The sequence below is a fragment of the Cetorhinus maximus genome, chromosome 16 (assembly GCF_964194155.1).
Source record: "Cetorhinus maximus chromosome 16, sCetMax3.hap1.1, whole genome shotgun sequence".
Taxonomy (NCBI): domain Eukaryota; kingdom Metazoa; phylum Chordata; class Chondrichthyes; order Lamniformes; family Cetorhinidae; genus Cetorhinus; species Cetorhinus maximus.
Genome location: NC_135894.1, coordinates 33,851,944 through 34,140,301, shown reverse-complemented (window position 1 = coordinate 34,140,301; position 288,358 = coordinate 33,851,944). Strand labels below are relative to the sequence as shown.

Sequence of the window (288,358 nt, the reverse complement as noted above, 5' to 3'; positions counted from 1 at the left end):
ACTATTAATTGAAGGGCTCGTTAAGCCCTTAACTTGCCAATTGTGTACGATTTTGAGGGGCCCGTGCAAACTTCAAGTCGGCGCACGGGCCCAACGGGAAGGCGGGTAGGAGATTATTTAAGAAAACTTTTGCAATGTTGGGATATGTGGACTCAGAGGGGTTGTTCATGTTTTACACAAAGTTATAATTGATGAAAGTGTTTAAAACATACCTGTGTGATTGTTAGTAGTTCTCATCGATGTTCAAGAGGTTTTTGTGTAAAGTGAAAGCATTCTGCAGACAGCATTCTTTTTCGGCCTTGCAGCTTTCCGGAGTCCTCCATTTAGCCTGGGGCTATGGGTTCTGACCTCTCCTGTTGAGGCAGCTCCCCTGAGGAGGAAGGGACGGATAGAATCTGGAGGAGGCCAGGACTGGACAATCAGCCTCCAAGGGAGGCACCTTTGGGTGTCCAGGCGCAGTCACAAGGGGCGCAGGGCCAAGAGATTGTCCAAGGTGCAAGGGGCTGCAGACGATGGCACTATCCTGCTGCCAGGGTATACAGACAGCGAAGCAGCTACCTCAACATGTCTGAGGTGCAGTGCCAAAGGAGGCTCTGACTCTCAAGGGAGACAGTCAACTATATCTGTCAGATGATTTGCCCTGAGATCTCCCCTAACTGTGTGGGTGGACACCCCATGCCAGTGGCTCTGAAGGTCACAGTTGCCCTCCACTTCTACGCCTCTGGCTCCTTCCAGGGTTCGGTGGGTGATCTTTGTGGTGTCTCCCAATCAGCTGTCCACACTTGTGTCAAACAGGTTACAGACGCTCTGTTTAGATGGGTATCCACCTTTATCCACTTCCGCTGTGACCAGGCAAGTCAGGCACAGCGAGCCAGAGGCTTCGCGGCCATTGCTGGCTTCCCCCGCGTCCAGGGTGCTATAGACTGCACACATGTGGCCATCAAGGCGCCAGCAGGTGAGCCCGGTGCCTTCGTCAACAGGAAGGGCTTCCACTCCATGAACGTGCAGATAGTGTGTGATCACAGGATGCTGATATTACAAGTCTGTACAAGGTTCCCAGGCAGCCCCCACGATGCCTACATCCTCAGACACTCCCAGGTGTCGGGGCTCTTCAGTGCTCCGGCTCAGCTGGATGGATGGCTGCTGGGTGACAAGGGCTATCCCCAGTGAAGATGGCTCATGATGCCAGTACGCCGTCCAAGAACAGAAGCTGAGCAGCGGTACAATAGGAGCCAGGGCACCACAAGGGTGTGGTGGAGAGAGCCATCGGTCTTCTCAAGATGTGCCTCCATTGCCTGGACTGCTCAGGGGGCGCACTCCAGTACCCCCCAGATCGCGTCTCTGTGATAGTGGTAGTCTGCTGCGCTCTGCACAATCTTGCGCTGGAAAGGGGAGATGCAGTTGATGATGAAGACCTTGACGCCCTGGATGAGGCTGCACATGATGAATCCAGCAGTGCTTCAGAGGATGAGGAAGCACAGGGCGATGATGAGGGGCTGAACGATGACCCGCATTTACACCAAGGAGGCAGGGACACCTGGGACAATTTAATCCAATGAACCTTCAGCTAGCTCCACACACATGGATCAGCAGGAGCAGCATTGCCTGGGACTTCCACACGTGGCACTTAGGTGCCACATCTTCCACCTGTTCAGCTGCAAATGAGGCCTTAGTACAGAAACATCAATCTCCACTCTAACACTCATGATAATTATGTGAAAATGAAAAAAGCAGCACGATGAAAAGGTGCTCAGCTTTGGTAACAAAGGTGGATTTATTCTGTCCACAATTAAAGCCCACATGATTATTCGACAATGTTACAAAAAGGGGTCCCTATTCTAAGGCCAACACAAAATCACCAGTGACATACCCGGGGAGTGCCTAAGGTGCCTTATGTTTTCGTTTTCAGGTGCTATGTCTAGGTACTGCCCCATCACTCAGAGTGGCCTGTGAGACAGCCTGCTGACTCTGCTGTCCTATTGGGCTCGATGACCTTGGCGGGCGTCCTCTGGCCCGTGGAGCCTGTGATGGCTCCGCCTGGGAGGGAGTGGCCAGCTCCTGAACTGGCACCTCCCCAGTTGTCGCAGCCTCAATGGAAGCAATGTTGACTGGCAGAGGGGCAGAGGAGCTGCTGCCCTCATCCGGAGCACCATGAGAGGAGCTCGCAGCGACGGCAGGCAGCTGCTGCGCCGACGTGAGGTCCAAATCTACCTCCCTGCTCACCACAGATGCATGGGCACCGAGCGCCGACGCTTGGTGTCCACAACATCTCCCACAATGGAAAACACCACCTGTGGCCGGAACCTCTGTGAGGGCTTGTAGGTCAGCGCATAACCCAATCATATTTTGATCCATTTGGTGGAAGCCCCTCTCTATGAGAGTCGCCAATCTCTCATTGAAGGAATCCTGATGCTCTGCCCTGAGGGCGGAATCTTCGTGTGCACTCTGCCTGGACTCCTCCGTCGCAGAGAGCAACTGAACCATTCCCTCATGCAACCCTGCCAGATGCAAACACACTTCCTGCTGTCTTTCCTGCAGCTGCTGCACTGGGGACAACTCCAGAGGCACGTCATCAGTGCCGGATTCAACATGTGCCTTGTCCCCTGAAGCCCTTCGGCTGCTGGAACCATCGGCACTCTCTGCCCCTACCATCTCCTCCAACGATTATGATGTGCCCTCTCCACTGTGACCCGGGACACTAGCCGACGGCAAAGTCCCCACTGAGGTGTGTGTGTCTGTGCTGGTGCCTAGCTGGCTGAAATGATGTGCTGCAAGTTGCACATGTTGGCCCTCAGGTGTGGAGGGGGAGCCGCGGGGTCGAGGTGCGGGTTGCTCTGGTGGTGATGCTGAAATGAACAACAAGGACAGTGCATCAGTTAGCGTACAGTCAGTTCAACCTTTCATCCCTTTCCCCCCCAGCCTCATAAGTCACTCACCCTTAAAGAACCTTAAAAGAAGAACATTGGTGAAGTCCAAATGAGTCAAGATGAGCCCCAAGCATTAACCGCACATGCAAACAGGCTGGTCAGATGGCCTCATGATTGGCACATGGCTCGTAAAGAGCCAGAGGAGTGGGAATAGTGCAGAGGTATCTGATGTGGATGCATTGCTGCCTGGATAGTTGCGCGGCTGAGGAAACATTTCAAACAGTTGTGTCACTTTCCACCAAACTCAGGAGATTGAGAAGTCATATTATTGCCCTTCATTCCGTAAGGAGGGGCATAGACCGGGTGGCCAGAAGGCAACATTTCCCTTTGGCGCAGGGATGAGTAACGTGGTGGCATTCATCTAAGTTGAGTGCCATGATGTTCGCAGCTGAGGTGTTGAGGACCTTTTGGACAAAGTAATGTGGGGCGCACTGGCTGAAAGGGTGCTGGAGGTCCCAAACCCCCGAAAATGGAATAAGTCTTTGGCTGTGCAGCGGCAATCCAATGGCCTGTGAGACCATGGTGATAGTGGTCACAAATGGGATAAGATGACTTTGGAAGGTGGCGGAGATGTGAATCCTCAAGGGGACGAGCGTCCCTCCAGTCTGACCCAGACGCTAGAGTGTCTCAGTCAGTGAATGAGCAGTGTTTCAGCATTAACGATTGCAGCAACCATCAGTGGTTTGGATGGTGGGCAGACAGAGTGGATGGGACTATGGACCTCAAATACCTGCCCGCCGGACCCAAGCCTCGCCGCCCCCGGCCGCCCTGGCCTCCTGCCTCCTGCCCAGCTCCACGGCCTGCTCCTCGAATGGGGTGAGGAGCTGGAGGAGGGCGTGCCCACCACCAGTCCTCAGGCACTCCCGGGCACTGTGGTTACTTTTTGCCTGCAAAACACATAAAAGGATTTATTGGGGCTGATCGCTCATGTACTCTGCACACGCACGCCACACCCCAACCACAGTGGCCCATCTGAAGCCTCCAGCGGCTCCTGTCCACACTACTGGTGATCAGTCCCCAGAAGATAATACGACTGGTCCCAAACCCCTCCCCCAACGGACACCTTGGACACATTCGACGTCCATCACTTTGAATAGCACACGGGTCCTAGGGCTCATGGCCAGGATAATCAAATAGGTGCGGTGCCGATGCCAGCAAATGCGACTTGCCCAAAACCCCTTCGACCATGTCATTACCATCAATATGACATGTGTTGGAGTTCTGAGTATGTGTCTACCGGCCTCCCCTGCAGCTTACCCCCGAACTACTCAAATGCCACAGAAACCAACATATGCTGCGCAGAAAGCCCTTCTTCTCCTCAACCACTAAGGCTGATACAAGCATTGTCAGTCCCCATTTGCCCACTCAGCATGTGACAGATGCCCTGTGCAGTAACGGCAGCAAGACATAGTGGGGGGGCGGTGGGGGCAAAGGCTAAGGCTGCCTTCTGCCTCAAATAGCCCAGACAGACATGGCACTCACCCGTCTGGAGCGCAGCAAATCACTGAAGAATTTTCGGCACTGTGTGTTAGTGTGTCTGACGTCATCATGGGCACTTACAGCCTCGCCCACCTCCTCCTACGCCTGGCTGGTAACATGGGGGCCCTCCTCCTCCCATCCTCAGGATATAGAACATCACGTCGCTGGCCCACCTCTTCCAGGAGGACAGCAAGGCATGCGTCCGAGAATCTGGGTGCATAGTGGCCCCCCGCTGGCTTCTCCTGCAGCCTAACCCCCTCCTCCTCCTCCTCCTCCTCCTCTGCCCTCCTCGGAGCGTTTCTACCTCTCTGAGTGGCCATGTTGCACTGCCTCAAGCAGGCTGCCTGGTCACTCTTTATACAGGCTGTCGGCTCCCCATTGGAACCGGCAGTCTGAGGCCGTGACTATTTTTCCATTCTCCACGGGAGTCGCTTACCCGCTGGTTGGGCCTTAATTGGCCCGCCCGTGGAAAATGGCGGCGTGGCCCATTTTGCCAGCAGCAATCGGCCGCCCACCCACCGCAGAGTTGGTCGGGCCCGCCCGCCCAATGAACGTAAAATTCTGCCCAATGTTTTTTCTAATTGCGTTAGACTGCTTAATAATAGATTGCAGCATTTTCCTGATGACTGATATTAGGCTGTAGTTCCCTGTTTTCTCTCTCCCTCCTTTCTTGAATAGTGATGTTGCATTTGTATGTTCAGGGCAACCTAGGACTCACTTGGTCTCTATGAATCAGTACCATACAGCACACCTGTCCACTGAATCAGTTGCAAACATTTTGATGACTTGAAATAAATTACTTTGAGAATTTTTAACCAAAAGCCCATAGAGTACTACATACTTTACAGAATTTATTTTCCACAGTGATAATGAATTGATACACACGTGCATTATACAGCCAATACAGCAAAGCGCTTTGGAGAACCATACAAATTAAAATTGTTGAAATCTAACTGTTGCTGCTCTACTTCTGAAAAGATGCAAAAACTCCAGAGGTGAGTTGAGAAAAAATATTTTAATGCAGCTGATATTATGATCTGGAATGCATTATCTGAAAGGGTGGAAGCAGAAACATTGAAAGAGAATTGAACATGTACTTGAAGGGGCGAAAATTGCAGGGCTATGGGGAAAGAACATGGGAGTAAGACTAATTGGATGGCTCTTTCCAGGAACTGGCATAGGCATCATAAGCAATACGGTCTCCTCCAATGCTGTAAGATTCTATGATTCTATAATGTGCATTTTTTATTAGTGCTTCAGAAACTTTCTGTATGCAATTGTACATTACTGACTGATGGATACCTACACAGGACCTTGATAGAGCAAATCGCAAATAAGTTAATGCAATAATGTGACCTCCACAGTTAAGGTGGCATAGTGATATTGTCACTGGACTAGTAATCTAGAATGTAGTAAGCCAGAGACCCAGGATAATGCTCTGGGGAACTGGGTTTGAATCCCACCACAGCAGATGGTAAAATTTGAATTCACTAAAAATCTGGAATAAAAGTCTAAGGATGACCATGGAACACTGTCAATTGTCATAAAAACCCATCTGGTTCACTAATATTCCTTTAGGGGAGGAAATCTGGCATCCTTACCTACATGTGACTCCAGACTCACAGCAATGTTGTTGCCTCTTAAACGCCCTCTGAATGGCCTGGCAAGCCACTCAGTTCTCAATGGCAATTAGGGATGGGCAATAAGTGCTGGCCTATCCAGCAGCACTCCCATCCCATAAACAAATAAAAACAAGATCATTAAAAAAGAGGTGATTGTAAATGTGGCTGCAGCTAGTGACTAGGCTGTGTAGAACTGTAATTTAAGCCAGGCTGCACAAGAGCCTAACCGGACAATCTAAATTCAGAAGAACATAAATTCGTAAGAACCTTGAACAAAATGAGTGAGAGCAAATGGTTGGCCTGCTTTATACCCCACCCAACTTCCTTTTCCAATCAGGCTGGGTTCCCATTTAGTGCTAATGTCCAAGACCAAATTCACCTCCACAACCTAAGAGTATAAATTGTGATTATTGAATCCAATAATGCAAAGTTTGGGCCCATTCCATATACAGTCTAGAGTATTAGAGGATCAAGACCTCAAACCCAAGCCTGAGGTCATGCTTTACCAAACAGCTGTGATTCCCGCACTCCTATATGTTTCAGAGACTTGGACAACCTACAGCAGCACCTCAAAGCTCTGGAAAGGTAGCACAGGGAGTGTCTTTGCAAGATCCTTCAAATCCGGTGGCCAAGAAAGGTGGCCCAACAGCAGTGTCCTCTCCCAAGCTAACATGCCCAGCATCAAGATGCTAATCACTCAAAACCCCCAAATCAGCTGCTCTACTCGGAACTTGGTCATGGGAGAAGACTCCCAGGAGGACAGCTGAAATACTTCGGAGATGTCCCCAAAGCATCCATAAAGGGGACAAACATCTCCACCTACTTATGGGAGTGCTAGCTGGCTTGTGACTGACCAAAATGGGGAAGGTTCATTCAGGAAGGCACTGAACATATCAAGAGACTTTGTCAGGAACATGCAGAGGTGAAGTCAAGGTGTCGGGGGGAGTGCACAAACCCCCCCAACAACTTATCCACCTGGCCCTTCAAGCATCACCTGTCCCACATGGTCTGCAGATCACAGATTGGATTTATCAGTCATCTCAGAACACATTGAACTGGAGTGGAAGCAAACCACCTTGATCCCGAGGGACTGCTTAAGAAAGAGAAGAAGCCAAAGGATATCAAACACCACCCACAGGCTTGATATGGTCTGTTGAACAATTTTACCTGACCTCTGGTGTGCAGTCCTGTATTATGCGTGTGGGAGCCCTCCCTGAATCACTGTACTGTTTGAAGCATGCATGCACATGATGGTCTAATTTTGTACTGGACCATAACAGCTCAGATGTGACACAGCAACTGTGGAGCTGAGCGCCTGTCATCACTTCACAAAGTGGATAAATATAGACCAGGGCTAGGGCCAGGGTTAATTGGCAATAGGTGAGTGCTCTGGTGTCGGGTTCTACCTGTTGCAGTGGTCTTTGAAGCTGGGCCACTTGTGGCTGCATGCTCAGATCTACACATCCTGCTGATTACACTGAGGAGGGGAGGATTATCGGTGGGCTCTTCAGCTTCTCTATAAGGGCAATAAACTCTACAGACAGTTCTTGGCTTGATGCCCCCATCTCAGTAGTGGCCCCTGGCTCAGGATCTTGCAGTTGTTGAGGTCTAGTGTTGAGGCCTAAAATGATAGAGGAATAAGACCTAATGGGAAGAAGCAATAACCACTTTTCTCCTTCCCCAGCACCAAGAAGAACATCAGAGGTTCTTCCACCATTGCCCTGATGATTACCACCACCCATTTTCTGGTGATCCCTGGAAGCAGCAGAAACAACAACAAAAGGCAAGGCAATGGGCAGTTTGCCAGACTCTGATTTTGGGTGGGACTATGAAGGAAATTCCAAACCATTATTTTGTAGCATTTGTGAAAATATTGGCATTTGTTAAATCCAAATAATTTCCCAGTTGCCAATATGTTCCTTGGATACCTTTCCTTACTACTGTTGCCAAAGCAAAGATTCCACCAATAGGCAGTACACCCATGCAAACTACATTGAACTTGCTGTTTGTGCAAATGCCGCTAACTCAACTTTAGTTGGGTTTTGATTGCACTCATATACATTGGTGAGATTTTAGGTATGAAATGAGACTCAAAATATTTTGGTCCCTAATCAACTACAAAGAGTTATTGTTGATTTGCTATTTCTGCATTGGTGAGTAATGGGAAAGAATTTTGTCTGGAACCAATGCTGCACAGGAAATATGTGCCTGAGCAAAGAAATCCAGGTCCAGCCTGAAATTATGCCGCACTAGCATTTGATGTGCAAGATGCTGGGGCCTACTACATTTTCACAGGAACTCTTGCATTAAAGACCAAATATACATCTTAGGAGGATGGTTGGAGTAGGCTATGGTGTGGGTGCTGGTCATGAGATCAATAGGTTTCTAGATATTAAAGATATCAAGGGACATGGGGATAGCATTGGAAAATGGCATTGAGGGAGATGATCAGCCGTGATCTAATTGAATGGTGAAGCAGACTCCAAAGGCTGAATGGCCTACTCCTGCTCCTATTTCCTATATTCCTAAGATACAAATGGAGGCAAGGAACAGCCTTGTTAATTCTAGTTCCACAAAAAAGGCCTTTCCAAAAATATACTTTTTAAAACGCAACTTTAGTTGGTGCACATAGAGACTGCAGAAGAACCTTGAATTCTTAGCACTCAAATTATTGAATAGGCAGACACTAGATTTCTGTTATGATCACCTACTTATTAATGCTTTTGGAACCAATTTGAGAAACTGGGAATCTTTGAAAACTGTTCAACCCCATTCTACAATAGAAATCAACTTTCGTAGATTACCATCTTTCTAAAGGCTATTTTATAATTATTATAATTATTATATAGTTATATTTAATATTATTATTTTTACAAATTATACTACTATCGTAAACAAATTTCACCTACTAAAAATTTTTATCCTACATACAAATCTATGATCTTAATTGATGATTATTACTTCTGAAATGATACTGCCTTCTCACCGCTTCCTGCTTGGTCTATTTTAGTATTTCGGTTGAATAATTTTACAAGCTTTCTCTCCAGGTCTATTCTCCCCTCAACCTCCTATAGGTGCGTTTCCGACATGAAATATGTTAGCTGATGAGAGTGAGAGAGCGAAAGACAGCAAGAGAGAGAGAGAGAGGTGCCATGTAATTTATTCTGTTCCAGACACATAGGACAGAATTTTATGGCCGACGTGCGGGTGGTGGACCCCACATGTCAGTGCTTAAAATGTCGCGCGCTAACTTCACGCAAGCGTCCCAACGTCAGGCGTGGCATTGCGATATTTAGGTGAGCGGGCGCTATGAAGCGCGACGTGCGCCCACCATTAATTAAAGGCCTTGTTAAGGCCCTTAACTCGGCAACTGAAGCCGATTTTGAGGAGCCCGTGCGATCTTCACCTCGGCACACAGGCCCAACGGGCAGGCGGGTAAGTGATTTTTTAACAAACTTCATCCATGGGCGGGATATGTGGGCTCAGAGGGGTTGTTAATGTTTTTTCTGAATTATTTAATGCAGAAAGTGTTTTAAACTTGCCTGTGTGATTGTTACCAGTTCAGATCGATTTCCAAGAGCTTTCTGTGTACTTTGAAGCTTCAGCTCAGCAGTCTGCAGACAGTAATCTTTATCGGGCCTGCAGCTTTCCGGAGGCCTCCATTTAGCCTGGGTATGGGTTCTGACATCTCCACTGGAGGCATTTTCTCTGAGGAGGAAGGGAGGGATAGAATAAGGAGGAGGCCAGGAGTGGACAATCAGCATCCTGGTGAGCCACCTTTGGGAGGCCAGGCACAGGCACGAGGGGCACAGGGCCAAGAGGTTATCCAAGGTGGAAGGGGCCGCAGAAGATGCCACTATCCTGCTGCCAGGGTATACAGGCAGCGAAGCAACTACCTCAATATGACTGAGGTGCAGTGCCAAAGGAGGCTCTGACTGTCAAGGGAGACAGTCAACTATATCTGTCAAATGATTGGCCCTGAGATCTCCCCTAACTGTGTGGGCGGACACCCTATGCCGGTGGCTCTGAAGATCAGTGTTGCCCTCCACTTCTATGCTTCTGGTTCCTTCCAGGGTTCGGTGGGTGATCTTTGCAGTGTCTCCCAATCAGCTGTGTACACCTGTGTCAAGCAGATTACAGACGCTCTGTTCAGGCGTGCATTGACCTTCATCCATTTCCGCTGCGACCAGGCAAGTCAAACACAGCAAGCCAGAGGCTTAGTGTCCATTGCTGGCTTCCCCCGCGTCCAGGGTGCAATAGACTGTACACATGTGGCCATCAAGGTGCCAGCAGGTGAGCCTTCGTCAACAGGAAGGGCTTCCACTCCATGAACGTGCAGATAGTGTGTGTAAGAAGGGTAGCAGGGATAATCCAGGAAATTACAGGCCTGTGAGCCTTATGTCAGTGGTAGGGAAATTATTGGAAAAGATTCTTCGTGACAGGATTTACTACCATTTGGAAGTAAATGGGCATATTAGTGAGAGGCAGCATGGTTTTGTGAAGGGGAGGTCATGTCTCACTAACTTGATCGAGTTTTTCGAGGAAGTGACAAAGATAATCGACGATGGAAGGGCAGTGGATGTTATATACATGGATTTCAGTAAGGCCTTTGACAAGGTCCCTCACGGCAGACTGGTACAGAAGGTAAAGTCGCACAGGATCAGAGGTGAGCTGGCAAGATGGTTACAGAATTGGCTTGGTCATAGAAGACAGAGGGTAGCAGTGGAAGGGTGGTTTTCTGAATGGAGAGCTGTGACTAATGGAGTTCCATAGGGATCAGTGCTGGGACCTTTGCTGTTTGTAGTACACATAAATGATTTGGAGGAAAATGTAACTGGGCTAATTAGTAAGTTTGCAGACGACACTAAGGTTGGAGGAGTTGCAGATAGTGAAGAGGATTGTCAAAGGATACAACGGGATATAGATCGGTTGGAGACTTGGGCGGAGAAATGGCAGATGGAGTTTAATCCTGGCAAATGCGAGGTAATGCATTTTGGAAGGTCTAATACAGGCAGGAATTATACAGTAAATGGCATCTTAAGTGCATCGACGGGCAGAGGGATCTGGGTGTACAGGTCCACAGGTTACTGAAAGTGGCAACGCAGGTGGATAAGGTAGTCAGGAAGGCATATGGCATGCTTGCCTTCATCGGCAGGGGGTATTGAGTATAAAAGCTGGGAAGTCATGCTGCAGTTGTATAGAACCTTGGTTAGGCCACACTTGGAATATTGCGTACAATTCTGGTCGCCACATTACCAGAAGGATATGGAGGCATTGGAGAGGGTGCAGAGGAGGTTTACCAGATGCTGCCTGTTCTGGAGGTTATTAGCTATGAGGAGAGGTTGGAGAAACTCGGACTGTTCTCACTAGAGCAACGGAGATTGAGGGGCGACTTGATAGAAGTTTACAAAATTATGAGTGGCATGGACAGAGTAGATAGGCAGAAGCTTTTTCCCAGGGTGGAAGAGTCAATTACTAGGGGACATAGATTTAAGGTGAGAGGAGAAAGCTATAGAGGAGATGTGCGGGGCAAATTTTTTCGCAGAGGGTAGTGTGTATCTGGAATTCGCTGCCAGAGGAGGTGGTGGAAGCAGGTACGATAGTGGTGTTTAAGAGGCAGCTTGACAAATACATGAATAGGATGGGAATAGAGGGATATGGACCCCGGAAGTGCAAAATGTTTTAGTTGACGGGCAATATGATCGGAGCAGACTTGGAGGACTGAAGGTCCTGTTCCTGTGCTGTACTTTTCTTTGTTCTCTATGTTCTTTATCACAGGATGCAGATTCTACAAGTCTGTGCAAGGTACCCAGGCAGCTCCCACGACGCCTACATCCTCAGACACTCCCAGGTGCCGGGGCTCTTCAGTGCTCCGGCTCGGCTGGATGGATGGCTGCAGGGCGACAAGGGCTATCCCCTCAGAGGGTGGCTCATGACGCCTCTCCGCCATCCAAGAACAGAAGCTGAGGAGTGCTACAATAGGAGCTACGGCACTACAGGGACTGTGGTGGAGAAAGCCATCGGTCTTCTCAGGATGTGCTTCCGTTGCCTGGACTGCTCAGGGGCGCACTCCAGTACCTCCCAGATCGTGTCTCTGTGATAGTGGTAGCATGCTGCGCTCTGCACAATCTTGCGCTGGAAAGGGGGGATGCAGTTGACGATGAAGACCTTGATGCAGTGGATGAGGCTGCACATGATGAATCCAGCAGTGGCTCAGAGGATGAGGAAGCACAGGGCAATGATGAGGGGCAGCACACCGACCCGCTACTACACCAAGGAGGCCAGGACATCTGGAACACTTTAATCCAACGAAACTTCAGCTAGCTCCACACACATGGATCAGCAGGACCAGCATTGCCTGGTGCTTCCACACGTGGCACTTAGGTGCTACATCTTCCACCTCATCAGCTGCAGCTGAGGGCTTAGTACAGAAACATGAATGTCCACACAAACACTCATGATATGTCTGTGAAACATACAAATGCAGCACAAAGGAAACACCCTCAGCCATGGTCAGAAAAGTGGACTTTATTCCCATCAAAATAAAGCACAAACGTCACTCTGATGTACATAATGATATATTCCCTAATCTAGGGCCAACACGAAATCACTAGTGACATTACCCGTGGAGTGCCTAAGGTGCCTTATGCTTACATTTTCAGGTGTTACGTCTAGGTGTCACCCCATCGCTCGGAGTGGCTTGTGAGACAGCCTGCTGACTCTGCTGTCCTGTTGGCCTCGATGACCTTGGCGGGCATCCTCTGGCCCGTGGAGCCTGTGCTGGCCCCGCCTGGGACGGAGTGACCAGTTCCAGAACTGGCACCTCCCCAGTTGTCGCAGCCTCAATGGATGCAATGGTCTCTGGCAGACGGGCAGAGAAGCTGCTGCCCTCATCCGGGGCGCCCTGAGAGGAGCTCACAGCGACGACAGGCAGCTGCTGTGCCGACGTGAGGTCACATTGGACCTCCCTGCTCACCGCAGATGAATGGGCACCGAGCGGTGACACTTGGTGCCTAGAACATCTCCCACACTGCGAATGACACCCGTGGCCATTAGTGCTGTGAGGGCTTGCAGGTCGGAGCATAACCCAGTCAGAAGATTCTCAAGCTGCTGGAAGCCCCTCTCCAGAGAGTCGCCAATCTCTCAATAGAGGAAGCCAGAAGCTCTGTCCTGAAGTTCATGCCATTACTGACACTCTGCCTGGATTTCACCACCATAGAGACCAACTGAAGCACACCCTCATGCAACCCTGCCAGATGCTCCCGCACACCCTGCCGCTTGTCCTGCAGCTGCTGCATGGCTGACATCTCCAGAGGCACATCAACATGGCCCGACTCAGCATGTGCCTGGTCCCCTGCAGTTCTCCGGCTGCCGGCGCCATCAGCACTCTCTGTCCGTGCCATCTCCTCCAGCGATTGTGAAGTGCCCTCTCCAACTGTGCCCCAGGATACTAACCGATGTCATAATCCCCACCGAAGTGTTTGTCGCTACCTGGCTGGCTGAAATGATATGACGCAAGTTGCAAGTCTTGGCCCTCAGGTGTGGAGGGGGGGCTCTGGACTTGTTGCTGGCGGCCATGAGGTGGTGATGCTGAAATTAACAACAAGGACAGTGCATCAGTTAGCGTACAGTCAGTAACACCTTTCATCCCTTTCCCCCAGCCTCATAAGTCGCTCACCCTTCAAGTACCAAAGGAGACGAACATTGGTAGGGTGGAAAATAGTCAAGAGGAGGCCCAAACATTACACATGCATACAGACAGGCTGGTCAGATGGCCTAAGGAATGCCACATGGAATGTTATGTGGATAAGTGTGCGGTTAAACACTTGGGCAAGACAAGCAAGGTACGGGAATACATGAGTAATGGTAGGACCGTGGGAAGTCACGACAATTACAGGGACCTTCCTGGGCAGACCCATTAAGATAGCAGAACAGGAACATAAGGCGTTTAACAAGGTTGAAGCCAGACTTGCCTTTATTAGCTGAGGAATAGAATGTAAGAAAAGGGAGGTCATGTTGCAAGTGCAGAAAATGCTGTCGAGGCCACATCTACACTTCTGCGTTCAGTTATGACCTGCGCTTCATGGGAGGGATGGCATTGGAGTGGGGAGAGTGCAGAGGTTCCTGACCTGGATGCATGCTGGCCTGGAGAGTTGGAGTTGTGAGGAAACATTGCAAACACTTGCGACATTTGCCGTGGAGCACAGGAGATTGACAGGTCACATTATTGACCTTCATACCGTTATGAGGGGCATAGACTGGGTGGGCAGGAGGCAACATTTCCCCTTGGCGCAGGGATGATTAACGTGGTGGCATTTATTTAAGTTGAGTGCCATGAGGTTGACAGGTGAGGTGCTGAGTACCTTTTGGACAGAGTAATGTGGGACGCACTGGCTGAAAGGGTGGTGGAGGTACAAACCCTCCTAAGATACAATAAGTCTTTGGATGTGCAGCAGCGATGCCATGGCATGTTAGGCCATGGGGATAGTGGTCACAAATGGGATAAGGCGGCTTTGGAAGGTGCTAGAGACGCACATCCTCAAGGGGCCGAGGGACCTTTGTGTATGACCCACACGTCTGACTGTATCAGTCTGTGAATGAGCATTGTTGCAGCATTAACGATTGCAGCAACCATCAGTGGTTTGGATGGTGGGCAGACAGAGTGGATGGGACTGTGGCCCTCAAATACCTGGCCGCTGCACCCCAACCTCGCCAATATCTGCCGACCTGGCCACCTGCCTCCTCCCCAGCTCCATGGCCTGCTCCCCATAAGGGGTGAGGTGCTGGAGCAGGGCGTGCCCTGACGTTCCCGGATATTGCTCTCAGTTTTTGCTTGCAGAACAGAGAAGAGGATTTATTGGGGCTGATCGCTCATGTACTCTGCACGCGCACGCCACACCCCAACCACAGTGGCCCATCTGAGGCCTCCAGCGGCTCCTGTCCACACTATTGGTGATCAGCCCCCAGAAGATAGTACGGCTGGTCCCAACCCCCTCCCCCAACGGACATCTTGGACACATTCGGTGTCCATCACTATGAGTAATACACAGTGCTTAGCACCCATGGCAAGGAGGCGCAACTAAGTGCGGCGCCGAGGCCAGCAGATGGCTCTTGGCCACAGCACCTTGAGGCTCCCCTTCCACCATCTCATCACCATCAATAAGCCATGTGTTGGAGTTCTGAGTATGTTTCTAGCTGCCTCCCCTGCAGGTTGCCCCCAGACTACTCAAATGCGACAAACACCAACATATGCTGCAGGGAGAACCCATCTTCTCCTCAACCACTAAGGCTGATGTAAGCATGGTCATTATCTGTTTGTCCACCCAACGTGCGCCAGATGTCCAATGCAGTAACGACACTAAGACATGGCTGGTGGGGGGGCCTCAAAGGCCAAGGCTACCTGCTGGGTAAAATGGCCAAGGCCGACATGGTACTCACCCTTCCAGAGCGCAGCAAATTATTGAAGCGCTTGCAGCACTGCGTTCCGGTGCGCCGCACAGCATCATGGGAGCTAACAGCCTCCGCCACCTCCTGCCACGCCTGCCTGGTGACATGGGGCACCCTCCTCCTCCCAACCTCCAGAAACAAGACCTCCCGATGGTTGGACACATCTTCCAGGAGGACAGCGAGGCAGGCATCTGAGAACCGAGGGGCACAGTGGCCCCCCCCGCTGGCCTACCCTGCAGCCTGCCCCCCGCCCCCCTCCTCCTCCTCTGCCCTCACCTCTTGTGCTGCCCGCTGACTGGCCATGGTGAACAGCCTAAAGGAGGTTGCCTGGCCACTCTTTATACAGACTGCTGGTTCCCCATTGGAACCGGTGGTCTGAACACGCCCGCCGCTGATTTAATTTGCCCAATGAACACATGAGTCTGAAATGCGCTGGGCCGGCCTTAATTGGCCCGCCCGCGCAAAATGGTGGCATGGCCCGTTTCGGCATCGGGGATCGGCTCCCTGCCCACCACCGATTCGGTCAGGCCCGCCCACCTGTCAAACGCAAAATTCAGCCCATAGAGCAGAATTATCCCAGAATTGCACTAATTTCGGTAGGGGGTGGGTAAAATGGAGTTTTACCCGCCGATGAAAATGGTGGATTTTCACACCATATCTTCCAGAGCCAGCCTCATTATATATCCACTCCCACGAAACACGCCGTTTCCGTGGCAAGCGGGCTCTCACTTGCCCGTTCGCCACAATCCAATGTTGCATCTTTAAAAGGCAGCCACCAGCAAAGCGCTCATCGCCACCAGCTCACCCCCACTGCCTGGGAGACATGGCCTGCAAAGGCAAAAAGACTGCAGCCCCCCGGCCCCCCCGCTTCAATGACGGGTCCCCCAAGTGACTGCTGGATACCGTGGAGGCCCGCCAGGATGTGCTCTACCCCAAGCTCTGGCCACGGGATGGGTAGCAATGTCACCAACCGGGCTTGGGAGGCAGTGGCAGCGGTGGTCAGCGCCAATACCCTTCAGAAGAGGGCAGTCACCCAGTGCCGCAAGAGGATGAATGATCTCCTCCGTACCGCCAGGGTGTCACTCTTTTCATCACCCCCAACCCACACACTCACAAGACTCTCACTCATTGCCAGTGCAAGGGACATCACCATTCACTCTTTCACACACACCGTCATTGTCCTCATCCTGTCCATGGGACCACTCACCACCCACACAGGCCAGGCATACTTATCATCTGATCCAGCAGGCATCCTGATACAGTCTCCCCATCTCTATCCATGCAGGACAAACTGGCTCACAACAGGAGGGAAAGGTCACAGACAGGTGGAGGGATGCTGGAATTCAAAGTTCTGATAGAATCTGAAAACAAAGCCATCCAGCTGGACCTGTGCTGACATTGAGGTCATGCTACTCTACCGAGTGAGGACCCAGCAATGCAACATCCATCAGACAACCATGCCATAAGTGATGTGTCCTGTTTCACAGGCCACTGCCATGCACTAGTTATCTCCCCTTGCTTTCGGTGGCACATGTGCCAAACAGCCAACAGAGTCCATGACCCAGGGCCTCCAATCAAGCTCCGAAGAAATCCCTGAAGAAGAATCTGAAGGCATCCTCCCTAATGTCCCATCAAAGCGCTCACCCACATCCTCCACCAGCGCAGAGATGCGCGCCTTGGTGGGACCTAGCTTTAGAGTAGCCTCGGAATCACAACCTGGTGAGCAATCGCACTCTCTAACCCACAGCAGGCAGAGGCAGGGACTTCCCAGGTCCCCGGCACTCGGAGGACTGCTGGAGGCCAGAACGTTGCTGAGCCCAAGTCAGATGATGAGCCTCTGGACTTGGCTATATCACAGTTGCTGGAGCTGCAAAGGAAAGCTAAGGAACAAAAGGTAGGGATGTCCGCTGTGATGCTGGATCTGCGGAGGTCACAGGAAGAGGGGATTCAGATGGGCCAGTCACTCCCAGAGTCACCTGGGTGGATGGCCCCGGAGCGTGCACATGCTGATCCTCCTCCCTATGGGTGCCCGAGGGTCCCTTGCTGACTCCTCAGATTGCAAAGCACAATGGAGGAGTCCATCCGCCTTCAGGCTGATGTCATAGCGCCAGCATTGCAATGCACCAATGTCAACAAACATTGGCAGGATGGCGGCCGCTATGGAGACCTTGGTCCAGGACATCACTCCTGCACTGCTGCATGGGCTTAACTCCATCGCTGATGCCATAGCTGGCCTCCAACAGTGTGTATGTGAGAGGGGTGCTGGGCAGCTCGATCTCACTCCAGCTATCCCTTCCACTCACGGAGTCAGTCAAGGACCCTTGGGTACCCATAGGGAGGAGGATCAGCAGGTGCACGCTCCGAGACCATCCATCCAGGTGACTCTGGGAATGACCGGCCCATCTGACTCCCCTCTTCCTGTGACCTCCGCAAATCCAGCTCCACAGGCTGAGGAGGGTGTCACTGTCACACAGCACGACCCCGAAAGCAGGCCGGGGCCCTCCAAGTCTCAGCCCTCCAGAGGATGCCCGCCAAAGTCATCACAGACAGGGCGTCACAGTCAGCAGGCTGCCTCCACCTCTGCTGTGGACGTCTGGGGGACACCAAGACGTAGCTGCAGGGTTAGGAAAGTTAGGTAAAAGTAGTTACACAGCCTGGGCATGGGTGCTGATCACTTGTACATACTGCTCAATATTGTCAAACACCTAAGAATGTCACCTTGCCTATGGGTCATTGTTCTGATGAGCAGTGTTCTTCTCACTCAGACGTGAAACCTTTCTGCACAAGATAAAAGGCAAGTGTCTCAGTCCAGGGCCTCTTCCCTGTGCTCTGTGCAGCCTTCGGACCACAGTGATGGTCCAGCCTCACACTCCCTGGAATTATTACTGATGCCTGCACCTTAGCAGTGCTGGTCATTGCTGCCACAATGTAGTGGGCAGGCGCCACAGAGTTCTCTCAGTCTTACTGTATGTTCTCAGAACCTTTAAGGTGGGGCTGGCCCCCATCACACCAGCATCTGCGACCAGTGATGCTGTGCACCAGCTCCTGAAGGGCTGAGGTGATGATGGTGGACACAGCATCAGATGCATCTAAAGTTTCATGGCTGCGGCTCTGAGATGGCCCTGATAATGGAGCGCAAGTGAGCTGCCCTCGGCTAGACAGGAGTCAAACAGTCTCAGAGACTATGTAAAGATCTATGGAGTGTCCTCACTGCATTTTGTCATCATCCTCCTGCGATTGAGCAACTATTAGAGCCTCTGCTGCATCTCCATAACAGGAGATGTGAGGATCTATGGGGTCACCTCACTGCATGTCGTCATCATCCTCCACAAATCTGGCCGCTATGAGGGCCTCCCGAGTGCACCTGCCTCGTCTAGCCAGTGTGAGGGCCTCATCCCCATCATTTTCACCAAGGGACCCCCTCACCCTCACCCCATCGGCTTCCTCCTCATTAGAGGAGATGTGCAGCTCCTCCATCTCCTCCTCAGCCAACTCCTTACCCTGTTGCAGTGCCAGGTTGTAAAGGGCATAGCAGACAACGACGATGCATGACACCCTCTGCAGACTGTATTGCGGGGCTCCACCAGACTGGTCCAGGCACCAGAACCGCATCTTCAGCATCCCGATGGTCTGCTCCACCAAGTTCCAAGCTGCAGCTGAGCCTCATTATAGCGTCGCTCTGCTGCAGTCTGAGGCCGCCGCACGGGTGTCATCAGCCACGGCCTCTGCGGTTAGCCCTAGTCCCCAAAGAGCCAACTCTGCAGCCTCTGTGGACCCTGGAAGACTGCAGGGATCTGCGAGTGACTCAGGATGTAGGCATCGTGCACACTCCCTGGAAACTGTTGCACATACCTGCAGGATGCGTTTCTGGTGGTCGCATACCAGCTGCACATTCAGTGAGCCCTTGTGGTTGATGAAGTCCACCGAGTGTAGCGATGGAGACCTGAGTGCCACATGAGTGCAGTCGATCACACCCTGCACCTGTGGGAATCCCGAGATCTGGGCGAATCCAGTGGCCCTGGCATCCTGGCTGTCCCAGTCCCGGGTGAAATGCACAAAGTTGTGTGCCATGGAGAAGATGGCATCCGAGACCTCATGGATGCATTTGTGGGTGGATGATTGTGAGATCCCACAGGGGTCACCTGTGGAGCCCTGAAAGGAGCCACTGGCATAGAAATTGAGTGCCGCGGTCACTTTCACAGCCACTGGCAGTGGATGCCCTCCATGTTCCCTTGGCGCCAAGTCCTGCAGTAAGTGGCAGATGTGAGCAACCAGTTCCCTGGGCATACCCAGTCATTGGTGACACTGGTTCTCAGTCATCTGCAGAATGGCAGGCGGCGTCTATAGACCCTGAGTGTCGCTAGGTGCTGACCAGTCACGGCTCACTGTCGCTCCTGGGAAGTGTGTGTGGGAGCCCCTGCTGCTCCTTCTTCATGAGGTTGCTGCTCCTACCTTAGCGCGGCCAGGAGCCTCAGTCGCTCTCTCCTCCATCCTCTACGGTCTTTGTAGGCCATCAGGCACACAGCTAGGTCACCAGGATCCATGATCCTGACGTGGTCCTCCTGCAGCATGAAAGAGAGAGAGACGTGGTTAGCATGGGTGTACTTAGCACCTTTCCTGGACCTGTGTGATGGCCCCTTAATGCTTCCCGGAGAGTGCTGGTCACCCCTCGGATGGCCAGAGATGAGTGTGCTGCATGGCTACCCTGTCAGCCTGCGGTAAGAGGGACACTGGTCCAAACCGGGATGCTGAGATTGCAAGGGACTGTGAGCAACTCCAGCAGTGCCTGCTACATGGCCAGTGTTAGTGAGAAGATTGTACAATGTGTGCAGTCCAACTGCTCCGCGGTCCAATAAAGTGGTGGCGGAGTTGAAGTCTGTACCAGGGGGTTTGGGGAGTGGTGGGGCGGGGGGTAAGGTATGGAGCGCTTGCTGGCACTTTGGTGCCTCCACAATGCTTACATGGGCGGGCAGGCTATAAGCCTGACCCCAATTATATCACTGCGGCTACACCTGATCTGTCTTAGTTGCAGGGGCATGGTCAGTTTATACAGGTGTCCCAACGCGGGGCCACTTCCCTCGCTTAGCCTGCCCCCCCCACCTCGATTGCCTGGTGCATGCGATGCAGCATCAGGGCAGCACTTGACCCACCCCCACTCAGTAGTCACCTCCGAGGCTGGTCAGCACTTGCCCCCAGATGTCTCCCCCACCCCTCAGCAGTCGCCTCCTGGGCTGGACATCAGTTTCCCCTGCCCCTCAGCGCCCCTGAGACCTATAAACAACGGGTGAGCTGTGGAGAAGCTGCTGCTCACTCACCACAGTTCCCCCAAAGTGAAAGCCGCCAAGTGCACTGCGTGCTGTTGTGAAACACATCAATGTGCCTTCCCACAGATGTGGACAGACGATATGCTGGGGGGTTCCAAGAGCCTGGCGGGATGGCCTTTTAACTGTAAACTATTATATTTCAATTAGCTCCCCGCCGACTGATGACGGAAAACACGGCTTGCCGTCGGCGGGCTGAGTGGAAGGTCACGACCTGTCTTCATGCCGTCGTGAAGTGTCTCTCGCCATATTTTCCACGCATGCCACCTATCATGTCCGCCACCAGCGGGCTGGGAAAATTCCGCCCATAGAGCTTCACTGCCGTAGTTAGTGAGTGAATTCTATGGCATTTGATAAAATTTGTAATAGATTGCAGAACTGGTGTTGTGAACTAGCAAAAGATATTACAAGAGTTAAGATATGCTTTATAATACAAACAGGGGATAAGATTAGAGCTACTTACACACTAGAAGACTGTTTTTTTTTCCTACGGTATAGACTGGTGGAGGTGTTCTGTGCTGAGCTTATCTATGATGCCCTTCTCCTGATATTGTGAACCAGGTTTAAAAATATAAAATACCTACATATTCTTTTTACTGTGGTTCCTGGAGAATAAGCAAAGAAAACTACCTTGCTGGCAAGTATTTATCCTTACTCAAAATTCTATGAAATGCCAATTTTACGTCTACTATTAGATGTGAAGATATGATAGTGCTGGTAATGATTACATTCCCAGTTAGTACCATCATTAAACTCCAGACCATAATCAATACTGATAGAAGTTTGCAGCCAAAATGTGCAACCACATACCATAAACTTAAAATGAGCACAGCAGGCTCATGAATATTTCATAATTGAATTAACAAAATTGAACAGAAACAAAAATTCATAAATACCATCAAATGTTGATCCAGTGATTGAATGCTTGGATCCTGACTAGGTGTCACCCTGAGCACCTAATCTGCTTGTCCTTCAAATGTATTTTCTCAGACAGGTCTGACTATTATATTAAAGTCATAATCAGATTATTTATGTATATCCTATGTTTTTATTTCATTTTGGCAGATATTTTTGTGTAGAAAAAATATATAAATATACAAAGAAAGCACAAGAGAATGATAAAAGCTGCCATGTTTTCGTTGTTTCTTTCACTCATTCATTGGCGCCTCGTTGCCCCAACTCTGAAGTGAAGAATTGACTTGCATTGCAGCAATATGGCTGCCAAGAAGATGAGATTCTCTGAGAAAATATGGGGCCAATTTTCAACAGAGATGTAAAACTACCAGTATCAGGTTGGCTGTTCATTGTACACTTCGCCCAATTTTCCTTTCCAGTAATATTTAAAGTTCCAACCATAGACTTGTGTACAGCCATAAGGCTGTCATAAATTATATGCAGCCTGTAGATTTGGCATTAGTAGGAATAAATGTATCCATTTTAGGTCTGAGGTACCAAAAAATGGAGGGCTCCAGAACTAAGGAGAAAGAAAGAATGTGGAAGGTCCATTGAGATATGTCTTTTCTATTATGTCTGGGAAGGCAACTGTTGTATGTTGTATGTTCAGTAGGTCTCACAAAGAGATTCTGAGTCTTGTATGGTGAGCATTAAGGGCAGGATTTTTAGGTCGGCGGGCATGCAGGCGCAATCGGCAGGCCCAGGAGCAGCCGAGGAATGGACCACCACCCACGATCGACCCCCGACCACAATTTCACACTGGCTGGCCAATTAACAGCCAGCCAGCGTGAAACGCGTGCTGAAATGCTCAGCGCTGCCGGGGCGGGGACGGGGACGGGAGCAGGGCAGGCACTGATGTAAACCCGGGCGAGGGGGAACGCAGAATGAAAGCTCCCTGAAGGCAGAGAGCTGCCTCAGGAAACTGAAGAATTTAAAAGCAATAAAGAAAGATTTTAAAATCCGGAAAAAAAGTCCTCACATCAGAATCAGTCACCTGAACATATATATGTTGAAAATTCTGTCCACAGATTTTTATTTTTTTAATGAAACCTCATCCTGCCCTTAGATTTGGAGGCGGGGCTTCTGGATCTGGGCGTCCACCACCACTTTCATAATGATGGAGCAGTTCTCTGTCATTATGAAAATTTAGGCCCATATTTTAAGCTGTTGAGAACCCTGTTCTTTTGCGTTCTTGTGTGTGGCATAGGCTTTCATTTCTCAGAAAGGCAGATGGCAGCCAAAATAGGGGCAAATGCCAGGTTATGCTTGGTAAAATATTTATCTCTGAACGCCATTTCTGAATTCAGAAAGACAGTTTATATACGAAAGTCCAGAAATTTCAGAAGAGGCCTTTTGGACAAGCTTGGACGATGGGGTGGAGTGGGAATGGATGGGTGTAAATTTGCCCCCCCCCCTATCAAACGCCATTGTATTTGGGGTCTGGGGCAGTTACATTTTGCTGGCTGCACTGGTGCTTTTTATGGCACAGATGAGAGGCCTACCTCTGGTGTGGGGAAGAAATTTTTGGCATCCTTTCTGTTGCATAAGTGAGTCCACAGACCTCTAGGAAAGTGGAACAGAATTTTAAAAATTGCCGAATATAATTATAGACTGGATTCTGCAAAACAATCAATTGTTCTGCATTCTTTGTTCTGCAACTGATTAAATTGTAAAAACAACCATTTTAAATGCCTGTCAGTGATGCATAGGCATCTCTTATACCAAACTTTGCCAGCATACAGATGGTAGGAAATATGCCATTTTAAGTATTTTCATCATTTGCAAAAGCTAATAATATGCCTGCTCATTTGTGGGGGTGGGTATATTAAGCACTATTTCTATGTTATCTGTCTTGAATATTCTTTCAGGTTCAAATGTGTTGGTCATTTCCCTCAGCAGTACCCATGCTCAGAGGTCTGCCTGTGCTATAGCGCATCCTGGGAGTACAACAAGAGTATTCCCCGGAGAAGAAAAGAGTTGACGTTTCGAGTCCTCATGACCCTCAACAGAACTGAGCCTCTCCTGGTTTTGCTCAGTTCTGTTGAAGGGTCATGAGGACTCGAAACGTCAACTCTTTTCTTCTCCGCCGATGCTGCCAGACCTGCTGAGTTTTTCCAGGTAATTCTGTTTTTGTTTTAGATTTCCAGCATCCGCAGTAGTTTTTTGTTTTTAAGAGTATTCCCCTATGTCCTTTGCAAGAGAATATCCCTTTACTAGGTGTTTCCATGAGCTTACTTCATTTTCAAACACAGCATTTAAACTTAAAGTTCAATCCCACATCAGCCTGTTGAGAAATGGTCAAAGAAATCACAAAACTTGGCATAACTCTTCCTTCTCTCCCTCTCTCAGGATATGTCCCTTGTGTGTCAGCTCCACAGTTTATAAAAACAGTGTAGCTAAAGTAGGCATGCTATCATGCTACCCGCTTCTCACCAGGCAAATGTCATTGTGGGATGGAGCCTGAATAATGACTACATATATCTGAAGTTGTCACTGAACCTAGTACAGTGCTGGGGTCAGTCCACCAACGAGATGAAGCAGACCAGCCTCTTGGAGGGGGGAAAAGACTAATGAGTATGAGGGTATACCCTCAGCACTCAACTCCCTGCTGACGCCAAGAATACTGTCTCACATGAACAATCTGCAGATAATCTGCAATGAGACAAAGATTAACTTGTTGTCCTGGTCACTGAGGAAAATAGTACGGATAAATGGTTCATTAATATATCAATCTCTCTTGTCTCAGCAACTGTATGGATGAGTTTAAACCTGTGTGAGTTCCCTTTAACGTACAATATTTAAACTCATTCCCAAATCTTGCTGTGGAAAACTGGACTAAAAGCTCCCAAAACATGACTCACTATTTTTGTATAATTGCTGATGGTTGAGAAAAGGTGTGGGACTTGGCATAACAATCAAGTGGATGCTAAAGATCTCAAAGCACTATTCAAAGAAGTGCAGGGGACTGCTGGCTTGCCAATATTTATTCTTCAAAAGGCACTACAAAACTAGTTAACTGTCTCATTTATTTTACGGATATTTGTGGGACCTTTTGTATGCTTGTTAGCTGCTGTATTGGTCTATGAAGCAAATGTCCTGGGGACTTGGAAGATGCTAAGTAAAAGCAAGTTCTTTCTTTCATTCTAATTGGGTCCTTCCCCAAAGTCCAACTTCACTCAATTCCGTTGTGGCTGCGTGCAAGCAGCGCTTTGGCATAGCTCTGATGCCAACCTTCCCAATGTCCATGAGAACTCCGGTGTTGGCATTCCCTTGGGTCAGATTGTCTTAACAATCATTTGGTGTATTGTTAAAGAAAATTTTGAACTCTCTGGGGTCCAGGCTACTTTTTGGGCCTGGACCCCACCGATAGGATTCTGCTGTTTACAAGGCACCCTCAAAACCACCATAAAATCAGGTTTCTGCTATTTTCCTGGAGCTTCTGGTAGTCTTTTGCCAGAAACCTCTACAAAATTCCAGAATTAATGATTTCAGAAGAATATCACATCACCTTCACAGCCCTTCCAACTGCTGTTCCAAATGAACACAAATATACATTGTTCTTCAATAATAGTATATATTAAGTAATAAGGGAGGGCAGTTATATTAGTTGGCTAACATGTGTTTCAGATTAATGCCAACAACATGGATTCAATTCCGATTCCTGCTGAGGTAGACTTAGGTCCTGTCTCCTCACACTGCCCCTGAGAGTAGAAGGCAATGGCAAACCACTGCTGGGAAAAAAATACTGCCAAGAAAACAACTTTGGATGAAGTATCAACAGGCAATGAGCCAACACACACACTTTAAGAATATATGTCTGTCCATGTTGCATTTATTACATTTGAAAAGTGTCATATTTAATTCTACAGTATCACTGTTAAATACACAAAAAGTGATGATAAACATAATGGAGTCTGAAGGTAATTCCTATCTCAAGGTCACCAGCACCTTGCACAGTTTCAGTGGGGAGAATTGGCAGTTTTTTTCCCTTTATTCTTGTTAACTCCTACGTTACCAGTTTTGACATGAGTAAAAGGTAAATTTCACAGAATCATAGAATTGTTACAGTAGTGAAGGAGGCCATTCGGCCCATTGTGTCTGTGCCGGCTCTCCATAGGAGCAATTTGCATAGTGCCACTCTCCTGTCCTCTCCCCATAGCCCTTCACATTCTTCCTTTTCAGATAACAACCCAATCCCCTCTTGGATGACTTGATTGAACCTGTCTCCACAACACTCTCAGGTAGTGCATTACTTTTTCATAGTTCTATCTTCCCCTTCTGCATTTTGCATTGTTTTTTTGATTAGGAAAACCCCTTTTTTGCATTTTGGAGATTTTCCCATGTCAGCTCTTTAATTCATTACTCTTGCATACTACTAGATTTGACCTTGCAAAATTAAGCTGAGGAAGAGGAATTATGCAGAGCCTACAGATGCACACATGCATAGCATACATCACACTTGGCACTTGAGGGAACTTTGCCAACCCATAGTGCATCCTATCCAGCAGGTGCTTCCTTTCTGCATAGTATGCATAGTACATACTATCCCAGGACCTTCATGTGGATGATATCTTCATTGCCTTTGTTTCACAAGATACACTGCTACAGAGTGCTATCTGCTGCCCAATGATCTGCACACAATGGTGGTTGCCACAGCATGACGTTTTCAAGCCAATGCTTCCTTCCATGCCACCCTAAGAGTCATCTGCCACATAAGGCATGAGGTGTACACATGTATCAATTTCTATCTTTACAGGGGGCAACACTCCCATCACTAAATTGGGTGCCATGATAGTGGCGCCGTGCCTGCTGCTTATCCACCAATTAATAGCTATTAAGGGCCTCCTACCACTGCCACTGGGACTTTACCCACAGTGGAGGAGGCTGGTGCCAAATGTCCAACAACTGGTGGCGGGGCAAGGTTGAGTAACCTTGCTGCAGCATAAAATTCAGCCCCTGATGTGTAAATACCCGAAAGGGTAATCACCATTGGCTTAAAGAGGAAAAGACCGAACTGCTCCAGTGATGAAACAGGCAGTTGAGGGAGTTAGTTCTACCTTCCAGTGTCCCTAATACTTGTCAAATGGAGAGGCACTTACTTTGCTTGAAGTTGACAGTGTATCTAGCTGCTTTGGCACAGCAGTGATCTCAGAGAGGTGCTTGCTGCGAGTGAATTCAAGATATTAGAAGAGTAGCATGAAACTACATAGCTCTGCACCGGTTTATAAAAGCACAAAAGAAAGCAAACGTCTCCCCATCAATCATACATTTTTCTCACATAACCAAGTAAGTCATTACTAGAAGTGAGATAGCCATTGAAAACTTGGCTAGTAAAATTACCATCAACTGGAAATGTGAATCTATTTTGTGTTTTATTTCAGTGTTTGCTGAAGGTGTAATAAATATTGCACAGAAAGGAATAACCGTAGACTACAACACCTTGAAGAAAATGCCTGGGTCATCTTGTCTTGCATTGGTTCAATAATTTAAATTGGTGGAAAAGAATTGTGTACTCTTAGTTTAAAAATTGAAAGAAAATATGAATTGTACATGTGAATTTTGGATATAGTTCAAGAGTTGTGGGTGGGAACCATAGGCAAGTAACACAGGGGTGCAGAGGCCAATTCTCCCCTGTGTTACATGAAGGAGTAGACAGGTGCTGGAGTAGAATTCCATGATTACAGGTAGTCCTAGTGGCCTTATTTTTATATATGAGCTGAAATATTGACTGTTAAGAGGTGAATTGACAACAACAGAATCAAAATTTGAGTTCACTTTGTTTGTAGTAACGTCAGCGTACACAGTTACTTCCCTCCACAGTCACTGGGCAATTACAATCAGAAGCCTGGCTTGGTGTTGTTGTAGTATAAGGGAATCTGATATAGAAAGGGTTAATATGGGACTGAGAAACAGTACAGTCCACAGTGTAATCTAAAGAGGCACATGGCATGAGGCTAGGGTCAGTTGTGGACTGGACAAAGACCTTTGTAGAAGAAAGCATGGAGTTAGCTTATAGCTTGGGCTATAACCTGTATATATGTACATGGTTATGTGTTATCAGTAAACACTTGGGACAGAATTTTTAGCTTGGTGTGCAGGTGCCCGACCTGCTCGAGCACAAAATAGTGCGTGATGACGTCGGGTGAGTGTCCCGACGTCATCCCGCACTCGCACGATATTTCGGTCAGCAGGTGCGTGCGAAAGTTGGAAGCGCATCCGCCGACAATTAAGAGGGCAATTAAACCCATTAAAATTCCAATTGTCCCTGATTTTTCATGGTCTGTCCAACCTTATGGTTGGCGGATGGGCGAATCTGCCAGGCACACTTTGCATTTTTGTTGTGGAAGGGCGCTCTTTTGGAAGAGGTCATTTGGGAGAGGTAAAGTGCTGTTTTGGAGGGGTAAGGTGTCCTTTGGGATTGTTCAAAGTAGGCATGAATGTGCTTAAAATGTGCATAAACTCACTGGCTGGGATCATCCGGTCCTGCCTGTGGCAGGAATCGTTGCAGGCGGGACTGAAAATTTGATGGACCAGCCAAAGGTCCATTGACCCCTTGGGCAGGAATTTCTGGTCTCACAGTGGGTGGGATGGAAAATCCCGGCCATTGGAACTGTCAAGCTCATTGAAACTGTCAAGAGAGCTGTCAAAGGAGCTGTCAGGCGGTCAAGACATTTAAAACTCTTTAAATATTTGAAAAAAACTGTCTGCAGTGTTCAAAAAACAGTGCTTGTTATTTCACTCTCCCTTTTGACATAAGATTGAGGCCCAGCATTATAGGATTAGTGCTGCATGACTGATTACAGAACCTTCCATTATCACAGTGTGATGCAGTTCACAGTTTGATTGACAGCTCCAATTGGTTATAAACTCTTGAAGTGGAATTCTGGATCCCAATGCATGTTTTTATAATGGATTAAATGAAATTAAATGTTGCGAATGGGGTTTTATCAATAAGAATTTTTTTTGCAGTAGTGAATTCATCAATAGACACTTAAGAACTTCATCTCAGCATGGTCCTGAGGTATTTCCATGGTGGATACAGGGTGAGTAGGCATGGTAGGTGTAAGGGAAAAGGGTGGTGGGTAGGGCTTATGTGTTGGCATGAGTTGGCAGTAAATTGGCATAGGGCAATTATAGGTCATGGGGTGGGTAGAGGGGCATAGGTTAGTATGGAGAGTATATGGGGACATGGGGGTGAGGGGCATGAAGTGGCATGGATTTGCATGGAGGGGGCATAGGGAGTTTGTTGGGGGGAGTGAGCTAAAGATTTTGCCCTATATGAATATTTTAAGCATTCATCCACTAATCAAGGTATTGGCACCTTTTCGCCATGAATCTGAGGGAGAGAGCCAAAACATAATAAAATAAACTAGCAGAACAACAGTACTTAAGGAGGTTGTAGGTCTCCAGAAAAGAAGTTATTGAAGTGAATCAAATGGTAACAGCTTGTTTAAAGGCCTGTATGACTAGAGCTGCCCTTTCTATGACTGTGCAGAGGTAACAGCTCTTGACATAATTTTTCTACTGGACTATTCCAGTTATCCATTAGTGATTTAGTTATTGTTAGCCAAAGAGAAATGTCTACCTGTGCTCAAAATGTAAGCAATGCACTGTTTGAAAGATCCATGTTAGTAGACACAGCAAACAGCCTGGTTTCCCTAATATCTTGGGTATCACTGAATGTTTGAATACAATCTATATCAACTGCAAATGTTTCATTCAGTCAATGTGCACGTCATATGTGGTACACAGAAATGAGTTTTTATATAAATGCATGATATTCAGAAAAAACTTCATCCTTGCCATGGCCTTTGATCGCAATATTTGAATGTGACAATGCGTTACAGGGCTGGAATTATTCTATTTATCACATGCTTTCAAAATTCTTTTAAAAGAAATGGATGACCACAAAAATAAACTGCTAGAAATCACTCACCAGGTCAGGCAGTATTAATCAATTAAATAATAATGGCAGCAACATTTGGCTCTGTGGTTTTGGAAGTTTTGGCATGATGAGTGCCAATTTAAAAGTAAAATGGGCATGTGTGCCGTTTCCACTCACATCCTGTGTGGTCTGTCCTGATTGCCATCTTAGGGAAGGCATTAGCACAGGCTTAACAAGTGTAATTGGGAATATGCAGACTAGGCAGGTTGTGATGTCAGTCAGTGTCTAAATCTGATCTGACACTAGAATGGACATTTCAGACCTCGCCGCTCTAACTGCCTCAAAGCAGGGTTGAGGACAACATTGCCAGTGACGTTAAAAGTAACCATGGTACTCGACTTCTACATGTTGGCAACCTTCCTAGCTGTAAAGGGCAATATAGCAAGCATCTTACAGTTTGCTGTCAAAAGTTACATCCAAGAGGTGACTGAGGTTAGGTATAACAGGAGAGGAGACTTCAGTGTCTTCTCAGTGAGCAGGGAGAAGCAGGGGTAGCAGGCAGATGGATTTGAAAGGGTGTCATTAACTTTACATACATGGCTTCGTAGGCACCACATCTCAATAGTGAGATGGGCCAAAATCACAAAGATTACAATCACTAAATGTGCAGTTGGTGTGTGTACATGCTCAAAACATCATGTTGGTGAGTGCCCATATTCTGGCAGCAGTCATGATGCTTTCATTCTGCCAGTCTACTGATCAAACAATCTTTCAGCCATCATGTTAAAGCCAGAGGGTGGCTGCTGGGTGACAAGAGCTATCCACTCTGTACCTGGCTGATAACTTCCGTCAACAGACAAACCACATATGGCCAGCACATGAAGAGAAGCTTTTTAGTGTAGTGAGTGGTTAGGATCTGGAATGCATTGCCTGAGAATGTGGTGGAGGCAGATTCAATCATGGCATTCAAAAGAGAATTGGATAATTATCGAAAGAGAAAAATTATGCAGGGTTATGGTGAAAAGGCGGGGTAGTGAGATTAGGTGGGTTGCTCTTGCAGACAGCCGACATGGACATAACAGGCTGAATGGCCTCCTTCTGTGCTGTAATCATTCTATGAGACCCACTCATTTAATGACAGCTGTGCTGCCACGAGGTACAGCATAGAACAGGACAATTACAATGCTAAAGCAACGGCTGCACTCTTTTGACCTCTCTGGAGGAGACCTCAAGTACTAGCTGGAGCAGGTGCCCAGATTCATGGTGGTGTGTTGCATTCTCCATAAACTAGTCCTCATGAAGGCACAGGTCTTGCCACCATGAATTTGGCAGCAACCTCAGGAGGACAAGGAGCAGGAGGAGGAGGATAAGAGATGGGGAAGCTAGTCTGCATATCCATGTCCTGGATGCTTAATTCAACTCCAGTTCTCCCTCATAAAACCACATCCATATTGTTCAAAAGTCCCACAAATTACCATCGTCAGCTACGGACCATCACAGTGTCCTCTTAACCAAATTCCTGAAGTAAAGCCAGCATAAAATAACCATACCATACCAACTTTTTGCAGCAAAGCATCCAATAATCCATAGAAACCCAACTCATCACTTTAGTGCATTCCCTCGATGCCTGTCTTGCAGATACCTTTGCCTATCCCAATGCACCCCTGTGCATTGCTGACCCAAAGGCTGCAGCACGGTTGGTGGAAAGCTGCTGACTTTCAGTGAGGGAGACTGCAGGTGGCCTTGCAGAATGACCTCGAGCAGCTCTGAACCTAAAAGGTCCAGCTTCAGACCGCACCCACCTTGGCATGAAATGCCTGGATGTCAGGCAACAACAGGGGCATTGGTGGAGTGGCAGTGATGGGAGGACAAATGCTGTCACCCTGAGAGAGGACAGCAGGTTCATGCTCCATGGAGCCACTACCGCTCCCCCAGAGCATTGTCTCTGCAATAGTAATTTGCTGGAGAACTGTCTGCAATGGCAAAAAGCTGAGATTTTGTGACTTCTGTCTGAGCTTCCACTGCTGCACTCAGATGACGAGTGGCTTCTGCTTGTGCTACAAAAGAAGCTGAGACATCAATCATTGGACGCTGCATCATTGTCAGTTCCCCTTGTGTTCTCATAGATTTGGCCACCACCTCCATGCTAGTTAGGATGGAGTCCAAGGTCTGTGCAAAGCCCTGTTCCAGGTTGGAGCTGGGCTCCTCCATCGTCCTTGGCATTGACGGCAGGAGTTCTGGAAGATCTGCCAATGAACCAAGTATTTCGGTGTGTATACCAATCAGCGTTTTTCTATATGTTGTCCAATTGACTTCCTCATCTGAGTCCTCTGCAGCAGAATTCATCTGCGACCTCGCCCACCCTCCAGGAAGCTGGCCCGTGTGCTATCCCTTCCCATGCCCTGGCTGAAGCTCACTCATACTTGGTAACTCACCACATGATCCTGCCTCTGAGGTTAATGCTGTGCCAGTATCTGAGTTGGTAGCTGTAAGTGTCAGATCAAGTGACGATATTTCTTCCTCATTAGTCTCTTTTCCCTCTGCACCTTCAGCCTCCCGCATTACTGGCTGGCCAAGTTATTGGGCATTTGAAAGCATAATGACACAAAGGCAGGGTTGGAGTGAGAGAAAGGAGAAATCAAGAGTAACATGATTACACCATCTGCAGCTTGTAAGTCATTGCAGATTGCATGATGAGGGTGAAGTGCATTTGAGTTATTGGGTTAAGCAGGAACATGCCTTTACCTTCTTTGATTTCAGCTCCACTGTTGGCCTTGCCTCAGTGACACCCACTCCAATGATGGCCAGCACTGCCCCCTCCACGAAGGGTGAGCACATACAGGCATGCCTTCCCCTGCCAGTTAGCTGCTGCTGCCACCTTGTCTGCAAGACAGAGGAAATTGTGTCAGTGAATTTGGTGCATTGTGTTTAGTTTATGTGCCTGTCACAGTTGAATAACAGGCAGTGTGTGCAAGCGGTGAGATGGGAGTGTGAGGCTTGCAGCAGTGCAAAGTGTGTGAGATTGAGGGGAGGCTATGAATGTGAGATACATTGCTGTAGTTGATAGAGATTTCTGGTAGACAAGTGAAGAGACTATGGTGAGTGAAGTAGTGTGTGAGGCTACAGTGCAGTTTGTAGAATAAAACTTGAAGATCCGTTCACTGACCTTGACTGCAGTGCTGTATTTAAGTCCTCAGTAGACTACAGGAATTGACCCGTCTACTCCCAGTACCTATCCAATGGGCCTTTGGCCACCTGAAGGAATAGAGCCTCTCTCCTTCTGTACACCTGCTGCACAAAAGCCTCAAGCATGGCATGGACACACTTGTTGTCCTGTTGTATCAACTCTGTACATTCTTGTCGGTCTTCAACTCTTCTGCAACTGGTTCCAGCCTCTGCAGCAGCTAGAATGTAACTTATCATGAAGAGGTGTAATCTGGCTTTAAGTATGCAACCAAGTTTAAATTGTGCTAACCTTGCACGAACTTAAGTTCCCTGCTGAGGTGCGCAGCCACTGAATAGCGCATTCAGCTCTGGAATCCACACCACAATCATTATAATTACCCAGCAGTATGAAATTTGCTTGCTGCAAGCAATTGCAATTGCTCATCCTGATCGCTGTGCCCAATTTTGGGGGCTAACAATTTAGGCCTCAAATTTTTGGGGGGTTATGCATAGATCCACATTTTCTTACCCTATAGGCAGGAAGGACTGAGGACAGCTATTTGACACTGTGACAAGGGTGGTCTAAAGTTTTTTGTCTCCATGCTGAGTACCTGGTACTCATTTTATCTACACAGAAGGTTGAAGCCCTAATTTGAGCCATTGGCCTTTGGCCCTGAATGATCCAATTATTCAACATTTTTTTAATAAAACTGAAACTCTTGTTAATTCAGTTTGAGGGTTCTTATCTTTTTTTCCCTTTGCATCAGGCCGGTTTCATGAACCTTCAATTAGCTCCCAAGCCAAGGTTACGACAGTTAAAATTATTCAACAACCAGCTCTGACCTTTTGATGCTAGTCAGTCAGCTGTGCAATTCCCACCTGAGGCATTCTGTGACAGATAAGTATTGCAGATAACAATTCAGATCCCCCCAATAGCCCTCAAGCAACACAATGGCTAAATGGAGCTTTAACCAGTACTTTTGAGCATCTGTTACAGTTTCTGAAAAATACAACCTGAAGCGCATCAATTTCTCATGTACTGAATTTTGCTTTTGGCAGTAAACTTATCGCCTATGTTTTTACTGATTTTTCCTCACCACTAATGGCTACCATATGGTAAAACCATTTCCTTCCTGGCACTAACACTAAAAAACGATCATTGCAGGGGAAGAATAAGGTAATTAGGAATTGTCAATGCCAATACAGACTTATCTTGAGATTTTTCCATTTTTAAGTGCTTGCTCATGGAGATAAGGCCGATTGTAAAGTTCGCTTTCAGCTCTGCAAAGTCAATTTTATTTATGAAGTGTTTCTGACTGGGGTATGCTGCTATATGTTCATAGGTGTTTCAGGAAAGGGAGCTAATGATGTTTTAGTCAGTCACCACACTCTCCTCAGATAGACTTTCCATCATTCCTTTACCAGTTTCTGGTATAACATTGCCACAACAATAAAGTTAATATACGCATAGCATGGGTTACCACCAGAACTCAAATATGTTCAAAATTGCAGCTTAAAAAATATTGCCTTGACGTTTTACTAATTGAACCCAAATCCAGCCCCTTTTCCGGATGGCTAAGGACAACAGCCAAAAATATAAAAGTTCTGTTTTAATTTTTAGAGGGACATGATCCAGGGAAGAATTACACAAAATAAAATATATTAGTCAACTTCACCATGATACCTGGCACTTTCTAATGTTTAAATACAATCACCAGGAAGTCCCCCAACTTCACTACTGACCTGTTTAACAATATAGTGCCCTCCCAAAGTAATATTTTTAGTTTTAATCGATTTCTTGTATACTCTTATTGGATCCTGGTCACTAGTTTAGTTGGACTAATGGATCCGGGTTGCATACTTGTTTCGGGATGACCAAGTTGGTATCGCTGACAGAGTAGATCAGCAGACAGTTCTTATGTAGAACACATTCTATTTATTTACAAAGGAACTCAGCAGCTACACCTGTGTGCTTACAACTCAAACCCTGTCTCTACATTACAGACTCCAACTCTAGACTACTGACTAGTAACTATTAAGGTAGCCTGCAGTACTCTGCTATTGGTTACTAAGATCATGTGATCTTTCATTATAACATTCTACTTAAAGGTATATTACACATCAGATTACCACAACTCTGAAGTCAAAGGAGTACTAGAACTCATGTCACTTTAAATAAGTTTGAATGATTAGAACAACCTGAAATTGAGGCACCAGTGAAATAAATCTAACATAGCATAGATCCTCTTGAACTGAATTAACCATTTTATTTCATTTGCAAATGTGTAACTTTAATTTAAAGGTCAATTTAAATTATTTTGATGTTCATGTTCCTTTCTCAGACAGAAAGAAATCACATTTTAAGTACAACATAACACAAAAACAAAAAATGCTGGAAAAACTCAGCAGGTCTGACAGCAGCTGTGGAGAGAAAGACAGAGTTAATGTTTTGAGTCCGTATGACTCTTCTTCAGAGCTCATATGGACTCTCCACAGATGCTGTCAGACCTGCTGAGTTTTTCCAGCATTTTTTGTTTTTATTTTGGATTTCCAGCATCTGCAATATTTTGCCTTTATCACATTTTAAGTAAGTTGACTCCATGGGGTACAGGGAACCAAAAGAAGCTATCAGCAACTGAGGTGATGCATGTAAGAACAATGATGCAAGTGAAAAAGTGAGGGGCAGTGTTCTGGATAGCTAATGGTTTATGGAGGTTGATGGGGGGATATTTAACCTTGAGGTAATAAAGGGAAGTATGAAGAAAAGAAGAGGTTTGGTGGAGCTGGGTGTTACTTCAGAGGTTAAAGAAAGTGTTCTAAAAGATTAATTGGATGTGAAACAGCAAAGTTCAGCTACAGGTCAACCAGCACGTCTAGGTTGCAAACCTTTGTACTCAGCCTGAGGTGGCAGCCAGGTATTGAAACACTAAAAGTGGAGCAGTGCTGCTGTCCATGGGTGTCAAATTTTATGACATTACTTTTGTAAACAAGGAGCTGGAGGAAATTATAGTGCATCCAGCTGTCTAGCCAGTTGGAGTGAGTGTAATAAATTTGGGGAGATTATGAAGGAGGTGAAGAAAATGAGTTCAGTGCCGTCAGTGCAAACTGGAAACTGATCCCTTGCTTCTCTATATGCTACCAAAGGGCAGCATGTAAATGGTGAAGAGGAGAGGACCAACAATAGTGCAAATTTGAAAAATTCAGTGTGGGAAAGTAAGCAGAAGCCTTTTGTTGTAGACAGGAGAGAGAAAAACTGAACTTCTTTATCCTCTCCCTGTCTGTCCATAAGCAGAGTTGTTATTGAATTATTTTTACATTATTTTTCAGCTGTGGCATATTTCCCCAAGCCCTCGGTTTGTGGGATCCAATTTAAAAGTAACTCGCAGCAAACGCACGTTATGTTTAACTCAGAAGTTTAGTTTATTCACGTTCAAACAAGGGAGTGTTCGCAACCACACACACACACACAAACACACACGCACGCGCATATATATGTAAAGTAAAGGGGGATAGAAAATAGGAAGATATACAACTATGGGCAACAACATTAAAAGAAATGAATATTATATCATGTGATTCCCAAAGTCCAAGAAGTCAAAGTCCAGAGGGTGTTTCCTTCATAGCAGAGTTCAGTCCACATAAATTCCTGACTGGAGACAGCAACATGAAAATCCTTGAAACGAATGACACTACAGCATGACTGGCTTTCTGTGCATAGACCGCTTGGCAGGCAATGATCAGAGACTTTTAAAACCAAACAGGCATGGAAGAGTTGAGAAATGGTGGCTGGCTGTTTGGTCAGCTGGGAATTGCTGGAGTTCCTTCTGGTTGGTGTTAAAGCAGCAGTCTGAGCTGTGAGGCTAGAAATGTAATATTACACTGATCCAAAAGACTAGAAGCATGGGGTTATGTGATGTGGCCCATTAATGAGTTAATTGCAGCCTCGCAAGCAGTTTCTGTGCTTCGGGCAAAAATCCATTGTTTCCCTTAGGAGCAAAATGTTGCCTGTTAAAACTTCTTCAGGTAAAACAAGTTTTGATGTCTCTGTCTTTGTTATCATCCTGGGGGAGTCAGTTGATCTGTTAGTAGTCTAATTTCGTGATTATAAAGCGGCCTTAGAATGGGGTGTGAGCTTCTACAAGGATGAGAGTGGAACTTTTTTGTTCTTGTAACATCTGTTGGCAGCTCCCAGAACAAATGGTCAAACATTTGAGTCATGTGACCTGTAGCAGCCATTTTGTGTTTCAGCAGATGTCCATTTTAGAGTAGCAAAAACAAAAACAAAAGTTTTGATACATACAGTTTTTTTTTCATGTCTATTAACATAACACTTTTCAGGTAATGTGATGTCAACAATGCAAAATATAAAACCAGTAGAGAGCGGTACCACATATAGCAAATACAACACCAAGGCTGCGAACAGTCTCATTCAGCTTAAGATAGTTGCCAGGGAGAGGGATAGAGTTGGTGGCTAGGGAACAGAGTTTGTAGCTGGGACCAAAGTCAATGGCTTCTGTCTTTCCAATATTTAGTTGGAAAAAATTTTTAATCATCCAGTACTGGACATCGAACGGGCAGTTTCACAGCTTAGAGATAATGGAGAGATCAAGAGAGATGAGTTAGAACTGGATTTCATCAGCGTATTTGCCAATGCTATGTTTACAGATGATGTCACCAAGGGGCATTATGTAGATGAGAAAGAGAAGGAGACCAAGGATTGGGGGACTCCAAAGATAACAGTGCACGTGGGAAGAGAACCATTACAGGTGATTCTTTGGCTATGATTCAAGAAACATTAATGGAGCCAAACAAGGGCAGTTCCATTCAGCTGGGCAAATGAGGAGAGGCATTGGAAGAGGATGGCGTGGTCATCATCGTTGGCTGTCCCTCGATTCAAAGATGATGGGTCAAGTTTTTGCTATGGGTCTTCATGTGACTGAACAGTTCAATTCCTGGCCTGCAGATCTTTGTGTACATGGTGCAGGATGTTCTATAAGATAGTGGGATCCAGAGTGCAGGATTTGCTTCCTTTTCTTTCCTTCTCTGCTGCCATTCTGCCTCATCTTTAAGACACTGTGACTCAAAGAGTAATGTAGCTTGATGGACAGGTTGTTGCCATTCTGAACGATTGGTAGAAAACTCCTCTCAGTCATTAATGTCAAGGCTGCCGTGCTTCAAGGAAGCTTCTAGAATGTCTTTGAAGCATTTTTTTTGTCCACCCCGGGAACGCTTGCCATTTGAGAATTGAGAAACCAGGGCCTGACAGAGGAGATAGTTTCCAGCCATCAGAACACAGTGTCCAGTCGATTGAAGTTGATTTTTCAGAGGGTTTGCCTGAATTCTTGTGGAGCTGGCTTCAAGAGGGACACTTTGGTTGATGGTCCTCCCATTGAATCTGGAGGATACAATGGAGGCATTGCTGATGGAATTTCTCTAGCACTCTTATGTGTCGCTGATATACTGTCCAGGTCTCACTGCAGTACAGGAGTGTGAAGATGATGACTGCTCTGCACACTAGGGGGAGGATTTTCCCCTCGTCAGGCAGCATGGCGGATGGGCCCGGGAACGGCCGTGAGACTGACCACCACCCACGATCAAGCTCTGACCCTGATTTCACGTTGGCTGGCCAATTAACGGCCAGCCAGTATGAAAGGCGCACTGAGAGCCTCAGTGCTGCCGGGGTGGGGTGGGAGGAGGGCAAGCACTGAAGTGTGCACATGCGTGGGATAGCACACATTGACAGCTACCTGAAAGCACAGAGCTGCCTCAAGGAGCTGAAGGATTTTAAAATGAAAATCAAACTTTTTACATACGATATAAACATGTACATATAAACATGTACATTTAAACAGTCACATGAAGGGGGACATGTAAAAAACAATGATAAGAAAATGTTATTGCTTTTTTCAGTAACCGTTGGAAGCCTTATCCCGCCCATGGATGAGGTTTCATTAAAAATGCAAAGGCCATCTGGTTCGCCCGCCCGCCAACCAAACGGTTGAGTTGGCAGCGAAAAATGCAACTTAATTAATTACTTAAGGGCCTTAATAGGCTTCTTAACCGAAAGATCGCGAGAGTGGGCGAGGGTGTCGGGATGCTCGCCTGACATCATCACGCATTATTTCACTCCCGTTCGGGTCAAGCGCGCCACCATCTGTGGGATGAAAAATTCTGCCCTAGGACTTTCATTGACCTGTGGAGGCCTTTGTTGTCAAACACTCGCTGCCGTAGTTTGTAGATGGCTGAGCTGGTACAGCTGATCTGGTGTTGGACCTCCTCAATAGTGGTCTTTTGAGGGAGGTGGTTGCCAAGGTATGGGAAATGTTCAATATATTTCGGAGTCTCTTCTTCGACATATGGCAGCTGGAATATTTGGCTGAACAGGTGTGGGTCGACATATGAGCTTTATTTTGGGAACATTCAAGGACAGGCTGAGTTGTATGCAGAATTGAAGAGATCGAGAGTGGCTTGCAAATGCAGTGCAGAGTGGGTCAACTGCAAACTGTAGATCATGTATATCAATGGTGGTCTGTTTAGTTTTGGCACAGAGGCAACTGAGTTTGAAGAGTATTTAACACCTACACCAGAGGGCAGTTGATATTTGATGAGGTGAATAACCACTGTCAGGTAGATTGTAATTAGTATGGGGACTATCACACAGCTTTGTCTGGCCCAGGTCCAGACTTTGAAGGTGTCTGTTTCAGATCACCCACTCAAGACAGTGGAAGCCATATCGTCATGAAGCAATTGCAGGATTGTGATGAAGTTTCTTGGACATCAAATATTTGGAGCATAATCCCAAGAGCCTTGCGATTTACTGAGGCAACTGCTTTTGTCAGGTCAATGAACGCAATGAAGAGTTCCTGGTTCTCGGTATTTTTCTTGGATTTGTCTGGTACCAGGGCCATGTTAGAGGTTCATCTGGAAGGTCTAAAGCAGCATTGTGTCTCTGGGAGAATTTCCTCAGCCACAGGAGTAGGTGATTCAAGGGAATGCATGTCAGGACTTGTCCTGATACAGACAAGAGAACAATACCTCAATTGTTTCCACAGCATGACTTATCTCCCTTCTTGAAGGTAGTTACAATTGTCGCATCCCTGAAGTCAGGATTGAGAGGGGTCCTTCTGGCTGAACATCCCATTCTTTTTCTTCCCAAATCCATAGGATGAGTTCATGGAGTCTTGATATGAGCAAAGGTCTGCCGGCTTTGAAAGTCATCAGGGCCAGAGGCTTTGTTGTTTCTCGTCTGCTTGATTGCTTATTATAGCTCTCCCATCAATGGTGGTTTATCCATTGATTCTACTACAGGGTACTGGGCATTAGCCTGGAGAGTATCAGCTGTCACTGTGGATTCTTGGCCTTTTTTAAATGTTCATTCCAGTGTTGATGGATGGCATTGTAATTTTTAAGAAGAGAAACACCATCCTGTGAGTGAAGATGATTTTGTCCATTTGACTCAATCTATAGATGGCCCTGGTGGCTTTGCATGTCACGATGGTCAGCATATTGTTAGATCTCTCAGGCTTTCTCTTCCCACACATGTCCTTTACCTTGTTGATTTGTCTTTGGGTTTCAGCCTTGAGCTGTTGAAATGCTGTGCTCTTGACTTGTGACCTTGGGTTGTTCTGCCAAGCAATAAGGTTACTCATTTTTCTTTCAGGAGGTCACATATTTCAGCATTGATTTTGTTGAACCAGTCCGGGTGATGACAATGCTCGAACCCAATGGTCTGGACACAGGAGTCTAGTACAGTGACTTTATTTGATCCCGCTGCTCTGAAATTGAGTTGGATGTGTGAAGATCCTCCAGAATTGGCCATGGGCTGTACTTGGAGATCCTCCCTTCTGTTGGGCTCCTTTAGAAATGAGACACTGATCTTCTTGCTCTTGGACTTTTGAGTCTTGCGGTGCCTTAGTGATAACTGGATATTTATCACCCATCAGATAGGTCCATGATCTGACCAGCAGGCATCAGTCTCCCATATAGATCAAGTGATACAGACATAACTTAGATCTTTGACTTTAATTCAGGAGGTACCAGTGCTTTGATCTAGGATGACTCCATGTGGTTTTGTATTTGTCCTTCTGGCTGAAGAGGGTGCTTGTTATAATGAGGCCATACTGAGCACACTTTGTCAACAGGACACCATTTGCATTGGCTTTTCCCACCCCATTTTCCCAATTGTTCCACTCCAGACAACAGAGTCACGGCCAACTCTGAAATTAAACTGCCCAGAAGGATGATCTTTTCTTCTTTTAGGATGCGTGAGGATTTCATCAAGGTCAAAATAGAACTTTCCTTAATATTTTCATTGGAACTGCATTGATGTTGGTGCCATTTTGGTCATGGGATGGGAGGTAATGACATAGTGGCATTGTCACTGGACTCACAATTCAGAGACCCAGAGGCCAGAATTTTCACATCGGCGTACGGTGGGGGGCCCGGCATGCCGACATGTAAGATGGCACGCAGTGACGTCGGGCGTGCATTCCGACGTCACCGCACATCATTCAAATCTGTCGTTCGGCGGGCGCGTGCCAGAGGCAGCTGCGTGCCCGCTGAACTGTCAAAGGCCTGTTAAGGCCATTAAAAAGCCAATTATAGTAATTATCAATGCTGCCTGTCCAACCTTTAGGTTGACGGGCAGGCGAAGAGCCCAAGTGGCCTTCGTGTTTTTTAGGAAACTTCAACCATGGGCGGGATGAGGTTTCCTGAAGGTTTTATTAAGTAAATAAATTTTTTTTCAACAATTCATAAAAAAATGATACTGTCACATGAAGGGACATATCTAAATAATTTTTATCTTTCTTTATTTAAAACCTTCAATATGAAGTAAATCTCCCTGAGGCAGCTCCGTGCCTCAGGGAGATTTCTGCGCTCTTTTGCGCGCATGCGCGAAACAGTGCAGGCCCCAACTTTCCCTCCTCCCCCCGACAGCACAGGTAGCACTGAGTGCTACCAGCCGTGCGTAATTGCCCCACCCACATAAAATGGCGGCGCGCAGCCGATCGCGGGCTGCGATTGGCTCCGCACCCGCCCATGCCCACTCCCGACTGGCTCGCCCGACAGGCAGAAAGTTCTGCCCAGGGTGATGTTCTGGGGGCCTGAGTCTGAATCCCGCCATGGCAGATGGTTGAATTTGAATCCAATAGAAAGAATTAAAAGTCTAATGATGTCCATGAAATCATTGTCGATTGTTGTAAAAACCCAACTGGTTCACTAATGTGGGAAGGAAATCTGCTGCCCTTACCTGATCTGGCCTACATGTGACTCCAGACCCACAGCAATGTGGTTGGTTCTTAAAAGCCCTCTTAACAAGGGCAATTAGGGATGGTCTAGCCAGCGATGCCAACATCCCATGAATGAATAAAAGCAAAGACTGAGCTGTAGGTGGTGTCATAAGTTTTTCATTTACACAGTTGGAGAGTTCCGTCAGTGCATCCAAGATCCTATTCCATGGACACAAGGGTTGCCATCAGCCTTTCTTTTCCTAGCTGTCGACCCCAGAACGATATCAATGGTTTGGTTGAGTGGACGGAGAAGTGGCAAATGGAATTCAATCCGGAAAAGTGTGATGTAATGCATTTGGGGAGGGCAAACAAAGCAAGGGAATACTCAATAAATGGGAAGTTATTGGGAGGGGTTGAGGAAGTGAGAGACCTTGGAGTGCATGTCCACATGGCCCTGAAGGTGGCAGAACAGGTAGACAAGGTGGTCAAGAAAACATATGGAATGTTTTCCTTTATCAGGCGAGGTATTGAATACAAAAACAGGATGTAATGATGGAACTGTATAAAACACTGGTTAGGCCACAGCTGGAATTTTGTGTACAGTTCTGGTCACCACATTACAAGAAGGATATAATTGCACTAGAGAGAGTGCAGAGGAGATTCACAAGAATGTTGCCAGGGCTTGAAAATTGCAGCTATGAGGAGAGATTGGATAGGCTAGGGTTGTTTTCCTTAGAACAGAGGAGGCTAAGGTGTGACCTAATTGAGGTGTACAAAATTATGAGATAGGGTAGAGAGGAAAGACTTATTTTCCCCTAGCCGAGGGGTTAATTACCGGGGGGGGGGGGGGGGGGGGGGGGGCATAGATTTAAGGTGATTGGTAGAAGGATTAGAGGGGACATGAGGAAAAACTTTTTCACCCAGAGGGTGGTGGGCATCTGGAATTCACTGCTTAAGTTGATGGTTGAGGCTACATCGCTCAACTCATTTAAAGGTACTTGGATCTGCATCTGAAGTGCTGTAACCTGCAAGGCTACAGATCAGATTCTGGAAAGTGGGATTAAAATGAGCAGCTAGTTTCTTTGCTTTCTTTTTAGCTGGCGCAGACACAAAGGGCTGAATGGCTGAACGTTTCTATGGTTCTTTCCAGTAGAAGGTGTATCCCCCTGCTTGTTCTTTCAGCTGCCCCTCCCAAAGAAGGCATGTCTCAATGAGGATGGCAATATCAATTTAGAGCCTTATTACGATTGCAATTCTTTCCGGACGGTCACTCTTCAGATTACAATGAGTGTTCTAACATTCCAAGTTGCAAAATTTAAAGTTTTTTTTCTTTGACCACAAAGATGGTGATCCCACAGGATGTGGTTCCCCAGCAAGGAGATAGCGGGACAGCCAACTTTTAGGGCACCTTATCTAAGTCCTTCCTCATTTGGGGCGAGCAGAAGGTATCCTGAAAAGGGCTGTTCAGTCACAGATTCTGCTGCCCAAAAACAGATCTGTCCCTACACAGGTGTCCAACAACCTTCATGTATTTGTTGCCTTTGTGCATATTCTTGGTTAATGACTCCAAGGTTCACAGGCCTTCTCTATTGCCAACTCTCCATCACCACAGGACTTAGCAAATGCACCCTGGTAAAAGCGTTTACAAAGGAAAGGGAGGATGTAGATAACTAAGTCCAGGAGGAACACTGCAAGATATTGGACGGGATAGTCATAAAGAGAGAGGAAGTATTTGAAGGGTTGAAATCCTTGAAAGTTGATAAGTCACCAGGGCCAGATGGATTGTTTCTGAGGCTGCTGAAGGAAGTCAGGGAGGAGATAGCGGATGCTCTGAGGATGATTTTCCAATCTTCACTAGATACAGGGGAGGTACAGGAGGGCTGGAGAAATGCAAACGTAGTTCTATTGTTTAAAAAGGGATCAAAGGAAATGGCAAACAATTATAGGCCAGTTAGTCTTACATCAGTGGTGAGCAAATTAGTAGAATCAATCCTGAGAGATAGGATTAACTGTCATGTGGAAAGGCATGGACTAGTCAGGGATGGTCAGCATGGATTTGTTAAAGGAAGGTCTTGCCTCACAAATTTGATTGAATTCTTTGAGGAAGTGACAAGAAGGGTTGATGAAGGTAGTGCAGTGGATGTTGTGTACATGAATTTTAGCAAGGCATTTGACAAGGTCCCACATGGCAGATTGGTCAGGAAAGTAAAAGCCCATGGGATTCAGGGTAATGTGGCAAACTGGATAAAAGGTTGGCTTTGTAACAGGAAACAAAGGGTAATGGTTGATGGATGCCCTTGCGAATGGAAAGTTGTCTCAAGTGGTGTTCCACAGGGCTCGGTGTTGGGACACTTGCTGTTTGTGTTATACATTAACGATTTGGATGTGAACATGGGGGGCACGATTGGGAAATTTGCAGATGACACAAAGATTGGCCAAGAAGTGGATAGTGTAGAGGATAGCCATAATCTCCAAAACGATATAGATGGGTTGGTGGAGTGGGCAGTAAAGTGGCAGATGGATTTTAACATAGAGAAGTGTGAAGTCATACATTTAGGGAGGTCAAACAGTTACAGGGATTACACAATAAATGGGAATATACTAAGAGGGTTAGATGAAGTGAGAGATCTTGGCATACAAGTACACAGGTCCCTGAAGGCAGCAGTTCAAGTAGACAAGGCTGTAAAGAAGGCACATGGAATGCTCTTCTTCATTGGTAGAGGTATAGAATATAGAAGTAAGGATATAATGTTGGAATTGTATCAAACATTGGTGAGGCCACAACTGGAGTATTGTGTGCAGTTCTGGTCACCACATTACAGGAAGGTCGTAATAGCTCTGGAGAGAGTGCAGAGGAGGTTTACAAGAATGTTGCCAGGGTTAGAAAAGTGTAGCTACAAGGAGAGATTGGATAGGTTGGGGGTATTTTCCTTAGAATAAAGAAGGCTGAGAGGTGACTTGATTGAGGTGTACAAAATTATGAGGAGAATAGATAGAGTGGACAGGATAAAATTGTTTCCCTTGGTGGAGAATTCTACAACCAGGGGACATAGATTCAAGATAAGTGGCAGAAAGTGTAGGGGGGACATGAGGAAGGACTTTTTTACGCAGAGGGTAGTGGGTGTCTGGAATTTGCTGCCTAAGTTGTTGGTAGAGGCAGAAACTCTAAACTCTTTTAAGAAGTACCTGGATCTGCACCTTAAGTGCTGTAAGCTTCAGGGCTATGGGCCGGGTGCAGGATGGTGGGATTAGAAAGGGCACTTGCGTGTCCTCAGGCTGGCATGGACAAGGTGGGCCGAATGGCCTCCTTCTGTGCTGTAACTTTTCTATGGTTCTATGGTTCTGTGATTCTAAGTGAATGGGTGACTTTGTTTAACGTGGGGACCTTGGAACGCCGTCATTGTCCACATGATCGTGACGGATTGGCAGTCAGATTTTGGTGACGTGTTGAACCATGATGACCGGGACCATCTTGCCACTGCAGCCTTCTTCCACCTTCACAGCTGGTGAATTGTACAGTCTTCCTTCGCCTGTTTTGCGGTTGAGGGCACATTGTCTGGCACCCCATACCTAGACTCAAACCAGACACTGACTGGGTGAATGCTTTGTAGAAAACCTCCATTCAGCCCGCAAGCATGACCCTGAGCTTCCTGTCACTTGTTATTTTAATTATCCACCTTGCTCCCACTCTGACCATTCTACAGTGTTCTAATGAAGCTCGGTGCAAGCTCGAGGAACAGCATCTCATCTTTCAATGTTGCACTTTGCAGTCTTCTGGACTCAACATTGCATTCAACGAACTTAGAACATAACCTTTGCCCCCATTTTGTTTTGTGTTTTTTGCTGGTTCGGTTTCTTCCTTTGGCTGTTTCTTAATCTCTTTACTTTGTACTTGGATGGCTTTGACTTTTGTAGCATGAAACCTTTTGTCATTTAATCTGTACTGTCCTCCACCTTATCACAGACCTTCCCTTTTGTTGTTCTACCCTCCTCACCCCTTTCACTTGCTCAAAACCTATTGTATTTCTAACTTCCATTCTGATGAATGGTCACAGATCTGAAACATTTCTTCCTCCAGAGATGCTACCTTACCTGCTGAGCATTTTCTGTTTTTATCTCTGACTTCCAGCATCTATAGTATTTGTTGTAAGATGTGTGTAGTTTGGTAGGTCTCATGAAGAGGTTCTGAGTCTTGTATAGTTTAACAACAATAGTTTATTAACTACCAGTAACTATATACATATATACAATATAAGGTCTAAGCCAGGAACTGTCTCTATGCTTGCTTCTACACACGTCTCTGTCCAGTGTCCAAGGCTGCCCTCCAGACTTGGATCATGTGTTCCTTTACATCACACTGTGGGTGGTACTGTACCCAGTCCCACATTAACCCCTTCTATGCCAGACCCTTATATTACACTTTCCCCCAAGTCTTTATCCAACGTATTTACAATGTATTCTTATTTACAAAATCTATTTTCATTACTCTGCTACCCCTTCTCTGCCCCTTAAGTCTTTGTGTTTACAGGTTCAGGCGGTCTGGAGGCTTTACAACTTTTCCAGATTTAGTCTTTACAACAGTAAGAGGAGTGGTAGACTCTGTTGTTCTGGGCAAGCCTTGATGAATAGGAGGTTGATTTGAATATGGTCATTCTGGCATTTGGTTGGTTGTTCTTTAATCTCTTTTCTCATTATTTGGTGTTGATCAACTCCCGATCTGATGTTACAGATGGTCATCAGTTTATCCACTTCCTTGCAGGAAGAACGAATTCTCCACGCATCTGTAGTGCTCATTCTGTTTTCCTTCCTACATGTGGTTCACCATGATGCACAAGGGAGTTTATGTTTCAAGAATGGAACCTTCATTCCCACTTGTTTTACAACTTTAGCCAAAAATTTGATTACTCTCTTATTTTCTGGTTGTTTTTTGAGCTTATAAGTCTTTTCATTTGGCTCAGCTACTACTCTGGCAAGTTGAGTTGTCTTTGTTTCAGAGTTACCTGTGGAACTCTTATATAAGTTTAACAACTTCACCTAGGCATTCAGCTGTTTTCAGAATGTTTCTTTCATGGTCACCGACTGCCCCTTAGACTTGTTCAATTCAGTCATTAGACCTTCAATCTGTTTAATAGAATTTTCTTTACCTGCTTTCAAAGTCTGGATTTGCTCTTCCATACTATGCATCTCATCCTTGGTGTTGCTCAGATTGGATCAAAGTTCAAGAATTTAATCAGTTTTGCTTGTTAATTCTGCTTTCAAGTAACTGTTCTGATGGATCAGCAATTCTTTTTTCCTGTTCCAGGCATTTTCCACGATGCTTACTAGAGACTTCTGATGCTTGAAGTTCAAGTTTTAATTGAAGATCTACCTTTGTTGAATTTGTTTCTACAAGGTTATCATTTAGGTGTTTCAAATCCTCTTTCAAGTGTTCTACTTCCTGAGTGACATTCCAGTGTTCTCATCAGTTCTAATTTTTTCTTTACAAACTCATCTTTCATACGTGAAAGTTGGTTCTCCATGCTGGTCAGTTTTTCTTTAGCAGAGCATAATTCCTCTGTGCTATCCTTCAAGCTCACATTCTGTAACTGCACTTCTGCCAATTGTTTCTGAAACTCTTCATGCTCTTTTGTGAGAACTTCTATTTTCTCTTGCCATTCTAGATTCTTGACATTTATTTCAACCATTTCATCTTTCAATAACTCAATGGTTCTCAGTAAGTTTGGGGAATCCGATGTTTTTCCTTCTTGTTCCTTAGTCTTTAGCTCCAAATCTATTTTTTCGAATCTTACTTCCAACTTTTCTTTATCTGCCTAGAGTTTGGAACACTCTATTACTTTGCCTTCAATCACAGTCAGGTGACTCAGCACTGCCACCTGTTGTTGCAGTTTGGGTAATGTGTCGGGATTTTCAAAAAGATTTATTATTAAGATGTCCAGAAGGTTCCCTGTCTCTCTAGCGCCATTGTGTGGTTTGCTTGAGTATTGTCTTTCACCCTTTCATAGCTTTACTGGGGATTTTCTGTCCCTTTTTTAAGCTCAGTGTGCTCCATAACTTGAAGGTTAAAGTATTTGTCAAAGGTTTTTAATACTTCGTCAAAGCTGGTTGAGGATTCATCAATGCACTGCATTAGGATTACTTCATCAGCAAGTTCACCAAACAAATATAAAAATATATTAATCTGGACTTCTTTAGGTTTCCTACTTAGGCCAATGTACTCCAGTATTTTTTAAAAATTCATCTCCAAGAGACCCAAGTTTGTGACTGGTCTGGCCTTGGATGAGTCTAAACTGGCCTGGTAAAGTAGATTTTTGCTCCATGGTCATTTCAATTTTATAAGTGTACAGATTTAAATGCTGTTAGGATATCCATGATGGTGCCACTATATGCTTCTTCTCAATGAGATTTCTTGCACTTGTCAGTTTTGATGGGGTCCCACAGTAATGACGGTCCCAATTTCCTTGTTTAAAATTTTCAGCAGCGACTCCCTGGACTGACCGCTCTTGTCTTCCCCGCACTACATATTTTTGGGTTATGAAACCATCAATTCCCAGCTTTTGCTGGGTCTTTTAACTGCCGATTATTTGTTATTTAATTGTTTTATTGTTCAGAACGAGCCCGGCCGCTACGTGTTCAGGCCTCAACTCAGGACTCGTGCTGTTCACGGTGCATTTCAAAATGTCAATTCTGACTGCTGCTGACTTAAAAGCTTTTTTAAACTCATTATAGCCAAGGACCTAAGTTTTTAGCTCACCCTTGCTAGGTCTTCTGACTCTGCACTCTCTGGATATTGGAGCTGGACTCCCACAAGATTCAATGGAGTTTTCTGCTGCACTATGGAGTTTTATTTCTGCCTTCTGCTTCCAATCCTGCTTTGGAGCTTTTCCCTGGTGATCTCCTTCTGCATCTTCGCTTCTGATGCTTTTTGTCAGGTTAGAATGTAACTTTTTCAATCTTCCAGGTTTTGAATTTCTTCTCCAACTTCATTGAGGTTCTGGGTTGCTCTGACAGCTGCCACTATGTCATATGATGTTGTGTGTAGTTCGGTAGGTCTCTTGAAGAAGTCCTGAGTCTTGTATAGTTTAACAGTAAGCGTTTATTAACCATGAGTAATTGTATACATATATACAGTATAAGGTCTAAGCTAGGAGCTGTATCCATTCTTGATTCTACACACATCTCTGTCCGGTCCAAGTGTGCCTGCTAGATTCGGGTCATATGCTCCTTTACATCAAACTGTGTTAACCTTTTCTCTGCCAGACCCTTAATACTACAGTATTTTGCTTTTGTGTTGGTGGTTGAGTTGAATTTAGTATGGAATGTTGGATATTTCGTTGGATAAAGATGTTACGGAATGGTTGTTTTGTACTCACTTTTATTTCAACGTTATGGATAAGAAGATGCTGTAAAGGTCTGTAAAAGAGAGATAGTAAGTTATGGGACTGTTGTACAACAGTGATCTGTGGCAGTGTTACTGGAGTCCAATGAAGCACTCATTGACAGCTTGACTAGAACATGGATGAATGAGGCTGCCTCCTTCCTTTGTCCTCCTTCTCCTGCTCTGCCTCTTCCTCCTTTTTTACCTCCTCCTCCTTATGTGCACACTGGTTCTCTGGCAGCTTCATTATGGCCAGATTGTGGAACAGACCCCGCATGAATCAGGATATCCAATCCAGCGAGCAATACAGGGGTCCTCCAGCATGGGCAAGCAGCCAAGCTGCTGCTTTGGCATCCCAGTGGTCTGTTCAATGATGTTTCTTGTAGCAGCATGGCTCTCATTATATGCATGCTGGCCACATGTGGATGCTCGTGAAGTCCAGGCATTAGCTGGATACAAAGTGGATAGATCTGGTCACCCTGCAACCCTGATTCGATATCCTGGCTGAAAGATTGTTGGAACAATGGACTGGCACTGAATGAAAGCATTGTGACAGCTGCAAGAATAGCAGGCATTCACCAGCTACGTCAGCTGTGGCAATAGACCAGAAGCCCATAATTTTGGACACAAATAGTTCCATGAGTTTCTCATAGGCAGTGCCTGAGATGAGGATGAAAGGCATTGTGGGAAGTTGCTGGAGGGAATGGTTTGTTGTGAAGAAGGATTTGGAGAAATTCCTTGTAGGATGATTTAGCTATGGAAAGGGAGCAAACACTACAGCTTAAGATGGTTGAACCTTACTTAACAATGAATAGCCAAGCTAGATACTCATTTAGTACATTTGAACATGCAGGCAAATAGATTTCAACTCCTGAGGTGCCTACTCCAATGGGATAGCAGTGAGAATAGGAAACTGGAATTTGACGAAGTCAAAGGCTTTGAAGAAAGAGTCTTAGAGTGGCTGGATTTTTTTATTAATTTACAGGATGTGGGCGTTGCTGACTAGGGCAGCATTTATTGCCCATTCCTAATTGCCCTTGAGAAGGTGGTGGTGAGCTCCCTTCTTGAACCGCTGCAGTCCATGTGGTGTAGGTACACCCACAGTGCTGTTAAGGAGGGAGTTCCAGGATTTTGACCGAGCAACAGTGAAGGAATGGTGATATAGTTCCAAATCAGGATGGCGTGTGGCTTGAAGGGGAACTTCCAGGTGGTAGTGTTCCCAAACATCTGCTGCACTTGTCCTTCCAGGTGGTGGCAGTCGTAGGCTTGGAAGGTGTTGCCTAAGGAGCCTTGGTAAGTTTCTGCAGTGCATACTATAGATGGTACACACTGCTGCCAACGTTTGTCAGTGGTGGAGGGAGTGAATGTTTGTTGGAAGGGGTGCCAATCAAGTAGACTGCTTTGTCCTGAATGGTGTCAAGCTTCTTGAGGGATGTTGGAGCTGCACTCATCCAGGCAAGTGGAGAGTATTCCATCACACTCCTAACTTGTGCCTTGTAGATGGTGGACAGACATTGGGGAGTCAGGTGGTGAGTTACTCAGGATTCCTAGCCTCTGACCTGCTCTTGAAGGCTAGTCCAGTTCAGTTTCTGGTCAATTGTAACCCCCAGGGTTTTGGTAGTGGAGGACTCAGCAATGGTAATACCATTGAATGTCTGGGGGTGATGATTAGATTCTCTCTTGTTGGAGATGGTCATTGCCTGGCACTTTGTGTGGTGCAAATGTTACTTGCCACTTGTCAGCCCAAGCTTGGATATTGCCCAGGTCTTGCTGCATTTGGACATGGACTGCTTCAGTATCTGAGAAGTCATGAATGGTACTGAACATTGTGCAATCATCCCCACTTTTGACTTATGAAGGAGGGAAGGTCATTGATGAAGCAGCTGAAGATGGTTGGGCCCAGGACACTACCCTGAGGAATCCTGTGGTGATGTCCTGGAACTAAGATGATTGACCCCCAAAAAACCACATCTATTTCCTTTCTGCTAGGAATGACTCCAACCAGCGGAAAACTTTCCCCCCTGATTATGTGGGGTATGAGTGAAAGAGTTATGAGATCAATCTTTCCAGGAGTGAAAGGAGGTGATGGAAATTTCTGGGGGCAGGCAGGGGAGAAAGAAAATGAGGGAGCGATGTGAGGTAACCTGTTGATAATGGAAACCTCAGAAGTCTCAGGGCTCACATTTACTGACAAAGTCAGTGAGTGGCAATGTGTGTGTGCTGGAATTAGTATACAAGGTTTGCTTTGAGGAAATGAGGTGAAACAAGGAACATATGAACATAAGAAATAGCAACAAGAGTAGACTATTTGGACCCTCGAGCCTGCTCTGTCATTCAATAAGATCATGGCTGATCTGCTTGTGTTTCGAATTCTACATTCCCATCTCTCCCCGATAACCTTTGATTCCCTTGCCTAACAAGAATCTATCCACCCCTGCCTTAAAAATATTCAATGACCCAGCCTTCTGGGCAGAGAGGTACAAAGTCACACAACCCTCTGAGAGAAAAAAATTCTCCTCATCTCTGTCTTAAAAGGGCGTCCCCTAATTTTAAAACAGTGCCCTCTAGTTCTGGACTCACCCACAAGAGGAAACATCCCTTCGATGACCATCTTGTCAAGGCCATTCAGGATCTTGTATACTTCAATCAAATCACCCATCACTCTTCTAAACTCCAGTGGAAACAAGCCCAGCTTGTCTGACCTTTCCTCATAAGACAACTAACTCATTCCAGATATCAATCTAGTAAACCTCTTTTGAATCGTCTCCAATGCATTTACATCCTTCCTTTAATAAGGACATCAAAATTGCACGCAGTATTCAAGGTGCAGTCTCAACAATGCCCTGTATAACTGCAGCATAACATCCTTACTTTTATGTTCAATCCCTCTCATAATAAAGGATAGCATTCCATTAGCCTTCTTAATTACTTGCTGTGCCTTCATACTAACTTTTTGTGACTTATGTACTAGAACACCTGGATCCCTCTGCACTTCAGGATTATGCAGCTGTTCTCCATTTAAGTAATACTCTGCTTTTTTGTTCTTCCTGCCAAAGTGAACAACTTCACGTTTTCCCACATTAAACTCCATTTGCAAGATCTTTGCCCATTCACTCAAACTATCTATATCTATCTGCAACCTCCTCATGTCCTCTTCACAACATACTTTCCTACCTATCTTTGTGTCATCTGCAAATTTAGTTACCATATCTTCACTCTCCTCATCTAAGCCATTGATGTAAGTCGTAAAAAGTTCAGGCCCCAGCACAGACCCCTGTGGGACTCCACTTGTCACATCCTGCAAATCCAAAAAAGACCCATTTATGCATATTCTCTGCTTTTTGCCAGCCAGCCAATCTTCTATCCATGCTAATATGTTACCCACTACACCATGCGCTTTTATTTTCCGTAATAACCTTTTAAATGGCACCTTATCAAATGCCTTCTGGAAATCCAAGTACTGTATGTCTATAGGCTCCCCTTTGTCCTCTGCACATGTTACTCCTTCAAAAGACTCCAATAAATTGGTTAAACATGATCTTCCTTTCACAAAACCATCCTGACTCTTCCTAATTGCCTTGAGCTCTTCTAAGTGCCCAGCTATTACCTCCTTAATGATCAATTCTAACAACTTCTCCACAACAGATGTCAAGCTAAATGGTCTAAAGTTTCCTGTATTCTGCCTCCCTCCCTTCTTGAATAGAGGGATTATATTTGCTACTTTCCAACCTGATGGAACCTTTCCACAGTCTAGCGAATTTTGGAAAATTAACACCAGCGCATTGACTACCTCATTAGCCACCTCTTTTAAGACCCTAGGATGTAGTCCATCAGGACCCGGAGACTTGCCAGCCTGCAGCTCCATCAATTTGTTCAGTGCCATTTCCCTAGTGATTTCAATTTCACCAAGTTCCTCTTTCCCGTTCGCCTCCTGATTTGCAGCTATTACTGGAGTGTTTTTTGTATCCTCTATAGTGAACACAGAAGCAAAATACTTATTCATTTCTCCTGCCATTTCCTTATTATCTATTATTAACTTCCCACTGTCACTCTCTAGAGGACTAGCACTCACTTTACTTACTCTTTTCCTTTTTAAACACCTGTAGAAACTCTTGCTATCCATTTTCACATTTCTAGCTAGCTTCCTCTCATACTTTAATTTCTTTCTCTTGGTCAACCTTTCAGTCATTCTCTGCCGTTCTTTATATTCTGACCAATCATTTGTCCTGCCACTCATCTTTGTGGAGTTGTATGCTTTTTCCTTAAGTTTGATGTTTTCCTTAACTTCTTTAGTTAACCATGGATGGTGGGTACTCCCCTTAGAATTTTTCTTTATAATAGGAATGTACTTATTCTGAATACTCTGAAATATCCCTTAAACTGCTTCTCTATTGATCTATCCTGTAGCCTAGTTTCCCAGTTCACTTCAGCTAGCTCAGCTTTCATCCCCACAAAGTCCCCCTTATTTAAGTTTAAGATATTCACTCTTCTCCCTTTCAAACTGGATGTAAAATCAGCTATGGTTGGGAATGCATGTTCAGGTGGAGGTTGAATTAACAAAGGAAAAGGAATCTATCGGTGCTTTCAGGGAGGATTAACAAAGGAAAAGGAATCTATCGGGTGCAAGGGGCTGAGTAAATGGGAAACTAGGCTACAGGATAGATGGGAAAAATTGAGGTGTATCAATGTAGGGAAGGAGCAGAAGGAATAGGGTGGAATATACCGGTGTGATGCAGAGTACGGTGCTATACCACCAAGGCATCTTCTATTAAATATGTCTATTACATATAGTCAAATTACTGCAACACTCAAGTCCATGTATAGTTGTTAGAATGGAAAACTTTTCTCAGCAATTCCAATTCACCATAAAGAGTGGGGAATTAAACGCTGCCACATTCCCAGAGATTCGAACTGTATTCTGTGTACCGTATGGTAACTGATGTTAATGAGTTAGGCTTCTATCCAAAGCAAACAAATACTGATATCCACTAGCAATTTAAAGCATAGGCCTTGTAGAGGGGAACAATTTAGCCCTGGGACTCCAGCTCTTATGCAAACCTACTTAATGACATTATAATAATTTTAACTAATCTGATAAGATGTCAATAAACATTGATAATAAACTTTGCTTAGCCTATTCAACTGTACATACTGTTCCAATTTCTATAAATACCAGCACCTTATTTAAACTTTTGTCATTTACGTTTTATAAAATTCCATATGTCTGTGCCAAAATTCTCCTACCACTGAGGGAAATCTGCACCTGAGGAGCCAGAAGATGAAAAGGCAGAGCGCATAGGAGTTTTTTGTAATTTATGTAATTTGTGTCACAATGATTGAATCTGTATTTGAAATCATTAAGGCTAATATAAGTTGCAACTTATAACTTTTTTTGCCTGAATGAAACATTTTCACCAATGTAATATTATTTTTGTCCGAAATAATTGTGTTAACCAGATGAAAGGTTTTGAATTCCAATTCCAACTCACTTTGCTTTATGAACTGTTAATATTAAATGTTTGTCAAGATGAATTTGACGTGATGCCATTTCACTTCTTTACTTCTGTTCTCATTTCAACCTATTGGTCACAATGTATTTAGAGTTCAAGACAGGAAATTGGAGATATTAATATTAACAGGACAATTTAACGATCTCTGCAGCAGCCTGAGGAAACATTTCAAGGTTTCCCTACAATTTTTCTTCCAGTTGTAACTGCACTGTGAAGTATTCTCTTTCATTGAATTATAGAATGATATAGCACTGAAGGACGCCATTGAGCCCATTGTGCTCATACTAGTTCTTTGGCAGAGCTGTACAATTAATCCCACTCCCTGCCCTGCTCGAGCTTCTTCCTCTCTCTGTCACGATGGCGTCTGTAGCCGACACAAAGCTCTACGATATCCTCAGAGTCAGCTCCGGAGCCACAGAGAACGAACTCAAGAAGGCATACCGCAGATTGGCTAAAGAATACCATCTGGATAAAAATCCAAATGCTGGAGACAAGTTTAAAGAAATAAGCTTTGCATATGAAGTTTTATCAAATCCAGAGAAGCGTGAACTTTATGCCCTGTCCCCATAGCCCTGTAAATTTTTCCCATCAAGTAATTGTCAATTTTTTTTCTTGAGTATTACTATTGAAACTTCTCCCACTATTCTTTCAGGCGGTGCATTCCAGATCACAGGATCTTGCTGCGTAAACACTTTTCCTGATGTCGCCTTTGATGCTTTTGTCAATCACCGTAAATCTGTGTCCTCTGATTACTGTTTGGAGAAATGCCTTTGCCTTTGTGCACTGTGCATGTTGTGTACTGTGGCTTGCCACAGTTATGTGACTGCTGAGTCATGTGACCTCTGATGTCATTCCTTTGTGAGTAAAGGATTCAGGGAGAAACCATTTTATGCACCACATGGAATAATTACCAACACTACTGCCAGTTTTGCCTTATTAATTCAATCAAAACAATTAATGATTTTGTACACCTCTATCAAATTTCACCTTAAACTTCTCCCCTCTAGGGAAAAGAATCCCAGCCGATCCATCTCTCCATATAAGGAAAGTCCATCTTCCCATCCATTACCATTCCAGTAAATCTCCTCTGCACCCGCTTAAGGCCTTGCCATCCTTTGCAATTCTCTGTTGATAGCTCAGGTTCATGTTGTACAATGGGCCGGGATTTTACAGATGCAACAAGACTCCTGCTGTTCGGGCAACACCGCTTCTGCGGGCAATGGGTTCCATGTACACATTTCACAGGCAGCAGCTATTTAAGTGTTTGCTGCTGGGTCTGCCATTCTATTAAGGACAGAGACCCATCTCAATTGGGCCGGCAGCACACCACTGGGAGCTAGCACTTGGAAGAAGATGATGCAGCAATGGCTGTGTGCCCTCACAACCAGGTAAGTGAGATATGGGGGCACCAGGGCCAGTCAGACAGGCCTGCTGAGTGGCCAGTTGAGGGAGTTGCTAAGAGAAGGCATTGGGGTGGCCATTGCTGCTGGGGGACCCCTTCATGAGAGCTCGCTAGGCGGCTGCCAGGGCTGATGACCTGCCAGGGCTGATGACATGCCAGCAGATGCAGGAACAGGGTTTCAATTGGCCACTTTAGGGGCCCAATTGGGATCCAAGCAGGTAGGCTGCCTGCCACCTTCCCTACCTATGGTAAATGACACAACAGTGGCAAGGTCTCAACCTACTTTCATGCCATTTGGCCAGCATTCCCACCCACGAGCCTGTCCCCAAATGCCCTGTAAAACTCAGCTCATGGTTTCAGGAGCACCCAAGTACCAGAGATGACCAAACTTCCAGTCTGAGCGACCCCACTGCCTAGCCAAGTGGGCTCAGACCACCAGTGGTTTTCAACGAAAATAAGGCCCTGTGGAACCTGTCCAGAGAGGCTGAGACAACGTTCACAATGACAAAAACAACTGGTATTTTTATAGCAGCTTCTTTAACAGAATAAAACATCCCAAGGCACTTCACAAAAGCATAATCAAACAAAATTTGATTCTGAGCCACATAAGGAGATACTGGGGCAGATGAGGTTTTAAGGAGCATGGAAAGGTTTAGGGAAGGAATTCCAGAGCTTAGGGCCTAGGCAGCTGAAGACATGGCCATCAACAGTGGAGGGATTAATATCAGGGATGGTCAAGAGACCAGAATTGGAAGAGTGCCATTGGGAAGACCAGGATTGGAATAGTGCAAACAATATATGTATGACTGGAGAAGATTACAGATATAGAGTGGGGTGAAGACAAGGTGGATTTGAAAGCAAGGGTGAAATTTTTAAAATTGGCACATTGCTTAACTAGGAGCCAATGTAGGTCAACGGACACTGGGGCGTGATATGTGAGGAGGACTTGATGCGAGTTAGAAAATGGGGAGCAGAGTTTTGGACAAGTTTATATTTATGCAGGGTAGAATTTAGGAGGTTAGACAGGAGTGCAGTAGAATAGTCAAGGCCAGAGATAACAAAGGCACAAATGAGGGTTTCAGCAGCTGATGAGCTGAGGCAGGGCAAGTGATGTTCTGGAGGGAAATCAGCTGTTTTAATTACGATGAGGATATGTGGTTGGAAGCTCATCCTGGGGTCAAATATGACAACAAGGTAGTGAATAGTCATGATTAGCCTCAGTTTGCCAGGGAATAGAGTCAGTGGCTAGAGTTTGTGGCAGGAACTGAAGAAAAGGCTTTGGTCTTCCCAATATTTAGCTGGAGGAAATTTCTGCTCATCCAATGTTAGATGTTGGGCAAGCAGTCTGCCAACCTAAAGGCAGTAAAGGAGTCGAGAGAAATGGTAGTGAGATAGAACTGGGTGGAAACTGGTACAGATACAGTGTCTCAAAACCAGCAACCCCGGGTCCAAGGCCGTACCAGATTTTGGATCTTGCTGGATTTCAGTCAAGCCAAGCAGGGTCGGGTGGAGTCAAGAGTCGCTCAGAGCATGGGAGTAGCCCAGAAGGAAAAAACAATAAAAACTGGGAAATAAGAATACTGGTCTGAACCGGTCTTGTATACCTTAAATGGAAGTCCAGTAAAAACCGGGAAATAAGAGTACTGATCTAAACTTTATGGGAGACTGGCACACAAGCGGATAACTAGTCCAGCACCACAGCACGCCAATGAAGCACCTAGCTGAACTGTCCTGGTAAGTTTTTTTATATTTTACATGTATGTGTGATGTGGATGGAGTGAAAGATGTTAGGAATGTCTGACCAAGTTACACATGATGCACCTTGGTCCTGATGTTTTACAAGCCATGAATGCAGTGTTTGTGCTGTAATCACACCCGCTGGTGCCCCCTCCCAGTGCTGGAGTTTGCAGTATCAGTGGGAGGGGTCCCCTTAGTTTCATTGGGCAAGTGGATATGTGCCACTTTGAGAGCATCTTTGCCCCATTAGCCTGCCTGGAAACTTGGGTGGTCACCTGCTTGTGGGAATTACGCACACTTCTATCCCGCACCCACCCAGTGATCCCCACCAATCTTGCTAACTCTCCAATTTACCCCTGAGCAGTGAGGCCAGTCCAGTAAAGAAAAGTAATATTTTATCTTTCCTGTTTGAGTTTTGAGGCCTTTTGGCAGACCTCGTCACCTGTAGGCAGGTCCATGGGCATGTATGTGCTGGCTGGTCCACTTTATCTCCTTGGACAAAATGACACCAGGTCCCATCCATGGCTAGGAACAGGAACTGCCAGCTTATGGAGATCCAACTCCCATCCCCATGGCCAGCAAGTTATTCACCTCATAGGGGCTGACTGAACGTCAGGTCCACACATCTCAACACCCGCATAGAAACTCACAATATCAGTATAGACTCAAGATAGCTATATCTCACATTGTTTCCTTGAGATGCCAGCCAAAGTTACGATGAAAAACTGGTAAAACCACCATGGAGTTTCAGGTTCCTGGAAATAGGCTTCAGGCTTCTAGATCCCAGAAACAGTAAATAAATCCATCCCATCGCAGTCCCTTTTCAATGTTTGTAGGTACTCAGGAAAAAAAAATCATGTATTATGGTACATTGTAATAGATATAGCATTTCTAATGTACTCAATTTTCATCAATAACACATTTATAAATCAGATTAAAGATCTTTCCAAATTGGCAAGTAGCAATAATCCTAGGGTACTCCTATTGCTAGTCAAAATTAGAATTGGTTTCTACGTTATTTTTACAATATGCTTAAGCTACTAGGACTTTTCTTAGGATGTTTTGGAAATATGGGAATGGAAAAAGCATTAACAGATTTATTGTGGAGTGTTCACAAATTAATCTTTCTGAGGAGTTGCAATAAACCTGTGAAAAAAGTCATAAGGGTATAAATTCATGTGAAGCTAATGCTTATTGTCCTTGGCGCCTGGTCCTACCACTGAAGCTGGAGAGCAAAATGAGGATTATCTTTGTTTTATTCATTCATGGGATGTGGGTTTTGCTGGCTGGGCCAGCATTTATTGCCCAATCCAAGATGCCTTTGAGAAGGTGGTGGTGAGCTGCCTTCTTGAACCGCTACAGTCCATGTGGTGTAGGTACACCACAGTGCTGTTAGGAAGGGAGTTCCAGGATTTTGACCCAGCGACAGTGAAGGAATGGCAATAAATTTCCAAGTCAGGATGGTGAGTGACTTGGAGGAAAACTTCAAGCTGGTGGTGTTCCCATCTATCTGCTGCCTTGTCCTTCTAGATGGTAGTGGCCGTGGATTTGGAAGGTGCTGGGCTTGCTATTGCCACATAAGACTGAAGAGCATAGTGAAGGTTTTCAAGGGTATATGATTCCAGGGCCAGAGTCCTCGGGTCAGCGTGTGGGAGTGGGCCCCACTCACCGACGTGAAAAATGACACGTGGTGACATCGGGCATGCATACTGACGTCACTGCACATCATTCCAATTTTCAGTTCAGCAGGTGCGCACCGGAGTCAGCTGCTCATCTGCCAAACTGTCAAAGGCCTACTAAGGCCATTTAAAACTAATTAAAACACTTAATGGAGCTGCCCATCCAAGCTTAAGGTTGGCAGGCAGACAAAGAGCCCAGGCGGCCTTCGCATTTATCATGAAACCTCATCCACAGGCAGGATTAGGTTTCATGAAGTGTTTATAAATTAAGTAAAAATTTTTATTAAAGTTTATTGACGTATCCCAGCTCATGTGACACTGTCACATGAGGGGACATGTCTTAAAATTTTTTTTTTTATTTATTAAAATTTTTGACCATCAAACAGCTTTGTGCCTCAGGGAGATTTCTGCGCTCTTTCGCGCGCAGGCCTTGACTCAGCCTACTCCCCCTGCCCGCACAGGGAGTGCTCAGCGCTTCTGGGTGCACGTTACGCTGGGAAGGCCTTAATTGGCCCGTCCACGTAAAATGGAGGCGCACGGCCGATCGCAAACAGTGATCGGCTGCACGCTCGGCCTGCGCCCGCACCCACTCAGCACCCACCGGACGGGGAGAAAATTCTCCCCCAGGAAATCCGACCAGCTGCAGTCTTTTTGAAACACATTTTTGAGGTGGGATAGACAGAAAGAAAATGAGAAAAAAAATTAAGCTTTTAAATATAGTGAATTTAGATACAACAGGGCTGAAATTGGTAAATGGCGAAGAAAATCAGGCAGGGCGTAAAACAGGTTGCTAATTCACTATTTCCTGTTGCTATAGACCAATTTCAGCCCCAATATTTAGTTCTAGGTTATTGTCACGGACAGAATTTACATCTTTATTATTGCCTATGGTCAAAGTATTTTTATGGGCTGAATCTTCAACTCGGCGAGCGGGGGCCGCGTCACCGCGCGTCATTTAGATTTTCAGTTCGGCGGACATGCAGCCAAGTTGGCTGCACGCCTACCGAACTGTCAAAGGCCTGTTAAAGCCATTAATTAACTAATTAACCCAATTGAGAAAGCTGCCCATCTAACCTAAAGGTTGGCGGGCAGGCGAAGAGCCCAGGCGGCCTTTGCATTTTTTATGGAACCTCATCCACGGGCGGGATGAGGTTTCATGAAGGGGTTATAAATTAAATAAATTTTTTCATTAAAGTTCATTGACATGTTCCAGCTCATGTGACACTGTCACAAGAGGGGACACGTCTTAATTTTTTTTTTCTTTATTAAAATTTTTAATTTTTAACACCTCTGTGCCTCAGGGAGATTTCTGCGCTCTTTCGCTTGCATGCGCGAAAGAGCACACTCCCACACAGGGAGCGCTCAGCACTTCCGGGCACGCAACTCACTAGGCGGGCCTTAATTGGCCCACCCAAGTAAAATGGCAGCGCGGACCTCATCTGGGGCACAAACCCCCCCAATGGGGGGGAAAATTCCCTCCCGTGTGTGCAGTTAGTGTGTTTTCTTCCTCTCAGAATGGTTTATCCCAAATTAATGATTCCAGCAGTAAGCTTTTAAGGATTTAAAAATAAAGATTATTTATTATCAAACACATGCCCTGGAGGTTTAAAATGCGATGTCTCACACACACAAAGATTAGATACAGGTGAATGAAAAACAATATGATTACAACCTGGAGACTTCAGTCTCTTTTGTAGCAGGCCTGTAGTTTCTTAGCTGATGCTTTAGCTGGAGTAGAAGTTTTGTAAAAGCAGAGGGTTCTCAGTAAGCTATGAGACTTCTTGTAGTTGAATTGCCAGGTCGACTCTCAAGTGAACTTGAAGTTGGAACAGGTTGATGGGAGAGTCCTTCTCCCACTTTCAAGATATGGCTGTACATTAGATTGGGTGTGTAGTTGTCTTGCAGCTGGTTCAATGGCTTAGATGGTGTTTCTAATGGTAATCTGTTTTAGAACAGTTTCTGTTGTTGTATTACAAAAGCAGGTCACAAACGTGGCTGCTTTACCCATATAATCTGTTTCAAGTCCAAAGTCCTTTTCTAAATAAAGTGTGTGTTAAGACAGTAAACATCCTGTGTTATGGTCTTTCAAACTTTTAGAGTTTGGGACACCCAAGTTCTTTGTGTTTTGATGGGGACCATCACAATACAATGTAGGACAATGGGATCCATTTCATATTTGTCTACCACCCATAGAGACGAGTTGTCTGCAAACCCCATTGTCTGTAGGTTTTGGTCCATTCTGAAATGACGAGATGTGTGCATCTCACAAGTAGCTGTGAGATTTCTTCACTCAAGTCCATATTTAATCAGATGTTGGCCGCATACTATCTTGCCTAACAGTTCAAATGCAAAACATATAACAACTTTTTATAGTACAAGTGAATAAGGGATGTAACACCACCTCCTGATGCTGGAAGAGCAATTCAACTGAAATTTAGAATATAAGTTACTAACTAATATTATTGTTTATAGGCATAGGGTTTTGTGTACCATTGTGCTTCTGTTGTATTGTGCAAGCTGAATTTATCATTTTCCATTTTTAATAACATTTTATTTTAAGAAAATGGGTAGAATTTTCCAATGAGCGCAGATTGGGGTCCAGAACGGGCAAGAAGTAGCTGCTGGAAAATCAAAGTTGGCATCGGGAACAGGGTTCCAGCAGGATCTTTTGGGAGGAAAGGATCAAATCCTGCATAATGGAGGACAAAACTATCCTTGAGGGTCCAGAAAAATACTCCAGACCCTCCCACCTCCAGAGAGCAATGCAAAAAAGACTGGCCTTTCAGAACCTGTCCACATCTCTATCTTCATTTGACCAGCTTCAGCCCGGCAGAATACTCACTGAAGCCTGAGTCAAAATTGCAGTCAGGTGCCAGTGAGGTTATTGGACCTTGATCTGGATTCAGGAGGGTGGGTTTGCTGCCTGGTCAGGGGAGCATATTAAAATCAGGACCAACTTGAAGTACGCAGGAAAATTAACTTAAGTCACCCGGGGTAATAAAAGTGCCTACCTGCTTGGTTTCTGCTGGACAGATTGTGCTAAAGTCACCCAAACACTTTTTCCAGCCTCAATCTACTTGGAGAGCAGCTACAAATAACCTGAGACAAAATTTACATAGATATAGACTGCTCTACACTCAGACAAATCAGTAGTCATATTGAGGAGGTGGTATTTGCAACCCCATCCCAACCCCCACCTCTCCCCACCGCCCTCCAAACAAGATTATATATGTAACAGGCAATTAGTTCTTATGCCAACAGCAAATCTGGGCACTAAATGACTCTGCAGAAGTGAGATTAGGAATACTGGCAGTATGCAGTGCAATTGGAACAGCCATGGATGATCGTGATGCAGACCTCTCCAATATGTGGAGGTTTTGAACCATTGAAACCATAACATCCTTGTATGAGTATCTTGCAACAAGCCAACACACCTCTTATTACATTAATGAACACTTAAGAGTAATAGGTATACCATGTGCATACATTCAAATATGTCACAAGGGGAATACACCGAAGTAGGAATATCTCCAACAGTTACACTGACCAATGCCCAAACATTAACTATGAACTGATATTATTATTATTATTACTACTTATTCTGTGACTTAACAAAATAGAAAGTTCTTCAGATCCCACCACATTTCAGAACACAAATTTAACAGTCAGGCATCCTGTGAAAGAAATAAGCACGAAAAGTGGCTGCTGTCATATTGGTAAAAGCAGACATTAGGGGCAGAATTTTTCGCAGAGCAGGCGCACACCCAACCCACTGGAGCATAAAATAGCACGTGATGACATCAGGCGAGCATCCCAACGTCATCGTGCACTTGCGCGATATTTGAGTCGGCGGGCAGGGAGTTGGAGCCACACCCACCATCAATAACGAGGCCAGCTAAGGCCATTAAAAAAGGCAATTAAGTTAGATTTTATGTTGCCCGTGCGATTTTGCACTCATCGCACAGACAAAACAGGCAGACAGGCAGCCAACAATTAGCTAAACCTCATCTGAGGACAGGATAAAAAGGGTCAGCAGCATTGCCAGTGTGAGTAATGAGGAGTTTTGGAGATAATTTGCTGCTGGTTGCTTATTGGTACTTGGCAGCTTCTTCTCTATTCAGGGCTTCATTGTTAGCATTTCAAGGCTTCATTTCAGGATTTATTGGTGTCTCCAAGCCCCCCCAGAGGATTCAGACAATGTGGGCCCTTCCAGGTATCAGACAGCCTTCCGTTACCCTGGTAATGGGGATTGTGGTCTCCGCTGGAGGCACCTCCTCTGAGCAGGAAGAGAGGGGCAGAAGGGAGAGGAGGCCACATGTCCCAATGCAGCTTCCAGGGGAGGCGCTGTGGGAGGAGAGGTGCAGGCACAAGGGGCACAGGGCCAGCAGGAAGTCTAAGACAGAAGGTGCCGCAAAAGAAGCCACTATCCTGCAGCCAGGGTTTACAGGCGGTGAAGCAGCTACCTCAATATGTACGAGGTGCAGTGCCATAGGAGGCTCCACCTCTCAAGGGAGATAGTGACCTCCATTTGTCAGATGATTGGGCCTGAGATCAGCTCCGACCGTGTGGGTGGACACCCCATGCCAATGGCTCTGAAGGTCATAGCAGCCCTCAACTTCTATGCCTCCAGTTCTTTTCAGAGGTTAGTGGTGGATCTGTGTGGAGTCTCCCACTCAGATGCCCACAGTTGCATCAAGATGGTGACAGAAGCAGGTTCTGACATTTATTCTTTACCATACAGGCAAGGCCAGCCATGCTGAGCGAGTCAGAGGCTTTGCAGCAATTGCTGGCTTCCCCCGCATCCAGGGTGCAATAGACTGCACACATGTGGTCATCGAGGCCCCAGCAGGTGAGCCCAGTGCCTTCGTCAACAGGAAGGGCTTCCACTCCATGAACGTGCAGATAGTGTGTGATCACAGGATGCAGATTCTACAAGTTTGTGCAAGGTACTCTGGCAGCTCCCATGACACTTACACCCTGAGACACTCCCAGGTGCCGGAGCTCTTCAGTGCTCCAGCCCGACTGGATGGATGGCTACTGGGTGACAAGGACTATCTGTTGAAAAGGTGGCTAATGACACCTCTCCACCACCCAAAAACAGAGGCAGAGCAGCGTTATAATAGGAGTCATGCCTTCACAAGGGTGGTGATAGAGAGGACCATAGGTCTTCTCAAGATGCGCTTCCGATGCCTGGACCACTCAGGGGGAGCACTACAATACCCCCCAGAGCAGGTGTCACTGATAGTGGTTGCATGCTGCACTCTCCACAATCTGGCACTGGCAAGTGGGGACCCACTGGAGGAAGAGGATCTTGACACAGCTGCACAAGCCGCAGAGGATGAATCCAGTAGTGGGTTAGAAGAAGAGCAGGGTGAGGAGAATGCTGAGGAAGTGGAGGAAGGCCTCGGTAACCTTCAGGGGGGCAGTGACACCAGGGACGCCTTTATCCAATGCTCCTTCAGCTAGGCTGCCAAAGATCTGCTTCCACCTCATGCCAGGGCTGCTGCCTCCATCCCGGATGTCTGAAATGACCCTTTCATTTGAACCCAAAGTCCACTCAATGCCTGTGCAGTAAAATATCGAGCCACTCAGGTCCAGCATTACATACTGGTGTATCCTGCACCAGGAACAAAAGGTGAAGCATACTCAAGCCATAAGAACAAAAGCAAATTTAATGCTACTGTCACATTGAATGCATAATAACATTACCATTATTGGGGTTGATGTCCTCACCAGCAGACATGTAAACCAAACATAAATGAACAGAAAATCAGCTGTGAACTGTCCCTCCTGTGCTTATGGTGCCTTTAACTTATGTTTCTGAGTGCTACGTCTTGGTGTCCCCCGACCCCCTCCACTCCCACCCCACCCCCACCCCCGCGCTGGCACCAGTATTGGAGACAGCCTGCTCACTCTGCTGTCTTGTTGGCCTCGAAGACCTTGGCGGTCGTCCTCTGGCCAGTGGTGCCTGTGCTGGTCCCGCCTGGGAGGAAGTGGCCACTGCCATGGCTGACACCTACCCAGTCATCGCAGCCTCATCAGATGCCACAGTCACTGGCAGAGGGGCAGAGGAGCTGCTGCCGTCATCCAGAGTATCCTGAGAGGAGCCCGCAGAGGTGACAAGCAACTCGTGTGCCAACGTGAGGTCACTCTGGAACTCCTTGCTCACCATTGATGGACGAGCACTGAGCTGGGATACTGGGTGCCTCATTCATCTCCCACACCGGCCACCTGGGTCATTGCCTGTGTGAATGCTTGCAGGTCCGAGCACAAGCCCGGGGACCCCTGATTCTGTTCCTGGAGCTACCTTTCCATGAGAGTCGCCACTTTCTCAATGGAGGAGGCAGTGCGCTCGGCCAAGAGGGTCAACGCAGTGCTCATGCTCCACATGGACTCCTCCACAACCATGATGCGCAGACTCTCATGGATCTCCGCCCGATCCTCCCGCACATCCCTCTGGACATCCAGCATCTGCCGCAAAATGGACAACTCCAGAGACTCATCATCTGCCTTTGACTCAGCATCATCCTGGTTCCCAGCAGTCTTCCGACTGTCGACGCCCTAGGCACTCTCTGCCTCCACCTGCACCTCAAGTGAGTGTGAAGTGTCCTCACCAATATTCACCAACATTCTAGCCACCAATCTAATGCCCACCAAGGTGCTAGTATCTGTGCTGCAAGTGCAAATGAAGCCTGGTGGTCCTCCTGCATTAGGGGCAGCTCTTCGGAGTCCAGAGAGCGAGTGCATGCTGGCGAACCTAAGGGAGAACAAGGATATATCATTAATTAAAGTCATCACACTGTCACTGTGCTTGCCAGGCACCCTGGTGAGGCAATGGAGACCTGCATCATGGTGCCCTCATCTTTCAATGATCACTGGGGATTCCAGGTTTGAGGCTCACGTCAATGAAGAGACTACACTAGAATGGTTGCACAATCCAAAACACCTTTGTGCACTGCACCTTCATCTGGCACCCCCACCTCTCCACACCCAGTTGCACGTGGAGCGTGCCGGACCTCTAGCTCTAGGGCGTACTGCTCAAATCTGGTGAGGAGCAGCAGGTTGGGCGGGCATCTGCCTGTATGTGACCTCTCTGATTGGTTATGGCTTGTCTTCTCCTGAAAGGACAGAGGAGCATTGATTAATCCACTCTCTACCTGCAGCACCATTGCAGCCTGGCCAACCCCAACTGAGGAACACCTCGCAGTGCACATCCGAGCCGCAGTCCTCGAGCCGCAAGGCACAGTGCAAGTAGCCAGGGCTCACCTCCTTGGCCAACTGACAGTTGGCGCTCAGACTCTAGCACCCCTGAGGTCCATGGGGGGATGGCCAGACCTTAACACTTCTGCAAACTGATCCATGCCAACACGGTACTCACCCTTCCTGAACGCAGCAGGTCATTGAACCTCTTCCAGCACTGCACCTATGTGCGCCACACCACATCATGGTTGCTAAACTGCACTGCAGCCTCCTTCAATGGTCTCTTGGTGAGGTGCGGTGGCCTCCTCTTCCTATCTCTAGGGGCAAGGGCATACTTCCTGGCTGCCACCTCCTCCAGGAGAACCGTGAGGCACTCATCTGAAAAGCCCAGGGGGCCGAGTGCCCATCCGACCTGCCCTCCCACCTGGCATCTCCAGCCGCACTTGACTCCATCACATTAGCTAACGAGAGACAGAAGAGACCTTCTCCCGTGGCAGCCTTCAAGGGGCTGCCTGTGCCCTACCCGCCCCTTCCCGACCAGTGGGGAGCCGCGTTTCACGCTGGGTGGGCCTTAATTGGGCCGCCTTTACAGCCCTCTGGGGTACAGAATTCCAAAGATTCCCCACCCTCTGAATGAAGAAATTCCTCTTCATCTCAGTCATAAATGGCCATCTCTTATTCTGAGATCCTCAGGGGCAACAGCCTTCCTGCACCTACCTTGTTGAGCCCTGTAAGAATTTTGTAATTTTTAATGAGATCAAACCTCATTCTTCTAATCTCTAGACAATATTTCTGCGTATATATTATACAATACAGTTTGACTTCACATACATGTGCATAGAAAGTTATATATTACTTCCCATTTCCATATTGTCTTTTGAAAGGTACACTATCCAATACACCAGATTAAATGCTCCAAATGACAATGGGAAAAGGATCCTGGCATACTGGTCAATCTTGCTTGTGTCTGTATCAGGTTGTGGTTGAGAGGATGGAGGGACACTGGGAGGGGAACACAAAATTGTTGGTACATTGCTGTTAGTATCAGTGTGAAATCGCTATCAGGGGCCGAATGTTGGTCGTGGCCCAATTCCCAGCCGATCCTAAGCCCGCTGATCATGCCCGCCCGCCGACCTAAAGATTCTGCCCTTGGGACAGAATGTTGTGCTCGTCAGCATGCCAGACCTGAATGTAAAATGATATCCCAACGTCATCACACACTCGCGCGATATTTCAGTCGGTGGGCATGTACGGGAGTCGGCAGCGTGCCCGCCAACAATTAACAGGCCTATTAAGGCCATTAAAGTAATAATTAAATGAAACTTTTCACTGCCCATCTAACCTTACGTTGGGCAGGCAGGGGAAAAGGCCAGGCAGCCTTTGCATTTTTGTGAAACCTCATCCGCGGGTCTGTGATTAAAAAAAAATTTTAAATTTTCAAACTAATTTCAAAACAAAAACATGTACCTGCTCATGTGACAGAGGGGACGTGTTATTAAAATGTTTAAATTCTTTATTTTTTATTTTCAAAATTCTTCAGCTCCCTGAGGCAGCTCGATGCCTCATGGGGCTTTCAATGGGTGCACCAGCACGCATGCGCACACTTCCGTGCTCGTCCTCCTCCCCCTCCCACCCTGGCAGCGCTGAGCACTGCAGTGCACGTTTCACGCTGCCTGGCCATTAATTGGCCAGGCAGCGTGAAATCACAGTCCGAGCCCGATCACAGGCTTCCCAGGCCCGCCCATTGAGCTCGCCCACCCACCAGAAAATCCTAGCCTAAGTATGTTCCTGGTGGTTGCTTAAAATGAACTCTGATCTGATCAAAGAATGTTAATATCAGCTCTGTGCTTGAATTAGGAACCCTTTATGAAATTGGTCCCAGAGAGCCTTTAGTTTGCACTGTGTTGTGTCCTCTGAAACAAAGATGGTACCATGGGAACCTGGATGAAGCTGCCTAAATGGGTCCTCAAATCTATTACAGTAAGACACTGGAATGCCATTTTTTGGCTAATGGGCTTTTTGAAGCTTTTTTTGGCTGTTTTAGTTGAGTTTTGGCAGTAGTTCAGAATACTGAGCAGCTGGATTGTTGACTTATGGCTGCAGATATGCTGCTTCACTGGATTAGCATTGCAGAGCCAGCAGCAGATATGGCAACACAGATCTGTGGAGGTGAAGGAAGCAAGGGACAAGGAACATAGGAAATAGGAGCAGAAGTAGGCCATTCGGCCCCTGAAACCTGCTCCACCGTTCAACTAGATCTTGGTTGATTTTCTCCCTCAATGCCATTTTCCCGCACTGCCACCATATCCTTTGATATTTTTAATACCTAGAAATCTATTGATCTCTGTCTTTAATATACTCAATTACTGAGCCTCTACAGCCCTTTGGGGTACAGAATTCCAAAGATTCCCCACCCTCTGAGTGAAGAAATTCCTCCTCATCTCAGTCATAAATGGCCTACCTCTTATTCTTAAATCCCCTGCTTCTAGGCCCCTCCAGCCAGGGGCAACAGCCTTCCTGCACCTCCCCTGTTGAGCCCTGTAAGAATTTAGTAAGTTTTAATGAGATCAGCTCTCATTCTTCTAAGCTCCAGGCCCAGTCTCCTCAATCGGTCCTCACAGGTCAATCTTGCAATCCCAGGAATCAGTCTGATGAACCTACATTGCACTCCCTCTATGGCAAGTATATCCTTTCTTAGATAAGGAGACCAAAACTGTACAAAATACCCCACGTGCGATCTCACTGAGGCTCTATACAATTGCAGCAAGACATTTTTATTCCTGTATTCAAATCCTCTTGCAATAAAGACAAACATACCATTTGCCTACCTAATTACTTGTCACCGTGCATCATTTTACACGTCGGCGAATGGGCCCCGCCCCCCTGCTCGCCGACAGGAAAATCCTGGCCAAGAAATATTCCGCAAAATGGAAACTTCACATTTTTCTACATTGTATTCCAACTGCCATGTTCTTGCCACTGAGTTAGCCTGTCTAAATCCCCATGAAGCCTCTTTGCATCCTCAACATAACATTCCCACCTAGTTTAGTGTCATCTGCAAACTTGGAAATATTACATTTGGTCCCCACATCCAAATCATTGATATAGATTATGAATAGCTGGGGCCCAAGCACTGATCCTTGCACTAGTCACTGCCTGCTAACCTGAGAATGACCCGTTTATTCCTACTCCCTGTTTTCTGTCCATTTACCAATTCTCAATCCATGCCAGTATATCACCCCCAATCCCATGTGCTCAAATGTTGCCTACAAAGCTCCTGTGTGGGACCTTATCGAAAACCTTCTGAAAATCCAAACACACCACATTCACTGGTTCTCCCTTATCTATTCTGCTGGTGAGACTCTCAAAAAACTCTAACAAGTTTGTCAAACATGATTTCCCTTTCATAAATCCATGTTGACTCTGCCCAATCCTACCATTATTTTCTTAATCGTCCAGTTATCACATCCTTTATAATAGGTTATAGCAATCCCAACTACTGATGTCAGGCTAACAGGCCTGTAGTTCTCTTTTTTCTCTCTCCTTCCTTTCTTAAATAGTAGGGTTACATTTGCTACCTTCCACTCTGCAGGAACCATTCCAGAATCTAGAATTTTGGAAGATGACCACTCAACGCATCCACAATCTCTACAGCCATCTCTTTCAACACTCGGATGTAGATCATCAGTTCCAGGGGGTTCATTAACTTTCAGTCCGATTAATTTCTCCAGCATTACGTTTTTACTAATACTAATCTCTTTCATTTCCTTGATTAAGGCCCAAGGAGACAATAGAGCATAGGGATCTTCCAGAACAGGATCCTGTATCTCAACAAGTCAGAGGAGCAGTGGGTGAGGAGGCTGCACCTCAACAGACTGGGCAGAGTCACTGACCCATGTTATCTGTTGCAGCAAGAATTGGAGTCAAACACCAGAGTACACACAGCATTGCCTGGTGTGGTGGAGGTAACTGTAGCCCTCAGCTTCTATGCCACAAGTTCATTCCAGGTTTCTACAGGTGACAGTGCCATCTGTCAGTTTGCTGTCTATACAAGCATCAAGCAAGCAGACAGGTGTATTACTCTCTGAATATTCAGCTGGTGTGTGACCACAGACAATGAATAATACACTATTCTGCTAAAAGTCATGACACTTTGTCAACAAAGTGACCAGCAGATATCAGGCTGGCTCCTTGGAGATAGGGGTATTCAATTTGCACCCAGCTCCTGTCAAAAACACAAGCATGGAAACAGACATGGACGGTCAATACAATGAGAACTACACAAGTACAATAGCCCTCACTGAGCAACTCATAGGCATCCTCAAAGAAAGGTTCTGGTGCCTGAACCAATTTGGGTGAGTGCTGTACTATTACCCTGAGCACATCTCCAGATTTGCAGTGATTTGGTAATTGCTACACTATCATGTCATTTGGAGGTGTTAGCTGCCAGTGCTGTAAGGCAGCAAATTATGGAGGACAGATTCTGCTTAGCAAACCCTTCCTCTAGCACAACAGTCCCACCATTTGACCCATTCATTTCATCCACCTCTGAATGCCCTCCAACACTGCTACTTTACTGGTCTTAACTATCAATGTGAAGTCCAAATGTAAAGCTAAGCAAACAAACTGTTTATTTCACATCATGCATATTGTGCATTTTAAAACTCCCCCTCCTCTTTAGATTGAAATTAAATCTCATGCAATACCTTTGTGTTCAGCCCCTGTGTTTATTAGCCTATCTCAGTCCTTTCAGGGCCCTTGAAGCATTTACTTCTCCTGCCATATCCTGAGATGCCTTCAGATTATCTACAACTGATGTGCACCACCCCTTTCAGAGGTGCATGTTGCCACGTGTGAAAGGAACACCATAAATTGAAAACCATGATTAGATGAGCTGCCACTCAACAGTAAGACTGATGTTGTCAGCCTGCTAATTTAATTACAATGAGGGCCCCTGACAATTTACCCAGTCTTGTCCCACCCATGTGATTAGGTGCATTCTGCCAGTGTCAGTCTTGGCCCAAAAGTGGGCCTGCAGGATTTTCTACACCTACACCTCCAGTGTTGAGGGAGGAGCTGAAATGTTGGTACAGTTTCTTTGCTAAATGAAACTTCTGCGAAGTATCAACATTAGTACACTGTTCAAAATGAGTCATATTTATTCTTGGTGACATCAATGAAATCCCCAAACCCACACATTTACTTTAGTCAAGTTCACTGCATCTAACCCACAAGTCCTCAAGTCATTGCAAAAGGCAATTTGCAATGGAAATTTTGAAAAGTAAAAGTCATACATTCCTAATTTTCCTGAGCCTGACAAATCATTAAAGGTTCTTTAAAACTGTTTCCTTTAGTTACTGATGATATGTATTTTCTCAGTATACAGTCAAAAGGAAATTTAATGGAAAATTTGTCTATGCAGGTACAGATGGAGGGGAAAATTTGTCTATGCAGGTACAGATGGAGGGGAAAATTTGTCTATGCAGGTACAGATGGAATTATTTCTTTCACTCCCTGTTTTCAAGTGATTCTCTAAAATCTGCTTGGCTCTCTTAAATTGTCTTAATTTGTGGCTTCTTGAATGAGCAGCCTTCCACGTTGATTAAATGACTTCCTATAACTGCGATTTGACTATATTTGATGTTAATGTTTTCATGCTTGCTTTCAAATCCCTTGCAGCACCCACCCTCTGCCCCCCACCTTCAATCCCTGTATTTTACTTCAGTCCTACAACTCTCAGTCTGAGATCTCTGCTCTCCTCTATTTGTGGCCTTTTGTGCGTCTCAAATTTTAATAGTTCCAACATTAGTGGCTATGCCTTCAGCTGCTTCAGCCATAAGCTCCAGAATTCCCTCCTTAAACTTCTTCAAGCTCTCTCTCTCTTCTCCTTTAAGATGCTCCTTAAAATCTACCTCTCACCTATTCTAATGGCCTGGATTTTGAATCAGCAATGAAACATTGGTGCTTGAGTTCACCTTGAAGCCTCAATGAGAGATCTAGCAAACTCTGTGGCAAGAACTTTACTTCTCTCGCCATGAAGTGGGATTGTAGCGTCCTATAATAGGGATTCCCAATGAAGCTGCAGCGATAGCACAAGCAGTCCAAGCAGCCAATTACGTTTAAGAAATCTCACAGATAGCCAACCAGGAAATGCAAATCACTAAAATCAAATGACATTTCTTTTTAAATCGCATCGAGCAAAAATTAGGACATGTACATGTCATGCTTTAAAATACTGTGAAAAAGTGCTGCCATATTTTTAATATATTTTTAAAATTTAGTAATTAATCATAATGGGGACGTTTAACAACCACTGCACAAATATAAAATTAGCTTTTCAGGGCGAGATCAATAATAGTTACTACACAAATTACTGTTTAAAGACGCAGCTACACTTGATTGAATGAGGTGTAACCTTTTGTGGTGTTTCTAACAGTGATGTAAGAGTGGAAAAGGGAAGTTTTTGCCACTTTGATTGATTTCACTGCTTGCTGGCTCTGGTGATAGTGGATTAGGGGTGATGTGTGTGACCATCGCTCAGCCTGTGGCAGAGCAGTGAATGACAGACTGCCGAGACAGCGACGTCCACATCCCGTGAACAAAAAAATTTTTTTAAAACCTCAGGATTTCCATATTAATCTACACTGCCCTAAATCCTGGAGCTGTGGTCAGATTCAAAGGAATAATGATAGCAAACACTGACAGCTCATCATCAAAAACCCCCCTGCAAAATCTGGACCATAATCTTCCTTCATTACTCTGTCAAATTTTATTTAATAATGCTTCTGCAAAGTGCCTGGGGACATTTCACTACATTAGACGTGCTGTATAAATGCAAGTTGTCATTGTTGTTGTTGGATCTGAATGTATTCCAAGCCCATTATTGCACATAACTAAAATGAAATTGGAACACTTTCTGTGTTTACATTTTATCAACATCTTGAAAATATTTTGAAATCTTCTACTACACACAGTTAGTGCTTTGTGCAGCAGGGACAGAAATCCAGGCAGTGGAAATATACATTAGTTTCCCAGAACTGAGTTTACCTGCTAACCAAAATAAAATTAAGCCAGTTGAAAGGAGAGAATGATTCCAGAATTTAAAATTATAAGTGAACAAAAAATAGGTTCAACTGAAGAATCCTTTGGCCCCTTTGATTTTATCCTTTTAGAATGCCAAAGCTATCACCTTCCTATTATCTGTTCCTGAAATTAGCCCAGTGCTGTGGCCTGAACCACCCTTCCAAGCAGCAAATTCCAACTCTTGATCACCCTCTGTGTAAAGAAGGGCTTTTTGATTCCTGTCCTAAATTTTCCTTTTATAATTTTGAATTTGTGCCCTCCTCCTACTGCCCTGTTGTAACCAAAAGGACCAGTCAAGCTTTGCTTTGTCCATGAGGCACTTTTCGAGGTGCTTTCTTTGGAGGTTTTAGACGCCAGTTTATCTAGTGGTTTCTCATAGCTGGGACCACTGATATATAATTGAAGTTTAATTTCTCTTACATGGGCTTGCAGGACTTTTATTGGTGTTTTGGGAGAAAACAGAAACACATGCCCAGCCCTCCATGAGCAGCCTCACTTTCTTTTCTCCATTACTTGTGGGGCCTGAAAACTGGTTAAAAATTGCAAGGATAAAGATGGCATATATGTGTACATTACGGCTGTGACAGTGTAATTTTATTCCAAATCTGCAACTTTAAAATTAGATATTACATGTTGTGGTTGCTTTATAAAAACTATCCCTGGCAGCAGCACAAATAGCAACCACCAGGAAAATAGGCCTTAAACAGCATGGCCTCGGAATTGGGATCTGTAGTAGCTTTGGTGCCAGTGCAGTGGAAGCCCCAAAGTGAGAAAGTGGTGCATGCGCAGCACTTGCACTGCTTGCAACCACTTATGACATGGTCCCCCATGCTGGGAAGGGTGCTAGCGTGGATATCCCAAACCTTTTACAGTGGGCATACCATGTTGTCAATCAGCTGGAACAGCAAGTTTGATGCAATTTTTGGAAAATTGGACAGTGCAGATCTGCTGAATGCCTGTGCTAATCACTCCTACATGATTGTGTGTTTAGTTGCTTAAGGGAAGCCCTCACCACCACCACCTCCGCCCCACTCCTCCCCAGCACTAGCTCCAAGGCGTCACCCATCCAGCTTGAGCTGCTTTTGATTTACTTCTGTGCTTGCAAAATCTCTGGAAGCACATCTTGTGGTGAGTTGCTAGAATTGGCAAGGAGCGTTTCTGTTTTCATGCAGATGGGGCAGAGGAGTTTGGTAACCTGACCACAGGAAGGCTTCAACAGCTGTAATTGCAGTGCATCTAGGTCTGTAAGATTGGCCACGCTGGAAGCTGTTGGCAAGAACACACACTCCCATAAAAAGTGACAATAGGGGCATAAAGTTTGATTTGTATCTAAGGCAGTACTAGAGGCAGAAGGATTGGAAAATTGGCGTGCTGATTTGCCAGCATGTTCCCATCTCTGGGCCATATTAAAAGTGAATGGCTGAGGAATGGCGACAGCTACATGACTGCAAGTGCCAGTTAAAGCCGTTACAGTGCCAATGTACACTGGGGAAATGCTGATTGAAATTTGCCAGTTGGCAGTCAGGCCCTCCAGGACAGCCGAATCCCACACATCACATGGAATTGACCTCCTGATGGCAGACCTGGGGGGCGAGGCAGCGCTCCAAGTAATTTTTTTTAACTCGACCTCCACCATGACCGTATCTATTAGATGGCTACAGCTGTGGCCACAGGCTGCCTTGTGAAGCGGTTCTTCCTCCAAAGTAACTGTCTGGCAACTGTGGCCAGAATGGATTTCATCCATCTTGTGGCGCCCTCTCTCCTCTTTTCAACAGATTCCACTGGGGGCTGCCAATCTCTAAGGACTCAAGGGCTTCCTATTGGCCCTCCAGCCACAGGACCCTACCCACCATCCTTGTTAGGACATTGAGCAACCACCCCTGGCCACCAATTGGCCAGCTGTTCAAAAATTACCCCGAGGGTGGCTGAGATCTGGAACGAACTTCCTGAGAGGGTGGTGGCACAGGTTTGATTGAGGTATTCAAAAGGAATTGAATTGCTATCTGAAAGGAAAGAATGCGCAATGTTACAGGGATAAGGCAGGGAAGTGGGACTAGGTAGAATGCTCTTTCAGAGAGCCAGTGCAGACTTGATGGGCCAAATGGCCTCCTTCTGCACTGTAAAGAGACTGTGGTTCTGTGATCGAATTCAGAGTTAGTTGATTTAGCCTCCTTTCTATGTATAGGGGTTGCAATTTGTGATGTGCCCATCACCAATCAGCTAAAGGTGGTCAACAGGCTTTTGTGCACCCACCTCATCTGAATGCATCTGGTTGAGTGGGTCCCACACTGCTGTCTTCTTCTTAAGATTGACAGCTGTCTCTGTGCTTAGTAGCAAGAAAAGTAGCGTTGTTTAGAAACCATGTGCTGCAGAGAACCTGTTCTTAAAGGCAGTCTGTCCCTCTTAAAGAATATTGCTGTAATTTAAATGGTGGCAAACCATGGCAGAGGGATGGATCCAGGGTGATTGATATGGCACTGGAGCCATTACTAGTTGAGATGGGAAGGAAGATACACAGCATGGTTCTATGCTAGGGTGGGGGTGGGGAATGTCAGGATGCCTTCAAGGATCACCCTCAGAAGGAAATGAGAGCAGTTGGCCAGGGAGATGAACAGCAGAGTCCGTACCAAATGGACTGGCAGCAATGCCACAAGAAGTCTAATGTGTTGGTTAAGATCAGTAAATGCATCTTTAAATGACACCTAACCATCACAACTTCAACCTCTCATGCCAATCAATGCTGCACACCCCATCATTTACCCTTCAGCACTCATTAGAACTCACTACTTATGTCTAACATTCAGATACTCCACTTCATCCTGCCACACCTGCCAATGCTGACTCTACATAGTTCCACCTATTGAATTCAATGCATCATCCAAACACAGTGCCGTACAATCTGCCCTTGAATGCAAGACAAGATGGCACACACAGCAGAAGAGAGCAGAGCAGAACTGGCAGGAGACAAGGATGCCTGCATTCCTGAATCCTATGGGGGAGATGATTGTCTGAATCATGGGGTCAGCTGAGGCAGGGCCCATGACATCCGGCATTGCTGAGAACATTGAGAGTGATGTTATGTTCCTGCCTTATGACCCTTCTCAACTCACAGTTCACACTCATCCTGCTATCTGGCTGTGAGGTTGACAGCATTGGCAGATATGTGATCATGGACCCCTTGCTGTCAGCTCTATTCCCCCTCCTTTCACATCAACCTTCCCCTTCTGAATTCCTGCTTTCAGACACACAAGAATTTCTTCTGTCCATCCGCAAAAGAGAGAGAACAATAGCATTGATGAAGAGGCACCTTTACTTGATCTAAAACTGACAGCAATCAGCTCAGATATTGACACGTAAAGGCCAGTATATAGAATTGTATTAGCACATGAGGAGTCACCAGGCCTGATTGTGCTGCAGCCAGGCCTGGAGTAAAGGATGGTTCATTTGCCAGTTGACTGGAAGGTGAGGTCACAGGTGAGTTTTGCTACAGGAGATTCAGGTGTGAACCTCAATGGGGTAGCATACAGGAGAACACTGATGAAGATGCACATCGAGATGCTGAGTGCATTGGCTGGCCTGCCAGACACCGTCCTGTAACTGTCAAGAAGCATGACAGAGTCCAGCTCCAAGTTGGCAGAGGGCGGGCATTGTGCAGAGCTTGCCCTCTCTGCAGTCACTTCTCCAACTTCCTGTGGTGTTGCAGTCCCAGGGGCATTGCTACTTCTGTCCCCCTACTAGTGGAGCCTTTTTTGTAGACAGGTCACCTATTTCTCTGCCCTCCTTGTGAGGATGCAGCAACAGTCTTCAGAAAATCTGGGAACTCAACACAACAGACCTCCAGAAATTCTCTAGAGTGTTTCCAAACTCTTTGCAGTAGAAAAAGTTGTCAAAAATGACCTTACCTGTAATTTGGGTGCCTGGGCCTTTAAGGAACACTGGCACAGGGCCCACCTTGCAGCCTCATGGCTGATCCTTGCAGTGCTGGATGAATGCATTGCCAGGACTAACGTTACCTAAATGTGGGATTAGGTTACAGTTAGACTGCATAACATCAGGTTAGCATTGCTTCATAGGCTCTGGCATATACTGGGGACACCCACATGGACACTATTTTGAGCAGGTGTAACAAGCATGTCAAGGCCTTCATAGTGCCACCTCCAGTGGTGCCACGCAACTGAATCTCACACCCATACTGTTTACAGCCCTGCGGACATACCGTGAAAATCAGCGTTTCATTGGAAAATTCAGCCACAATGTTAAAAACTTTCAGTAATGCTCTGTTTGCACCCAGCTGTAAATTCAGATGTCTCATGCATTGATTAGAAATTTCAAAGTGTAAAATAATTTACTTCAGTTCCATTTTAGAATAAAACTCTCTCCTCGCAGAAGCAGATTGGAGGTGTAGTGCAATGCACTACAATCACCTTCTTTAAAGGAAAATTAAAACTCAGTATACATATTGTGCTTGTAATTTACCATGGGATCTAAATCAGGAGGTGATATTCATTCCAACAGCTTCAATTATTTTGATCCAAACTGTATCCATTAGGCTTAATCTTGCTTCTAAAATCAACTGGTAAATTTGTCAAATTGCAAATTGCTATTTTCAGAATCAGCCCCATTTCCAGTAAATATTCCTCTGTGGTTGAATTTCTGATGTGACTAATTCAGAAATGAAAAAATGAAAATATTCACTGGCTAGTTCACCAGCTCTGAGGTTACATTACATGGTTCACATCCTGCCACATACCTGTCACCTCTATCAGCCTTACATTGGCAATGTACATTGTGCTGCCTGTTATTCATGGTGTACGCCCCTCAACCCTATACACTCACTCTGATTCTACTGTTAATCTGAGGTCAATGTTAAAACATCAAAAATCGAATGCAGTAAATTAGCTTGCAGCATATCTTCCCTACATTTTTGAAAACATAAAAGCAGTTACCGTAATCCATTAGTTTTTGTGTGGTTTAAACTTGATAGACAAGTTGTAAGGTAATTGTGGCACATGACTAACTGGGGTAGATTTCCACCAAGCAGACCAGGAGAGCAGAGTGGGTAATGCCAGCTAGTCACCCAATAGTCTCAGTGGAGTCTGCTAACCAGTCGCCTGATAGTCCCAGCGGACTGTGCCAGCTGATCACTTGATAGTCCCAGGGAACTGTACCAGCCAATCACCTGATAGTTCCAGTGAACCATGCCAGCCAATCGCCCAATAGCCCTGGCAAACCTTGTCAGCCAATCGCCTGATAGTCCCGGTATACTGTGCCAGTTGGCTGTTCAATTGTCACTGCAGAAACCCAGTTCAAATTGAAGACTGTGTCTCATCAGCATTTGGCTGGCAGGCTGTGAATGGGAATCAAGCACCCCAGAGCATCCCAATGACTCTGTCCCACCATTTTATCAAGTGGCCTGGCCAACCTCTGGTTTGAAAAAGGCAGGTCAGTGGGAGTGGGGAGATTTCCAAACTCAAAATGTGGGCAGGGGGGAGGGTGAGGAAGAGGGGGTTGACCTAGAATAGCAGCAGTGTAGGATGTTACTGTGGAAATCAAAGAAACACTTCTGTTCTTTCTGGACACTCAAAAGCAAGAACTAACTTATCCCAGCTCCTCCTCAGCTGGACTGCCAGTTAATACTGGACCAAGTGAATGTTGTGCATGCTCTGCCTCTTCATAAATGACCAACACAGTCCTGTATATGTCACAGAACTGCAATTTACTTACTTGTAAATAGACAGATCTCCAAACTCAGGCAGGCCCTCTTATCTGTCCACCTAGGCCTTAGAATAGATTATGCTAGCCATTGTGAAGGCAGGAACAAGGCAGTAAGTCACGCCCATCAGTTTTGGGGCACTGTTTCACCACTTAAGAGGCCTCAAAATCCACCCCTCTATGAGAGGAGTATATGCTAGATAGTTTATGTGTAGATCAGTTGACTGGATGTACACTGGAGCTATCAGAGGACCAGAGAGACACAGGCAGCAAAGACCAAATAAAGTGAGTCCCTTTTTATTGCGTGGGCAATGGAATAGGGCCAGAGGTGGTTTAACCTATGGTGCATTGGGCCTAGGCTAATGACTTGAACCTACAAATAAGCATGGATTCAAAACAGGTTATGTAGATTACATAAGGTACACTCCACCTGACTCACATCCAGGAGCCAGAGTAAGGGGCAGGGAAAGGGAAAGGGAAATCAACTTTATTCAGTTTATAACAACCACACATAGGAAATTAAACAGAGAAATGAAGAAGGTAAATAGTAACTGCAGTAAGTAGATTGTCAGCTTTTATCAGTTACATGCCTTATATTTTAAGACCGCGTATAATGGGGAAAATTTGTGCAGAATTTTCTCCAGAGGTCCTCCAGTGATTGTGGTGATCTAAGATAAGCTAAACATTAATTCAATAGAATCATTCTTGATTCATATATGTCATGGGGTTGTTGTTAGGCCAATGGGTGCCATCATTGAGGCCCTGGGAAACCAGGCGGTGCAAAATGTTGGGCCTCATGAGTTGCTTTGTTTTCATGACATACATGTTTCTCTGGCCAAGCAAGGCTTCAGGCACCTTTTAATGCACCAATGTATGAATACCTGACTGTCCTGACAAATATCTTCATTAAATGGCTTGAAATGGACCAATGACATAAAAATTTAATGTGATGGTGACTTCATTAGCCGCTCTGCTCAGTATCATCCGCATGTTAGACTTCAGTAGATGGCACAACACAGTGGCATCCCCCTTGCTGAAGTGTAAATGATGATGGTAAGGCTGTTCATATAATTGCATGTAATCATGCCATGCAATTCATTGTATGTCTGCATGTGGGCAGCAGATACCAAAGGTGCAAGTGCAATTATCCTTCTTCACACAACAGGTATCTATTTTCCTCCTCGAAATCTCAGACACCGATTGGGAATACCATTGAATTGTAACCATTGTTGTACTGTTGAGAAATGTTGTTTTTATTCATTCATGGGATGTGAGCGTTGCTGGCTAGGCCAGCATTTAATTGCCCATCCTTAATTGCCCCAAGAATATGGTGGTGAGCTGCCTTCTTGAACCACTGCAGCCCATGTGCTGTTAGGAAGGGAGTTCCAGGATTTTGACCCAGCGATAGTGAAGGAACGGCGATATATTTCCAAGTCAGGGTGGTAAGTGACTTGGAGGGGGGACTTCCAGGTGGTGGTGTTCCCATCTATCTGCTGCTCTTGTCCTTTTAGATGGTAGTGGTCATGGGTTTGGAAGGTGCTGTCGAAGGAGCTTTTGGTAAGCTCCTGCAGTGCATCTTGTAGATGGTACACACTGCTACCAAAGGGTGTCAGTGGTGGAGGGAGTGAATGTTTGTGGATGTGGTGCCAATCAAAGCGGGCTGCTTTATCCTGGATGGTGTCAAGCTTCTTGAGTGTTGTTGGAGCTGCACACATTCAGGCAAGTGGGGAGTATTCCATCATACTCCTGACTTGTGCCTTGTAGATGGTGGACAGGCCTTGGGAAGTCAGGAGGTGAGTTACTCGCCACAGGAGTCTTAGCCTCTGACCTGCTATTGTAGCCGGATTATTTATATGGCTACTCCAGTTCAGTTTCTGGTAAATGGTAACCCCCAGCATGTTGATAATGGGAGTTTCAGCAATGGTAATTACATTGAATATCAAGGGGTGATGGTTAGATTCTCTCTTGTTGGAGATGGTCATTGCCTGACACTTGTGTGGTGTGAATGTTACTTGCCCCCACTTGTCAGCCCATGTCTTGCTGCATTTGGACATGGATTGTTTCAGTATCTGAGAAGTCGCAAATGGTGCTGAACATTGTGCAATCGTCAGCGAACATCTCCACTTCTGACCTTATGATGGAAGGAAGGTCATTGATGAAGCAGCTGAAGTTGGTTGGGCAGAGGGCACTACCCTGAGGAACTGAGATGATTGACCTTCAACAACCACAACCCTCTTCCTTTGTGCTAGGTATGACTCCAACAGTGAAGGGTTTCCCCCCCTGATTCCCATTGACTCCAGTTTTGCTGGGGCTCCCTGATGCCACATTTGGTCAAATGCTGCCTTGATGTCAAGGGCAGTCACTCTCACCTCACCTCAGGAGTTCAGCTCTTTTGTCCATGTTTGAACCAAGGCTGTAATGAGATCAGGAGCTGAATGGCCCTGGCAAAATTCAAATTGGGCATCAGTGAGCAGGCTATTGCTAAGCAAGTGCCACTCGATAGCACTGTTGATGACCCCTTCCATTACATAACTGGTGATCGAGAGTAGACTGATGGGGCGGTAATTTGCCGGGTTGGATTTGTCCTGCTTTTTGTGAAGAGGACATACCTGGGCAATTTTTTCACATTGCCAGGTAGATGCCAGTGTTGTAGCTGTACTGGAATAGCTTGGCTAGGAACGCAGCAAATTCTGGAGCACAAATCTTCAATACTATTGACGGAATATTGTCAGGGCCCCTAGCCTTTTCAGTATCCAGTGCCTTCAGCTGTTTCTTGACATCACGTGGAGTGAATCGAATTGACTGAAGACTGGCATCTGTGATGCTGGGGACCTCTGGAGGAGGCCGAGATGGATCAACCACTCAGCATTTCGGGCTGAAGATTGTTGCAAATGCTTCAACTTTATCTTCTGCACTGATGTGCTGGACTCCCCCATCATGGAGGATAGGGATATTTGTAGGACCTTCTCCTGCAGTGAGTTGTTTAATTGTCCACCGCCATTCATGACTGGGTGTGGCAGGACTGCAGAGCTTAGATCTGATCCGTTGGTTGCGAAATCGCTTAGTTCTGACAATCACTTGCTGCTTATGCTGTTTGGCACATGGGTAGCCCCGTGTTGTCACCTAACCAGGTGGACACCTCATTTTTAGGTATGCCTGGTGCTGCTCCTGGCATGCCCTCCTGCACTCTTCATTGAACTAGGGTTGACCCCCTGGCTTGGTCGTAATGGTAGATTGGGAGATGTGCCAGGCCATGAGGTTACAGGTTGTGGTTGAGTATAATTCTGCTGCTGCTGATGGCCCACAATGCCTCACAGATGTGCAATCTTGAGTTGCTAGATCTGTTAGAAATCTATCCCATTTAGCATGGTGGATGTGCCACACAACATGATGGAGGGTATACTCAATGTGAAGACAGGACTTCATCTCCACAATGACTGTGCGGTAGTCACTCCTACCGATACTGTCATGGACAGATGCATGTGTGGCATGCAGTTTGGTGAGGATGAGGTCAAGTGTGTTTTTCCCTCACCACCTGCTGCAGACCCAATCTAGCAGCTATGTCATTTAGGACTCGGCCAGCTCAATCAGTAGTGGTGCTACTGAGGCACTCTTGGTGATGGACATTGAAGTTCCCCACCCAGAGTACATTCTGCACCCTTGCCACCCTCAGTTATTCTTCCCAGTGGTGTTCAACATGGAGGAGTATTGATTCATCAGCTGAGGGTGGATGGTACGTGATAATCAACAGGAGGTTGACCTGGTGCAATGAGACTTTATAGGGTCCAGAGTCAATGTTGAGGACTCTCAAGGCAATTCCCTCCCAACTGTATACCACTGTGCCACCACCTCTGCTGGATCTGTCCTGCTGGTGAGACAGGACATACCCAAGGATGTTGATGTTGTTTCTGGGACATTGCCTGTAAGGTATGATTCCGTGAGGATGACTAGTCTGTGAACCAGCTCTCCCAGTTTTGGCGCTAGCCTCCAGATATTAGTAAGGAGGACTTTGCAGGGTTGATAGGGCTGAGTTTGTTGTTGTTGTTTCTGATGCCTGGGACGATGCCAGGTGGCCCGTCCAGTTTCATTCCTTTATTGACTTGTTTTTAATGGTTTGATACAACTGAGTGACTTGCTCGGCCATTTCAGGGGACAGTTAAGAGTCAACCACATTGCTGTGGGTCAGGAGTCACATTTGGGCCAGACCAGGTAAAGACAGCAGATTTGCTTCCCTAAAGGGGCATTAATGAATCAAGTTTTTACAACAATTAACAATGGTTTTATGGTCATCATTAAACTTTTAATTCATTGAATTCAAATTCCACCATCTGCCGTGGTGGGATTCGAACGCGCGTCCCCAGAGCATTACCCTGGGTCTCTGGGTTACTAGACCAGCGACAATACCACAACGCCACCGTCCCCAGCTAATTTGCACACATCATGATCCCACAAACAATGAGACAACTGAATCAGATTATCTGTTTTAGTGATGTTGACCGGGGGATAAATTTTCCCAGGAGAACCAGCCCGCACTCGCTCAAATAGCTTCATAGGATCTCTTACATCCACCTAAGAGAGTAGAAAAGAGCTTTGTTTAAATGGATCATCAGAGAAACAACTTCCAGGATTTTCCGTGAAATCCGACTGATAGCGGGCGGGGAAATCGGCATTTGACTTGCCAATGACAATGGCAGCTTTTTCACGCCATATCGTGCGTCACTTTGATGAAAAACGGTGAGAGGGATGGTCAGATCACTGGTGGGGCAGCCTCTAATTCGCCCACCCCACCATCACCTCAGTCCTTTAATAATCCAGGCACCATATTTAAAGGTTGCCTTTGCACAGATTTAGGACTCTCTGAGGGGGGATTGAAAGCTATTGGAAATTCAAGATTTCCAAGGGAGGAAACATGCAGCCCCCATGTTCAGTGATGCCTTTCTCGAATGCCTACTGGATGCCGTGGCGGCCCGCTGCAAAGTCCTCTACCCCTGGGTGAAGAGCCTCATCCAAGGTGACAAATCCAGCATGGGAGGCAGTGGCAGTGGTGGTGAATGCCATGGTCCTACAAAAGAGGACAGCCATCCAGTGCAGGAAGAGGATGAATGATCTCCTCCATTCTGCCAGGGTAAGTCACCCTTCTCATCACTCTCAACTCACACACTCGCAAATCCATCAAATATCCACAGGGATCTCACTCACTGCCAGCTCAAGGGACATCACCATTCATACCCTCACACACACATCTCCTCTGTGGATCGTGTCTTCATCCCGCCCATGGCACCATTCACCACCCACACATGCCAGGTATCCTTCTCACTGGCCTGGCCGACGTCCTGCTTACACTCTCTCCATCTGTATTCATGCAGGACAAGCTGGCTCATAACAAAAGGGAAAGGTTCCAGATGCCTCAACTGAAGGTTCTGACCAACTTTGAGAGCAGATCCATCCACCTGTCTGGTGAGGATGTGGACCGTTCCTTTGCTGACGGTTAGGTCAGTGACGCTCACTCAAGTCAGGATCCTGCACTACGACATACATCAGACAAACATATTGTGAGTGATATCTCCTATTCGGCAGTCCCCTGTCGTGCACTAATGATCTCTCCTTTCTTTTGCAGATACATCTAGGAAGCATCCAAGGGTGTCCACAACCAGGGTCTCGACTCAGGTGGACAGGGGATTTAAATTTGACATGGGGGGGATGATTCTGGCACGTGGCTACAATAATGAGATGCATATTTATGAAAATTAAGTTTCCAAAGTTTGACGCGGGAAACGTAGCTAGCCATTGACAGGGGGAGGGGACAATCGCATCCTGGATTTACTTCACCAAGAAACGCAATGAGGACCTTTACACGAGATTTTCCAATCACACCGCCGAACACGCCTGCCCCAATCAGGCACGGAAAATCCCAGCCAACATTTCTAACAATGCAGCATTCCCTCACTATTGGGTGGCCAGTGTAAATGGAATTTGAACTTATGACCTTCTGACTCAGAGGTAGGCATTATCAGTGATTGAAGGCTGACAGAAATGCTGAATGTCCAATCTCTCTCCATGAGTTCCATGATTGCCTCCTTCATTGATGTCCTCCTGTTCCTGAAGGCTTCCTTTGGTTATGTGTCATATTTCCCTGCAAGCAGAAAAGTAGTGGGTTAGTGAGTGCCTTTTGAAGGCTTTTGAAAATTGTGAGGCAGCTTAACATGGTGTACATACTTAGGGGATAAAGTAGCAAGTGCAGCCAAGAGGAGGCAATAATTGTGAGGACAGAAGTAGACGTTGAGTGTGAATGGAAACAAAAGGACATTTGGTGGAGTGTTCAATTGTAAATGGAAAAGCTTGGAAAGTGAAGGAGAGAAATATTTATTTGTGTTGCAGTGCTATGTAGAGAGAAAGGGAAATGTGAAGGGGAGTTATCCCTTGGCAGTCCTGGTGAGATCATTAAGTTTCCGTGTGAACTAATACTATAGACATCGACCTGTTCAACATTCTCTCTCTATTGCTGCTAACTTAACAGGCACCCAGGGGAGGGATAGAGGGTCATTACCTTGTTCAGAATTTCTTTCATAAGTACCTCCATGACTGCACCAGTGAATTGGATGGCCTTGGAAGACATCATGCTGCTGCTTTATTATCTCACTCCACAGACTACCTTTGAACTGCACTTCCCACTTTAAAGGGCTGCAACCTCATCATCAAACTCTCCACCCTCCCAATCAGTGAACAAACTGTGAGTGTGACCAGCGTTGGCAGTTACCCGATCACAAAAATTGATGAGTCAGAATTCCTGCCCACTGCCTGTTCGATACACGCTTCACACGGAAATTAACTCTGTCTTAAGTCTACCTCCTCCATTTGTTGTTTAAAAAAAATCCTACGGAAGCGAACATCTGGCAGCAACACTAGCAGTTGCTTCAGACATCTGTATGTTTAAAAGCAGGAGATTTGAGATTTCCCAAAAGCTGGAAACAAACTGCAAAATGCACTTCGACAAGAAATTTGTTCTTGAGACAGCTGTGTTTACTATATATTATCCAGAGCTATGTTTGAGGATAATTTCTTTAAGAATAACAAATCCTTTAATATTCTCCATGTGAATGTTAGCTGTGCATCATACTTTTATTATTAGGTGCACTTCATTTTGTTATATATTTGTAAATTAAATCGCTAGTAGCTTTACTCTGTAAACCTCTGGCCAGTGTGGTAATATACTGTCCACCATATACAAGTGAGGTTGACATCATGAGGCAAAACTACTTTGAATTCAATGAACAAATTATAAGAAGGATAATTGTTAATCCCCAGGACATATCTCTTCAAGGACAGCATAGGATGCAAATTCTGGGTTGCTGAAGGAAAAGACCCGCTTAAGAGAAATAGCTGTTCGAAAGTCAGTTGATACCCAAACCCTGAAATCATTTAAAATGGCAGTTTTGACCATTAAACTGGTCAGTCATCCTATATTTCGGTGCTTTTTTATATGGTTCAGCTTTAGAATTAATGTCTGGGTCTCTGCTCTTTTAAATATGGCTGAAAATGATAATATTAAAATCTAGATTAGTTTGCCTGTAGATTCAATGGCATTTGGCTGACTTATATTGTAGTGAGTGTTTGATTAATTGCTGCTTTGGCTGCACTGTGTTACCAGTCTCTATGTAAAAAATGAAGAGGAACTCATTTGAGAGCAAACATTCACTTGAGCATTTTCCTTCCACTTGGAAAAGCTTCTATTATGAAAGCATGAATTATTTCATATAATGTCATTACAATTATATTCATCAAGTAGTGCTATATTTATGAAAAAAATTGTATTACAAAAATTAACTACTCTCAACTAAAAATAGCTCCCAATGTGTAGCCCCATAATTCCTGGTAAAAGTCTGAACCGTTTTACTGGAAGTGCTATTTTCTGGAATTTGTGCTCCTTTGAGGACAACTGCTTTTGTAATTGGAATAACTTAAGGTTATTGAAAGTTTCCAGTAAAAGTCAATTATATATTTTTTAATTACTGTTGCGTATTCAGCTTCTAATGATCGCTGCTTAAAAGTTGAAGCCAACTTTCTGCTTTGAAGCTCATCATTATCACATGTACCATTCATAACTATACCACATGTGGTCTCAAAATATGTCTGTACAATTTAATGCAGTGAAGAGTATTTTGGTTATAATAATATTATGGTGGGAGCAAATTAGGATAGTCCCTGAAAACGGGCACAGGAATGGCGATGCATGATTAACTTCACCCCGCCCCCTCACCAATTCTTCTGATGCAAGCAGCACTCAAACTTCATGCTGCTTGCTCAATACCATGGTAGTAACATATAGTCAGTGGTAACTGCACTGTTGAGTGGCTGGAAATGAAAGTCAATGTAGTCCCAGAGGGTCATAGGCTGCTCTTTCATTAGAGGGAGATGACTGGTGGTGAGTTTAACCTGAGGGTCACCACAGCTCAGGCAAGGGGCAAGGTTTAGCCTTCGTGGATGACTTCACCCATTACAGGAGTTGAACCCACACTGTTAGCATCACTCTGCATCACAAAACAGCCATCCAGCCAACTGAGCTAACCGACCCCCAACGTGGCTGCGTCCCTCTGCAGGATGTCCAAGTTTGTAAAAGCCAAAGATTAAAGCTAGCCTCCACTACTTAAAACTAATCTTCACCCCTTAAATGGAAGGTGCATTCTGGGTGCAGCTGGTGCTGCCAGAACACAAGAACACAACAGATAGGAGCAGGAGTAGACCATACTACCTGCTGAGCCTTCTCTGCTAATCAATACACTCATGGCTGATCTTGGGTTTCAACTCCACTTTCCTGTCCACTGGCTCATATCCCTTCATGCCCTGAGAGACCTAAAATCTGTCCATCTCCACCTTAAATATACCCAGCAGTGGAGTATCCACAATCCTCTGGAGTACAGAGTTCCAAAGATTCACAACCCTTTGAGTGAAGAAATTTCTCATCTCAGTCCTAAATGATCATCCCCTTATCCTGAAACTGTGCCTCCGTGTTCTCGATTCCAGTCAGTGGGAACATCCTCTCAGTGTCTACCCTGTCAAGCCCCTTCAGTATCTTGTATGTTTCAATAAAGTAATCTCTCATTCTCCTAAACTCCAAAGAATATAGACCCAATACTCAGCCTCACATCATAAGACAACTTTTTCATCCCAGGGATCAATCTAGCGAACCTTCGCTGTACTGCCTCTAATACAATTATATCCTTCCTTAAGTATGGAGACCAAAACTGCACTCAGTATTTCATGTGTCATCTCACTAAAGTCTTGTTCAATTTTAGAAAGGCTTTGTTATTCCTGTACTCCAATTCCCTTGGATTAAAGGCCAACATTTCATTTGCCTTCCTAATTGCTTGATGCACCTGCATTCTAATTTTCTGTGGTCCTTGTACAAGCATACCCAACTTTCTCTGAACATCAACATTCACAAGTTTCATGCCTTTTAAAAAAATTCTGCTTTTCTATTCTTATGACCAAAGTGAATAACCTCACACGTCCTCACATTATACGTCATCTTGTTGCCCACTCATTTATATATATCTCTCTCTCTGCAGACTCTCTGTTTTCCTCCTCACAGTTTACATATCCAACAAGCTTGGTATCAGCAAACTTAGATACATTACTCTCTGTTTCATTGTCTAAGTCATTAGTATGGGTTGTAAATAGCTGAGGCCCCAGCATTGATACTTACAGCATAAAAACAAAAAACTACTGCGGATGCTGCAAATCCAAAACAAAAACAGAATTACCTGGAAAAACTCAGCAGGTCTGGCAGCATCGGTGGAGAAGAAAAGAGTCGACGTTTCGAGTCCTCACGACCCTTCAGCAGAACTGAGTACAGTTAGGAGAGGGGTGAAATATAAGCTGGTTTAAGGTGGGCGGGGGGAGAGAGAAGTTGAGGTGGGGGCTGGGGGTGGGTGGGGGGGAATGGTTGTAGGAACAAGCAAGCAGTGATAGGAACAAATAATCAAAAGATGTCACAGACAAAAGGATCAAAGAGGTGTTGAAGGTGGTGATATTATCTAAGAAAATGTGCTGATTAAGAATGGATGGCAGGATACTCAAGGTACAGCTCTAGTGGGGGTGGGGTGGAAAGACTGACAAGGTATTAGTTGTAGATTTAAAAATAATGGAAATAGGTGGGAAAAGAAAAATCTATATAAATTATTGAAAAAAACAAAAGGGAGGGGGAAGAAACGGGGTGGGGATGGGGGGAGGGAGTTTAAGATCTAAAGTTGTTGAATTCATTATTCAGCCCGGAAGGCTGTAAAGTGCCTAGTCGGAAGATGAGGTGCTGTTCCTCCAGTTTGCGTTGGGCTTCACTGGAACAATTCAGCAAGCCAAGGACAGACATGTGGGCAAGAGAGCAGGGTGGAGTGTTAAAATGGCAAGCGACAGGGAGGTTTGGGTCTTTCTTGCGGACAGACCGCAGGTGTTCTGCAAAGCGGTCGCCCAGTTTGCATTTGGTCTCTCCAATGTAGAGGAGACCGCATTGGGAGCAACGAATGCAGTAGACTAAGTTAGGGGAAATGCAAGTGAAATGCTGCTTCACTTGAAAGGTCCACTCCTCCATCACCCACTACTCCTCAACCCCCACCTATGGCACCTCCCCATGCCCACGCAGAAGATGCAACACCTGCCCCTTCACTTCCTCTCTCCTCACCATCCAAGGGCCCAAACTCTCCTTTCAAGTGAAGCAGCATTTTACTTGCATTTCCCCTAACTTAGTCTACTACATTCGTTGCTCCCAATGCGGTCTCCTCTACATTGGAGAGACCAAACGCAAACTGAGCAACCGCTTTGCAGAACACCTGCGGTCTGTCCGCAAGAAAGACCCAAACCTCCCTGTCGCTTGCCATTTTAACACTCCACCCTGCTCTCTTGCTCACATGTCTGTCCTTGGCTTGCTGCATTGTTCCAGTGAAGCCCAATGCAAACTGGAGGAACAGCACCTCATCTTCCGACTAGGCACTTTACAGCCTTCCGGGCTGAATATTGAATTCAACAACTTTAGATCTTAAACTCCCTCCCCCCATCCCCACCCCGTTTCTTCCCCCTCCCTTTTGTTTTTTTCAATAATTTATATAGATTTTTCTTTTCCCACCTATTTCCATTATTTTAGAATCTACAACTAATACCTTGTCAGTCTTTCCACCCCACCTTGAGTGTCCTGCCATCTATTGTTAATTAGCACATTTTCTTAGATAATATCACCACCTTCAACACCTCTTTGATCTTTTTGTCTGTGACATCTTTTGATTATCTGCTCCTATCACTGCTTGCTTGTCCCTACAACCACCCCCCCCACCCCCCTCAACTTCTCTCTCTCCCCCCGCCCATCTTAAACCAGCTTATATTTCACCCCTCTCCTAACTATACTCAGTTCTGTTGAAGGGTCGTGAGGACTCAAAACGTCGACTCTTTTCTTCTCCATCGATGCTGCCAGACCTGCTGAGTTTTTCCAGGTAATTCTGTTTTTGTTTTTGATACTTACAGCACTCCACTAGTCACTGCCTGCCTACTTGAAAATTCCCCATATATACCTATTCTTTGCTTTCTGTCTGCTAACCAGTCCCCTGCCCAACTCCATGAGCCCTTATCTTGCCTGCTAACCTTTTGTGTGGCACCTTATCAAATCTCTTTTGGAAATCTACATCTACTGATTTCCCTTTATCTACCCAGTTAGGTCTGCAAAAAAACTCAAATATATTTGGGTATTGCTGAAAAAAGACACATTGTTGAAACTTTTCGTCTTACACTCATCCAGACAGAATTTGCAAGAATACCAATTATAAAGGGAACGTGATGCAAGGAATGTAGGCCGTACATCCTAACAACTGGCAGATTGTATCCAACAGCATGTCTCTTCTGCTGTTTGCACCAGGCAAAGTACTGACTGTACCCAACCAGCTCATGGTTGTAAAACTCAAAACAAATGTCCGACATTAAATGTGATTCTGTGATTGGACAACACTTGCTAAACAATCCTGAGTGTGCTAAGGAGTACACTGACAGCCAATTTAAGATTATCAGTCAGGCTCGCAGTGTGGCTCACTTACACTTGCTAGAAGCTACATATATTCATACAGAGGGCTCTGTCCTTTGCAGACAGAAGGAACATGTCCATGCATTACACCTGTTTCAACTAAAGAAAAGCTTGGGGACAGCCATTCCCTGGTTCATTCCCATGGAAATGCCTTGACCAATCAGAGTCGACCTGTCTGGTTTGAAGTTAAACAAAAGCTTGGCAGTTAATTGCTCTTGATTGATGTCAGGTTAACTGGCCTTTAGGTCACTGTTTTCTCTTTCTCTCCTTTCTTGAATAGCAATGTTACATTTGCTAACTTTCAATCTGCTGGGATCATTCCAGAATCTAGGGAATTTTGGAAGATCATAGCAGCGGATCCATTAACTCTGCAGCTATCTATTTCAGAACCCTAGGGTGTAGGTCATCAGGTTCTGGGGATTTGATGGATTTTAGTCCTTCAAATTGCTTCGGTACTTTTTGCAAGTGGCTGAGGAAGGTAGACGGTAGGGTTTGGTGAGGAAAGCAGAAGGTGCATGCTTAGATCATCGGCAACTGGTAAATGAAAGAGATTGTGGAATGAGGGGTAAGTGAGTCATGAAATGGAGGATTAGGTATGAACATACCTTCATCTTTGAAGGTTTCAGCCCCTGCCTCAGTCATGGTCACTACAATGATGCCTTTCTCCTTTCAGGTACCCAGGAACTGCCACCTGGTCAGGCAGTGGTGCAGGAGCAAAAGGTGGAGGAGGAAGAAGAGAGTGATGATAAAGAAACACCAAGACTTAATATTACATTCCCAGCCACCAGATCAGATACTAACACTGCACAGACTTTAGAGGGTGGCTTAGAGGTGGAATCTGCATGTGGTGAGTGAAAGTTGCAGAGGACTATAGGCTGCTCTCTTATTAGAGGGTTTAACCTGAGGACCACCACACCTTAGGTGAGGGGCGACGTTGAGAGGGCAGGGCCTTCATGGATGACCTCAGTCGGTACTGGCATTGAACCTGCTCTGTTGGTGTCACTCTGCATCACAAACCAGCATGTGGTGAGACATCAGGCATGGGTGGCCTGCAGGCAGGACAAGGGACAGTAGGGCAGGTGCCAGATTGCCAGATTGTGAGGTCGCAAATGAGTTCTGCCACAGAGTACTTAGATAAGAACTTTGATGGGCCAGACCATGGGATAAGACTAATAGGTATGCATAAGGAAATGCTGGGTGCACTGGCAGGCCTACCAGAAGGCCTGTGGAGACAATCAAGGAGCAGAAAGGAGATGGGTATCAATCAGCCATGATCTTATTAAATGGCCGCGGAGGCTCGAGGGGCCGAATGGCCTACTCCAGCTCCTTATCCGTATGTATCTTGTACAGTGCTTTACACAGACCACCCTTTACAATATGCAAGTGGTGACCAGTTGAATTACAAAACTTGTGGACCCAACCATGTTCCAACTAAACTTATTGAATTTTTTGAGGAGGCGACAATAGTAATTCAGTAACTATAATTCATTTGGATTTTCTGAAGGCCTTTGATAAGGTGCCACATAATAGACTAATGATAAAGATGTGGAATGAAGGGACAGGTGGCAAAATGGACTGCCAGTTATTGCAAGAGAGGAAGTAGAGAATGGGAGTAAAGGGTGGCTATTCAGAGCGGCAGACAATGGGAAATAGTGCTCCAAACATAAGAACATAAGAACTAGGAGCAGGAGCAAGCAATTCAGCCCCTCGAGCCTGCCCTGCCATTCATTACGATCATGGCTGATCTCATTTTGGCCTCAACTCCAATTTCCTGCCCTCTCCCCATAACCTTTCAACCCATTACTAATTAAAAATCTGTCTATCTCCTCCTCAAATTTATTCAGCGTCCCGGCATCCATTGCACTCTGAGGTAGTGAATTCCACAGATTCACAACCCTTTGAGAAAAGTAATTCCTCCTCATCTCGGATTTAAATCTACCACCCTTTAGCCTAAAACTATGGCCTCTTGTTCTAGAATGCCCCAGAAGAAGAAACATCCGCTCCTCATCTACTTTGTCTATCCCCTTTAGCATCTTATATACCTCAATTAGATCTCCTCTCATCCTTCTAAACTCTAGTGAGTATAGGCCTAAACCGCTCAATCTCTCCTCATAAAACAAGCCCCGCATCTCTGGAATCAATCTAGTGAAGGGATCAGTGTTGGGACCACTGCTTACATTTACAATTTACATTAACAATTTGGATTTTGGAATCAAAAACACAATTTCTAAATTTGCAATGACACCAGATTGGGAGGAATAGTCAATACTGAAAAGGACTGCAACAAATTACAGCAGGACATTAATAAACTTACAGAATGGTCAAATAATTGGCAAATGATGTTCAGATAAACATGGCTAGTATATTTGCTTGGAAAGTAAAAGCCTAGGTGGGGTAGAGGAACAAAATAATCTTGAAGTACAAATACATAAATCACTAAAAGTTGCGCCACAGGTTAGCAAGGCCATAAAGAAAAGCAAACCAACCACCCAGTTTTATTTCTAGAGGGTCAGAATTGAAGAGTAGGAAAGTTATGCTAAACCTGTGTCAAACTTTGGTTAAACCACACTTAGGCCGGAATTTTCCTGTCCCATTGGCATCGGGTAGAATGGCAGACAGGGGGTGGGGGGGAACAATATGGTGAGAAGACCAAAAATCAGTTTCACGCAAGCATGAAAGCACAGCGGGATCATCTGATGGTGTGGTGGAACACGAAATCCACTGGAGGCTGGCGTGAACCTGATTTGCATCCTGGTAATTGGATGCAAAGTAAGGCCTGACTTGAATTATGCCCCCACACCAGATTTACCACTACCCTGGCGGAAAACACACCAGCCCAGAACATGCCTGGACAAGTGTGACGTGCAGAAGTCGGGACTTACCGTTACGGCCTTGTACAGATCGCGGACATCTGAGGAGAAGATGATGCTGGAGCCCTACAGCTACTAGACCCTGGAGGAACATGTGCATCACATACTGGGTGGATTCTCATGGACATGGCTCCACCGCGAAGCAGCTCTCAGAAGGTGGAAGGTCCCTGTTCACGTCTCGGGTCTGCTTCAGAACATCATGGTCATGGCCATGGGCTGCCACGGATGATCAGCAAGGAAAGTCTAGGTGTGACTGAGCGAGGAAGGTGTACTGGGGGAGGGGGAGGTTAGGAGGGGGGAGGAATTAAGGTATCGGGGTGGGGGGCGAGGTTGGTGGGGGAGAGAACGAAGGTGCCGGAGGGGTTGAGGTTGAGGAGGGAACAAATGTGTCGGGGGAGTGAGGTTGGGAGGTAGGGAACAAAGAAGTTTGGGGAGTGAGGTTGAGGGGATGTACGTATCAGGGGGTGAAGTTGGGAGGGGGTAGGAGGGAGTACGGGGGTGAGGAGGGTGTAATGGGGTAGAATACGTCAAGTGGGAAGGTAGGTGTAAGCGGGGAGGAAGGTGTCAGGGGAGGAGTTCGGACAGGAGAAAGAGTCCAGGGGGAGGAAGGTGTCTGGGGGAGGAGAGAGTTCAGAAGGGGGAAAGATTTCAGAGGGGGGAAGCAGTTCGGGGGGAGGAGGAAGTTCGGAGGTGGGAGAGAATTCAGAGGGGGGGAAGGAGTCCAGGGGGAGGAAGATGTCTAGAAGGAGGAGGGAGCTCAGAGGGGGGAAGGAGTCCAGGGGTAGGAGGGAGTAAGGGGTGGGCGATGTCCAGGTAAACATGCAGTGGAGGGGTCTGTGGAGTTGAGGGCTGCCTCCTGCTGATCAAACTGAGGGTGAGCGTGGTAGGAGGGAATGGTGAGTATGAGAGGGGGCAGAGGGAGCCAGGAAGGTGGGAGGGTGAGGGTATATCAGTAGCGGCAGAAGGGACAGTGAGGGTGGTTGGTGGAGTCTTGGAGGGAGACACAGATCCTGGGGGTGGGAAGGAGGAGGTCGGGGAGATCAATTTTGATGGGGGTGGGATTCTCAGGAAGGTAGGGAACTTGTATGTTCACCAGGAACAGAGCCGTAAAATCCGGCAAGCCATTCTAAACTCCATTGGCTTCAGCAGGTCTATAAAATCCCACTGTTGTAAAATTCCACCCTAGGGTTCCAGCTGGTAGGTGACAGTGGGGAGGTGGAAGGTGATGCCAGGTTGGTCGACAGTGATGGAAGGAAGGACATGGGTGACTGGAGGAGGGGAAAGGATGGGGTAGTTGAGCAAAAATTCGACCATTGTTGTCGAAATCGAAAGTGAACAGAGCCTCATGTTGGGCGGGCGCAGGTGCTGCATGGGAGTGTGATCAGTGGTTGGGTGAAGATGCAGATCAGCTCAGCTGGACAACTGAAAGAGAAACCCAGCAGCTAGCATTGAAGATGTGCAGGACTGTGAGATGAATGTGATAGATGAAGGCTCCGCGTGGGTGGTGGGAGAATGCTTGCATGAGGCTCTGAAAGGCCCTGCCACACACACACACACTTCTCCCTCCAGAATCACTCATGGTTCAGCTGTGTGCAGCCTAACTGCTGGTGCGGGGTGAGGGCGGGGGAGGAAGTGGGTGATACAGGGGGAGGACTCACAAAGCGTGCCATTGAAGCTGAAAGACAACATTACACATTATTCAGTGAAATAGAATATATAATATTCTATATTCTATAATCCTATATTCTATAATTCTATATTCTATAATAATATAGAATATATATATAATATATATATATATATATAGAATATATCAGGTTATAAAGTGACAAAATGTATTCGTCCATTCAACCACTTGTTATCAGAATTTCTTAACTTTTCTAGGCCTATCACTTTTTCTGGGTGCTGCCCTGACATCCGCAGCAGAGGTGGAGACAATGGTTGGCCCTGTTGCCTCAGGTGACTTTGGTATGGGTCCTCTGGAGAGCTGAGGTCTTGAGGGCGCATGCTAGCTTTGGTTGTCCTCCTGTGGGCCAGCTGCTCCCTCTGCTGTCACAGAGAACGAGGTTGAGGGGGTGACAGACTTGGAGGGATCCTCTAAGGTTCCAGAATGGATAACCCAGTGGTGTCCAGCTGCTGCTCCTCCTCCCTTCGGGTGTCCGAGGGCCCTGGCCTGACTCCTTGAGGGGAAGGAGCACTTGGACGGATGTTGAGGTGTCCTGTTTCCCTGTCGCATTGCCACAGCAGGAACTCACCCATGGCTCCCGCAATGGAGTGCAGGTCTGCGCGTGTCTCCATGTTCTCCTGGACCAAGATCTCCATGGCGTCCACTATCCTTCCCATGGAGACCTTGGTACGCGTACACGTGGACGCCACTTGATCAAATGCCAATTGTCTCGTCGATGGCATTTTGTGTGATAATGGCTTAGAATACAAACTGGACTCATGAACCAGGTGACCAGTGGATAATCCTTTCCACTCAGTACCCAGCCTCTAGCTTGTCATGGTGGCTCAAATGCAGATGGTACAGTGGACTAGCGCAGAATGAATCATGACAGCTGGTAGGATACTGAACATTGACCAGCACAATTCATCGTGTATGGTCACACACCAGCTGGATATTGAGGGAGTGGAATCTCTTCCAGATGTGTATATCTCAGAATTTACATCTGGCGTCTGCATAGCAATGTGTGTGCGGTCAATGGCATCCTGCATCATGGGGTAGCCTGAATTCCTGATGAAGTAGTGCACTCGCTCTGTCTACCTCTCTCTGGCAAGACAGAATGAAACGTATTCAGCATTCTGCATACAGAGCCTCAGTGACCTCCCTTATACAACAATGGAGAGCAAACTGAGAGGTGGGTAAAATATTGTCAGCTTCAGCTTGGAAGGAGCCAGAAAAAGTCAGGGCATAGTCATCTTCAAAGCCACTGGCAATACCACCCTCACCCAGCTCTGAGGCTGCAGTTCTGCCTGTAACAGGAGGCAGATTGCAGTGAGCAGCTCTTTAGTGAAACAGCGACATCACACATAGTCTTCCTCACTGAGGTTAAGGTAAGAGAATTGCTGCCTGAAGACCCTAGGTGAATATGGCTGCCTGCTTAGAGCCTTTCTTCCTTCCTCCTCTTCCAGCAGCTCTCCCTTTGTGTGACTTCCCGATTCCCATTGACTTCAGCTTTGCTAGGGCTCCTTGATGCCACATTCTGTCAAATGCTGCCTTGATGTCAAGGGCAGTCACTCTCACCTCACCTCGGGAGTTCAGTTCTTTTGTATATGTTTGAACCAAGGTTGTAATGAGGTCAGGAACTGAGTGGCCCTGATGACATCCAAACTAAGCACCAGGGAGTAGATTATTGCTGAGTAAATGCTGCTTGATAACACTGTCGATGACTCCTTCCATCACTTTGCTGATAATCGAGAGTAAGCTGATGGGGTGGTAATTGGCCGGGCTGGATTTGTCCCGCTTTGTTGTGTACAGGATATACCTGGGCAATTTTCCACATTTCTGGGAGCGTGCTAGTGTTGTAGCTGTACTGGAAAAGCTTAGCTAGGCAGACGGTCAGTTCTGGAGCACAGGTTTTCAGTACTTTTGCCAGAATGATGTCAGGGCCCATAGCCTTTGCAGTATCCAGTGCCTTCAGCCTGGATATCACATGGAGTGAATTGAATTGGCGGAAGACTAGCATCTGTGATACTGGGAACCTCAGGAGGAGGCCGAGATGGATCATCTACCCGGCATTTCTGGCTGAAGATTGTTGCAAAAGCTTCAGCCTTGGGCAGATTCATCCCAGATTTGCACTAAATGACAATTTACCTGCCGGCCACAATGGCGGCTTTTCATGCTCCATCGTCCCAAACTCACCACATTAATTATGCATTCCCGGGAAACGCGCCATTTCCCTGGTGGGCAGGTTCTCATTCGCCCGCCACGCCATTACCTCGCCGCTTCATCATCCCGGGCATCATGTTTAAATTCCAGCTGCGCACATCTCTCGGAGCTTCCAGCCCACGTTTGCTGCAAAGAAAACATGGCCCCGAATGCCAAAAAGACTGCAGCCCCCAGGTTCAATGACGCATCCCTCTAGTGCCTTTTGGATGTAGTGGAGGCCCGCCGTGATGTCCTCCACCTCAACTCTGGCTGCAGGATGGGCAGCAACCTCACTATTCTGGCTTGGGAGGTGGTAGCAGCGGTGGCCAGTGCCAATGCCCTGCAAAAGAGGACAGCCACCCTGTGCCACTACAGGATGAATAGTCTCATCCGTTCCTCCAGGGTAATTCACTCTTCTCATCACTCTGAGCTCACACACTCACAAACCCATCACACGTCCACAGGGATCTCACACCTCAAGTGACAACACCACTAACTCTCACACATACAACTTCATCTCTCCATTAGGCTCCTATCCTCTGGACCTCACATCTTCATCCTGTCCATGGCTCTGCTCACCACACAAACATTCCACGCAGTGCCAGGTGTCCTACTCACACTCCCTCCATCTGTTTTCATGCAGGAGAAGCCTGTTCACATCAGCAGGAAGAGGTCCCAGACTGGGGGTGCAATGGCCCACATTAGGCCCCTCACTCACTTTGAGGAGTGTGCCATTAGACTGACTGGTGAGGACATGGACCATGCCTGCAGCGATGATGAGGTTGGCAGCAAACATTCTTGGAAGCATCCGACATCACATCATCCCTCTCTCAAAGCAAATATGAGTGCTCTCTCTCCTGCTTTTGACTCTGCTGCCATGCACTACTTACTTCTACTTTGGTTCACAGGGAACTCTGCCAAGCAACTGACACCCTCAGCCAGCCAGGCCCTCAGTTCCATCCATGTCCTCATCTCCAGCCAAGAAGACACCTCCTCTATTGAAGAGCTGCAAATAAGCGGCTTAGAAGATCTGTCACATTGATTACCCACACCCACACCATCCACCAACGCAGAGACACACACCTCAGTGGGACCAGGATCTAGAGCAGGCTCAGGTTCACAATCTGGTGGTCACTGCACGGACACATGTTCGCAGGAGCATGAGGCAGGTTCGTGAGAGCTCCCCAGCACTCAGAAGACTGCTGGAGATCAGGCATCTGTGAGGTCTGAGTCAGATGACGAGCCTCTAGATTTGGCCATCCAACTTATGCTGGAGAGTCAGCAGAAGGTGTGGGAACATCACACAAAACTACTAGAAGTCCTCAGCAGAGTGGCATGCAAGTAGGAGGAGACTGTCCGTCTGCTCTCTGATGAAGTGGTGCCCACATGTGCGGATATGGAGGTCTCCATGGAGAGGATGGTGGACGCCATGGAGACCCTGGTCCAGCAGAATGCGGAGATGTGTGCAGACCTGCACTCCATTGTGGGAGCCATGGGTGAGTTTCTGCAGTGGCAACATGAGAGGGAAACAGGGCATCCTCCAGGTGCTCCTTCCCCTCAAGGAGTCAGGATGGGGCCCTCAGGCACCCAGAGGGAGGAGGTCTGGCAGCTGGACACCCCTGGGTCATCCACTCAGAAATCTCAGAGGCTGTCCTCTCCCTCCAAGTCCCTTTTGCCTGTGAGCCCTTCAACCTCATCCTCTGTCACCACAGAGGGAGAAGCTGGCCAATGAGTGATTCTGGAGGGAGCAATTTGTATGTGGCAGGGCCTTTTGGAGCCTCATCTAAGCTCTCTCCCACACATGGGATCCCTCACGTATCACACTCGCCTCAATGTCCTGAGCATTTTCAATGCTGCCTGCTGGGGTTCACTTTCAGTTGTCCATCTGAGCTGACCTGCAGCTCCACCCACCCAATGCTCACATTCCCATGCAACACCTGATCTCGCCCACCAAAACTGTTGTTTCACTTTTGATTTGGACAGTGTGGTCTTGATTTGGTTTCTCGTGTACTCCCCATCTATTCTCCTCCCCCAGTCACCCATTTCCTTTCCGCCATCACTGTTGACCCCCCCTGGCATCACTTTCCACCTTCCCTCCGTTACCTACCAGGAGGCAGACAAGGACCCATCAGACCCTTCCATTGCACGTTCAGTTGGACATCCCGCCCTTGAGACTGCTACCCCCTCGAGACCCTTCTCCCCCGGAACCACTTCCCCCCCTTCCCCCCCTTCCCCCCCTTCCCCCCTCCGGACCTCTTCCTGCCCGGAACCTCTTCTCATCTGGAATCCATTCACCCACTTAGTCATTCCACTGTCACCCCACCCGCCCCACCCCGGACACCCCCTCCCACTTAGTCCCTCCCCCTTCCTGGCTCCCTCAGACACTCTTACTCCTTCCTCCAACCTTACCCCTCCCCTCGCGTATTTCTTCCTCCCCCTGGACCCCCACCCCACTCCTTCCCTTACACCTTCCAGTCCCCTTACACCTACCCCCCCCAGTTGCCATCTTCTCCCCCATTACCTCCTCCTCCCGCACATTCTTACCCCCCAATCTGACCCCCTGACACCTTCATTCCCCCCTTCCCAGCTTCATCCCTCGACACCTTCATTTCCCCTTCCCAACCTCAACCCCTCCAACACCTTCATTCCCCTCTCTCAACCTTATCCCCTTATGCTTCTTCCTCTCCCATCCCCTCGACCATCATCCACTGTGAGCATCAACGGTGACTTTCCAACTTCCATGAGCTGCTTCACAGTAGAGCCATGTCTATGATCCTCCAGGATCCCGTTGCTATCAGGTTCCATCATCTTCTGCTCCTCGGATGTCCATAATGTGAGCAAGGCCCTGGTGGTAAGTCCCAGCTTCTGCATGTCACAGTGGTCAAGGCGTGCTCTGCACCGGTGTGTTTTCCCGCTGACGTGGGCGGGTAATCCAGCGGCGGGGTGATGAGTCCGGTGGGTTGGCCTTATAATGTTATGCTGATATATTACAACGAGGTTCCCGATGTCTGATGGCAGGGAATGCTGCCCACCATCAATGGGCTGAGCAGGCGATCGCAAAGCGGATGACGTCATGAAACCAATTTTTGGCCTTCTCGCCAAATTGTCCGCTCATGCCTCCAAATACGCCCAACCCCAGCAGGCATGGAAAGTCTTTTGTCTTTTGCACTGATGTGCTGGGCTCCCCCATCATTGACGATTGGGATATTTGTGGAGCCTCATTCTCCAGGGAGTTTTTTAATTCTCCACCGCCATTCACAACTGGATGTGGCAGGACTGCAGAGCTTAGACCTGATCCATTGGTTGTAGTAGCGCTTAGCTCTGTCTATTGCATGCTCCCTCTGCTGGTTGGCATGCAAGTAGCCCTGTGTTTTGGCTTCACCACGTTGGCATCTCATTTTTAGGTATATCTGGAGCTGCTCCTGGAATGCCATTCTGCACTCTTCATTGAGCCAGGGTTGATCCCCTGGCTTGGTGGTAATGATAGAGTGGAGGATATGCCGAGCCCTAAGGCTACAGATTGTGGTTGAATACGATTCTACTGTTGCTGATGGCCCACAGCGCCTCATGAATCCCTAGTCTTGAGTTGCTAGATCTGTTTGAAATCCATCCTATTTGCCACAGTGATGGTGCCAAACAAAAAAATGGAGGATATCCTCAATGTGAAGATCGGACTTCGCCTTCACAAGGTCCTTGCAGTGGTCACTCCTACCAAAACTGTCAAGGACAGATGCATCTGCAACAAGTAGATTAATGTGGATGAGGTCAAGTAGGATTTTCCCTCTTGTTTGGTTCCCTCAACACCTGCCACAGACGCAGACTAGCAGCTATGTCCTGTAGGCCTCAGCCAGTTCGGTCTGTAGTAGTACAACCAAGCTACTCTTGGTGATGGACATTGAGGTCACGCACCCAGAGTGCATTCTGTGCCCTTGCCACCTCAGTGTTTCTTCCAAGTAGTATTCAACATGGAGGAGAAGTGATTCATTAGCTGAGGGGGACTGTAGATGATAATCAGCAGATTTCCTTGTTCATTTTGACTTGACGCCATGAGACTTCATGGAGGTTTGGAGTCAATGCTGAGGACTCCTGAGCAATTTTGCACATTATCAATCGATGTAGTGGTTTGATACTTTTTTTAATTCATTCATGGGATGTGAGTGTCGCTGGAAAAGGTCAGCATTTAATTGCCCATCCTTAATTGCCCTTGAGAACTTGGTGTTGAACTGCCTTCTTGAACCGCTGCAGCCATGTGCTGTTAGGAAGGGAGTTCCAGGATTTTGAACAAACAAGAGTGAAGGAACGGTGATATATTTCCAAGTCAGGATGGTGAGTGACTTGGAGGGGAACCTCCAGGTGGTGGTGTTCCCATTTACCTGCTGCCCTTGTCCTTCTAGATGGTAGTGGCCATGGGTTTACAGATGCTGCCTAAGGAGCCTTGGTGAATTCCTGCAGTGCATCTTGTAGATGGTACACACTGCTGCTACTGTGTATCGGTGGTGGAGGCAGTGAATGTTTGTGAATGTGGTGCCAATTAAGCGGGCTGTTTTGTCCTGGACAGTGTCAAGCTTCTTGAGTGTTGTGGGAGCTACAAGTGGGGAGTATTCCATCACACTCCTGACTTGTGCCTTGTAAATGCTGGACAGGCTATGGGGAGTCAAGAGGTGAGCTACTTGTCACAGGATTCCTAGCCTCTGACCTGCTCTTGTAGCCACAGTATTTATATAGCTAGTCCAGTTCAGTTTTTGGTCAAGGATAGTGGGGGATTCAGTGATGGTAATGCCATTGAACATCAAGGGGTGATGGTTGGATTCTCTCTTGTTGGAGATGGTCATTGCCTGACACTTGTGTGGCACGAATGTTACTTGCCACTTGTCAGCCCAAGCCTGGACATTGTCCAGGTCTTGATGCATTTGCACATAGACTGCTTCAGTATCTGAGGAGTCACGAATGGTGCTGAACATTGTGCAATCATGAGTGAGCATCCCCACTTCTGACCTTATGATGGGAGGAAGGTCATTGATGAAGCAGCTGAAAATGGTTGGGCTGAGGACACAGCCCTGAGGAATTCCTGCAGTGATGTCCTGGAGCTGAGATGATGGACCTCCAACAACCACAAACATCTTCCTTTCAGAACATAAGAAATAGGAGCAGAAGTAGGCCATTTGTCCCTCAAGCCTGCCCCACATTTCAATAAGATCATGTCTGATCTCCCCCAGGCCTCAGCCGCACTTTCATGCCAGCTCTTCATAGCCCTCAACTCCCCGATATTTCAAAAATCTATCTACTTCCTCTTTAAATACTTTCAGTGATCTAGTCTCCACAACTCTCTTGGGTAGAAAATTCCAGACATTCACTACCCTTTGAGAGAAAAAAATTCCTTCACATCTCAGTTTTAAATGTGTGTCCTGTTATTTTGTAACTATGTCCCCTAGTTCAAGGTTCCCTCACTAGTGGAAACATCTTCTCAACATCTATCTTCTCCCTGATTCCCATTGACTGCAGTTTTGCTGGGGTGGCTTGCTAGATCATTTCAGAGGGCATTTAGGAGTCAACCATATTGCTGTGCTGGAGGCACATGTAGGCCAGACCAGGTAACAATGGCAAATTTCCTTCCCTAAAGGAAGGACACAAGTGAACCAGGTGGGTTTTTATGGCAATTATTTCATGGTCACATTACTAAGACTAGCTTTTAATTCTAGATTTAATAATTGAATATAAATTCCAGCAGCTCTACGGTGGGGTTTGAACCCATGCCCCCAGAGCACTAGCCGAGGCCTCTGGATTACTAGTCCAGTGACATTACCACTACACCCCTGCTTCCCCCAGACATGGCCCGCACCATAATTGTGTGCTTGCAACACGGACTCCATTTTGATATCAAAACAGCACCCAAAGCGCTGATAATACGAGCTCTACAGAGTCAAAATTTGCAGCCAGTATGTTTGTTTCTTTTCTATAGAAATGCTTACTAGATAATCATTCTTTGCCTTTCCCTGAAGATCCCACCATCATATAGATTCAAATCATTCCATGTGGCATGAAGACTTAGTTCAGCACGCCAGACACTGAAAAGTCTACAAGACCCGAAGACTTCCTGGGTGCCCCTGGCCAAGCAGTTCCAGTGCAGCTATAACACTGGCATCTTTTGATAATGTGGAAAATTGCTTAAGTATTCCCAAAAATCCAAACAAATCCAACCCGGCAAATTACAGCCTTATCAGCATCGTCCCAATCATAACCAAAGAGACAGAAAGTGTCTTAAACGGTGCTATCAAGTGGCAGTGCGTGTCATTACAAGTCAGGCCAGTGAATGATTATATTTGACTCCATTCCCTATGGAATACCATCCTCAAGGAGCATATTACTTTCAGCTTAAAAATGAAGCTGTTTGAAAGAACAAGTGTTCATCAGAATAAATCAGGGGAGCTGATGGTGCCAATAGGAACCAGATACAGCTCATCGCTTAGAGCCTTACAAGTTTCAGATAAATCCAGAAAAGAGGGGTAGGTGATCAGGAGGGGCCGAGGGAAGTATCATAGCCGTCTGAGTTGTTTTGTGCAGTCATGAAGAGCACAATATTCCCAGCGTTAGTGGCCTTTTCCAGATGTTCCTTTTGGGGCCTCTCAAGATCCAAAAAGGCCAGTCAGAGCTTCTGCATCGCAAGCTCAAGGTAGGACAAAGAAATTTAGGAATTCTAGTCTGAAATAAGTGTACAAAATTCAACTCCATTTTGAAATGAAGCAAACACTCATTTCAGTAGCCACCAGGGTTGCTTTAAAAGGAAAGCAAATTACAGAACCAGCGCAGTAGGAGGCCATTCGGCCCATCACACCCGCACCAGCTGTCCAAATGAGCAATTCACCTAGTGCCATTACCCCACCTTCTCCCCATAAATTAGCAGGGGCCTGAACTCCTATGCAGATTATGCATAGGCCTCTGCTCTGCTAAATTAGTGAACTTGTTTTAGACCCCTGTGTCTAGAAAATAGCAGACAGGTTACTGAGATGCCTGATAATATTTACAGGGGATCCCTCATCAAGACAAATTGCAAATTACTGTTGTAGCAGAATCTGATCTGTCCAATGTCTATAACTGCATTTTAACCACCAGTGTGAATTTTACAGTGCCAAAGTATAATTGTTCTTGTGTGTTTATCACGTTTCAGTGTTTGCTGAGTTGTATGCAAATTATGCATACTTATGTAATTTATACATATATTTTTGTTTTAAAGGGGCAGATTTAGTGAGAGTTTATTTCAGTGCAGTATAGGCAACTAAAATACAGAAAAATTGCTTTGCTAATATTACTTACGTTGAAGGCTCTAAGATAATTTAGGAGTTAAGCATCCAGTTTGTGGTGCAAACATTTGCATAAGTCTTAATGCATCGTTGAAACTGATACTGCCTTTGTTTAAATTGGGATGCCGGACAGTCCTGAGCAGCAGCCACAGCAGCTGTTACTTTGCTTATCAACGTCTTAAGGCCTTGAGTTTCTATATTCAGCACCTTTCAAAGACATTTCACAGTAAATTGTATTTGTTTTTCCTTATGAATGTTAGTGCCAGACTCTTTACATGTACATCTGTGGTGACACTGCTTGCATCATTTACGATTAACTAATGATATATTGTCACAGATATTCTCATAGTCCAATTCAGCGGACAAAGTTTAATTATTACCTAGTAATCGCTGTTAACAATATTAGTTGACCAGTGCTTAATACATTCACATGGGATTCCTTGCTATTTTAGCAGTTGTGTTATGCCATTTAAAAGATGGATTAATGATTGCATTAAAATAGCAGGCAGAATAAATACCATGTAAAATTGTTGAATGCTTAGTCACTAACATCAGTAACGACAATTTGCATCACTTCATCTATCAATCAAATCAAAATTCTGCAACCTCGCTGCATCAAACTGTAAGTTTACCTTTAAAAGATTATCCAATCTTAGAGAAAAAAGGAACTAGGCCAGGCCATTAACTCATGGTAACAAAATGGAGCCTAAACTCAGAAGCATAGGATGGAGTATTTCCAGCTGCCGGTTAGTGGGCTAGGAGGCGAGAGGAGCCGGTAAAATGCCACAAAACCATGTCAAGGCAACTCCCCGCGCAATCCCGCTGCTGGGAAACTTCCACAATCTGCCTCATGGGGAGGCTATCGGCTGCAAGGCAGTGGCCTCCCTGAGGCTTCCTGGGGAACAACATCAAACTGGGAGGCTTCATGCCCAAGGACAGGGCCACCAGCAGCAAAGGCCGCCCCTGTGACCTTGGCGCCAACCCTGAAGGATTTTCCCCTCGGATCACTGGGCCCTGAACGCTTGGCCCCAGAAAATTACTCTCTACTACCTGACCCATTAGGAATGATGTGAGGGTCCTTGAGAGGGTGCAGAGAAGATTTACCAGAATGGTTTCAGGGATGATTTTGTAGATCTTATTTACATGATTAGGTTGGAGAAGGTGGGGACCAGGGTTTTTAGTCAGTGTGCAGGGTCGGGCCCGACACGCCGACACATAAAGTGACATGGTATGACGTCGTGCTGTCTCGCAGTGTTTCATTTGGCGGGCACATGCCAGAGTCAGCTGTGCGCCTGCCAGTTGAGGCCATTAAGGAGCTGATTAATGTAATTGGTAACGCTGCCCATCTAACCTTAAGGTTGGCGGCAGGTGAAAAGGCCAAGCAGCCTTCAGGGCCATGGGTGGGATGAGGTTTCCTAAAGCTTTTTTTAATTAAATTTAAAAATGTCATAAATATAAAAACATGTCCCATCTCATGTGACACAGTCACATGAGGGGACATGTTTAAATAAATTTTTTAACCTTTTATTCATTATTTACAATAGCAATTCAATCTCCATGAGGCAGCTCCGTGCCTAAGGGAGGTTGAAGTGCTCTTTCGCGTGCATGCGCCAAAGAACGCTGGCCCCAACTCTGTCTCCTCTCCCCGCCTGCACAGGTAGCGCTGAGTGCTACGGCTCATGTATTACGCTGGGTGGGCCTTAATTGGCCCTCCCGCATAAAATGGTGGCGCAGAGCCGATCGCGGGAGGCAATCGGCTCTGCGACCGCCCCCGCTCCTGCCAAGCCCGGCCACTGCCTGAAAAATTCAGGCCAGGTTTGTTTTCTTTGGAGCAAAAGAAATTGAGGCGTGATTTGTTGGACGCATACAAGATTATGATAGGTTTTGATAAGGTAGACAAGGAAAACTATTCCCATTATTCCCAACCCACTCACCATCCTGATTTGGAAATACATCACCATTCCTTCACTGTCGCAGGGTCAAAATCCTGGGATTCCCTCCCTAACAGCACTGTGGGTGTACCTGCACCACAGGGACTGCAGCGGTTCAAGAAGGCAGCTTACCAGCACCTTCTCAAGGGGCAATTAGGGATAGTCAATAAATGATGCCCACATTCCGTAAATGAATAATAAAAAAAAATTGGATTGCTCCATGGAGAGCTGGCATGGGCTCAGTGTGCCAAGTTACTTCTTTGTGTGCCATAAATGACACTAACTCTCTATGACTCTATGAGGCTGCCTCAAAATGGAAGCACCCTCATGTTTCCTTTGCTGCCTCAGCAGAAGTCACCTCTCTCGGTTGTGCTTCCAAGGCTACAGAACTGCTGACCCTCTAGTTGGGCTGTGGAAGACCTACCTGCCTTCTTCAATTGGCCACCTCCCCAACTTTCTGGCTCTTGACTGCCATCTCTTGACATTGTCATGACGGAGTTCCAGCCTCCTGTCTGAGCATTGCTGGTCACCTGTAAAAATCCCCAACTGCAGCACTTTCCCCTTCTGGGTAGATCCTGCCCATAACTAAAATTCAGATATCAATCAATTCCCAACTGAGGCAAGACTGTGATTAATTAACAGACACGATCTTTCAGTTAATTGCAGCTTGTCCACATGCACCTGTCTCAAATTGAAGATGGTTGATGAGAAGAAACCAGCTCCCAAGAAGGGAGCAAAGAAAGCCTTAAAGAAGTTGGCAGCAAAGTGCTGCAAGAAGCAGCGAAGGTCAAGGAAGGAGAGTTACTCCATGTAATGAGGAGGATTATACCAGGAGTGTTAACTTCACAGATGCTGACTGACAGCTTTGTATATCGAGCCTCCTCAATTTTAGTTTTAGACTTTCAAAACTGCAGTTTGTTCTTTTTACATTTGTAGTATGGCCTAAACCATCTGCTGTTTGGATGAAGACCATAAAATTTAACATTGGTCAGTGTGCTGTGGGGACTGGTCAGTTGGATAGATGGCTAGCGTAAGGATCAGATTAATGCCAAAAGCATGGGGTTTGGTCCCTATTCTGGGTGAGGGCCTGCCTCCGCGCCATATCTGTAGTAAAAACTTTATTATGATTCATCAAATGACTGCCAAGGACCAGCCTTTGGGCAGAGTACTGAGGATGATGTGTACCACACATGGGGCATATACCGTTTAGGACAAATGTACAGCAGGTGGAATAATTTGAACAAAAAACAAATATAATTTATGCATGTAAGTCTTTGAACATGCACTCTGAGTTTTGTGTCCACCATTTCCTACAAATGCCTTTAAATTATGCTCACTGGAAGTTCCTCGGGCATCTAAATACTGGATCAGCCAGATATGCCATGCTGGATAATCCTTTGGGCAGCATTAATGGATCGGTCACTCATTATACATCCCACTTGATTATTCTTTGCAATAGAAAGTTCAGCCTTTTGGATGTTACCCCTTTTAGACCATAACTGGAAATTAAAATGAACCCAACTGTTCGATATTAGCATCCATATCTGCTTCTTTCACAGAGGCATTTTCCTCTTAGACAGAATGGGTTAATGTATCTGCTAAAATAACAGGCAAAAGCATTTCCCAGTGAACATTTGGACATGAAGATCAATTTCAAGGTCGCAATGATTGCTTAGCTTGGTAACATCAACAAAGATAAGAACTAAGCAGGACATTACTCCACGGGCAGAAAGGGGACTAAAAGGCAAGGTCCCTCTCCCTTAGCAACCCATGTTCACCTCTTAGTGGCTATATCATGAGTACCATTAATGGTCTAAGAATAGATCACCAGTCAGTGAGAGCATTGTGTATGCGTAATTCTAGAATGGTCCCTGTGGGTTGGAAGATGTAGGAATTTAATCCCCTTACTTACAACAAGATTGAACATGTCAATAAAGTTCAGTTATGGAACAGGTTATTAAAAGGAACATAGGACTTAGGAGCAGGAGTAGGCCATTTGGCCCTTTGAGCCTTTGAGAAAGGTAAAATAAATACTAAAGGTAAAGTACAGGCACCAATTGAAGAACAACATGAGCTATATGCTTCCCGTGTCATACCTGGGCAGCACATCACATTCTTTACTCTTAGTTTTTGACTTGTGTACTTTCTAGCTTCCTTTGTTTTGTGTCTTGCTCCTTTGTCTTCCTCCCCTTTGTTCTATTCTCTAACTGCAGCAAAACCTTGAGATGCCTACTTCTTATGCTGGCAACCCCTACTGCTGGCTTCTATTATGTATTTTCCAGTTTACTGTATAGCTTAGATATTGGATTTATCTCAGAACTTAGCTTTCTCAGAGCTTAGCTTTCTAGCTCCACCCACAGGCTGAAGCAATCAAATACAGTTACATAGGCCAGAGGCCAGACTACCATAATCAAACACAGATCAACCATACCATTGAACATTATAGTTCCCCTGAGCTTTCATCCCATCAAGGATGATCAAGCCTTCAACCACCTCCATTCAACTGTCTGAAACTCCATGCCTAAGCCCCTGCATCCCTCTCTCGACCTTTGAAAATCTTCTCAAAATCTAAATTTTGAACAGGCTCTCTTAAATCTCAAGCCACAGGGTGAAGTCTGTTTCATTATCCTTTTTACCTATTTCTCTTAGTTCCATGAGGTTGTGTGGCACTACCACTGTGTTAAATAGGGTAGATTCAGAACAGATCTAGCCACTCAAAACTGGGAATCCATGAGGCGCTGTGGGAAGCAGGAGGAGCAGAATTGCATTCAACCACAATCTGTAACCTCAGGGCCTATCATATCCCTCACTCTATCATTACCATCAAACTAAGGGATTGAACCTAGTTCAATGAAGAGTGCAGGACAGCATATCCAAAAATGATGTGTCAACCTGGTGAAGCTACAACACAGGACTACTAGCATGCAAAGCATAGGAGGCAGCATATGACAGACAGAGCTAAATGTTCCCACAACCAATGAATCAGATCAAAGGTCTGCAGTCCTGTTGCATCCAGCCATGAATAGTGGTGGACAATTAAACAACTAACCAAAGGAGAATGCTCCACAAATATTCCCATCCTCAGTGATAGGGTACCCCAGAACATTAGTGCAAAAGACAAGGTTGAGACATTTCCAACCCTTTTCAGCTGGAAATGCTGAGTGGATGATTCGTCTCAGCCCCTGGTGTCCCCACTATCACAGATGCCATTCTTCAGACTTGTGATATCAAGGAACAGCTGAAGGTACCAGATACTGCAAAGGCTATGGTCTGTAATTTCTGAGCTCCGGAGCAGCGTATCTGGGGGGTACTCCAAAGATGTGCTGGGGAACCCCCCCCACCAGAAGTTCCCAGGTAAGGATTGCACAGAAGTTCAAACTTCCATTAGGCAATTGCCCTACACTGGGAACCATCCGAAAATGTGACTTAAATCACAAACATTGGATGGTTCCAATTGTCTTATAACAATAGATATCCAGAAAAAGATAGAAGAAAAAAAACACTTCTAGCTTCTGGGTAACTGTTGTATTGGCCTCCCCTGACCCCCCCACGGGACCACTGACTACCCCCCACTACACTCCCTCCAATTAACGGCCAGCCAGCGTGAAGCACATGCTGAAAAACTCAGCGCTGCCAGGGTTGGGGAGGCGGGAAGAGGGCGGGTGATGATGTCAATGCAGGCGTGGACGAGCGCTGACAGAAAGCTCCCTGAAGGTAGAGAGCTGCCTCCGGAGCTGAAGACCCCAATCCTAGGAAATAAAGCTTTTAAAATCAGGAAAAAAAGTATCCAAGCATCACAATTGGGTACCTGAAAATAGATTATGAAAATGCTGTTCACAGGTTTCCATTTTTATTTTATTTAATAACAGAAACCTCATTCCCGCCCTTGGATGAGGTTTGATGAAAAATGTAAAGGCCGCCATGCCGATTCGCCGGTCCACTAACCATAAGGTTGGATGGCCTACGTAAAATGACAGACAATTGCCCTGTTAATGGGCTTAATTGCCCTCTTAATTGTCAGCGGGCATGCTTCCGACTTTTACGTGTGCCCGCCAAACAAAATATCTCGCGTAACTTCACACCCGATCAGGTCGGGCGCGTGGCTGCCCAATCAGCATAAAATTCAGCCCATAAGATAATACCTTGAATTGGGTCAACTGATTGTGTTTCAGTGCCTTATCAATCCCACCATGGCTCTGTAAGACTACCTGCATCAGCAGGAGGTGTCTCCAGGTCCATATCAGCAATTTGCATCTCGATATTCATCCCAATGCCCTCTGCGCTCTATGTTCCTATCACTCGGCATTGAGCTCGACACGCTGGCCGACACCACAACTGATTACATTTTACTCACAAACAGAAATAAAAGACGTATTAAATTTGCTTTCCAGCATAACAAAAATACACAAAATATCAAAATTACAGCATCCACCCTTAAGTGTATAACTTTGTTTACAAACATTATTACATTTGTGAATCTAATCCATTCACCTTATTCCGTTCCTTCAGTAACATTTTCACCCTCCGTTCCGCTCTGCTACGTTTGTGACGATGACACAGGTCATGCATCAGATATACAACAATAAACAACTGTACAAACTGTACATAAGATATAATTCCTACCCAAGGATGCATTTCGATGCTAAGTGTAATGGATAGCAGTGGCTATCATCACCAATGTTTGGTATTTGTAACAGGTCGAGCTGGAATAAAACAAAACATCCTGTCCTGGAGAGGAGAGATTAGATCCTCGTACTGATATTCCCAGTGGATTGTTGTGATACAATAGCCCCCCTTTCTTTCATACGTATGTCAGGAACCCTTTTCCCCTGGTCACCATGAGCGTGTAATTGGGCCCTTCCTGATCCCAAGTGAACCTGCATTTTCAGTTACGTCATATGAGCAAACAAAAATATACCCTTTTCAAGCACACCCAGAAAAATTGGGGCTACCCAATGATCCCATCCCCTCGTGCCACATACCTAGGGTATTGGTCGTAGTGTGACACATGGCCCTGATCCTCTGCAACAATGGGCAGAATTTTCTGCCTGTCAGGTGGGCGGGGAGCTATGCGCTTCCTGTGCGGGCAGGGGGGATTCCCCCAAAACGAGGGTGCACTCTTTCGCGCATGTGCACAAAAGAGCGCACATCTCCCTGAGGCTAAGTGCAGCCTCAGGGAGATCACTTCCACATTGAAAAAGATTAAAAATAGAAAAAAAAAATTCCCTAACATGCACCCCTCATGTGACAATGTCACATGAGATGGGACATGTTCATAATTTACACTATAACTTTATTAAACTTTTTAAAATCCTGCATGAAACTGCATCCCGCCGCTGGATGAGGTTTCATGTTTTCTCTGCTTGCCGCCAGGGCTCCAGGCCTGCTTCCCAACTTTAAGGTTGGACGGGCAGGTCCTTTAATTGTTTAAATGATCCTGTCAATGGCCTCAATTGGCCATTGACAGGTAGGCGGGCCCGCAGCTGATTTTGCTGAGCCCCCACCTTCCTGAAAATTGAAATGGGGCCTGGTGACGTCAGGGGTTCTGCCCGACATCATCCCGCGTCATTTTACGCGTTGGCGAGCGGGTCCCACCCCCTGCTCACTGACAGCAAAATTCTGCCCAATGTTTCGAACTCCAAAAAGATGATTAGTCTTCTCCCCTTCCTTTAGGATAGGATAATGCAAAACCAAAGGTAGCACGCCCATGCTACTATTCCCTAGATGGCACTCATGTTTCACTGGGTATACCTGCACCCATCCTCTGATTTTACAGGTATCAGTTAGTAAGTGGACATAGCTCTAAGATGTTTATCAGCAACCCAGTAGGGCAATCTGCCTTCCACAATCCTCTGGAGGTTTTCACGGGCCTGTTCTACCAAGCAAAAGCCATACATTGTGCAAGCATAATTTTTGGCAGCTTCCACAGAGGCGTTTTTATCCTCTCTTATAATTTCATTTGTGCAGCGGGCATGCTTTTTCAATTACCTCCACCACATCGTGCAAATGAACGGTCATAATTTGATCTTCCTCTAATTCATTCTGTTTCACATCATTCATCTCATTTAATATTTTCCTTAACCTATTTCTAACAGTGTTTACTGCTTTGTCTAAAGCCTAAATCTAAACTATTTACGAGTGATGTAAATATAGTTGCAGCGTCATTAATCAAACTACGTCTTATCAATCATGAGAGTGAGATTTTGTTTGATTCCCTGAACTCTCATAGACTAGCGCACTCATCCTCATCCATTACAGTGCTGGTTCATTCCCAGAATTCCCTCAAAAGCTGATGCAGCATTCAATTCTGCAGTGCGCAGGTTTTATGTTTACAACATGGGGGTAGTCCTATATCCACTAAATTAATCATCAGCGTATGACCTCATGGTGTACATCGTGATATAATACTATTCATGTGGATATGACAACCAGTAAGCTCTTTAGGCCTGGGGTATGTTTGGGGAATCTCGCATTATGATTTGTGCAAGGAAAGGCCATGAGCAGTGTCTGAGGTTCTGAAGAAGAGTCATATTAGACTCAAAACGTTAACTCTGTTTCTATCCCTACAGATGCTGCCAGACCTGCTGAGTTTTTCCAGCATTTTCTGTTTTTATTTCAGAGGCAGGATTTTTAGCTCGCTGGGCGCCTGCGATCGGTAGGCCCAGAAGCGGCCAGGGAATGGATCCCCAACCGCAATCAGCCCCCAGCTGTAATTTCACGCTGGCCAATTAACGGCCAGACAGCATGAAAGACGCACTGAAAGGCTCAGCACTGCCGGGATGGGGGTGGGAGGAGGGAGAGCGCTGAAGTCAGCGCAGGCACAAGGGAGGGCGGAATGAAAGCTCCCTGAAGGCAGAGAGCTGCCTCAGGGAGCTAAAGAGTTTAAATGCCAAAAATAAAGATTTTGTAACCAGGAAAAAATGTCTACACATCAGAATCAGTCACTGGAACATATGCCAGATGAAAATTCATGGTGCAAACATTTTTTTTTTAATTAATATTGGAAACCTCATCCCGCCCTTGGATGAGGTTTCCTCAAAAAAGCAAAGGCTGTTTGGGCGATTCGCCCGCCCGCCTGCCAAGCGTAATGTTGGACGAGCAGTGAGAAATTAGGATTGATTAATATATTAGGCCTTAATAGGCTTCTTAATTGTCGGTGGCCATCTACCAACTTTCACAGGTAGCTGCTGACCGAAATATAACATGAGTGCACGATGACGTTGGGACACCCAACTGACGGCATCATGTGCTATTCATGTTCCAGCGTGTTGGGCGCATACCCGCAAGCCAAACGAAAGATTCTGCCCCAGATTTCCACATCCACTGTATTTTGCTTTTATCTAAGCAGTATCACATGGATGCCCTGCACTCTGCTCATCTTGTTACTTGAGCAGCATTGTTCCTGATCTTTATCCTCACACACATAGATGTCTACCCCTTGAGCTGCAAATTGCTTGCAACAAAACGTCTTGTTGTCTCCCTTGGTGTCACGAACAGTATCCACCCTTTCATAAGCTAGCGGCCTCCATATCCTTGAGTCTATTACTCATAGCCTTGGGGACATTTTCTCTCACTAGAATATTATCTCAGGCCTAAACCCTCCTTCTGTAAAAGGGGAGCACTGAATGCAAAATGGTTTTATCTATTCCACCTCTAAGTCAATTAGACTCACAACCTCATTCTTAGGGCAAGTATTTATTATCCCCTCCTAAATGCAACACTTGTGACCATCACTTGGGAGTCTTGCTTCCTCTTTTCCTCCTCAATGACAGATGTAACATTTGCCCAACGGATCGGAAGTTGGGGGTTTCAAACGTGATTCGATCCCCTCTCTTCAATGGTTGTCGTGCCAGCACCTTCCCTCTGCTGGTTTCCCTGGCTATCCCTTTGCCGCCATAAGCACAAGGGTCCTGTTTGCCACTGATATAGGGAATTAACACATGACCTCCCCCTGAGGACTACTAGTAAGTCTCAAATTGGTGGGCTTAGAGTCACCACATGTGCAACAGGGGAGCAACTGGAGCCAAATAATCATGCACCATGGGATGTCATGACTGAGTGTTTGTGATGATCCCTCCAGATCACAACAACCATATATGTTGTGGTGTGATATCCGATGAGTTGATGGCATGAATAGAAGTAAATTAATATGACTTGATCACTGTTACAGAGACGTAGTTGCAGGGTGACCAAAACTGGGAACTCAATATTTAAGGGCATTGGACATTCCGGAAAAATTGGAAAAAAGGAAAAGGAAGCGTGGCACCTTTGTTATGAAAGGAAGGTATCAGTGTAGTGGTGAGTAGTGATATAGTGCAATAGATCATGATGTGGAATCAGTTTCGGTGGAAGTAACGAACAGCAAGGGGAAGAAGCCATGGGCTGGAGTCGTCCAAAGGCCCCCGAAGAGTTGCCTCACTGTAGGACAAAGTATAGATTGGGAAATAATGGAGGCATGTAAGAAGGGCGCTACAATTGTCATGGGTGATTTTAATCTGCATATTGACTGGATAAATCAGATTGGCAGGGGTAACATGGAAGACGAATCTGTAGAGTGCATCATGGATTGCTTCTTAGAGCAATACTTTGCAGAACCTACCCGGGAATAGGTTATTTTGGATCTAGTAATGTGTAATGAGGTAGGATTATTAAGAGATATCATAGTTAAGGATCCTCTAGGAGCTAGCAATCACAACATGGTAGAATTTCAAATTCAGTTTGAGGGCGAGCAACTTGGGTCTCAAACCAGTGTCCTCAACTTAAATAAAGGCAATTACAGAGGTATGAAGAAAGGGTTGTATAAAGTGGGCTGGGAAAATAAACTAAGGGGAAGGTCAGTGGATGAGCAGTGGCTGACACTTAAGCAGGTATTTCATAACTCGCAGCAAAAATTTATCCTGGTCAAAAAGAAGGACTTGATGAGAAGAATGAATCACCCATAGTTAACAAAGGCAGTCAAGGAGAGTATCCAATCAAAAACTAAGGCATACAAAGTGGCAAAATCTAGTGGTAGGTCAGAGAATTGGGAATTTTTTTTAGGAACCAGCAGTGGATGACTAAAAAGCTAATAAAGAGGGAGAAAATTGATTATGATAGTAAATTGGCAAAAAATATAAAAACAAACAGCAAGAGCTTCTACGGGTATATAAAAAGAGAGTGGCTAAAGTGAGCATGAGACCCTTGGAGGATGCAGCTGGAGAATTGATAATGGGGAACAGGGAAATGGCAGATAATTTAAACCAATATTTTACATAGTGGAGGACACTATAAACATCCAAAAGATATCAGATAAGCAAGGAGCGAATGGGAGGAAAGATCTTCTAACAGTCTCTATCACGAGGGACAAAGTATTTAACAAACTAATGGGACTAAAGGCAGACAAGTTGCCAAGACCTGATGGCCTGCATCCAAGGGTTTTAAAGGAAGTGGCTGCAGAGATAGTGGAGGCACTGGTCGAAATATTCCAAAACTCACTGGATTCTGGGAGGGTCCAAGCAGAGTGGAAAACCGTTAATGTGATGCCCCTGTTCAAGAAGGGAGGGAGACAAAAAGCAGGAAACCATGGGCCAGTCAAACTAACATCTTTCATTGGGAAATGCTAGAGTCCATTAATAAGGCAGAAATAGCAGGACATTTAGAAAATCTTAACGCAATCAAACAGAGTCAACAGGGTTTTGTGAAAGGGAAATCATGTTTGACAAATTCGGCTAGAGTTCTTTCAGGATATAACAAGCAGAGCTGATAAACAGAACCGGTAGATGTAGTGTATTTGGATTTCCAGAAGAGAAGGTGCTGCATAAAAGGTTACTGCAAAAGATAGGAGCTCACCGTATTAGGGATAATGTGTTAGCATGGATTGAGGATTGGTTAACACACACAGAGTCGGGATTAATGGGTCCTTTTCAGGTTGGAAAGATGTAACTAGTGGAGTGCCACAAGGATCAGTCCTAGGGCCTCAATTATTTACTATCTGTTTTAATGATTTGGAGGAGGGGGCAGAGTGTAATGCATCCAAATTTGCTGGTGATACAAAAATAGGTAGGAAGGCATGTTGTGATGAGGACATAAGGAATCTGCAAGGGGATATAGATAGGTTGAGTGAGTGGGCAAAAACTTAGCAGATGGAGTTTAAGGTAGGAAAGTGTGAGGTCATGCACTTTAGTAGGAAGAATCAAAAGGCAGACTATTATTTAAATGAAGAGAAACTCCAAAAAAGTGCAGCAGAGAGGGGTCTGGGTGTTCTTGTACATGAAACACAAAAAGTTAGCATGCAGGTGCAACAAGTAATTAAGAAGGCAAATGGAATTTTGGCCAGTATTGCTAGAGTGTTGGAGTTTAAAAATAGGTAAGTCTTGTTACAACTGTACAGGATGCTGGCAAGGCTGCACCTGGAGTATTGTGTACAGTTTTGGTCCCCGTATTTAAGAAAGGATATACGGGCATTGGAGGCAGTTCAAAAGAGATTCACTAGGCTGATTCCTGGGATGAAGGCATTGACTTATCAAGAATAGCTAAACAGGTTAGGCCTTTATTCATTAGAGTTTAGAAGAATGAGGGGTGATATTATTGAAACATACAAGATCCTGAGGGGGCTTGACAGGGTAGATGTTGAGAAGATGTTTCCACTAGTGGGGGAATCTTGAACTTGGGGACATTGTTACAGAATAAGAGGACACTCATTTAAAACTGAGATGCGAAGGAATTTCTTCTCTCAGAGATTAGTGAATGTCTGGAATTTTCTACCCCAGAGAGTTGTGGAGGCTAGATCACTGAAAGTATCCAAAGCAGAGGTAGATAGATTTTTTAAATATCGAGGAATTGAGGACTATGAGGAACTGGCATGAAAGTGGGGTTGAGGCCTGGGGCAGATCAGCAATGATCTTATTGAATGGTGGGGCAGGCTTGAGGGGTCGAATGGCCTATTCTTGCTCCTATTTCTTATATTCTTATCTTTGCCTCCTTCTCCAAACGCAACTATCGTTGAGATTAACTTCCACCACATTTTCTGCAAAACATAAAACAGAACACCATTTTACTCTGTGAGCAGATTTGGTGACAGGTGTATTATAGTCACTGATTACTTCATACGGTTTTGGTTATATTCGAGCTTCCCTTGCTGGTTTCCTTTCTATTTCCCTGCTCCTCCCTCTGGGGTTACCAGAGCAGCTCACTACTGCTTTTAAAGCACATACTTTAAAAAAAACAAATTACTTTGCTTGTCCTCTTTCTTTAAACTTCTGAAGTAATTAAAACTCAAAACAAAGTTAATTCCTAAGAAAAAACCTAACGTATTTAGTCCAAAACAAAAGGAAGCCTGTAAGCTTTCACACAAAAGGACGGTGCAACAGTGCTTTGTCTTTGCAGCTCAAAAAATCTCAAACAGCAATATTTGCAGCCAGAGCCTCTTAAAGAAACAGAACATTACAACTTAGTTCACATCTCTCCGCAATTATTCTTTTATCTGAAAGAGATGTAATAACACAATAAAATCCAAATACTAATTGCTCCCCATGGATCCACAACTTAACTTTACATAATGTTAAATTGACACAGGAACACTCAATAATCACATCCACACTTTCATATTTCCATGCATGCCAGAAATGTGAACTATCATGAGTTATAACTCAAAAGTTCCAAATAACACATTAAAAATTGCATACGTACATTATCAGTGGCTTCCTTTGCATTCTGAATTCTGCATTTGTCTTAACATCTTAAAACTTAAGGCAGAACTCAAAATAGAAGCAAGCAAGATAAATAAATTATGTTAACGGTCTCAATTCACCTTTCCTTCAACAGCTTTTAGTTATTTATACATAGCAACCCTAATCCCCCCTTTCCAGTGCGTTCCTACCCTGCCTGGCTACTGGAGGCACGTATCATATCTTCCAAACCCACGATCTCTGTAAGGCATTTTGATATTGTGTGTATTTCTGTCATGCTCTTAAGGCCTTCTTTTGTTTCTTTTTAATATGTATTATCTTTATACTTGTGTTAAAATGTAACCAGTTGTGAGGTGGATCAACATCCTGAGCTCAAAACCGGGCGGTAGGAACATGGAGCGCGGAGGACATCGGACGAGGGGGGATGAATTCTGACCAAAGACATCAACACTGAGGCTTACATGGAACTTTTAAAAAATAAAGACTGGACAAAGATACACAGACACAGACATGTCAGGACATGTCACTGGGGCGGTGGCCAACCATCAGACACCCTGATTACAGAGACTGACCTAGACAATGGCCTGTCAGGTGTGTGTGAATGGCTTTCTCCCTGCTTCACCAAGACACAAAAATCACATCCATTGCTGGCAGGTACCTGGAGACACCCACTGTTGCAAGCAGGAAATGACTACATTCAGGTTGTCTTTGCATGACCAGGGCGGGATTGATAGTCCAATCGGATTACTTGATTTAAGACATTACTTTTTATGCTGAGAGACCGGGGGAGGATTTTCCCCTCATTGGGCGGGCTCAGTGGGGGGGGGGGGGGGGGGGGCGGGGTCGATCGGGAAGCCGCCCGCCGCCCGAGATTGTGGCCGGACTGCGATTTCACACTGGCGGGCCAATTAAGACCCGCCCAGGGTGAAACACGAGCAGCAGCGCTCAGCGCTGCATGTGTGGGGGCGGGGAGGAGGGTGAGCGCGAGTGCACACTGAAAATTCTTCCTGAGGCACAGAGCTGCCTCAGGGACATGTACAGTTTAAAACATCAAAAATAAAGATTTTAGAAATGTTAGCCAAGGTGAGGCAGAAACTGGGCATATGAGAGCAACGTTCCCTCTCCATTGCAGGTAAGAACCTGGTCATTAGGTGTTAGGTGCTCTCAGTGTTGCAGGTCTGGCCCATACCCTGATTCTGCACCGTAGCGGTCACGCGAGCTATCTTCTACTTTATCTGGAGATCAAAGATGGATGTACAAAGCTCTGGATAGAGGGGGAAAAAACGTACCCAACATCGCCCTCATCCTGATGGCCACCTTTGTGTGCATCAAGCTGTGAGTAGACCCTCAGTTCGCAAACACAAAGTGTCACTACATGCTGGGGTTCTACCTGTCCCTGTTATTGTGAAGGATGGGTCTGGCCATGCTGCCGCGGGACGCTCCACGTAGTTGGACCATGCCATACCACCTGTCCCTCGTAGAAAGGTTTGTGTAGAGAAACTTTTGACCACAAGTCCATCAGGCAGTAGTCTGCACGTAACATCAAAGTCATTTGGCAGAAAGTCTCATCGCCAAACTTTCAAACAGGCACCAAGACCTAACTTGGCTGGTGGTAAGATCATCAGATCCCTCATGCACAACTGAAGACTCTGCGCCACGACATGGTGCCCTTGAAGTGGCTGTGGGAGTGGGGTGGGGAAGAGATTGTCACACACTTACTTCTGGAATGTGCCTTTGTAAAGAAGGCCTTGAAAGAGAAGCAGTGGTGTTCGTCGAGGTTCATCCTGAGCTACTCCATGACGCAGGCGTTTGTGCTCTATGGGCTGCTCCCAGGGACGCACACTGAGACAAACATCAACTATTGCTGGAGGATCATCAACTCAGTGAAAAGACGCTCTTTGGTCTGCCCAAAACTTGTTGATCTTCTAGTGCAAAGTGTTGTCCAAGATCGAGTGTTGCAGACTGGCACATTCCAAGGCCCAAGACTACGTACAGAGGGATGCACTAAAGCTTGGGGGAGGGGCCACAAGGGCACAATGGGGAAAGGCCAATGTGTAAGGCCTTTCAGCTACAGTACACCGAGGGGCTGGTAACTCTATAGAACCCCTTGCACTGTAAGCATGTTCTCGGCTGTATATAGTAAGTGTAACTGTGTTGAAACACCACAGAGCGCAACGTGATCTATGTTGATCATTTGAATATCATTGCACTTTCTGTAATGACCATTTTGAAATGTTTGTAATGCTCTTTTAATTGTACTGAAACACCTCAGAGTGCAACATGACTTATGTAGAAAATGTGGATATCATTGCAATTTCCTGTTATGACAATTTAAAATGTTTTGTAATATTCCTTTAGATATTCTATGAATAAAATATATTTTTGCAAAAAAAAGTTGTGTGGAAGAATTCATTCAGCGGACCTAACGCCTAGGAATGAACCCTGCACATGGGTCTTACTGAGCAACTGGTGTTGTAAGTATATGCAATTGCTTAGTGGGTTAATAAAAGTTTTGCACATAAAGTAGAAATTGTATCCATAGATTGCTTTGTGTTGTTGATACCAAAGTACAGGATGGGAACATTAGAGGGTAGTGAGACCCCCTGTTTAAGATTCTTACACCTCTACCACCTAGAAGGACAAGGGCAGCAGATGCATGGGAACACCACCATCTGCAGGTGCCCCTCCAAGCCACTCACCATCCTGACTTGGAACTAAATCACAAACAAATTTTTCTGCATGTTTTCCCTTGACTGACCAAGTCATGCTCCCCTGGTTGCAGCAACAATGTCCTTGTGGGCTGTGGCTTTATGCTCCTTTCTGACCTGTCTCTTGACATATAAGGTAATACTTCAAATGTGGTCATCCGATTGGGTTTCAGTGCCTTATCAATCCCACCATCCTACCACCTGTATGTGGTAATTTCCTACTGTCAGCAGGGAGTGTCTCCAGGTGCAGCACTCTGCATCTCGATAAGGCATGAAGAACACCATTTATACATATCCAGAGAGGCCATTGTCTATGAGAGTTGTTGTAGACAGAGTGGGTGCAATTAGTCTGGGCCACCACCTTAACGACATGTCCTGACATGTCTGTGTGTGTGTGCGTGTCCCTGTTAAACTGTCTTTATTTTTTTAAAGTCCAATATGAGCCCCAATGATGATGTCTTCAGTGGGAATTCTTCTCCCTTCACCCTGACGTGCTCTGCACTCTGTCACCTGACGTTGAGCTCCGCACACCAGTCCATACTACAACTGGTAACATTTTACTCACAATCGGAAATACAAGATATATTAAAAATGCCTTACAACACAACAGAAATACACAAAATATCAAAATGCCTTACACACCTTCGCAAGGGCAATTAGGGATGGGCAACAAATGCTGGCCTAGCTAGTGACACCCATATCCCATAAAAGAATAAAAATAACTTCCTTGTCCTAAGTAAAGCTCTTTGGGATTCCTTATTTGACAATGCTACTATATAAATACAAGTTATTGCTATTGCTGTCAAACATTTTTAATACTGCAGATGTCAGCATGCCAAGTTCTTCAATGACTTGTTTAATCTACAAACCTAATTCTTCATCAATATTGGGACTACACATACTCATGGCATAATTCTATAAGATATGACTTCTAATAACAATCAGAGATACTAAATAAAAATAGTGATGGGGAGAAAAACTCAGACATGTCCACAAAAAAAAGCATAGGGCAAATTACAACAATAGATAATTAAAATCCCAAAAATATACCTATATCAAAAACATCCATTCTGGCACAATGAAATCTAGCTCTGGGATCTCTCCTATACCTACTTTTTTACAACAATCTTCATTTGAGCTTGTATTTTCATATTAGAACCTTATTACATTAAATACTTATATGAAGTGCCCACATGGTACCCGTGTGCAGCCAAAAGTGACCAACAAGTGTCAATCGGAAAATTGAATATGCTGCAAGTTTGGCACTACTTCTCGTGCTAAATTTTATTAATTTTATTGGACCTTGCAAAGTCAGGATCTGACATTTAAACAGCTACATAAAAATTTCTGGGTCCCAGGCAACAACTTGTTTGGAAGAGAGTTGCTTGTGCAAGTGTAATGAAACAAGAATTTTATGGAAATTGTCTTTTGGACTGATGCAGAATATCAAGGGGCAGCTGCAACAGCTCTTCTGTTCCTAGCATAAATATGAACCCTTATGGTCAATAATCATGTGCAGCATTGACAACTCAGACAACATCTCTATGACGTGGTAGGGATGGGCCCTGGCATGCTGTGGACAATACTCTTCCAAATCCAGGTCTGAGTGGTTCTGGAATATACTAAATTCAAGAGGAACAGACGGGAACTCAGTGAGTTTTTCCAGTTTGCAGTAATCCACCACTGACTGGTGATAAGCAGAACCAGTGGAAAACTGGCAAAAACTATTGAGATTTCCCTAATTTCTCGCAGGATAATTCTTGTCTATTGTGAATAGGTATTTGCATTGTTTGATCCTGGAATTCTGCTACATTTTGTTAGGAAGAACAAGTAGAGTCAATATAAACTAAATGGTATAATTCTAAAGGAGGTGTAGAACAGAGACCAAGGGGAATATTTGCACAAATTGTTGAAAGTGACAGGTAAGGTTGAGAAATTGATGAATAAGCCCTACCAGATCCTGGGCTTTATAAATAGAGGCATAGAGTACAAAGGCAATGAAGCTATGATGAACCTTTACAAAACACTGGTTCAGTTTCAGCCGGAGCAGTAAATCCAATTCTGAGCTGTGAACGCTTTAGCGAGGGTGCAGGAAAGATTTAGGAGGATGGTTTCAGGAATGAGGGACTTCAGTTACATGGATAGATTGGAGAAGCTAAAGTTGCTCTCTCCAGAGAAGTACATAAGGAGTTTTGATCAATAGTGGACAGTATAGATGAGAAAGAAACTGCTTCCATTGGCGACAGAGTCGAGAACAAGAGGACACAGATTGGAGATAATTGGCTAAAGAAAGGCAACATGAAGAAACATGTTTTTTAAGCAGCGTGTGTTTAGGATTTGTAATGCACTGCTTGAAAGGTTGGTGGAGGCAGATTTAATCATTGCTTTCAAAAAGATAAGCACCTGAGAGGAAAGAATTTTCCATGCTGCAGGGAAAGGGCAGGCGAATGGAACTAACTAAATTTTTCTTGCAGTGAGCTGACACAGAGATACTAAAGAAAAATAGTGATGGGGAGAAAAACTCAGATATGTCCACAAAAAAAAGCATAGGGCAAATTACAACAATAGATAATTAAAATCCCAAAAATATACCTATATCAAAAACCACCATTCTGGCACAATGAAGTCTAGCTCTGGGATCTCTCCTATACCTGCTTTTTAGAACAATCTTCATTTGAGCTTGTGTTTTCATATTAGAACCTTATTACATCAAATACTTCTATGAAGTGCCCACATGATACCCTTGTGCAGCCAAAAGTGACCAACAAGTGTCAATCGGAAAATTGGATAGGTTGCAAGTTTGGCACTACTTCTCGTGCCAAATTTTATTTGGACCTTGTAAAGCCGAATGGCCCCTTTCTGTGCTGTAATCATTCTATGATTCAATGATTCTATGAATTCTAACCTCTTATGCATCCTCGGCTATAATTGTTCCACCAATGGCAGGCACCTGTCAGCTGCCTAAATGCTAAGCTCTGGCATTTCCTCTCTGAACCTCTCTTCACATCTATTTCATCCTTTAAGTTGTTCCTTACAATCTACCTCTTTGATCAAATGTTTGGTCATCTCTCCTTATGTGGCTCAATGTCACTCCCAAGAAGGGCCTCAAGATGTTTTCTCTATGTCAAATGATTTGTGTAAATGCAAGTTGTTATTGTTTGGAAACTAATAAGAAAAAAATGCACTTATTCAATTCTAAAAGCTCCCCATTCCTAATTATTTTTCATCTTCTTAACTTCCCCATCTATTTGTCCTCCGTGATTTGGAAGTGATTATCAAGCTAAGAGGCTAAAAAGCTGAAACCAAATATATGTCAGTCTCCTTTGGCGTTAAAAAAACATCATTTAAATCCTGTTTTACTAGAATATTGATTTGGCCTTATCTAAGTTCTGTAGAGTTGCTGACTTGCATGCTATAATCCTCGGGTCCATTTTGAGAATTCATAGCAACACTATGGGCAGGATTTTATGCGTCAGTGAGCGGGGGCAGGGCCTGCTTGCTGATGCATAAAATTATTCATGGTGACATCAGGGGGAACTCCCGACGTCACTGCGCCCCATTTAAATTTTCAGGAAGTCGGGGGCTCAGCAACATCAGCTGCACGCCCGCCGACCTGTCAATGGCCAATTGAGGCCATTGACAGAGTCAATTAAGTAATTAAAGGACCCGCCGTCCAACCTTAAGGTTGGCCAGGAGCCCCAGCGCAAACTAGAAAAAGCATGAAACCTCATCCACAGGCGCGATGAGGTTTCATGTAGGTTTTTAAAAATTTTAGTAAAGTTTTTGTGAAAATTATGGACATGTCCCAACTCATGTGACATTGTCAAATGAAGGGACATGTTAGGGAAATTTTACTTTTCTAATTTTAGGTTTTTAAATTTTGAGCCAATCTCCCTGATCAGGGAGATGAGTGCGCTCTTTTGTGCGCATGTGCGAAAGAGCACACCCTCGATTTTGAGACTCCCCCACTTCCCCTCCCGCCCCCCCCCCCCCGCCCGCCCGCACAGGAAGTGCATAGCGCTTTAATTGGCCCACCCATGTAAAATGGCACCACGCCCCCAATCGGGGGCGCTGATCAGAAGCGCGCCTGCGATTCAACTTCGTCCCCGATGGGGGGAAATTTCAGCCCTATGGGAAAGAGAGATAGATTTATCAACACCATAATCCAAATGTGAGAAATCTTTACAAATTGGCATATGTGCTAAGATTAATTTAATTGCAGTGAAAAGAACAAAAATTCGAGTATTGCTGAAAAAAAGTGACATGCTATCACCAGGGCAGTTCGCAAGGTAAACCAACAGTAAAGGGAACAACAATTTATACTGCATGAGAAAAGAATACTGATTGGTTGGCAAGTGGACTGATTGGTAGAGGCATTGCCATGGCGAATGCAACAGAGAACAGTGAACTGCCAAGCTTTTGCTCAAATTCAAGCCATGCCAGTCAACTCTGATTACCTTGGGGAATGAACCAGTGAATGGCTGTTCCCCCAAGCCTTTGTTTCATTGGAAAAGGTGCAATGTGTGGACATGTTCCTTCTGTCTGCAAAGGACAGAGCCTTGTGTGTGAATAAATGTGGCTTTTAGCATTTGTAAGTGAGCCATACTGTGAGCCTGACTGGTAATCCTGGATTGGTTTTCAGTGTAATTCTTAGCACAATCAGGGTTGTTTTGCAAGTGTTGTCCAATCACAGAATCACTTCTAATGTTGGACACTATGTTTTGAGTCTTGCAAGCACAGGCTGGTTGGGTACGATCAGTACTTTGCCTGTTGCAAACAGCCAAAAATATTGTCTTTTCAACGTCTGTCAATTACCATATGTGTGTGTAAAAATTCAAATCAATGGGCGGAATTGGCGTGTTTCCTGGGAATGCATCATTGATGCGGAGAGTTTGGGACTATACAACGTGAAAAGCCACCATTGCGGCTAGTGGGTGAAACGTTTTCCCCGCTCACTACTGCACTTAGTGCTACTCTGGGACAATTCCACCCAATGTCCGCTGAGCCTGAAAGTACAGTTTAGTATGCCAGAAAGGCAGTTTGTCAAATTCATGACAGTATTTGGCCTAAGTAAAAGGTTTAATCATAAACAGAGCTGATCCTGCCCTTAAGATTATAAGCTACTTTTTAAATACTGTAATATTTTCTACTTATTATGGTGAAAAATGATATTGTTTTTGTTGTTGAGTCACCACAGTGAAGGGCTAAGGCTCAAAGCATAGAACACCACAAACACAAGCTAAATCAAGATGTAGTGACTAGATGGCACTATGCTTGAGTTTCAAAAGCCTGGAATCTGTAGGAGAGAGGGCGAATTGAGGGAAATTTGAAGCTCTACAGACCTGAAGCCATGTGAAAGAATGAGAGAACTGTCACATCCTGGGTGGAAAGCTGACATAGCCAATCAACAGCCCATTTCAGAACCCACATTGATTTCTCACAGGGTGCAAATTGGATGGATTCTACAATGAACAGCTGCTCTTCCTCTGCTGGATCACTGCCCAGATAGCGAAGGTGACAATTTAGTCCAATGAGTTGAAGGAAGAGACAGTGGAGTTTATCATGGCATTTGGACTGTACTGTCTGACCTCCCATTCTGACACAAAGTGGTCCCTGTGATTTTGAAGCCATTATTGTGTAAATAATATGAATATTAACAGAGGATAAAATGATGAACAGATTTTAATTTTCTTCACAATTTTCTCCAAGAACTAATATTCCAATCTGCTCTTGAGAATTCCTGCTATAATTTTGCTGAGAGTCTGCAGGAAGAACTGGTCTCGCAGGACCCTGATATTCAAATCCTGACAGTGGCCTCTCATCCTGCAGATGCACATTGGACATCAGATGCTGTGCAATGAAAGCAATCCTTCTTTGGCCATTTTCTGTCCAGAAAAGGGGTATAATGAAAACTAATTTCTAACCCAGTAGATCTTTATCTTGCCTGCTCTGTGTATTTTGAAATATCCATATGAAATGTTTTTGTTGATGGTGATAGATTAAAACATTTGTAATACTCAAAATCACAAAAGGCTGTGATGAAGTGTGCTGCCTTTGGAGGTTCATTTATTCATCATTTTTCTAGTTCTGTCCTCACCTTGGCTGAATCCTGCATAGTATCTATTCTGTATTGCTGTGGGGCATGCAAAGTATGACATCAACCCCTGGCACTAGTTTTTTGGGACTCTGTGCTAGATGCGCTGAGTACAGATCCTTTAGTTTTAAGGATGAAAAATTGGAATAAAAAACTGGCCCGCATTTTAGCCTGGTTCAGGGGGCTGCTATGAATTCATGTTTTCCAAATGTCCTACAGAATTTAACTGCAGAGCTCCTTTAAATATTTCCTTGTGTACGGAGTGGTGGGGCGGTGGGGGGGGGTGGGGGTAGTGGTTCCTGTCCAGCCTGATTGACAGGATGGAGTACAATCAGGTAGCTTGCTTATTCCACAAGGTCAAAGCCAAGAGGACAAGTAGATGTATTGGAGAGTGAGAGACCTTTGGCGGGGGAGTTGGGGGGGTGAAGAGGTGGGGGCAGCGGCCTGCATTTGACAAATATTAAGTGAATAGTACAGTTGAGAACTGGGCTGAATGTAGAAGACTTATGGGATAAGTAAAACCATATTAGAGAAGCAAAGAGAGGTTATAAGAAGACATTGGCAGCTAACATGAAAGGAACTCGGAAAATCTTCAGTAGGTGTATAAGTAGTAAAAGGATGGTAAAAGGAAGAGTGGGGCTGATTATGGACCTAAAACGGGATATACACATGGAGGCAGAAGGCATGGCTGAGGTACTAAATGAGTATTTTGCATCTGTCTTTATCAAAGAAGAAGATGCTTCTCAAGCCATAGTGAAAGAGGATGTAGTTGAGACATGTAATGGGCTAAAAATTGATAAAGAGAAAGTATTCGATAGGTTGGCTGGACTTAGAATTGATAAATCACTAGGACTGGATGAGGTGCATTCAGTAATACTGAGGGAAGTAAGGTTGTAAATTGCAGAGGCAATGGTCATAATCTTCCAATTCTCCTTAGATACAGGGTGATGCCAGAGGATTGAAGAATTGCTAATTCTCCAGAATTGTTCAAAAAAGGGTCTAAGGATAAACCCAGCAACTACAGTCAGTTAAACTTCGGTGGTGGGAAAGCTTTCAGAAACAATAATTAAGACAAAATTAACAGTTACTTGAACAAATGTAGATTAATTAAGGAAAGCCAGCATGGATTTGTTAAGGGCAAATCACGTTTAACTAACTTGCTAGAATTTTTTTGATGACATAACAGAGAGGGTTGATGAGGCTATTGCAGTAGATGTGGTGTACATGGACTTCCAAAAGGCATTTGATAAAATGTCATAGAACAGGCTTGTCAGCAAAGTTAGAACCCATGGAATAAAAGGGACAGTAGCATGAAATATGAAATTAATTAAATGACAAGAAACAGAGTAGTGGTGAATGGTTGTTCTTCGGACTGAAGGTGGGGTTCCCCAAAGCTCAGTTAGGAGTCCTGCTTTGCTTGATATCCATTAATGACCTAGGCTTGAGTGTACTGGGCACAGCTTCAAGGCACGTAGAGGACACAAAATTTGGAAGTATTGTGAACTATGAGGAGAATAGTGATAAACTTCAAAAAGACATAGACAGGCTGGAATGGGCAGACAAGTGGCAGAAGAAATTTAAAGCAGAGTGAGGTGATTCATTTTGGTAGAAAGAATGAGAAGAGGTAATATAAAGAATGGGGTACAATTCTAAAGGGCTGCCAGGACCTGGGGGATGTGTACACAATTCCTTGAATATAGCAGTGTAGGTTGAGAAAACGATTAATAAGGCATATGGTACCTTGGGTTTTATAAATAGATGCGTAGAGTACAAAAGCTAAAAAGTTATTCTAAACCTGCAAAAAACACTGGACCATAACTTCCGACTAGCGTTGGAAAGAGATGACCCACAGGAATTAGAAGAAGTATATACATACTTACCTGCCTTTGAAAATTACATTGACACATCCGATTGCCGGAGCTGCTTGGGCCCTACATCGAAAGACTCCTCGCAAGCCGGAGGTCAGTTGGGGGGTTCAGAGGTCAGGGTAGATTGGGGAGTTTGGGGGGGTCGGAAATCAGGGAATGTGGGTTTGGATGTCAGGGGACATGGGAGTCAGAGGTCGGGGTGATATGGTGGGGTCAGAGGTCAGCAGGGGTCAAGTTGGGCTCTTTGGGATGATCAGAGGTTGGGGGAGTGTGGACCCACAATGGGGAGAGTCCTTGTGGTGGAGTGGGGGGGTTTGGTCTGGGTGTTTAAAAAGTCGCCCACAAGTTAGAAGAGGTTTTAATTATTCTAACTTTTTCTGGGTAACTATTGGTGTAACCCTAGTGGAAGGATCCAAAGTTTGCAATTTAAATCGCACTTTCGGATGGTTCCCATCGCAGGGAATTGTCCAAAGGACGTTTCCTCTTCAGGGCAATTGCCATGCAAACCCTCACCTGGGAGCCTCCGAGAGGGATTCCCCAGTGCATCTTTGGGGCATCCCCCAAATCCGACACTGAGGAGCTCGGAAGTTACGGCCCACTGGTTCTGCTTCAACTGGAGTATTGTACCCAGTTCTGGGCACCACATTTTAGGAAAGATGTGAAGGCATTCGAGAGGATAAAGAAAAGATTCACAAGAACTGCTCTTTTTGATATATATTAATTACATGGACTTGGGTATACAGGGTATAATTTCAAAGTTTGCAGATGATATGCAATTCAGAAATGTAGTGAATAATAAGGATAGTAGCAGATATCAAGAGGACATGGACAACCTGGTGAGATTGGTAAGCAGATGAAATTTAGCACAGAAGTACAAAGAAGTGTGAAGTGATGCATTTTGTTAGGAAGAATGAGGAGAGGCAACATAAATTTAATGGCACAATTTTAAAGGAGGTGCAGGAACAAAGAGACTTGGGGGTGTATGTACACAGATTTTTGAAGGGGCCAGGAAAAATTGATAAGGCTGCTAAAAAAAAGTGAAGAATTCCATGTGATTTTATTATTGGAATAGAATGCAAAAGCAAGAAAGTTACGCTAAAGCTTTATTAAAATGCTGGTTCAATACCAGCTGGAGTAGTGTTCAATTCTGGCAGCACACTTGAGGAAGGACCTCAAAGTTAAGGAGAATTAGTTGCACAACCTAGGCGAGGGTGCAGAAGTGATTTACTAGAATGGGATCAGAGATGAGGGTCTTCAGTTATGTGGAGAGATTAATTGGATAACGTTAACAAAGAGCTGGCACACACATAATGGGCTGAATGGCCACCTTGTCTCACTAAATTGTCAGAATGCTGGTCCAAGGTCCAGTTCTGGGTAAGTAGACATTCCCTCCAACTAAATATTAGGAATATCGAAGGCATTGGCTGAACCAGACTATACGCAACATTGGTATCATTTTTGACTCTGAGTTGAGATCTTGACTATGTATGCACGTCACCACTAAAACTGTCAATTTCCACCTCAGTAAATTGCCCAACTCCATTTCTATCTTAGCTCACCTCCAGCTGATAACCTCCTCCATGACTTTGTGACCTTTCAACTTGTCTATTCCAATCCATTCATGGCTGGTCCCCCATGTTCTACCCTCCTTATACTTGAGGTCATTCAAAACTCTGCAACCCATGTCCTAACTTGTCCCATTCACCCATCACTCCTAAGCTCACTGACCTACATTGGCTCCTGGTTAAGCAACAACTTGATATTAGAATTTTCAACACAGTAGGGACATCTGTATAAACCGACCATTCCTTTGCAACTGAGGCAGTTCAGGCGCAACCACAGTGATATCATTGGGGTAGGGTCTCGTAGACTGCCCGGTCATGCAAGCAACATGGAGGCACCAAACTGCCACCAAGCGCTTCAGACCTTACCCCCCACCTCCCCCGGCACAGATTGCGAGTCCGTGACCACTTTACTGGACCGCAGAGCAGTTGGACTGCACACATTGTACAAGCTCCTCGCCAACGCTGGCCATGTAGTAGGCACTGCTGGGGGCGCTCACAGCCCCCTGCAATCTCAGCATCCTGGTTAGGATCAGTCTGCCCCATGTCGCAGGCTGACAGGGTAGCCATGCAGCGCACTCACCTGTGGCCATCCGAGGGGTGGTCAGCAGTCTCCGGGAAGCATCAAGGGGCCATCACACAGGGCCAAGAAAGGTGCTAAGTATACCTATGCTAACCATGTCTCTCTCTCCCTCTCTTTTTCATGCTGCAGGAGGACCACATCAGCGGCATGGAGCCTGGTGACCTATCTGTATACCTGATGGCCTACAGAGAGTGGAGATGATGGAGGAGAGAGCAACTGAGGTCCCTGATTGCACAAAGGCAGGAGCAGCAACCTCAGGAAGAAGGGGCTGCTGGGGCTATACACACGCTACTCAGAAGCGACAGTGAGCCATGTCTGGTTGGCGCCTCGAGATACCCAGGGTCTATAGACACCTCCTGTCATTCCTGCAGGTGACTGGGAACCAGTGTCGCCAATGACTGTGCATGTCTAGGGACCTGGTCGCTCACATCTACCACTAACTGCAGGACTTGCGCCACGGGGACATGGAGGGCATCCAATACCAGTGGCTGTGAAAGTGACCGCAGCGCTCAATTTCTATGCCAGTTGCTCCTTTCAGGGCTCCACAGGTGACCCCTGTGGGATCTCACAATCCACAAATGCATCCATGAGATCACGGATGCTATCTTCTCCATGGCACAGAACTTTGTGCATTTCGCCCGGGACCGGGACAGCCAGGATGCAAGTGTCATTAGATTCTCCCAGATCTCGGGATTCCCACAGGTGAAGGGTGCGAATGACTGCACCCATGTGGCACTCAGGTCTCCATTGCTACACACGGTGGACTACATTAACCTCAAGGGATTCCACTCACTGAACGTGCAGCTGGTATGCGACCAACAGAAACGCATCCTGCAGGTGTGCGCACGGTTTCCAGGGAGTGTGCACGACGCCTACATCCTGAGTTGCTCGCAGATCTCTGCAGTCTTCCAGGGTCCACAGAAGCTGCAGGGTTGGCTCCTTGGGCACAAGACTACTCACAGAGGCCGTGGCTGATGACACCCGTGCGGTGGCCTCAGACTGTAGCAGAGCGACGCTATAATGAGGCTCATGCTGCAACTCACAACATGGTGGAGCAAACCATCAGGATGCTGAAGATGAGGTTCCGGTGCCTGGACCAGTCTGGTAGAGCCCTGCAATACAGTCCACAGAGGGTGTCATGTATCGTCATTGTCTGCTGTGCCCTTTGCAACCTGGTGCTACGATGGGGTGAGGAGCTGGCTGAGGAGGAGATGGAGGAGCTGCACATCTCCTCCAATGAGAAGGACGCTGACGGGGATGAGGAGCTCCTTGGAGGCAACAATGACGGAGATGAGGCCCTCGCACTGGGTAGACGAGGCAGGCGCACTCGGGAGGCCCTCATAGCTGCCAGATTTGTGGAGGATGATGACAACGTGCAGTGAGGTGACCCCATAGATCCCCACATCACATTTGTGAACATTTGACTCCAGTCTGGCTTATCGCAGCGCAAATACCCTCTGTGAGAATGCTCCTGTCATGGAGATGCAGTGGAGGCCCCAATAGTCACTCGATTTCAGGAGAATGATGACAACATGCAGTGAGGACACTCCAGATATCTTCACATAGCCTCTGAGAATGTCTGATTCTTGTCTGGACGAGGGCAGCTCACTTGCGCTCTGTGATCAGGGTCATATCATAGAGACGCAGCCATTTGTCCACCTTCAGCACCTGAGCCCTTCAGGAGCTGGAGCACAGCATCAATAGTCACAGATGCCGAAGAGATGGGGGGCAGCCCCTCCTTAAAAGGTGCTGAGAGCACATCAAGAGAATGAGAGAACTCTGTGGCATCTGCCCATTACATTCTGGCAGCAATGACCAGCACCGCCGAGGTGCAGGGATCAGTAATTTTTCCAGGGAGTGAGGCCGGACCATCACTTTGGTCTGAAGGCTGCACAGAGCACAGGGAAGAGGCCCTGGACTGAGGCACCTGCCTTCATCTTGTGCAGAAAGATTTCACATCTGAGTGACAAGAACACTGCTCATCAGAACAAGGAGCCATAGGCAGGGAGACATTCTTGGGACAAAAACAGAATTACCTGGAAAAACTCAGCAGGTCTGGCAGCATCGGTGGAGAAGAAAAGAGTTGACGTTTCGAGTCCTCATGACCCTTCAGCAGAGCTGAGTGAAGTTAGGAGAGGGGTGAAATATAAGCTGGTTTAAGGTCGGGGGTTGGGGGAGAGAGAAGTTGGGGTGGGGAGGGGGTGGTGGTTGTAGGGACAAGCAAGCAGTGATAGCAGCAGATAATCAAAAGATGTTACAGACAAAGGAACAGGGAGGTGTTAAAGGTGGTGATATTATCTAAGAGAATATGCTAATTAAGAATGGATGGCAGTACACACAAAGTACAGCTCTAGTGGGGGTGGGGTGGAAAGACTGACAGAGTATTATAGTTATAGATTTAAAAATGATGGAAATAGGTGGGAAAAGAAAAATCTATATAAATTATTGAAAAAAACAAAAGGGAGGGGGAAGAAACAGGAAGGGGATGGGAATGGGGGAGGGAGTTTAAGATCTAAAGTTGTTGAATTCAATATTCAGCCCGGAAGGCTGTAAAGTGCCTAGTCGGAAGATGAGGTGCTGTTCCTCCAGTTTGCGTTGGGCTTCACTGGAACAATGCAGCAAGCCAAGGACAGACATGTGGGCAAGAGAGCAGGGTGGAGTGTTAAAATGGCAAGCGACAGGGAGGTTTGGGTCTTTCTTGCGGACAGACCGCAGGTGTTCTGCAAAGCGGTTGCCCAGTTTGCGTCTGGTCTCTCCAATGTAGAGGAGACCGCATTGGGAGCAACAAATGCAGTAGACTAAGTTAGAGGAAATGCAAGTGAAATGCTGCTTCACTTGAAAGGAGTGTTTGGGCCCTTGGATGGTGAGGAGAGAGGAAGTGAAGGGGCAGGTGTTGCATCTTCTGCGTGGGCATGGGGAGGTGCCATAGGTGGGCGTTGAGGAGTAGGGGGTGATGGAGGAGTGGACCAGGGTGTCCCGGAGGGAACGATCCCTACGGAATGCCGCCGGGGGGGTGAAGGGAAGATGTGTTTGGTGGTGGCATCATGCTGGAGTTGGCAGAAATGGCGGAGGATGATCCTTTGAATGCGGAGGCTGGTGGGGTGATAAGTGAGGACAAGGGGAACCCTATCATGTTTCTGGGAGGGAGGAGAAGGCGTGAGGGCGGATGCGCTGGAGATGGGCCAGACACGGTTGAGGGCCCTGTCAACGACCGTGGGTGGAAAACCTCGGTTAAGGAAGAAGGAGGACATGTCAGTGGAACTGTTTTTGAAGGTAGCATCATCAGAACAGATGTGACGGAGGCGAAGGAACTGAGAGAATGGGATGGAGTCCTTACAGGAAGCGGGGTATGAGGAGCTGTAGTCGAGGTAGCTGTGGGAGTCGGTAGGCTTGTAATGGATATTGGTGGACAGTCTATCACCAGAAATTGAGACAGAGAGGTCAAGGAAGGGAAGGGAAGGGAAGTGTCAGAGATGGACCATGTGAAAGTGATGGAGGGGTGGAGATTGGAAGCAAAATTAATAAATTTTTCCAGGTCCCGACGAGAGCATGAAGCAGCACCGAAGTAATCATCGATGTACCGGAGAAAGAGTTGTGGGAGGGGGCCGGAATAGGACTGGAACAAGGAATGTTCCACATACCCCATAAAGAGACAGGCATAGCTGGGGCCCATGCGGGTACCCATAGCCACACCTTTTATTTGGAGGAAGTGGGAGGAGTTAAAGGAGAAATTGTTCAGTGTGAGAACAAGTTCAGCCAGATGGAGGAGAGTAGTGGTGGATGGGGATTGTTCGGGCCTCTGTTCAAGAACGAAGCTAACGGCCCTCAGACCATCCTGGTGGGGGATGGAGGTGTAGAGGGATTGGACCATGGTGAAGAGGAAGTGGTTGGGGCCAGGGAACTGGAAATTGTTGATATGATGTAAGGTGTCAGAGGAATCACGGATGTAGGTGGGAAGGGACTGGACAAGGGGAGAGAGTAGGGAGTCAAGATAACGAGATATGAGTTCCGTGGGGCAGGAACAGGTTGACACGATCGGTCTGCCAGGACAGTTCTGTTTGTGGATTTTGGGTAGGAGGTAGAAGCGGGCCGTCCAAGGTTGGGCGACTATCAGGTTGGAAGCTGTGGGAGGAAGATCTCCAGAGGAGACGAGGTTAGTGACAGTCCTGGAAACAATGGCTTGATGTTCAGTGGTGGGGTCATGGTCCAGGGAGAGGTAGGAGGAAGTGTCTGCGATTTGACGCTCAGCCTCCGCGAGGTAGAGGTCAGTGCGCCAGACAACAACAGCACCACCCTTGTCAGCGGGTTTGATGACAATGTTGGGGTTGGACCTGAGAGAACGGAGTGCAGTAAGTTCAGAGAGAGACAGGTTAGAATGGGTGAGAGGAGCAGAGAAATTGAGACGGCTAATGTCACGCCGACAGTTCTCAATGAAAAGATCAAGAGAAGGTAAGAATCCAGAGGGAGGGGTCCAGGTGGAGGGAGAATATTGGAGGTGGGTAAAAGGATCCGTTGAACGGGGAGAGGACCCCTGCCCAAAGAAGTGAGCACGGAGACGAAGACGGCGGAAGAAGAGCTCAGCATCGTGCCAAGCCCGAAATTCATTGAGATGAGGGCGTAAGTGTATGAAACTAAGTCCTTTGCTGAGCACTGAACATTCAGCATCGGAGAGGGGAAGGTCAGGGGGTATAGTGAATACGCGGCTGGGGCTGGGATTGGAAGATGGGGTGGGGACGGAGGGACAAGCAGGGGTGGAGGGTCCCAGATGGGTGTTGGTGTCGATGAGTTGTTGGAGCTTGCGTTCCTTAGCACTTGAGAGAAAGAGAAAAAGTTTCTTGTTGAGGCATCGGATGACACGAAGGATAAAATGAAACTGGGGGCACGCGCAGCTTTGAAAAAGGGTGCGGCGGTGCTGCTGGAGGGAAAGGTCGAGTGTGTTCATATGGCGGCGCATGGCACTGAGTGTGGATCTCAGAATGCGACAGGAACAGCAGTCCGAGAAACGTTTTATGTCCCGGAGATACCTGTAATCCTGGGTGGGTTCGTACTTGGGAGTTTATTGACAATAGAGAACAGTATGTACAAGTGATTAACACCCATGCCCAGGCCGTGCAACTAATTCTCCTTAACTTTCCTAACCTTGCTGCCATGTCTTGTTGCCCCTTGGACATCCACAGCGGAGTGAGTACCTCCAGCAGTCACTTCTACAAGGCCAGCGGAGGTGGAGGCAGCCCGCTGACTGTGACGCCCTGTCTGTGATTACTTTAGTGGGCATCCTCGGGAGGGCCAAGACTTGGAGGGCCAAGGCCTGCTTTCAGGGTCATGATGTATGGCAGTGGCACCCTTCTCAGCCTGTGGAGCTGGAGCTTTGAGGTCACAGGAAGAGGGGAGTCAGATGGACCGGACACTCGCGGAGTCATCTGGATGGATGGGCCCTGAGTATACACCTGCTGATCCTCCTCCCACAGGTGCCTGGGGCTTCCAGGCTAACCCCTTAAGGAGCAGGGATAGCTGGAGTGAGATCGAGTTGCCCAGCACCCCTCTGACATACACACTGTTGGCAGCCAACTATGGGGTCAGCGATGGAGTTGAGCCCACGCAGCAGCGAAATTCTGGACCAAGGACTCCATGGTGACTGCCACCTTACTAGTGTTGATCTCCGTGTATTGGCATGCCGGCGCTATCACCTTAGCCTGAAGGCAGACGGACTCCTCCATTACACCTTGCAATCTGAGGAGTGCAGCAGACATCCCTTCCTGATGTTCCCGAGCTTGCCTTTGCAGTTCCAGCAGCTGTGACATGACCGAGTCCAGAGGCTCATCATCTGACTCAGACTCAGCAATATTCTGACCTCCAGCAGTCCTCTGAGTGCCAGGGACCTGGGAAGTCCCTGCCTCCACCTGCTGTGGATCAGAAAGTGTGATGTGCTCACCATATTGTGATCCTGAGGCTACTCTAAAGCAAGTTCCCAATGAGTTCTGTGTCTCTGCACTGTGTGTGAGCGCTGTGACAGGACTTCAGGGAGGGTGCCTCCAGATTCATCTTCAGGGGTTTCTTCCGGGCTTGATTGGAGGCCCTGGGTCATGGACTCTGTCGGCTGTTTGGCAGATGTGCCTGTGAAAGCAAGGGGAGATAATTCGTGCATGGCAATGGCCTGTGAAAGAGGACACATCACTCACAGCATGGTTGTCTGATGGATGTTGCACTGCTGGATCCTTACTTGGTAGAGCAGCGTTGACCTCACCATCAGCACAGGACCAGTCCAACTCGTGGCCGGCCAGCTGGATGGCTCTGTTTTCAAAGTCCATGAGGACCTTGATTTTGGGCATTCCACCATCAGCCTATGACCTCTTTCTCATTGTCTGCCAGCTTATTCTGCATGGATAGAGATGGAGAAAGTGTAAGCAGGATGCCTGCCAGGCCAGATGATAAGTTTGCCTGGTATGTGTGGGTGGTGAGTGGTCCCATGGACAGGTGAGGACAATGAAGGTGTGTATGAGAGAGTGAATGGTGATGTCCCTTAAACTGGCAGTGAGTGAGATCCCTGTGGATGTGTGATGGGTTTGAGAGTGTGTGAGTTGAGAGTGATGAGAAGAGTGACTTACTCTGGCGGAACGGAAGAGATTATTCACCTCTTATGGCACTGGGTGTCTGTCCTCTTCTGAAGGGTGTTGGCGCTGACCGCCACTGCCACTGCCTCCCAAGCTGGTTAGGTCATGTTGCTGCCCATTCTGCGGCCAAAGCGGAGGTATAGGACATCCTGGTGGGCCTCCACGGCATCCCGCAGTCGCTCAATGGACCCGTTGTTGAAGCGGGGGGCTGCGGTCTTTTTTCTGTGCAGCAGTGGTGAGCTGGAAGCAATGAGCGCTGTGCTTGCAGCTGGACTTTAAACGTGGCGCCTGGAGTGATGCAGCGGCGGGGTGATGGCTGGCAGGCGAATGAGAGCCCACCCGCCATGGAAACGGAGCGTTTCCTGGGAGTGCATAAATAATAATGGGACAATGCGGCGTGAAAACCCACCATCGCGGCTGGTGGGAAAATCTGGGAAAATTCTGCCTAGTAGGTGTGCACTGACTTTGAAAAACATTTTTTTTTAAATGTTTCCTAACACCTTAGGTTAGAATGTCTGTCCCCTTAACATTGCAGGAAAGTGCTACTTAGAAACTTCTACCCTTACCCTAGAATTAGGGGTGTAACCGCAGATGTCCCGTCCTGTTGTGTTTTCATTTTCTCAAGAACTTGAGGCAAAAAAAAACTTGCTTGGATATATCCAGCTTAGAGGTTTTATTATAAAACTATTTTATTGGGGTCTTTGATGCCAATCACTAGGGCAGAGGTAACTGGACTGCTATTCCTTGGGTACTGCATGTGCTGATAACAAAATGAATTTAAGTTATAATGAATTTTCAGATTCCTGGCGTACAACACAACACTAGCAATGTGCAGAGGTCATTTATAGATAATACAGCACCAGCAGCTCTTAAAGGACTGATGATTGCTCTTAAATTGGCCTGGCTCAGATTTTATAAAATAGGCAAAATGGTAATATTCCAAGATGCCACATTTGGGGTGCTTCCTTGACACAAAATGCTCTTATACATGATTTGTATCCTCACATCACAGTGTTTAGAAAGAAAAAAGAAAAGATTTGCCGAATACATAAGGTAACTCTACCCTTTAAGGAACTAGGTTTCCAGTAATAAAGAATGAAGGATTTTATAATAAATAGTTAACCTATTAGCCTATTGTTTAATTAAAAGTTAATAATAAAGGTTTACTGATTATCAAGTGATAGTAACCTTGAAAGCATTTATGGAAATCTACTCAAGTACATGAGAGGCAATTGAAGGTGATGAACAGAATGCACTTCTCCCTATGAAAGCGGGTAAATACAAGTCATTTCTTACACTGTTGCTGGAGTGAGCACAGATTGGACATTCCTCATTCAGAGTAAACTAGTTCCCCAGATTCTCTGTGCACTTGGTGTGATTAATACTTTGATAGTAAAAGGTGTTAGCTGAGGGATAAATGTTAGTTGAATGAGTGAATAAGAGGTTGTGAGTGTGAATCAATAAAAGAAGGAGAATGAGTGGGATTCAATGAGTGAATGTGAGTGAATATGTCAATGCTCTCCTGGCCAGCCTCCTATCTCTTACCCTCCATAAACATCAGCTCATCTGATGCTCTGCTGTCAGTATCCTAACTTGCACTGAGTCACATTCACTCATAACCCCTGTGCTCACTAACCTACATTGGCTCCTGTCTAGCAATGCCTTAGATTTAAAATTCTCAACCTTGTGTTCAAATCCCTCCATGATTTGCCCCTCCTCATCTCTGTAACCTCCTCCAGCCCTATAATTCCCCAAGAATTCTGTGTTCCTTCAATTCTGGCCTCTTTGTGTTTCTGAATTCCTTTGCCCCTCCATTGGCAGTGATGCCATCAGCTACCTAATCCCTAAACTCTGGAACTCTCTCCCTAAACCTCTCAACATCTCCAACCCACTCTCCTCCTTTAAGACTGTCTTCAAAGACTACCTCTTTGACAAAGCTTTTGGTCACGCATCCTAATGCCTCCTTATGTGATTTGATACCAAATTTTCTTCAGTTAACTCTCCTGTGAAGCATGGGGCATTTTAAATTGTTGAAGACCCTATATACATGCAAATTGTTGCTGAATAATAACTAAGAGTTGTAATCCAGGAAATACGCAGTAGCCTGCGGCAGATTCCAACCTTAGTGCTTGCCTTCTCATCTAGCCTGCCCATCACAACCACTAAAGTGAAAGAAAGAGCAGACGAAATTCATTTCTTATGAATTAAGAATACCACTCGACTACTCCAAAAGTACACAAGGCTTCACTGCAGCTATAGCACAAAAAGTTGTTTTCTGAGTTGTTATATGGTAACACATTATTTCAGTATATGAACAAGACCTGTATTATCTGTCGGTACTATTTATTCTTGTGCTATCCATCTCATCATTTTGTAAACTATTTTTATATTGCATGTTACAAACACGCCTTTTCACAATTGTATGTATGTACAGATTTGACACCAGACTAAGTAGGTAGAGACTTTTTTTGTCAAAGCTCTTCATCTTGCACTCATCAGAACAATTCGCAAGAATACCAAATGTAAAAGGAACAACAATTTATACAATATGCAAAGAGGGTTCATTGGTTGGCAAGTGAACTATGATAGGTAGAGGCATTGCTATGGAGAATGTACCAGTTGATGGTGACTGACAGTTAACTGCCAAGCATTGTTTACAATTTATATCAAGCAACTTAACTCTGATTCCTCAGGGCAAAGCCTTGACCAATAAACCAATGAATAGCTGTCACTTGTTTCATTTAGCTGAAACAGGTGCAACATGTATACACATTCTTTCTGTCTGCAAAGAACAGGGCCCTGTGTATATGTAGTTCCAGTACACGCAAGTACATGTAAGAAATACTCAAGTTTCAGCAATACTCAAATTCTGCACTACCAAATGACTATAAGTATGTAGAATTAAATATTGTCTAAAAGTTGTAGGAGCCCTAAATGCCATTTGTGCCTTTTTGCACTCTTGTCTTGGTATGGTACTGAACCATAAAGAAGAGAAATTTCACAGGTCAGGTTCCTGGTCTAGACACCTCAGCTTATGGATTGGGGGTAAAAAATTGGAGCTTTAAATGATCAGCATTGCAGCTGCATCTGTGACCTCTCAAACTGCTCATCTTCACCTCAATATTACAATTACCCAAAAATTAGTATTAAAAAATACCCGTCCTCAACTCCTTGAAGTGTGATTTACATTGCAGGAGACATGAAGAGTAATTAAGAAAAATATAGGTGGGAAAGAAAATGCAAAATTGGAGGACTACCTAACAAAACAACCAATGCAAGGGACAAAATGAAGCAAGAGATAATTAAAAAGGCATTCTTGATATGATCTGAAGAGGCTTACATGAGTAGGCCAGGTCTGGAGAAAACTCCCATTTACTTTTGATGTTAACAGCTCAAGCTGTGGGAAGGGAAGTGTGTTCAATGGTTTAATTGACCTGTGTTTATGAGAGTCTGGTAACTGATCTAGGCTCACTATGCTTGATCGGCTAAGCCTAAGTGTGAACTCAGAGCAAAGTAAACAAACACCACAGAAGCTACCAGAAGCTGAGCTGAAAGCGTGGGTACAGACATTTTGTGATTGCAGAGACATTTTAAAATCCTCATAAATAGAACTGTTGCACACTAAGGGCAGGATTTTCCAGCCCTTCCCGCCACTGGGATCGTCCGGTCCTGCTGAAAATCAATGGACTTTCGCCTGGGCTGCCGAACCTCCCGCAGCTGGTCCCACCATGAGGGGGTCAGAAAATCCCTGCCTTAGGAACTAGTGTAATCTCTGCATTGCTCAGAGATATATAACATATACAAAATTGGCAATGAGGATGATTGAGAAAAGTTTAACTTTATCAACTCCAGCAGCATTTCTTTCATCACTGGGAGATCCACCCATGTGTTGGGATTTATGGATTTCAGGGTTCAAAACTTATTTGCTCACTACATGGATGGACAGTCCTGATGTAGCAACCATCTGCAAGAAGGCGATACTTGTACATTGGCCAGGGAAACGGTGAACCCATTAAACAATTACAAAGCAGCTTCTGCAAGTAAATTTGGCACCATAACCAACAAACTAATTTGTGACCAATTAATTGAAAAGACTTCAATTCCACAAATTAGGCAATGTCTCGCCGTGGAAAATGATGAGTTAGGAAAAAGCACGACCTTGGCAGTCCAAATTGAATCTGCCATGAATGGTTCAAAGAGGTTACCCAATAATGCAGCCTTGGACTCAGGGTTACAGACACAGCTTGCCTAACCAGCTCAAGTGCAAGGGTTAAAGACAAAGAGGCCTCAGCAGTCTCATCAACACATGCCCAATCACAGTCATATACCTTCAAGACCATGCCTAAAAATTGTGGAAGCGCTCATCGATTCACAACACCATGTCCAGCTTGAGGGAAAAAGTGTAACTCATGCATAAAGTGGACCACTTTGCAAAGGTGCGTAGGTCAAAGAAGAGGACTTCATCAGTTTGTCACATGGAGAAATCTCTTCCTGAAAGTGAAATACAGCACGTGTATACCATCACAAACAGTAAAGCAGCAGGTCGGTTTAAGGAATGCTCAGCTGAGATAGTGAGCATCTCAGTGCTGCTTCTCATGGATGTTGGTGCAAAAGTATCTATTTTGAGCGACAAACTCAATCATCAGTATTTTTCGCAGCTTTCTCTCACTCATGCGACAGATGGTCTTCAAGCACATGACAACTCAATTATTCCAGTTTTGGGAACCATCACAGCTTCAGTAGGGCACAAATACGTCACTCTAGACAGGTTCATGTTCTATATAACTAAAGGCTACATAGACTACAGGCTACATCATGCAAAAATTAGGAGCTTAGATAATGCATCAACCTTAAGGCAGTCAAAGCCATCACTCCAGACAAGTATCCTGCAATCCAAGAACTATCAGCATCTTTGCATGCCGCCACAGTCTCCACGAAGCTTGACATGCAATGGAGTTATCTTCAATTACCACTAGCAGAGCAAAGCTGATATCTTACAGCTTTTGTTACTCAAGGTGGTGTGTTTCAATACTATAAATAGACTATGTTCAGCACCTAACGCATTCCAGGAGATCATTTCTACAGTCTTGTCAGATGTTGAGGGGTTGGTCAGCCCATTTGAGGTCATTCTCCATAAAAGGGACAAAGCAGAACATGATCAGTGGTTATGCAACTCACACAACACAACTTGACAAATGCACATTCACGGGACCTGTGATTGACTTTTTAGGGTACAGAGTAACAGCAGCTGAAGTAAAGCCAATAAACGACAATATCAAAGCCATTCATGTGCTTCTGACACCATCTAATGTGAAAGCGTTGGCATTGGTCCTCAGTCCCACCAATTTTTATCACAAATTTGTTGTTACGTATGCGGAGATCAAAGAGCCTCTTTGAAAGCCACTGCATAAAGATGCACAATGGGAATAGACAATCGCTCAGCAAACAGTGTTTGCCATATTAAAGGCGAAGATAACATTTCCACCAGTCCTTGTGCATTCCAACCCATGTGCAGAAACATTAGTCACAGTAGATGCATCAGGAAATTCAATTGGAGCTGTACACTCAGTACAGTGAAGGAAGTGAATGATCAATCACTTATGCATGACTTTCATTGTTGGAAACTGAACACAAATACTCTACTGGAGAGCAGAAAGCACTAGCCTCCATCTACACTTGTTCACTCTCCACACCAATCATCACATGCTGACTACGTTGTCATCAATTTCTATGCATCTACAGATGGTCAGATTGTCTTCATCAGTATAACTTCGAGGTAGGCTCACGCAACCAAGTAGCTGACATGCTTGGTTATTCTACTATCACAGACAGTGGTAATGATAGTGAAGCGTACTTCAACAAGTGAACAGATGCAAGGGGATCACGATTTGAAGTTGAAGATTGGGTTTGTATCAAACACCCAACTGTGACCACAAACTTGCATCTTCTCCAAGACCAAAGCAAATCAAGTGATTGCTTGGTACCAACGCTTATGTGTTGGATGACAACACAATATAGAATGCGAGATGCTTGATGGTGAGCAGACCAGGATATTTCGAGGACAGTGATTATGAGGATATGTTTCTTTTTCTGTTAAGTGGCTGTGATGTAGATCCTCTGCATCATCAAATTGATCACGCAGAACCACAACCTCAAATTTATAGATCTCAACATTTCATACCTCAAAGACCATCTCTGTATTTAGACAAAACTGACAAGCTGAACTCTAAAAAGGGACTCAATGAAGATACGTTTGTGGATTAGGATGGTTTAATTTAAAATGAGGCCTTTAATTTGACAAGGGAGAAAAAAGATGTGGGGCAGAATTTTCCATTTATAAGACAAAGTGCAGTGCAGGCGGATTTGACGGCGCCCAACCCTCTGGCTGGAATTGTGGGAACTCGCGCCTGATTCTGCACTTGGAGGGTCATTAATTATGCACAGGCAAGTATCGGATCGAATCATCTGGTGGGTTGGGAGCTGATTCGTCTGCCCATCAGCTGGCGGGGTCGAAGGTCCGGCCACCACATTTAAACGCCAGTCCAACACACACATCTCACTCTCTCCAGCCCACCTGTTTTCAGGACACGTGCAGAGATGTCTTCCAGCCACAAGAAGGCCGAAAACCTCAAGAAGCAGCACCCCGCTTCACACCAGGTCCTCCACACTTTGATCAAAGAAGTGCAGATGCACAGGCATGTCCTGTATCCCAGGGATGGCTCCAGAAAGCACAGCAGCCTCACATCTCCAGCCTGGGAGGCTGTTGTAGAGCAGGTCAATGCAGCTGGCAACCGCGCCCGAAACACCATCCAGTGCAGGAAGAGGATGAATGATCTCATCCACTCCACCAGGGTAAGTCATCCTTCAACTCCCTCCAAAATCAAACTCTCACCATAGCATCATGCACTCAAATGGCTACTGTCTTTAGGGATCTCACACAACCATTAGCGGGGGACACATATCAACATTCATTCTCTCACAGGAACTTTCACATCACTGCCATCCCATCTGTCATGTTGCTCACACTCCATCCTCTGACACTCCTGGGGAGGGCTCACTACACACAGGGGACGTGCATCTCACCCAACTTCTGCTCCACCCCTTCTCACCACATGCCTTTCTTTCTTCTTCATACAAACCAAGCTGGCACACAACAGGTGCGAGAGATCGCAGACCTGGGGAGGGATGGCCGACATCATTGCCCTTACTGAGTTCAAGGAGGTTGCAGCCAAGCTGGTTGTGGAGGACAGGAATTGGGGGAGGGGAGATTGGCCTCTCCCAACAATCTAGTACTGATCCATCACTTCATCAAATCCTGACAATCACTGAGTCATATGCAGTCTTATAAAGCTCGTGCTCATGAACTGGAACTATATTCTATTTCAAGGCACCAGTAGATCAAGGCCTGCAAGGCAGTCAGTGAGACCCCCCAGACTACATCCAAAGAGGAAGCTCTGAAAGAACCAGCAAAGCGCTCACACTCACCCTCTATCATCTCAGAGAGGCATACGTCGGTGGGACACAGCTGTAGGTTACGCTTGGGCTCACTTTCTGGGGAACACCTCACTGACACATCCCTGCAGCAGTCGGAGGCAGGGACAGCCCAGGTCTCTGGCACTTGGAGGGCTGTTGGAGACCAGCCATCCACTCGGTCCGAGTCAGATGATGAGCCTCTGGAGTGGCCGCCAAATCAATGCTGGAGATGCAACAGGCAGCAGAACATCAGGCAGAGACTCGACAGTCACTCAGCAGACTAGAGAGGACGATGGAGGTCTGCGTTCTGTCTGATGTCGTGGTTCTGACATGCGAGTGCCCTGAGGTCACCATGGGAAGGCTGGTGACCACCATGGAGACCTTGGTCCAGCAGGTCTCGCCAGGTTTGCGTTTGGCCCTGCACTCCATGGCCACACACCCTGGTGGGCACCATCAAGATGTAGGCAACATGGGAACAAAGCACCTTGACCTCCCTCCAGGTGCACCATTTCCTACAGGTGTTAGGGTGGGTCCCTTGGGCACACAGGGAGGATGAGTGTTAGCCGGACACCCTGGGGGCCTCCTCTCAGTACACTCCAAGAGTGTGCAGCCGCTCATGGCCCCCTCTGCCTGTGACCCCATCCACTCCAGCTTCTCAGGCCACTGAGGGCTTTTCTGCCCATGAGCAGGTGACCCTTATCAGGCCAGGGTCCTCCAGGCCTCAGACCACCAGAGAATGTCTGCCAAGGTCATCGCAGGCATCAGGACATAGCAGTCAGCAGGCTGCCTCCACCTCTGCTGAGGACATTGGGGCTGCGCCCAGGTGTAGTGGTAGGATTAGGAAAGTTAAGAAAAATTTATGTCACTTTTGGGTCACAGCTGTGCTATAACTGTAAAGAAACCACACTTTTGTGAATACATTTGATGCTTGTGTGAATGTTTTGGTCAACTGAAGGTGTTCTGATTTTGTACATAGGAATCCTCTTATATCGAGGTTCAGCCATCCTTCCACTCAGTGATAACGTTCTAATGTGGGATTAACATTCCTGGCTAGTTGAACTAGTCTCCGCAACCTGGTGTGATGTCAGGGAGCTGTGTTTAAATCTTAACTGAAAGAGTATGGTGTAAACGCCTCTAACCCTTCTTCCTTGAGGAACACTATTGAGTGAGGGCAGCTCATCAGGATTGTTATTCTAGCAACATTTGTGTCTCCTCAGTGGTAGTGGCAGAAGAAAAGACATGCATGCGAGGAGAACCTTTGGCATGTCCACATCTCAGTCACAGCAGTGTCTGCATCATTAGATGGCGGCGGAGGCTTCAAGTCTTCTCTCACATCGGTCTTGTCCCTCAGTGGACTCTCATTTCCCAGAGTGAGCTCACTCACAGGGCCCCGCAGACCAAAGCAAAGATCATGACCTGGTCATTAATGAGGTCAGAACGCACACATGTGAATGCAGGACTCATTCTTGCTGCAAGTGGGTGGACAGATGAAAGGGAATGGCATTGAAGGCTAGGAGAGATGTGGCCATATTCCCTCACTTAACTTTGCTCTTCCTGGAACCTGTCAGCAATTAACATGTCACAGGCACGTCTTCCACATCTTCCTTCCTCCATGGTGTGATCATACTCATACTGACCCTCAGCAGCCTCCTGAGGTTCCTGGGCCTCCGAATCTTCATCCTCTGATGAGCTCCCATCCTCCTCCAGGTCATCCTCTGGCAAGGGTTCACCTCTTTGCATTACCAGGTTGCAAAGGGCGCAACACACTGCGATGATGCGGGGAACTCTATCGGGAGTGTATTAGGCTGAGCCACCTGAGTGGTCCAAACACCTGAAGGGCATCTTCAGAAGCCCTATGGTCTGCTCTATAAGGGAGCATGTGGAGCTGTGAGCAATGTTGTACCTCTCCTCAGAACGACTCTGAGGGTGATGCACTGGTGTCATCAGCCAGCATTTCAGTGAGTACCCTTTATCCCCAAGCAGCCATCCCAGCAGACGTAATGGCCCCTCAAAAATCTCAGGCACCTGGGACTGGCTCAGGATGTAGGAGTCATGGCAACTCCCAGGGCACCGTGCACAAATATGCAGGATGTGCTTCCAGTGATCACACACCAGTTGTACATTGATGGAATGATAGCCCTTGTGGTTTATAAACATTAGGGGCTGCTGCCATGGAGCCCGTATAACCACATGGGTGCAAATAGAAATACCCAGAGGCAAAGAAATTGAGCGCTCTGGTCACCTTCAAAGTCACTGGCAGGGGATATCCTCCAACTCCACGTGGTGTCAGGTCTTCATGAGGAATGTGGCATACGTGATGTACCCTAACTCTGGACAAGTGCAGACGTGCATGGCCTTACCTCTCACACATTTGTAAATGAGAAACTCTACTACGATAAACCCTAGGTCTGCCGATTCACCTCCGCTGTCTGGATCTCTCCTCCCTACCCTCTTATTCATGCTTTTTCTCCACTTGATCATGTCCCTCAGATATGGCCTCCTGCTGGAGCTGCATGCAGCGTTGTCTCTCCCTCCTTCACCTCCTCCATTGCATTAGGACCCTGACAAAGGCAGCATTGAGCCTTGGATCCATATGTGCTTTTGCTTTCTCTCTGAAAGGAAACATTGAAGACATTAATAATTCAAGGGGCAAGAAAGTGAAGCTCAGAAGATGACATGTTTGGAAACTGTAAGGGTCCATAGTTTTTCCTGCCCTACTTGCATGGTCGCTGATGCTGCCTTGTCCCTGGGACATTGGCACACACAGAGGTGACCAAGATGGTATCGCAATATGTAACATCTTGAGCCCTGCGCGGGATGCTAAGATTTAAATTGAGATGAGTGACCCAACCTGGCTCTGTGCTCCAATCTCTGATGCGGTAGAATAATGACCAATCAATTGCTCATGGTTAATGAGTGGATGCCCTTTGGCCCATTAGGAATGTCAAATCTGGTGAGACCTTCATTGATGGAATGTCATTTATGATACAGCTGTGTCTCCTTCACTATTGCCTGCATTCCCAAATTTTACATTCCTGTGTACTCTTGAGATGCAGTGACTATGATGTGAAGCCACTGAGTTCTGAGTAGCCTTTGAACAGTGCTAATGAAGCCATTGGCTTTCATCACAAGGACGTCTTCCTCCTTTCTTTCTGAGCAGACTCCTGTTCACCCTTGTTGCAACAAGTTAGAAGACAACCCCAGAAAGGCCATTCGTGTTTGCCCTTCCCCTTCACAGCCCTTCCACAATCTTCCTTCCCCGTTGCCCACATTGTGATCATCATCCCAACCTCGCCTCAGCCCACCCCCAGCTTAAGTGCCAGTTTCTGAAAGTGCAGCTCTGCCCAGTGGTGTCCTTGTAGACAACAGTCTCAGCCACCGGGAGTAGATGTCCCCTGCACTCCCAACCCGGCCGCAGTGCTGTTCACTGTCTAAAAGTGGAGGTCTGCATGAGTACCAGAGCACAGTGGTGTTCTTCAGGATAATGTAGGGAAAGAGGAGCAGACCAACCCTACAGCCCCAGCAGTGTGATGTTCATCACAACAAGACCAGTGCAGCACTACGGCAGGTAGGCTATGTATGTTGCACTCACCTCAAAGTTACCAGCAAACTGAGGTAAAAATTGTGCATGCCATCCCATTTCAAATGGGTTTGAGGCCAATGTGATTTCCCACTGGCATAACACAAGATTGGAAGGTGTGACAAGGTTTCGGCAAGCAGCTGTTTTAACGAGATGTTAATGGATGCAAATTGCATTCACGCCATTAGTCAGTGAGCTAGCTGACCTGCCATCAGGAGAATTGCGCCAGCGGAATTCGATTTTTTGCCTGCCGTTGGATTCTCCACTCCCGCCTGCCACCAAACTCACTGCGGGCGGGATGAGAAAATTCTGCCCATAGTGTTCAATGATTTAATTAAATCTGCATTTTATTACATAGATCTGGTAACTGATCTATGATCATTGTGCTTGACTGGTTAGCCCCTGGTATAGACCCAGAGCAATGTAAACAAATACCACAGAAGCTGTAAGCCGAGCTGAAAGCATGAGCGTAGACATTTTGTGATTGCAGAGATATTTTAAAACTCTAGTTTCTAAGTGTAACTATTTCCAGATGTCATCTCTGTACTGCTCTGAGATATATAAAACATACAACAGGAAGAACCTAGTGTGAAGGCATGGGGCTGAATTTTGCAGAGGTGGCAGAAGCCCTGACGCCTGGACTGAAAGCTGGTGGGGGGGGTGGTGGTGGGGGAGGAAAGGGTGGGACCTAGGGCCACAGCAGCACCACCACTAGCGGTATCCGTTGCTGAAACTCCACCTGGAGGAAGAGAATGCATCAATGGTTGGCAGCCTCGAAGAGAGTCAAGTGAGGTCGGTGGTAGCTGGGACCCTGGTGATCAGGTGGGGAGAGTCTAAGTGGACAGGGAGTTCCATTGTTGGGAGGCTGCCAGGTTTCATTGGACGGTCTCCCCATCTGGCAGCAGGCCCCCAAGTTGCTGGTAAAATGCTCTTGGAGATGGGGAGTTGCCCCTAATTGGCTGAAGTGGCTCAATTGAGCCTCAAAAGAGGCTCTTCTGCCATTATTTTTCCTGCCTCTGGTAAAGTAGCATGGCAGTAGGGATACCTACAGCACATTATCTGATGACCTCTCATGCCGTTTTGGCCCCTTCCCACTTCCCAGCCCATTTACAAACGGCTGGTAAAGTTCCATCCATAACATTCAGCAAAAGTGCCGTTTTAGCAGGATTCAAAATTTAAAGTGCAGTCACACAGACGAACGATTTCATTATTAACTAGTATGCGAGTTTTTGAACATGACATTTATCATTAGGATCCAAACACTAAATAATTACAAAAGTTGTGTCACTTTTCCTTTAAGATGATGTCAAAATTATAAAACTCTCAAACTCCACTATTTCAGTAACAACTATTGGGGGAAATATTTTGTCACATCCTTCCTCTCACTTCTCTCCAACTGACTGAACTGCATCAGATAAAAAAAACCACAGAAATGAAAGTGCATCATAGTTGTCATATCAAGCACAACAGTGACAGAAACTGATCCTCACTAAAGTCAGTCAAATCACAAGGTGCAAACTTCAAAATGTCAACGAGAGGGCTAGGGAATTCCCCACAGTACACAAAATGGAAATTCATGGTCGGTTTGATGTTTCAATTCATACTCATAGTTCCCTGCAATGTTCTACAACTCTACACGCTGAATGATGCCCCTCTTCCAATTTCTATTCTATGACACACAGTCATAGGAGAAAAGCATGTTCTTCAGTCATTGAGATTCTCCCACTTTCCTACATAGGCAGGGGGCTTGGCATTTCAATGTGCATTCCAAATACAGGTCTGAAATCTGGACAGGGAATGAAGTGGGAGGGGAACATTAACGGGCAGATAATGCTTTTTTTGGAGCAATTGCTAGCAGGTTTCTGGCACACACATCAACAATCGGTTGGCTCTGAAGCAGAGGTCACCATGGAAACCTTGTCTTGCATCAGCAGCTCTATCTCCTGCAGTGTAAGCTCTTTCAATGTAACCTTTATACACTCAACAGCATAATTTGTCATTAATTAAATTTTTCATCCATTCAAATATTTGGTGATTCTAGGTATAATTATTGACATAAGACGGCGCACCACTTGTTCACAGACCCAGTATAATGCTTTAAAAAGCTGCCCATGATCTCCACAATGGAGCTGAAGGCAAAAAGAAAGACAATTTTCTTACGTTGTCAGCTCCAAAAAGAGCTATTTGGCCTCCAGGCACGGTATCCAGAGCTCCACCCCCACCAGGACTGATTTCTTTAATTTATTACAGTTTCAGGAACTTCAGAAGGCCTCAAAAGATAATGACACTAGTTCTTCAGTTATCACAAGTTCTGCTCATGGGGTCTTTCAAGGTGTAAAAAGTGGAATTTTCCAGTGAAGACCCAAAAATCACCCAGAATGCCCCCTTAGCAACAGATTGGCCAATAGTCACAACTCCCCTCATTCCTAAAAGGAAAATAAAATGTCAAAGCAAATGGGGAGAAACTTCAGTATAACCAGGTTTCATCCAGATTTGCACCTTGGTCCCAACTGCAGCTCCAGGAATTCTGGGCCTGAGAATTCTGAATGCTGGTTACTAAACTATAGGGGATATCTCTAGCATCATGTTTTAATCCCCCGATCAGGTTTCTGCCCCTGTTACAGTGCCAAATCAGCTCTTATCAAAGTCACAAATTACATCCTATGTGACTCTGACAAAGCTAAACTATCTCTCCTCATTCTTTTTGAGCTGTCTGCAGCATCCAATGCCTCTCCAGCATCATCCAACTAGGTGGTCTGCTCTCATCTGGTTCCATTCTCATCTGTCTAGTTATAGTCCGAGTTATAGTTATAGCCCAACCTCCGCCAAATCTCCACTGATCCAGATATCAGAAGATTTGGGCCAATGCACCACAAAAACTATAGGATTCCTTCCTTCACACCAGATTTCTAGTGTAGCAGAATTTCCATCAGCACCAACCCATTTTCCTTAGTTGGTGCTCATTAAATATATATGGTGGGCTCCCAGCAGGATGACCATCATCATGGAGGAACCCAGTTGTACAAAGAGAAGGGGAAGAAAATCCTGGTTGGATTGGTAGGCCTCATTTACCCATTTTCCCACCATTCCTGTGTCGCTCTCTTCTAGTGAAATTGTGAAGCAAAATCTTCCCCGTCTCTGCAGAAATTCATACTGTTCAGTGGCTCCTGGCCTCATCCCACCAGCATTATGAAAGTTAGTTGGTGTGGGAATTTCTTACAGAGTCAGCCTCCTAGGATTTAAGAGATGGAAGTCCTACCCCACCTCACTTACACAGGACCCCCAGGATTTTGGGGCTGTGTTTTACCGGTTCTCTCAAGAAGATGCATGATAGAAACAAGTCAAACAACAAAAAAAAATGTTAGCCACTTTTTTTTCTGCATGAAGGGGACTGTCTCCATCCCTCACAGGTTATTGTGCTTTAAATTACAATAACTCCAGTTTAAAACCATTGTGAAGCACATTGAAGGGTTACTAGGCAACAGAACTTGTATTCATTGACCATAAGACATAGGAGCAGAAGTAGGCCATTCGGCCCATCGAGTCTGCTCCACCATTCAGTGAAATCATGGCTAATCTGATAATCCTCAACTCCACTTCCTGCCTTCTCCCCATAACCCTTGACTCCCTTACTGATTAAAAATACGACTATATCAGCCTTGAATATACTAAATAACCCAACCTCTACAGCCCTCTGCGGTAAAGAATTCCACAGATTCACTACCCTCAAGAGAAGAAATTCTTCCTCACCTCTATCTTAAATGGATGACCCCTTACTCTGGGATTATGTCCTCTGGTCCTAGACTCTCCCACAAGAGAAACAACCTCTCAGCATCTACCCTGTCAAGCCCCCTAAGAATCTTATATGCCTCAATAAGGTTGCCTCTCATTCTTCTAAACTCCAATGAGTACAGGCCCAACCGACTCAACCTCTCCTCATAAGAAAATCCTTCCATCCCCGGGATCAACCTAGTGATCATTCTCTGGACTGCCTCCAATGCCAGTATATCTTTCCTTAGATAAGGGACCAAAACTGGTCACAGTATTCTAGGTGTGGTCTAACTAGAGCCTTGTATAGTTTTAGCAAGACTTCCCTATTTTTATACTCCATTCCCTTTGAAATAAAGGCCAACATTCCATTTGCCTTCCCTATTACCCGCTGAACTTGTATGTTAGCTTTTTGGGATTCATGCACGAGGACCCCCAAATCCCTCTGTGTTGCAACTTTCTGCAGTCTTTCTCTATTTAAATAATATTCAGCTCCTTTATTCTTTCTGCCAGAGTGCATTTTCCCACATTATATTCCATCTGCCAAGTTTTTGCCCACTTAACTTGTCTATATCCCTCTGTAGACTCTGTGTCATCCTCACCTCTTGCCTTTCCACCTATTTATCTATAAACTTGGCGATAGTACATTCACCTCCCTCATCCAAGTCATTAATATATATTGTAAATAATGGAAGCCCCAGCACTGATCCCTGTGGCACTCCACTAGTTACAGGTTGCCATTGTGAAAATGTCCCCCTTAACCCAACTCTGTCTTCTATTAGTTAATCAATCCTCTATCCATGCTAATATATTACCCCAACACCATGGGCTCTTATCTTATTAAGTAGCCTTATATGCGATATCCTCTCGAATACCTTTGGGAAATCCAAATATATTACATTTACTGCTTCCCCTTTATCCATCTTGTTTGATACCTCCTCAAAGAATTCTAATAAATTTGTCAGGCATGATCTGCTCTTCATGAAGCCATGTTGCATCCTTTATAATAGGCTCTAACATTTTCCCAATGACGGATGTTAAGCTAACTGGCCTATAGTTACCTGTTTTTTGTCTCCCTTCTTTTTTTGAATAAGGGTGTTGGCAGTTGGCAGTTTTCCAATCCTCTGGAACTTATCCAGAATCTAAGGATTCTTGGAAGATTACTAGCAGTGCATCCATTATCTTTGTAGCTACTTTCTTTAATATCCTAGGATGCAGTCCATCAGGCCCAGGGGACTTATCATACTTTAGCCCCATTAGTTTCCCTAGTACTTTTTCTCTAGTGATAGTTATTGTATTTATTTCCTCCCTGGTTTTTGCTCCTTGATTATTTAGTATTTTTGGAATGCTATTTGTGTCTTCTACCGTGAAAACTAATGTAAAGTATTTATTCAACTCCTCTGCCATTTCCTGGTTCCCCATAATTATTTCCCCAGCCTCATTCTGTAAGGGGCCTATGTTCCCTTTGGCCTCTCTCTCCCATTTTATATATTTAAAGAAGCTCTTACTGTCCATTTTTATATTACTTGCTAGTTGACCCTCAAAGTTTATTTTATCCCTTTTTTTGATCATCTTTTGTTGGTTTTTAAAGTTTTCCCAGTCATCTGGCTTACCACTAATCTTTGCCACATTGCAAGTTTTTTCTTTCAATCTGATACTATCCTTAACTTCCTTGGTTAACCATGGTTGGTTTATCCCCTTCCTAGGATCCTTCTTCCTCACTGGGATATATCTTTGTTGTGAGTCATGGACTACTTTCCTAAACATCTGTCGTTGTTCGTCAACTGTCTTTTCTGCTAAACACCTTTCCCGGTTCACTCTAACCAACTCTGCCCTCATTTCTTTGTAATTGCCCTTATTTAAGTTTAGCACAGTTATTTCTGACCCATGTTTCTCACTCTCAAACTGAATGCTAAATTCTACCATGTTATGATCATTGTTTCCTAGGGGATCTTTTACTCTGAGATAATTTATTAAATCTGCCTCATTACACATTACCAGGTCCAAAAGAGCCTGATCCCTGGTTGGATCCATGACATATTGTTCTAGGAAACTGTCCTGAATACACTCGGGATACTTACTCGTGGCTTCCTCTGCCAATTTGATTTTCCCAATCTACACGAAGATTAAACCCTGATTAATATACTGCCTTTTTTACATGCCCTCATTATCTCCCAATTTATTTTCTGTCCTACAGTATAGCTACTCTCTGGGGGCCTATAGACTACTCCCACCAGTGTCTTCTTCCCCTTGTAACTTCTTACCTCCACCCATATGGATTCTATATCTTTCGAACCAAGATCATTTCTTGCTATCATACTTATTCCATCTCGTACTAACAAAGCTACCCCACCACCCTTTCCTTTCAAAAAGTTACATACCCCTGAATATTTAGTTCCCAGCTTTGATCTCCTTGTAACCATGTCTCCATAATGGCTATAAGATCACACCCATTAACCTCTATTTGTACCATTAATTCATTTATTTTGTTCTGAATACTACGTGATTTTAAGTAAAGAGCCACTAATTTTGCCTTTTTACCATTTTTTCCCCCTTTGACCCTATTTGCTGCTGTTTTTTTCCGTTTGTGCACTCTGTCCCTTCCCATCGCACTCTGGGTATTATTACCTAAATAGCTGCCCTACAATGATGCCACCTCCTTTTGCTTTGGAAGCCTATGCATCCCCCCAGAACCCTCCCTCTCCCCACTCCCCTCCAGAGCCAACCCTGCCCCCACCCCCGCATTAGGTTAAAGCCCTCGTTATTCAATTTGCCAGGACACTGATCCCAGCACAGTTCAAGTGAAGCCCGTCCCACTGGAACAACTCCTTTCTATCCCAGTACTGGTGCCAGTGCTCCACGAGCTGAAACCCATTCCTCTCACACCAGTCTTTGAGCCACGCATTTAACTCCTTAGCTTTATTTACCCTATCCCAGTTTGCCCGTGGTTCAGGCAGTAATCTTGAGATTACCACCTTAGAGATTCTGCTTCTTAACTTAGCTCTTAACTGTTCAAATTCTTTCAGCAGAACCTCCTTTCTAGTCCTATCAATGTCGTTGGTACCGATGTGGATGACGACAACCGGATCCCTCCCCTCCCACTCCAAGTTCCTCTCCAGCCCTGAGGAGATGTCCTTAACCCTGGCACTGGGCAGGCAACACAGCCTTCGGGACTCACGCTTACAGTTACAGAGTACAATATCTATCCTGTCATTATACTGTCATCTGCCACTGCTACTTTCCTATTTCCTCCCCCGACTTGGATGGCTCCCTGTACCATGGTGCCATGGTCAGTTCTCTCATCCTCCCTGCAGTCCCCACGCTCATCCACACAGCTTGCAAAAGCCTCGTAACTGTTGGACAATTGCAGGGGCCAAGTCTCCTCGAACACTGCCCCCTGAGTCCCCATACCTGCCTCACCTGCAGTCCTACCCTTCTGTCCCTGATCACAGACCAAATCTGAATTATCTAATCAGAGGGGTATGACCTCCTCCTGGAGCAAAGTGTCCAGGAAACTTTCCCCTTCCCTGACGGGGTGCAATGTCTGCAGCTCGAACTCCAGCTCCTTAAATCGGATCCAAAGTTCCTTGAGCTGCAAACATTGATTGAGTTTGCATATCCTATTCATTGAGAGCATCAGTTAGAAGCAATTCAAAGCCTGTTTCTGATGCCTAAGCCTGCCAATTTATAATGAGATGATTACTCCATTGTTTTACCCATAGGGGCTCTCTCCACCAAATTAAAATATGACTGATGAAGTTACCTTAGCAAGTTCTACATGACTTCAAAAATTGCACAGTGGAAAGGTATTTAAAAATGCTTTCAGCTGCTGAAAATATTTTTTGTCTCCAAATTACAGGTAACTAACCACTCAAAAAGCCATAATTACTTACTGACCAAAATTAGAATATAAACAAGAATGTCAGTCAATAGAGGCCATCATTCTTCCCATTCCCTAAACTCAGAGCTGTTCTGTCTTTTGGTGTGAAGAATCAATGCAAATGGACAACAGTACACAACTTGGTAAACTGTGCAAACGAGCATTTGATTGAAAAAAAAGTGGATAAAATTGTCATTCTACTGATTCTCAATCACAAAGTGATCCCCTCCCCCCTCAGTTTTACAATGCTATCTGCTTTTTGCTGCCTCTCACACTTTTATTGCCAACATCATTTGTTCAGCAAATAACATTTCAGTTCCAGAAACCTGTCGTTGTCGACATCCGTTTCAGATATGAATGGCTCGAGAATGTTCTGATACTGCTTTTGATATAGAGGCCCATAAAAGGAAGTGGTAATTTTTTGAGGGGATAATTCTGGGGCAATTGGAACAAATGGACACAAAATTGACTGGCAGGAAAGTACCAGCTGGTCTATCAAGCCTGGCCCACGTCATGACCTTTTTTTCTTTCATGAGACGTAAGTGTCATTGGAAAGGCCAACATCCATTATTCATCCTAACTGCCCTTGAAAGGTGGTAGTGAGCCACCTTCTTGAACTGCTGCAGTACGGTTAGGCAGGGAGTTCCAGGATTTTGGCCCAGCAACACTGAAAGAATGGTAATATAGTTCCAATTGCAATTAGGGATGGGCAATAAATGCTGGCTTAACCAGCAATACCCACTTCCCACAAATGGATAAAAAATAGAGTAAACAAATTCAGAATGGTGTATGGCTTGGAGGAGAACTTGCAGGTGATGTTCCCACACACCTCCTGCCCTTGTGACCCTGCCACTTAGAAGGACACGTTTGGAAGGTGTGTTGAAGGAGCCTCGGCAAGTTGTTGCTGTGCATCTTGTATATGGTACACACTGCTGCTGCTGTGCACCTGTGGTGAAAGGAGTGAATTTTACAGTGGTGGATGGGGTACTGACTAAATGGGCTGCTTTGTCCTGGGTGGTGTAAAGGTTCTTGGGTTGTTGGAGTTGCACTCATCCAAGAAACATTCCTGACTCGTGCATTGTATCTGGCAGACAGATTTTGGGGAGTCAGGAAATGGGTTACTCACCATAGAATTCACAGCCTTTGACCTGCTCATAGTATTTATATAGTTGGTCCAATTAATTTTATGGTCAATGGTAACCCTAGGACATTGATGGCAGGGAAGATCAGTGAGGGTAATGGTGTTTAGCATCAAGGGGAGATGCTTAGATTTTCTCTTTTTGGGGATGGTCATTGCCTGGCACAAATGTTACTTGTCAGCTAAGGACTGAATGTTGTCAAGGCCTTGCTGCTTGTGGAAATAGACTGCTTCATTATCTGAGGAATTGCCTAATATACTGAACATGGGCATCTACTGCATTCATCATTGAACATCCCCACTTCTGACCTTATGATGGAGGGAAGATCATTGATGAAGCAGCTGAAGATGATTGGACCTGGGGCACTACCCTGAGGAGCCCTTGTAGTGGTGTCCTGGGATTGAGTTGATTTTCCTCCAACAACAACTATCTTCCTTTGTGATGGGTATGACTCCAACTAGTGTAGAAGTTTCCCCCAATTCCCATTGACTTCAACTTAGAGTTCCTTGATGCCACACTTGGTCATATGCAGCCTTAATGTCAAGGGCAGTCACTTTCACCTAATCTCTGGAATTCAGATCTTTTTGTCCATGTTTGGACCAAGGTTGAACTGAAGTCTAGAGCAGAGTGGCCCTGGTCTGCCAGAGAGCTTGTTGTCATTGTCAAGAAACATGGAGAAGTCCAGCTCCAATTTGGCACAGAGCTTAGAGCCCATCCAACCAGCATGGAAGTGCTAGCAAACTCCAATGATAGCTCTTGGAGTTATAATTGTTGTAATGCAGCATCTGATAGCCAATATTTCACCTCCCATTGCAGCACAGGCAAAAGTCACCCAATTCTGCAGTGGAAACTCAGACGAAAGTCATGAGAGCTCTTCTAGTTGCTTATACCCCCAAGGTTGCTTAAACTCCCAAGGTTGCTCCTTAGCTAAACTTCCAAAAAAACAATTCTTCCTGTTAATTGGTCAATTCTGATACCATCTTCAAGATTAAATAACCTGATAACACACTCCTATCAAGGCATATACAATAACTGGCCATATAACATATCATCAGCATATTTCAGTGCCTCCAGGAAGGAAAGGGAGAAAAATGGAAACAGAAGATATTGTTACAGACACTGCTGAGGTTATTGTTATTGTACCCAAGATATAACATTGTAATATTTGGAAGAGTGAGTTTATCTAGCTATAACTAGACTTCAGAATCTCGTTTGACATTTAGATAAATACAAAGGGTTGAACATGACAAAGTATGCGTGACAAATCCAGTTGGCATACTTACTGCTGCTAAAGAACTAGAAATGATTAACAATCTGCAATATAAAAGTTATAAAATATTAAAACTCAAAGCAGAGTTATGGAGATTGTAAAAAGTGCAATGTGGATTGATATCAGAGTTGGCATAGATTCAATAAATAACTTTTGCAGCACAAAGGATAAAGCAATATAAATTGTGTAGACGTCACAGTTGTGACTATACGGAAGTTATTGCATAATATATGCTGCAAAACATAGGTTTTGCTCCTGGTTTTGCAGGATCTTATAGGTTAAAGGAAGTTAAGCCCAGGCATTTCTTACATAAAGGAACGATATTTCTGTTATAAAGCAAAACAGGCAAACCATAAAAGTATATTTCTGCTGGAACTTTACAATAAAGATGTTACTTCTAGATTCATGTCTGCAATATGTTGAGTTCTACACAATGTGGGGTAGATCCAATCCAATGTTGACAATTTCTTGCTGTTTCTGTAGCAATGATTTTTTTAATAAAACAGGGTGAGGGTGCTAGCCTCATGCCCAACCCTCCTCCTTTATCAAACCAGCATGGTACTGGCTTTGGTGGAGTCCTGCATGGGACCGGAGGAACTAAGTCTAAGTAATTTGACAGAAAGACAATTGCAATGCCCTTAACTCAGTCTCTTGACTGCTGAAATCCTAGCCCCTCCAATGATCTTGCTATTGGCAGCCAATCCTTCGACCCCCATAAGTTATACCTTGTCCAAAACTTTGCTGCATTTATACTGCCTACACAAAGCACATTCACTCATGACCCCAATTGTCTCTACAATAGCTCCCCATCCTCACTGCTGTTTGTGGTTTCTTTGGGGGCTCTGCTGATATTCCACCAAAGTTACAGTAGATCAGGAGAACCTACACTGAAATTCATGGCTTTTGTTACCAGTGATTTTTTTGGCTGAGTAACATCAAATCATTGCTGGAAATATGTGACTCTCCACATTTGTACACTAAATACTTAGCTTTAGAACTGTAAATCCATGTATAGCAAAGGATAAATATCAAACATGTACCTGGAATCTCTGTACAGGTTCTCCTAGCTTCTGTTTTATTTGGTGGAGGGTTCTCCATGCCTGGAGAAATGGCAGAAAAAACTACAAGTGGCCTTCAAGGTGTTTCACTTGGGTTTCTGCTGAAGTTACAGCAGGAGATTAGGAGAACCTCATGCAAGTTCTCATTACACCAGCAGAAAGCAGAGCACCTATTGAATACAACATTTACCCAGTGTGTAGGCTTGATCAAAGGATCCACACATGACTGCTTAGCAACCATATGCCACTATTTATTCCGCCTTTGTGAAGCTCAATCCTGGGAGCCACATTTATGGAACTTTTTGGCTATACTCAGCCAATGACATTATTCCATAAAATTGAGATATTTTAAGTTATTAGCAACATTCTGCTGCCACTGTGCCAATTCTGTTGGATGTAACAGTGCCTTAAAAGCACTTCTGGTAACTCTGGTGAAAATGCTGCAAACTAGCCCAAGCCAAGATATACAAGTCCCAACTAAAGTTGGAGTTTCCAAAGGCCTTGACTGTGGGCAAAACATTTACCCACCCCAAAGAAGTGCACTGATGCATGTGGATTGAGCTGGGGCAGAGATTCCCATGCTGGGATTTCCTACTTCCCTGGTCGCTCAGGGACCTAAAGCTTCTTTTGCAGTCAGTACACCAAGAAAAGAAGAGACATACCAGGCTCTTCAATGGTGGAAATGGGTCATTAATATATATCAAAAAGAGCAGTGATCCCAATGCTGACCCCTGGGGACACCATTGCACATTTCCCTCTAATCTGAAAAACAACCATTCACCCCTAATCTTTGCTTTGTCCCTTAGACAGTTTTCTATCTCTTTAATCCCGTAGGCTTCAATTTTCCTAACAAGTCTATTATGTTATTATAGAACACGTTTTGAAAGTCAGTGTACACAGACATAATAACCTAATCCGCCCTCTTTAATACTTTAAAAAGTATATTTTGTACCTTCTATGTTTCTGGCTTCTTAACATCTGGCAGGCTCAATGGTTGGCTAACCTGAATCCACTGAGGAAACTAAGTATTGTGGGGGAAGTAATGGAAACTTGATGTTGCACAATGGGATCAGCACAAATATGAATATTTACTTTACATGAATATCTACTTTACATTCCCCCAAGCTGACTGTGAACTGGTTCATGTTTCAACCATGAGCTGCAGTTTAACATTCTCAAACTTCTGAATTTAGGATGGACTAGGTTACAGAGAGTACAGCCACAGTTACTTTCAACTAACATAGAAACATTAACATTTTATGTTACAGGAGGAGACCCAAGACTTTCAGTCTTTTCATTTGGTTAACTGCATGAATAATGAGAAGTTTCTTCTAATTCATGAATATAAGTTGTATCCAAAATGATTCTGGGGTAATGCTGGGGCCCTTAATCTTTCCATGTGACAAAACTCACCTATTCTAAGGAGTGATACAGCATTGAGATAGTTACATATTTTGTAACTTCTGTTGTCATGATCATGTTGTCTGGTATCATGATCTGACTAGATGATTCATTTAACCCCTGATGTATGTACAATTATAAAATGGTGGTAGCATTTCCTCCAGTCAAATTTCAGTGTTGGTTCAGGTTCTCTCTTTCTGAGCAGGTCCTGATACTTACTGTTCTTCTGGTCTTGTTTTTCATCTGATCTTATCTACTTTTGCACATTTTCCTCTGAACTGGCCTTTATGCTCTGTGCCTCCTCTCCAGTGTTGTCACAATTTTCCTAGCTATTCAGTCCATTTTAGCAGAAATGAGGAGGTGGAGTGGGGGTGGTGGTGGGGTGGCGGTGGGGTGGCACTTGAGGGGAAAAAATGAGCTTGGGTTATTATTTTGTCACTCCCATCCTTGGGATATCCACAAATGCTTTACAACCAATTAATAATTTTGGAAATATGTTTTCTGTTATAAATGCAGCAACCAAATTGAGAACAGAGAGTCTTACAAACAGCAATATGATGAATATATGGCCAGTTAATCAGTTTTTGGTGTTGGTCAGTGAATAAAATATTCCTTGCTTTTCTTCAAAAAGTGTTATACCATCTTTTACCTCAATCGAGCAGAATCACAGAATTAGCGTCTCACTCAGAAGGCGGCAACTCTTGACAAATATAGCACTTCCTCACTACTGTACTGAAGTGTCAGCCTAGATTATATGCTCAAATCCTGAAGGAGGGCTTGAAACCAAAACCCTCTAGCAGAAGCAGGCGAACCATAACTTGAGCCAAGTCTAAACAAGGGTTATTTTTAAAATTTAATATAAGGTTGCAATAATTGGGAAAAAAATCCTTGGTTTCTCACAGGTGCTTCTTTTAAAAACTACTTTCAATTTTTTTCCTATTTATTGGTTAAAAGTGCTTGATTAGCTCAAACAGCCACTTAATCAATATGTTACCAACCATGATTTCTTTTCACCCACAGGTGTGGTGCTTTGGACTTGTATCACTTAAGAGAAAACTTCCAGGTGTAGCATGTCAGGCAGGGATTAAATAGAAAAAAATAATAAAAGTTAGTATTCTAAAGGATATTTACAGTAACTCAGAGCCTTAGATTATTCAGAAATGTATTTTATGAACTGAAACTCAAATTATGTACAGAAATGTTATCACATATCACCAGATTGGGTAGCTTCTAACAATGTCAGCAAATGCAGTTTAAGATAACATTTTCATGAAATTTCTATAGTTTTGACTAATACGGTGAATTATAAAGATGTATCAGTGCATTTATTTTGGATGTGTTTCTCAGAGATTAAATACATTCTTAAAATTAAAAAAAAGTTGACCTTTTGGAAAATGTCAGCCATAAGGGTCAACTAATAATGTCTGATTATTTTGTTTAGGAATAAAATAACATAAAACACCATCCTGAGCCAAGCCACTAGATGGAGTGCTATTCTGATTCAATCATTTCACTATCAGGAGAGGGAAGGGGGAAGGTAAATCTAACATTATTCTAGTTGCCTGAATGGAACTATACCTCAAGTCACCTTTTTCTTTCACTTTAAGAACCTTATAAATCTTGGGTGGAGCAGCCACCTGGAATTTTAATCCAAATATGACAAAGAAAAGGGGTGTTAATCATTACCTGTGAAGAATCAGTTGGATGAGATAAATAGATATTTTAAGTGAAGACTCCATGATATGTATTAGTTAACTCTGAATACTTCATTTACAGGTTATATAATAAATTGAATATATTCTAAACATATATTCCTTCTGCAATTTGCGTACTTTAAAGTCTAAACTTGGCATCACCTAATGATTATTTATCTAATCTCTTTGCCTTCTTGGTATACTTGACTGAGAGTCAGAATTTGTGGGTTTAATAGGTTAACACTCTAGTGCAGTACTGAGGGAGTGCTGCACCTGGCATTCAAATGAGTTGTTAAACCAAGGATCCATCTGCCCTCTCAGGTGGATGCAAAGGATCTCTAGGCAGTATTTGAAGAGGAGTTCTCTCCAGTGTCTTGGCCAACATTTATCCCTCAACCAACATCACTAAACTAGTTGCCTAATGATTTATGACATTGTTGTTTGTGGGAGTTTGCGGAGTGCAAATTGGCTGCCATTACCTACATTATAACAGCAACTTCAAAAAGTATCTTATTGGCAGTAAAGCGCTTCGAGACATCCTGAAAGCAATACAAATGCAAGATTCATTTGTTCGATTCTTATCAACATTAGTTCTATCCTGCGCTACAAACCTTGGATCTTGTTCATTTCTCAGTTTAAAAAAAAGCTTGTAAATTTTTCCTATTAGTGCACAGTGATTGTGCACAGTGATTGTGGTGCATTTCATAGAAAACAGATGCCCTCCAATTATATACGCAGAAATCATTTTATAGAGAATTTAATTACTTCAACCAGTCTCCTGGTGGTGACTGAGTGGGCTGGATCTAACGGGTGCTGGGGACCCTGCCCCCTCAAGAGAAATGGATGGAGAGCATGCTTGCTCTGTCAGGGCACCCACAGGCATTTAACAGCCATCAAGCTGTTATTTGGCTTAAGGCCAGACTTCCACTTCCATCTGGGCAGGAAGATCTGCCTCAGAGTTGCCCACCAATCAAATGACTGGCAGCCTCTCTGGTCCAGCAACACCATTAGGAGATGTGGCCACTGCTGGAATTGCAGCCAGTCCCCAATGCCAAGGAGACATGGGGCTAGAGTTAAAAGTGAGGTGGAGGAGTTTCAGCTGGGCCAGGCTGGAGATCTCTGATGAGAGGGTGATGGTCTGGGGGCAGGGGAAATGGGCTGGGGCAAGACCTGTGGGGTGTCCTCTGATGAGCCCAGGAGACCTGTTAAAAGGACCCCACCCCACCCAACTTGTCCAGCACCAGCCAATGCAGCATGGATGCTTGGCATGGACCACTGCTGCCGCAGGTTAAATCCCAGCGGCAGTGGCATCAGACCCTTAAGTGGCCATAATTGGGCCTCCCAACACCCCCCCCGCCACTGGTAAAATTGCAGCAGGCACAGGTAGATGCTGGGCATGGCACCCATGGCAGTTTATGGCCACCTCCACCTGCAAACTTGCTGACAGCAGCTGTAAATTCCAGCTCAGTGTTACTAGATTTTATTATCACAATTGATTACCTAAGAAACAAGAGCAGGAATAGACCATATGACCCATGGAGTCTGCTGCACCATTCAATAAGATCATGACTGAAATTTTACATTAAATGCTCTTTCCCACCATATCCTGTGATTTTCTTAGTACCCAAAAATCTACTGATCTCAGTCTTGAATATACTCAATGACTGAGCATCCAGACACCCCTGGATTCAAGAATCCCAAAGGTTCAAAACCTTGGTGAAAAAAAACTCAGTACTAAATGGCCAATCCCTTATCCTGAGACCATGATCCCTAGTTCTAGACTCCCCAGCCAGGGGAAACAGTCTCTCACCACCAAACCCAGTAAGAATTTTATACCTCTTTGTCTTCTAAGCTCAAGAATATAGGCCCATTCTACTCATTCTCTCCTCATAGGAGAGTCCTCTCATCCAGGGGTCAATCTAGTCAACCTTTGTTGCACCCCTTCTAAGGTAAGTAGATACTTCCTTAGGCAAGGATACCAAAATATACACGGTTCTCCAAGTGTGGTCTCACCAAAGCCCTGTATGATTGCAACTAGACTTCCTTTAATTTGTACTTTGACAAGAACAATACCAGAAATGCAAGAGAACAAATTGAGAAAGGGTGGACAGGTTGCGTCTCTTTTCTCTTGTAAAAAGAATGCCAAGACGTGGCCTAGAGGTCTTTAAAAATTATGGAAGGTTTGGATACAGTGGATCCTGAGACAGCAGACAGAGAGACAATGTTTCCTATTGTGGGGAAGAGCATAACGAGAGGTCATCAATATAAGATAGTCACCAAGGAATTCAAAAGAAACTTCTTTACCCAAAGAGTGGTGAGAACTTGGAACTCACTATCACAGGGAGTAGTTGAAAAAAAGTAGTATAGGGGAGGCTAGGCAAGCATATGAGAGAGAAGCAAAAGAGGGTTACATTGATAGATTTAGATGAAGAAAGATGGGAAGAGGCTCTAGTGGAGCATAAATGCCAGCAGGGACCACTTGGGTTGAATGCCTATTTCTCATCTGTAATATGTAGACCAAGTCCCTCGTTATAAGGCTAACATTCCATTTGCCATCCTAATTGCTTGCTGTACCTGCATGCTAACTTTGTGATTCATGTAAAAGGACACTCAAATCCCTCTGAATAACATTTACTGCTCTTTCACCATTTAAAAAAAAAATCTGCTTTTCTCATCTTCCTACCAAAGCATTTTCCCTACCACTGACGTCAGGCTAACTGCCTCATCATTCCTGTTTTCTCACTCCGTCCTCTCTTGAATGGGATGATTCTAGAATCTGGGCAATTCTGAAAGATCAAAAGCATCCACAATCTCTTCAGCTACTTATTTTAAAATCCTAGGTTTTAAATTACCTATATTCACTACTACATGTATTCCACAAAACTCTCCTCAGACTGTATCCTGAACTATAGTTGAACTAATATTTCTGTAATTTCATAATACAAATCTGATGTGAAACTAACTGCAAACCTCTGCTAAATAAAACAATCATTGAGTGTTTGCTGCAGCTGAACTGGAACTCAATTTCAAAAAAAAGAACGGCACAGTTAAGAGATTCAGTCAATACACAGACAGATTAAACATTTCACGACTGGAGGAAATTCCATTCGTCACTGTGGTGCATTCCAGGCTCTAGATTGCTAAATAAGGCAAGATTAGTGTTTCAGTTTTCACTTTAAAAGGCAGTAATTTTATTGTACTGAAAATTAATTTTTAATATTTCAAATAAAAATTGTTGATAACCAAACTTAACTCAAGTTTCACCATTTTCTTAAATCTGGTGTTTTGGATTTCTGGGAGCCAGACAACAAGGTGTGTCATCTCAGATTCAAAATCCATAACTTTGGCTAGGGCACAACACAAGGATTTTTTTTTCTGCTAAAATTACCAAATAATGATGAGGAAGTATCCATGCACTCTTGTTGCCATCTTGTGTAATGAACCCACAAATAAGGAATTTTTTGAATGGATATTAACAATAAAAATGTTACGGTTATGATTAACATTTCAAGTTGACCAATAAACCAAAATAGTTATTTTATTAGTGAACTGAGAGATTGAAATTCATATTAATAGGTTGGGTCTTTTTTATAAATTCGTTCCTAAAAAAAATACAAGCTGTTCGCAGAAAGATTGCATAGGATTACATAGGATATATGGCACAGAAACAGGCCATTCAGCCCATCAACAATATCCCAGAGTTCCTCTACTTAAGCCTCCTCCCATCTTTCCTCATTTAACTTGTTACAATCTGGTTAGGGACCAGTAACTTTTTGTTTAACATAGACAAATTTTGAAATCCCAGTTACCCACTAGGAAAATAAAACCACAAGATTCCACCGTTTAAAAACAAAAAATAAATTTCACTATACAAAGTCAGAAAAGTAAAACAATATCTATCTTACAATCTAACATTCAGAATTAACATAACGTAAATGACCTGACAGGCATACAAGCAAACTTTGGTTGAACACAGAACACTGCACATAAATGGCAGATTTCTCAGCAACCCACCTAGACTTCAGTGACAACTGAGTCACAAGATCTCATTAAAACTCTACATCCCTCAAGTAATTTTAATTCTTCACTTTAGAGACCTAGCCTCTGAATTCCTTCAAAAGCCGCTCCGACTCAGACTGCTTCAAAACTACTCACCTCCTGATGGTTCAATCTCACCTCCTGAGACAGTGTTCCACAGGATTCACAAAGCTGCACTCCTGCCTCTAATTACCAGCACAATTCCAACTCTTTTGCAAACTGATAGCTTCACTAAACTGGTACTGCCCCTGGGATTATCCAAACTCCAGCCTCCCGACTGCACTGAGCTATAAATGGCTCCCAGGGCTTCTGAACCCTAACTGCCTGGCATGGAATCAGTGACCTTCCACAGCCTTCTCAGTTCCCCAGGACTTCTGAGCCCCAGCTGCACTGAACAGTACCCAAGGCTTCTGAGCTGCAAAGACATGAGGTCCAAACTGCAACTCTCAGCTACACCAAAGGGCTCAGAAAAGCCATGGGAGCTGTAACGGCTTGAAGCCTGCTAACAGCAGCACTTTTCTGGTATAGTGTCTCTTCTGCTTTTGCAGAACACTCCCTTCCTAGCCACCAGATAAATTGAAACCAGAACCTTCTTAAGCTCCAACCATCTCCATGATGACATAGCCTTTCAGGGTTCACTGAATGCTTTAAAAAAAAAATTAGCTCTAACTCCCATAACAAAACATCTCTCTGGATTACTCTTCTATGCAAGTAGTGTAGACATCACGTCCCCAGTTCTCCAGCTAAGTAAGCCCACTTGCTGTTGTACAGCTCCATCTCTTCTACTCGGACTCTATTAAACAAACATGGGTAACCTTCTAAGCTGCTATTTTCTTTTAGGTGTTCTGGCAATCTCTAAAGCCCAGTATTTTAATTACCTTATCTTCATATCAATAATATTCCCAGAACAAAACATTACCTCTAAAATATTAACATGAACTAGATGTTGGTAACAAACTGTACCAGCACATTTCCTTCTCCCTCATGTGCTTATCTATCTTCTCCTTAAGTGTGTCTGTGCTATTAGCTTCACAATTCCCTGTGGTAGCAAGTTGTACATTCTCACCACTCTGGTGGGTAACGAAGTTTCTCCTGAATTGCCCATTTGATTTCTTGCTGACTATCTTATTTTGGTGGTCTCTGGTTTTGCTCTCCCTCACAAGTAGAAACATTTCCTATGTCTACTCTATTAAAACCTTTTATAAATTTAAAGACCTCGATTAGGTCATACCTCAGCCTTCCCTTTTTGAGAAAAGAGACAGTCTGGTAACCCTTTCCAAATGGAAATGCCCCCACATTTCTGGTTCATCATTTTTGGCATCCTCTCCTATGCCTTTCTTTTATATAATGTTTCAACCAGAATTATAAGTAGCACTCATAAGTATGGTGTAGCCAAGGTTCAATAGAAATTTAGCATAAATACTTTTCAATTCTGTCACCTTAGAAAGAACCCCCAGTGCTGGGTTTTCCTTGTTAAATCTGTGTTGCTACTTTTAGCGATTTGTGTACTTATACTCGCAGATCCCCTTGCACTTCTACCTCATTCAGGTTCTTACTTTGAGAAATTTACAACCTCTTCATTTTTCTTGCTAAAATGTAATACCTCATTTATCCATGTTGAAATTTATTTACCAACTATATGCCCATTCCACAAAGTTTGGTAATATATGCTTGTAATTTGTTGCAGTCCTCAGAATTGGCCATCACTCCTCAACTTGATGTCATTAGCAAATATAGAAATTGTTTTCTTGACTTCAAGGTCTAAATTAATATAAATTGTAAACAATAGTGGTACTGAGCCTTGCAGGACACCACTTCCTGCCTCTGTAAACCACTACACTTGACCACCTGCACGGCGCTGTCTGTCTTGCTGCTAGCTAGCTATTCAGTCTGCTACTTGTCCTCCAACTCCACATTCTCTAACCTTATTATGTTGCACCTTATCGAAGGCCTTTTGAAATTCTAGTTAAATTACATCTATTGCTTTGATTACCTCTTCTAAAAATTCACCGAGGTTGGTCAAGACATACTTTCCCTTTTTAAATCCATGCCTACTATTCATTATTATATTTTTGGTTTCTTGATGTTCCTCTATTCTCTCCATTAGGGATGGCCATTATTTTTCCTACCACTGGCATTAAGTCGACTGCTCAATAATTCCCTGGATATGCTCTATCGCCCTTGTTAAATATTGGTATAACGCACTGACCTCTACCACGCGGATGCTGAGCGTCAACTCGCAGACACTTCCTCCTACCTCTCCCTGGACCATGACCCCACCACTGAACATCAAGCCATTGTTTCCAGGACTGTCACTGACCTCATCTCCTCTGGAGATCTTCCTCCCACAGCTTCCAACCTGATAGTCGCCCAACCTCGGACGGCCCGCTTCTACCTCCTACCCAAAACCCACAAACAGAACTGTCCTGGCAGACCGATCATGTCAGCCTGTTCCTGCCCCATGGAACGCATTTCTCATTATCTTGACTCCCTTCTCTCTCCCCTTGTCCAGTCCCTTCCCACCTACATCCGTGATTCCTCTGACACCTTACGTCACATCAACAATTTCCAGTTCCCTGGCCCCAACTGCTTCCTCTTCACCATGGACATCCAATCCCTCTACACCTCCATCCCCCACCAGGATGGTCTGAGGGCCCTTAGCTTCTTCCTTGAACAGAGGCCCGAACAATCCCTATCCACCACTACTCTCCTCCGTCTGGCTGAACTTGTTCTCACACTGAACAATTTCTCCTTTAACTCCTCTCACTTCCTCCAAATAAAAGGTGTGGCTATGGGTACCCGCATGGGCCCCAGCTATGCCTGCCTCTTTATGGGGTATGTGGAACATTCCTTGTTCCAGTCTTACTCCGGCCCCCTCCCACAACTCTTTCTCCGGTACATCGATGATTACTTCGGTGCTGCTTCATGCTCTCGTCTGGACCTGGAAAAATTTATTAATTTTGCTTCCAATCTCCACCCCTCCATCACTTTCACATGGTCCATCTCTGACACTTCCCTTCCCTTCCTTGACCTCTCTGTCTCAATTTCTGGTGATAGACTGTCCACCAATATCCATTACAAGCCTACCGACTCCCACAGCTACCTCGACTACAGCTCCTCACACCCTGCTTCCTGTAAGGACTCCATCCCATTCTCTCAGCTCCTTCACCTCCGTTGCATCTGTTCTGATGATGCTACCTTCAAAAACAGTTCCTCTGACATGTCCTCCTCCTTCCTTAACTGAGGTTTTCCACCCACGGTCGTTGACAGGGCCCTCAACCGTGTCTGGCCCATCTCCCGCGCATCCGCCCTCACGCCTTCTCCTCCCTCCCAGAAACACGATAGGGACCCCTTGTCCTCACTTATCACCCCACCAGCCTCCGCATTCAAAGGATCATCCTCCGCCATTTCCGCCAACTCCAGCATGATGCCACCACCAAACACATCTTCCCTTCACCCCCCCGCCGGCGGCATTCTGTAGGGATTGTTCCCTCCGGGACACCCTGGTCCACTCCTCCATCACCCCCTACTCCTCAACCCCCACCTATGGCACCTCCCCATGCCCACGCAAAAGATGCAACACCTGCCCCTTCACTTCCTCTCTCCTCACCATCGAAGGGTCCAAACACTCCTTTCAAGTGAAGCAGCATTTCACTTGCATTTCCCCTAACTTAGTCTACTGCATTCGTTGCTCCCAATGCGGTCTCCTCTACATTGGAGAGACCAAACGTAAACTGGGCGACCGCTTTGCAGAACACCTGCGGTCTGTCCGCAAGAAAGACTCAAACCTCCCTGTCGCTTGCCATTTTAAACACTCCACCCTGCTCTCTTGCCCACATGTCTGTCCTTGGCTTGCTGCATTGTTCCAGTGAAGCCCAACGCAAACTGGAGGAACAGCACCTCATCTTCCGACTAGGCACTTTACAGCCTTCCGGACTGAATATTGAATTCAACAACTTTAGATCTTGAACTCCCTCCTCCATCCTCACCCCCTTTCCGTTTCTTCCCCCTCCCTTTTGTTTTTTCCAATAATTTATATAGATTTTTCTTTTCCCACCTATTTCCATTATTTTTAAATCTATACCTTTAACGCCTTGTTAGTCTTTCCACCCCACCCCCACTAAAGCTGTACCTTGAGTGTCCTGCCATCTATTCTTAATTAGTACATTCGTTTAGATAATATCACCACCTTCAACACCTCTTTGTTCCTTTGTCTGTGACATCTTTTGATTATCTGTTCCTATCACTGCTTGCTTGTCCCTACAACCACCTCCACCCCTCCCGCCCTAACTTCTCCCCCCACCCCCCCACCCCCTTTAAACCAGCTTATATTTCACCCTCTCCTAATTTTACTCAGTTCTGTTGAAGGGTCATGAGGACTTGAAACGTCAACTCTTTTCTTCTCCGCCGATGCTGCCAGACCTGCTGAGTTTTTCCAGGTAATTCTGTTTTTGTATTGGTATAACATTAACCATCCGCCAGTCTTCTGGCACTACTTCTTTCTATAATGGATTATCAGCAGACTTAGAAGTGGTTTTAAGGAGGGTATTAAAGGAAGAAAGCGAAGTAGAGAGGCGGCGTGGTATAGGGATGGACTCTAGAACTTGAGGCCCAGGCAATTGAAGACACAGACACCAATGGTGGAGAAATTACAACTGGAAATGCACAAGAAGCCAGATTTAGAGCAGCGTGGATATTCAGAGTATTAGGTGAATGCAACAGATTTTTTTTTAATTAAAAAAAAGTGATTTTGACAAGGATTAACTTTGTTTATTTGAAAGGAAAGGGATGGTAAATAGTTAGTGTTACCTTTCAAGGACAGATAGGTAGAATTCAGGAGACAGTTTGCCTGAGGACACTGCCCCTGGTCTGTCCGGTTAAACAGATGTTATCTTTTTCTGCAGCCTCTTGGGCTGCATCCAGCCAGGATTGGTGGAGTGGGGATGTTGGGACACAGGAATAGGGAAAAGATAGTTATAGCTGTCAGAAAAGTCAGCATTGTAAACCCATTTCAGCTGTTAAGAAAGCTTCAAGAACTCATTAACAAAAAAATTATGGCAAATAAAACTGAATATATATTGGCAACAATTCAATGCATCTGTTTTATGATGGCTACAAAGACAATTTCTGTCATTACCATCTATGATGTTAGAATCATAGAATCATTATGCCCTCATGTTAAATGTTGATGGCAGGAGGTGAGCAGACACTTCTTGTACCACATATAAAAAAAGGGAAATTAAATCCAGGTAAAAGTCATCAAGGACACTGAAGAACATTTCACACTTAAAAACACTCTGGTTGCCACTATCCTAAACCAGATGGAACAGCTGGTCATGGTTTACATTATCTAGCCTCTTTAGAATGTTGATTGCTTATTTTAGGATTCTATGTCTCAATGAGGAATGTCCAATTTACATAATTCCTTCATTCTTTCAGTAGCTCCAATATTCTCTTTACACGCTGGTGACCAGTATTCCAAGTGTGGCAGCACCAATGATTCAAAATGGGAGACTTACTTCACAACTTGCCTCAAGCTCCAAAAATTACATTGCCAAAAATATTCAAAATCCTGGAATTCTCAGCACCTATTTCAGGATATAAAAGGGTACAAGCCAAAAACAAAAATACCTGGAAAAACTCAGCAGGTCTGACAGCATCTGCGGAGAGGAACACAGTTAACATTTCGAGTCCATATGACTTTTCAACAGAACTAAGGAAAAATAGAAACGAGGTGAAATATAAGCTGGTTTAAGGGGTGGGTGGGTGGGACAGGTAGCGCTTGATAGAGGGCCAGTGACAGGTGGAGATAACCAAAAGATGTCATAGACAGAAGAACATAGAGGTGTTGAAGCTGGTGATATTATCTAAGGAATGTGATAATAAAAAGGTACAGATAGACGGAGACAGTCACTGAGGAAGGAAATATGGCTGTGAAAGTAAACACCTTGTCAAACACCAGGAGAGAAATGGAAAGCAATGAAGGTGAACAAGGTGAAAGAGAGAGACGGAAATCCTGTTGGAGAGAAGAGCAATACTATAAAAGGGTACACCTGTTTTAAAACAAAAAAATCCTGAAAAGGAACCAGTTAACTTTAAACTTCTGCAAGAAAAGCCATCAGTTTCAATTTCAATTTTCAAGAAACAGTTCAACTAATTAGGCTCCCACAGTGATAAATTTGAGAAAAAGAAACTTGATTTTATTTTGTTCCGTTAGGTGGAAGGTTTGTCTGCTGGCCCTGTATAATGGCATTAGATCTCCAGAGGTATTACTCATGAGTCAGAAGGCCCACTTTTTTTAAAAAAGGTGTTTATGACATATAGCGGTTGGAATCAGGTTCACTCAAGTTGACCTATATTTTAATTAAAATGTTTTGTTGTAAAATAAAAACTGGTGCTGTAGATTGAATTTCACAACTCTCCATTATTGTGAAAACCATGATGGAGTGGCTTTTTGACCTCACTTTTGTCTTACCAGTTTTAAATTTGATGGTATGCTTGTCAGTGAGCGTTAGATATCTGGGCTTGGATTTTCAGCTGGCGTACATCTCTGGCAGAGCAGAACTTCTACATGCCCCAGAAATTCTCCCTTGCCTCTGTCGCCATTAGAGAGCCCAACCAGACTGGGGACGGATGGAGAGTTAGTGCACCAGGCTTCAGGAATGTGCTGCAACAAGAGGAAGTTTGGCTGCTGCTTGCTATGCTATTGCTGAGACCTTGCACAGCACTTAATGAGAGTATTAGAATAGGTGCCCTGACTATTCATTCAAGGCTTCCATTGCCAACTTTTGAATGCTGGGCACCAGAGTCCCACCGCTACAAACTCTACTACCCATTTTGTTAATTAACTGTCTATAATTGCTAGAATACTGAACTACTTATTTCTATTAAAATAGAAGAATGACTATAGAACAAAAACCTGCAATTATATAGCACCTTTCACATAGTAAACCACCCCAAAGTACATCACAAGAGCATTCAGATTCAACATCCATCCATGCCATAACACTACCAAAAGGTTTTCAAAAATCACAAACATCCTATGTCACCATGACAATGTGAAACCATTCCTCTATGTCCTTTTTGACCAATGGGCAGCATTTGATACAGCTGACCTCCTCTAAAGTCTCCCCATTGTATCTGGCTGGGTGGGACTGCAATAGCCTAGCTCCATTCTTACCTAGTCACAGAAACAAAAAAAAATCAGCACCTTTGCCTTCTGTTCCCCACACTTCTCTGGCATTCCTCAAAAATCTATCCTTTGTCTCATTCTCTCTCTCATTTACCTCGGCAACAGCATCCAAGAGCAGTGTCTGTTTCTGCATGTACGCTGATGGTTACTCCTAACCAGTTCAACCTACTGCCACATCTCAAACCCTCAAATGGCTCCAGATTGTCAGGCTGTTGTATAACATTTATAACTGGCAAGCAGAAAGTTCCTTTAACTAAATATTGGGAAGGCCAAAGTTATAAGTCATAATTTTAATCGGTTCTTTAGCGACAGGCTAGAAGGTAAGGCTGGCATAAAAGCACAGGTAGAAGTCAGGGCATATCCAACATCTTCCTGCCACCGTGCCATTTTTTCAGCAGTGGAAAAGCTGGCAAATTGGCCACCCATCCAGAGCCCAACTGAGCCACTTCCCACCTCAGTGGACATTTCACCCACATTGGGGAGACCCTCCAGTGAAACCTGGCTGCCTCAGAGGGGGCCTCCTTTTTGGGAACTCTATGGCCCATGGAGGAATCCTTCAGTGGCAATGGTCTGCCATGTGTCAACAGTGCAGCTTGTGCTTTGCATCTGCCCCCACCCCCCAATCCAAGTTGTTGGGCCTGCCTGCCTGGTCCTGGTGCACTCAATTCCACTTACCACTGTGAAGGCACTCTCTTAGCAGCTGCAGCCTTAGCACTGGCCAAAACTAGGAGTGGCATTGCTGAGCTGCCAGTCCTCTGATGGGGCAGACCATCATTCTTAAAAGTCTCACTTTTGGGGTCCCAGCAGCAGAACACAGTTGACATGACAAAATTCCGACGACAGTCTTCAGGCCCAGTCACAAACACCGTTCCCTCACGGACTCCATCCTTCTGCCTGACAGCTGACACTGAAGCGGACAATTCCAAACCTTACTGTAGAGGTCAAGGCGAGATTCTGCCAATGCATCCTGGCCATCACGAAGGCAAGCTATTTTCACCTTCACCACAGCTCTTCTACTGCTGAAATTACCATCCATGCCTTTGTCATCTCTGAACTTGACTATTCAATGTACTTCTCCTGGCTTTGCAGATTCTACCCTCTGTAAACTTGGTCAGCCTAAACTCAGTTGCCTCACAGCAACTCTCTTGCACCCATCACCCCAGTGATCACTGACCTAGATTGACTCCTACTCAGTAAACAGCTCTATTTTGAAATCCTAATTTTTGTCTTCAAATCCCTCCATGGCCTTTCCCCTCCTGGTCTCTGATCTCCAGCCCTATAACCCTCAATCTGCACTAATTCTGGCCTCTTAAGCATCCCAGATTTTAATCATTCCACCACTGGCAACAGCACCTTCAGCTTCTAAAGTCCTAGTTCTAAAATTCCATGCCAAACCTTGGTCTTTCCTTCCTCCTTTAAGATGGCCCTTAAGAATTACCTTTCAACCCACCCTTTGGGCATCTGCTTTAATATCTCATTTGGCTTGGTGTCAATTGTCTTTCATAGTACTTCTGTGAAGCACGTTCAGGCATTTTACTGCCTTAAAAGTGCAAATTTGAACAGATCTACACAAGATATTAGACAGGTGGTGCAAAACATTAGGTTTCAAAGGAGCACCTTAAAAAAGGAGAGCTGGAGATAGTGGCTTTGGGGGGGAATTGCAGAGTTTCGGATCGAACAGCTGAGTTATGGCCACCACTTGTGACAGTTAAATTCAGATGCAAATCCAGAAATCTGAAGTTGGTAAGGTTGGAGGAAATGTCAGAGATAGGGAACATGATGCTATGGAGGGATTTGAAAACAAGGATGGTCATTTTAAAAATCAAGGCGCTGCTAGACCAGGAGACAAATGTTAGTCAGCGAGCAAAGGTATGGTGGGTAAACCCAACTTGGTTAGGACACAGGCTGCAAATTTAGTGGAAACAGTGATAACCTGCTGTCTATGATGATCTAGCAAGAAGAGTTAATAGACTCAGCTTGGAGGTAGCCGGATTGAGGGTTTGAGGTGAATTCAAAGACACACTGTACTAGACACATTGGTGAGCTAGACCTGGGCATCATGTGCTTAGACCTAAGCTGGGCAGTAAACCTAGCTGATTCCTTAGGGAAGAGTCAAGACAAAGGGTTAAGCATTCATCTGGCTCTGTTGTTTATATACCAGGATGCCCAATTCTTTTGCATTATACCAATATGAATTTTCCAATTATTTTTGTAACCCTCAGACTGAAATTGCAAGTGGAATTTGCTTTGTGCTTGCACACAAGCAAGCTCTACATAGGACCTTTGCTGCCACAGGTGCAAACTATATTCAAACCAAAGACAGAGGGTTATTGAAAGCATCAGTTTTAACCTACTATGACCCACACCACATGTTATAGTTGTGACTCCAGGCCTTTTATGTAAACATTGAAAGGGGAAATCTCTTCAGAAATGGATATTAAAAATTTCACCCTCTTGAACCAACATTTTTTTTAAAAAAAAAGGGAAAGATCTAGGTCAATCATGACAGGTCAATGCATTTCTCCAAAGGCCAACCTGAAGTCAGTAACATACTACTAGGGATTGGTCCAATAATCTTTCTAGGTTCAGTAATCTTAGCTTTACTTCTATTTTGCTATACAGCATTGTGTATAGGTCAGTGTGCAAATAAGCATTATACTGCAATAAAATAAAAAGCATCAAGCTGTAAATTTTTTTTTTTAAAACCCTGGACAATTGGCTTCAAATTTCCTATCCATTCGTGTATTAGATGATCATCTGCATTTATACTCTGCCTTTCATATAGTAAAGCATCAAGGCATGACACCTAGCCAAAAGAAGACAACAGTAGAGCCATCAAAAAAAACTGTAATAATGTCTAAGGCATATCTTAAGGGAAAGACAGAAAAGTATGGAGGGGGGTTTCCAGAGCTTTGGGCCTAGATGAAGGCAAATAATCAATTCACAATATCCTTCACACACTTGTATGAAGCTGTAGGACTGGAGTAAATTTACTACTGAAGATACAATTCTATACGACCATGACACCCTGAATAATTAAGCAGAGTGGTGCAGCAATTCAAATGATCCTTTCTACACATCCTGCAGAGTTTGTTTGATCTGCTACAGACACTAGAAGTTGCTCGATTTTTGTAGGACAGAAATAGAAAAAAGGACAATCAGCAAATTTGTTTTAAAAAAAAATACATTCAGTTGAGTTGACCTTTTATTGGGTAGTCTTTATTGTTAAATAGGGACCAAAGGTCTACAGGTTCTCTGGTTTGTACAAAGCATGTACAGCAGCACAATCTGGAAACAAAAATACTTTTCATATACAAACTGCCAGCAACAGCTGAGTTAATCTGAAAATAAAAAATACAGTTTAATTCTCACAGGAGTAGAAGTCTAAGTCCCAATCATCTTTATACTTTAATTATTCCACCCCACAAACAGAAAAAGAAAAAAAAAAACGGTCAGTTGTTTTCCTCCTTTTTCCTCCTGCCCCTGGTTAACAGGAAAATAACTGGATTCAGGGTACAAAAACATACACTGGCAAGAGAATTCCAATGCATCATACACTCACTCAGTATTTACACAATCCTGAACTAAGCATTATTTGAGTATCTGATTTAGCTACGTTTTGCAATATTAATATGCAGTAGCAAGCACCCTCAAGACTAAGCACGCTTGTAGTTCCCTGGAAAAAAAAAGGGGAACAAAAATACCCTCTAGACTTCCCTATTGGTTCAGTGGGTAATTTCACCATGTGATAAAGCAACAAGTCATACAGATCAGGAATGTCCCAGATTTGATTGGCTGGCTGCCTGCCTGTGCTGAATTAGCATCTTAGTTGGCACCAACTTCCCTCTCTTCCCACTGCACCACACCGCCCCCACCCCCCACCCCCCAATCCACCCACCCCCAACTTGTTGCAAAATTCAACATTCGCATTTAAGGTCACCTACCTAGTGACTCTCCCATTAAATGCATATTTGGGTGCCTATTTGAGGAGAGAACCAAATATAGCTGTGGTGGTCTATTCCACAGCTGAACAATTCAATATTACCAGACTATAAACAAGCTCACTGAATTGTGCAAGATATCATAACGTTGCCACTGCCTGTAGATGAGTCACACTGCAACAGAAAATCAACACTATAGGAGAGTTCCCAGTGCAATAGAAAGGGTCTAATGTACATCTCTTAAAACGCAGATTGCTCCATTTTCCTTGCATAGGACAGTTTAGACATACTGGGCAGTGGGTTTCCTTTCAAGCATAATTCTGATCAGGATTCACTGTTAAACTCATCCAAGTTATCAGGTGGCTGATGTTACAAAAAGATGTTCAATACAATAAGTAATCTTACTATTTAAGATGGGGCTCTTATCTGAACTGCCCATGTTTTTCATTAAAAAATATACCCAAGTTCTATTCTTCACAAGCTCTCCCCAGTATTCTTTAATGAAACCATACACAAGGTGTTCAATCAATCAGTAGAGATAATAAATGTCATCAAAAATATATGCAAACCCTTTACACTCGCAAAGTTATAGTCTGCTATTTTCAGTTCCATATATTCCAGAGCTGGTGTTTTGAAATTCAGTATACAATTTATTGTGGTTACAATTTTCAATTGTCCCCTGCACTTTAAAGGACAGCAATACTATGTTCACACTGAACTGTAATGTGTGCTGGGCCAGCACTCATCCCGCACTGACTGCATTCATTAACGCTTAGTGGAATGAAGTCTCAAAGGAAACAGCCTCACCAATAGTACACTGTGTTTTTTCCCATTATTTAATGAGTGGGATTACTGCATAATTCTCTTATCTGGTGTTAAGATTCATTCTAATGCGATCAGTGGAGATAATTTAGTTATTTGGTGCATTTCATTACTGTAATTCTAGAGAGCATATTCAGCTTATGCTTGCCTTTCTTCTCATGTAGCATTTAAACTAAGATGGATATTAATGAGTCAGCTTACAAATATCAGGTTAAAGCTTCCAAGCCCATTGAGGGGTTTCAGGAAACACTTCATTCTGTTCCATTGGCTGAGTGCTAACAATTCACAAATTGCACTCAAACTGAACAAGAGGAGTGCAAATCTGGTCCAGAGCAAAATGTGAATAAAATTTCATCAAGTTACACCCTACCTTCTTGAATGTGTTTTAAATATCTGAACTCATCCAAATTTATCACAAAGCACATTTGGCACAACAATTTGCTAGTATTAGGCAATAATTCAGCATTACTGTAAAAACACTTACAAGAGAATTTTTCTGCACCTGGAACTCGGCAAAATCCACATTTCTTTTACACCAAGAACCACGCTTTTGATAGCCAGCTTGCCACACACTGGCTGACTTAGAATCCAGAAAGAACAAGCTACATTTCAATCTATTCTTACTCAGTATATGCACTGGTGTGGTAAAGGACACAGATTAAGAATTAACATTTAGACTCATACCTTTCTCTAGCCCAGTAAAGCTGGGTTTTAAGAATACAATGATTTCAGCATACTGAAATTTCCATTGTCTGGGAATGTGGTTAGGTTAAAAGGCTGATGCAAGCAGCCACAAAATATACTCCACCATTATGGCACAGAAGCAACAAAAGTATTAGTATAACTTTCTGCACCAAAATAATTCACATTGCAGCTCACTCTAGAGGAGGCTATGCTGAATTCATTCATGAGCTAACTTGGGAGAGTGTAACTAATCTTTAAGATCTCTCTCAGCTCAATTTTCTGAGCAGGGTTAGATTTTATGCAGAATAAAGGGAACGTAACAGTTCTGAAATTTTTTCTAAAATGTTTTTACAACAAAGAAGTTTCTTCAAGTTTTATTTACCTTCCAACGTCAATTAATTGTCATTCAGGAGGTAGAAATTTCCAGATTACTCAATCTCATTTCTTAGTATACTGATGGCCCATCATAGTTACATACAAATCATGAGCCAACCATAATATGGCCTGCCTATCTATACAATTTTATTTGCAGTTGTGCGCTGGACCTTTGCAGCTTTATACATAAGCACCAAGTCTCTTTCTTCCCGCCCACCACCACCGCCAGCCACCCTCTCCCCAATAAATCACAACAGGAACTACTTACCATTTTGACTGAAATGTGAGCTATAAATTAAGTTTGTGGTCTCATGTTCAAAACAAGTTAGAGTAATCACTGTGCATCCCCTACATTTAGTTTGTAACTATCACCATTAGATCTGTTTATTTCTTTATGCCAAATTATTTTGTAAACTCTTATTTGCATTTTGCTCTAAAATTAACAAATTAAGTTAGTTCCTTGTACACAGTGCAAGGAGGATAGATATCCCTTTATAGAAAGTGACAGTTACATTTCCAGAACATTATGACACAGTGTACTATCAGGACTCTTGCTAGTGCTGAGTTTCCCTTCCTAAATTTATGTTCCACCCATCATAGTGACTTTTTTTTGGATATTTTCCTATAGCAAAAATTAATGTGTGCATATTATCCTTGAATTCTCATTGCAGTTTAATACATGCAACATGTACAACAGCCATAGGGTTTACTCCCTTCTCAGCTAATGTGAATGAAAGAAGCCATTAGGGTGAGCTGAGCTGCATCAGTCTGCACACAAGTCAACTGTGAACATAGCATTACTTATTAGTTGCAGGGGAGCCAAGTAGGATACGATTGTTGGTATGAGGTGGCAGTGTGCGCTACATAGTAGTTGCTAAAGTTTGCATCACTGACATATGGAGCAGGCTGGTAATAGCAAGTGACATTGGTGACATTGGGGATGATGTTTTGCTCTGCCAGCACCCTGAGGGCCAAGAGGCTAATTAGGTTGAGAGTCTGGCGCCTTTCATGTCCCATCAGACAAACAGTGCTTTCGTTCACAACATTTCTCAAAATCATCAGATAATCATATTTGCTTTTCTCCTCCCCGATGAAGTGGTTCTGGAGGTAGACTTCCAGCTTTCTTTGTTGTTCAGTGATGTCTGGGAAATCAATAAAGAAACGGGAACACATGTACCGCTCTAAGGATTTGATTACTTCTTCACTGGCTGGCTTGAATTCTCTCACCAGAAGATTGCAATATTTCAGTAGTCCTCCTCCTCTGATTTCCTCTGGCGTCTTGGTTGCAATTAGTGTATTCCTGAGGTGACCTAATGCTTCCTCGAAGTCCCCATATACACTTTCCCCAATCACTGTTGGGTGGAAGTGCTCACTCATTGGGTTCTCAGAGTAATCATAATAAAATAAGACAGAATCCAAGATTATCTGGAAGGAATCAACACTGAACTCAAACTGCCGGCGTAGGGAGTCCACGAACTTCAGCTCCACGTTCTTTCCATTATTGTTGGAGAGGGAGATCAAGCTCCAACGGTCTGTATCTGTGCAAACTTTCACCATTTTTTGCACGTAGACCTCCTTGAGTGTAAGGGGTGTGATTTTTTCCTTGTTGACTCCTTCTGGAAGAAACTCCAACAGACAACCCAGCACCACATCTTTTACCAACTGGAATTCAGTTTCCCCTGGTAGATCAACCCCAAAAATCAAGTCCAAATCTTTGTAGTTTAAGCCATTGTTCTTTACTAGGACATGGCTGGCTGCTGACCCATTAAGACGGACATCCCGTACTAGAATTCCACTTTCAAAGAGCCTGGTCCTTACAGTCTTAACCACATCTTTCAGTCTGACCTCTAATGTTGGAAAATTTCCACGGCCGTGAATAAGAACGACCTCAGTAAGGACATCATTCAAACTGCTCACTTGATCCCAGCTCAGCACACTAGTAGCTTTACTTTCTGCCATATTGCGTCTTTGGGCTTCAATCAGCTGGAAAGAAAACAAAAAATATATTACACCACACCTACTTTCACACATACAATCGCTTTCCAAAAAGATTATTTTATATTCACCTCTGAAAATCGAAAAGGAGCCACTAAGATTTCTAATCAATTTGTTCTGCATTAAGTCTGAAATCACAGGTTAAAGAGTTGGACGTTTTCACACTCAAAAGCTCGCTTCTTATTTACTACCCATTAATAACAAAACCATTTTGCATTACATTATGTAACAGATGAAAGCTTCACTTTTGGCATATTCCAACAGTATAATAAAGTCACAATGGGTTATCAAAACCATCTCAGGTTTTCAGCAAGGCTGTTGTACCAAGATCAATCGAGTAGCAGCTACTGGAGCAAGGAAGTTTAGCAGGTGCCAACTCAGCTGATCCTCATGTTTACAAAGTAAAGTTAATTTATTACACAGCACAGTATGAACACATCAAATAACCAATAAGGTCACTCAAGTTTATATGTCAGGGTACCTTGACAACAGTTCTTTTACAGCCACAGGTCAAAAAAACTTAATTGATCACTGCAACTGTTCTTCCAGACTTCAAAATAAATGATGGCATATGTGGAGGCATTATTTTGTTGAACATACACTGAACAGCCTCAATGAGTTCCTCAAAAAAAGTTCTTCAGCAAGACAAGATACCCAGTAATTTTTGGGTTTAAGAAAACATAAGGATTGAATTTTAATAAGAGACTAGCACGCAGATAGCAATTTTCACAACTTTCAGACATACCATAGTACCCTCCAGACAAACAATTACTTTTTGAAGAGTAGTCAATATTGTAATGTAGGAAGTGAGGCAGCTAATTTAAGCAAAGCAAGCACCCACATCGGCAGCAATAAGATAATGATCAGAGATTACTGACAGAAGCAAGGGCACTTTAACTGAAAGCAACTTGGAACTCCTGAGATTAAATCATTGTAGAAACCCATTTCCTGGACTTTATAAATTTATATACTGAGCTGTGCAGAGCAGTGCAGTTGGATTAGTTTCGAATTACTCTAATTAATCGCCACTGAATCAAATGACCCTTTGATACTACTAGCAAAGTTACAAAGCATATTCTGCATCCATTTTTCTGCAGGATCCTAGTGATTTTCTGATTAACCGAAACTTTTAGAATTTGGGATTTTTTTTTTTAAAAAAGAAATTGAACAGACAAAACTTAAGTGATAATTGAGACTTCAGATTTTGTTGGCACTTTCCCAGCTTAATTGCACTGTTAGCTCTCTTCCTGCAGCCTTGTACTTTTCTCTGCTTCAGATATTTATCCAGTTTTCTCTTAAAAGATATAGTGATCCTTGAATCAGCCACTTCTGGCAAAACATTCAATGTTCCAAGCCAACTCTAACCCCACTGCATGAGGAATTTTAAATTGATGACCCCTCAGTGACTTCCCAACATCATGCCAAAACCCTACATTGTCCAAGCCTTCCATTTGGTTTCTCTGCTTCAGTGAAACAGTTCAAGTATGACAAGTCCTTCATCACAACTATTTCCACCCCTAGCATCATCCAACACTATAAATCTATATTGTGTTATTTTCAGAATGGCATTCTTAAAATTGGAAGGTGTATTCCAACTATAGTCTAACCAAAGCTATAATTTTATTATACTTATGTCTCTATTCATAAAACCTAAAATGCTGTTTTTTAAAAAAAAAACTTCATCTATTCTCATGAAGCTATTAATGTATATATTATTGGAAATATTTTTCTTTTAAAATAGAGGTTTAGTCTGTGGGTGTGTCTTAATTGGATTAAAGCCAGCTAGTCTGGATGCTTTGATGTGTTCTAGTTTTGGGATGTAAACAGAGAGGTAGAGTGCATTTGCATTTTTTTTTTGAATAGAGCATTCAAGAAGTGAGGTGAAAACTGACACCTAAGTAGCAGATACTAAGCAATATGTTTATATTTTTAATAAAATTGGTACTATGATTAAAGGGGTTTTATTGTTAGAGAGGTTTAGTTCAGAGGCTGGTGATACTTTGAGAATTTACATTCAATGAGCGGTGCTAGGTATAACTTCAGCAGTTGCGTGTGTGTAGAGCAGAGGCAATGTGAGATCAGAAGCAGCTGGTAAGCCTCCAGCTGTCTCCACAGGAACCAAAATGAAAAGAGCCTTATTTTTAATTCATAAAAGGTGAAAATGCTTTGCCTGGTGTCTGCTTAAGTCTATGGGTTGCTGTTGCCATAATAGAGATTAGTTTGGGAATTTGTTAAAAGTTATGATAGTAGTACTTCATAGCCATGTACCTGTGTTTAATGTGTTTTAACTTAATAAAATGTTTCATCTAGTTTAATATAAAACTTCTCAAGAACTGGTGATCTGATTCCCAAATTTAGAGTTGCATCTCAAACATAGCACTTATAATTATAGGTTATGACAGTTGTTTAAAGTTTCCCTCTGGGACTTTTAAATAACTCAGCTTTACCAACTGCATCGGTCATAACATCTATCCACAGTCCCAATTTCAGGGTGTTACATATTTGGGTCACTGCTCATCTACACTATTCAGCATATTTCCATTAACTGTACAGCTCTGTTCTTCATTTTCCTCTAAGTTACCTCAAGCTTCACCACATTAAATGCATCTACTACCCTGCCTTTGTCCTTTTGAAGTCTTTTACAGCCTTTTTCACCGTTTGCCAAACCCCCTACTATTGTGTAGTCAGCAAATTGAGATGCTGCTCCTTGTGCTCACGTCATCTACACACACTCCTAGAACAAAAAGTAAACCAATTCTGGGACTCTGGAAAACACCAACCCTTCTCCAATCTAAAACTCTGCTTCCTGTTATCCACCTTATTAACTATGGCAACTTCATCATACTATACACCTGAATTTCCCAACAATAAGTTATGGAATACCTTCTAAAAATCCATATCAACTCCATCATTTTACTCATCCTGTCAAAAAGCTCAAATCTATCAAACATTACTTGCCTTTTAACAATCTGTTTTAGCTACCTTTGATTACCTCATGCATTTCCAAATTTTCTTTGATTTTGAATTATGCATTATGAGTTAGCCCAAAATAGATATTAGAGACTAATGAATCCCTCCAATAGGGGTGTTATGTTAGCCACCCTCCCATCCAACAATTTTCATATCCAAGGAGGCAAACAAGGCAAACAATTATGTTTCACAAAACCCTCCTGGGTTGAATTAAACCCCTGTAATACTAATTACTAGTTATACAAAACCCAATTATTTACATAATCATACTTCACACACACCTCTACATAAATAATTTTCTCAAGAAATAAAACCAAATCAGATAATGTCAATTTAACTTTCATATTCTTACACTAGTTTAGGCACAAAATTTGCTGGCAACATCTTTCTGAAACAATATGATGGGACACATTCAAGCATGTCAAAAATAATTCAAAAATATTCAAAGTATATTATTGATTAAATAGTCAACTCCTTCTTAAAATGTTAGTTTTTATGTTGTAGTCATTAAGAATGTAACCTAAAATACTTTACACCCCAAAAAGTGAATCTGGAAGCCTCAAACCCCAAGGAGTGATCCAAAATAATGATCTTGCACAGACAAAACTTAGCAGAATTATTTAGCTATGCTTCCCACATTACTAAACCCACACCCTCATGGGGTCACTTTGTTATCTGGTATTTATAATGTGGTTTCATAAAAATGCATAACTAGCACATTACACTATTATGGGGGTCTTTGATATTAATTAAATTCTATCTTTGACTTCTAAAATAAACGAAGTATATCTGATCTCTCCAGAAAAAATAAACTTAAAAATAATGGCACTGATAATACTGTTAGCAAAACTACCACAAATACTTTGAACTCGTTGAGATTCGCATGAAACATAAATATTTAAAACAAATGAACGTTAAAATTTTACTCTCCAAGGGAACAAAACAATCCTTCGAATAGTTGATTTTTTTTGAGGGGAGGGGACAATAAGTGACCTTTTACAACATTTCATCAATAATGCAAACACCAAGGGATTAAACTGGTAAAACAGACTATTAGTGTTGCGCCTTTCAAGTTAAACACTTAGATTACCCTATTACCTAATTGGCTTATAAAGTAACACTTGTCAACTAACAAGACGACAAAATAACTGAAGGGATTTCTTGCAAAAACAGAACACCATGCTGGACTGGAAAGATGAGAAAGCAATACAATTTCAGTTTTTTACAATATTTAACAGGAACTACAGAAAAATCAGAAGTGAAGCGCTGGCACCACCCACATTTCCGTACAGACAGAACAAACACTATACAATACAGTGTTTTCCCTGCTCCCTACTCGCTCTCTCTGCTGCAATTTATGGATTTCAGACCACTTCACAAACATTGCTGTACCTCTCCACCGCATAAACACACCTGCAGCAGAGACTAGCAAGAGCCATTCTCAACAGAAAGTCGCTTCGCTCTGGTTAAACTGTGCTTCGTGTATCCTGAACTAAACGCTATCAACGCACTTTAGTTCTTTGTTCGCACTATTTTGTTGCAAAGGATCCAGTTAATCGGGATTAATCCGAGCAGCCGTCCTGATTGGCTGTTAGTTCACGTGCTGTTGGGAGATGTTTCAATAATAGAGATGGTTTAGATCCCTGCGAGCCTTTAGTTTTGGGATAACATTACACTGTCACCTAAGGAAAATGTAATTATTTAGGTTGCTATCCAACTTCATCTTTTCATGGTCAACATAAGAGCGGTATTTAAAGCGGCACTTTGTTAAATAAACTGGAAAATGCAATAAATGGCATGGAAATGCATCAAATGATTTACAAGAAAAATATTCAAAGCTCATATTCCTCGTTAATCAAAAATAAGTTTGCCTTTGTGTATATTTAATTGCATTCCCTTTAATAAGTACATTCATTCCTTTAATATATTTCTACAAGGTTTTATTCCCCCTTTGTTTATTCTTGTGTTAATCTGTACATCAGTGCCCCACTTGTCATTTGTGAGACCGAGATGAGCCATACTTCATATTTTTGTTGAGTGTGAACAGTCTCTTGTTCATTCATTTGACAGGGCTACTCCTCTACCTATGGTTACACCACAGTCCAACGCTCCATGATCTTTGACCACCTAGTGTGGAGGAGGGGGGCGGGAAGCAAGTTGGAGATGAGGGTGGGGAAGTATGGTTGGTGGGGGTGATCCTCCGACTGCCTGCCTCTCCCCCACAATCTTCTCCAAACCCAAGTGATCCCACACTCAGACGCGAGTGTTTACTGGACAATGGGAGCAATATTTATCATTTACTTAAAAGGAAGATTTTTTTAAATTTATGGTTGCTATTTTGTTCATTTTACCCCTTAAAAAAGGGGGCGGATTTTTAAAAAGCTCATATTCAGTTGATGGCACTGGGGGCAATAAAATGTCTCCTTATAGGTGATTAGTAAAAGGAGCAGCCACATGCTCACCGTTAATCCCACTCTAACCAGCTAACACAGGCTGAGGTGAGAAGTAACCTCCTATTTGGGGAATAGCACCCCCTTTTGGAGAAACAGTTTATCTTCGGGCTTCTGTTGAGGTGACTCCACCATTATCAGTGTATATCACTTATCAATTCCATGGCACAGGCATTATCCTGCCGTTTAAGTTTGAACTAAAACATTTTAACATTCTAATTTACCAATAAAATAGTGAAAGTCTTCCTCGTTATCATCATGTTTATGGTGATTTTAAGAAATGAAAATTCATTGTTACCTTTTATAATAGCTATTTTTAATACAGGTCAAATATCCTTTATCAGTACATCTGAAAACACAGCCAAAAACCGAACGTTTTCTGAATGGCTATGCTGTTAATTTGTATGTTAATAAAGAAATGTAATATTATATTACAGGTGTAATAAATAATAACAGGTAAGAAGTAGGGTGTATGAGAGTTGGCATAAAGAGAAACAACCTAATATTTGTAGACTATATTTGGGCCTAGGCTTAGGCTATCATAATGTAAGTTGGCCTAGGCCAACCATATATACAGTAGATCCGAAAATAGAAAATATCTGAATATCAAAACGCAATCAGCCCCATGGACTTTGGATAAAAGATACTCAATCTGTAGAATAAGACATTGAGGCCCTTTAAAATTGCTTTCGCTTAACAGACATAGAACATAAATTAATTTACTTATGACAGAACATATGGACTTTGGCTGGAAAGTCATTCTTTATCTGATATAAAAAAGGTTTATAGTCACATAGAAGGTTTGTTCTCTGCTAAGCAAATCAGACTCCTGGCCTAACATTTCTCTGTATTTTACTCATATTATATGTAGTTTTTCTGAAAGAAAGTAAGAGACAGGGAGCCTAATTCTCCTGTTGAATGTCATACAAATCATATTGATGTTCTGAGGGGAATTTCCCTTTTTTGCCACAGATGGACACCAGTTCATCTTGTCTCCTCTGCTTGGTATCAGTCAAATCCGCTGTAGTACCTGCACTACACACAATCTGCTCCACAAAATATACCCCAAATAGATGCAATACCAGGCCAGTATTAGATCAAAATGAATGATTCAACAAGGTTTATAATGCCAAGTGTGTACCAGAGCGTAATCGTATGGGATTCCCTCTGCTAATAATTTGCAGCAGCAGCTGAATACAGCAGCATATCGGTGATTCAGTTGATGTATGTTGCACAGTGGCCAGACAGAGATTAAGTACTTTTACTAGTCACATCAATTTTCATTGATCTATGAGGCACATTCCGCTGTTCATCATAAAGTAAAGACTTGCACTTATATAACATCTTTCATGACCTAAGAATGTCCCGAAGTGCTTTACAGTCAATGAAGATTTTTGAAGTGTAGCCATTCTTGTAATGTAGGGATATGCAGCAAAGTTGTGCACAGCAAAGGCCCACAAACAGCAATGAGATATGTGATCACGTAATTTGTATTTTTAAGTGATGTTGTTTGAGAGGAAGAATCTCAGCCAGGACATTCGGAAAGCTCCTCAACTCTCCTTTGATTAGTGCTATGGGATTTTTACATCCATCTGCAATGTAGTTTCGGTTTATTGTCCCACCAAAAAGATGCACCTCAGACACTGCAGCACACCCTCAGTACCTCAATGAAGTGTGAGCCTAGACTATGTGCTCAAATCCTGGAGTGGGGCTTGAACGCACTACCTTTGATTCAGAGGCAAGAGCCCTACCAGTGTCGCAAACAGCTAAAATATTATGAGATGAACAAAGGTTGATTTTCTCAGAAAATAAATTATAAATAGGAAATATCTTCAATACAAAAGGAAAATTGTTTTATTTAGTCTATGATAAATTAATTAGGATATTGGCTACTTTTAGCGTTGCACAAATGGAGTTTCACTTTATCTGAGTCCACTGTAAAATGAATTGAAGACAGGCAGTAATAAGTCAGATTTCTAGAGCCTCAAGTCCTGGAGCTGCTTTGTACTAGATTCATTCTAATCTCAAATGTCAAGGTTCAGCAGGTTTCATCAGTAAGAACTTCAGGTGGAAGCATGAACATGAAATACTTTAGTTCAAGAAAGATGTGTCCACAACTGTTTAACTTCGTAACTTAATAAGAATGAAAGAAATTGCATTTATATAAGCACCTTTTACATTCTCAGAATGTTCTAAAGTACTTCACAATTAATTATTTAAAGTGTAATCGCTACCTTAAAGCAAAATGTAATTGGCAATTTGCACATATCAATCTCCCACAAACCACAATGCAATAAATAACCAGAAGATCTGTTTTTGGTGGGATGTTTGAGGGATAAATGTCGGACAGAGAGCCAGGATAAGTTCTCTGCTCTTCTGTGGACAGTGACAGAATATGTTATATTCACCTGCATAGGCAGGCAGTGTCAAGTGTTATGGGAAAAAGGCAGTGAAGTGGAGTTGAGGAGATCAGCCATGATCTCATTGAATGATGGAGCAGACTCGATGGGCCGAATAACCTACTTCTGCTCCTATGTCTTATGGTCTTATAGACAGTGCCTTGATTTAATATTTTATCTGGAAGACAGCACCTCTCACTATACAGCATTTCATCAGCACTGTACTGAAGTATCAGTCTAGGTTTCTTTGCTCTAGTATCTGGAGTGGGGCTCGAGCTCATGACATCCTGATTCAAAAATGACAAGGCTACCACTGAGACAAGCTAACTTTATATCAGGAAGGAAAGACCAAAGGTGCTTTATTATTGAATGAAAACAAATGGCATGATACCAAACTACCCTTTTTTATGGAGGGAGGGAGAAAACAACATAAAATAGAAGCAATATAAAATAGATGCAATTTAAACATACTTTTTTTATTATTTATCTCATCTCCTGAAGATGTTGACTCTTTGGTGAAGAATGATTTCACCGTAGTTAGTTATTCTCCAGTACCTTGCTGAAGTAGGTTTTATTTATCTGTGAGCTTTGACAGTGTCAACAAGCTATTTGGCTATGATAGCCAAAGCCAATTGTATTCTCAACCAATATCCATGCACACACATTTGCAACAGGAATCCTTGGATGGTGATCAGGAACAGAAAACCAAGCAAGATTTTAAATTTTAGCATTCTCTATTCTCACCCCTGTGACAATCAGCTGATTAAGCAAACAGTAGCAATTGAGTACAAGCAAAATACTGTGGATTCTGGAAATCTAAAATAAAAATAGAAAATGCTGCAAAAACTCAGCAGGTTTGGAAGCATATGTGGAGAGAGAAAGAGAGTTAACATTCCAAGTCTGTGTGACTCTTCTTCAGAGCTCTGAAGAAGAGTAATATGGACTCGAAACATTAACTCTGCTTTTGTACGAGCAATTGAACATTGGCCCCCTTCTGTATGGCTCACCCACATCATCTGAAGAGTCATAGTCATTACAGCACAGAAGGTGGCCATTTGACATATCAGGTCCATGCCGGCTCTCTGCAGAGCAATTCAGTCAGTCCCATTTCCCTATTCAAGTCCGGTAGCCCTTCAAGTTTATTGCCTTCAACTGCCCATCCAATTTCCTTTTGAAATCATTGATCATAGGCAGCGAGTTCCAGGTCATTACCATTCGCTATGTACAAAAGTTCTTCCTCACATCCCCCCCTTTGGTTCTTGCCCAAAAGCTTAAATCTGTGTCCCCTAGTTCTTATACCATCAGCTAATGGGAGCAGCTTTTCTTTGTCTACCTTTTTTAGAAAGGTAGTCATAATCTTGTACACCTCTATCAATTCCCCCCTCAATCTTCTTTGTTCCCAGGGAAAACAACACCAACTTCTCCAACCTAACCTAGCTAAAATCCCTCATCCCTAAAACCATTCTGGTAAATCTCCTCTGTACTCTTTCAAGGACATTCACATTCTTCCCAAAGTCTACTAACCAAAACTGGGAATAATACTCAAGTTTTGGCTTAACCAGAGCTTTATAAAGATTCAACATAACTTCCCTGTTTTTGTACTCAATAGCTACACGAATGGTGTCCAAGATCCCATGCTATGCTAGCTACTCTTTCAATATGTCCTGCCACCTTTAAAGATTTCTGCACACAAACCCACAGGTCCCTCTGCCCCTACACATTCTTTAAAACTGTGCCATTAAGTTTATATTTTATCTCCCTAGCCCTTCAGATAAAATGCATCACCTCACACTTCTCTGTATTAAATTCCACCTGCCACTTGTCTGCCATTCTGTTATTCTCTCAATGCTCCATTGCAGTCGATTGTTTTCATCCTCACCATATGCCACACCTCCAAGTTCATTATCATGGGCAAATTTTTAAATTTTATTCTGTATTCCAATATCTAAGCCATTTATACATTTCAAGAAAAGCAATGGGCTTAGCACTTATATTATGGGCCTAGCAATGACCTTTGGAACACCACTGTCTACTATCCTCCAGTCTGAAAACAACCATTTAGCACGATTCACTGTTCTCTGTCCTTAAACCAGTTTCTCATCCAAGCTGACACTGATCCTCCAATTCCATGAGCCTCAATTTTGTTAACCAGCCCTTTATGTGGTAGTTTGTCAAATGCGTTCCTAAAATCCATTTAGACAATATCCACTACATTCTCTTAAATAAACTTCTCTGTTACTTCATCAAAAAATTCAATAAGATTACACGATCTGCCTTTTACAAATCCGTGTTGGTTCTCCCTAACTAACTCAAACCTCTCCAAGTGTCGGCTAATTTTTCTCCCTAATTGCTATTTCTAAGACTTTAACCACTACTGATGTTAAACTGAGCAGCTAGTTGTTACTAGGAATGTTCTCAAGCCCTTTCTTGGATAAGGGTGACATATTTGCCACTCTCCAATACCCTCTATCTAGTGAAGATTGGAAGATTATGCCAAGCCCCTCCATTATCTCCACACCCACTTTTCTTAGCCATCCAGATTAGGCAAATATTTTAAGCATTGCTGGTCTTTCCAGTACATTCTGCTTATCATTTTTATCCCACCCATTACCTTTATCAGCTCCACTTCTCCTGATATTTTGTCAGCATTCTCTTCCTTAGTAAACACTGATACAAAGTACTCATTAAGTATTCTAGCATTGCCCTGTCCCTCTAAGCAGATATCACCCTCTTTGTCCCTAATAAGCCACATCCTCTCTCTTATTAACCACTTCCTATTTACACGCTGGTAGTGTCTTGTGAGCAATGTTATACATTAATCTGGTTGGAAAGGTGTATATATATATATATATATATTTCATATATATATTATATATATAGATATATATAAAAATGCCCCATTAAAAAGCAACAAATTTATTTCCAAGATTGCTGTTTCATATTTATAATATAGAATACTTTAAATAGTATTAAAAAACATCTACATTGGTTAATCAGTGGTAATTGTTGTGGAAGAACAGACCTCAAACTGACCTGCTTGAATAAATGATTACATTACTGCTTGGAAAACTGAGAACTGGGGCCATTGAGGCATGTTTAGCTCTCACACATCTTAAGAAGATGGGAACTCCATAACCTGGACGATTAAAGTTATCCTGGTTGTAACACTCAGAAAGAAAGTTAACAGGAGGAATAAAAATATTTCCAAAGCTATGACATCACAGCGACATCATAAACCAGCTTCAACTGATTTCATCAGCTACAAAAACATTGATTATTATATGTTTTCCGCTTTTCATAAGATACATGTAAGTGCTATAGATGGAACATATCATCAATATTAGTGTAATACAAATTAATGACACTTATGAGGCTGACCATAATGCACTTTTGCCTTGTAATTCATGAGTTAGTCTCACAAGTGAAGCTGTTTATAAAATCACATTGTCCTTGAGATTATTTATTTAGATTTTAGATTGTGTCAATTGATTTCCAGTGACTTTGCTCATTAAGAAAAGTAAGAAGACAAATTTATGTCTCTCTTTCTGCAACGATCTCTTCAATTCTTCCTGTCCCCCTTGGTTAGCCTTTCTGTTAATAGTCTTACTCTTTCTGTCCATCTGGTTCTCTTCTCTCTATGGCTCTCAAATGCTTTGTTTTATTGTGTTCTTTATATGTCTCCTATAAATAGAACACATGTCAGGAAATCATGACATAAATCACTTGTTACATTTACCATAATATGTATGTAGCATGAGTGATTAATGCAATCAGTGCCAGTCTGGTTTATTTCAGGTAAACTATTATTATCCAACATATATCCTCTCTAGTTCCAAATGGTTTCCTTGTATGAAAATTCTATGATTTCTTTCTATGACTGAATAAGCTCCTACTGTAATAAATAGAACATGTGTTCATTTTTCATTTAATGCAGGTTTTACACTGTTTTATATGAGTTAAGTATTGTAGGTTGTAGTTAGTCGTATTTAGACCTAAAGGCTGGAATTTTCCAGCTCCCCTCTGGGTCGGGGCCAGCGAGCCATTGAAATCTCCGTTCACATCAGCAAAACCGGAAGATCCCCACCGGCATGGGGGGCTGGAAAATTCCAGCCAAAATTTCTTTTGACCCACTATTTCAATTCAATTTTCATAAAGTCACCTACCTCTATCTTTCTTTCAATAAACAACTATGATATGGCATACACAAAGTACATGGGTGTGGTAGTGCAATGGTTATGGTATTGGCCTAGTACCCTTAGAGGGCATAAGTTCAAATCCCACCAAAGTTTGTGAAATTAAATTGAACCTCTCCGATCATTTGTAAGCTGGCACAGAAAAAATGACTAAGACAAACTGCTAGAGTAATATTAGAAATACAACTGTCTCGCTAATTTCCTTCAGGAAAAGGCACATACCAATCCTAACTATGTTTCTAGTCTGCTGCTACAGGGCTGATCCTTAACTCTCAGTAAATGGCCTAGCAAGGCTACACAGTTGCACATTAGTAGAAAACCCACCATTTTCTCAGGACAATAAATGTAGCCTTACCCTTCCAGCATTGACCAAATCCTGAGAGTATTTTTTTTAAAGCCATGGCAACACTCAGATATATTTTTAAAAGATTTTGCTTTCCTCTGGTATTATAACTATAAGGAATACCAAATGTACAGAAGAGTCATCTTTTTTGAAATGTTTTTTAGGGTTAATAGAGCTTGTTTTTGCCCGTGTGAATTCAAGGAGTTGGCATACATTTTTGACCTGCCAGGAGCTTAACTACAGAAGCACTAAATGTAAAATACCTATAGATGCCTAAACTCACACAGAAATAATGGCTCTTGGGCGAGGGATTCCACCAGGTGACAATGCCTTTAGGAGAGGGGAGGGGAAAACTTGGAAGGGAAAAGAAGAGAAGAGAAAAAAAAAATGTGAATAACATGATTCGAACTGAATTCCTAATTGAGAAGCAACACAATCAGGGAGTGAGTGGATGAAGTAAAAGTTAACACGTTGATGTGACTAAAGCTGTTTAAATGTTGTCCATGACACTCACTCCAAATATGCAGGTCTTTTGTAGCTGAGAACAACTCCAACCAGCCCTACTAGTTTTAAGACGAGCAGTCAAGAAGACCCATTTTTAGCGGGTTGTCCTTACTGCTACTAGTTTGCTTGGCTCCAGTAAACATGCTGTCCCAGCTGCAGTGTAATTCCCTTGTAATGGTTTCATAATGCAGCATTGTGCAAATGCACATAGCGGATGATCCAATAACTGCAATCATTTGTGTGACCAGTTGCAAGCACTGCATGCTGGGATCCAGTTTCAGCAGTTGCATGGAGACTGGTACACTTAATTACTCTTCTGAGACCTCAGCAACAATGTAAAAGTAGATTTATTGTGCACACATGGGATTCCAATATAAATGGTCACAAATAAAGATGACAAAAAGAAACTTAAATTTATTTCACAACCTCAGGTCATCCCAAACAGTTCTAAAGCCAATGAAATACTTTTGAAGTATATTCACTGTTGCAATGTAGGAAACTCTTGAGATTATAAGAAATACTGTGCAGCCAATTTGTGCACAGTAATGTCCCACAAGTAGCAATTAAACAAATGACCGGATTATCTGCTAGGTGTAGGATGAGGAGTAAATGCAGGCCAGGAAATTCAGAGGGCAACCCTGCTCTTCTTTTAATAATGCCATGTGATCTTTTACATCCCCCAGAGAGAGCAGATGGGGCTTCAGTTTAACATCTAATCTGAAAGACGGCTGCTTACATATACATTTGACTGATCACATACCTTTATGTGAGTGCGTGCTTATAATTTGTAGCCGGTCACACCTTTCTTCAATATGGAATCAATCCTTAGATCTCCACTTCCAACAATCCACAAAAAATGACCTAAATGAAGGGATTAAAAGCAGAAATTCTAGGTTTGCGGATGACACAAAATAGCCATAGTTAACATTGCAGCAAGATGAAATCTATAGAAGCTAAGCAGCTAAGAAAGAAAGAGCTTGTACTTATATGCTGCCTTGTCAAGTCCTCACGACATCTCAAAGCACTCCACAACCAATGAATTACTTTTAGCATGCAGTCACTGTTAGGTCGGCAAATGTGGCATCCAATTTGTGCACAGCAAAGTCCCCAAAAAAGCAAAACAGATGATTGACCAGCTAAATGTTTTTTTTGTGGGATTGGTTTAGGGAAGAATGCCAGCCCAGACACTGTGAGAACTTTGAATAGGGCCTCCTTTGAATAGTGCCATGGAATCTTTTATGTCCACCAGGATGTAATTATGTGTATTTCCCATGTCAATTACCCTTGTAGCCTAACTAAATAATACTGCAAATGTATTACCAAATTGTGTGTAATTATATTCTGTGGTCAACACCCACTGTGAAATGGAATACCACAAAAGGATCATAAGGATTCAAGTTAAAGCTGTCACTTTAAGGAAAGTAAAACCTGGTCAGTATTAATGTTTGCTGTTAGATGCCATACTTATATTTATTAAATTCTTTTAAATCATAACCACATTGATAAATCGGGTTAAAATAGTTCTGTAGACAATACATTATTGCTACCAGCCTTTTTCTCCACTTTGATTCTTGAAGCAAATGTTAGACAACTGAAATTGGATACAAATATCAGAATGTGCTAAAGGTTTCTGAGTTGTAGATCAAATAATAGCCAGAAGCATTATACTAGTCCCAGAATTACCACCGATTCGATTCCTCCCCGCAACCAGCCAATCTGTCAGGCTGAATCAGATCATTCACAACCTTGGTATTCTGTTTGACCTTGAGCTGAGCTTTAAATCCTACATATTATTCATCACAAAGACCATCATTTACTTCCGCCCTTGCAATACTGCTGCTGACCTCCTATCCTACCTGTCCTGATGCCATTAAAATCCTTACAGTTCCCTTTTTTCAACCATAGGTTAAATTATACTTATACTCTCCATATCATCCTTTCAAGGGAATCAGGTGATATGGGCAGAAAAATGGAGTTAAGTTGATCCATGAAATTACTGAATGGTGTAGCCATATGGCCTCACGTTTCTTATGTTCATCCTCTATGCATCATAGAAGTGCAGCTCCAAGTAACTGTTAGCATGCAACAGCGGCCACACCACAGTAGACTGCTTCGATGGGCAGGTCAGATCAGGCGAGGATAGCTGCCGGGTCTCCTACCCTCTGCAACTTAGGAATTGTCTATCTCAACATGCAAAGACTGATTCCGGTGGACTGCGTGTATGAGGCCATTCTAGGTCCGACAGTCATGAAGGCGGTTTAGCACTGTGTCATGGAACAAGACACAGAAGACATCTTGGTCACCCACTGCATCTGAATCTATCTCTAACCATCTAGACACATCTTGCTACTGAACCAAGATAGATCAGGATGAGAGGATGAAGTTGACAATGCACAACTATAAACCACGCGTAGTCATGTTCATCACCTTTCTATCATCTGTCATACATCATCTATCTGTCACAAGTCCTGCGACGATGGGCGAGTGACGTAGACAGCAGATGTGGATTCAATGGGAGCTGTTGCCATGAACCTGCACAGAGATGCCTCAGGCTGTAAGAGTCATTTTTCACTGGAGGAAGCAGAAGTGGAACTCGGCAGCCTCCTGAGCAATTGAGCAGCCCTTTTCAGGACAACACTGCTCACCTCCCTAGCATGAGGAAGGGGCTAGAAAAGGTGCCCTAAACATTGTCTGCTTCAACTATTCTGGCCAGCAGGCTGCAGCTGGTGGGGATCCTACCACCACAGTCATAAGCCAATCTCAGAAAATAAAGTAAAGCTGGCACCAGTCCTCATTGGTGCACAGAAAGTGCGCACCCTCATGGCAACAGACCTGAGAAAAGAATTGTTCTTCTTGGTAGAGAGCTGGCTAGGTACAATGTCCAGATCACTCCCCTCAACGAGATTCATCTACCTGAGGAGGATCAGCTCAAAGAAATCAATGCAGGGTACACAGTCTTTTGGAGTGGCTGTGGAAAAGAAGAATAGAGCAAAGCTGGTGTGGACATTGCTGTCATGAACCATCCCGTCAGTAAGTTGCCTTGCCTTCCAAGGGCATTAATGATCATCCGCCTGCATGGCAATAGGCAAACAATTTTCACCAATGCGTACACCTCCACCTTAACCAACCCTGAAGAAGTTAATGATAAATTCTATGATGACCTCCACTCCTTGATTGCTATGGTGCCAAAGTCAGACAAGCTAATCATTCATGGCGACTTCAATCCAAAAAATTGTGCAGATCACCAAGCATGGGAAAGGATCATTGGAAAAAATGGGGTTGACAGTTGCCTAGCAAGAGCTCTTAATCATTAACAGTACTCCGCTCCCTAATTGCAACAAGACGCTTGGAGGCATCCCCATTCCATTCATTGGCATCTTTTTTTAATTCATTAATAGGATGTGGGCATCGCTGGCTAGGCCAACATTTATTGCCCATCCCTAATTGCCCTTGAGAAGGTGATGGTGAGCCACCTTTTTGAACTGCTGCAGTCCATGTAATCTAATCGACTGTGTCATCACCAGGTAGAGAGACAGACAGGATGTGCATGTAACAAAAGTAATGTGCAGCGCAGACTGCTGACCAACAACTGCCCTTTCATTTCAAAGCTAAACATCAAGATCTATCCCCCTTGACTCCCCCAGGGCATGAAGGTCCAGAAGCATCTCAATGTCTCAAGACTCAAACAGGCATTCATAAAGGAACCTCTCTCAGGGAGACTTGAGAGTCGACTGTGCACAGTGAAAATAGATACTCACTGCATCGAGAATGACTGGACAATATAGGGATATAGCGTACTCCATTGTTCTAGAGGTCCTTCACCCTACACCTCAAAGGCATCAAGATTGGTTTGAAAACAATGATCCAGAAACTACTGGAAGAGAAACATTGCCTCTACCGTGTTTTCCTCAATGGCAAGTCATCACTGTCCAAGCACAATGCCTACCGAAACATCCGCAGGACTGTCCAATGCAAACTTAGAGAGATGCAAGACACTTGACAGAATCAAAAAGAAAACTTTCGGTCATATGCTGACCACAAAAACTGGAAGAGATTCTACGATGCTCTGAAATTGGTCTATCGGCCTCAGACTACTGGTTGATCACTAATCTTTGGTGCTCACAGAAAAAGCCCAAATTCTAGAAAAATAGTCAGAGCACTTTAACCACATCCTCAGTTCGCTTTTATCCATCAACGAAGAAGCAATCAATGGACTACTACAATTTGCCATCAACTTGATACTTGGTGGCCCACCCACGCTGTTAGAAACAACAAAAACTATCAAACTCCTGTCTAGCAGCAAAGCCCAAGGAGCTGATGCTACCCAGCTCCCAGCTGAGGTCTACAAGGCCGGAGGTCAATGGCTGGTCAAGAAGGTATTGCCCACCTGTACAAGTGAAAAGGAATTCGCCTACCTTGTGACAAACATAGAGAAATCTCACTCCTCTCATTTGCTGTGAAATTCATTGCCAGAATCCTTCTGAACCACTTAGTGGAACAGCTCAACCAGAATCTGTTGCCAGAGGTTTCAGAAAAGGTCGAGGAACCACTGATATGGTTTTTGCAGTCAGACAGATCCAGGAGAAATGCCGAGAACAGAACATGGGCCCAACACCATGTTTGTTGACCTGACCAAGGCCTTCGACACTTTCAGCTATGAGAGCCTTTGGACGATAATGGAGAAATTCAGCTGCCATGAGAAAATTGTCACAATGGTTCAACAGTTCCATGACAGCATGTCTGCACATGTTCTGGATGATGGCTAGTCTTCTGACCCATTTCCGGTTATTCATGGAGTTAAACAGGGCTGCCTGCTAGCACCAACCTCTTCAGCATGCCTTCTCCACATTGCTGTCCAATGATTTCCATTATGGTGAATCTGGCATCGAAATCAGATATTGCATGGACTGGAAACTACTCAATCTGAGACAACTCCAGGTAAAGACCAAGGTCTCCAAGAACATACTTTGCGATTTCCTGTTTGCTGATGACTGTGCACTAGCTGCTTTTTCAGAGTTGGGCATGGAATGTAGCATGGACTTGTTCTTCAACGCATGTGACAACCTTACGATCAGCACAAAAAAAGCTGAAGTAACTTCGTAGCCTGCTCCAGGAAAGCCCCATCTCAAGCCCAAGGTTTCAGTCCATGATCATAACATGTCAGCAATGGATAAGTTCACTTATCTCAACAACTCTCGAACTATCTATAATCAATAATGAAACACATGCAAGAATTGCCAAAGCGAGTGTAGCCTTCGGCAGACTTCGAACATTAGTTTGGGAACAGCAAAGTAAGTCTGCCTACCAAACAAAGTCTATAGAGCAATAGTCCCGCCCACTCTGCTCTACATATGCAAAACTTAGTCTTTGAACCAGTGTCACACCGAGAAAATCAACCACTTTCACTTGAGCTGCCTTCGGAGTTTCTGAAGATCAGCTGGCTGGACAAAATGCCAGATACTGAGGTACTCACCTGAGCTGGCATGCCAAGCATCATATTGAGACAGTCACAGTTGAGCTGAGCTGGTCATGCAGCCAGAATGCCTGACACTTGCTTACTAAAGCGAATCTTCTATGGAGAGCTTGAGCCCAGGGCATGGTGGACAAGGCAAGTGCTGCAAGGGTACTCTGAAGGTTTTGCTTATGAATTTTGATATCGGCCCCAAATCCTGGGAGAAGCTTGTCCAGGATCGCTGCACTTGGCACAACCAAAGAAAAAAATGGTGCACGCTCCTTTGAAAGCAAGTGCATATTAGAGGCAGAGAAAAAACTCAGGGAGAGGAAATCCCAAGCCAGCAACTCATCTAAAACTCAATTGCCTGTGGTGTGCTGTCTGTTTGTAGCAGAACCTTCTGGCTGCAGATTGGCCTTAGAAGTCACCACTGGAGCCCTACCAAACACTGCAGATGATGGACATGATCATCCTTGCCTTGAAGGATGAACTACCTGCACCATAAACTCAAACCTATTCAGATTCTGCTACATGCTTCACTCCAAGTCCCATATGCCCATTTGATCATCACTGACATGATAGTTTCCTATCATCAAAATTTCAATTCCTTGTCTTCATCTGTAAATCTTTCTGTGGTCTTGCCCCATCACATTTCTGCAATTTACATTATCCTATATTCTGTCCTATAAACTTCACTTCTCCTGTCTGACATCCTGTGCACCACTCGCTCCTTCCCTTTGCCCTCTCATTTGGTACAACCATCAGCCACCTTGATACTACTGGAACTCCTTTTCTGAATATATCCACCTCCTTCTCCATCTATTAAACCGAGGTCCCACCTATCATCTGCTTGGATGGATGTATAAGATCCTATGGCACTATTTCCAAGAAGAACATGGGCGTTATCCCTGGTGTCCTGCCAATATTTATCCCTCACTCAACAGTACACAAAAAAACGATTATCTGGCCACTATCACATTGCTGTTTGTGGGAGTTTCCTGAGTGCAAATTAGCTGTCACATTTCCTGCATTACAACATTACACTTCAAAAAGTACTTCATTGGCTGTAAAGCGCTTTGAGATGCCCAATGGTCATGAAAAATGCTATATTAATGCAAGTCTTTCTCTGTTTAAAAACATTCTCAAAATGCATTTCTTCGAATAAGCATTTGGCCACCCCATTTAATCTGTCTCTCTTGACTCGGCGTGTGTTTTTATGTTTATTTATGACAACATTTTCTTGATGCTACAGACATTACATAAGTATACACTGCTATTGATTTATTCAAATACAAGGTTTGTTATTTACTTGCATTTTATTCACTGCCTACAAAACACTATAGTTGCATTTGAAAGAGCAAAGAAAAACAGCTAAACACTTTGAGACATAATATAGGGTAAGCTGAAGTAATTAGCATTACTATCCATAGTCATAGAGACATAGAGTTATACAGCACCGAAACAGGCCCTTTGGCCTATTGTGTCTGTGCCGGCCATCAAGCACCTATCTATTCTAATCCCATTTTCCAGCACTTGGCCCATAGCCCTGTGTGCTATGGCACTTCAAGCGCTCATCTAAATACTTCTTAAATGTTGTGAGGGTTCCCGCCTCTGCCACCCCCTCAGGCAGTGTGTTCCAGATTCCAACCACCCTCTGGGTGAAAACATTTTTCCTCAAATTCCCTCTAAACCTCCTGCCCCTTACCTGAAATCTATGCCCCCGGTTATTAACACCTCCACTAAGGGGAAAAGTTTCTTCCTATCTACCCCATCTATGCCCCTCATGATTTTGTACACCTCTATCCGGTCCCCCCTCAGCCTTCTCTGCTCTAAGGAAAACAACCCTAGCCTATCCAGCCTCTCTTCATAGCCCAGGCAACAACCTGGTGAAGCTCCTCAGCACCCTCTCCAGTGCAATCACATCCTTAAGGAAGATGATATATATGATTAAGATTCATAAAATAATGAAAGGAATAGAAGATAGTGATTATAAAATACTGCAGGTGCTAGAAATCTGAAATAAAAACAGAAAGTGCTGGAAAAATTCAGCAGGTCTGGTAACATCTGTGGAGAGAGAAATAGAATTAATGTTCTGAGTCCAATATCACTCATGACTCAATATGACTCTTCAGATAAGAAGAGAGTTAGAAACGTATTAGGTTTTATGCTGTTGAAAAAGGGGCGAGGGTCAGGTGGAACAAAGGGAAAGTTCAGGCAAAGGTTAGAGGGTGGGGAGATTAAATACCAAAGATGTCATGGAACAACAGGCAAAGGGAATTGTAATGATAGTAGTAAAGAAACAAAGCATTGGTCCCGAGTAGCTGTTAATAGCAGAATAAACATCAGCTCTGTCTGAAAGTAAAAACATGATAACAAAATACACACTGGCACTTGGTGAAAAAACAAAATGGAGGACAGAGTTCATGGTCTGAAGTTATTGAACTCAATGTTGAGTCCAGAAAGCTTTAAAATGCCTAATTGGAAGATGAGATGCTGCTCCTTCAGCTTGCGTTGGGTTTCACTGACACATTGCAGTAGGCCGAGGACAGAAATGAGAGCATGAGGGCAGGATGGTGAATTGAAATGGCAAGTACTAGAAGATCAGGGTCATCCTTGTGAATTGAGCAAAGGTGTTCCACAAAGCAGTCACCCAGCGTGCATTTGGTCTCCCTAGTGTACAGGAGACCGTATAGCGAGCAGCGAATACAGTAGACTAAATTGAAAGAAGTACAAGTAAATCACTGCTTCACCTGCAAGGAGTGTTCGGACCCTGGGACAGTGAGGAGAGAGGAGGTAAAGGGGCAGGTGTTACACCTTTTACGATTGCATGGGAAGGTGACTTGGGATGGGGATGAGGTGTTGGGGGTGATAGAGGAGTGGACCAGGGTGTCACGGAGCAAACAGCCCCTTCGGAATACTGACAGGGGAGGGGAGGGGAAGATGCGTTTGGTGATTATTGCAGCTGAGTGGGAAATATAAATGTGCTTTATAATTAAAAAGCCAGTTAATAAATAAGGATATAGAAGTAAGTTATTGTCAAGCTGCCAACTTGTGAAAAGCAGACAAATCAATTTCTCTTAGGCCTCTGACCGATCCTACTTATAAACTACTAGCTTCTGGCTCCCTGCTTTAATAAGTTATCTCTGCTCAGCACCTCTTCCCAAAAGCAGGAATGCAACTGAGAACTCACCATCTGGAGAAATCATGGAGGAATCTTACCACTTTACTACCGATTTGCAGTGATCACAAAAGAATGTTTTGTAAATATACAAATCTATTTGCATTATATCTTCTGATATTGATCGCTTTAATGCACCAATGAATGTCATTTAATATATTTGTAAATTTGAATAACTTATGCAGATAATGTTTATAACATATTGGAGCCATTTCAGCAGGTTAGTTTGTTAATGTGGCTGAATGTCACTGCAGACCCTATTTTTCTTCAGAGTCTTACTTTTATAAAGATGTAAGCAATGTATCACAACATCTAAGTGTGAAACACAGTTTCATACCACAATGTGAATGCGTTCCTGCCTCAACTCTGATACACTGGTGAAAACTTGTTAATCAAGATATTGAGGTGACAATACAAACTATATCATTTTCATTTTGATGAGGTCCAGGAATGACTCTAATTACGTGCGTGTGTGTGTGTACAGGTATGTATGTCTGTGAGAAGTGGTGGGGTTGCCAACTCTGGATGTATTCCGGGAGGTTTTATTACATGACCTCCCGCCTCTTAATGTCCTGCCTTAAGCTTCTGCTGCCATTGCTCGCCTGACATGTCCATCTTCGCAGCGCTCCGCCTCCCCATACCCCTTGCAGAGTGAACAGCTTTTATTACCAAGTTGGTTGATTCTTGAACCATCCTTTACAAGCTCCAAAACATTTATAATGAACAAAGAGTTCAAAGAAAATGAAAATACATTTTTCTAAAAAATGTCTCCTGTCGTTTTTCTCCCGAGTTGTCCGGGAGGATAATCTTCAAATCCTGGAGACTCCAGGATCATCCTGGAGTTTTGACAACTTTAAATATGGGAAGAGATGCAATTGTTACCCTATAATGATCTGGAATTTATAATTACACAACGTACTTCATTGAAACAATAATGACATGAGAATACATTGATTTGCAGTGATCGCAAAAGAATGTTTTGTAAATATACAAATCTATTTGCATTATATCTTCTGATATTGATCGCTTTAAAGCACCAATGAATGTCATTTAATATATTTGTAAATTTGAATAACTTATACAGATAATGTTTATAACATATTGGAGCCGTTTCAGGATAGTTTGTTTTTAAATGAAACTTCAGTTCTCATCCAGAAAGCACAAAAGCTCGACTTAAAACGCCAATTGTCATATTACTGATTCTGTAATTTAATGACCTTAGTCCCGATATCGCGGGACCAGGAGACAGCCCTGCGCACCTAGGCTGTTGGGATATGTCCTACGGTGCAAGGCTATGCAATAAAAAGCCATTTTGTCAGCTTGGGGGGGGGGGGTTAAATAGAAAAATATGGGGGCTAAGAGACTGATCCTTAACTTTATCGTCTTGATCCGGATTCCCCTCGCGTAGTGCTAGTGGAACTGGAGGATTTATTTGTTTCACTACTCGGTAGAGCGTTTTTAGAGTGTAAAGTACTTTCAAAATTATTCGTTCCAAAATAACACACAGGTCTCATTGAAAGGACAGTACCTGAAGTGAAAAAAGCAGGCCAAAGGTTAGAAGGGGAAATGACAAAATAGAGTCCGCAGAGCAGCTCGGATTTGTACGGCAGACCTTTCACCCCTCCTCCCCCCGCCCTCCAAGTTTGTGCAAAAAGGGGAAGAAAATGAAGAAAAACGAGAGATTTATCCAAAATTACGGTTAATATTCTCCTCTAAGAATACAATAGGAACGGAGCTAAAATGCAACCCCCGCAAACTTGGATCAATAAATGAGTTCCGGCACTTCAACTGGGCAGACCTACGGTGCACAATCCGCCCAGTTGCAACGCAAAAACCAGTTTATTTGTTTAGGGAAATATCGGCTCCAGCTCGAGTCCTCAATTTACTCCGCCGATCTTAGATTGGATTCTGGAAAGTCGGTTGGAAATGTAAATTGATTGAACGTAAGGATGGTTTAACAAACAGAATGCCCCCACGCCACCCAGATAGCTAGCTTGTCCCTTTTCAGTGCTGAGAAGTGACAGCCCAGGCGGACTGCAGTCAGCCCTGCGGCCCGGACTCCCATAAAGAAAGTTCAAATAAATGGAAAGCTGTGGGGTTGGGCGGGGCTAAACCCTTGGGATGAACAGTAAGAAACGACAAGTGTTGCTTGCAGAAGTTGTCACGTCATTGAGGGGAATAGCAGGCGGTGTGTTTCAAGGCAACTTGAAGCAGCCAGGTTAGTTCAACAAGGAAATTCGGCCTCATCATTGCTGCTGAGCCGACAGGCGAGAAGGCTGCAGTGGTAGCCCATCAAGACTGGGTGTGGAAATCACAATTGTTCCCAGTTTACACAAGAAACCTGAATTCAGAATCTTAAATGCAAATTTTTCAAATGGCACGGAACTAAAATGGGCAAAGAAATTCGACGAGGCTATTTACAAATGAGTTGATCAAGATGCCTAGGCGGATAGAATACAACGGCCGATAAAAAGTGATGGAGAGAATGTGTAAAGCAGGGCACGTGGAAAGGAAAGCCAGATCATTGAGTCATAGAGGTCTACTGCGCGAAAAAAGGCCCTTCGGCCGATCGAGTCTGCGCAGGTCAAACAAGTACCTAACTATTATTATGTGGTGTATAAAATTATGAGGGGTATAGATAGGGTAGGCAGGAAGGAACTTTTCCCCTTGGTGGAGGGATCAATAACCAGGGGGGCATAGATTTAAGGTAAGGGGCAGGAGGTTTAGAGGGGATGTGAGGAAGAATTTTTTCACCCAGAGGGTGTTGGGAATCTGGAACTCAATGCCTGAAAGGGTGGTAGAGGCAGAAACCCTCATAACATTTAAGAGGTATTTGGATGTGCACTTGCAATGCCATGGAATACAAGACTATGCGCCTAGAGCTGGAAAATGACAGACGCAGACTCGATGGGCCGAAGGGCCTTTTTCTGTGCTGTAGTTCTCTATGACTCTATTCTAATCCCATTTTCCAGCACTAGGCCCATTGCAACATCCTGGTAAATCTCCTCTGCATTCTCTCTAGTGCAATCACATCCATCCTTTAATGCGGATTCCAGAACTGCATGCAATACTCTAGCTGTGGCCTAACCAGCATTTAATACAGTTCCAGCATAACCTCCCTGCTCTTATATTCTATGCCTCTGCTAATAAAGGCAAGTATCCCATATGCCATCTTAACCACCTTATCTACCTGTCCCGCTAACTTAAGGGACCGGTGGACATGCACACAAAGTCCCTCTGATCCTCGGTACTTCCCAGGGTCCTACCAGATGGCACACATACTCTTGGCTTGAAAGGTGTCCAAATATCCAAGGATGAAGCTGAAAGAGCCTTTGAGTCTTAATAGGCTCCACGTCAGACAAGTCCAATCTGAGGATCAAAATGTGTCCTGCTCTACTTAAACCCCATCGTTAGTGCTGCACCCAGACCTGACCGACAACAGAGATAGTCAGATACCCCAGTGCAGAGCTGAGCTATCAGCCTGAGCTCCAGCGCCGGGGATGAGTTCTATAAGAAATTGGGGCTTTCCCACCTAAAATGGAGGTCTTACATGTGATCATATAGAATTATAAAAGGGTGTTATGAATATTAAAAAAGTTAACCCGAAAATCACTTTACAATAACTTGCAGGAGTTGAATTAGGGTCAACCACTACAAACCAGTAAATGTAATTTTAGGTGCGATATCAGGAAATTCTTCTTCACATAGAGATTGAATTTGGTTGTTATTGATCTAATTCTGAAAAGAGCAATAATTCAAACCATCTAAGAAAAAAGTGGAGGGCATTAGAATCTCTTCTATAGGTGAATTATGATAGGGCCAAGTGGACTTTGTCCGTAATTATTTTGCGATCTTTTGAATGCCTAAACAACTTACATTTATATAGCGCCTTTAACGTAACGACACGTCTCCAGGTTTGACAGGAGCATTATAAAACAATGTATGGCAGAACAAGGTTATTTCCTCTAATACAGTAAGCTACGTTCTCAAACTTAGGCGTCTTAAATATCTGGACAGTTACGTCTTCACTATAATAAAACGGCTCAGCGATTGTCGACGCGTTCTCTCCCATGTCAGTTTTTAAATGACTTGGTGTAGATGCGGCACTAGCATTAAGTAAAAAGTAAAGTTGACCACTGTAGGTTGTTGCTTCTTCAAAACGAGAATGTATTTCCTATTTCGTGTTTACTTTTTATCCCCACCAGGCTGCGCTCGCCTTCCCTATTTCAAGATTTTTAAGTTTCAGTCGTCCAAATCCATCTGCTGTTACAAAATGTTCCCGCCCTTGCTAATCAGATTTGTAAAGAATCCTGCCTTTTAAACCTGTTTTACATTCAATGCTGTACACACAGATCCCACCAAAGTACATCCAGTCTTCGTGCGCCTCAAGACTACAGAGCCTCTTTGATACGACTGAAGATTTCAATTTTTTTACAGTTTGACGTAAATGTACGCGGATTTCTCAAAGTTTTAAAGAGCACGTGAGGGATGCAGAGGATAATTATTGGGTGATAGTTTCTCGAATTATGTGCATTGTTCACAATGAGCGCTGCATCAAAATGCAGGTCCAGCGAGTTTTCGTGTTGAGTTTAGAGGACTGGAAACGTTAATCCTGTTTCTCTCTCCACAGATGCCGTCAGTCCTGCTGAGTTTTTCCAGCATTTTCTGTTTTATTTCAGATTTCCCAGCATCCGTGGTATTTTTGCTTTTATAATTAATATCGTCTACTCTTTGAAAAAAAAGCCCTTTCGGCCCTTAAAGGATCAATTAAGTGCTCGTACATACGCAAGCCCAAGTTCCTTTATCACCTTGGTACAAGAATCGGGATTCCTTTGATGGACGAATGTCATATTCCCAGATCACCACCGTCTTGCACTATTTTAAATAGGGACTCATTTCGCTCACAGCCCAAGGTACAGAATCAGGAACATTCATTTCGTTGTTGATATTTTGTAGGACGATGTGTTCTTTTAAATAAATCTCTCACCAGATCTAGTTTAAAAGTGGCGTTTCAGTATTAATAAATAGCGTTCGCTCTTAGGCCCATAATATATGCATGTCTGTACCCATTCAGTGATAACGCTCAATAACTGTATATACATTGACTTAATTCTCTTTCAAGCTACTTTGTACAGAAGCAAAGTTTTTACAATTTGGTATCAACTTTACACATTTCAGCATAGTAAACAAGTCTTGCAGAAAACAAAACTTTCGGTTGGATTATAGCCCCTTATCAAACTCAATGGATAATGTACCGATAATATTTAACATTCACAACAATTATTAGAATTGTACAACAAGTAAAATGACAGGCGCTGCAACTGAATCTGTCTTATCTTCTGCTCCGAATGTCATAATTATCTTATGAGTGAATACATTATATTTCAGTTTAGGAACATTTTCTAGTAATTCTGTCAAATTGAAATAGGTGCTAACTCTTTTTAAAAAAAGATACACGTGCTCTCCAAACTGCAACGCAGTAATTTTACTGGAAGTTGTTAATTAACGTTACCTTATTTAAACATATCCATTATATATAGATACAGGCTCTCCATGTATAAATTAGGTGTTAGTATCCTTCCCTGTCACTGTTTAAAAATAGTGTTTGCTGATTCGGCGTGTTAATGGTGGCGCTGCCTGCAGTGAAATGTGACAACTCACTCACAGAGATACCACTAGCTTTGCGATGTTACTCACCCCTGCAAATAGTGCAATGGAATTGCTGACCAAACTTCTGGCTGTTTAGAAAGTCACAGCCAAAGCTTCGTAAGTGAAATAAAACATGATGTTTGTTTTAGAAATAAAAATGTCCTGGATTCAGTTCCAAGTGTAGTCCTTGTTGGATAATTTGTAAGGATCTTTCTCGGTCTGTGCGCCTCTCGTCCACCTATAAATATGATCTGTCTCTCCGAATCAGTCTGTATAAATGGGATCACAGCTCTAAACCTCCCCGTGATCCGTACGTAAATTTATCTCCATGGAGACGGATTCGTCAGACCTGCGGGCTGAAAGCCAACCTGCCGGTCTGAGGCTGGTGATAACGCCCCCTCTGCTGTTGGTACGAGCGAATAGCAGCAACTCCACAGCAAATGTTGCAATGATTCGGTCTAGCCACTTGTTTTAATATTCTCTTCAACTCCTTGGCCTCTTCGGCCACCTCCAACTCCTCACTCCAACTCCATCGGAATTATCCCATCCAGTTGAAGTTACTTCAACAGACTTTCGGAAACTTCATGTTGAATCCAACACACATGGTAGAGCTGGAAAGGGGAAAGTTTCCTAACTCTGCACCTTTCTATGTTGGAGCTGACCTTTACCCGTAGTTACATTATTAAAGTTGTTTCCTTCGAGTTTGTTGTGACGCATTATCATCAGTCTTTTTTCCTTCCATTTTCTTCCTCTTTAAACTCGACATTAAAGTTGACATTTTCTGTGTCAGTAAATCAATTTTGAAACATTTGATCTATTTGCAGAGTTTTGGCGAGGGTGACAGATGTTAGAAATTGGCTTATTTTGCTGAGAAGAAATGGATGTTTTGAAGCAGGCTATACAGGACGACTAAAACTGACTCTAAATGGACAAATAAAAGCAAACTACTGTGAATGCTGAAGATCTGAAATAAAAACAAAGTGCTGGAAATACTCAGCAGATCTGGTAGCATCTCTGGAGAGAGAAACAGTTAATATTTGGAGCCCAGTATGACTTTTCTTCAGACCTCAAAGAAGTCCTTCTGTAAACAGAGCTGTGTGATCCCACAACCACAAATAAGAGCAAAGCTGTGCGGTCTTGCCACATCCTTAATGAAGGGGGAGCTCAAGCGGTCAGTGCAAAAGACAAGAATGAAGCATTTGCAACTATCTTCAGCTAAAAGTGCCGAGTGGACGTTCCATCTTGGCCTCCTCCTGAGGTCCCCACCATCTATATTGCCAGTCTTCAGCAAATTTGATTTAGTCCACATAATATCAACAAACAGCTGAAGGCACTGGATACTGCAAAGGCTATGGGCCCTGACAACATTCCAGCAATAGTACTGAAGACTTGTGCTCCAAAACTAAACACACTAAACAAGCTGTTCCAGTACAGCTACAACACTGGCATCTACCCGACAATGTGGAAAATTGCCCAGGTATGTCCTGTACACAAAAACCAGAACCAATCCAAGCCATTACTGCTCCATCAGTCTACTCTCAATCATCAGCAAAGTGATAGAACGTGTCATCAACAGTATTATGAAGCAGCATTTACACAGCAATAATCTGCTCACTGGTGCTCAGTTTGTGTTCTGCTAGGGCCTCTCAGCTAAAAACCTCATTATAGCTTTGATCCAAACATAAACAAAAGAGCTGAACTCCAGAGGTGAGGTGAGAGTGACTGCCCTTGACATCTAGGCAGCATTTAACCAAATGTGGCACCAAGGGGCCTTTGTAAAATTGGTCAGTGGGAATCAGGGGTAAACTCTCCACTGGTTGGAGTCATACCTAGCACAAAGGAAGATGGTTGTGGTTGTTGGAGGCCAAGCATTTCAGCCCCGGGATATCGCTGCAGGAGTTCCTCAGAATAGTGTCCTTGGCCCAACTATTTTCAGCTGCTTCATCAATGACCTTCTCTCCATCATAAGATCAGAGAGGCTATTCAGTGATTATTACACAATGTTCAGTTGCATTCACAACTCTGTTAGATAATGAAACAGTCCATTCCCATATGCAGCAAAACCTGGATAATATTCAGTCTTGGGCTGATAAGTGGCAAGTAACAGTTGTGTCATACAAATGCCAGGCAATAACTATCTTCATCAAGAGAGAATCTAACCTTCTCCACACAACATTCAACAGCATTATCATTGCTGAATCCTGGGGGTTATTGACAAAAAACTTAACTGGGCCAGCCATATAAATAGTGTATCTACAAGGGAAGGTCAGAAACTGGGTCTTCCCTGGTGATTGTCTCATCTCCTGAGTCCCCAAAGCCTATCCACCATCTACCAGGCATAAATCAGGATTGTGATTGAATACTCTTCACTGACTTGGATGAGTGTAGCTCCAACAAAACTCAAGAAGCTCAACATAATTCTGGACAAAGCAGCCTGCTTGATTCGCACCTTATCCACATTAAACATTCACTTTCTCCACTAATATCCACAAGTAAGTCACCAAGGATTCTTCAACAGTAACTTCCAAACTCATAACTTTGACCATCTAGAAGATAAAGAGCAGCAGGTGCCAACTGCATTTTGAAATATATCACTGCTCCTTCATTGTCACTAGGTCAAAATCCTGGAACTCCCTACATAACAGTGTTGTTGCTACACCTCCACCATATGGACTCAGTGGTTCTAAATGGCTGCTCACCACCACCATCTCAAGACCAATTAGGAATGGGCAATAAATACTGGCCTTGCCAGTAATGCCCATGTCCTGTAAACAAATAAAAAGAGACCTTTGAGCCTGTTCCACCATTCAATAATATCATAGCTGATCTGGATCTTAATTCCATCCACCTGACTTAACTCCATTCCTTTATATACCCTTGCCTGGCAAATATCTATTAACATCATTTTAAATTATGATATGAACGAGCCTCTACTGTTTTTTGTGGGAAAGAATTCCATGATTCTGCGAGCTTCTGCATGAAGAAATGTTTCCTAAAATCTCTCCTGAATGGCCTGGTTCTGATTTTAAGGTTATATCCCCTTGTCTTAGCCCACCAGTATAACCTATTAATTTTTCTGAAAATACAAAGGACCACAATCAAATAACCCCTTATTGGAACACAAGTTTAGTTCATGTAATAAGACCATAAGACATAGGAGCAGAAATTAGGCCATTTGGCCCATCGAGTCTGCTCCGCCATTCAATCATGGCTGATAAGTTTCTCAGCCCCATTCTCCCACCTTCTCCCCATAACCTTTGATCCCCTTACCAATCAAGAACCTATCTATCTCGGTCTTAAATACACTCAATGACCTGGCCTCCACAGCCTTCTGTGGCAATGAATTCCATAGATTCACCACTCTCTGGCTAAAGAAGTTTCTCCTCATCTCTGTTCTAAAAGGTCTTCCCTTTACTCTGAGGCTGTGCCCTCGGGTCCTAGTCTATCCTACTAATGGAAACATCTTCCCCACGTCGACTCTATCCAGGCCTCTCAGTATTCTGTAAGTTTCAATCAGATCCCCCCTCACCCTTCTAAACTCCATCGAGTATAGACCCAGAGTCCTCAAACGTTCCTCATATGTTAAGCCTTTCATTCCTGGGATCATTCTCATGAACCTCCTCTGGACCCTCTCCAGGGCCAGCACATCCTTCCTGAGATACGGGGCCCAAAATTGCTCACAATATTCTAAATGTGGTCTGACCAGAGCTTTAGAAAGCCTCAGCAGCACATCCCTGCTTTTATATTCTAGTCCTCTCGAAATAAGTGCCAACATTGCATTTGCCTTCCTAACTACTGACTCAACCTGCAAGTTAACCTTAAGAGAATCCTCGACTAGGACTCCCAAGTCCCTTGGCACTCCAGACTTCTGAATTCTCTCCCCATTTAAGATATAGTCTATGCCTCTAGTCTTCCTACCAAAGTGCATGACCTCACACTTCCCCAAGTTGTATTCCATCTGCCACTTCTTTGCCCATTCTCCTAACCTATCCAAATCCTTCTGCAGCCTCCCTGACTCCTCAATACTACCTGTCCCTCCACCTATCTTTGTATCATCTGCAAACTTAGCCAGGATGCCCTCAGTTCCTTCATCTAGATCATTAATTTATAAAGTGAAAAGTTGTGGTCCCAACACTGACCCCTGCGGAACTCCAATGGTCACCGGCCGCCATCCTGAGAAGGACCCCCTTATCCCCACTCTCTGCCTCCTGCCAGACAGCCAATCTTCTATCCATGCTAGTACCTTGACTCTAACACCATGGGCTCTTATCTTACTGAGCAGTCTCCTGTGTGGCACCTTGTCAAAGGCCTTCTGGAAGTCCAAGTAGATAACATCCATTGGCTCTCCTTTGTCTAACTTACGCGTTACCTCCTCAAAGAATACTAACAGATTTGTCAGGCATGACCTCCCCTTGATGAAACCATGCTGACTTTGCCCTGTTTTACCATGCACTCCCAAGTATTCTGAAATCTCATCCTTAATAATGGACTCTAAAACCTTACCAATGACCGAGGTCAGGCTAACCGGCCCGTAATTTCCCGTCTTTTGCCTCACTCCCTTCTTAAACAGGGGGGTTACATTAACGATTTTCCAGTCCTCTGGGACCCTCCCTGACTCCAGTGATTCCTGAAAGATCACCACTAATGCCTCCACTATCTCTTCAGCTATCTCCTTCAGAACTCTGGGGTGTAATCCATCTGGTCCAGGTGATTTATCCACCTTCAGACCTTTCAGTTTTCCTAGCACCTTCTCCTTGGTAATGGCCACCATACTCACCTCTGCCCCCCGACTCTCTTGAACTTTGGGGATGTCACTCGTGCCTTCCACTGTGAAGACTGACGCAAAGTACCTATTCAGTTCCTCCGCCATTTCTTTGTTCCCCACTACTACTTCTCCAGCGTCATTTTCCAGCGGCCCAATGTCCACTTTTGCCTCTCTCTTACCCTTTATATATCTAAAAAAACTCTTGCAATCTTCTTTTATATTACTGGCTAGTTTACCCTCATATTTAATCTTCTCCCTCCTTATTTCTTTTTTAGTTGTCCTCTGTTGGTCTTTGTAGGCTTCCCAATGCCCTGGTTTCCCACTGCTCTTCGCCGCATTGTATGCTTTCTCTTTAGCTTTTATGCTGTCCCTGACTTCGCTTGTCAGCCATGGTTGCCTCGTCCTCCCTTTAGTATGCTTCTTCTTCCTAGGGATGAATTTTTGCTCTGTCTCCCAAATTACTCCCAGAAACTCATGCCATTGCTGTTCCACTGTCTTTCCTGCTAGGCTCATCTTCCAGTCAATTCTGGCCAGCTCCTCCCTCATGCCTCTGTAGTTGCCTTTATTCAACTGTAATACCGTTATATCTGATTCCAGCTTTTTCCTCTCAAATTGCAGGGTAAATTCTATCATATTATGGTCACTTCCTCCTAAGGGTTCCTTCACCTTAAGCTCCCTTATCAAATCTGCCTCATTACACATCACTAAATCTAGAATTGCCTGTTCCCTAGTGGGCTCCACCACAAGCTGCTCCAAAAAGCCATCTCGTAGACATTCCACAAATTCCTTTTCTTGGGATCCACTACCAACCTGATTTTCCCAGTCTACCTGCATATTGAAATCCCCCATGATCACTGTAACCTTGCCTTTCTTACACACCTTTTCTATCTCCTGGTGTATCTTGTGCCCCACTCCTGACTACTGTTCGGAGGCCTGTACATAACTCCCATTATGGTTTTTTTTACCTTTGCGGTTCCTCAACTCTACCCATACAGATTCTACATCATCTGACCCTACATCATTTCTTGCCATCGATTTAATTTCATTTCTTACTAACAAAGCAACCCCACCCCCTCTTCCAACCTGCCTATCTTTTCGATAGGATGTATATACTTGGATATTTAGCTCCCAGTCCTGATCCCCTTGCAGCCATGTCTCCGTAATACCCACCACATCATACCTGCCAATTTCAATCTGCGCCACAAGCTTATTTACCTTCTTTCGTATACTGTGTGCATTCAGATACAACACCTTCAGTCCTGTATTTCCCGTCCCCTATCTCATTGTCGTCCCTTTATCTGATGTGCTTGAAGTTAGATTCCTAGCCCTTTCCAAACACTCTGTCCTATTTTGTGTTCTGGAGACTTTAATAGCCTCTCCTGGGCTCTCCTTTCTTTTCAGTTTTTTCATAATTTTCCATGAAGTTGAATCCACCCCCCCCACACGCTAACCTGCTGCTTTGTTTCCCATTAGTCATATTTCTTGGAGTTTTACCCTTCCCTCCCCCCCCACTTTCTAGTTTAAAGTCCTGTTGACCACCCTATTTACCCTTTTCGCTAAAACATTGGTCCCAGATCGGTTCAGGTGGAGACCGTCCCAATGGTACAGATCCCTCCTGTTCCAATACTGATGCCAGTGCCCCACGCAATGGAACCCCTCTTTCCCACATCACTCCTTTAGCCATGTGTTTACTTCCCTTATTCTCGCGTCCCTATGCCAATTTGCACGTGGCTCGGGTAGTAATCCGGAGATTATAACCCTTGAGGACCTGTTCTTTAATTTAGTTCCTAGTTCCTGATAATCCCCAAACAGGTCCTCTTTCTGAGTCTTACCTATGTTATTTGTCCCAACGTGGACCACAACAACTAGATCCTCCTCCTCCCTCTCCAATATCCTTTCAAGCCGGTCAGAGATGTCCCTCACCCTGGCACCGGGCAGGCAACATACCATGCAGGACTCTCGATCCTGCTTACAAAGGAAGCTATCAATTCCCCTAATTATAGAATCCCCTACCTGCGTCCGGAGCTCGGACTGCAGCTCATCAATTCTGAGCCGGAGTTCCTCCAGCAACCAACACTTGCTGCAGATGTGGTCACTGCGGCTTGCAATGGGATCAATGAGCTCTTACATCATACAGCTACAGCACATCACCTGCCCAGCCATCTCTACTTAGATAATTAATTTATTATTAGCTTTGCAGTGTTTTTTTTCAAATTTGGTGTAGATTTCCTACCAACCAATCAGGTCACAGCTTTCCTGTGATGTCACTTTTTCAGTTTTGACTTCAGTTACTCTGTGCCCCGAGGTCACCGCTCCGGTGCTCCTGCCTCCGAGTCTGCTCCCTAGAGACAAGGCCGCGAATCCCCGAGGTAAGCTAGATTTATACTCAGCACTCTGGTGCTCCTCCCTCCAGGTCTGCTCCCAGGATTTACTCACCAATCAGCTGCTTTTCCTTTAAAATCCACTTTCAGAAGAATGTCCCTCGCAGGTCTGGTGCACTCCTGAAGGCACTGCCTCTTCCTCTCTCTTTTTTTTTTCTCTCCTCTCTCCTCTTAACCTAACCCTTGGAGCCCTGGTAACATTCTGGTGAATATATGCAGTATTCCTTCCAGGTCTACTACTTTCTAAGGTGACGTACCCTGTTATCTAGCCAGGGCTCTGTCTAGCTGCAGTGAAACTTCATCCCATTTATATTCTAGCCCTCTAGTTGTAAAATCTAACATTCCAATACCTTTGTGATTATTTACAGCACCCAAACTGATGGCTTCAGCAATTTTAGAACAATCCTTTTTAAATAGTTACATATAGAGTCATAGAGTCATTATAGCATGGAAGGAGGCCATTCAGCCATTGAGTCCATGCCAGCTTTCTGTAGAGAATCCCAGTCAGTCCCATTCCCCCACTCTACCCCCCTAGCCCTACAAGTTTATTTCCCTGAAATGCCCATCTAATCTCCTTTTGTCTCTGCTTCCACCACCCTCATGGGCAACAAGTTCTAGGTCATTACCACTCACTGCATAAAAATGTTCTTCCTCACATACCCACTTGCTCAAAACCTTTTATCTTGAATAATGCATAACAAACAATTTCTATTTTCCTTCAGCTCAAAGCTTAGAACAAAGTTTAATTCTTGAAGCAATGATTCTTATACCAATTGTATACAAGAGATAATTTAACCATCTCTCCTTGACACTCAATGGCATTACTATCACTGAATCCCCCACTATCAACATCCTGGAGGTTACCATTGAATAGAAACTGAACTGGACTAGCAGTATAAATACTGTGTCTACAGGAGAAGGTCAGAGGCTGGGAATTGTATGGAGAGAAACTCACCTCCTGATTCCCAATGCCTGTCCACTATCTACAAGGCAAAAGTCAGGACTGTGAGGAAATACTCTCCACTGGCCTGGATGAGTGTGGCTACTGTAACAGTCAAGAAGCTTGACACCATCCACTACAAATCAGCCCGCTTGATTGGCACTCCATCTACCACCTTAAACAGTCACTCCCTCTACCACTGACACACAATGGTAGCAGTGTGTACCATCTACAAGATGCACTGCAGAAACTCACCAAGGCTCCTTTGACAGCACCTTCTAAACTCGTGACATCTACCATCTAGAAGGACAAGGGCAGCAGATGTATAGGAACACCACCAGCTGTATGTTCCCTCCAAGTCACACATCATCCTGTCTTGGAGCTATATCACCATTCCTTCACTTCACTGGGTCAACATTTTGGTACTCCCTTCCTAACAGCACTGTGGGTGTACCTACAGCACATGGACTACAGCCATTAAAGGTGACTTACCACCATCTTCTCAAGGGCAGTTAGAGATGGGCAATAAATGCTGGCCTAGCCAGCGTTGCCTACATCCTGTGAACAAATAAATTAAAAAAACAGCAGGGTGCATTTTCTGCAAGTATAACACAGGTATGAAACCATGTTACTTTGCAGTGAGTCTAACCTTGCCATATGAATCTAAAGTTGGGGCCCAGCCCAATTACAGAATGAAATGGAGAAAGATTCTTTGGGACACTGGGATAGTTTTACTTTTCTTAGCAGTGTTGCTAAGAAAAGTGCCATAAATGGTTTGGAAAGTTCTCAATCCTCAGACACTGTAAAACTGACCTAACCTTATTTAAAAAGTTGTGTGGAGATTCTGCCCTCCCAGTTTCTAAATATGAACTTATGTGAGACAAGTCTGCCAATTGCATCTCTAAGCACATGCAGAACTTTCTGTACAAGGACGTTTTAAGAGTTCCTGGCCAGTAGAAACCAAGCAATGTAAACTAGGTTCTGCCCAGCAGAACCATCCTCAGACTATAACTACAGCATAAATACACATTCAAATTGGACCAACATAAATACAGGAAACTGCAGCAGTTTCTCATGTCCTAATCTGAACCACAATGCAGATAGATCAGACATCTTATAAATCTTGGGCTGGAGCTCCCTCCTTGGGTAGAACCCAGAAATTAAGACTCTAATTACTTGATTTCAATCTCTTATTGCCACAAATTATCTTGGAACCAAATCAATCTCAAATGTTTTGCTAATTTCCTCCCTCATCTTGGTGAGGGAACTTACTGGGCAATCACAGGAATGATGGGCCAAATGGCTTCCCTCATAAATTATCCAAGAGCTTCCCACTCTGTGTCTTTTGGCATCCTCTGAAAGGTCCAACTATCAAGCAGTAACCTCAATTGCCCAATCCTACTCTCTGCCAATCCTGCACTCCTTTCAGGAGCTAGTCTTGTCACCAACCTTCCCATCCTTCTCATAGTCCCAAGCTCTAACAATCTACATTCTGTCAGTAGATTGGCTATGATTGCCTCTCTCCACATCTCCCTCCAAAACATAGGTTCACCCAACAAGACCTTTGATATCCATGAGCTTATTGTAGATGGTTACATAGGCATTATTATCTTAATGATGACACCTTTCCCTGCCTGGCTGTACTTACCACCACTTGAAACACCATGGTGGTGTTGTAGCCCTTATTTCTAAATCACACCATGGCCTATGCCTCTACTCCTCTTACAACTTCCCCTTTGAGTATCTCACTTTGTTCCACCCCTCACGTCTCTCATTTAAAATCCTTGTTCCGTATTGCCCACCCAAGTATCACACCAAGTTTCTCACTGAGATATCTTCTTTGCTTTCCTCCCTTAACCAATGCACTGAATAACTTTTCACCTTCTGTGGTTTCAACCTCCTTCCCAACTCTCTCTCTCTCCCATTAGTACTACTCTCCTTTCCTCCCTAAATTTCTTTCTTCACATAAACTCTCCTACCCATATTCACAGTCACCCCTTGACCGTGACATCTCACCACATCTTACTCCATCATTGAGAATACAATCTCTGGTCATTTCCTTGTATAGCTTTTTATCTGTATTGCCCTACCTCATCTCAAATCCACTTCTTTCTATGTCTATCCCCAAAAAAGCTTTCCCTCAAATCATTTACAGCTGCACTTTCATATTCCCAACTATCCAACCTTTGGCTCACAATTCACCATAACATTTCTGCAGCTACTGATTTGCTAAATTATGCCACCTTTGATGCCTTTGTTCCCACCAAAACCTTGTCGTCACTTCCCAACTCTCTCTCACCCTAGACCAATCTTGTCCAACCAGCAGTCCTATTCAGATAAGTCTAATTCCGTGTTGAATGTTTCAATTGAACCTGCCTCCACCACACTCTCAGACACTGCATTCCAGACCTTAACCACTCACCATGTGAAAAAGGTTTTCCTTATGTCACTTTTGCTTCTTTTGCCAATTACTTTAAATTTATGCCCTCTCATTCTCCATCCTTTCACGAATAGGAACAGATTCTCCCTATCTGCTCTGAGCAGACCCCTAATGATTTTGAATACCTCTATCAAACCTTCTCAGTCTTCACTTCTCCAAGGAAAACAGTTCTAACTTCTCCAATCTATCTTCATAACTGAATTTCCTCACCCCGGAAGCATTCTTCTGAATCTTTTCCGCACCCAGAAGATGCGCTGGGTGACCCCATCAGAGGTCCCCATGCAAGGGCTACATAGTAATTACTCAGGAAGTTTAAACCTCCTCGCACAATTACACTGCACTGGGAAACATCCAAAACTCCAGTTTGAAACTGGAGACTTCGGATGGTTCAGTTTTTACTACCAGAATAGTTACCCAGGAAAAGTTAGAAGAATTAAAAGCACTTCTAACTCCTGGGTAACTATACAACTGACCCCACTTGACCCCCCCCCACTGCACCTCCTAACTATCCTCCTGACCCTGCAACTATCGTCCCGACTCGCTGACAACCCCTCCAACAGCCCCAACAACCCCCATAACTACCCCCACCCCCTGACTACCTGCCCCCCCAACCAATTCCACCCCCTTCACTAAACACCCGACCCATCTTACCCGCTATTGGTCTCCTGACCCATCCTACCTCCACCGCAGACCACCCAATCCCCTCCCCTCCCCTGCCCTCCGCCCCCCCCACACCCCCTGCCCCTATCCTACCCACTTACCTTACACATTTATCTTCTATCTGGCTTCTCAAAGTGTCTGGGGTCTTTAAACTTACCTGCTTTATGACAGTTTTGGACCAATGTCTCTCCATGTTCTTCCTACCAAATGGAATCACTTCACATTTCTCTGCATTGAACTTCATCTGTCACCTGACTGCTCATTCCACCAACTTGTCTATATTCTTTTGAAGTTTTGCACTGTCCTCCGCACAGTTCACAATGCTTCCAAGTTTTGAATCATCTGTAAACTTTGAAATTGTGCCCTGGACACCAAGGTCTAGATTATCAATATACATCAGGAAGAGCAAGGGTTCCCACACTGACTCCTGGGAAACTCCACTACAAACCTTACTCCAGCCTGAAAAACATCCATTCACCACTACTCTCTCTTTCCTGTCACTCAGCCAATTTTGTATCCACATTGCTACTGTCCCTTTTATTCATGAGCTACCATTTGCTCACAAGCCTGTTGTGTGGCACTGTATCAAATGCCTTTTAGAGTCCATTTATTCTACATCAACAACATTGCCCTCATCAACTCTCTGTTATCTCATCAAAAACTCCCACAAGTTAGTTAAACAAGATTTTCCTTCAACAAATCCAAGCTAGTTTTCTTTAATAAATTGTGCAATGAGATAGGATTAATTAATGACCTCATACTGAAGGTATAGTGCTAGGTAGCAGCGATCATAATATGATTGAATTTTATATTCAGTTTGCGGGAAAGAAGAGTGGGTCCAAGACTAGTGTTTTAAATCAGGGCAATTACGAGGGGATGAAAGAACAGCTAGCTAAAGTGAACTAGCAAATTAGGTTAAGGGATAGTTTAATAGAGATGCAGTGGTGGACACTTAAGGGGATATTTCAGAATATGCAGAATTCCAAAGGGAAAAATTCCAAGGGATATAACCATATGGGGTTAACTAAAAAAGTTACAGTTGGTATCGAACTTAAAGAAAAAGCATTTAATTGCACAAAAATGGTTGGCAGATCAGAATATTGGCCAGAATATAAAGAACAGCAAAGAATGACCAAAAGATTGATAAGGAAGGAAAAATTAGAGTACGGGAGAAAGCTAGCTAGAAATATAAAGGCAGATAGCAAGAGTTTCTATAGATATTTTAAAAAGAAAAGAGTTAACAAAGTGACTGTTGGTCCTATAGAAAATGAGTCTGGGGAATTAATGATGGAAAATAAGGAGATGACAGATGAATTGAGCTGATATTTTGCATTGGTCTTCACTATAGAGTAGAACATTCCAGAAATAGGTGAAAATCAGGAAATGGAAGGGAGGGAGGAACTCGGGAAAACGCAGTGTACTCAGAAAATTGTTGGAGCTGCAGGCTAACAAGCCCTCGGGTCCTGATGGACTTCATCCTAGAGTCTCGTGGCTAGTGATATAGTTGATGCGTTGGTTTTAATTTTCCAAATTTCCTAGATTCAGGGAAGGTTCCATTAGATCGGAAAATAATGAATGTAACTCCTTTATTCAAAACGGAATGGAGGCAAAAAGCAGGAAACTACAAGCCACTTAACATCTGTCAAAGGAAAAATGTTAGAAGCTATTATTAAAGACATTATAGCAGGACACCTGGAAGAATTCAGGATAATCAGGCAGCGTCATCATGGTTTTGTGAAAGGGAAATCACCGTTTAATCAATTTACTGGAGTTCTTTGACGAAGTAACATCTGCTGTGGCTAAAGTATTTAAAGGTGGATGTATTACATTTATATTTCAAGAAGGCATTGGATAAGGTGCCACAAAGGTTATTGCAAAAAACATAAAAGCTCATGGTGTAGTGGGTAACATATTCGCATGGATAGAAGATTGGCTAGCTAACAGGAAAGAGGGTAGGCATAAATGGGTCTTTTTCTGGTTGGCAAGATGTCATGAGTGATCTGCCGCAGGGATCAGTGCTGAGGCCTCAACTTTTTACAATTTATATAAATGATTTGGATAAAGGGACCAAAGGTATGATTGCTAAATTTGCTGATGAAACAAAGATGGTAAGATGTGACGAGCACACGAGGAAGCTACAAAGGAATATAGATAGGTTAAGTGAGTGGGCAAAGATCTGGCAAATAGAGTAAAATGTGGTAAAGTGTGAAAATGTCAATTTTTGCAGGAAAAATAAAGCATTTTATCTAAATGGTGAGAGATTGCAGAGCTCTGAGATGCAGAGGATCTAGGTGCCCTAGTGCATGAATCACAAAAGGCTAACATGCAGGTACAGCAAGTAATTAGGAAAGCTAATAGAATGTTATCATTTATTGTGAGGGGAATTGATTACAAGAGTAGGGAGGTTATGCTTCAGTTATACAGGGCATTGGTGAGACGACATCTGGAGTGACCTCCTTCAGTATTGGTCTCCTTATTTAAGGATGTAAATGTGTTAGAAGTAGTTCAGAGAAGTTTACTAAACTAATATCTGGATTGGGCGGGTTGTCTTATGAGGAAAGGTTGGACAGGTTAGGCTTGTATCCACTGAGTTTAGAAGAGCAAGAGGCGACTTGATTGAAACATATAAGATCCTAAGGGATCTTGACAGGGTGGATGTGGAGAGGATTTTTCCTCTTATGGGAAAATCTAGAACTAAGGGTCACTCATTTAGGACAGAGATGAGGAGATTTTTTTTTCTCTCACAGGGTTGAGTGTCTTTGGGACTCTCTGCCTCAAAAGACAGTGGAAGTAGAGTCTTTGAATATTTTTAAGGCAAAGTTAGATAGATTCTTGATAAGCAAGGGGGTAAAAGGTTATCGGGGTAGGCAGGAATGTGGAGTTAAGGTTACAATCAAATCAGCCATGATCTTATTGCATGATGGAGCAGGCTGAAAGGACCAAGTGACCTATTCCTGCTCCTAATTCGCATGATCATAACCCACATTTGCCCATGTGACTATTCATTTTGACCCGGATTATTGTTTCTAGAAGTTCCCCACCACTGAAGTTAAACTGACTGGCCTGTAGCTGCTGTGCTTATCTCTACACCTTTTTGAACAAGGGTATAACGTTTGCAATTCTCCAGTCCTCTGGCACTACCCCTTGCTCTAAGGAAGACTGAAAAATTATGACCAGCGCCTCCACAATTTCCACTTTCGCTTCCCTCAGTGCCCTCAGATGCATCTCATCCAGTCCTGATTCCTTCTCAGCTTTAAGTAAAGACAGCCTATCTAGCACCTCCTCATCAATTTTAAACCCTTCTCATGTCTGAATTACCTCCTCTTTCACCATGGCCTGGGTCACATCTTCTTCCTTGTTCACTGGCACCAAGTCCTGTTCACCATCACCCTGGCTGATCTCCATTAGCTTCTCATTAAGCAACATTTCAATTTTAAAATTCTCATCTTTGTTTAAAATCTCTCCACAGCCTCACCCATCCCTATCTCTGTAATCTCTTACAGCCTTGCAATCCTTTGATGCACCTTCACTCCTCCACCTCTGGCCTGTTGAGTTTAAGGTTGTGTAAATTACTTGAACCTTTATTTGTGTTCTTGATAAGACAGAAAGTTTGCAGACAGTAGCTTTGGTGCAACAAATTAAGAAGATTTATTAGGTAATAAAACATTACTTAACAGCCGAGTGATAGTTTACGAGTCACGCATGACCTTTACTCTCTGAAGTAGCTTGGATATAGGTCAGTATTAGTTCTGTTGTAGTCTGACTTTCTTCTGTTTCTTTTCTTCTCCTGTGAACCTGTACAACTGTGTAGTGGACTCTTTGGAGAGTCCTTTTTATCTTTCTCTAGCTCTTGTATCCAGCATTTCTCCCTTCATAATGAAACAAGTAAAATACTACAGATGCTGGAAAGCTGAAATAAAGACAGAAAATGTTGAAATTTTGCTCCACCTGCTCCACACTGCCCCCCATCCCTCCCTCCCCCACCACCTTCAACAGCATAAAATCCATCACATTTCTACCTTTCTTCAGCTCTGAGTCATACGAACCTGAAATGTTAACACTGTTTCTCGCTCCACAGATGCTGCCAGACCTGCTGAGTTTTTCCAGTATTTTCTGTTTTTATTTCTCTCACCATATTTAGTAAAAGCAAAACTTGCACCATTCATAACATAATCAACATGATTGATACACCATTCACAGCTATATCAATAGATCATTGATACACAATCAATAACTACATCCTGAACTACAATTATTGAAGTGTAAGGCATGCAGACGATTTGGAGTCTCAATTGTTCTTCAGTAACACAATTACAATCAGAGTTTAGCAATACAATCAAAAAATGTAAACAGCCTAGTCATTTCAAATCAGCCTTTTCTGGTCTCATTGTTAAACTGTACATTCCACAGACAGACTCAATTATTTTAAACCATTCTAATTTCCATTTAATCATTATGCATTGTTCTAACTTCTGATCCTTTCTCTCTATAAATGTCTAGTTCATACTCGTGATTCCCAATCATCGTGTGCCATCCTTTATTTATGCTTAACTCAATCAATGCAAACAACAATCTCCCATCAGAACACAACCCAGCAGTTAACTCTTTGCTTGCCAAAAACCCACACATTTATAAAGTACAGTACCTAAAATTCATAGTGCAAGGAAAAATATGTAAAAACCCATTTTTCATACATGAGCATCCCCAATTTTAATCACTCAATCGTCAGTGGCCTTCTTTCGGCTGCCTTCTTTCAGCTGCCAAAGCCCCAAACTCTGGAATTTCCTCCCCAAAATCTCTCCATCTCTCTTCCCTCCTTTAAGATGCTCCTCAAAACTTACCTCCTTGATCAAACTTTTGGTCACTTTCTCTGATATCTTCTTGTGTGGCTCATTGTCAAATCTTGATCGATAACACTCCTGTGAAGCACCTTGATATGGTTTTCGATCTTAAAGGTGCTAGATAAATGCAATTTGTTATTTGAATTTATGATTCTTTGTTCCAAAGAGTGATTCTGTGGAATCATGGAATACAGGTAGATGCAGTACAAATACATATGAATGCAACTTTATTAAAATACCTGTGGAAAACTTTCATAAACTGATCAAACCCACGCATGTTCACTGTCCAGTGATACCCTCAGAGTACCATGCCAGAACTGAGAGCTGGAGATTACATAGGATATGTGGCATAAAACAGGCCATTTGGCCTACATAGTCCATGACAGCATTTATGCTCCATTTGAGTCCCTCCCACCCTTCCTCATCTAAATCTTATCAGCAAAATCCTCTTTTCCCTTCTCCCTCATACTTTTCTAACCTCCCCTTGTATACATCTATACTATTCGCTTCAACCACTCCTTGTGGTAGAAAGTTCCTATTCTCACCACTTTTTGGGTAAAGAAGTTTCTTCTGAATTCTGCATTGGATTTCTTCGTGACTATCTTCCATCGATGGTCTCCAGTTATGCTGTTCCCAAGTAGAAACATTCTCTCCATACCCACTCTATCAAAACCTTTCATAATTTAAAAGACCTCAGTTAGGTCATCCTACAGCCTTCTTTCCTCCTCCGCACCCCCCCACCCCCCCACCCCCACCCCCACCCCACCCCACAAAAGGAAAGAAACCCATCTTATTATATGCATACATAGCCACGGATTCTGGTATCATCCATGTAAATTTTCTCTGCACCCTTTCCAGTGTCTCAATATTTTTATGGTAACCAGAACCTGCATGCACTGCTCCAGTTTATCCTATCCAAGGTTCAATACAGGTTTAGCGTAACTTCCCTACTTTGCAATTCTATTCCTCTAGAAATAAACCCGAGTGCTTGATTTGCTTTTTCGTGGTCTTACTAACCTGTGGCATAACTTTGTTATTGGTGTATCTGTAGTCCGAGATCCCTTTGTTGTTCTTCCCCATCCAGACTGTCACCTTCCAAGTAATGTGACGTCCCCATTCTTCCTACCAAAATGTATGAACTTTCATTTATCTGTGATGAACTTAATTTGCCCATTCTCCAAGTTTGTTCATGTCCGCTGTAATTTTTTGCAGTCTTCTGCCGTGTTAACTATCTCCCCTCAATTTGGTGGGGTCATCCACAAATTTAGAAATTGTGTTTTTGATTCCAAAGTCCAAATCATTAATGCAAATTGTGAACAGCAGTGGTCCCAATACTTGCGGGATGTCACTACCCACCCTCCACCATTGTGAATAGCTACCTTTTTCTTCTACTCCCCGCTTTATGGCTTGAAACCAGCTAGGAATCCATTCTGAAACTTGTCCCCTGACCTTATTCATTAGTCTGTTACAGGTGTCACAATCCAGTGAGGGACTGTTAACATTTAAATAGAAACCCGAACACCTTGTTTTAACAATAGAACTACACAAGATTTCACTCTTTTTAAAAATAAAGCTTTATTGCATATAGATCAAATTAAACAAAGCAAATACAAGTTAACACTATCGCTTATAATTATGTATGTTATGCACTTATGAGAGTGACTGCTCTTGACATCAAGGCAGCATTTGACCAAGTGTGGCACCAAGGAGCCCTAGCAAAATTGGATTCAATGGGAATCGGGGGTAAAACTCTCCACTGGTTGGAGTCATACTTAGCACAAAGGAAGATGGTTGTGGTTGTTGGAGGTCAATCATCTCAGTTCCAGGACATTGTTGCAGGAGTTCCTCAGGGTAGTGTCCTAGGCCCAACCATCATCAGCCACTTTATCCTTCCATCATAAGGTCAGAAGTGGGGATGTTCGCTGATGATCGCACAATGTTCAACACCATTCGTGACTCCTCAGATACTGAAGCAGTTCATGTCTAAATGCAACAAAACCTGGACAATATCCAAGCTTGGGTTGACAATTGGCAAGTAACATTCATGCCACACAAGTGCAAGGCAATGACCATCTCCATTAAGAGAGAATCTAACCATCGTCCCTTGACATTCAATGACATTACCATTGCTGAATCCACCACAACCAACATCCTGGGGGTTACTACTGACCAGAAACTGAACTGGACTAGCCATACAAGTACTGTGGCTACAAGAGCAGGTCAGAGGCTAGGAATCCTGTGGCGAGTAACTCACCTCCTGACTCCCCAAAGCCTGTCCACCCATCTATAAGGCACAATTCAGTAGTGTGATGGAATACTCTCCACTTGCCTGGATAAGTGCAGCTCCAACAACACAAGAAGCTTGACACCGTCCAGGACAAAGCAACCCACCTGACTGGCACACCATCCGCAAACATTCACTTCCTCCACCACTGGCGCACAGTAGCAGCAATGTGTATCATCTACAAGATGCACTGCAGGAATTCACCAAAGCTCCTTAGACAGCACCTTCCAAACCCACAGCCATCTAGAAAGACAAGGGCAGCAGGATAGATGGGAACATCACCACCTGGAAGTTCCCCTCCAAGTCACTCACCATGCTGACATGGAAACATATTGCTGTTCCTTCACTGTCGCTGGGTCAAAATCCAGGAACTCCCTTCCTAACAACACTCTGGACGTACCTACACCACATGGACTGCAGCAGTTCAAGGCAGCAGCTCACCACCACCTTCTCAAGGGCAATTTGGGATGGGCAATAAATGCTGGCCCACCCAGCCAAGACCACATCCCGTGAATGAAGAGAAATAAAAATCTCATGAATAAATATAAAAAACACTAGCTGCCTGTGCTAACCATCCTCCCATATGTACTATCACCACTTGCAACTACACTACTTTAAAAAGCAAAAGCTTTTTAAAGCACTGGCATATGCCAGTAACCCAACATCTCTCGCCTGGCCATTTATTACTATATTCTTTTTAGAATGAATATATTCAGTGTAATTCTAATGGTAAGTTATCAGTTCGCTCATGAGAATCAATGTTTCCAATTTTTCAAAAGCAATTTTCTATTGCAGCATGCAACTGACAAACAAGAGGGGCTAATACTATTTGAAACAAAACTGAATTAGAGTAATAAATCATGGATTCACAAAAGAAAATTTTAGGGAAAGGAAAAGGCCATTCAGCCAAAGAAATCTACAGTTGATTGACCTCAACACCCAGCTTCCTGTGTTTGAACTCCCTCAATTCCATCTATCTCTGGAACTATGTGGCTAGCTGTTAATCCATTAATATTTTTGCATTAAATAGGCTTTCCCAGCAACTTATCCCATGTACACTTTGTAAAAGTTCTACCGAATTCCTTTCCTCCCAATTTTCTTAAAATTGTTTATTTTTTAATTGTGTGAGAAAAATAACGAGATCAACTTCATCAGTCCCTTTCATAATCTTGCTTTAAGTCATGTCAGTTTTTTTCAAAGACAATAGAGTAACCTACTCAGCTTTTCTCATAACAGTCAAGGCACTGCTAGAAATTAAACACAGTCTAAAAGCTTGTATAGGCTTTTCACTTATCTGTCCATTGTGCTTTTAAAGCAACAGTTTGAAGGTTTAAGCATAAACCTGGTCTGATTACAGGCTGACCAGTGGTGAAAATCATAGCAAATAGGAGGATACACATTTTCTTCTCTGAACGAGAAGCAGAGAAAACAACAGTTACAAAAAACAAATTCAGAGACCTGAAAGCAGGAAGTCCAAATCATCCAACATCTAGTGAGTTTAAGTTTGTATTTAAGCCCTCGAAGAATCTGGATTCAATTACTGAAATTATTTTTTTTTAAGAAAAAGGCATTCAAACCCAATTTAGGTAACTAAAGTTAAGCAGTTGAGCATACATCTATACTAGAACCATTAAAGAACAAAGTACTCAAGGGTTTTACTTGATTGACAATGTTTTATTAACACAAAATAAAAATTCCCTGCCCAAGTAGGGCAAGTTCTTACACACACATTTCAGGATAAACGCATCAGTACTCACCCAAACAAAAACTGTGCAAATAAAAGTGAAACCAGTTTTAGCACAAATGATAACAGAATCAAACATTGTGTACATGAAAAATGTGGGAAGCCAAGAGCTGGATTAATGTGAGGTTTAGCTACAAGCATGACATTTACGATAAAAGGGAAAATTTTGTGTGTTTAAGATGAATCTCTCAGTACTGTGCATATATGAAATAAAAAACTTGACAGCAATATTGTTAGCCACATGGCACACACTATTGAGATTGCAGATTCAGAGCTTTTTGGCACAATGAACAATTGACTAGGTCTAAGCAGTTGGATCATTTTTCTATATTGCTGAACATGACTGCCTTCCCCTCCCACCTCCCAAAAAAGCTGGAGATGGGAGCCAGATGCTTCCAAGTATCATAGGGGGGGAAATAGAAATAGTACTAGTTTTGCTAAGAGTACTAGGAAAGGGAATACTTCTGCATTGTAAAACAATAATCAAAATCAAAAGCTTAAATTAAGACCAGTAAAGGAGTGCGTCTTATTCAAGTCCTAATGCACAACAGTTTAAAATTCAAGCAGCATTTATTCTGCAAATTTGCATGGTAGTGAACAATTTTGCTGTTGCATTTCAGTTGTTTTAGTATATTTGCAATTGTATTTAACTTGTGTTAGAAGATTGCAATTTAAACACAAAATTCTCTGCCTTTTATACAAGATGCACATTATATTCTGATGACATGCCACTCAAAATAATCTGCATAGCATTCAATGTCTTTCAGTAAGTCAAAGGACATCAGTAATGTCAGTCTATGCTTTGAACAATTGTAAAGTTTGAATTTTCCTGCCTCACGTCTCATGTTGAGATTCTTCTTTCCTCCTATCTCCTAAAAATCTGATATTCCATAGCAACATTTTTGATGTTGAAAGCTCTTATCAAGCAATTGGAAATCAGGATTCCTATTACCTTATAGTTTGGTCCCCATCACTTAATGCATAAGGTGGGACTCTACTTCAGTGTTGTGCTATATTTCAACAATGATACAACCACTTAATTGAGTGAAAAATAAGAACCAACATGTAAATTTAGGCAAATGTAGATAGCAATTAACTATAGTGTGAAGATTGGCTACTGAACTAAAAGATGAAAGGCAGAATTTTGTTTATATACATATTCATTGAGTTCTGTATACCTTATTTTTGTATGTAAGGTTGTGCATTGAGCAAATAGTAATTAAGCAAAGAATGTGCATCTTTGGACTTTCTCCACTGCTTGCGGCTCACCCTAATTCAAGAAAAGTATGCACCATGAGGTTTTTATTAAGGAAAGACTTAGTTCCTCTTGAAGTGGGAAAAACTAAAATGAATACAATCTTGTAACCACTTTAAATCCCCTGAACTGCTAGGATTTAACTTTTGAAAAAGAATCTTGCTCACAATGTATCATATATCATTTGTACCTCTCAAGCAGACAAAAGCTTTTCGCCAAATGCCGCAATCCTTAGTATAATGGTAGAGGTATTGGCATCACAACTCTTTACAATTACAAATGCAAATACACGCCTTTGACACCAAAGCCAACACATGATCCATCTTATTAGCTCTTGGCTAGAAACAGGAGGCAGACCCTCAATGGAAAAGCTAATACTTACTGGCTGTCATGCAAAATCATATATTCTATTGACATGGTTTATGTTCTTGGGTGAAAGCAATGAATCATAAGCTCACAGAGTAAACACATAATTCATTCTCTAACCCAGAAGAACTAGCCACTATTACCTAAAAAAAAGGGACAAGACTCTCAATTTCATTAGAACTGCTTAGTTTCACAATTGCCTATTTGAAGTTTTAAGCAAGTTCATAAAATGTAATGTCAAAAATAACAATGGAAATTATATTACAATAAAATGTCAAAGTTAAGATATTCAATATATAAAACAGGTATAGTAAAATGCTCTTAATGGACTGTGGCGCAATGATTTTATATGTGCATTTACAGCTGTAGTGTAAACAAAGGATATTTACAACATGGACAGGATAAGTTTAGTTGTCATGACTGGAAAAATCATAAGGAACAAGAAAAAAATCTTCACAATTCTCACAGTAAGACGATAATTTTGAGTTTTAGAATACTTCTACAAAATCTCAGATAAAAACATTTCCCAGTCACATAAACAATGTGCCTCAACACTAATTTCATAGAAACTTCCTATTGTATCAGTTGTGACAATTACACAACAGCCATCTCTTTTCTGAGTGAAGTAGGAAATTAAGTACCAATATAAGTACCTAATTGATTTTTGTGCAATAAGTTTTTGCCACTTAGTTGCCTGAAAATGTGGCAGTGGGCTTTCATTTTACCTGCCAAGGATGGATTCAAACTGGCATTAAGCATCTAACTAGATACATGAAAATCACATTAAGCATTTTAAATGGAATAATTGTCCAGCATATTTTAATTACATATTATGGCCACTAAACATCTAAAGAAAAAGTACTTGAAGACAATCTAAATTTCCCTTTTCTAAGCTAAGTATGTTTTGAATCAAAGGTTAAACTGTGGCATTATAATGTAAATAAAAATATTCTGCATTGTGTTTAAATGAAGATAATAGTCCCTTCTGTTCAGTATTTGCAACTGCCGTTCAACAATCTGTAAAATCTAAGATTTAAAAGCCAGTCACTATTAAATAGAACTAAAAGTAATTATCTTGAAAGACTTTCAGCAAAGGCAGTACAATTATTGAGAACTAGTGGTACTTCTGCTGAAAAGTAAAATTATTCAATGCAATTTCAATAAGGAATCCCATCTGGGACACATGATCCACAACAAAATGTTAAAAACCCACTAATATTTACTCATGAAATAAAGACCATTGCACAATGGGCCAACTATTTTGAGCAGGAATGCCTGAATTAGCATGAGGTTTTCTTACTAAGTGAACCATTTTTTATAACAGCATCAAGAATGTGTTTGCCTAAAGTTAATCCCTGTCAAGAATCTTTTGATTGAAGCCTTGAGTTTTGTTTACCCAATGTATTAACACGTTTCTCAAAGCTGAATAAGTGCCTTTGGAAATATGCTTCTTAAAAGCAAAGTAATTGCAGTACTCCTGTGTGTCTAATTGCTTACCTGCAGTGTAAACATGAATCTTCAGCGAGGAAGAGTGACATATGGAGGTTTGCTTTACTGAATTGGAGTTAGTGTACAGACAACTGCTGACCTCAATTTTGCAGCATGTTCATTCCAGCTTCAATTGTTTAGGTAGAAACTGAGCATACAAGAGATTTTTCTGGTGATAGATCAGCTCACTTTAATTTTGCCTGAGTATATCTTGATGCACATTCTGAAGTTGTTTAGGTTTTACAAAAGCCCACAAGTGACTTAACAGTAAAAATCAAGTATTGACTTGTAATGGTCATTACTAAAAACTACTTTTAAAAAATGTTCTACATCCTGAATGAAATGTCAAAATTACATTATTCATCCTGTACGCAACAGATTAATGCTCTATGCACCAAAGGTTTATTATTGTTCAGTTTAAGTTGTCAGGCACTGAAATATTTTTGTTAAATAATATAAAGTTTGAAGTCTAAATGTCATCTTTAGAATAGAACTAGCCCTCCCCATACCACTTGCAGGAATTTCCAGGATTCTGAGTAACATTTGATTGAAAGGCTTCAGCCAGTGGAATCAATAACCAATTAATTATTAGAATTTAAAACAAATGATCTTAGAAATAATTTTTAAATAAAATAGGAAAGCATTGTAAAACATTTTCATCCCAAAGTCAAAAGTTGCTGCCCCTTGCATTTTGTTTCACAGCAATTTGAATGCCAGTCTAAAAACCATTTCAAAAAAGCTAAGGAAAAAAGGCCTCCTGAATATTAACATTTATTCATTCAGAGCTTTCAGTTTCTGATATGCAGTTGGATATAGAAACCAATGGCATGCTGGTTCTTCATAGATCAGGAGAGGAGGGGCACGAATACTGGTAAGGTCCGTTAACCTATGAAAGAAATGCAGAGAGATGGTAATTTCAGTTTCCTCTAACTTAAATTTTCTTTCATCTGCCACACTAATTCCTTCTTTAGAAAGGCAAGACTATGTTCAAAAGCCTTTTCCCTTAGTGCACCATTGACTGACATATATTGCTAAAATACTCCTACTATTGTAATACACTTAACTGCATGCAGTTCCCATTTATTCAGAAAGCTTATTGCTAAAGTCACAATCACAATATTTGACATACCAACTATTTAAACTTTCCATAATAATTTCCGTAATTCTGTGGTAATGAGAATCACCAGATTACAGCAAGAAATTCTTTCCATTTGTAAGGATTTTTCTTTCCACTTTAGCTTGTGTAAAATGTTCATATCTCCTGGAAAAAACCTCAAGAAGAACAATCACCAGTTCAGATTCTGCACAAACAGCTCTTTTTTTTCAGTCCACCATTCTCCTTAAGGCAAATAGCGAGACCAGGGAGTGGGAGCTCAGGAGCATCCAAGCTTTCGTCATAGGTTCACTCAAAATAATTCCAAAATATTGAGGTTTTCTAGGAACGTCAAGCTTAGATTAAGGCACAGCAGTGTCACTTTTATGTTCTCAAACTAATAATCTAGAGTCCTTAGTGTTCAAATCTTATCCCTGCATTTTCAAGTTTTTAATTCAGTTTAAATAATTTGCGGAAATAAAAACCAGGTATCAGCAAAATGACCATGAAGAAGCTAGGGAGACGGTTAAGTTTGAGTTATTTCCTCAGCTCAAATTGGATTCCCTTGTTCTCAGATAAATTCAAGTTAGATAATTGCAATATTTATTCTTTTGGGAAAGAGCGGGGTGCAGAGAAAGAGAGGAAGTGTGGTGTTTTAACAACAGTCACTGTACTGGACATGCAATTTTGGAAGTGAGCTAAAGTAGACAGCTATTAACCCAGGAATTTTTATTTTTAATTGGTAATGCAAATTCAGCTCCCTCATACTGAGTTCAGGAACTTCACAGCTCCAGTTTCTCATATGCCCTCCCTTAATCATTTGTCTGCTTACTCCGCTACGGAGTGGTGAATCATGAGTGCTTGTCTCCATTTGCCTAGTTTCTGGTAAGGTGGGACTAGGTACAGACCAAGATGGGAAGTGAATGAAGCAAAAACTCAATGGACACCTGCAAGTTGGCTTACAGAGAACTGTCATACGTTCGGTAGCAGGAAACCTGCATTTTTTCTTGACTCAAGAAACAGTGAATCACTTCAAACATAAATATGGTACATCACTCCAGTCAGGTTTTCTTATCTGAAGTAAAACTTTTTATACTCCACCAACTTTGGCCAGTTCCAAGACGTCCCCCATATAGCATAAAGAAGTTCCCTATCTAAATTGAGATGGCCAAACTGCAGATCATAATCGGGGGGGGGGGGGGGGGGAAAGTAAATGCTGAAGGATCTGGAATTGGACAATTGATTTTCAACTTCTGAAAAGGAAATGAACATTCAATAACAAATTTAATAACTGGTATTAAAATGAAATACTACTTTTTCAAGTAAAAAAGTTTAAACGTTTAAAAAGTTTAATAGGACAGAATTACCCTAGCATCATACTCCAGTACAAAGGGCGGAATGTCAATCTGCTCTGGGGAAATGAACGCAAATAACTGAGGGAGGGTTTCAACATGATGAATTTTGTCCTTTAACCCAGAGACAGAAAAGGTTGTGAACATCCAGGTCATCACCTAGGTAAGCAAGAACATAATAGAAAATGAGCCACGAATTTGAAATTTGCAATTTTTTTTGTATTATACTTTAGTTAGATTAGCAATTAGACTGAACAGTTGCAGGGGTAACATCATTCTGATAATTTTATTCTGCAACATTCTGGAACCTTAAAACATTTGAAACTGCTGCATACTGCACACAATTAAACCGTGGAAATAAGATCAATGAGATAAGAAGATAAGTTTTCGTTAAAAGGTATCTCTATCATTTGACCTGGAACAATTATCCTCTAAAGGTTGTAAACTGTACTTGCTACCTTGCAGCCCTTTCTATTTTGTCATTTTTCTAATGATCAACCTCATTTGAGTGATGGCATAAATATCTACGGTTCACACTCACGATCAGCAGCTGTTTCTCAGCCTTTCTGAATTTTTGGAACTGGCTGTGGAACCCAGGAGCAAGAAAATAAAGCAAGTCAAGCATATTTAAACAAAATGAAGAAAAGATACATTACGTTTAATTATATTTTTAAAATATAATTAGGATGAGAATTAAGCAGACAGAATAAACATGATTTAAGTATTTAAATTTAATTGGCAATTTAGAAATCCTAACTAAAATACTTATGACTAACATGATAGAAATAAAACTATTCCTGAGACAATAAGACTACGGGAGGAATTTTCAGTTTCTGAAAGTAAGTGCCGTGGTGCCTGGGTTCACGACGTGTTTCCCACTGGGCAGCGTAGCGGGAAATCACGCCCGATTTCGTGCTTGGAAGCTAATTAATTATGCACAGGCAAGTATCTGTCGGGTTGGGAACTGAATCGTCCGCCCAGTCATCGAAGGTCCCGTTGAATGTGTGTTCGGATGGCCATATTTAAACACTACCCGAACACACATTCACTCTCCTCAGCCCCACTGTGTGAAGAACTTATCTCCAGGTACCCACGTTGAAGAAGAAAGCTGCCCCACGGTTTAGTAATGACTCCCTGGAGACCCTCATTAATGGAGTCTGCCAACATCAGAATATCCTCTACCCCAGGGATGGTTCCAGGAAGCCCACCAACCTCACCTCGCCAATCTGGGAGTTGTTTGCAAGGGAGGCCAGCGCATCGGCCAACCGTCCGAGAAACACCATACAGTGCAGGGAGAGGATGAATCCACCAGGGTAAGTCAACCTTCAGCTCACTCCAATCTCTCACTCTCATAATGGCATTATGCACTCAGGATTACACTGCTCAGGGATCTCACTCAATATTAGCAGGGGACACATCAGCGCTGATTGCCTCAAGTGCACTTTAACATCACCAGCATCTCATCTATCATGCTGCACAAACTCCATCCTCTGTCCTTACTAGTGAGGGTTCAGCACACACTGCAGACATGCATGCTTCCCAACCTCGCCTACATCTCTTCTCATCGCATTCCATCCATTTGTTTTCATGCAGGCCAAACTTGCCCACAAGAGGGAGAGATCCCAGACTCGAGGAGGGAGGGCCGACAACTTGGATCTGACCAAGTTTGAGGAGGATGCCGCCGAGTTGGTAGGTGAGAACAGGGATTGCTCCTGTGGGCAAGGCGAGATCGGGTTCTCCCCATAACCTAGTATGGATGAGCCCTCCATGGGTTGATCAGATGCTGACACTCTCAGTGAGTGACATGCAATGTTGTATTCAGCCTGCTCATGAACTAAATCTATCTGTTCTCTCTCGCAGGCACCAGCCAGGCCTCCAGACCCAACATAAGCCCCAGCCCCCAGGCCACTTCAGACAAGGAAGCTGAAGAGCCATTAGAAGATCCGTCACTGCATTCACCTGTACCCTCCAGTTCAGAGATACACACCTCGGTGGTCCTAGTTATAAAGTAGGCTTGGGGTCACATTCTGCGGAATACCTCACGGACACGTCTCCACAGCAGCTGGAGGCAGTGACAGCCCAGGTCTCTGGCACTCGAAGGACTGCTGGAGATCATGCACCTGCTGAGTCCAAGTTAGATGATGAGCCTCTGTAAAGTTGTGTCACATATGCTGGAGATGCAACTACAGGCGGTGGAAAATCAGGTAAAGTTGTGAGTGGCAGTAAACAACAAAGGATGGTGGAGTCTGTCTGCTTTCTGTCTTATGTCATAGCTCCAACACGCGAGTGTTTCGAGGTCTCCATGGGAAGGGTGGCAACCATCTTGGAGACCTTGGGCTGGATCTGCGCTTGGACCTGTACTCCATTGCTGTAGGCATTGGTGGGATCCATCAGTGGCTAGGCGATGAGGGTGGGGCACCTTGGCCTCCCTCCCACCTCCTCAGGGAGTCAGGCAGGGGTCCTCGGGCACCCACAGTGAGGAGGACCAGTAGCTGGAGACCCCGGGGCTATCCATCCAGGTGACTCAGTGTCCCGATCCCCTCTCTGCCTGTAAGCCCATCACTTCCAGCTGTACAGGCCAAGGTTCACCCACCCCACAGCAGGACACCCAAAGCAGGCCGGGACCCAACAGCAGGACACCCAAAGCAGGCCGGGACCCTCCAGCTCTTGGTCCTCTAGAGGATGCTTGCCAAAATCAAAGACAACAAAGCATACCAGACAGCAGGCTGCCTCCACCTCTGCTGCGGATATTGGAATGCACCAAGATGTAGCGATAGGCTTAGAAAAATTAATAAGGTTTAAAATCACTTCCAGTCGTGGGTGTTCAATCACTGTTAATATCATGCACCTTTGTAAATACCTTTTCAGTTTACAAGAATGATCTTGTCATTTGAAAACGTCGTGCATATGCATCTATGTACCCTCTTATTGCGAGGGTTCACCTCCCTTTGTGAGCCTCACATTTGTGATATGTAGCTGAATCGTGATTTTACTCTACCCTTATGTTATGTCAGGGAGATGTGTTAAATTCTTTACTGAATTGTCTGCAAAATGCATTAGCAACCATACTCCTTACAGCACAGCATGGAGTTAGGCGTCCGCACTAGTCTTGGAGGGGTAGCTGTCATTGTCTCTTGACAAGGCTGCCTTCAATGCAGTGCCAAAGCACAAGACCTGCAGCCATGGTGCTCTCTCCAACCATGCGTGCATCTCAGCGTCCACAAAAAGTTTCTCATAAAGGTGGCAACCACTGCATCAAGTCTGTGCTGTTGTGACGACTATCACTTCACAGAGCGCTCCAATGTCGGGTATGCCGCTGACCTTTCCAATGAATGGGGCCTAGTGAATCATGAGGGTTGAAGGTGCATGTCTGAATTCTGAACTTGCTCTTGACGTCACTGGTTGCAAAGACCTTTCAGTCCACTGGCATGGCACTGAGTGACAGAAGGAATGTGGCTGTGTCCCACTCCCTGTACCCTAATCATCCTGGAATTGTGTGGCTATCAGTGTGGCATGTCTTCCACATCGTGCTTCTACGATGGCATCCTCACGTGGAAGCAGACACTCATTTCCCAATTCAGGTTCCTGCCCTTTTTGCTCTTCATCGTCCGAGGAGCTCTCAGCCTCCTCTATGTCTCCCTGTGGCAAGGGATCCCTTTTGAAACGCCAGGTTGTGAAGAGCGTAACAGACCACAATGATGCAGGGACACCCTCTGTGGAGGACACTGCAGAGTCTCACCTGAGCGGTCCAAGCATCGGAAACGCATCTTCAGGATGCCAATGGTTTGCTCGTTGATGGATCGGGTTGTCTTATGCGCCTCATTGTATCTCTCCTCCTGGTGACTCAGGACAATGCACTGGTGTCATAAGGCATCATTTTGTCAGGTACCCCTTATCCCCAAGTAGCTACCCCTGTATTCACTGAAGCCCTTCGAATTCGTGAGGCACCTGGGAGTGACTCAGGATGTATGAATCATGGGAACTCCCAGGGTACCTGACACAAATGTGCATGATGTGCTTCTAATGGCTGCACACCAGTTGAACGTTCAGGGAGTAGAACCCTTTCCTGTTAATGAACATCAGGGGAGCTGATGTCATGGAGATTTCAATGCCACATGTGTGCAATCGATTGCACCCTGCACGCTAGGGAAGCCTGAGATAGCTGCAAAACCCAGAAACCTAGCAGCTCTGATTCCATTTCAATGTTTAGAGTCCAAGCAGAGAGAAAAGAAGGACATTTCCTTGAGAAGGTGCAACTGGAGCCACCCTTGCAGTTTAATGAAAGACTGCAGGAGTCATTGGTTTCACAATACAATCGCTCCATTTGAGCTTTAACAGATAGGTATGTGAGAATAGAAAATGCAGATGTCTGTGAAGGAAGCACAGCTGCTGCATATCTGCTAGATCATCAATGAAAGCCTACAATGTGCCTTCTCCAATTGGCATAGATGACGGGCCAAAGGGCATCCATTTATTGCTGAACTGCAAGTTGAGCTTGATCAGCATACTTATATTGCAGGAGTGCTTTTGGTAAGGTGGCACATTTCATGAATGTGTCCAAGCCTCCTAAGCTCTGTGGAATTGAGATGTCAAATATCAGGGTTGGCATTGTGGTCACCTAGATATGAGAGTGTGTGCCTCAGCTGCAAGGCTGTGTCAGCAAAAAGGCGGTAGTGCAGATGCAGCTCTAGGGCATGACATTAGTTTTCTGTATGCAAGTGGGATGTCTACTATATTTACCCAATGTTCATTAATCTCTTGCACCTATCAGTCCCTAGTGCAAAGGAGGACTGAATAATGGAGCCTGTGCTCAATGCTGCCTTCTTGATGGCAGTGAATCAATTGAGGATGCCGAGAAGGGCCCGGTGCCATTTATCCCAGCTTGGAGAGGAGGCCCAGCCTCAGGTCCATGGTCCAGGGGAGCCCCAGTAAGTCCCAGAGGATGATGAGGTTAGATCCATCCCATGGAGTTAACTTGCACGACCAAGAGTCTATTGAAGAAGGCTTTCCTATCTGGAGAGGAGCGATAGATAATGCCATGCACACCTGCATTTGTTAAGAGAGGTGGTGGATCATATCTGCCACATTCTGCGGGAGGATCCAACGCCAATGGACTAGCAGGGCATCCCCTGCCAGTGGCCCTGAAGGTCACTGCCATGCCTGCAGATTGTTCCAGTGATCCACAGGCGACCTATGTGGGGATCTCTCAGTCCTCAGCACATAAATGTGTCAAGGAGGTAACAGATGTCCTCTGCAGTAAGGCTCATTATGTGAAGCTGTTTGAAGGTGCCCCCTGAAAAGGCCCAAGTGCAGCCCCTGGGCTCCTCCCACACTGACTCAGACCCCTCCCGTGCAGATTCTTTCCCAGTTACAATTTCAACCTGCGCAACAACTTCGGGTCTGCAAGATGGTGATGATGAGCTTTTATTTTGACACCAGCTTCAACTCCCTCTGAGTGTGTTCGGGTCCCTCCAATCTTCCTGGCACCTCACAGTGTGCAGATAGAGCTCCTTCCTGTTATTCTCCAGCCTCCCCCAATAATCCTGGGTCCAATTGCAAGTGTGGTTGACATTCCAACCCTCCCACCTGAAGCCATCACTGTTGATGTCCCCATGCCCACTGTGGTGGACCTCAGCCCTCCCTATCTCGAGGCTGTGTGCAGGGTCACGTACAGAGGAGACACCCCCCAGCCCCAAAACCAAGGAGAGTTTTGAATAGCCCCCTCTGAAATTACATATTCCCCGTTTACAGGCTGCAGATGCCTCCCCTAACCCTGACCATCTCACCTGCAGCCCAATACCAAGCCAGACAAGACTATGACCAGCAACTGTAAGACCATGACCACGCCCTGCACGCCAAGCTGTGCCTTATCTCAATTGAGCACAAAGACCTTGCCCTTCCCTGGTGCGGGACTACAATGTGTGTGCCATGCATAGCCCTGTAGCATGTCCCGCTAAGCCCTAGGGCTGCCTTTAATCTCTCACCTTGAATGTAAGTTCCACTAAGCCTCAGGACTGCCTTTAATCTTTCACCCCGAATATGAGGACAACTAAGTCCCAGGCCTGCCTTTAATCTCTTACCCCGACCTCTTGGCCCCAGACCAGGGACTATGACTGTCTTCAATGAGCTCTCCTTGTCTTTCTTTATAATAACAACACAATCTCCCTCCCCCACCCCCTCTATGAGTCTGTGCAACCTGTCCCTCACATGCAAGCCTTTCCCCTCCACCACCTCCATAAGTCTCTGTGCAACCCTCCTCTTGTGCCACACTAACACAAATCCACGTGCCCCTCCACCCCCTTGCTTTCTGGAGTCTGCATACAACTCCTCCCATTCATACAGTTTGATTCCCATCCACCCCCTTCTGTGTCTGCGTTTCAGTCTTCCATGTCAGGCTCCAGCTTCCCCACCCTCTGTCTCCCCTCTGCCTGAGATCATCTCCCCACCACTCTCCCCAACCCCACCAGTATCCCCCCCCATGTCTCCTTTTTCCTTCTCCCCCCCCACAACCCCACAATTGCCCATTGTCCCCTTGTCTCCAGCTTCTCCCCCACTCTCCAATCCCACCATTGCCCATTGTCACCCATGTCTCTATCTTCTTATCCCACCCCACCATCGCAATGCCTGTCTCGTATGCAGCCCTGCCTGAGCTGTGCAAAAGCCACCCTTCCAAAGAACAGAGGAAGCCAGTGAGCAGACTCACCCTACACCCCCATTTGAGTAGCGTCTCACTGGCATTGGTGAGAACCAAGAGCGGCGCTGTTGCAGGTAGGCTTTAAATGTTGCGCTCACCTCGAAGTCACAAGCAAAGCGAGAGCCGACAGCTGTACGCCACTTAGTTCCAAATGTGATTCAGACCAGTCTAATTTCCTGCTGACATGGCGCTAGATTGGGAGGGGCTGTGTGATTCCAGCGAGTAGCGTTTTTAATGAGCATTCATGACATAGTAATACATGCAAATGCCAATCCTGCCATGGATCAGCGGGAAACCTGTCCCGCCATCAGCCCGCCATGAAAGTGGTAAGGGGCCTCTCTCCAAATTTTCTGGTCCAGCCCACCACGAAACCTGTCGCAGGCAGGAGGGGAAAATTCTGCCCTGCAAATTTATTAGTGCGTGAGCCAAAAATCTACAAAATCTGTAAGCAAAGAATTAAGGTTTCACATGTATAGATTAAATTTGGACAAACTACACTCCTATAGTTGAAATATATTTCGATTTATACTCATTTGAGAATATGCAAATTAATTCTTGGAATGGCCCAATGATACAAACATATGAATTTGGAGAAGTAGGCCATTCGGCCCCTTGAGCCTGCTCCGCCATTCAATAAGATCATGCCTGATCTGTTTGTGTTTTGAATTTCACATTCCCATCCACCCCTTTGATTCACTTGCCTAACAAGAATCTATCCATCTCCACCTTAAAAATATTCAATGACCTTGCCTCCACTGTCTTCTGAGGCAGAGTTCCAAAATCATAGAGCCCTCTGAAAAATTTCTCCTCATCTCTCTCCTATAAGGGCAACCCCTAATTTTAAAACAATGCCCCCTAGTTCTAGACTCACCCACAAGAGGAAACATCCTTTCCACGTCCACCTTGTCAAGATCATTCAGGTTCTTATTTGCTTCAATAAAGTCACCCCTCACTCTTCTAAACTCTAGTGGAAACAAGCCCAGTCTATCCAACCTTTCCTCAGAAGGCAACCTGCTCATTCCAGGTATCAATCTAGTAAGCTTCCTCTGAACACCCTTCAACGCATTTACATCATTCCTTAAATAAAGAGACTAAAACTGCACACATTATTCAAGATATAGTCTCGTCAATGCCCTGTATAACCGAAGCCATAACATCCTTACTTTTATATTCAATTCCTCTCATAATAAAGGATAGCATTCCAGTAGCCTTCTTAATTACTTGCTGTATCTGCATACTAACATTTTGTGATTCATGCACAAGAACACCTAGATCCTGCTGCACCTTGGAATTCTGCAGTCATTCTCCGTTTAAGTAATACTTTGCTTTTTTACTCTTCCTGCCAAAGTGAACAACTTCACATTTTCCCACATTATACTCCATCTGCCAGATTTTTCCCCACTCACTTAACCTATCTATAGCTGTTTGCAACCTCCCTATGTCCCCTTCACAACATACTTTCCTACCTATCTTTGTGTCATCTGCAAACTTAGCTACCATGCCTTCACTCCCCTCATCTAAGTCTTTGATATAAATTGTAAAAAGTTGTGGCCCCAGCAGAGACCCCCGCGGAAATCCACTCCTCACATCCTGCCAATCAGAAAAAGACCCATTTATGCATACTCTCTGTTTTCTGCCAGCCAGCCAGCAGCCAAGCAATCTTCTATTCATGCTAATAGGTTACCCCCTCTACCATGAGCTTTTATTTTCTGAAATAACCTTCGATGTGACATCTTATCAAATACCTTCTGGAAATCCAAGCACAGTACATCTACAGGGTCCCCTTGATCCTCCTTCAAAGAACTCCAATAAATTGGTTAAACATGATGAACAACACACACTTGTGAATGGCAAACATTAATTCCCCCCCTTTAGTAATAGATCATTCATTTCTGCAGCAAATTTGCCAAGATGCAATACATGTTTTATTTTTTATGTCCTCTTACTGCTTGTTAGGGCTCCTAAATTTACCAACTTCTCATTTAGTTAGGAGAAGTTTATTGACTTTTGGGTAATTACCCATTTGGGAACTATGTCAAAATAAAAATATTAAACCGAAATATGTAAACCAAGATAAACCGTACTGCTGATTAAATATTCTTACAATTTGTAGATACTACAGCTGAACTTGGTCCTCAAAAATATAACTAATAAAAATATAAATATAATCATGCTTAGATGCTTGAGATGTCTAAGAGTTATCAATGACTACATAATATAGCTTGAGGCTTTTGTCATCAGTGCAATGTACATTAAAGCCTTGTAAAAGAAATAGAGTAAATAATACTATGCTACTGCTCATTTCGTAAAGTCAGTTTTCCTAATTTTGGATTTGATCGCTGATATTCAGATTTGCCACAAGTATCACGGACTCGTTCATTACACAAAGACCATACCTTAGACCGAAATGTTGGATGCACAAAGTAAAATGCCTTCATGTTTTTCTTATACCTGAAGAAAACAAAAGGGAAATATTTTACATCAAGAAGCTTCTACTACCATCAGTCCCTACATCATTGCTCCCTCAAAAGGTTGCTTATTTAACACACACAAAAGAGATTTTGTCATGGACTTCTCCATAAAAATCATCAATTTCTCTCTGTAGCAGTAGTCTCAGTTTTAGCACACAAGATGACCTGACCAGTTTCTTCTACAGGACTGGTCATCTGATGCATTGGCCAAGAACTAATTAAACTCCTCACAAACATGGCATTATAAATGTAAATCACCATTCTACCTTGCATCTCTTTCCCTCTATGATACACATTATAAACCAAAGTTAATGATGAACTTACAAAAAATTGATTATATTTTAAAAAACAAATTAATTTTCAAGAAAACATTGCTCAAATCACTGAAGTTCACTCAGGTCTGATGCCTTTGGTACCATTTCAATTTCCTAAATCAGTAATTGAAGCAAGCAAAAACAAGCTCTAATCATTTAACTTATGTCATTAACTATTTACTGACTTTCCATGTAAAAGAATTGCAAGGTTCTGTGTCTGTACTGTAAGGTTAACTGCTGGTGGTCTGTTACTGTGCAGTTGGCTAAGTGAAACAAATGAAGAATAAGTTAGGACATCTGGCATTACTGTGAAGTGGAACAATGGTTGCAAAAAGTCAAATAAAAAAATACAGGTCGCGAGAAACAAAGAAAGGCAAGGATTTGAAGAGTGATATTAACCACTGTATAGGGTGCTCTTCAGTAGAGACCTTCAGTACAAAATTTGAAACAGGATTGTATTCAAATGAAATATAGTTGAATTTAGTGGAGTTCAGTGGGTAAGGATTAGTTGAAGATGAGGTGTAGGTTCTTTTATAGGAGAAAATATTACAGCATAGTGGAACACATTCATTTCAATTCTAAAAACCAAAATCCTTAAATTCACTTTATTGTGCAGCAGGGAATACATTTTAAATGAAATTATTTGAGAATACAATTGTCAATTTTAGTGCAGAAATTTCATCAATTGAATCTGATAGATGTCAGTATACATCTTGTTTCATTTTAAACTATTTTTTATTTAAGCTATTGAAAACCATATTAAAAAACTTCACTGCTCAACCACATTTATAAAAATCTTTTCCTTCCATAGTATACACACTCACTCCCCTCTCTTCCTCTTTTGGCTTTTACCATGTTACAGAGGGTTGCACAATACTGGTTGATTGACATTCATATCAAACATCGTTCTTGGATTTGGCAGGTGGTTTTACAGCTGGATGCCCTTCATGCTGCTAACCCTCCCCATTTAACCAAACTGAGGACCAGACCAATAAACACTAGCTTGCCTGCACCAGTGGCTGGGTTCTTCTATAGCCAACAAGTCTGGGTGTTGGACTGAAATCCAGTGCCTCTGGCTCAGAAGGAGGAGTGCTACCAACTGCGCCACTCGGGCTCCCTTATTTACCTTACAATAGCTTTTTACGAAATTAAAGGGATAAGGAGCACAATTCTGTAAAGCAAATACCTGAATAGACATACCTTGAAAGTCTAATATTATGCAAACTGGTCAACTGTTTTATGAAAAGTACCAGAGTTTCTGCACCACCAGTCAATATAACACATCTACAATAAGAGTGAATTACATTTAATTTCAGAAAATCATAGAATAGTTACAGCACAGGAGACAATTTGGCCCTTCATGTCTGTGCCAGGTCTCTGTAGGAATAACTCAGCTAGTCCCAATTCCCCATCTTTTCCCTGTAGCCCTGTAGATATTTTCTCTTTAAGATAATTATCCAATTCCCTCTCGAAAGCCACAACTGAATCTGCCTCCACCATGCTCCTAGGCAGTGCATTCTAGATCCTAATCACACACTGTGTTTAAAAAAAAAAGATTTTCCTTATATTGCCGTTGGCTCTTTTTAAATTTATTTTTGGTTCATCTTTAATTGGTATCCTCTGGTTCCCAACCCTTCTGTCAATTTCTGGCCTCTGAGCCGGAAGTACTGTCAGTGGAAACAGTTCTTCTCTATCTATGACCTCCAGACCCCTCATGATTTTGAGCACCTCCATCAAATCTCCTCTCAACCTTCTAATCTCTTAAGGAGAACAGCTCTAGCTTCTCCGATCTATCCACATTTCTGAAGTCCCTTATCCTTGAAACTATTCTCATAAATCTAAATTTAAATGAAATATTAATGTTAGATACTGCTTTAACTCTATCCTACATGTTTAACTTATTATCCTCCAACCTCTTTTCCTTTACAGAAGTCCTTGAACATGTTGCCATCTTCTTCCCCTTGGGATATCATCCTCTGCCACTGAGTACATTAATAACACCTCTCTTGATCCCATCACTTCAATGGATGTTGTTAGATTGTTTGTCCAACATCCAGTCTTGGAAGTGCTAATCACTGGGATCTTCAGCCTGTCACAAACTCTGTTCCCTCATCAGTTATTCGATCTCACTCTTTTGCCCAGAGTTAGTGCCCATTCTTTCAGCTAAGTCCTCTATGTTCTAAAATTCCACAAAACCTGTATGCTATTCCAATTCTCCTCCTGTTTTTATATCCTTCTTAGAACTCAGCTTTTCCTTCCTCCCAAAAAAGACAAGTATTTTGCACTTGGGTTCTGGACACTTTTTTTTTAACTCAGCAAACAATAGAGAAATGGGATTAGAGAGTTCCAATCTAAAGAGCTAGCATTGACAAGAACAGGCACAATGGGATGAATGTCTTCTTTCTGTGTGGTAACTTCAGTTAGGTGAACTAGATAAACATGCAAAATGGGAGCATGAACTTACTTTACATCAACTATGTCATACAGTTTCTTGATGAATTCTGAGTCAGGATGATTGTGGTCACTGGTCAGTGTATGAAAATACACCATAACGAACTCTCTTGCAGCAATGTGGTCCATAATATGAATAAAATACAACAGAGCCTAAAAACATTAACAAATAATTACAACTTACAGTTAATCATTCAACCACATTCATTTTCATTGCTTTTGGCTCTACAAAAACTATACACAGCTTTTTCCTTTTGTGTCTTTGAAGCAACCAATTTGAAAACAGGTATAAGTGGTGATGTGCAAAATGAAAGCGAGGAGAGATAAAGGTCTATTTTTACTTATGGCTTGAAAGGCACAGGGGAACTCGGAAGTCAGAATTCCCCCGCATGCCGTGACCCTGGGGAATGCGGAGGGGAAGTGGAATCAGAGGCAAGGATAGCTGCCCGATTGCATGGATTGCTCAGGTAGGTACATTGGACCCAGCAAGTAGGTGCAAAGGCACTCACCACCTGCATCTGGCAGTCTTCACTTGGATGTAACTGCTGAGAAAGCCAACCATTCATAGTTAAATTCAAATAGCTGAACAATGAGGCCTGCAGCCTCATCATCATGTTTAAAGCAATAACTCACCTCCTTGAAGCAGGTTAGTCACCTGCCCAACTTCCTGCTTCAGTTAAAGCTGGAAGCATTGTGGGGGCGGTGGGGGCTCGTTTGGGTCAGGAGTTGGGAATCCGATTAAGCTTTTACCCCTTCAACTCCCCACCTGACCCAAGCTGCCCATTTCTGGGTTACATTTCTCCCCAAGGGGAAAGTGAAGTTGCTTCAAGTAGCAAGGACTTGAAGATCAATTTGGCAACATATTGAATAGTGGGATGATAAAATGGAGTCACTGTCATGATTTTACAAACAGCAAGTTACTAATCTCAGCCAGTTCATCAAGAAGCAGTGATGAATGGAGCAATTTATGCATTTCCAAGCACACAGATTTTCAAACTATGTTCAGAGAGGGGATTGCTAGAGGTGGCAATCATCAGATTTCTGTTTGTGGCATGAGAACTGTCTTGAAATTCTATATTCCACAAACACTCTATTTGTTGACATAGCAATAGATTAGTTCTGTTGCAATATACCAAGAAAATAAACCTTCAATGATAGCATTTTTGGAAGTGACCCTTTCTTTTGAAAATGAGGACATTGGCTCCTAGATATTTTTAGTAGGCTAGATGTTTCTAAATGTAGTACCGTATTAACAAGAAGCTTGGAAGGTCATCTAACCAATCACCTCTCCAAGCTTGGGAATAGTCTACAAAGACATTTTTTCTTTTGTGGGAGAGGAGAATGAAGGATAAACATACTCTAGCTCCACAAGGAAAAAAATTATTTTGCTTCAGTGACATGACGTTGGGTGGCCAGTTAGCTAGACAGCTAGCGTGTGGCTCAGAATGGTGCCAACAGCAAGGGGTTCAATCTCCATTTCGGCTGAGGAAGACCAGGGACCTACCTCCTCACCCTGCCCCACAGTAAATCCACAACATAAGCTGCAGCTTTTGACCCTCGAAATTGAAGATGCTACTTCAAGAGAGAAAGTATAGAAATAGGAAGATAGAGCAGATGAATGTGTGGCTGCAGAGATAGTGCAAGAGGGAGGGCTTTAGATTCCTGGGACATCTGGGGGAGATGGGACCTGCACAAGCCAGACAGATTGCATCTGAACAGAGCAGGGACCAATCTCCTTGCTAGAGTATGAAATAGTAAGGAATTAGGTGTGGTCAGAGTAAAAGTGAATACAACAAGGCTTAATTTAGCTTTAGAGTGCATGTATGTGAATGCATGAAGTGTGGTAAATAAAGTTAAGTGGGCTGCACGCAGATGTAGTCACTTGCAAATATGATATTGCGGTGGCGAGAGAGATCTGGTTCAAACAAATGGCAGGACTGTCCACTAAATATTTCTGGACACAAGGATTCAGGAAAGATAGGGAAGGAAAGAAAGGAGGCGGGGTGGCAGTATTGATTAAGGATAATATTACAGTGCTGGAGAGAGACAATGTCCTAGAGGGAAGGATAGGGGGACGGAATTTGGAGTTCTTGCTCATGGAAATTGTCTAATAAACCCTGGTGGAGAATGCACTTATGGTAACTGAGAAGAGATCGACAATTTGAGATAGCCTGATGAAACGGTTCTTATCCAGGAAGAATAATAAGTCGAGTCCACTGAAAAATAGATTTAAATTCATGCAGTGGTAAGCCTGTGTTTATGGATGTGTATACACATCTTTCAGTCTATCCATTTATGGCTGTTATATTTGAGGAATCATTCTGAAGTTTAAATAAAGCTCAAAAATTTCAAGTTACCAAGCTATTGTAGAGATATTGAACAACTATGTTTTTCTGCATTTGCTCAAGGAGCTCATTTCTGTTAGAGAGTTTTGCTAATAATTACTTTAGTGGGAAGGAGGAAAATAAATGGTGTTGATAAGTGTCCAACTATTATGCTACTTGATATTATGATGATAATGCAATAAGACAAAGATCCTTTTCTTTAAAAATAATTGTCAATGTTGTCTTTTTTATATATACAGATTTTACCTTATCTGGGTCTATTAGTGTTACAGGAATATTCCTTCCCACTATCACCACCACTGTACGACCACATTTATCATATCCTGCAACAAATACAAATTATTGTTATGCTATTTGGAATGCACACTTCAAGCTTGTTATGGAGAAAGTTTTCTGCTTTGAAACCACGAAACAGGACTACACACAAAATGGATATACAATTGCAAATGCTGAAAATGTGAAACAATAGAAAATGCTGTTAAAACAGAGCAGGTTCATCAATATCTGTAGAAAAAGGGAAAATGACAGGTTTACATTTTAGGTGAAAAATTCTTCCTCAGAAAAGGTTTTAAACCACTTGCGTGCAGGACAATTACTTGCTTATGAAATATCGAAGCTTGAGCTCCTCCAGCTAACGGGTTTTGGAGTTTCAGCAACAGCTGGCGACACTGTAGTGCATCCATGAGGTTAAGTGCTTTGTGGATAGCACGTTTCTGGATGTGGTTAACCCTTAGCTTAAGGGGATGGAGGCAGAGAGAGAATAGGTGGGCCAGGCAGTCAAGGAAGGCCAGGCAGGCAGTGCAGGAGTCCCCAGTGTGTGCTCTCCATTCAGTCCTGAATGCTGGTGAAAATGGTGGTTCTGCTGAAAAGTGCAGCCTGAACCAAATCCATGGCACCACAGGTGGCTCAGCTGCACAGGGGGGCAGGAGGGAAATTGAGAATAGCAATAGTGATAGGAAACTCTATACTAAGGGGAACAGACAGGTGCAGTTGTGAATCCAGGATGGTATGCTGCCTCACTGGTGCCACGGTCAAGGGTGTCACCGAGTGCCTGCACAGCACTCTGACAGGGGAAGGTGAGCAGTTAGTAGTCGATATGGAAGATTTGAGTAATAAAAAACTACCAAGCTGGACCACAAAGGCAGGAATCTTTGCATTACTCTGTACCATTTCTATACCATGTGCGAGTATAGAAATAGGAAGATAGAACAGATGAATGTGTGGCTGCAGAGCTAGTACAAGAGGGAGAGCTTTAGATTCCTGGGACATTAAGATCAATTCTGGGGGAGATGGGACCTGCACAAGCCAGACACATTGCATCTGAACAGAGCAGGGACCACTCTCTTTGCTAGGGTATGAATAGTAAGAAATTAGGTGTGATCAGAGTAAAAGTGAATACAACAAGGCTTAATTTAGGTTTAGAGTGCATGTATGTGAATACGTGAAGCGTGGTAAATAAAGTTAATGGACTGCATGCAGAGGTAGTCACTTGCAAATATGATATTGTGGTGGCAGAGAACTGGTTCAAAAAAAGAACAGGACTGTCCACTAAATATTTCTGGACACAAGGATTCAGGAAAGATAGGCAAAAAAGTGGGAGCATTGATTTTTTTTCAAATTCGTTCATGGGATGTGGGCATCGCTAGCTGGGCCAGCATTTATTTCCCATCCTTAATTGCCCTCCTTCAGAGGGCATTTTAAGAGTCGGCCACATTGCTGTGGGTCTGAAGTCACATGTAGGCCAGACCAGGTAAGGATAGCAGATTTCCTTCCGTAAAGGACATGAGTGAACAAGATGGGTTTTTATGATAATCGGCAGTGGTTTCGTGGTCACCATCAGACTTTTAATTCCAGATTTTTATTGAATTCAAATTTCACCATCTGGGATTTGAACCCGGGTCCCCAGAGCATTACCCTGGGTCTCTAGAATACTAGCCCAGTGACAATATCACTCTGCCACCATCTCCTGCTAAGGATGATACGCTGGAGAGAGGCAATGTCCTGGAGGGAAGGATAGGGGGATGGAATTTGGAGTTCTTGCTCCTGTAAGCTGTCTAATAAACCCTGGTGGAAAATGCACTTGGGCTAACTGGTTAGGATAGAATTGGAATTGGTCTCGGCTGCCTTAGCCAAACCCCAACACTCACTGTTCAGACTTGCGCAGGAAGAATGGTCCTTAAGTATCAATAGCTCCAGGGTTGTGGAAACCACATGCCGCTTGCATTACTAACCTCAGAAGAGGTAGGGAGAAAGAAAAAGCTGTAGAAAAAGCTGAACACAAAAATCTGGTTTCTGGAAACTGATAGTCTCAACACAAAGAATGTTTTACTTCTAGTTGGACTACTACCATTCAGGGCTGTCACTAGCGTGAAATCAATATGTGCACTTTGGAGAGGAAAACACTGTAATCCTGACCCAAAGAACAACTCACACCACAAAGGAAACAGGATCTGCAAGATGCTGAAATCCAGGATCAGTTCATTTCCCTGTCTCAGAATTTAGTGGTGTGCTGAGTGCTCTCTGCGAAGGCTGAATCCTTTCCTCATTATCCTTCTTCAAATTCTGATAGCTGATCTCAGTACTCTGATGCAAAGTTCCTGACCTCAATCATGCCACTGTAGGAAGCAGCAAGCTGAGATCACATTTTTTTTGCATCAGAAGCAAATCATCAAACTAATATTCTGGGAAGAGGGGGGAAAAGAGCTGGAGGGAGGAAAAGCTGAGTGCAGAAAAACTGTGAGTGCATGGAAGGGGACAGTATGGAGGAGTTTGGGAAAGAGAGAAATGTGTGTGCAGGAGCAAATTCAGCTTCTAGGTTTATGACTGATTATGTTCTGTGCCTTCTTGTAGCATAACTGGACAAATAAATTGAGACACTAAAGCATTGTTTTGAGGAACATCTCATATGAAATAGCACAAATCCCTCCATGTTAGTACAAATGATAGAAGGTATGTTGGAAATAATCAGCTTGGGTCACAAAATGGCTTTTTCTCGTTTAAAGTCTTAAGTCACCACTTACCAGTCTGGTATAATGCTTTTAATGAGGCAACACCCGACAGGTCATCTGCTCTAGCTCTGCACAACCAACGGTTATAGCTAAAAGGAAGTAGTATTATTCTGTGAATAATATTTAGCAAACAACAGAAATAAATAGAAGACATATGGTTACTAAACACTTTCATAAAATGGTTCCTTCGAACCTCTAAGGAGTGCAGTGCAATTGCAAGTGAAGTAACTAAATATATAGCAGGGGCTATTAATGCTAACAAGCCAGTAGTTAGGAAACTAGCAATGATAAGACAAGAGTGCTGTGGAAAAGCCTATGAAAATAAATTCAGTGAGATGACTCTGACAGATGCTGATTCATGCTCTCAATTCCCCAAGTGAAGCCCTGAATCACAGCTGTGCGATCAAACAGAAATGTTGTGTACAAACTCGTTATCTCTCCCCAGCAGAGGAAGAGTCCAAGCAGACAAAAAGAATTGAGCACAAGAAATTCCAAAAGATGCCTGTAGTTAGTTTGAACAACATGAAGTTGATACTAAAAAAATGAATTCTGTGTACATGTACGTTATCTATGGCACATTATCTGACATGAAAATCTGAAAACATCACAAAGGAGTTGCTTGGCAATGACTTTCAGTACGGTGAGACTGTTGTGTGAGCATGATAGTGTTTCTTCTGGCAATCTTTTGCAGCAGTGCTATGTTGTATATTATGCTTATTGTAAATAAGTATATTAATGCCACCAAAACCAGAAAAAGAGGATATGGAATATTCACCGTGTTTAATAGGCAGTAACCAGAAAAATATTGCAGTTTTTACATATTCTATACACACACAATCCCTACTCACTTTCTCTGATGTGCTTTTTGAACTGCTGCTTCAGACATTTGTCCTTGAAGAATCAGCCGTCTCTGTTTATCGATATCTCCTTCCATCTTAGCAAACGCATGCGTCCCAATGTACTCTAGCTCAAGGTGTTCCTCATCAGATTCATCTTCATCTACAATAATGATAAATGAAGCAGCATTCCTTAGTTCAACAACAGCCCTCAAAGCTAACAAATTTCACTCATACAGATTGAGGTTTACATTTCTGGCTCTGCTTCACAAATTCTGATGAGTCACACCGACATTTAACAGATCAAGTGATGAACTCTCTAGTATTTGCTCACAAATCATAGTTCCAGTGCAGAATATTGGAAGAGCAATGATCGACACGGCAGATGGTGGGTCACAGATTTAATTGCACCATGCTGCTGAATTCGCAATCTAAGCTGTATTGTTATATGACGATGGGAGGGAACGAGAGGGGCAAAGCGATGAAGAAATTAGAACAAGCAACACTCCCTGGGCAGAGGGTACCTTTGTGTGGCCAAATCAATACATTCTACAAGGCAGCCTATAAGCCTAAAAAAGTCCTCAGAAGTTTGAATGTAGCAAGCCAACTCATTGAAGATGAAGTTCTTTTTTTTTAAGAACCAAGATGCCAAAAGCTCTAGTATTTGCAACTGAATCACTCCAATTTAAGCCAACATTATCAACACAGCCATAAATTGTTTGAGAAAAGACAGACAAAGACCCTCACAAAAGCCCTACAAACATCAGATAACTTCTTGCATGGTCACAGTGACAATGCACGCATTAGCTTACTTTTAAGCAACCCCAGAGATAAATCACAGCACAAGATGATTCAAAACTGAATTTAAACTTTTAACCAACCTGAACCTCAAATAGCCTGGACATAGCACTTAAGCCCTGAAACAGTGAACCAGTAATTTCAAAACTCTCTCTTTCTGAAGGATTTAGCAATTGTCAGAGTCATAAAAGGGATTTAGGATATGTGGAAAAGCAGCACTACAAAGATCATGTCACCTAGCAGAGAAATTCCCCATTCCTTCCAAGTAGGGTGTACCCATGATAGATGCTTATTTGAATACAGACTGAAATTTTGAATTTTCTTTCTCAGATAGATCTGCAGTGAAAAGAAACACTGTCTCAATAGACTCTGAAACCTCCGCTTGTACAAGAGATACTTCCATCACAGATTTCAGTACCAAGGGCCTTCTAGAAGGTGGGGTTTTCTTCTTGTCTATCCCTGGTTTTTATTGCTGTACCGTTGGTGGCCGTTGGAATGTTTTACTGCATGTAAAGCATTATATAAATGCAAGTTGTCGTCAAGTATGGCAGTACAGATAGCTTGGAGGTAACCTTATTTCCCAAGGAAAGAGGTCATCAATCAAACCATATGCAATTCATTTCACACCTCTTACTTGTCTAACTAAGTTTAGGGACTGGGTTCCAAACAGCATCTATATGGCAAGGTTTGTACAGTGTTTGCTAATCGTGCTTGGACACTAACAATCCAGGAATTTTAGCTAATTAAACTTCCCTTGAATTATTGACTAAATCAAAGCAAAGGGGAAATGAATAAACCAGGGTTCTATAACTGTCGTAACAATAATAGTAACGTAATAATAATACATTTGAAGCTGAGTCTCAAATATCATGTTCCTTGACAGGGAAAGGGAGGAAAATAAATCACTAATACTTAATCATTTTTAAAAATTCACATTTCTAACTAACAACCACATTGTAATAAAGGATGCATCACGGGCAGAGCAGAGCACAGCACAGTATGCCTAACCTAGGAGAGAAACACTGAAGATTAGGGCTTATTAAAATATCTTTAGAACCAGTCCAATGATCTTTTCTGAGCATCCAGTCGAATGAAATACGTAACCTAAACATGCACCCATTAACAAGCATATCACTGCTTCAAAAATGCTTTGATAAAATATTTATATGGTAACACTCACAATGAGGAATGCCTGGTTTATCCAATATACGGATCTGGCGTTCTGCAATGACTGGCTCTCCTTCAGCATTCCCTACATCAGCAGGGAGAATTGGCAGGCACCTCCTCTCTTCCTCCAAAGATCGTGGAAAATAAAGAGGCATCAACTTCACATATGTAGCCTGTGGGATATCAGTGATATCAATCATTAAAGCTAGACTCTACACCACCCCTCCCTCACCCATGGAAGAAGTTCAAGCTGTAACAGCTTCTGCTTTTGAAATACTATGGAAAAAGATACACAAGAATGGTCTAGAAAAGGCCCATGCCAAGGTAGTCTTGAGCGCCAAGTCCCACAGCCTCGCATCCAAATGCATCTCAAATAATTCTTAAAAATGTAATTTTCACTAATTTAAATCCTTTAAACCTGTGGTTCTTCCAGCCTTACTTCTAGGAAATATTGAGCCTTCCACCATTCTGATTACATCATATTAGAGCACAAAGATGTGCATTGCTGATCATAACTAACATTTTACGAGCTTGTTTGATCATTACTTACAATACCACAAATGAATAAGGAATTACTGGTGCAATGTGCTGAATTGCAGAATTGATTAGAGAAGTTAAATTACAGAAGTACAACATGTGTAGCCATTACCTAAGTCCAGAGGTAACTTTCCCCCTTCCTGCATCAGCATGTGAACACCTGCGCTCGAAAGCAAGTTTTATCAGCATTGAGGAAAGGGCATACACCGTCTGCACAAAGTTAGGTACAGCACGGATCCATCATGAATAAATTTAGTCTGCACCAATAATAAATAGGCTTTGAATAAATACTCCAAGATAACTCCTCCCAATATTTTGATTAAAAAGAAAACAAATCTTACTGTGTAATAGCTGTCCTTATGATTGAGAATGCCAAATTCTTGCTATTCTGAGGGGTGCTAAAACACGGTTTCTTCACTTCATAATGTGAGCAGCTATGGCTCAGTAGGGAAATGCTAGTTTTAGCCATCCCAATAGAATGTCCAGATACTACATAGTGGGTTTTCTTTTAGTTAAAGTTTCCAAATTTTTGTTTATGTTGAGTTATTTTTTAAAATTGTTTTGTTGGAGAATTATCCTAACTCCAACCACAACAATAAGTTGTTTCCTACTTCAGTTTTGTGCACTTTTACATTCCCTCTCATTGAAAGTAGGTGAAAGCATTGCTAGTTAAGGACTTAAAGATATTTTATTTTATTGTATAAACAAAGATAGCGACAGCATGCACAATGGCAAAATTAGAAAGTTCTAACATCTTTAATGAATTTATGTTGCAAAACCCCTTTAGGGCATGATCCTGGAATATGGCCACAGTGCCCATGCTGTGGAAATTGTACAGTTTTAAACTTGTCTAAAAATCCTAAGTCTTGAAAGGCTATTGACTTTTTTGGTAGGGACCACTGCCTCACCTAGTGATAGATCAGCTGAAATGACTACTCCACTGCCTGCATAAAGCTGGTATAAGCCAGGGCCAAAAATTACCCACCATAAGACTGCAAATGATTGCAGTAAGAAGTGCTGTCAGAGTTGTAGGCTAATAATGCCTCTGCCGGCACCAATATCTGCTTGGTTACTTTGCTGTTTTTCCAGCAATAGCAGATGCTCATTGAGTTTTCCTGTGCAGATCAACACAAGTAAGTGACAACTGTCACTATAAATAAATACTGAAAAACCCAGTCAGAAGAGATGACTAAGGATATTCTAGTTATTTAAGCTTCACATTTAAAGTTTAAGACCTCAACTAAAATAATGGATAATTTACCTCTTCTAGATCTGTAACTGCAAAAACAACAGTCTCAATAGTGTCTCCGTGTTTCTCCAAAAATCGTCTAACTGTTCCTGAGAATTAAAATATAGGAGAAAAATTATACAGGTTATAAACTTTTATTGGATACCCACCTTCCTTTGGAGGGAAAAAAAGCAGACGGTATTAATTTTGCCTCCTTTTAAATTTTATAGCTCTTCTGGTAGCAGTGTGATGAAAAATGTGTCAGATTTTACTAGTGTCAGCAATTATATAATGAAGGATTGAAACTTGAGATAATTATATATTAAAATGTTTGGTTATATTTATAACACCGAGTCCTAACCTATACTGAAATACTGTCTATTTTTAATTTTAAATATTTTTAAGGACTAAATTCACACTCTTGTCATTTATCTTGCTTGATTTGAATTATTGGATGATTTGAGTTTTAGTACTAAAAATGGTTGTACTGGAGTAAAAATCTGGAGTAGATTACTTAACTGTGAACAGGGCACATGAAAACTGACACAAACAACAAGACAGAATTTACCAACAGCTAGCACAAATACCTTCAGCAATCTTGCATTTTCAACCATGTATGTTCAATTAGCTTCCTCGTGCTACATGACTAAGTGTCAAGGATTTGCTGAACCCTCGATACCATTACTACTAGTTAACAAATGTACATTATTTTTAAAAGAAGGGTTGGGGAAATGTCAGTTACAGAATCAGAAAATATTGTAGCATAAGAGGACACAATTCAACTTGTCGTGTCTGCGCAGATTCTTTGAAAGGGTTGTTGAATTCCTACACACCAGCTTTTCTTCCTTAACCCTGCAAATTAGTCTTCTTTCAAAAGACTACTACACGTGTGCTTGTAAGTTCCTATATATTCCCCTTCCACCACACTTTCAGATAATGCGTTGCAGATCTTAACCACTCTGAGAAAACATTTCCCCTCTAGTTGTTTCACCAATTATGTTAAATCTATGATCTCTGGTTACTGATTTATTTACCAAAGGAAAGTTTCTCCCTACCTCCTCTATTAAAACTCAAAATTTTGAATACTTTTATTAAGTCCTCCCTTAAATTTCTCTGCTTCAAGGAGAACAATTCCAGCTTCTGCAATCTTACTGAAGTCCTTCATCCTTAGTATCATCCTAATGAGCCTCTTCTGCACCTTCTCCAAGGCCTTCCTTCAATGTCTTTATAAAAATAATGATGTAGAAAGTCTTTTATTGATCTAACAAATTTCACAGCTTTTCCTAATTTTTTTGATTAAAAACCACAGAACCATAGAATTTATGAAAAACAGGTGGAATGGTGAGTGTGAGGGAGAAGTTTTACATAGGTCCTGCATTGCGATATTAAAAATGGACAATCTGCAAGTATGCTTAAAAAGTTAATTGATCTTTAAAGAAATCACAAATCAATAAAAATTTTAAAATCTTTAAATCAATAAAAACAGATTTGGGCCTAGTATTGCGACAAAAAGCTTTATGTTACAGCAATGGCAATCCTTGTGGTGGCAATCCTTGTGACCCCTGATGACCTGAAGTCATTGTGATCCAAATAAAGGTCTGTAATGTGAGATATTACTACAGTACAAGAGGTTTGCTAGTTTTCATTAAAACCTTCCTGCATTCATCGCTGTGGCTATTTTTAAAATTAAGGTTGCATAGCTGAAAGCAGGCATTACTTTGAAAATGGCAAAAAGTTGTAATGTTTTCTCTCAATATACTTTCTCTGCCCCTCTACAAAGTTACCACAGACAAGAAGCAACACATACTCAGAGCAATGTTGGTAGCATCCTCCAAAGGGTAGCCTCTTTTTGGTGTATTGATGACACACAGACCTATTGAGGACATTGAATGCTCCCTGCAACAGATCAAAAGGAACAAATCAGGATGGTTCAACACTTCCGCTTCCATCATTTGCAGTCAGATCAATTTCACTTTGAACGTACACAAACATGGACAAACATCTAAAAAGACTATATGCTGCAAAAATACTAAAAACTGCACAATACAGTCTTTGCAAGTATGATTTTTAAAAAAGGACAAAGAGCATTAGAAGACAGTGCACAATACTACACTGCAAACCCAATCCAACTTTTAGAATAATGGACTTCCCAAATATTTTATCTGGAACACATTTCAGATCATGTGTGCATTTTACTGCATATTCTTGTTCTTGCCTAGCTCCCTTTGATATTAAAACAATAATTTTGTTTAATAGTCATCCTTTGCATGTAAAGTATAGTATCTCAACAAATATTACATTATCATTTTGCTGTCCTTTCCTGGGTCAGATAAAAAAAAGCTTGAGATAGAATGAAAACAATGAATTAGTGTATCAGCCTACATCACCATTTGGATAGCATGTGGAGCTCATAGCAGCAAATGAACTTTGGAACTGAGAGAAAGTGCCTTTGAAGATAGGACCAAAATAATGAAAGCTCAAAACATTGCTCTTTTTTAACTGGGTTCATTTTGATATTTATTTCAGATAGAAGTTTCCACTGAAACGAAGAAATCTGGGTGGGTTTCTAGAAAAGAGGATAATTCAGCCCAAGCTCATATGCTGCATACTAATAAAGGGAATTGAAACTAAAATCTTACATGAAAAGTGAGAAATCAAGTTCCCTTTTTCTCTGCTTCTGTAGCTATGAAACCAATTATCATTCAAGACTTTTTACCTGGCTAATAGAAGTACACTCCTGTAGCAGCTATACAAGGAGCTCTCAGCAGCAGTTCTGTACTTAGCATTGTATCGCGGTCCTACTGTGTGGATGATAAACCTTGCAGCCAAGTTAAAGCCTTTGGTCATCTTCGCCTCTCCTGTGCGGCAACCTTAAAATAAAAGTTTTTCTGTACTTCAGGTTACAGAAACATAAAAGTTATAACGAGTGATGCATAACATGGTCAGAAGGTGTCGACAAACTGGACTTTTAACACCTCTCATGCATTAGGTGACACAGATGCTGACGTATATCCTCAGCTATAGGTGGCAGAGTTGCGGGTTTTAGACCCAACCACAAGGTGACACAAAAGGGCTATGAGGAATTCAAGATAGTAGTCAGAGATAGCCTTATAGTGATCAAAACCACAGGAAAAGAGGGGATCAAGGGAAGACCATGGGGTGAATAATGGTAGGGATAATTATCTAGAGGAATGGTTTGGGGATGACACCAGGGCAGTGAATTCAGAGGAAAGCAGGGTTGATGGCTAAAATCCAAGAGGTTGCACAACCACCCAGCAAACAGGCTGAGGGAGGAAAGAAGGATATTTCAGAGAAGTAAGATTGGGGTTTTGGGAGGAAGACAGTAGAAAATTAGGATTTGAAAAGACAGGCATTAGGGCTGGAGCAGAGTGATATGAAGGAGAAGGTGCCAGGGGCATAGGAGGAAAAATCAACATGTGACTTGATGAGGGTCACATTAACACCACAGCAATTTGGGCAGGGCAGATAGTAAATTAGATACACAGATGGGGATGCTTCAGTAATAAGCAAACCCAAAATGTAAATATTTGAAGGTTGGTCTCACTAGCTGCTGGTGGAAGGCTGACTGGAGAGGAGGTGGTGCTTTTAAAGAAGTAGCAACAGATGCCTCAATAAATTGAGGTACAGTCATGAGTTTATTCAAGGAGAATTCACTCCTGGGATAAGAGCAGGAGAGTAGGAAAGCAAAGCAGTGGTGCGGCAGAATAGGGATGGGAGGGAAGGGAAAGTATTGTACCCACGAGTGGAGAAATGATAGGCAGTATAGTTAGGTGACAAGAGGAGGCCCAAAAAGGGAAGAAAATGTAAGGGGCACAGTTCCAGAGCAGCAACCAAAGTGCACACAAAAGGAATCCAGGTTATGCAGGGTTAGCATAGGTCATGAGACAACCAACAGTCATAAACAGAAGACAGGAAGGAAATAGTATGAAACAGTCCAAAATTAGCATCATTAGGTGCAGTGATAGGGTGAAGTAAACAGCATAGGCACAGCCTGGAGCATGCACAAACCAATTTCCAGGGAGCTGTCAGAGGGTGAAGGCTAAATCCTAGGATCAATGCAGATTGAGAGCTGGTCCGAGGAACAGTTGTAGGGAGCAAGTTGAGTTTGGACTGGAAATAGCAGAAGGAGCTTTGAGGAGTGAATCTAACCTAATGCAGGTAACAGTCATGTTGCCGGTCTGAAGGATGAGTTGAGCAGAGCAGAATCAGCAGCTACAGGAAGCAAGGATTTAGCAATTAATCAGAGTTCATTCAGCAGCATAAGAACAGGATGGGAGAAACAGATCAGAGCTAGCTCAACATAGCGTGAAAAGTCTCAGTCGTAAACTGAGGCAACAGGATCAGGTCAGGTAGTGGATACAAGCAGTAGAAAATATGGGAAGCAGAATATCATGTATAATTGACACAATGACCTTTGATGTTGTTCATATCATAATGCCTTGCACAATTTGAACCTATTCTTAACAAAGAGATACTGGATTTATCTACATTCAAATCAACCTGGTCAAATCATTGGTTCTCTGAAGTCGATCTCAACGCTCACTCCCTCTTTCTCTTCTCTGCCCAATTCACAATCATATTTAACCTCTTTGGTTCATTTCTGTAGCCTGGCTTGGAAGATCCTGCTTTATTCTACCCTCACTGGACACAATATAATAAATTTTCTGCATTTAGGGCTAATTTTGCACTGCAATATTTTTGGGGGTTTTGGGAGAATTTGTTTAAAACTGTTCCTTAACAGTTGACATGCACGTTGCTGGAATTGACTGCTACTCATATGATTTTGCTGCTTCAGTTTAGACCTATCACTGTGCGGCAAGTCCTAATTCCTAGTCAAGTGATGAAACATAAATTATCTTCAGCATAGTCTGATCCCAGAATAAAGCAGGATCCTCAAATCGGAGTTGCAGGAGGGCAAAGAAATTAAATAAGATTGTGATTTGGGCAGAGGAAGAGGGAATGGTCACTGAGATAGACAATGGGCAGGTTGATCTGAATATAGATAAATCCAATATTGCCTTTTAAGATAGATTCAACATCCATCAACTGTGAAATTTTTAAAAAGTGTTTAGTAAAATTGACCAGAATGTGTAATTTTAAAGTAAAAATTCTAATTCTGGGAGGCATACCCCTGACATGTCTAGAAGTGTGTATACCAGTAAGCACAGGAAAAGTAGTGTTTGAAACAATATATATAAGTTTTAATTTTCTGCTTACATCTGAATCCAGGACTTAATCATTTTGAGGCGAGGGGGAATAAAGGCAGAAAGTTAAAAGCAAACAAACACAATTTGTTGATTCAGCCTTGTCTGGTTATGTGGCCATCTTACACAAAATTGATCGAGTATAGTCAGAGGATATCATGCTAGTGTAGAAACTGGTCAGGCTACATCATGACTATTGTGCCCAGTTTTGACTATGGAGACAGAAGGGAAACATTCAAACCGCTGGGCTACTGCAGGAGAGTCATGAAGGTGATCCTTAGTGTTAGAGAACTGAGCTGTGAAAGAAAGATTTGATTTATGATGGAATTTGGAGAAACCTGGGCTTTCACATTGAAAGGAAGAAATTGAGATGGGATGTTAAAGGTGTACAAGATAATAAACAGTGTAGAAGATGTAAATCTAGAAACTGCAAAATAAACTTTGACTGTATGACAAGGGAGAGTTATAGGTTCAATCTGATGAAAGGCAAATTTAAGACTGATATCAGGTAATTTTTCTGTTGCAATGGCCAATGAACATTTGGAGCAGAATCAGCATAAGGTTAGGATTCTGGAGCTAAAAACCTTGGCATCTTTTAACAATTGAACACAAAATAAAAGTTGTGGAAAGATTTTCCCTGAATGGATAGTCAAAGTGGATTAAATGGTTTTCTGCTTCTGTAGAAATCATGATTTTGTGGAGGAAAAGTGGCTCAATTATGATGAAAAAAAATCTAATAAGGTTTCAAAGCTTAATGATGTACTCAAGGCTTTTGGTTCAATATGTGATTTGAAAAATGAAATTAATAAGTAACTTTCTAAGCAAAAATGCAATTACATTCCAAGTACTAAGTTGGGTAAGAAAGAGAGGAACTCACCTGATAAAATGGGATACATTTACTGGGCAACTAAATCCAAGTACCCTGGTTCAGGATTAATTCTGGGTCTTATTAACCCCTTTGCAGTTGCACCTCTCGTTTCCTGCTTGACGTAGCTTGGATTTGCAGGATATTTTATAAATCTTACCTTTCAATTTCTGTAATTCATCTCTGAGTTCTGGTCCTGCATGCAAGTGGATACTTTCACTAATAGCATTCTTGTCAGACAGTGTTTCATTACTCGTGTTCACAATGGCTGTGCAGCTTAGCAAGACCACATCCCCCTTCCTAAAAGAACCACACAATATTAACAGTTGGACACTATTCTTATGACATGGTACGATTATAGCGCATGCACCCAAGGTGACAACTGTGACAAATTTACGCTGACATCCCGTTACTTGGTATGAGAAAATTAAAAAATGTCCCAATAGACCACAAGATTACAAGCAAACTTTTATCTATGCAAAACCTTTAATGTAATAAAATATCTCAAGGCATAAAGTAAACAGCTGCCAAGCCAGGAAGGGAGATATTAAGAGGGGTGACCAAAAGTTTGAAGAGACTATTGTTCAGAAAGCTTTTGAGGGAGAGTATAAGGGTTAGGGATACCATTCCAGAATAATACCCAGGCAAAGGTTCACTAACCAGCATGGTGCAAATAAAAGTGGTGGATGCACAAAAGTCCAAAGTAAGAGGAACAGAATGTTTGGGGTATTTGGGACATGGGTGATTAGAAAAATGCAACAACAACTTTGATTTAGTTGGCACTTCTGACATAGAAAGGTAGGTACTTCACAAATGTGTACTCAGACAACAAAACTGCACCAAGCCAAAGGAACGGGTGTAATAAAGGTGACTGAAAGTTTGGTTAAAGAGATATGTTTTAATGAGCCTGTTGAAGGAGGAGAGGGACAAGAGGGGGACAACTTTAGGAAATGAATTCCAGTCAAGGTCTAGACAGTCAAAGGCACTGTGCTAATGGTGGAGTAAAGGAGTATGGAGGGGCCACAAAAGTTGGAAGAACGCAGAGTTCTCAGAAGGTTGTAGGATTGGAGAAGGTTACAAATAGGGAGGAGCAAGGTCATAACAGATTTAACAATGAGGTTGCAAAGTTTTTATATGAGGCATATGGGGAACCAGGAGCTAAGTGCAGGACAGGATAATGGACAGCAGGGCTTTGGTTGAGCTGAAATTTGTGAAAGCTGAGGATAGGAGAGGGTCCAGAACACTCGAGAAGTCAAATATGGAGGATACAAAAGCATGGCTAAGAGGAGGTGAGTCGGTGGCAAAGATAGGCTGGGTTACAGAGATGGAAGTGCACAGTCTTTGCGATGACAGTGTATGGGGTTAGAATCTCAATTCAAGTCAAGTAGGGTGCAAAGATTGGGAATAATCTGGTTCAACCCTTGCAGCGGTTGAGGAGGGGAATGGAACCAAAGGAGTGGTTACAGAGCGTGTCTCTGGGCCAAAGATGAAGGCTGTAGCCTTCTGAATGTTTAACTAATGAAAATTGCAACTCATCCAGGACTACATGATTCCACAGAGGCTATGGAAGGGTCAGGGTAGGTGATACAGAAATAGGTAGAGCTATTTATCTGCAGTGTACATGTCTAACCTGACGCCATGTGTTTAGATGAGGCGGTCAAGCATGCAGGCATGAAAAGGGAGATGTGGGAGTGGTGGGTGTGGGCGAAGAGTGAATGCAGGAAGGAGGCGAAACTTAGGTCAAACAAAACAGTCTTTGTGAGGAAAGGGGCTATGGGATCTGAACAAGATGCCAAGATATAATCCAAGTGGTTTGTTGTTTGGAGGGGGACTGGGGCAGGGGTGGAAACAGAAAAGCACTGACAAGGAAGCAGAGTTTGTTTGCAGGAGCCAATAATGATAACTTCAGTTTTTCCAATGTTGAGTTGGAAGCACAGCAAGTGAAGGCAACAAGTTGCTGTTGACTTTCAAACTTCACTTAATACACTGTAAAACTCTGCTTTCCAAAACACCAACTGTGGTTAGAAATTATCCGTAAACCTTCAAAAATATTAAATTTCATCTCAAAGTTGCTCTAAGAGAATTAACTTTTAATGTTGTACTTGGTTTCATAAAGCGTTGATTAAAACTGCAAGTCTAGTTTCTGAATGATGAAAAATTCAAAAATTAGGGGGTGCAGATAACAGAGCTTCCATTGTTGATTATTTTTGATTGCATGAACCCATGCTGTTCCAGATTAGGGAAACAAAGTGTATTACTGTAAAGACCACAGCAGCATTACTTAATTTTCAAAATGGTGTGTCACAGAAATGGTTGTATCTTCTGATCAGTACACATCTACAACAGGTTTTGAGTAGTAGCAGAGGGCAGGCTGCTACTAGACAGCAGACTATAATTGGGCCAGGGAGGAAGAAACTGGTCATGTGAAACTATTCTAACTTACCTTAAATTAGCTAAATTTAAATTAGAATATAAAATTCTCCCCACTAAGGGCAAGCAACATTTGAAGACATAAGGTCAAACCAACTGCTTTCAGTTCTGCTGCAGTATGCCCATAGAGTCCTTTTTCTGAATAAAAAATCAAGTATTTTAGGGCAATAAAATTGTATGTGAATGTATTCCCTCCGAATAATTTCAATCATTTGTACTGGGAGCATTTTGCTGAAGTCTTCCAGCTACTAGAATTTTGGTAGTTTATATCCAACTTATTACTGATATCTCACATCAGCATATATTCAATCGTATTATTCTGTTCAGGTCCTGTAGATAATAAATGTCAACCTGGGTTCATGTGCTATGTTCAATCTAAACTTGTTTGCAGATATTGATTGAACAATGTGTATCCTGTCCTGAGTTTCGACAGTCCATTGCCCCATCCTTGCCAAATTAGACTGACTCCTTAGTTCCTATGTGTCAAATTTAAAATCCTCAATCAAGAGGTACGAGGATCAGATCTGCCCTACAGCTGCAACCTTCTCCAGTTCTTATGTTTCCTATTCTTGAGTGTTTGAACTCAGATCTTATGTGCAGTTTCTTTCCATCAACTCCACTTTACAAGGCCAGGGCTTTCAGCTTTTTGCCTTTGTTTCAAACACTTTTCCTTGTCCATCTCTATCACCCTAACTCAAGTCCTTTAAAAAGCTGCTGAAAACTAAGCTACTCAATCATGCTTTTCACACCCACTGCTCCACACCACCACCACCTGCCAACCCCCGCCCCCTCCAGAGAGGCTGGAATTTGATTCCTCTTTTGCTTGGTGAAGCATCCCACAGACCTAATGCATTAAAGGCATCTAAATGTGCATTTTATAAACAGTTGATGGGGAGGAAAGTTTCTTCCAAAATGGGGGGTGGAGGAGGGAGGAATAAATTACACCTCTGAGAATCAACATCGGGCTTCAACTTAGATACAAACAGAAAAATTTAAGCCACAGTAGGGGGCCATTCAGTCCATTTTGTCTGTGCTACCTGACAAAAAGCCATCCAGTTTAACTACACCCTCCAACTCTTGGCCCATAGCCGAGAGGTTACAACACCTCAAAAGTATATCCAAGTGTTTTTCAAATGTGATGAAGGTTCCTGCCTCTACCACCCTTTCAGGCAGTGAGTTCCAGGCCCTCAACCCACCCTCCAGGTGAAAAATGTTCTCAACTTTCCGCTAATCCTTCCACCAATTGATTTCAATCTATGCCGGCTGGTTATTGATATCTCTTAAGGGAAATAGGTCCTTCCTATCCTCTCTACTTAGGCCCCTTATAATTTTTTACACCTCAATGAAATCTCCCATTAAGTTTCTCTGTTCCAAAAGGAAACAATCTAAAAGTATTCAATCTTTTCTCATTGCTAAAATTCTCCATTCTTGACAACAAGAATGTCCATATCCAAATGCAGCAGTACCTAGACAGTATTCAGGCTTGGGCTGACAAGTGGCAAGTAACATTCGTGCTGCACAAGTGGCAGGCAATGACCATCGTCAACAAGACAGAATCTAACCATCTCACCTTGAAATTCAATGGCATTGCCATTGCCAAATCCCCCACTAATATCAACCTGGGGGTTACCATTGACCAGAAACTAAACTGGGCTAGTCATATAAATACTGTGGCTACAAGAACAACTCAAGAGGCTGGGAAATCTGCAGAGAGTAACTCACCTCCTGACTCCCCAAAGCCTGTCAACCATCTGCAAGGCACAAATCAGGTGTGAAGGAATCCCACTTCATTGTCACTGATTCAAACACCTGGAACTCTCTTCCAAACAGCACTGTGCGTGTACTGTCACCACATGGACTGCAGCTGTTCAAGAAGGCACCACACCACCACCTTCTCAAGGTCAATCAGGGATGGCCATTAAATGCTGGGCTAGCCAGTGACATCCACATCCCATGAACAAATTTTTTTTTAAATCCTCGAAAATCTCTTCTATGCCCTCCCTACTACAATCACATCCTTCCTGTAATACATTGGCCAGAACGGTTCATGGAACCCTAGCTGCAGTATAACTAGTGTTTTAAGTAGTTCTAACATAACCTCCCTGCACTAGACCTCAGCCAAAGGAAAGAATCCCTTGTGCCTTCTTGACCACCTTATCGAGCTGCCCTGCTACCTCAGGGATCTTGGAACATACACCCCAAGGCCCCTCTGTTCCTCCACACATCTCAGAATCCTATCATATATTGTGTATTCTCTTATCTTATATGCGCTCTGTAAATGTATTACCATACACTTCTCCAGATTGAATTACATTTGCCAGTTTTCTGCCCTCCTGACAAATACATTGATATCTTCCCACAGCCTATGGCTTCCTTACTCACTGTCAACCAAACAGCCATTTTTTGTATCATCTGCAAACTTCATAATAATGAACCCTACATTTAAATCTAAATAATTGATATATACCACGAACAGCAAAGGACCTATTACTAAGCCCTGGGAACCCCAGTGGAAAGAGCTTTCCAGTCATAAAAATACCCGGTGGCCATAACCATTTGCTTGCTGCCACTGAGCCAATTTTGGATCCAACTTAGCATTTTCCCTTGGAAGACCAGTCAATAAATTTAAAACTCATGGGATCCAAGTGAAACCTTAATAAACGTCTTACTAAAATCCATGCAGGCTACATTAAACACACTACCCTTATCAACCCTCCTTGTCACCTCCGCAAAAAATTCAACCGATTTGGTCAGATACAACCTTCCCTTAACAAATTCAGACTGAATATCCTTCCAATGAATCTGTCCCTCCCAAAAATGATAATTTATACAGTCTCAAAATTTGTTTCCAATAAGTTTTCCACATTGAGGTTAGGCTGACTGGCCTGGAATTACTCAGGCTATCCCTTCCTCCCTTTTTAAACAACAGTAGAACTTAACCAGTCCTCCAGCAACACACCTGTAACCAGAGGATTGAAGAACTTTCCTGGCAACGCAGTTGAACTCATTCAGGATTTAATTCAAAAGCATGATTTAAAAAATATACAGTATTTAAATATACATAGCACCTTTAATATAGAAACATATTCCAAGGCACTTCATAGACACATAGCAAAATAATGGGTTCCAACTGAAATAAGATGTTTGGAGAAGTGAGGGAAAGATGTTGGTTTTAACGAGCATTATGATGTGGCAGGTGATGTGTGCCAGGTGGAGCAAATCCACAAGGGAAACTTGGTCACACTACCACAATGGTTTTACAATTTGTATTTATTACGAGAATGTGTGTGCACGGAATTCAGAAGTAATGAGCCCACCAAGGCCTTTATATATATATATATATATATATATATATTATGTTTCTCTCTTTTTAATATGTAAATTCTATCGTTCCATATGTCTTTGAAACAGTATCTTCCTCATAATATAAAACTTTCATATTGCCAATATTGTCAATAATCTTTGGGAAAAATAAACACACTCCTTAGCCCTGATTATCTGGCTAGTTGTAAACAGACTAAGATCCCTCTGAAATCCAAATAATCCCTTCATTTATCTAAAAATGCAAATTCCTATCGCAGTTTACATGCTAAGTCAGCATCCATGTTTACTCATTAGCATGTCAAGCACCTAGCTTATTTTTCTTGATTTCAAACTTGCAGTTTACGTGACTCCAAATGTAATTAAAACACAGACAGACCCAACTAGACTTACCCCCATAAACCTAATTCACAATAAACCAGAAAAATATCATGAAAATTATTATACTTTGGTCACAACGAAGTTTAAAAGAGGATGGCAGATGGAATGGCTTAGGGACGGAACACCTATTGGCTTAGGCATGATGTGATCCAAAGCCTGATGACCCGCTAGTGCCAGAGATTGCACGTATCTACAAAAGAGATAGGGAAAAGTATAACAGGATAGCCCGAGAATGGACTGGGAAATATGCAATGTGATACCTTGGAATTCAAATATCTTACATTACAGCTGGAATAAACTTCGAATTACTGAAAAAAAAGTACTGAAGAAGCGTACCCAAGAGGACGGAGACAGCGGCACAGTGTCTTCAGGTACTAAGTTTTCCCAACCCCCTTCAAATGACAGTAAAAATAGCATGCCCTTCCATTTAGTGCCAAATATCTGGGTGGTCCAGGTAAAAAAGGGTTATTTATTGAACTACAGACTGAACAAGTAACCTTGCATGAAATAATTTACAAAAAGCAGGAATAATCAGAAATGACAGTGGGTTGCATTTATAAAACATGTTGCTTGAATATTATTTTCTTACAATGTTTAATTAAGGTAGATTTTTATAAATAAACTAAATCAGTTTATCAATTGAATCCTGAATGAATTCAACAAGGGGGAGGGAGTGGCATAGTGGAAATGTTACTTGACTAGTAATCCAGAGGCCCAGACTAATGCTCTGGGGAGACAGGTTCAAATCCCACTGCAGCAGCTGGTGGAATAAAAATTCAGGTAAAAATTCAATTAAAAAGCCAGACTCGGTAATTGTCATAAAAACCCATCTGGTTCACTAATCTTCCTTTAGGGAAGGAAATCTGCTGTTCTTACTTGTGCTGGTCTACATGCAACTCCAGACCCACAGCAATGTGGTTAAGTCTTAAATACCCAGCAAGCCACTCAGTTGTATCAAACCACTACAAAGCCTACAAAAGGAATGAAACCTGACAGATCATTAAGCGGCATTGACCTAGACAGGAAAGTTTTCCAATCCTCTGGTCATGACAGTATTGGTAGGGGTGACCACTGCACAGTCATAGTCATAGAGGTCTACAGCACAGAAAAAGGCCCTTTGGCCCATCGAGTCTGCGCTGGTCAAACAAGTACCGAACTATTCTAATCCCATTTTCCAGCACTAGGCCCATAGCCTTGTATGCCATGGCATCTCAAGTGCACATCCAAATACTTCTTAAATGTTATGAGGGTTTTTGCCTCTACCACCCTTTCAGGCAGTGAATTCCAGATTCCCACCACCCTCTGGGTGAAAAAATTCTTCCTCACGTCCCCTCTAAACCTCCTGCCCCTTTCCTTAAATCTACACCCCCTGGTTATTGATCCCTCCACCAAGGGGAAAAGTTCCTTCCTGTCTACCCTATCTATGCCCCTCATAATTTTATACACCTCAATCATGTCCCCCCTCAATCTCCTCTGCTCCAGGGAAAATAACCCCAGTCTACCCAAACTCTCCTCATAAATAAAACTCTCCAGCCCACGCAACAACCTGGTAAATCTCCACTGCATTCTCTCTAGTGCAATCACATCCTTCCTATAATGCGGATTCCAGAACTGCACGCAATACTCTGGCTGTGAGCTAACCAACGTTTTATACAGTTCCAGCATAACCTCCCTGCTCTTATATTCTATGCCTCGGGTAATAAAAGCAAGTGTCCCATTGTGGAGATGAAGTCTCGACTTCACGAAGAAGTAACCCTCCATCATGTTGTGTGGCACTACCACCGTGCCTAATGAGATAAATTTCGAACAGGTCCAGCAACTCAAAACTAAGCATCCATGAGGTGCTGTGGGCGATCAGCAGCAACAGAATTGTAAACAACCACAATCTGTAATCTCATGGCCCACTATATCCCCCACTGTGCCATTACCATCAATCCAGAGATTCAAGCCTGGTTCAATAAAGAGTGCAGGAGGGCATGCCAGGAGCAGCACCAGGTATGCCTAAAATTGAGGGTCAACCTGGTGAAGCTATAACACAGGACTACTTGCATATCAAACAGCAAAAAAAGCATGCAATAGACAAAGTTAAGTGGTCCCACAACCAATGGATTAGGTCTAAGCTGTGCAGTCCTGCCACATTCAGTCGTGAACGGTGGTGGACAGTTAAGCAACCAAGATGAAATAAAGGGACCTTGAAATGTAGATGGAGGTAATTAAAAGGCAGGAATGAAAGTAAATGTCATAAAAAGGCAAATAGAATCCCTGTTTTTTTTTTATCAGGAGTCATAGACTACAAAAGCAAGGAGGTAACTTGCAAGGCCTTAGGATGGTTTGCAATTGGAATATTGGATGCACTTTTGGGAACCTCATTATAGGAGGGAAAATGAATTGGGAAAGGTGTAGCATAAGTTTACTTGGATGCTAGCAGGGATGATAGATTATAGTTATGAAGAAAGGCTTAAGAAGCTAATGTGTCTTTTTCACTAGAACAGTGAAGGCTTTAGAAGTGAGGTCGAGGTCTGCAAGATTCTGTAAGTTTATAATAGGCAATCATTTCCAATGGTCAGCAAGATGGCAATAAGGGGCACAGTTCCACAAGAAAAACAGAAAAGGTCAAAAAAATGTTCTTCTAGAGGTTAGTTTGTAAATGGAATTGTGCCACAGACCATCTTACTGCAGCGTCCAAAGGTTCTTATAAACAAATTAGAAAGCTGCTTGAAAAAGGAATATTAAAGTGTTTGAGAAGCGTGTTAAAAGAATGAGATTCATTTATACTATTTTGCGGAGAAAATCACTGGCTCTAACTTAATGTCTCATATGGCCTTCTTATACAATAGTTTCAAAACAATCCTACTAACGCAGATTTTTTTGAACAAATCATTTCACCCGGTAATCCAAACATTGCTCACCATCTCAAGGAGCATAATGGTAAGGATGTAAAATTATAGTTGGAAAGCCACCTGTAATCATCTGCATATTAACATTTCTCATTTTAGTCAAACTCTCTTCAGTGACTCAAGCTTCAGATCAAGATACACAGCTTTTACTTTTGCATGTAGGAGGTAAATCTGTACTGCGAAGATGATGTCTGTAATATGTCAAAATATGTCATCAGGCAGATTATCAGTGCAATTCTCAAGGGTAAAAAGGCAGCACAGAATATCATTGTATTTAAAAGATTAATAAATTTTCAGATAGCTTCACCTAAAATATTTCAAATTCAAGATAGCAACTCGTCTAACTTTTACACTGATGCAATACCATCTGCCCTTAACACATGGATCTTGTGTACTGACAACAGCACCAAACAGCACTACCAGGTTTGCAAAGGTCAGGGATTTTTCCTATCCACCAAAACTGCACTGGACTGTCAGCCTTGATTTTTGCATTCAGGTCCTGGAGTGGATCTTGAAGCCAGAACGTTGTGACCTAGAGACAAGAGTGCTACCAATGGAGCCACAACTAACACTAGTGAGTGAAGAAACAAGATTCACACACACTTAAAGCTGAAAGAGGGAGAAGAAAAAAGTAGAAGCTCTCTAAAATTATAACAGAAAAAGCCAGCAAAATGCAATCAGTCTCAAAAAGAGGAAGGAATAAACCCTGTACAAACATTCCATACTCTTCCTATTCTCAGCATTGCATCTCAATGAAGAATCTGCACTTGAAAGGTCAATCTGTCTATTTGCCATCACCAACATCCCTATGGTAAATGAAACAGTTGGGTGTACTTAAATATACAAACCAGGGAACTGCAGAGTGCCAAGAAAAATGAGATACTTTTCCTGATGTTCGTATCGAATCGGGTTGAATGGTATAGAATGGCAAGGTCATGGAGAGGACATTAAAGTCGTCAGTCATAGGGGTACAGGGTCATATTTTCAGAAATGGTGGAGTTCAGCAAAGTCCGAATTATTCAGATAACATTCAAATATTAACCTGTAACAAGGAATGGGTGGAAATAGGAAATTCTCAAGATTAAATTCTTAATAACTAACTGGGATTACCGTTGGATATCAAACAATATCCAAGATTAGAAGAACATGTAAGTGAGTATTTCTGGCCTGAAAAGTGATATGAAAAGAGGGGAATGACCAGATGGCAGATGTTGCACTTGAACAGGAAAGGTCTCTGGAAATGAGGATAATGGAAATATAAAGAAAGGCATCCTGGGCAGGTACAGTGCTTCAAGAAAGTGTAGAGGAAAATTGAAAGGAACATGAGATTGGTGATACAATCATGTAGACGACAGAAACAGCAGCAAATAGCCTGGTAAAAGCTGGAGCTGGTGAGGTGGATGCAGGGGATAACCCCTCCTATTGAGAAAATGGCTATGAGAACAGGAGTCCAAGGCATGTTCATGGGCTTCAATGAGAATCGTGGAAGGGAGATTCAGCTGAGGTTCTAGCGTGAAAAGTGGAGTATTTCTTTGGAGAAAATCCAAAGAAGACAGAGAAATGAAGCTGTTGAGAAGTATATCCCAGGCAGTTGTGGGAGCCAGTAAGTTAATAACCTTGAAAAAGTATTGCTCTTCTCTCCATCAGGATTTTCGTATCTCTCCTTTGCCTTGTTTACCTTCATTGCTTTCCATTTCTCTCCTGGTGTTTACTAAAACCTGCTTTCACAGCCATATTTCCTTCCTCAGTGACTGTCTCAGTCTCCAACTTACCCCACGTGGATTTCAACTGAAGTTCCATCCCTCATGTTTCGAACCCACCCAGGATTACAGGTATCTCTAGGACATACAACGCTCCTCGGACTGCTGTTCTCGCATTCTGAGATCCACATTCAGTGCCATGCGCCGCCATATGAACACACTCGACCTCTCCCTCCAGCAGCACCGCCGCACCCTTTTTCAAAGCTGCGCGTGCCCCCAGTTTCATATTATTCTTCGTCTCATCCGGCGTCTCAACAAGAAACTTTGTCTCTTTCTTTTAAGTGCAAAGGAATGCAAGCTCCAACAACTCATCAACACCAACAACCATCCAGGACCCTCCACCCCTGCCTGTCCCTCTGTCCCCATCCCGTCTTCCAATCCCAGCCCCGGCCGTGTATTCACCATACCTCCTGACCTTCCCCTCTCCGACGCTGAACGTTCAGTGCTCAGCAAAGAACTTAGTTTCATATCCTTACGCCCTCATCTCAATGAATTTCGGGCTCGGCACGATGTTGAACTCTTCTTCCACCGCTTTAGTCTCCGTGCTCACTTCTTTGGGCAGGAGTCCTCTCCCCGTTCAACGGATCCTTTTACCCACCTCCAATATTCTCCCTCCACCTGGACCCCTCCCTCTGGATTCTTACCTTCTCTTGATCTTTTCATTGAGAACTGTCGGCGTGACATTAGTCGTCTCAATTTCTCTGCTCCTCCCACCCACTCTAACTTGTCCCTGAACTTGCTGCACCCCGTTCTCTCAGGTCCAACCCTGACATTGTCATCAAACCCGCTGACAAGGGTGGTGCTGTTGTTGTCTGGTGCACTGACCTCTACCTCGCACACACTTCCTCCTACCTCCCCCTGGACCATGACCCCACCACTGAACATCAAGACATTGTTTCCAGGACTGTTACTGACCTCATCTCCTCTGGAGATCTTCCTTCCACAGCTTCCAACCTGATAGTCTCCCAACCTCGGACGGCCCGCTTCTACCTCCTACCCAAAATCCACAAACAGGACTGTCCCGGCAGACCGAGTGTGTCAGCCTGTTCCTGCCCCACGGAACTCATTTCTTGCTATCTTGACTCTATTCTCTCTCCCCTTGTCCAGTCTCTTCCCACCTACATCCGTGATTCCTCTGACATCCTACGTCATTTCAACAATTTCCAGTTCCCTGGCCCCAACCGCCCCCTCTTCACCATGGACGTCCAATCCCTCTACACCTCCATCCCCCACCAGGATGGTCTGATGGCTCTCTGCTTCTTCCTCGAACAGAGGCCCAAACAATCTCCATCCACCACTACTCTCCTCCGTCTGGCTGAACTTGTTCTCACACTGAACAATTTCTCCTTTAACTCCTCTCACTTCCTCCAAATAAAAGGTGTGGCTATGGGTACCCGCATGGGCCCCAGCTATGCCTGTCTCTTTATGGGGTATGTGGAACATCCCTTGTTCCAGTCTTACTCCGGCCCCCTCCCACAACTCTTTCTCCGGTACATCGATGATTACTTCGGTGCTGCTTCATGCACTCGTCTGGACCTGGCAAAATTTATTAATTTTGCTTCCAATTTCCACCCCTCCATCACTTTCACATGTTCCATCTCTGACACTTCCCTTCCTTGACCTCTCTGTCTCAATTTCTGGTGATAGACTGTCCACCAATATCCATTACAAGCCTACCGACTCCCACAGCTACCTCGACTACAGCTCCTCATACCCTGCTTCCTGTAAGGACTCCATCCCATTCTCTCAGTTCCTTCGCCTCCGTTGCATCTGTTCTGATGATGCCACTTTCAAAAACAGTTCCTCTGACATGTCTTCTTTCTTCCTTAACCGAGGTTTTCCACCCAAGGTGGTTGACAGGGCCCTCAACCGTGTCCGGCCCATCTCCCGTGCATCCGCCCTCACACCTTCTTCTCCCTCCCAGAAACATGATAGGGTCCCCCTTGTCCTCACTTATCACCCCACCAGCTTCCGCATTCAAAGGATCATCCTCCGCCATTTCCAGCACGATGCCACCACCAAACACATCTTCCCTTCACCCCCCCACTCCCGGCAGCATTCCGCAGGGATCGTTCCATCCGGGACACCCTGGTCCACTCCACCGTCACCCCCTACACCTCAACCCCCTCCCACGGCACCTTCCCATGCCACCGCAGAAGGTGCAACACCTGTCCCTTTACTTCCCCTCTCCTCACCGTCCAAGGGCCCAAACACTCCTTTCAAGTGAAGCAGCATTTCACTTGCACTTCCCTCAATTTAGTCTACTGCATTCGTTGCTCCCAATGCGGTTTCCTCTACACTGGAGAGACCAAATGCAGATTGGGTGACCACTTTGCAGAACACCTTCGGTCTGTCTGCAAGCATTACCCAGACCTCCCTGTCGCTTGCCATTTCAACACTCCACCCTGCTCTCATGCCCACATGGCCGTCCTTGGCTTGCTGCATTGTTCCAGTGAAGCTCAACGCAAACTGGAGGAACAGCACCTCATCTTCCGACTAGGCACTTTACAGCCTTCCGGACTGAATATTGAGTTCAACAATTTTAGATCATGAACTCTCTCCTCCATCACCACCCCCTTTCCAATCCCCCCTTTTCTTCCAATAATTTATATAGATTTTTCTTTTCCCTCCTATTTCCATTATTTTTAAATGTATTTCCATCCATTGTTTTATCTCTACCTTTTAGCCTTTTTTGATTCCTTCACCCCACCCCCACTAGGGCTATCTGTACCTTGCTTGTCCTGCTTTCTACCCTTAATAGCACATTCCTTAGATAATATCACCACCTTCAACACCTCTTTGTCCTTTTGTCTGTGACATCTTTTGGTTATCTCCACCTATCACTGGCCCTCTAACCAGCTCTACTTGTCCCACCCTCCCTTAAACTAGTTTATATTTCACCTCTCTTCTATTTTTACTTAGTTCTGTTGAAGGGTCATTCGGACTCGAAACGTTAACTGTGCTCCTCTCGCAGATGCTGCCAGACCTGCTGGGTTTTTCCAGGTATTTTTGTTTTTGTTTTGGATTTCCAGCATCCGCAGTTTTTTGCTTTTATTTTAAGTTAATAATAGATGCCTGTGGCAAGCTAAAGGCTACGGTAGAGAAGTCCAAGGAGGAAAGGTAAGAGAAAAGAGAACATTCAAATATTGACCTGCAACAAGAGATGAGTGGAAATAGGAAATTCTCAAAATTAAATTCTTAATAACTTGCTAGGATTATGGTTGCAGCCAACCCACACACAATCTGTTACATGATTTAAGTGTAGAAGTAGAAGAGTGGCACACTTCAGTTGTTTTACCTCAACTTGGTCTTTGGTCACCAGGTGAGGTAATAGATACCAGAGATGTTTAACCACCATTACTTGTAAATTGAACAAGCAGAGTGAACTGTATATATGTATCAGAGGCTTGCATTTTAGCCATTTTTCACATTGCAATGTTAAGGTGAACTGCCTCCGCCACCAAAAACTAAATGAGAATGGCACGTCAGATGGGAGCAACAAGACGTACCTGCAGCAGAGTTGTGCACGGTGTAGGGCTTATACCATTCACATACAATGAAGTGAATTTCAAAAATGGGCAGTTTTTAAGACTTCTGCTGTTACAACATAAAGACCTGTGTAAAGACCTGATTTTATACATCTATAGTCCTATGCTCACTGTCAATTTTCCCACGTTCTGGAGGCATTGGTCTGGATTTTGTGGTTAGCAGTGATGCAACAGCACTCGCTGCTGACTTTGGAAGAAAGCTCTCCACAAAGATCTAGCAATCTCAGTGATGTGGATTTCCTTTAACAGCAATTCGAATCTCTGAAGAAGTGTCTTACGGACTCGAAATGTTAACTCTGTTTCTCCCTCCACAGATGCTGCCAGACCTGCTGAGTTTTTCCAGCATTTTCTGTTTTTAATTCAAATCTGGCACTATGTCAAGTGGATCTCCAAGCGTCCAGCAAACAGAGTAGGTGGTGGCGTAGTGGTATTGTCACTGGACTGCTAATCCAGAGACCCAGGATAATCCTCTGGTGACCTGGGTTGGAATCCCACCATGACAGAACGTGGAATTTGAATTCCACAAAAATATGGAATTGAAAGTCTAATATAAAATTAGTTTGGCCTAGCCATCAATGCCTATATCCCATAGATGAATAAAAAAAAATTGGAGCATTCTCAACCACAGCAAACTAGGAAGTTAATTTACATTTTCAGATAGCAAAATAAATTGTTATAGGATTAAAATACATGGAATTTTTATAATAATGGAGAAATTGGGCATTCCACGAATATAAAATTTGTTTTTCAGGGCCACTGAGGTATGTAGCATTCATTATGAATTTTGTAGGCTGTTAAAAACCCAATTATACCTCGTCCAACAAGGTGTAACAATTTCAAAATTTTAGAGCAAGACCGACAGCATAAAAGTGGAAGTTTTCTGTCAAATCACTGATTACTTGGGGATTGCACTCTGAGGGCATCTCAACAACAGTCCCAGCTGGCTGTAACTTATCAAGTTACATTTGATTCCACATATGTGCGGACACCAAAGATTGCTGTCAGTTTCAGTGGAGTGATGACTGTGAACCCTGATAGTTTTGTTGTCATTACCACTGCAAAATCTGGGCCATTAACTTTCTGCTATGGTAAGACTCAATAGGAGCAGTAATTTCTCTACTAGTTCATTAAGTAGTCGTTATTCATATGCCAGCCTTGACAATGAGTGCTAGGAGGGTCTTGACTGCAAGGGACATCATAAATAATATGGTTGATGGTGTAAAAGGCTGCAGAGTGGTCAACAAAGATGAGGAGGGATCATGCACTGTACTCAGCATGTCATTTGTGACTTTGGTTAGTGCTAATGGGAAGGATGGTAACCCAAATGGAAAGACAAGTTGAGAGCTAGAGCACCAAATTGGGAGATAACAACACATTCAAGGATAAAGTGAGTTAAGAGTGAATTTTCTGAGGAAAATGTGATGACAGTTGTTTTGAAAGGGAGGGAGATCAATGCCCGAGAAATAAAAGGCCAATTATAACATCAGCTCAAATAATGATCCAGGAACAATATACTCTATTGCTGGCTAGGCTCAAATCCAAGACTCAATTTAATGAAATGGAACAGACCTTAACTGCCAATTTTTCCCTGTTCTACAAGATGGCAAAGTCCTAGGCAGTAAACTGCTATATGTTTGAGGGGGAATGCAGCAAGCGCAAAGGAGCAAGAAAGAGGAAGATACTATGGAAAAAGAAGTGGTTAGAATTGCAACATCTCACTACTTCACGAGCTACAACAAAAACGACAGGAGACGTTCGATGTTCAGTTTGTGCTATCATTTGAAAAATCTGTATCAGCAGAACCCAGATGCTGGAATGCGGGTGGCCAGGAAGGGGATGGGGGGAGGGGGAACCATGACAGCACAGGAGAGTGAAAGAGCAAGATGTATCAAATCAAAATAGTGTTGTCTTCTGTCACCAAAATTATAATGAACCTCTGGGCATTACTGTGTTTACTTGCAGTATTAAAAGATGCCATAAATAATTAAAATGAATTCATTATTTAACATATCACAGGATTACAAGCTTAATTAAGACAGAGAAGGTGCAAATATCTAGAGATTCTAGACTAAGAAAGAAAAAGGAGCTCCTATTCTCCCAGTACTATCTAGTCTCCTGCGTATATGGAAGAAGGGAACAAGCGTGATGTTCACCCCCAACTTTCTGTGGACGAATGATGACACAAGGAATGGCCGTTTGCATCAGCTGTTGATGTCGCAAACATCATTCCATCGTGAATGAACATCTTCAGGAGAGCAGAAATTTGAAAGCACACGAATTCCGGTTACAAATATTGCACATTTAAAGTTTTTTAAAAAAACGATTTTTTTTCAAGACTTCAGTTGAACTGAAGTGCCTTTCCGACTCGGTTTGGTGCAGATTTAGAAGTGGTACATACATACCATAGAATCACTTTGTTGTTAATGTCTTTCCTGTAAGGGAATGGTGAGGAGATGGAACTGTCTGGGTGCACTTCATTGCTGATCCCACTCTCAACCTTCTCTGAACTGTTAGCCCAACAGGGTAGAGTCTGAATGTCCACGATGGGAGAGCGGGCTCCCAGAGGATCCATGTCCCGAACACCGAGCGCAGGCAGCGGCAGAAGCGGTGAAGACCCTTCCCAGTGAAAGCGGGGCGGTGACCCCGCTTCCAAACTGTCTCTGCCCCACGGGATCCTGCGGGGCCCGATCCCCGGCGGCGGGGGGAGGAGGCACCCGACTCACTGCTGGCGGCCCCGGGAGAGAGGCCTCTGCCCAGATCCGGATTCACGGTCTCTCTCCCCGGATTCGGATACTGATTCACGGTCTCTCCAGCTTCGCCACCTCCACTTCGAGCCCACTCAGCAACCGTGACCGGAAACAGCCGCCAGATCTATCGCGTCACTTCCTCTCCGAGGAAAGGGGCGGGGCCCGTGTTCCTCCTCAGACTCGATCAGAGGAGCAGGAGGCGCTTCACACATCGTCTGCAACTGAGAGATCTTCATCTGGTGGTAGTGGAATATATCAGCCAAACCCAACTGCTTCTTCTATTTTATGTCCTTAAGGGATCACATATTGGATATCACATTTCCAGACTGAAGTGCCAAGTCTCTGCAGCGAAAATGGATATTTTTGGTCGAAAGAGGTTTTCATTTGTCCTGGGTTAAGAGCAAAGCATTAATTGCATCATATTGATGCTTTAGTGTTGGAATTAAACTTTTACAGCACATATTGCAAAATCTTTGCATTTTTACAAAAATAAAATAACATGATTAACAGCTTTACCAATGTAATATAAACAGAAAATGCTGGAATTAATTCAGATTTAGAGCATCCACAGAATTTTGCTTTGGTCAAATGTGATAGTTTTATCAGTTAAATCCGAACATTCTCATTTAAATCACATTGCTCTGTTTTTTTTGTGGGGTGCCCTCCTCTCTGGAGGGATTGGGTCAAATAAATTTCACCCAAACCTGCAAATCACCATATAAATAGCTTGGAGATAATGGTAGCTTTTTCAGGAATTTGACATTTAAAATTGTAAGTTGTATTCATAGATTCACAGAATGGTTACAGTACAGAAGTGTGCCATTCCGCTGTTCTGTCTTTGCTGGGGCTCTGAAAGAGCTATTCACCTAGTGCCACTCTCCTGCCTTTTCCCCATATCCCTGCATTTTTTTTCCGTTTCAGATAATGATCTAATTTCCTATCTACCCTGTCCAGACCCCTCATGATTTTGAATACTGCTATCAAATCCCCTCTCAACCTCTTTCCAAGGAGAATAGTCCCAACTTCTCCAACCTTACTACATAACTAAGTTCTTCACCCCTGGAACCATTCATGCGAATTTTTTCTGCACCCTCTCTAATGCCTTCACATCCTCACTAAAGTGTGGTGCCCAGAACTGGATGCAATACTCCATAAAGTCAGAGTCAAAGGGTTATACAGCACAGAAACAGGCCCTTTGGCCCATCGTGTCCGTGCCGGCCATCAAGCACCTATCTATTCTAATTCCATTTTCTACCACTTGGCCCATAGCCCTGTGTGCTATGGCATTTCACGTGCTCATCTAAATACTTATTAAATGTTGTGAGGGTTCCTGCCTCTACCCCGCTCAGGCAGTGAGTTCCAGATACCAACCACCCTCTGGATGAAAAATATTTTCCTCAAATCCCCTCTAAACCTCCTGCCCCTTACCTTACATCTATGCCCCCTGGTTATTGACACCTCCGCTAAGGGGAAAGGTTTCTTCCTAGCTACCCTATCTATGCCCCTCATAACTTTGTATACCTCTATCAGGTCACCCCTCAGTCTTCTCTGCTCTGAGGAAAACAACCCTAGCCTATCCAGTCCTCTTCATAGCTGAAACGCTCCAGCCCAGGCAACATCCTGGTGAATCTCCTCTGCACCCTCTCCAGTGCAATCACATCCTTCCTGTAGTGTGGCGACCAGAACTACACACAGTACTCCAGCTGTGGCCTAACTAGCGTTGTATACAGCTCCAACGTAACCTCCCTGCTCTTATATTCTATGCCTCGGCTAATAAAGACAAATATCCCATATGCCTTCTTAACCACCTTATCTACCTGTGCTGCTGCCTTCAGGGATCTATGGACATGTACACCAATGCCCCCTCTAATCCTCTGTTCTTCCTGGGATCCTACCATTCATTGTGTATTCCTTGCCGCGTTAGTCCTCCCAAAATGCATCACCTCACACTTCTCAGGATTAAATTCCATTTGCCACTGCTCTGCCTATCTTACCAGCCCATCTATATCATCCTGTAATCTAAGGCTTTCCTCACCACTTACGACACCACCAATTTTTGTGCCACCTGCAAACTTACTGATCGTACCTCGTATATTCATGTCTAAATCATTAATGTACACTACAAACAGCAAGGGTCCCAGCACCGATCCCTGTGGCACACCACTCGTCACAGGCTCCCAATCGCAAAAACAACCTTCGACCATCACCCTCTGCCTCCTGCCACTAAGCCAATTTTGGATCCAATTTGCCAAATTGCCTTGGATCCCATGGGCTCTTGCCTTCTTGACCAGTCTCCCATGCAGGCCTTGTCAAAAGCCTTACTGAAGTCCATGTAGACTACATCAACTTTACAACTAGTTATCTCCCCGAAAAATTCAATCACTCCAGTTAAGACCGAACCAGTGTTTTATAAATATTTAACATAACTTCTTTGCTCCTGTACGTTATGCCCTATTGATAAAGCCCAGGATTCCATATGCTTTATTAACCACTCTCTCAACCTGTCCAGCCACCTCCAATGACTTATGCATGTATACACTCGGGTCTCTTCGCTCCTCCACCTCCTTCAGAATTGTACCTTTTATTTTATATTGTCTCAGCATTCTTCCTACCAAAATGAAACACTCCACACTTCCCTGCATTAAATTTTATCTGTCACTTGTCTGCCCATTCCACCAACTTGTCAGTTTCCTTTTGAAGTTTTACTCTATCCTCCTCATGGTTCATAATACTTCCAAGTTTCATATCTTTCACAAATTTTGAATATTTTGCCCTGAACACAAGGTCCAGGTTATTAATATCAGGAAGAGCTTGTGTCCTAAAACCAAACCCAGATGAACTCCCCTATAAAGCTTCCTCCAATCCAAAAACATCCATTCACTACCACTCTGTTTTATGTCACTTAGCCAACCTTGTATCCATGTTGCTACTGTCCTTTTTATCCCATGAACTATAACTTTGCTCATAAGTCTGTTGAGTGGCACTTTATCAAATGCCTTTTGGAAGTCCATGTGCACTACATCAACAGCATTGCCCTCATCAATCCCTCTCTGTTAACTCAACAAAAAAGTCAAGCAAGTTAGTTAAACATGAGTTTCCCTCAACAAATCCATGCTTGCTTCCCTTAATTAACCTGCATTTGCCCAAGTGACTATTAATTTTGTGCCAAATTATCATTCCTGAAAGCATCCCCACCACAAAGGTTAAATTGACTGCATGGCCTGTAGTTGTTAGGCTTATCTTTACACCCTTTTTTGAACAAAGATGTAACATTTGCAATTCTCCAGTCCTCTGGCACCACCCCTGTATTTAAGGAAGATTGGAAAATTACGACCTGTGCTTCTGCAGTTTCCACTCTCACTTTCTTCAGTATGCTTAGATGCATCTCATTCAGTCCTGGTTCCTTATCAACTTTAAGTACAGACAGCTTATCCAGTATCTCCTCTTTAACAATTTTAAACTTTTCCAGTACCTGAATTACCTCCTCTTTCAACCTCACCTGGGCAGCATCATCTTCCTTGGTATAGACGGATGCAAAGTATTAATTTACTATTTCAGCCATGCCCCCTGTCTCAATGCATAAATCCCCTTTTTGGTCTCTAATTGGCTCCACTCCTCCTTTTATCACCATTTTACTATTTATATGCCTGTGGGATACTTTTGGATTCCCTTTTATATTAACTGTCAGTCTCTTCTCATATTTTCTCTTTGCTTCTCTTATTTGCTTTTTCAATTCCTCTCTGAACCTTCTATATTCTACCTGGTTCTCGATTGTATTATCCACCTGATATTTATCTTAAGCACACTTTTTCTGCTTCATCTTAATCTCTATTTCTTTCATCATTGAGGGAGCTCAGGATTTGTTTACCCTTTGTGGGAATATACCTTGACTGAATATGAACAATCTCTTCTTTAAAGGTAGCCTATTGTTCAATTACAGTTTTGCTTGGTAATCTTAGATTCCAGTTGATCTGGGCCAGATCCATTCACACCCAATTGAAGCCGACTTTCCTCCAGTTAATTCTTACACTGGATTGTTCCTTGTCCTTTTCCATAGCCAACCTAAACCTTATGATACAATGATCACTGTCCTCTAAACGTTCCTTTACTGACACTTGATTCACTTCATTTCACCGGAATCCCAGCATTGCCTCCTTTTTCATTAGACTGGGAACATACTACTGTAGAAAATTTTCCTGAATATACTCTAGGAACTCTTGTCCCCCTTTGCCCTTTACACTACTACTATCCCTGTCTATATTCGGATAACTTAACTCGCCCGTTATAACTACTCTATAATTCATGCACTTCTGTATAATTTCCTTGCAAATTTGTTCCTCTACATATTTCCACTAGTTGGTGGTTTATAGACTACACCAAGCAGTGTAACTGCACTTTTTTTGTTCTGTTCTTAGCTCTACCCAAATAGATTGTATCCTTGATCCGTCTGGGACATCCTCCTTTTACAGCATAGCAATATTCTCCTTAATCAATACTGCCACCCCTTTTCATTTCCTTCCTTTCATATCTTTCCTGAACAGCTTGTATCAAGGAATATTTAATACCCAGTCCTGCTCTTCTTTGATCCAGGTCTCTGTTATCACTACATCATATTTCCACATGGCTATCTGCTTCTACAACACACCAATCTTATTTATCACACTCCACTGTTAAGATCCTTGACCAGACTCCCACGTTATTGGTAAGATCTGGTTAGGGGCCAGTAACATCTTACTCAAAGCAGACAAAGTTTGAGATTCAAGACACCTGTTAATAGAATAAAGCCACAAGATTCCACAGGTTTTGAACAAACAAAAGTTAACTTTACTATAAAAGGTCAGAAATATAAAGCAGTTTACAATATCTATCTTATACGCTAACATTCAGGGACAATATGAGATGCATGTGAAGTAAAAGACAAACTGTGGTCAAACACACCACACTACAAAATAAATGCAGCTGCGAACAAGACAGGGTCCACAGATTTCTCAACAACCCATCCAGACGTCAGTAACACTGTGAGCCAATCAATCTCACTGAAACTCTGTCTCTCTCACAAGGGATTCCAGTTTTCACCCTCAAAGATCTAACCTGGTAATTCTCTCTAAACGTCACTCTAACTAGGATCGCATCAATGACGGCCTACCTTGTAGGGTTTCAATCTCGTCTCCCGAGATTCCATTCCACTGGATTCCCAAGTACGCACTCAAAGCACCAACTCACAAGCACAGTTTCAGCTCTTCGGCCACACTGAGCAGAACACTACTGATCCAAAGGGGTACATTTGCCCAATGGCCCGCAGCACAGAATCACCAACCTTCGACTGCCTTCTTCAGTCTTCAGGGCTTTTCCCGAGCCCTCTTTGATTACCACAGCTTCCCCTGAGCCCTCTTCCCTTAAAGTCTGCTACCCGCAGTCCTTTTCCTGTTTGGAATCTATTTCTTTGCTGTTTGTTTTTACCTTAAGGGAGACCTGTCTCTGTCCCCTACCTGGGACTTCCTTTTAGGACCTCTTCTTGACCCCCTCTCCCTGTCCTCTGCTTGGGACAATAGTCTTCCATGGTGTGCCGCTCCCGGTCACATAACCTGGGTTTTTGCACCATTTTTTCTTCATGCACAGGCACACTGGGCTCAAAAAACATAAAAATCGCAAAACTGTGCATGTGCAGCCTGCTCCCTGTCTGTGCATGCACAAGAGCTCCAAGGTCTATCAGGATTGAAGTTCCTGACCTCCGCTCTCAATGAGCTAAGTATAGTTTCATAGCGCCACACATACACATTCATGTACTGTAATCCTAATTTAGGCTTTATTATTTTCCCTCTTATGCTGAACCCATCGTATACCGTACCAATTTCAACTCTAGTACTATCTGTTTCTCCCAGTATTCTTTGCACCTTTGTATCCCCCTCTAATATTATCTCCTGTGTCATGACCATGGATCATAGCCTCGAATAACTTACGGACATATTGGGCTTTTAAGCAAAATGTGTGCATTTTTTAAAAAAGGACCTACAAGCAAAAGCTGGCTGGGACTGTAAAGTAACCACTTGTTGAAAAATTGCTATGTTTATTACACTTGACCAACTAGTCCAGAGAATGGAATGTCGCACTCATGATGTGAGTTAAAAAGAAGCAGATCTGGGCGAAAGACATGTTTGTTTTTTTCTCTTCCAGGAATACACAAGAAAAAGGGTTAAAAGCCAACTGCAACCCTAGTTTCTGTGTGCTAGTTTTGGCATTCCAGACCTGGTGTGCTAGTGTGTGCTGTGAAGATCACAGCTGAAGAACATTAACTAAGCATCCCTGTGCTTGCAGGTAAAAAAAGTCCCCTCTCTCTGATTGCTGGAAGAAAGTCACAGATCAGCAAAGCCACAGTCAAAAAGGAAACAGGACAACTCCTTTCAGCTAACCACGGAACCAAGAATCTCCAAAACATCTGCTCAACTGCCCAAAGCCAGCTCTGCTGGAATCATTCAATTTAACAGCCACAACGGTACATCATGTAGTCCTCATGGACCAGCCAAAGATTGATTCGTATATCTTTTTAACATTTATTTTTGTTACATTTTTTTCTCACATTTTAGTAATTAATAAACTCACTCTTTCTGCAACTCTTCAAACTGGTTAAAACATAAATATATTTGGACTGGGAAAAGGGATCCTTTCTAAATTAACCTTGTGACCAAACAAGGAGGTTGAATAAAGAAGGGGAGCCAGTTCAGCCCTCCTCACCTGGGAGCATAACAATTTGAAGTACCTTGTCCAGGATCAAAACAAATTGGGGGAACCTTGCCCGGGGACCGGTTGTAACACCTGACACTCACACTCCTGCCAAATTAGTTTAAACAGTCCCAAATAGCACTAGCAAATTGCCCCACAAGGAATATGGTTCTGTGCTGTTTAGGTGCAAGTGTCCGGCCTGTAAAGTTCCCATCTCCATCAGAACTGATCCCAACATCAAAAGAATCTAAAGCCCTTCCTCTTGTACCATCTCTCGAGACATGCATTCATCTACTTTATCCTCCTATTTCTATACTCACTTGTATGTGGTAACGGGAGTAAACAAGAGATTACTACTTTTATGGTCCTATCTGCTAATTTCTTATCTAGCTCCTTAAATTTTGGCTGTAAACCACATCCCTCTTTCTGCCTATGCCATTGATACCATGTGAACCACAACCACAGGCTGTTCACCCTCTCCCTTCAGGGTGCTCTGCAGCCATTTAGTGACATTTTTGACACCAAAGGATTCATATCTTCGGCCGCAGAAACACCTGATACCTAACTATTGAGTCTCCTATCACCATTGCTTTTCTATCGTCCTGTCGCCTGAGCCAGCCCAAATGCCTGGACTGGGCTCTGGCTGCACTCCCCAGATGCACCATCACTTTCATCCATATTCAGAACTGAATAACGGTCAGAAAATGCAATGC

At 43.6% G+C, this 288,358-nt stretch overlaps 2 protein-coding genes across 12 annotated transcripts; both read right to left on the bottom strand.

The window, feature by feature from the left end:
* Positions 1–82,485: 82,485 nt before the first annotated feature.
* tent5c (terminal nucleotidyltransferase 5C) lies at positions 82,486–210,822 on the bottom strand. 11 transcript variants are annotated; one of them, XM_078559634.1, is made up of 6 exons: positions 210,342–210,594; positions 206,020–206,172; positions 196,775–196,875; positions 195,794–195,863; positions 189,369–189,451; positions 178,531–183,143 (listed from the first exon to the last, which is right to left on the bottom strand). In XM_078559634.1, the coding sequence occupies exons 5-6, from the start codon at positions 189,414–189,416 to the stop codon at positions 181,965–181,967; spliced, it is 1,227 nt and encodes a 408-aa protein (XP_078415760.1). In that variant the 5' UTR covers positions 189,417–189,451; positions 195,794–195,863; positions 196,775–196,875; positions 206,020–206,172; positions 210,342–210,594; the 3' UTR covers positions 178,531–181,964. The 11 variants fall into 11 exon arrangements, 9 of the variants coding, with proteins under 9 accessions (XP_078415760.1, XP_078415761.1, XP_078415758.1 ...); XM_078559635.1 differs by lacking the exon at positions 210,342–210,594 and adding an exon at positions 208,834–210,332; XM_078559632.1 differs by lacking the exon at positions 206,020–206,172.
* A 22,804-nt stretch (positions 210,823–233,626) lies between these two features.
* gdap2 (ganglioside induced differentiation associated protein 2) lies at positions 233,627–280,896 on the bottom strand. Its single transcript, XM_078559631.1, has 13 exons — positions 280,581–280,896; positions 264,002–264,141; positions 260,468–260,621; positions 259,559–259,647; positions 257,785–257,861; positions 256,000–256,159; positions 254,034–254,184; positions 253,198–253,274; positions 250,424–250,500; positions 247,846–247,985; positions 244,993–245,047; positions 235,918–236,061; positions 233,627–234,343 (listed from the first exon to the last, which is right to left on the bottom strand). The coding sequence occupies exons 1-13, from the start codon at positions 280,748–280,750 to the stop codon at positions 234,296–234,298; spliced, it is 1,482 nt and encodes a 493-aa protein (XP_078415757.1). The 5' UTR covers positions 280,751–280,896; the 3' UTR covers positions 233,627–234,295.
* Positions 280,897–288,358: the final 7,462 nt, after the last annotated feature.

Bases quoted from the DNA above. Each gene is read 5' to 3' on its own strand.
- tent5c (XM_078559634.1), bottom strand. From the start codon at position 189,416: ATGTTAGGCCAGGAGTCTGATTTGCTTAGCAGAGAACAAACCTTCTAT. The intron at 183,144-189,368 runs GTGACTATAAAC...TTTTCTTTCCAG, and splicing joins GCAGAGAACAAACCTTCTAT to CTGATTGAAGCCCAAAGACG.
- gdap2 (XM_078559631.1), bottom strand. From the start codon at position 280,750: ATGGATCCTCTGGGAGCCCGCTCTCCCATCGTGGACATTCAGACTCTA. The intron at 259,648-260,467 runs GTAAAAAGTCTT...GATCTGTTGCAG, and splicing joins AGTGTACTTCTATTAGCCAG to GGAGCATTCAATGTCCTCAA. The intron at 234,344-235,917 runs GTAATTCTGTCC...TTTCTTTCATAG, and splicing joins TACTGGAGTATGATGCTAGG to GTTAACGGACCTTACCAGTA.